The 243,740-nt window shown below is 37.2% G+C and overlaps 1 protein-coding gene across 2 annotated transcripts; it reads right to left on the bottom strand.

The window, feature by feature from the left end:
• Positions 1–85,845: 85,845 nt before the first annotated feature.
• Positions 85,846–242,692, bottom strand: rtn4rl1b (reticulon 4 receptor-like 1b). Of its 2 annotated transcripts, none has more exons than XM_079610460.1 (3): positions 241,975–242,692; positions 90,096–90,547; positions 85,846–89,974 (listed from the first exon to the last, which is right to left on the bottom strand). In XM_079610460.1, the coding sequence occupies exons 1-3, from the start codon at positions 241,985–241,987 to the stop codon at positions 89,009–89,011; spliced, it is 1,431 nt and encodes a 476-aa protein (XP_079466586.1). In that variant the 5' UTR covers positions 241,988–242,692; the 3' UTR covers positions 85,846–89,008. The 2 variants fall into 2 exon arrangements, with proteins under 2 accessions (XP_079466586.1, XP_079466587.1); XM_079610461.1 differs by lacking the exon at positions 241,975–242,692 and adding an exon at positions 203,493–203,745.
• Between the last annotated feature and the right edge of the window lie 1,048 nt (positions 242,693–243,740).

Raw genomic sequence — 243,740 nt, forward strand, 5'->3', positions numbered from 1 at the left:
ACGATGACCCGGGACCTGTCGTCAAAATCCCAAAAGTATGAAAAAAAAAAAACATGACCCGGGACTTGAACTCAATTTCTTTGTGGATGGAGCTTAACTGCCATCAGTTTAAATAATATTTTTTGCCTTTTAACAATGATAGGAAAGTATGAAAAAAAAAAAAAAAACGATGACCCGGGACCTGTCGTCAAAATCCCAAAAGTATGAAAAAAAAAAAACATGACCCGGGACTTGAAATCAATTTTTTTGTGGATGGAGCTTGACTGCCATCAGTTTAAAGAATATATTTTGCCTTTTAACCATGATAGGAAAGTATGAAAAAAAAAAAAAAAACGATGACCCGGGACCTGTCGTCAAAATCCCAAAAGTATGAAAAAACAAAAAAAGAAAAAAAAACATGACCCGGGACTTGAACTCAATTTCTTTGTGGATGGAGCTTAACTGCCATCAGTTTAAAGAATATCTTTTGCCTTTTAACCATGATAGGAAAGTATGAAAAAAAAAAAAAAAACGATGACCCGGGACCTGTCGTCAAAATCCCAAAAGTATGAAAAAAAAAAGAAAAAAAAACATGACCCGGGACTTGAACTCAATTTCTTTGTGGATGGAGCTTAACTGCCATCAGTTTAAAGAATATCTTTTGCCTTTTAACCATGATAGGAAAGTATGAAAAAAAAAAAAAAAACGATGACCCGGGACCTGTCGTCAAAATCCCAAAAGTATGAAAAAACAAAAAAACAAAAAAAAACATGACCCGGGACTTGAACTCAATTTCTTTGTGGATGGAGCTTAACTGCCATCAGTTTAAATAATATCTTTTGCCTTTTAACCATGATAGGAAAGTATGAAAAAAAAAAAAAAAAACGATGACCCGGGACCTGTCGTCAAAATCCCAAAAGTATGAAAAAAAAAACATGACCCGGGACTTGAACTCAATTTTTTTGTGGATGGAGCTTAACTGCCATCAGTTTAAATAATATCTTTTGCCTTTTAACAATGATTGGAAAGTATGAAAAAAAAAAAAAAAACGATGACCCGGGACCTGTCGTCAAAATCCCAAAAGTATGAAAAAACAAAAAAACAAAAAAAAACATGACCCGGGACTTGAACTCAATTTCTTTGTGGATGGAGCTTAACTGCCATCAGTTTAAATAATATATTTTGCCTTTTAACCATGATAGGAAAGTATGAAAAAAAAAAAAAAAAACGATGACCCGGGACCTGTCGTCAAAATCCCAAAAGTATGAAAAAAAAAAAAACATGACCCGGGACTTGAACTCAATTTTTTTGTGGATGGAGCTTAACTGCTATCAGTTTAAAGAATATCTTTTGCCTTTTAACAATGATAGGAAAGTATGAAAAAAAAAAAAAAAACGATGACCCGGGACCTGTCTTCAAAATCCCAAAAGTATGAAAAAAAAAGAAAAAAACATGACCCGGGACTTGAACTCAATTTCTTTGTGGATGGAGCTTAACTGCCATCAGTTTAAAGAATATCTTTTGCCTTTTAACCATGATAGGAAAGTATGAAAAAAAAAAAAAAAACGATGACCCGGGACCTGTCGTCAAAATCCCAAAAGTATGAAAAAACAAAAAAACAAAAAAAAACATGACCCGGGACTTGAACTCAATTTCTTTGTGGATGGAGCTTAACTGCCATCAGTTTAAATAATATTTTTTGCCTTTTAACAATGATAGGAAAGTATGAAAAAAAAAAAAAAAACAATGACCCGGGACCTGTCGTCAAAATCCCAAAAGTATGAAAAAACAAAAAAACAAAAAAAAACATGACCCGGGACTTGAACTCAATTTCTTTGTGGATGGAGCTTAACTGCCATCAGTTTAAAGAATATCTTTTGCCTTTTAACCATGATAGGAAAGTATGAAAAAAAAAAAAACGATGACCCGGGACCTGTCGTCAAAATCCCAAAAGTATGAAAAAAAAAACAAAAAAAAACATGACCCGGGACTTGAACTCAATTTCTTTGTGGATGGAGCTTAACTGCCATCAGTTTAAAGAATATCTTTTGCCTTTTAACCATGATAGGAAAGTATGAAAAAAAAAAAAAAAACGATGACCCGGGACCTGTCGTCAAAATCCCAAAAGTATGAAAAAAAAAAGAAAAAAAAACATGACCCGGGACTTGAACTCAATTTCTTTGTGGATGGAGCTTAACTGCCATCAGTTTAAAGAATATCTTTTGCCTTTTAACAATGATAGGAAAGTATGAAAAAAAAAAAAAAAAACGATGACCCGGGACCTGTCGTCAAAATCCCAAAAGTATGAAAAAAAAAACCATGACCCGGGACTTGAACTCAATTTTTTTGTGGATGGAGCTTAACTGCCATCAGTTTAAATAATATTTTTTGCCTTTTAACAATGATAGGAAAGTATGAAAAAAAAAAAAAAAACAATGACCCGGGACCTGTCGTCAAAATCCCAAAAGTATGAAAAAACAAAAAAACAAAAAAAAACATGACCCGGGACTTGAACTCAATTTCTTTGTGGATGGAGCTTAACTGCCATCAGTTTAAAGAATATCTTTTGCCTTTTAACCATGATAGGAAAGTATGAAAAAAAAAAAAAAACGATGACCCGGGACCTGTCGTCAAAATCCCAAAAGTATGAAAAAAAAAAAATGACCCGGGACTTGAACTCAATTTTTTTGTGGATGGAGCTTAACTGCCATCAGTTTAAATAATATCTTTTGCCTTTTAACAATGATTGGAAAGTATGAAAAAAAAAAAAAAAAACGATGACCCCGGACCTGTCGTCAAAATCCCAAAAGTATGAAAAAAAAAACAAAAAAAAACATGACCCGGGATTTGAACTCAATTTCTTTGTGGATGGAGCTTAACTGCCATCAGTTTAAAGAATATCTTTTGCCTTTTAACCATGATAGGAAAGTATGAAAAAAAAAAAAAAACGATGACCCGGGACCTGTCGTTAAAATCCCAAAAGTATGAAAAAACAAAAAAACAAAAAAAAACATGACCCGGGACTTGAACTCAATTTCTTTGTGGATGGAGCTTAACTGCCATCAGTTTAAAGAATATCTTTTGCCTTTTAACCATGATAGGAAAGTATGAAAAAAAAAAAAAAAACGATGACCCGGGACCTGTCGTCAAAATCCCAAAAGTATGAAAAAAAAAAACATGACCCGGGACTTGAACTCAATTTTTTTGTGGATGGAGCTTAACTGCCATCAGTTTAAAGAATATCTTTTGCCTTTTAACCATGATTGGAAAGTATGAAAAAAAAAAAAAAAACGATGACCCCGGACCTGTCGTCAAAATCCCAAAAGTATGAAAAAACAAAAAAACAAAAAAAAACATGACCCGGGACTTGAACTCAATTTCTTTGTGGATGGAGCTTAACTGCCATCAGTTTAAAGAATATCTTTTGCCTTTTAACAATGATAGGAAATTATGAAAAAAAAAAAAAAACGATGACCCGGGACCTGTCGTCAAAATCCCAAAAGTATGAAAAAAAAAAACATGACCCGGGACTTGAACTAAATTTTTTTGTGGATGGAGCTTAACTGCCATCAGTTTAAATAATATTTTTTGCCTTTTAACAATGATAGGAAAGTATGAAAAAAAAAAAAAAAACGATGACCCGGGACCTGTCGTCAAAATCCCAAAAGTATGAAAAAACAAAAAAACAAAAAAAAACATGACCCGGGACTTGAACTCAATTTCTTTGTGGATGGAGCTTAACTGCCATCAGTTTAAAGAATATCTTTTGCCTTTTAACCATGATAGGAAAGTATGAAAAAAAAAAAAAAAACGATGACCCGGGACCTGTCGTCAAAATCCCAAAAGTATGAAAAAAAAAAGAAAAAAAAACATGACCCGGGACTTGAACTCAATTTCTTTGTGGATGGAGCTTAACTGCCATCAGTTTAAAGAATATCTTTTGCCTTTTAACCATGATAGGAAAGTATGAAAAAAAAAAAAAAAACGATGACCCGGGACCTGTCGTCAAAATCCCAAAAGTATGAAAAAAAAAAAACATGACCCGGGACTTGAACTCAATTTCTTTGTGGATGGAGCTTAACTGCCATCAGTTTAAATAATATTTTTTGCCTTTTAACAATGATAGGAAAGTATGAAAAAAAAAAAAAAAACGATGACCCGGGACCTGTCGTCAAAATCCCAAAAGTATGAAAAAAAAAAAACATGACCCGGGACTTGAAATCAATTTTTTTGTGGATGGAGCTTGACTGCCATCAGTTTAAAGAATATATTTTGCCTTTTAACCATGATAGGAAAGTATGAAAAAAAAAAAAAAAACGATGACCCGGGACCTGTCGTCAAAATCCCAAAAGTATGAAAAAACAAAAAAAGAAAAAAAAACATGACCCGGGACTTGAACTCAATTTCTTTGTGGATGGAGCTTAACTGCCATCAGTTTAAAGAATATCTTTTGCCTTTTAACCATGATAGGAAAGTATGAAAAAAAAAAAAAAAACGATGACCCGGGACCTGTCGTCAAAATCCCAAAAGTATGAAAAAAAAAAGAAAAAAAAACATGACCCGGGACTTGAACTCAATTTCTTTGTGGATGGAGCTTAACTGCCATCAGTTTAAAGAATATCTTTTGCCTTTTAACCATGATAGGAAAGTATGAAATAAAAAAAAAAAACGATGACCCGGGACCTGTCGTCAAAATCCCAAAAGTATGAAAAAACAAAAAAACAAAAAAAAACATGACCCGGGACTTGAACTCAATTTCTTTGTGGATGGAGCTTAACTGCCATCAGTTTAAATAATATCTTTTGCCTTTTAACCATGATAGGAAAGTATGAAAAAAAAAAAAAAAAACGATGACCCGGGACCTGTCGTCAAAATCCCAAAAGTATGAAAAAAAAAACATGACCCGGGACTTGAACTCAATTTTTTTGTGGATGGAGCTTAACTGCCATCAGTTTAAATAATATCTTTTGCCTTTTAACAATGATTGGAAAGTATGAAAAAAAAAAAAAAAACGATGACCCGGGACCTGTCGTCAAAATCCCAAAAGTATGAAAAAACAAAAAAACAAAAAAAAACATGACCCGGGACTTGAACTCAATTTCTTTGTGGATGGAGCTTAACTGCCATCAGTTTAAATAATATATTTTGCCTTTTAACCATGATAGGAAAGTATGAAAAAAAAAAAAAAAAACGATGACCCGGGACCTGTCGTCAAAATCCCAAAAGTATGAAAAAAAAAAAAACATGACCCGGGACTTGAACTCAATTTTTTTGTGGATGGAGCTTAACTGCTATCAGTTTAAAGAATATCTTTTGCCTTTTAACAATGATAGGAAAGTATGAAAAAAAAAAAAAAAACGATGACCCGGGACCTGTCTTCAAAATCCCAAAAGTATGAAAAAAAAAGAAAAAAACATGACCCGGGACTTGAACTCAATTTCTTTGTGGATGGAGCTTAACTGCCATCAGTTTAAAGAATATCTTTTGCCTTTTAACCATGATAGGAAAGTATGAAAAAAAAAAAAAAAACGATGACCCGGGACCTGTCGTCAAAATCCCAAAAGTATGAAAAAAAAAAAACATGACCCGGGACTTGAACTCAATTTCTTTGTGGATGGAGCTTAACTGCCATCAGTTTAAATAATATTTTTTGCCTTTTAACAATGATAGGAAAGTATGAAAAAAAAAAAAAAAACAATGACCCGGGACCTGTCGTCAAAATCCCAAAAGTATGAAAAAACAAAAAAACAAAAAAAAACATGACCCGGGACTTGAACTCAATTTCTTTGTGGATGGAGCTTAACTGCCATCAGTTTAAAGAATATCTTTTGCCTTTTAACCATGATAGGAAAGTATGAAAAAAAAAAAAAACGATGACCCGGGACCTGTCGTCAAAATCCCAAAAGTATGAAAAAAAAAACAAAAAAAAACATGACCCGGGACTTGAACTCAATTTCTTTGTGGATGGAGCTTAACTGCCATCAGTTTAAAGAATATCTTTTGCCTTTTAACCATGATAGGAAAGTATGAAAAAAAAAAAAAAAACGATGACCCGGGACCTGTCGTCAAAATCCCAAAAGTATGAAAAAAAAAAGAAAAAAAAACATGACCCGGGACTTGAACTCAATTTCTTTGTGGATGGAGCTTAACTGCCATCAGTTTAAAGAATATCTTTTGCCTTTTAACAATGATAGGAAAGTATGAAAAAAAAAAAAAAAAACGATGACCCGGGACCTGTCGTCAAAATCCCAAAAGTATGAAAAAAAAAACCATGACCCGGGACTTGAACTCAATTTTTTTGTGGATGGAGCTTAACTGCCATCAGTTTAAATAATATTTTTTGCCTTTTAACAATGATAGGAAAGTATGAAAAAAACAAAAAAAACAATGACCCGGGACCTGTCGTCAAAATCCCAAAAGTATGAAAAAACAAAAAAACAAAAAAAAACATGACCCGGGACTTGAACTCAATTTCTTTGTGGATGGAGCTTAACTGCCATCAGTTTAAAGAATATCTTTTGCCTTTTAACCATGATAGGAAAGTATGAAAAAAAAAAAAAAACGATGACCCGGGACCTGTCGTCAAAATCCCAAAAGTATGAAAAAAAAAAAAAAAAAATGACCCGGGACTTGAACTCAATTTTTTTGTGGATGGAGCTTAACTGCCATCAGTTTAAATAATATCTTTTGCCTTTTAACAATGATTGGAAAGTATGAAAAAAAAAAAAAAAACGATGACCCCGGACCTGTCGTCAAAATCCCAAAAGTATGAAAAAACAAAACTGCCATCAGTTTAAAGAATATCTTTTGCCTTTTAACCATGATAGGAAAGTATGAAAAAAAAAAAAAAACGATGACCCGGGACCTGTCGTCAAAATCCCAAAAGTATGAAAAAAAAAAAATGACCCGGGACTTGAACTCAATTTTTTTGTGGATGGAGCTTAACTGCCATCAGTTTAAATAATATCTTTTGCCTTTTAACAATGATTGGAAAGTATGAAAAAAAAAAAAAAAACGATGACCCGGGACCTGTCGTCAAAATCCCAAAAGTATGAAAAAACAAAAAAACAAAAAAAAACATGACCCGGGACTTGAACTCAATTTCTTTGTGGATGGAGCTTAACTGCCATCAGTTTAAAGAATATCTTTTGCCTTTTAACCATGATAGGAAAGTATGAAAAAAAAAAAAAAAACGATGACCCGGGACCTGTCGTCAAAATCCCAAAAGTATGAAAAAAAAAAGAAAAAAAAACATGACCCGGGACTTGAACTCAATTTCTTTGTGGATGGAGCTTAACTGCCATCAGTTTAAAGAATATCTTTTGCCTTTTAACCATGATAGGAAAGTATGAAAAAAAAAAAAAAAACGATGACCCGGGACCTGTCGTCAAAATCCCAAAAGTATGAAAAAAAAAAAACATGACCCGGGACTTGAACTCAATTTCTTTGTGGATGGAGCTTAACTGCCATCAGTTTAAATAATATTTTTTGCCTTTTAACAATGATAGGAAAGTATGAAAAAAAAAAAAAAAACGATGACCCGGGACCTGTCGTCAAAATCCCAAAAGTATGAAAAAAAAAAAACATGACCCGGGACTTGAAATCAATTTTTTTGTGGATGGAGCTTGACTGCCATCAGTTTAAAGAATATATTTTGCCTTTTAACCATGATAGGAAAGTATGAAAAAAAAAAAAAAAACGATGACCCGGGACCTGTCGTCAAAATCCCAAAAGTATGAAAAAACAAAAAAAGAAAAAAAAACATGACCCGGGACTTGAACTCAATTTCTTTGTGGATGGAGCTTAACTGCCATCAGTTTAAAGAATATCTTTTGCCTTTTAACCATGATAGGAAAGTATGAAAAAAAAAAAAAAAACGATGACCCGGGACCTGTCGTCAAAATCCCAAAAGTATGAAAAAAAAAAGAAAAAAAAACATGACCCGGGACTTGAACTCAATTTCTTTGTGGATGGAGCTTAACTGCCATCAGTTTAAAGAATATCTTTTGCCTTTTAACCATGATAGGAAAGTATGAAAAAAAAAAAAAAAACGATGACCCGGGACCTGTCGTCAAAATCCCAAAAGTATGAAAAAACAAAAAAACAAAAAAAAACATGACCCGGGACTTGAACTCAATTTCTTTGTGGATGGAGCTTAACTGCCATCAGTTTAAATAATATCTTTTGCCTTTTAACCATGATAGGAAAGTATGAAAAAAAAAAAAAAAAACGATGACCCGGGACCTGTCGTCAAAATCCCAAAAGTATGAAAAAAAAAACATGACCCGGGACTTGAACTCAATTTTTTTGTGGATGGAGCTTAACTGCCATCAGTTTAAATAATATCTTTTGCCTTTTAACAATGATTGGAAAGTATGAAAAAAAAAAAAAAAACGATGACCCGGGACCTGTCGTCAAAATCCCAAAAGTATGAAAAAACAAAAAAACAAAAAAAAACATGACCCGGGACTTGAACTCAATTTCTTTGTGGATGGAGCTTAACTGCCATCAGTTTAAATAATATATTTTGCCTTTTAACCATGATAGGAAAGTATGAAAAAAAAAAAAAAAAACGATGACCCGGGACCTGTCGTCAAAATCCCAAAAGTATGAAAAAAAAAAAAACATGACCCGGGACTTGAACTCAATTTTTTTGTGGATGGAGCTTAACTGCTATCAGTTTAAAGAATATCTTTTGCCTTTTAACAATGATAGGAAAGTATGAAAAAAAAAAAAAAAACGATGACCCGGGACCTGTCTTCAAAATCCCAAAAGTATGAAAAAAAAAGAAAAAAACATGACCCGGGACTTGAACTCAATTTCTTTGTGGATGGAGCTTAACTGCCATCAGTTTAAAGAATATCTTTTGCCTTTTAACCATGATAGGAAAGTATGAAAAAAAAAAAAAAAACGATGACCCGGGACCTGTCGTCAAAATCCCAAAAGTATGAAAAAAAAAAAACATGACCCGGGACTTGAACTCAATTTCTTTGTGGATGGAGCTTAACTGCCATCAGTTTAAATAATATTTTTTGCCTTTTAACAATGATAGGAAAGTATGAAAAAAAAAAAAAAAACAATGACCCGGGACCTGTCGTCAAAATCCCAAAAGTATGAAAAAACAAAAAAACAAAAAAAAACATGACCCGGGACTTGAACTCAATTTCTTTGTGGATGGAGCTTAACTGCCATCAGTTTAAAGAATATCTTTTGCCTTTTAACCATGATAGGAAAGTATGAAAAAAAAAAAAAACGATGACCCGGGACCTGTCGTCAAAATCCCAAAAGTATGAAAAAAAAAACAAAAAAAAACATGACCCGGGACTTGAACTCAATTTCTTTGTGGATGGAGCTTAACTGCCATCAGTTTAAAGAATATCTTTTGCCTTTTAACCATGATAGGAAAGTATGAAAAAAAAAAAAAAAACGATGACCCGGGACCTGTCGTCAAAATCCCAAAAGTATGAAAAAAAAAAGAAAAAAAAACATGACCCGGGACTTGAACTCAATTTCTTTGTGGATGGAGCTTAACTGCCATCAGTTTAAAGAATATCTTTTGCCTTTTAACAATGATAGGAAAGTATGAAAAAAAAAAAAAAAAACGATGACCCGGGACCTGTCGTCAAAATCCCAAAAGTATGAAAAAAAAAACCATGACCCGGGACTTGAACTCAATTTTTTTGTGGATGGAGCTTAACTGCCATCAGTTTAAATAATATTTTTTGCCTTTTAACAATGATAGGAAAGTATGAAAAAAAAAAAAAAAACAATGACCCGGGACCTGTCGTCAAAATCCCAAAAGTATGAAAAAACAAAAAAACAAAAAAAAACATGACCCGGGACTTGAACTCAATTTCTTTGTGGATGGAGCTTAACTGCCATCAGTTTAAAGAATATCTTTTGCCTTTTAACCATGATAGGAAAGTATGAAAAAAAAAAAAAAACGATGACCCGGGACCTGTCGTCAAAATCCCAAAAGTATGAAAAAAAAAAAATGACCCGGGACTTGAACTCAATTTTTTTGTGGATGGAGCTTAACTGCCATCAGTTTAAATAATATCTTTTGCCTTTTAACAATGATTGGAAAGTATGAAAAAAAAAAAAAAAACGATGACCCCGGACCTGTCGTCAAAATCCCAAAAGTATGAAAAAAAAAACAAAAAAAAACATGACCCGGGATTTGAACTCAATTTCTTTGTGGATGGAGCTTAACTGCCATCAGTTTAAAGAATATATTTTGCCTTTTAACCATGATAGGAAAGTATGAAAAAAAAAAAAAAACGATGACCCGGGACCTGTCGTCAAAATCCCAAAAGTATGAAAAAAAAAAGAAAAAAAAACATGACCCGGGACTTGAACTCAATTTCTTTGTGGATGGAGCTTAACTGCCATCAGTTTAAAGAATATCTTTTGCCTTTTAACCATGATAGGAAAGTATGAAAAAAAAAAAAAAACGATGACCCCGGGACCTGTCGTCAAAATCCCAAAAGTATGAAAAAAAAAAAAACATGACCCGGGACTTGAACTCAATTTTTTTGTGGATGGAGCTTAACTGCTATCAGTTTAAAGAATATCTTTTGCCTTTTAACAATGATAGGAAAGTATGAAAAAAAAAAAAAAAACGATGACCCGGGACCTGTCCTCAAAATCCCAAAAGTATGAGAAAAAAAGAAAAAAAAACATGACCCGGGACTTGAACTCAATTTCTTTGTGGATGGAGCTTAACTGCCATCAGTTTAAAGAATATCTTTTGCCTTTTAACAATGATAGGAAAGTATGAAAAAAAAAAAAAAACGATGACCCGGGACCTGTCGTCAAAATCCCAAAAGTATGAAAAAAAAAAAACATGACCCGGGACTTGAAATCAATTTTTTTGTGGATGGAGCTTAACTGCCATCAGTTTAAATAAAATATTTTGCATTTTAACCATGATAGGAAAGTATGAAAAAAATAAATAAACGATGACCCGGGACCTGTCGTCAAAATCCCAAAAGTATGAAAAAAAAAAACATGACCCGGGACTTGAACTCAATTTTTTTGTGGATGGAGCTTAACTGCCATCAGTTTAAATAATATTTTTTGCCTTTTAACAATGATAGGAAAGTATGAAAAAAAAAAAAAAACGATGACCCCGGGACCTGTCGTCAAAATCCCAAAAGTATGAAAAAACAAAAAAACAAAAAAAAACATGACCCGGGACTTGAACTCAATTTCTTTGTGGATGGAGCTTAACTGCCATCAGTTTAAAGAATATCTTTTGCCTTTTAACCATGATAGGAAAGTATGAAAAAAAAAAAAAAAACGATGACCCGGGACCTGTCGTCAAAATCCCAAAAGTATGAAAAAAAAAAACATGACCCGGGACTTGAACTCAATTTCTTTGTGGATGGAGCTTAACTGCCATCAGTTTAAATAATATTTTTTGCCTTTTAACAATGATAGGAAAGTATGAAAAAAAAAAAAAAAACAATGACCCGGGACCTGTCGTCAAAATCCCAAAAGTATGAAAAAAAAAAAAAAAAACGATGACCCGGGACCTGTCTTCAAAATCCCAAAAGTATGAAAAAAAAAGAAAAAAACATGACCCGGGACTTGAACTCAATTTCTTTGTGGATGGAGCTTAACTGCCATCAGTTTAAAGAATATCTTTTGCCTTTTAACCATGATAGGAAAGTATGAAAAAAAAAAAAAAAACGATGACCCGGGACCTGTCGTCAAAATCCCAAAAGTATGAAAAAAAAAAAAACATGACCCGGGACTTGAACTCAATTTCTTTGTGGATGGAGCTTAACTGCCATCAGTTTAAATAATATTTTTTGCCTTTTAACAATGATAGGAAAGTATGAAAAAAAAAAAAAAAACAATGACCCGGGACCTGTCGTCAAAATCCCAAAAGTATGAAAAAACAAAAAAACAAAAAAAAACATGACCCGGGACTTGAACTCAATTTCTTTGTGGATGGAGCTTAACTGCCATCAGTTTAAAGAATATCTTTTGCCTTTTAACCATGATAGGAAAGTATGAAAAAAAAAAAAAACGATGACCCGGGACCTGTCGTCAAAATCCCAAAAGTATGAAAAAAAAAACAAAAAAAAACATGACCCGGGACTTGAACTCAATTTCTTTGTGGATGGAGCTTAACTGCCATCAGTTTAAAGAATATATTTTGCCTTTTAACCATGATAGGAAAGTATGAAAAAAAAAAAAAAAACGATGACCCGGGACCTGTCGTCAAAATCCCAAAAGTATGAAAAAAAAAAGAAAAAAAAACATGACCCGGGACTTGAACTCAATTTCTTTGTGGATGGAGCTTAACTGCCATCAGTTTAAAGAATATCTTTTGCCTTTTAACAATGATAGGAAAGTATGAAAAAAAAAAAAAAAAACGATGACCCGGGACCTGTCGTCAAAATCCCAAAAGTATGAAAAAAAAAACCATGACCCGGGACTTGAACTCAATTTTTTTGTGGATGGAGCTTAACTGCCATCAGTTTAAATAATATTTTTTGCCTTTTAACAATGATAGGAAAGTATGAAAAAAAAAAAAAAACAATGACCCAGGACCTGTCGTCAAAATCCCAAAAGTATGAAAAAACAAAAAAACAAAAAAAAACATGACCCGGGACTTGAACTCAATTTCTTTGTGGATGGAGCTTAACTGCCATCAGTTTAAAGAATATCTTTTGCCTTTTAACCATGATAGGAAAGTATGAAAAAAAAAAAAAAACGATGACCCGGGACCTGTCGTCAAAATCCCAAAAGTATGAAAAAAAAAATGACCCGGGACTTGAACTCAATTTTTTTGTGGATGGAGCTTAACTGCCATCAGTTTAAATAATATCTTTTGCCTTTTAACAATGATTGGAAAGTATGAAAAAAAAAAAAAAAACGATGACCCCGGACCTGTCGTCAAAATCCCAAAAGTATGAAAAAAAAAACAAAAAAAAACATGACCCGGGATTTGAACTCAATTTCTTTGTGGATGGAGCTTAACTGCCATCAGTTTAAAGAATATATTTTGCCTTTTAACCATGATAGGAAAGTATGAAAAAAAAAAAAAAACGATGACCCGGGACCTGTCGTCAAAATCCCAAAAGTATGAAAAAAAAAAGAAAAAAAAACATGACCCGGGACTTGAACTCAATTTCTTTGTGGATGGAGCTTAACTGCCATCAGTTTAAAGAATATCTTTTGCCTTTTAACCATGATAGGAAAGTATGAAAAAAAAAAAAAAACGATGACCCGGGACCTGTCGTCAAAATCCCAAAAGTATGAAAAAAAAAAAAACATGACCCGGGACTTGAACTCAATTTTTTTGTGGATGGAGCTTAACTGCTATCAGTTTAAAGAATATCTTTTGCCTTTTAACAATGATAGGAAAGTATGAAAAAAAAAAAAAAAACGATGACCCGGGACCTGTCCTCAAAATCCCAAAAGTATGAGAAAAAAAGAAAAAAAAACATGACCCGGGACTTGAACTCAATTTCTTTGTGGATGGAGCTTAACTGCCATCAGTTTAAAGAATATATTTTGCCTTTTAACCATGATAGGAAAGTATGAAAAAAAAAAAAAAACGATGACCCGGGACCTGTCGTTAAAATCCCAAAAGTATGAGAAAAAAAATAAAAATAAACATGACCCGGGACTTGAACTCAATTTCTTTGTGGATGGAGCTTAACTGCCATCAGTTTAAAGAATATCTTTTGCCTTTTAACAATGATAGGAAAGTATGAAAAAAAAAAAAAAACGATGACCCGGGACCTGTCGTCAAAATCCCAAAAGTATGAAAAAAAAAAAACATGACCCGGGACTTGAAATCAATTTTTTTGTGGATGGAGCTTAACTGCCATCAGTTTAAATAAAATATTTTGCATTTTAACCATGATAGGAAAGTATGAAAAAAATAAATAAACGATGACCCGGGACCTGTCGTCAAAATCCCAAAAGTATGAAAAAAAAAAACATGACCCGGGACTTGAACTCAATTTTTTTGTGGATGGAGCTTAACTGCCATCAGTTTAAATAATATTTTTTGCCTTTTAACAATGATAGGAAAGTATGAAAAAAAAAAAAAAAACGATGACCCCGGGACCTGTCGTCAAAATCCCAAAAGTATGAAAAAACAAAAAAACAAAAAAAAACATGACCCGGGACTTGAACTCAATTTCTTTGTGGATGGAGCTTAACTGCCATCAGTTTAAAGAATATCTTTTGCCTTTTAACCATGATAGGAAAGTATGAAAAAAAAAAAAAAAACGATGACCCGGGACCTGTCGTCAAAATCCCAAAAGTATGAAAAAAAAAAACATGACCCGGGACTTGAACTCAATTTTTTTGTGGATGGAGCTTAACTGCTATCAGTTTAAAGAATATCTTTTGCCTTTTAACAATGATTGGAAAGTATGAAAAAAAAAAAAAAAACGATGACCCGGGACCTGTCGTCAAAATCCCAAAAGTATGAAAAAAAAAAACATGACCCGGGACTTGAACTCAATTTTTTTGTGGATGGAGCTTAACTGCTATCAGTTTAAAGAATATCTTTTGCCTTTTAACAATGATTGGAAAGTATGAAAAAAAAAAAAAAACGATGACCCCGGACCTGTCGTCAAAATCCCAAAAGTATGAAAAAACAAAAAAAGAAAAAAAAACATGACCCGGGACTTGAACTCAATTTCTTTGTGGATGGAGCTTAACTGCCATCAGTTTAAAGAATATCTTTTGCCTTTTAACCATGATAGGAAAGTATGAAAAAAAAAAAAAAAACGATGACCCGGGACCTGTCGTCAAAATCCCAAAAGTATGAAAAAAAAAAGAAAAAAAAAACATGACCCGGGACTTGAACTCAATTTCTTTGTGGATGGAGCTTAACTGCCATCAGTTTAAAGAATATCTTTTGCCTTTTAACCATGATAGGAAAGTATGAAAAAAAAAAAAAAAACGATGACCCGGGACCTGTCGTCAAAATCCCAAAAGTATGAAAAAACTAAAAAACTAAAAAAAACATGACCCGGGACTTGAACTCAATTTCTTTGTGGATGGAGCTTAACTGCCATCAGTTTAAAGAATATCTTTTGCCTTTTAACCATGATAGGAAAGTATGAAAAAAAAAAAAAAAACGATGACCCGGGACCTGTCGTCAAAATCCCAAAAGTATGAAAAAAAAAAACATGACCCGGGACTTGAACTCAATTTTTTTGTGGATGGAGCTTAACTGCCATCAGTTTAAATAATATCTTTTGCCTTTTAACAATGATTGGAAAGTATGAAAAAAAAAAAAAAAACGATGACCCCGGACCTGTCGTCAAAATCCCAAAAGTATGAAAAAACAAAGAACAAAAAAAAACATGACCCGGGACTTGAACTCAATTTCTTTGTGGATGGAGCTTAACTGCCATCAGTTTAAAGAATATCTTTTGCCTTTTAACCATGATAGGAAAGTATGAAAAAAAAAAAAAAAACGATGACCCGGGACCTGTCGTCAAAATCCCAAAAGTATGAAAAAAAAAAACATGACCCGGGACTTGAACTCAATTTTTTTGTGGATGGAGCTTAACTGCTATCAGTTTAAAGAATATCTTTTGCCTTTTAACAATGATTGGAAAGTATGAAAAAAAAAAAAAAACGATGACCCCGGACCTGTCGTCAAAATCCCAAAAGTATGAAAAAACAAAAAAACAAAAAAAAACATGACCCGGGACTTGAACTCAATTTCTTTGTGGATGGAGCTTAACTGCCATCAGTTTAAATAATATATTTTGCCTTTTAACCATGATAGGAAAGTATGAAAAAAAAAAAAAAAAACGATGACCCGGGACCTGTCGTCAAAATCCCAAAAGTATGAAAAAAAAAAAACATGACCCGGGACTTGAAATCAATTTTTTTGTGGATGGAGCTTAACTGCCATCAGTTTAAAGAATATATTTTGCCTTTTAACCATGATAGGAAAGTATGAAAAAAAAAAAAAAAAACGATGACCCGGGACCTGTCGTCAAAATCCCAAAAGTATGAAAAAACAAAAAAAGAAAAAAAAACATGACCCGGGACTTGAACTCAATTTCTTTGTGGATGGAGCTTAACTGCCATCAGTTTAAAGAATATCTTTTGCCTTTTAACCATGATAGGAAAGTATGAAAAAAAAAAAAAAAACGATGACCCGGGACCTGTCGTCAAAATCCCAAAAGTATGAAAAAAAAGAAAGAAAAAAAAACATGACCCGGGACTTGAACTCAATTTCTTTGTGGATGGAGCTTAACTGCCATCAGTTTAAAGAATATCTTTTGCCTTTTAACCATGATAGGAAAGTATGAAAAAAAAAAAAAAAACGATGACCCGGGACCTGTCGTCAAAATCCCAAAAGTATGAAAAAACTAAAAAACTGAAAAAAACATGACCCGGGACTTGAACTCAATTTCTTTGTGGATGGAGCTTAACTGCCATCAGTTTAAAGAATATCTTTTGCCTTTTAACCATGATAGGAAAGTATGAAAAAAAAAAAAAAACGATGACCCGGGACCTGTCGTCAAAATCCCAAAAGTATGAAAAAAAAAAACATGACCCGGGACTTGAACTCAATTTTTTTGTGGATGGAGCTTAACTGCCATCAGTTTAAATAATATCTTTTGCCTTTTAACAATGATTGGAAAGTATGAAAAAAAAAAAAAAAACGATGACCCCGGACCTGTCGTCAAAATCCCAAAAGTATGAAAAAACAAAGAACAAAAAAAAACATGACCCGGGACTTGAACTCAATTTCTTTGTGGATGGAGCCTAACTGCCATCAGTTTAAATAATATATTTTGCCTTTTAACCATGATAGGAAAGTATGAAAAAAAAAAAAAAAAACGATGACCCGGGACCTGTCGTCAAAATCCCAAAAGTATGAAAAAAAAAAAAACATGACCCGGGACTTGAACTCAATTTTTTTGTGGATGGAGCTTAACTGCTATCAGTTTAAAGAATATCTTTTGCCTTTTAACAATGATAGGAAAGTATGAAAAAAAAAAAAAAAAACGATGACCCGGGACCTGTCGTCAAAATCCCAAAAGTATGGAAAAAAAAAAACATGACCCGGGACTTGAAATCAATTTTTTTGTGGATGGAGCTGAACTGCCATCAGTTTAAAGAATATATTTTGCCTTTTAACCATGATAGGAAAGTATGAAAAAAAAAAAAAAAACGATGACCCGGGACCTGTCGTCAAAATCCCAAAAGTATGAAAAAAAAAAGAAAAAAAAACATGACCCGGGACTTGAACTCAATTTCTTTGTGGATGGAGCTTAACTGCCATCAGTTTAAAGAATATCTTTTGCCTTTTAACAATGATAGGAAAGTATGAAAAAAAAAAAAAAACGATGACCCGGGACCTGTCGTCAAAATCCCAAAAGTATGAAAAAAAAAACCATGACCCGGGACTTGAACTCAATTTTTTTGTGGATGGAGCTTAACTGCCATCAGTTTAAATAATATTTTTTGCCTTTTAACAATGATAGGAAAGTATGAAAAAAAAAAAAAAAACAATGACCCGGGACCTGTCGTCAAAATCCCAAAAGTATGAAAAAACAAAAAAACAAAAAAAAACATGACCCGGGACTTGAACTCAATTTCTTTGTGGATGGAGCTTAACTGCCATCAGTTTAAAGAATATCTTTTGCCTTTTAACCATGATAGGAAAGTATGAAAAAAAAAAAAAAAACGATGACCCGGGACCTGTCGTCAAAATCCCAAAAGTATGAAAAAAAAAACATGACCCGGGACTTGAACTCAATTTTTTTGTGGATGGAGCTTAACTGCCATCAGTTTAAATAATATCTTTTGCCTTTTAACAATGATTGGAAAGTATGAAAAAAAAAAAAAAAACGATGACCCCGGACCTGTCGTCAAAATCCCAAAAGTATGAAAAAAAAAACAAAAAAAAACATGACCCGGGATTTGAACTCAATTTCTTTGTGGATGGAGCTTAACTGCCATCAGTTTAAAGAATATATTTTGCCTTTTAACCATGATAGGAAAGTATGAAAAAAAAAAAAAAAACGATGACCCGGGACCTGTCGTCAAAATCCCAAAAGTATGAAAAAAAAAAGAAAAAAAAACATGACCCGGGACTTGAACTCAATTTCTTTGTGGATGGAGCTTAACTGCCATCAGTTTAAAGAATATCTTTTGCCTTTTAACCATGATAGGAAAGTATGAAAAAAAAAAAAAAAAACGATGACCCGGGACCTGTCGTCAAAATCCCAAAAGTATGAAAAAAAAAAACATGACCCGGGACTTGAACTCAATTTCTTTGTGGATGGAGCTTAACTGCCATCAGTTTAAAGAATATCTTTTGCCTTTTAACAATGATAGGAAAGTATAAAAAAAAAAAAAAAACGATGACCCGGGACCTGTCGTCAAAATCCCAAAAGTATGAAAAAAAAAAACATGACCCGGGACTTGAACTCAATTTTTTTTGGATGGAGCTTAACTGCCATCAGTTTAAATAATATTTTTTGCCTTTTAACAATGATAGGAAAGTATGAAAAAAAAAAAAAAACAATGACCCGGGACCTGTCGTCAAAATCCCAAAAGTATGAAAAAACAAAAAAACAAAAAAAAACATGACCCGGGACTTGAACTCAATTTCTTTGTGGATGGAGCTTAACTGCCATCAGTTTAAAGAATATCTTTTGCCTTTTAACCATGATAGGAAAGTATGAAAAAAAAAAAAAAACGATGACCCGGGACCTGTCGTCAAAATCCCAAAAGTATGAAAAAAAAAACATGACCCGGGACTTGAACTCAATTTTTTTGTGGATGGAGCTTAACTGCCATCAGTTTAAATAATATCTTTTGCCTTTTAACAATGATTGGAAAGTATGAAAAAAAAAAAAAAAACGATGACCCGGGACCTGTCGTCAAAATCCCAAAAGTATGAAAAAACAAAAAAACAAAAAAAAACATGACCCGGGACTTGAACTCAATTTCTTTGTGGATGGAGCTTAACTGCCATCAGTTTAAATAATATATTTTGCCTTTTAACCATGATAGGAAAGTATGAAAAAAAAAAAAAAAAACGATGACCCGGGACCTGTCGTCAAAATCCCAAAAGTATGAAAAAAAAAAAAACATGACCCGGGACTTGAACTCAATTTTTTTGTGGATGGAGCTTAACTGCTATCAGTTTAAAGAATATCTTTTGCCTTTTAACAATGATAGGAAAGTATGAAAAAAAAAAAAAAACGATGACCCGGGACCTGTCGTTAAAATCCCAAAAGTATGAAAAAACAAAAAAACAAAAAAAAACATGACCCGGGACTTGAACTCAATTTCTTTGTGGATGGAGCTTAACTGCCATCAGTTTAAAGAATATCTTTTGCCTTTTAACCATGATAGGAAAGTATGAAAAAAAAAAAAAAAACGATGACCCGGGACCTGTCGTCAAAATCCCAAAAGTATGAAAAAAAAAAACATGACCCGGGACTTGAACTCAATTTTTTTGTGGATGGAGCTTAACTGCCATCAGTTTAAAGAATATCTTTTGCCTTTTAACCATGATTGGAAAGTATGAAAAAAAAAAAAAAAACGATGACCCCGGACCTGTCGTCAAAATCCCAAAAGTATGAAAAAACAAAAAAACAAAAAAAAACATGACCCGGGACTTGAACTCAATTTCTTTGTGGATGGAGCTTAACTGCCATCAGTTTAAAGAATATCTTTTGCCTTTTAACAATGATAGGAAATTATGAAAAAAAAAAAAAAACGATGACCCGGGACCTGTCGTCAAAATCCCAAAAGTATGAAAAAAAAAAACATGACCCGGGACTTGAACTAAATTTTTTTGTGGATGGAGCTTAACTGCCATCAGTTTAAATAATATTTTTTGCCTTTTAACAATGATAGGAAAGTATGAAAAAAAAAAAAAAAACGATGACCCGGGACCTGTCGTCAAAATCCCAAAAGTATGAAAAAACAAAAAAACAAAAAAAAACATGACCCGGGACTTGAACTCAATTTCTTTGTGGATGGAGCTTAACTGCCATCAGTTTAAAGAATATCTTTTGCCTTTTAACCATGATAGGAAAGTATGAAAAAAAAAAAAAAAACGATGACCCGGGACCTGTCGTCAAAATCCCAAAAGTATGAAAAAAAAAAGAAAAAAAAACATGACCCGGGACTTGAACTCAATTTCTTTGTGGATGGAGCTTAACTGCCATCAGTTTAAAGAATATCTTTTGCCTTTTAACCATGATAGGAAAGTATGAAAAAAAAAAAAAAAACGATGACCCGGGACCGGTCGTCAAAATCCCAAAAGTATGAAAAAAAAAAAACATGACCCGGGACTTGAACTCAATTTCTTTGTGGATGGAGCTTAACTGCCATCAGTTTAAATAATATTTTTTGCCTTTTAACAATGATAGGAAAGTATGAAAAAAAAAAAAAAAACGATGACCCGGGACCTGTCGTCAAAATCCCAAAAGTATGAAAAAAAAAAAACATGACCCGGGACTTGAAATCAATTTTTTTGTGGATGGAGCTTAACTGCCATCAGTTTAAAGAATATATTTTGCCTTTTAACCATGATAGGAAAGTATGAAAAAAAAACAAAAAACGATGACCCGGGACCTGTCGTCAAAATCCCAAAAGTATGAAAAAACAAAAAAAGAAAAAAAAACATGACCCGGGACTTGAACTCAATTTCTTTGTGGATGGAGCTTAACTGCCATCAGTTTAAAGAATATCTTTTGCCTTTTAACCATGATAGGAAAGTATGAAAAAAAAAAAAAAAACGATGACCCGGGACCTGTCGTCAAAATCCCAAAAGTATGAAAAAAAAAAGAAAAAAAAACATGACCCGGGACTTGAACTCAATTTCTTTGTGGATGGAGCTTAACTGCCATCAGTTTAAAGAATATCTTTTGCCTTTTAACCATGATAGGAAAGTATGAAAAAAAAAAAAAAAACGATGACCCGGGACCTGTCGTCAAAATCCCAAAAGTATGAAAAAACAAAAAAACAAAAAAAAACATGACCCGGGACTTGAACTCAATTTCTTTGTGGATGGAGCTTAACTGCCATCAGTTTAAAGAATATCTTTTGCCTTTTAACCATGATAGGAAAGTATGAAAAAAAAAAAAAAAAACGATGACCCGGGACCTGTCGTCAAAATCCCAAAAGTATGAAAAAAAAAAAACATGACCCGGGACTTGAACTCAATTTCTTTGTGGATGGAGCTTAACTGCCATCAGTTTAAAGAATATCTTTTGCCTTTTAACCATGATAGGAAATTATGAAAAAAAAAAAAAAAACGATGACCCGGGACCTGTCGTCAAAATCCCAAAAGTATGAAAAAAAAAAACATGACCCGGGACTTGAACTCAATTTTTTTGTGGATGGAGCTTAACTGCCATCAGTTTAAATAATATTTTTTGCCTTTTAACAATGATAGGAAAGTATGAAAAAAAAAAAAAAAACCGATGACCCGGGACCTGTCGTCAAAATCCCAAAAGTATGAAAAAACAAAAAAACAAAAAAAAACATGACCCGGGACTTGAACTCAATTTCTTTGTGGATGGAGCTTAACTGCCATCAGTTTAAAGAATATCTTTTGCCTTTTAACCATGATAGGAAAGTATGAAAAAAAAAAAAAAAACGATGACCCGGGACCTGTCGTCAAAATCCCAAAAGTATGAAAAAAAAAGAAAAAAAAACATGACCCGGGACTTGAACTCAATTTCTTTGTGGATGGAGCTTAACTGCCATCAGTTTAAAGAATATCTTTTGCCTTTTAACCATGATAGGAAAGTATGAAAAAAAAAAAAAAAAACGATGACCCGGGACCTGTCGTCAAAATCCCAAAAGTATGAAAAAAAAAAACATGACCCGGGACTTGAACTCAATTTCTTTGTGGATGGAGCTTAACTGCCATCAGTTTAAAGAATATCTTTTGCCTTTTAACAATGATAGGAAAGTATGAAAAAAAAAAAAAAAACGATGACCCGGGACCTGTCGTCAAAATCCCAAAAGTATGAAAAAAAAAAACATGACCCGGGACTTGAACTCAATTTTTTTGTGGATGGAGCTTAACTGCCATCAGTTTAAATAATATTTTTTGCCTTTTAACAATGATAGGAAAGTATGAAAAAAAAAAAAAAAACAATGACCCGGGACCTGTCGTCAAAATCCCAAAAGTATGAAAAAACAAAAAAACAAAAAAAAACATGACCCGGGCTTTAAACAAAATTTCTTTGTGGATGGAGCTTAACTGCCATCAGTTTAAAGAATATCTTTTGCCTTTTAACCATGATAGGAAAGTATGAAAAAAAAAAAAAAACGATGACCTGTCGTCAAAATCCCAAAAGTATGAAAAAAAAACATGACCCGGGACTTGAACTCAATTTTTTTGTGGATGGAGCTTAACTGCCATCAGTTTAAATAATATCTTTTGCCTTTTAACAATGATTGGAAAGTATGAAAAAAAAAAAAAAAACGATGACCCGGGACCTGTCGTCAAAATCCCAAAAGTATGAAAAAACAAAAAAACAAAAAAAAACATGACCCGGGACTTGAACTCAATTTCTTTGTGGATGGAGCTTAACTGCCATCAGTTTAAATAATATATTTTGCCTTTTAACCATGATAGGAAAGTATGAAAAAAAAAAAAAAAAACGATGACCCGGGACCTGTCGTCAAAATCCCAAAAGTATGAAAAAAAAAAAAACATGACCCGGGACTTGAACTCAATTTTTTTGTGGATGGAGCTTAACTGCTATCAGTTTAAAGAATATCTTTTGCCTTTTAACAATGATAGGAAAGTATGAAAAAAAAAAAAAAAACGATGACCCGGGACCTGTCTTCAAAATCCCAAAAGTATGAAAAAAAAAGAAAAAAACATGACCCGGGACTTGAACTCAATTTCTTTGTGGATGGAGCTTAACTGCCATCAGTTTAAAGAATATCTTTTGCCTTTTAACCATGATAGGAAAGTATGAAAAAAAAAAAAAAAACGATGACCCGGGACCTGTCGTCAAAATCCCAAAAGTATGAAAAAAAAAAAACATGACCCGGGACCTGTCGTCAAAATCCCAAAAGTATGAAAAAACAAAAAAACAAAAAAAAACATGACCCGGGACTTGAACTCAATTTCTTTGTGGATGGAGCTTAACTGCCATCAGTTTAAATAATATATTTTGCCTTTTAACCATGATAGGAAAGTATGAAAAAAAAAAAAAAAAACGATGACCCGGGACCTGTCGTCAAAATCCCAAAAGTATGAAAAAAAAAAAAACATGACCCGGGACTTGAACTCAATTTTTTTGTGGATGGAGCTTAACTGCTATCAGTTTAAAGAATATCTTTTGCCTTTTAACAATGATAGGAAAGTATGAAGAAAAAAAAAAAAACGATGACCCGGGACCTGTCTTCAAAATCCCAAAAGTATGAAAAAAAAAGAAAAAAACATGACCCGGGACTTGAACTCAATTTCTTTGTGGATGGAGCTTAACTGCCATCAGTTTAAATAATATTTTTTGCCTTCCTTTTAACAATGATAGGAAAGTATGAAAAAAAAAAAAAAACAATGACCCGGGACCTGTCGTCAAAATCCCAAAAGTATGAAAAAAAAAACAAAAAAAAACATGACCCGGGACTTGAACTCAATTTCTTTGTGGATGGAGCTTAACTGCCATCAGTTTAAAGAATATCTTTTGCCTTTTAACAATGATAGGAAAGTATGAAAAAAAAAAAAAAAACGATGACCCGGGACCTGTCGTCAAAATCCCAAAAGTATGAAAAAAAAAACCATGACCCGGGACTTGAACTCAATTTTTTTGTGGATGGAGCTTAACTGCCATCAGTTTAAATAATATTTTTTGCCTTTTAACAATGATAGGAAAGTATGAAAAAAAAAAAAAAAACAATGACCCGGGACCTGTCGTCAAAATCCCAAAAGTATGAAAAAACAAAAAAACAAAAAAAAACATGACCCGGGACTTGAACTCAATTTCTTTGTGGATGGAGCTTAACTGCCATCAGTTTAAAGAATATCTTTTGCCTTTTAACCATGATAGGAAAGTATGAAAAAAAAAAAAAAACGATGACCCGGGACCTGTCGTCAAAATCCCAAAAGTATGAAAAAAAAAACATGACCCGGGACTTGAACTCAATTTTTTTGTGGATGGAGCTTAACTGCCATCAGTTTAAATAATATCTTTTGCCTTTTAACAATGATTGGAAAGTATGAAAAAAAAAAAAAAAACGATGACCCCGGACCTGTCGTCAAAATCCCAAAAGTATGAAAAAAAAACCAAAAAAAAACATGACCCGGGATTTGAACTCAATTTCTTTGTGGATGGAGCTTAACTGCCATCAGTTTAAAGAATATATTTTGCCTTTTAACCATGATAGGAAAGTATGAAAAAAAAAAAAAAACGATGACCCGGGACCTGTCGTCAAAATCCCAAAAGTATGAAAAAAAAAAGAAAAAAAAACATGACCCGGGACTTGAACTCAATTTCTTTGTGGATGGAGCTTAACTGCCATCAGTTTAAAGAATATCTTTTGCCTTTTAACCATGATAGGAAAGTATGAAAAAAAAAAAAAAACGATGACCCGGGACCTGTCGTCAAAATCCCAAAAGTATGAAAAAAAAAAAAACATGACCCGGGACTTGAACTCAATTTTTTTGTGGATGGAGCTTAACTGCTATCAGTTTAAAGAATATCTTTTGCCTTTTAACAATGATAGGAAAGTATGAAAAAAAAAAAAAAAACGATGACCCGGGACCTGTCCTCAAAATCCCAAAAGTATGAGAAAAAAAGAAAAAAAAACATGACCCGGGACTTGAACTCAATTTCTTTGTGGATGGAGCTTAACTGCCATCAGTTTAAAGAATATATTTTGCCTTTTAACCATGATAGGAAAGTATGAAAAAAAAAAAAAAATGATGACCCGGGACCTGTCGTTAAAATCCCAAAAGTATGAGAAAAAAAATAAAAATAAACATGACCCGGGACTTGAACTCAATTTCTTTGTGGATGGAGCTTAACTGCCATCAGTTTAAAGAATATCTTTTGCCTTTTAACAATGATAGGAAAGTATGAAAAAAAAAAAAAACGATGACCCGGGACCTGTCGTCAAAATCCCAAAAGTATGAAAAAAAAAAACATGACCCGGGACTTGAAATCAATTTTTTTGTGGATGGAGCTTAACTGCCATCAGTTTAAATAAAATATTTTGCATTTTAACCATGATAGGAAAGTATGAAAAAAATAAATAAACGATGACCCGGGACCTGTCGTCAAAATCCCAAAAGTATGAAAAAAAAAAACATGACCCGGGACTTGAACTCAATTTTTTTGTGGATGGAGCTTAACTGCCATCAGTTTAAATAATATTTTTTGCCTTTTAACAATGATAGGAAAGTATGAAAAAAAAAAAAAAAACGATGACCCCGGGACCTGTCGTCAAAATCCCAAAAGTATGAAAAAACAAAAAAACAAAAAAAAACATGACCCGGGACTTGAACTCAATTTCTTTGTGGATGGAGCTTAACTGCCATCAGTTTAAAGAATATCTTTTGCCTTTTAACCATGATAGGAAAGTATGAAAAAAAAAAAAAAAACGATGACCCGGGACCTGTCGTCAAAATCCCAAAAGTATGAAAAAAAAAAACATGACCCGGGACTTGAACTCAATTTTTTTGTGGATGGAGCTTAACTGCTATCAGTTTAAAGAATATCTTTTGCCTTTTAACAATGATTGGAAAGTATGAAAAAAAAAAAAAAAAACGATGACCCCGGACCTGTCGTCAAAATCCCAAAAGTATGAAAAAACAAAAAAACAAAAAAAAACATGACCCGGGACTTGAACTCAATTTCTTTGTGGATGGAGCTTAACTGCCATCAGTTTAAAGAATATCTTTTGCCTTTTAACCATGATAGGAAAGTATGAAAAAAAAAAAAAAACGATGACCCGGGACCTGTCGTCAAAATCCCAAAAGTATGAAAAAAAAAAACATGACCCGGGACTTGAACTCAATTTTTTTGTGGATGGAGCTTAACTGCTATCAGTTTAAAGAATATCTTTTGCCTTTTAACAATGATTGGAAAGTATGAAAAAAAAAAAAAAAAACGATGACCCCGGACCTGTCGTCAAAATCCCAAAAGTATGAAAAAACAAAAAAACAAAAAAAAACATGACCCGGGACTTGAACTCAATTTCTTTGTGGATGGAGCTTAACTGCCATCAGTTTAAATAATATATTTTGCCTTTTAACCATGATAGGAAAGTATGAAAAAAAAAAAAAAAAACGATGACCCGGGACCTGTCGTCAAAATCCCAAAAGTATGAAAAAAAAAAAACATGACCCGGGACTTGAAATCAATTTTTTTGTGGATGGAGCTTAACTGCCATCAGTTTAAAGAATATATTTTGCCTTTTAACCATGATAGGAAAGTATGAAAAAAAAAAAAAAAACGATGACCCGGGACCTGTCGTCAAAATCCCAAAAGTATGAAAAAACAAAAAAAGAAAAAAAAACATGACCCGGGACTTGAACTCAATTTCTTTGTGGATGGAGCTTAACTGCCATCAGTTTAAAGAATATCTTTTGCCTTTTAACCATGATAGGAAAGTATGAAAAAAAAAAAAAAAACGATGACCCGGGACCTGTCGTCAAAATCCCAAAAGTATGAAAAAAAAAAGAAAAAAAAACATGACCCGGGACTTGAACTCAATTTCTTTGTGGATGGAGCTTAACTGCCATCAGTTTAAAGAATATCTTTTGCCTTTTAACAATGATAGGAAAGTATGAAAAAAAAAAAAAAACGATGACCCGGGACCTGTCGTCAAAATCCCAAAAGTATGAAAAAACAAAAAAACAAAAAAAAACATGACCCGGGACTTGAACTCAATTTCTTTGTGGATGGAGCTTAACTGCCATCAGTTTAAAGAATATCTTTTGCCTTTTAACCATGATAGGAAAGTATGAAAAAAAAAAAAAAAAACGATGACCCGGGACCTGTCGTCAAAATCCCAAAAGTATGAAAAAAAAAACATGACCCGGGACTTGAACTCAATTTTTTTGTGGATGGAGCTTAACTGCCATCAGTTTAAATAATATCTTTTGCCTTTTAACAATGATTGGAAAGTATGAAAAAAAAAAAAAAAACGATGACCCCGGACCTGTCGTCAAAATCCCAAAAGTATGAAAAAAAAAACAAAAAAAAACATGACCCGGGATTTGAACTCAATTTCTTTGTGGATGGAGCTTAACTGCCATCAGTTTAAAGAATATATTTTGCCTTTTAACCATGATAGGAAAGTATGAAAAAAAAAAAAAAACCGATGACCCGGGACCTGTCGTCAAAATCCCAAAAGTATGAAAAAAAAAAGAAAAAAAAACATGACCCGGGACTTGAACTCAATTTCTTTGTGGATGGAGCTTAACTGCCATCAGTTTAAAGAATATCTTTTGCCTTTTAACCATGATAGGAAAGTATGAAAAAAAAAAAAAAAAACGATGACCCGGGACCTGTCGTCAAAATCCCAAAAGTATGAAAAAAAAAAACATGACCCGGGACTTGAACTCAATTTCTTTGTGGATGGAGCTTAACTGCCATCAGTTTAAAGAATATCTTTTGCCTTTTAACAATGATAGGAAAGTATGAAAAAAAAAAAAAAAACAATGACCCGGGACCTGTCGTCAAAATCCCAAAAGTATGAAAAAACAAAAAAACAAAAAAAAACATGACCCGGGACTTGAACTCAATTTCTTTGTGGATGGAGCTTAACTGCCATCAGTTTAAAGAATATCTTTTGCCTTTTAACCATGATAGGAAAGTATGAAAAAAAAAAAAAAACGATGACCCGGGACCTGTCGTCAAAATCCCAAAAGTATGAAAAAAAAAAACATGACCCGGGACTTGAACTCAATTTTTTTGTGGATGGAGCTTAACTGCCATCGGTTTAAAGAATATCTTTTGCCTTTTAACCATGATTGGAAAGTATGAAAAAAAAAAAAAAAACGATGACCCCGGACCTGTCGTCAAAATCCCAAAAGTATGAAAAAAAAAGAAAAAAAAACATGACCCGGGACTTGAACTCAATTTCTTTGTGGATGGAGCTTAACTGCCATCAGTTTAAAGAATATCTTTTACCTTTTAACAATGATAGGAAAGTATGAAAAAAAAAAAAAAACGATGACCCGGGACCTGTCGTCAAAATCACAAAAGTATGAAAAAAAAAGAAAAAAAAACATGACCCGGGACTTGAACTCAATTTCTTTGTGGATGGAGCTTAACTGCCATCAGTTTAAAGAATATATTTTGCCTTTTAACCATGATAGGAAAGTATGAAAAAAAAAAAAAAAAACGATGACCCCGGACCTGTCGTCAAAATCCCAAAAGTATGAAAAAACTAAAAAACTAAAAAAAACATGACCCGGGACTTGAACTCAATTTCTTTGTGGATGGAGCTTAACTGCCATCAGTTTAAAGAATATATTTTGCCTTTTAACCATGATAGGAAAGTATGAAAAAAAAAAAAAAACGATGACCCGGGACCTGTCGTCAAAATCCCAAAAGTATGAAAAAAAAAAACATGACCCGGGACTTGAACTCAATTTTTTTGTGGATGGAGCTTAACTGCCATCAGTTTAAATAATATCTTTTGCCTTTTAACAATGATTGGAAAGTATGAAAAAAAAAAAAAAAACGATGACCCCGGACCTGTCGTCAAAATCCCAAAAGTATGAAAAAACAAAGAACAAAAAAAAACATGACCCGGGACTTGAACTCAATTTCTTTGTGGATGGAGCTTAACTGCCATCAGTTTAAATAATATATTTTGCCTTTTAACCATGATAGGAAAGTATGAAAAAAAAAAAAAAAAACGATGACCCGGGACCTGTCGTCAAAATCCCAAAAGTATGAAAAAAAAAAAAACATGACCCGGGACTTGAACTCAATTTTTTTGTGGATGGAGCTTAACTGCTATCAGTTTAAAGAATATCTTTTGCCTTTTAACAATGATAGGAAAGTATGAAAAAAAAAAAAAAAACGATGACCCGGGACCTGTCCTCAAAATCCCAAAAGTATGAGAAAAAAAGAAAAAAAAACATGACCCGGGACTTGAACTCAATTTCTTTGTGGATGGAGCTTAACTGCCATCAGTTTAAAGAATATATTTTGCCTTTTAACCATGATAGGAAAGTATGAAAAAAAAAAAAAAACGATGACCCGGGACCTGTCGTTAAAATCCCAAAAGTATGAGAAAAAAAATAAAAATAAACATGACCCGGGACTTGAACTCAATTTCTTTGTGGATGGAGCTTAACTGCCATCAGTTTAAAGAATATCTTTTGCCTTTTAACAATGATAGGAAAGTATGAAAAAAAAAAAAAAACGATGACCCGGGACCTGTCGTCAAAATCCCAAAAGTATGAAAAAAAAAAAACATGACCCGGGACTTGAAATCAATTTTTTTGTGGATGGAGCTTAACTGCCATCAGTTTAAATAAAATATTTTGCATTTTAACCATGATAGGAAAGTATGAAAAAAATAAATAAACGATGACCCGGGACCTGTCGTCAAAATCCCAAAAGTATGAAAAAAAAAAACATGACCCGGGACTTGAACTCAATTTTTTTGTGGATGGAGCTTAACTGCCATCAGTTTAAATAATATTTTTTGCCTTTTAACAATGATAGGAAAGTATGAAAAAAAAAAAAAAAACGATGACCCCGGGACCTGTCGTCAAAATCCCAAAAGTATGAAAAAACAAAAAAACAAAAAAAAACATGACCCGGGACTTGAACTCAATTTCTTTGTGGATGGAGCTTAACTGCCATCAGTTTAAATAATATATTTTGCCTTTTAACCATGATAGGAAAGTATGAAAAAAAAAAAAAAAAACGATGACCCGGGACCTGTCGTCAAAATCCCAAAAGTATGAAAAAAAAAAAACATGAGCCGGGACTTGAAATCAATTTTTTTGTGGATGGAGCTTAACTGCCATCAGTTTAAAGAATATCTTTTGCCTTTTAACCATGATAGGAAAGTATGAAAAAAAAAAAAAAAACGATGACCCCGGACCTGTCGTCAAAATCCCAAAAGTATGAAAAAACAAAAAAACAAAAAAAAACATGACCCGGGACTTGAACTCAATTTCTTTGTGGATGGAGCTTAACTGCCATCAGTTTAAATAATATATTTTGCCTTTTAACCATGATAGGAAAGTATGAAAAAAAAAAAAAAAAACGATGACCCGGGACCTGTCGTCAAAATCCCAAAAGTATGAAAAAAAAAAAACATGACCCGGGAGTCAATTTTTTTGTGGATGGAGCTTAACTGCCATCAGTTTAAAGAATATATTTTGCCTTTTAACCATGATAGGAAAGTATGAAAAAAAAAAAAAAAACGATGACCCGGGACCTGTCGTCAAAATCCCAAAAGTATGAAAAAACAAAAAAAGAAAAAAAAACATGACCCGGGACTTGAACTCAATTTCTTTGTGGATGGAGCTTAACTGCCATCAGTTTAAAGAATATCTTTTGCCTTTTAACCATGATAGGAAAGTATGAAAAAAAAAAAAAAAACGATGACCCGGGACCTGTCGTCAAAATCCCAAAAGTATGAAAAAAAAAAAAGAAAAAAAAACATGACCCGGGACTTGAACTCAATTTCTTTGTGGATGGAGCTTAACTGCCATCAGTTTAAAGAATATCTTTTGCCTTTTAACCATGATAGGAAAGTATGAAAAAAAAACAAAAAACGATGACCCGGGACCTGTCGTCAAAATCCCAAAAGTATGAAAAAACTAAAAAACTAAAAAAAACATGACCCGGGACTTGAACTCAATTTCTTTGTGGATGGAGCTTAACTGCCATCAGTTTAAAGAATATCTTTTGCCTTTTAACCATGATAGGAAAGTATGAAAAAAAAAAAAAAACGATGACCCGGGACCTGTCGTCAAAATCCCAAAAGTATGAAAAAAAAAAACATGACCCGGGACTTGAACTCAATTTTTTTGTGGATGGAGCTTAACTGCCATCAGTTTAAATAATATCTTTTGCCTTTTAACAATGATTGGAAAGTATGAAAAAAAAAAAAAAAACGATGACCCCGGACCTGTCGTCAAAATCCCAAAAGTATGAAAAAAAAAAAAACATGACCCGGGACTTGAACTCAATTTTTTTGTGGATGGAGCTTAACTGCTATCAGTTTAAAGAATATCTTTTGCCTTTTAACAATGATAGGAAAGTATGAAAAAAAAAAAAAAAACGATGACCCGGGACCTGTCCTCAAAATCCCAAAAGTATGAGAAAAAAAGAAAAAAAAACATGACCCGGGACTTGAACTCAATTTCTTTGTGGATGGAGCTTAACTGCCATCAGTTTAAAGAATATCTTTTGCCTTTTAACCATGATAGGAAAGTATGAAAAAAAAAAAAAAACGATGACCCGGGACCTGTCGTTAAAATCCCAAAAGTATGAGAAAAAAAATAAAAATAAACATGACCCGGGACTTGAACTCAATTTCTTTGTGGATGGAGCTTAACTGCCATCAGTTTAAAGAATATCTTTTGCCTTTTAACAATGATAGGAAAGTATGAAAAAAAACAAAAAACGATGACCCGGGACCTGTCGTCAAAATCCCAAAAGTATGAAAAAAAAAAAACATGACCCGGGACTTGAAATCAATTTTTTTGTGGATGGAGCTTAACTGCCATCAGTTTAAATAAAATATTTTGCATTTTAACCATGATAGGAAAGTATGAAAAAAATAAATAAACGATGACCTGTCGTCAAAATCCCAAAAGTATGAAAAAACAAAAAAACAAAAAAAAACATGACCCGGGACTTGAACTCAATTTCTTTGTGGATGGAGCTTAACTGCCATCAGTTTAAAGAATATCTTTTGCCTTTTAACCATGATAGGAAAGTATGAAAAAAAAAAAAAAAACGATGACCCGGGACCTGTCGTCAAAATCCCAAAAGTATGAAAAAAAAAAACATGACCCGGGACTTGAACTCAATTTTTTTGTGGATGGAGCTTAACTGCCATCAGTTTAAATAATATATTTTGCCTTTTAACAATGATTGGAAAGTATGAAAAAAAAAAAAAAAAACGATGACCCCGGACCTGTCGTCAAAATCCCAAAAGTATGAAAAAACAAAAAAACTAAAAAAAACATGACCCGGGACTTGAACTCAATTTCTTTGTGGATGGAGCTTAACTGCCATCAGTTTAAATAATATATTTTGCCTTTTAACCATGATAGGAAAGTATGAAAAAAAAAAAAAAAAACGATGACCCGGGACCTGTCGTCAAAATCCCAAAAGTATGAAAAAAAAAAAACATGACCCGGGACTTGAACTCAATTTCTTTGTGGATGGAGCTTAACTGCCATCAGTTTAAAGAATATCTTTTGCCTTTTAACCATGATAGGAAAGTATGAAAAAAAAAAAAAAAACGATGACCCGGGACCTGTCGTCAAAATCCCAAAAGTATGAAAAAAAAAAACATGACCCGGGACTTGAACTCAATTTTTTTTGGATGGAGCTTAACTGCCATCAGTTTAAAGAATATCTTTTGCCTTTTAACCATGATAGGAAAGTATGAAAAAAAAAAAAAAAACGATGACCCGGGACCTGTCGTCAAAATCACAAAAGTATGAAAAAAAAAGAAAAAAAAACATGACCCGGGACTTGAACTCAATTTCTTTGTGGATGGAGCTTAACTGCCATCAGTTTAAAGAATATATTTTGCCTTTTAACCATGATAGGAAAGTATGAAAAAAAAAAAAAAAAACGATGACCCGGGACCTGTCGTCAAAATCCCAAAAGTATGAAAAAACTAAAAAACTAAAAAAAACATGACCCGGGACTTGAACTCAATTTCTTTGTGGATGGAGCTTAACTGCCATCAGTTTAAAGAATATCTTTTGCCTTTTAACCATGATAGGAAAGTATGAAAAAAAAAAAAAAACGATGACCCGGGACCTGTCGTCAAAATCCCAAAAGTATGAAAAAACAAAGAACAAAAAAAAACATGACCCGGGACTTGAACTCAATTTCTTTGTGGATGGAGCTTAACTGCCATCAGTTTAAATAATATATTTTGCCTTTTAACCATGATAGGAAAGTATGAAAAAAAAAAAAAAAAAACGATGACCCGGGACCTGTCGTCAAAATCCCAAAAGTATGAAAAAAAAAAAAACATGACCCGGGACTTGAACTCAATTTTTTTGTGGATGGAGCTTAACTGCTATCAGTTTAAAGAATATCTTTTGCCTTTTAACAATGATAGGAAAGTATGAAAAAAAAAAAAAAAACGATGACCCGGGACCTGTCGTCAAAATCCCAAAAGTATGAAAAAAAAAAAACATGACCCGGGACTTGAAATCAATTTTTTTGTGGATGGAGCTTAACTGCCATCAGTTTAAAGAATATATTTTGCCTTTTAACTATGATAGGAAAGTATGAAAAAAAAAAAAAAAACGATGACCCGGGACCTGTCGTCAAAATCCCAAAAGTATGAAAAAACAAAAAAACAAAAAAAAACATGACCCGGGACTTGAACTCAATTTCTTTGTGGATGGAGCTTAACTGCCATCAGTTTAAAGAATATCTTTTGCCTTTTAACAATGATAGGAAATTATGAAAAAAAAAAAAAAACGATGACCCGGGACCTGTCGTCAAAATCCCAAAAGTATGAAAAAAAAAAACATGACCCGGGACTTGAACTAAATTTTTTTGTGGATGGAGCTTAACTGCCATCAGTTTAAATAATATTTTTTGCCTTTTAACAATGATAGGAAAGTATGAAAAAAAAAAAAAAAACGATGACCCGGGACCTGTCGTCAAAATCCCAAAAGTATGAAAAAACAAAAAAACAAAAAAAAACATGACCCGGGACTTGAACTCAATTTCTTTGTGGATGGAGCTTAACTGCCATCAGTTTAAAGAATATCTTTTGCCTTTTAACCATGATAGGAAAGTATGAAAAAAAAAAAAAAAACGATGACCCGGGACCTGTCGTCAAAATCCCAAAAGTATGAAAAAAAAAAGAAAAAAAAACATGACCCGGGACTTGAACTCAATTTCTTTGTGGATGGAGCTTAACTGCCATCAGTTTAAAGAATATCTTTTGCCTTTTAACCATGATAGGAAAGTATGAAAAAAAAAAAAAAAACGATGACCCGGGACCTGTCGTCAAAATCCCAAAAGTATGAAAAAAAAAAAACATGACCCGGGACTTGAACTCAATTTCTTTGTGGATGGAGCTTAACTGCCATCAGTTTAAATAATATTTTTTGCCTTTTAACAATGATAGGAAAGTATGAAAAAAAAAAAAAAAACAATGACCCGGGACCTGTCGTCAAAATCCCAAAAGTATGAAAAAACAAAAAAACAAAAAAAACATGACCCGGGACTTGAACTCAATTTCTTTGTGGATGGAGCTTAACTGCCATCAGTTTAAAGAATATCTTTTGCCTTTTAACAATGATAGGAAATTATGAAAAAAAAAAAAAAACGATGACCCGGGACCTGTCGTCAAAATCCCAAAAGTATGAAAAAAAAAAACATGACCCGGGACTTGAACTCAATTTTTTTGTGGATGGAGCTTAACTGCCATCAGTTTAAATTATATTTTTTGCCTTTTAACAATGATAGGAAAGTATGAAAAAAAAAAAAAAAACGATGACCCGGGACCTGTCGTCAAAATCCCAAAAGTATGAAAAAACAAAAAAACAAAAAAAAACATGACCCGGGACTTGAACTCAATTTCTTTGTGGATGGAGCTTAACTGCCATCAGTTTAAAGAATATCTTTTGCCTTTTAACCATGATAGGAAAGTATGAAAAAAAAAAAAAAAACGATGACCCGGGACCTGTCGTCAAAATCCCAAAAGTATGAAAAAAAAAGAAAAAAAAACATGACCCGGGACTTGAACTCAATTTCTTTGTGGATGGAGCTTAACTGCCATCAGTTTAAAGAATATCTTTTGCCTTTTAACCATGATAGGAAAGTATGAAAAAAAAAAAAAAAACGATGACCCGGGACCTGTCGTCAAAATCCCAAAAGTATGAAAAAAAAAAAAAACATGACCCGGGACTTGAACTCAATTTCTTTGTGGATGGAGCTTAACTGCCATCAGTTTAAATAATATTTTTTGCCTTTTAACAATGATAGGAAAGTATGAAAAAAAAAAAAAAAACGATGACCCGGGACCTGTCGTCAAAATCCCAAAAGTATGAAAAAAAAAAACATGACCCGGGACTTGAACTCAATTTTTTTGTGGATGGAGCTTAACTGCCATCAGTTTAAATAATATTTTTTGCCTTTTAACAATGATAGGAAAGTATGAAAAAAAAAAAAAAAATGATGACCCGGAACCTGTCGTCAAAATCCCAAAAGTATGAAAAAGCAAAAAACCATGACCCGGGACTTGAACTCAATTTTTTTGTGGATGGAGCTTAACTGCCATCAGTTTAAATAATATCTTTTGCCTTTTAACAATGATAGGAAAGTATAAAAAAAAAAAAAAAAAACGATGACCCGGGACCTGTCGTCAAAATCCCAAAAGTATGAAAAAACAAAAAAACAAAAAAAAACATGACCCGGGACTTGAACTCAATTTCTTTGTGGATGGAGCTTAACTGCCATCAGTTTAAATAATATCTTTTGCCTTTTAACAATGATAGGAAAGTATGAAAAAAAAAAAAAAAACGATGACCCGGGACCTGTCGTCAAAATCCCAAAAGTATGAAAAAAAAAAAAAACATGATCCGGGACTTGAACTCATTTTTTTTTTGGATGGAGCTTAACTGCCATCAGTTTAAAGAATATATTTTGCCTTTTAACCATGATAGGAAAGTATGAAAAAAAAAAAAAGCGATGACCCGGGACCTGTCGTCAAAATCCCAAAAGTATGAGAAAAAAAATAAAAATAAACATGACCCGGGACTTGAACTCAATTTCTTTATGGATGGAGCTTAACTGCCATCAGTTTAAAGAATATATTTTGCCTTTTAACCATGATAGGAAAGTATGAAAAAAAAAAAAAAAACGATGACCCGGGACCTGTCGTCAAAATCCCAAAAGTATGAAAAAAAAAAAAACATGACCCGGGACTTGAACTCAATTTCTTTGTGGATGGAGCTTAACTGCCATCAGTTTAAAGAATATCTTTTGCCTTTTAACAATGATAGGAAAGTATGAAAAAAAAAAAAAAACGATGACCCGGGACCTGTCATCAAAATCCCAAAAGTATGGAAAAAAAAAGAAAAAAAAACATGACCCGGGACTTGAACTCAATTTCTTTGTGGATGGAGCTTAACTGCCATCAGTTTAAAGAATATATTTTGCCTTTTAACCATGATAGGAAAGTATGAAAAAAAATAAAAAAACGATGACCCGGGACCTGTCGTCAAAATCCCAAAAGTATGAAAAAAAAAAAAAAACGATGACCCGGGACCTGTCGTCAAAATCCCAAAAGTATGAGAAAAAAAGAAAAAAAAAACATGACCCGGGACTTGAACTCAATTTCTTTGTGGATGGAGCTTAACTGCCATCAGTTTAAAGAATATCTTTTGCCTTTTAACCATGATAGGAAAGTATGAAAAAAAAAAAAAAAACGATGACCCGGGACCTGTCGTTAAAATCCCAAAAGTATGATAAAAAAAATAAAAAAAAACATGACCCGGGACTTGAACTCAATTTCTTTGTGGATGGAGCTTAACTGCCATCAGTTTAAAGAATATCTTTTGCCTTTTAACAATGATAGGAAAGTATGAAAGAAAAAAAAAAAACGATGACCCGGGACCTGTCGTCAAAATCCCAAAAGTATGAAAAAAAAAAAAAACATGATCCGGGACTTGAACTCATTTTTTTTTTGGATGGAGCTTAACTGCCATCAGTTTAAAGAATATATTTTGCCTTTTAACCATGATAGGAAAGTATGAAAAAAAAAAAAAGCGATGACCCGGGACCTGTCGTCAAAATCCCAAAAGTATGAGAAAAAAAATAAAAATAAACATGACCCGGGACTTGACATGTCGTCAAAATCCCAAAAGTATGAAAAAACAAAAAAAGAAAAAAAAACATGACCCGGGACTTGAACTCAATTTCTTTGTGGATGGAGCTTAACTGCTATCAGTTTAAAGAATATCTTTTGCCTTTTAACAATGATAGGAAAGTATGAAAAAAAAAAAAAAAACGATGACCCGGGACCTGTCGTCAAAATCCCAAAAGTATGAAAAAACAAAAAAAGAAAAAAAAACATGACCCGGGACTTGAACTCAATTTCTTTGTGGATGGAGCTTAACTGCCATCAGTTTAAAGAATATATTTTGCCTTTTAACAATGATAGTAAAGTATTAAGAAAAAAAAAAAAAAAACGATGACCCGGGACCTGTCGTCAAAATCCCAAAAGTATGAAAAAACTAAAAAACAAAAAAAAAACATGACCCGGGACTTGAACTTAATTTCTTTGTGGATGGAGCTTAACTGCCATCAGTTTAAATAATATATTTTGCCTTTTAACCATGATAGGAAAGTATGAAAAAAAAAAAAACGATGACCCGGGACCTGTCGTCAAAATCCCAAAAGTATGAAAAAAAAAAAACATGACCCGGGACTTGAACTCAATTTTTTTGTGGATGGAGCTTAACTGCCATCAGTTTAAAGAATATCTTTTGCCTTTTAACAATGATAGGAAAGTATGAAAAAAATAAATAAACGATGACCCGGGACCTGTCGTCAAAATCCCAAAAGTATGAAAAAACAAAAAAACAAAAAAAAAACATGACCCGGGACTTGAACTTAATTTCTTTGTGGATGGAGCTTAACTGCCATCAGTTTAAATAATATATTTTGCCTTTTAACCATGATAGGAAAGTATGAAAAAAAAAAAACGATGACCCGGGACCTGTCGTCAAAATCCCAAAAGTATGAGAAAAAAAGAAAAAAAAACATGACCCGGGACTTGAACTCAATTTCTTTGTGGATGGAGCTTAACTGCCATCAGTTTAAAGAATATCTTTTGCCTTTTAACCATGATAGGAAAGTATGAAAAAAAAAAAAGCGATGACCCGGGACCTGTCGTCAAAATCCCAAAAGTATGAGAAAAAAAATAAAAATAAACATGACCCGGGACTTGAACTCAATTTCTTTGTGGATGGAGCTTAACTGCCATCAGTTTAAAGAATATCTTTTGCCTTTTAACAATGATAGGAAAGTATGAAGAAAAAAAAAAAAGCGATGACCCGGGACCTGTCGTCAAAATCCCAAAAGTATTAAAAAAAAAAAACATGACCCGGGACTTGAACTCAATTTTTTTGTGGATGGAGCTTAACTGCTATCAGTTTAAAGAATATCTTTTGCCTTTTAACAATGATAGGAAAGTATGAAAAAAAAAAAAAAGCGATGACCCGGGACCTGTCGTCAAAATCCCAAAAGTATTAAAAAAAAAAAAACATGACCCGGGACTTGAACTCAATTTTTTTGTGGATGGAGCTTAACTGCTATCAGTTTAAAGAATATCTTTTGCCTTTTAACAACGATAGAAAAGTATGAAAAAAAAAAAAAACGATGACCCGGGACCTGTCGTCAAAATCCCAAAAGTATGAGAAAAAAAGAAAAAAAAAACATGACCCGGGACTTGAACTCAATTTCTTTGTGGATGGAGCTTAACTGCCATCAGTTTAAAGAATATATTTTGCCTTTTAACCATGATAGGAAAGTATGAAAAAAAAAAAAAAACGATGACCCGGGACCTGTCGTCAAAATCCCAAAAGTATGAAAAAACAAAAAAAGAAAAAAAAACATGACCCGGGACTTGAACTCAATTTCTTTGTGGATGGAGCTTAACTGCCATCAGTTTAAAGAATATCTTTTGCCTTTTAACAATGATAGGAAAGTATGAAAAAAAAAAAAAAACGATGACCCGGGGACCTGTCGTCAAAATCCCAAAAGTATGAAAAAAAAAAAAACATGATCCGGGACTTGAACTCAATTTTTTTGTGGATGGAGCTTAACTGCCATCAGTTTAAAGAATATATTTTGCCTTTTAACCATGATAGGAAAGTATGAAAAAAAAAAAAAAACGATGACCCGGGACCTGTCGTCAAAATCCCAAATGTATGAAAAAACAAAAAAACAAAAAAAAAAACATGACCCGGGACTTGAACTCAATTTCTTTGTGGATGGAGCTTAACTGCCATCAGTTTAAAGAATATCTTTTGCCTTTTAACCATGATAGGAAAGTATGAAAAAAAAAAAAAAAACGATGACCCGGGACCTGTCGTCAAAATCCCAAAAGTATGAAAAAAAAAAAAACATGACCCGGGACTTGAACTCAATTTTTTTGTGGATGGAGCTTAACTGCTATCAGTTTAAAGAATATCTTTTGCCTTTTAACAATGATAGGAAAGTATGAAAAAAAAAAAAAAAACGATGACCCGGGACCTGTTGTCAAAATCCCAAAAGTATGAGAAAAAAAGAAAAAAACATGACCCGGGACTTGAACTCAATTTTTTTGTGGATGGAGCTTAACTGCCATCAGTTTAAAGAATATCTTTTGCCTTTTAACCATGATAGGAAAGTATGAAAAAAAAAAAAAAAACGATGACCCGGGACCTGTCGTCAAAATCCCAAAAGTATGAGAAAAAAAATAAAAATAAACATGACCCGGGACTTGAACTCAATTTCTTTGTGGATGGAGCTTAACTGCCATCAGTTTAAAGAATATCTTTTGCCTTTTAACAATGATAGGAAAGTATGAAAAAAAAAAAAAAACGATGACCCGGGACCTGTCGTCAAAATCCCAAAAGTATGAAAAAATAAAAAAAACATGACCCGAGACTTGAACTCAATTTTTTTGTGGATGGAGCTTAACTGCTATCAGTTTAAAGAATATCTTTTGCCTTTTAACAATGATAGGAAAGTATGAAAAAAAAAAAAAAAACGATGACCCCGGGACCTGTCGTCAAAATCCCAAAAGTATGAAAAAACAAAAAAACAAAAAAAAACATGACCCGGGACTTGAACTCAATTTCTTTGTGGATGGAGCTTAACTGCCATCAGTTTAAAGAATATCTTTTGCCTTTTAACCATGATAGGAAAGTATGGAAAAAAAAAAAAAACGATGACCCGGGACCTGTCGTCAAAATCCCAAAAGTATGAAAAAAAAAAAACATGACCCGGGACTTGAACTCAATTTTTTTGTGGATGGAGCTTAACTGCCATCAGTTTAAAGAATATCTTTTGCCTTTTAACAATGATAGGAAAGTATGAAAAAAAAAAAAAAAACGATGACCCGGGACCTGTCGTCAAAATCCCAAAAGTATGAAAAAACAAAAAAACAAAAAAAAACATGACCTGGGACTTGAACTCAATTTCTTTGTGGATGGAGCTTAACTGCCATCAGTTTAAATAATATATTTTGCCTTTTAACCATGATAGGAAAGTATGAAAAAAAAAAAAAAACGATGACCCGGGACCTGTCGTCAAAATCCCAAATGTATGAAAAAAAAAAAAAAAAAAAAAAAAACATGACCCGGGACTTGAACTTAATTTCTTTGTGGATGGAGCTTAACTGCCATCAGTTTAAATAATATATTTTGCCTTTTAACCATGATAGGAAAGTATGAAAAAAAAAAACCGATGACCCGGGACCTGTCGTCAAAATCCCAAAAGTATGAAAAAAAAAAAACATGACCCGGGACTTGAACTCAATTTTTTTGTGGATGGAGCTTAACTGCCATCAGTTTAAAGAATATCTTTTGCCTTTTAACAATGATAGGAAAGTATGAAAAAAAAAAAAAACGATGACCCGGGACCTGTCGTCAAAATCCCAAAAGTATGAAAAAACAAAAAAAAACAAAAAAAAACATGACCCGGGACTTGAACTCAATTTCTTTGTGGATGGAGCTTAACTGCCATCAGTTTAAATAATATATTTTGCCTTTTAACCATGATAGGAAAATATGAAAAAAAAAAAAAACGATGACCCGGGACCTGTCGTCAAAATCCCAAAAGTATGAAAAAAAAAAAACATGACCCGGGACTTGAACTCAATTTTTTTGTGGATGGAGCTTAACTGCCATCAGTTTAAAGAATATATTTTGCCTTTTAACCATGATAGGAAAGTATGAAAAAAAAAAAAAAAAACGATGACCCGGGACCTGTCGTCAAAATCCCAAAAGTATGAAAAAACAAAAAAACAAAAAAAAACATGACCCGGGACTTGAACTCAATTTCTTTGTGGATGGAGCTTAACTGCCATCAGTTTAAAGAATATCTTTTGCCTTTTAACCATGATAGGAAAGTATGAAAAAAAAAAAAAAACGATGACCCGGGACCTGTCGTCAAAATCCCAAAAGTATGAAAAAAAAAAACCATGACCCGGGACTTGAACTCAATTTTTTTGTGGATGGAGCTTAACTGCCATCAGTTTAAATAATATTTTTTGCCTTTTAACAATGATAGGAAAGTATGAAAAAAAAAAAAAAAACGATGACCCGGGACCTGTCGTCAAAATCCCAAAAGTATGAAAAAACAAAAAAACATGACCCGGGACTTGAACTCAATTTTTTTGTGGATGGAGCTTAACTGCCATCAGTTTAAAGAATATATTTTGCCTTTTAACCATGATAGGAAAGTATGAAAAAAAAAAAAAAAAACGATGACCCGGGACCTGTCGTCAAAATCCCAAAAGTATGAGAAAAAAAATAAAAATAAACATGACCCGGGACTTGAACTCAATTTCTTTGTGGATGGAGCTTAACTGACATCAGTTTAAAGAATATCTTTTGCCTTTTAACAATGATAGGAAAGTATGAAAAAAAAAAAAACGATGACCCGGGACCTGTCGTCAAAATCCCAAAAGTATAAAAAAAAAAAAAACATGACCCGGGACTTGAACTCAATTTTTTTGTGGATGGAGCTTAACTGCCATCAGTTTAAATAATATCTTTTGCCTTTTAACAATGATAGGAAAGTATGAAAAAAAAAAAAAAACGATGACCCGGGACCTGTCGTCAAAATCCCAAAAGTATGAAAAAACAAAAAAACAAAAAAAAACATGACCCGGGACTTGAACTCAATTTCTTTGTGGATGGAGCTTAACTGCCATCAGTTTAAAGAATATCTTTTGCCTTTTAACCATGATAGGAAAGTATGAAAAAAAAAAAAAAACGATGACCCGGGACTTGTCGTCAAAATCCCAAAAGTATGAGAAAAAAAACAAAAAAAAACATGACCCGGGACTTGAACTCAATTTCTTTTTGGATGGAGCTTAACTGCCATCAGTTTAAAGAATATCTTTTGCCTTTTAACAATGATAGGAAAGTATGAAAAAAATTAATAAATAAATAAACGATGACCCGGGACCTGTCGTCAAAATCCCAAAAGTATGAAAAAACAAAAAAACAAAAAAAAAACATGACCCGGGACTTGAACTCAATTTTTTTGTGGATGGAGCTTAACTGCCATCAGTTTAAAGAATATATTTTGCCTTTTAACCATGATAGGAAAGTATGAAAAAAAAAAAAAAAACGATGACCCGGGACCTGTCGTCAAAATCCCAAAAGTATGAAAAAACAAAAAAACAAAAAAAAACATGACCCGGGACTTGAACTCAATTTCTTTGTGGATGGGGCCTAACTGCCATCAGTTTAAAGAATATCTTTTGCCTTTTAACCATGATAGGAAAGTATGAAAAAAAAAAAAAAAAAAAAAAAACGATGACCCGGGACTTGAACTCAATTTTTTTGTGGATGGAGCTTAACTGCCATCAGTTTAAAGAATATATTTTGCCTTTTAACCATGATAGGAAAGTATGAAAAAAAAAAAAAAAGATGACTCGGGACCTGTCGTCAAAATCCCAAAAGTATGAGAAAAAAACAAAAAAAAACATGACCCGGGACTTGAACTAAATTTTTTTGTGGATGGAGCTTAACTGCCATCAGTTTAAAGAATATATTTTGCCTTTTAACCATGATAGGAAAGTATGAAAAAAAAAAAAAAAACGATGACCCGGGACCTGTCGACAAAATCCCAAAAGTATGAAAAAACAAAAAAAAACAAAAAAAAACATGACCCGGGACTTGAACTCAATTTCTTTGTGGATGGAGCTTAACTGCCATCAGTTTAAAGAATATCTTTTGCCTTTTAACCATGATAGGAAAGTATGAAAAAAACAAAAAAAAAACGATGACCCGGGACCTGTCGTCAAAATCCCAAAAGTATGAAAAAAAAAAAACATGACCCGGGACTTGAACTCAATTTTTTTGTGGATGAAGCTTAACTGCCATCAGTTTAAAGAATATATTTTGCCTTTTAACCATGATAGGAAAGTATGAAAAAAAAAAAAAACGATGACTTGGGACCTGTCGTCAAAATCCCAAAAGTATGAGAAAAAAACAAAAAAAAACATGACCCGGGACTTGAACTCAATTTTTTTGTGGATGGAGCTTAACTGCCATCAGTTTAAAGAATATCTTTTGCCTTTTAACCATGATAGGAAAGTATGAAAAAAAAAAAAAAAAACGATGACCCGGTACCTGTCGTCAAAATCCCAAAAGTATGAAAAAAAAAAAAACATGACCCGGGACTTGAACTCATTTTTTTTGTGGATGGAGCTTAACTGCCATCAGTTCAAAGAATATCTTTTGCCTTTTAACAATGATAGGAAAGTATGAAAAAAAAAAAAAAAAAAAAAACGATGACCCGGGACCTGTCGTCAAAATCCCAAAAGTATGAAAAAACAAAAAAACAAAAAAAAACATGACCGGGGACTTGAACTCAATTTCTTTGTGGATGGAGCTTAACTGCCATCAGTTTAAAGAATATCTTTTGCCTTTTAACCATGATGGGAAAGTATGAAAAAAAGAAAAAGAAAAAAAAAACGATGACCCGGGACCTGTCGTCAAAATCCCAAAAGTATGAAAAAACAAAAAAACTAAAAAAAACATGACCCGGGACTTGAACTCAATTTCTTTGCGGATGGAGCTTAACTGCCATCAGTTTAAAGAATATCTTTTGCCTTTTAACCATGATAGGAAAGTATGAAAAAAAAAAAAAAAAAAATGACCCGGGACCTGTCGTCAAAATCCCAAAAGTATGAAAAAAAAAAAAAAACATGACCCGGGACTTGAACTCAATTTCTTTGTGGATGGAGCTTAACTGCCATCAGTTTAAATAATATCTTTTGCCTTTTAACCATGATAGGAAAGTATGAAAAAAAAAAAAAAACGATGACCCGGGACCTGTCGTCAAAATCCCAAAAGTATGAAAAAAAAAAAAAAAAAAAAACATGACCCGGGACTTGAACTCAATTTTTTTGTGGATGGAGCTTAACTGCCATCAGTTTAAAGAATATATTTTGCCTTTTAACCCTGATAGGAAAGTATGAAAAAAAAAAAAAACGATGACCCGGGACCTGTCGTCAAAATCCCAAAAGTATGAAAAAACAAAAAAACAAAAAAAAACATGACCCGGGACTTGAACTCAATTTCTTTGTGGATGGAGCTTAACTGCCATCAGTTTAAAGAATATCTTTTGCCTTTTAACCATGATAGGAAAGTATGAAAATAAAAAAAAAACGATGACCCGGGACCTGTCGTCAAAATCCCAAAAGTATGAAAAAAAAAACATGACCCGGGACTTGAACTCAATTTTTTTGTGGATGGAGCTTAACTGCCATCAGTTTAAATAATATCTTTTGCCTTTTAACAATGATTGGAAAGTATGAAAAAAAAAAAAAAAACGATGACCCGGGACCTGTCGTCAAAATCCCAAAAGTATGAAAAAACAAAAAAACAAAAAAAAACATGACCCGGGACTTGAACTCAATTTCTTTGTGGATGGAGCTTAACTGCCATCAGTTTAAATAATATATTTTGCCTTTTAACCATGATAGGAAAGTATGAAAAAAAAAAAAAAAAACGATGACCCGGGACCTGTCGTCAAAATCCCAAAAGTATGAAAAAAAAAAAAACATGACCCGGGACTTGAACTCAATTTTTTTGTGGATGGAGCTTAACTGCCATCAGTTTAAAGAATATATTTTGCCTTTTAACCATGATAGGAAAGTATGAAAAAAAAAAAAAAAAACGATGACCCGGGACCTGTCGTTAAAATCCCAAAAGTATGAAAAAACAAAAAAACAAAAAAAAACATGACCCGGGACTTGAACTCAATTTCTTTGTGGATGGAGCTTAACTGCCATCAGTTTAAAGAATATCTTTTGCCTTTTAACCATGATAGGAAAGTATGAAAAAAAAAAAAAAAACGATGACCCGGGACCTGTCGTCAAAATCCCAAAAGTATGAAAAAAAAAAACATGACCCGGGACTTGAACTCAATTTTTTTGTGGATGGAGCTTAACTGCCATCAGTTTAAATAATATCTTTTGCCTTTTAACAATGATTGGAAAGTATGAAAAAAAAAAAAAAAACGATGACCCGGGACCTGTCGTCAAAATCCCAAAAGTATGAAAAAACAAAAAAACAAAAAAAAACATGACCCGGGACTTGAACTCAATTTCTTTGTGGATGGAGCTTAACTGCCATCAGTTTAAATAATATATTTTGCCTTTTAACCATGATAGGAAAGTATGAAAAAAAAAAAAAAAAACGATGACCCGGGACCTGTCGTCAAAATCCCAAAAGTATGAAAAAAAAAAAAACATGACCCGGGACTTGAACTCAATTTTTTTGTGGATGGAGCTTAACTGCTATCAGTTTAAAGAATATCTTTTGCCTTTTAACAATGATAGGAAAGTATGAAAAAAAAAAAAAAACGATGACCCGGGACCTGTCGTTAAAATCCCAAAAGTATGAAAAAACAAAAAAACAAAAAAAAACATGACCCGGGACTTGAACTCAATTTCTTTGTGGATGGAGCTTAACTGCCATCAGTTTAAAGAATATCTTTTGCCTTTTAACCATGATAGGAAAGTATGAAAAAAAAAAAAAAACGATGACCCGGGACCTGTCGTCAAAATCCCAAAAGTATGAAAAAAAAAAACATGACCCGGGACTTGAACTCAATTTTTTTGTGGATGGAGCTTAACTGCCATCAGTTTAAAGAATATCTTTTGCCTTTTAACCATGATTGGAAAGTATGAAAAAAAAAAAAAAAACGATGACCCCGGACCTGTCGTCAAAATCCCAAAAGTATGAAAAAACAAAAAAACAAAAAAAAACATGACCCGGGACTTGAACTCAATTTCTTTGTGGATGGAGCTTAACTGCCATCAGTTTAAAGAATATCTTTTGCCTTTTAACCATGATAGGATAGTATGAAAAAAAAAAAAAAAACGATGACCCGGGACCTGTCGTCAAAATCCCAAAAGTATGAAAAAAAAAAACATGACCCGGGACTTGAACTCAATTTTTTTGTGGATGGAGCTTAACTGCTATCAGTTTAAAGAATATCTTTTGCCTTTTAACAATGATTGGAAAGTATGAAAAAAAAAAAAAAAACGATGACCCCGGACCTGTCGTCAAAATCCCAAAAGTATGAAAAAACAAAAAAACAAAAAAAAACATGACCCGGGACTTGAACTCAATTTCTTTGTGGATGGAGCTTAACTGCCATCAGTTTAAATAATATATTTTGCCTTTTAACCATGATAGGAAAGTATGAAAAAAAAAAAAAAAAACGATGACCCGGGACCTGTCGTCAAAATCCCAAAAGTATGAAAAAAAAAAAACATGACCCGGGACTTGAAATCAATTTTTTTGTGGATGGAGCTTAACTGCCATCAGTTTAAAGAATATATTTTGCCTTTTAACCATGATAGGAAAGTATGAAAAAAAAAAAAAAAACGATGACCCGGGACCTGTCGTCAAAATCCCAAAAGTATGAAAAAACAAAAAAAGAAAAAAAAACATGACCCGGGACTTGAACTCAATTTCTTTGTGGATGGAGCTTAACTGCCATCAGTTTAAAGAATATCTTTTGCCTTTTAACCATGATAGGAAAGTATGAAAAAAAAAAAAAAAACGATGACCCGGGACCTGTCGTCAAAATCCCAAAAGTATGAAAAAAAAAAGAAAAAAAAACATGACCCGGGACTTGAACTCAATTTCTTTGTGGATGGAGCTTAACTGCCATCAGTTTAAAGAATATCTTTTGCCTTTTAACCATGATAGGAAAGTATGAAAAAAAAAAAAAAAACGATGACCCGGGACCTGTCGTCAAAATCCCAAAAGTATGAAAAAACTAAAAAACTAAAAAAAACATGACCCGGGACTTGAACTCAATTTCTTTGTGGATGGAGCTTAACTGCCATCAGTTTAAAGAATATCTTTTGCCTTTTAACCATGATAGGAAAGTATGAAAAAAAAAAAAAAACGATGACCCGGGAACTGTCGTCAAAATCCCAAAAGTATGAAAAAAAAAAACATGACCCGGGACTTGAACTCAATTTTTTTGTGGATGGAGCTTAACTGCCATCAGTTTAAATAATATCTTTTGCCTTTTAACAATGATTGGAAAGTATGAAAAAAAAAAAAAAACGATGACCCCGGACCTGTCGTCAAAATCCCAAAAGTATGAAAAAACAAAGAACAAAAAAAAACATGACCCGGGACTTGAACTCAATTTCTTTGTGGATGGAGCTTAACTGCCATCAGTTTAAAGAATATCTTTTGCCTTTTAACCATGATAGGAAAGTATGAAAAAAAAAAAAAAAACGATGACCCGGGACCTGTCGTCAAAATCCCAAAAGTATGAAAAAACTAAAAAACTAAAAAAAACATGACCCGGGACTTGAACTCAATTTCTTTGTGGATGGAGCTTAACTGCCATCAGTTTAAAGAATATCTTTTGCCTTTTAACCATGATAGGAAAGTATGAAAAAAAAAAAAAACGATGACCCGGGACCTGTCGTCAAAATCCCAAAAGTATGAAAAAAAAAAACATGACCCGGGACTTGAACTCAATTTTTTTGTGGATGGAGCTTAACTGCCATCAGTTTAAATAATATCTTTTGCCTTTTAACAATGATTGGAAAGTATGAAAAAAAAAAAAAAAACGATGACCCCGGACCTGTCGTCAAAATCCCAAAAGTATGAAAAAACAAAGAACAAAAAAAAACATGACCCGGGACTTGAACTCAATTTCTTTGTGGATGGAGCTTAACTGCCATCAGTTTAAATAATATATTTTGCCTTTTAACCATGATAGGAAAGTATGAAAAAAAAAAAAAAAAAAACGATGACCCGGGACCTGTCGTCAAAATCCCAAAAGTATGAAAAAAAAAAAAACATGACCCGGGACTTGAACTCAATTTTTTTGTGGATGGAGCTTAACTGCTATCAGTTTAAAGAATATCTTTTGCCTTTTAACAATGATAGGAAAGTATGAAAAAAAAAAAAAAAAACGATGACCCGGGACCTGTCGTCAAAATCCCAAAAGTATGGAAAAAAAAAAACATGACCCGGGACTTGAAATCAATTTTTTTGTGGATGGAGCTTAACTGCCATCAGTTTAAAGAATATATTTTGCCTTTTAACCATGATAGGAAAGTATGAAAAAAAAAAAAAAAACGATGACCCGGGACCTGTCGTCAAAATCCCAAAAGTATGAAAAAAAAAAGAAAAAAAAACATGACCCGGGACTTGAACTCAATTTCTTTGTGGATGGAGCTTAACTGCCATCAGTTTAAAGAATATCTTTTGCCTTTTAACAATGATAGGAAAGTATGAAAAAAAAAAAAAAACGATGACCCGGGACCTGTCGTCAAAATCCCAAAAGTATGAAAAAAAAAACCATGACCCGGGACTTGAACTCAATTTTTTTGTGGATGGAGCTTAACTGCCATCAGTTTAAATAATATTTTTTGCCTTTTAACAATGATAGGAAAGTATGAAAAAAAAAAAAAAAACAATGACCCGGGACCTGTCGTCAAAATCCCAAAAGTATGAAAAAACAAAAAAACAAAAAAAAACATGACCCGGGACTTGAACTCAATTTCTTTGTGGATGGAGCTTAACTGCCATCAGTTTAAAGAATATCTTTTGCCTTTTAACCATGATAGGAAAGTATGAAAAAAAAAAAAAAACGATGACCCGGGACCTGTCGTCAAAATCCCAAAAGTATGAAAAAAAAAACATGACCCGGGACTTGAACTCAATTTTTTTGTGGATGGAGCTTAACTGCCATCAGTTTAAATAATATCTTTTGCCTTTTAACAATGATTGGAAAGTATGAAAAAAAAAAAAAAAACGATGACCCCGGACCTGTCGTCAAAATCCCAAAAGTATGAAAAAAAAAAAAAAAAAAAACATGACCCGGGATTTGAACTCAATTTCTTTGTGGATGGAGCTTAACTGCCATCAGTTTAAAGAATATCTTTTGCCTTTTAACCATGATAGGAAAGTATGAAAAAAAAAAAAAAAAACGATGACCCGGGACCTGTCGTCAAAATCCCAAAAGTATGAAAAAAAAAAAACATGACCCGGGACTTGAACTCAATTTCTTTGTGGATGGAGCTTAACTGCCATCAGTTTAAAGAATATCTTTTGCCTTTTAACAATGATAGGAAATTATGAAAAAAAAAAAAAAACGATGACCCGGGACCTGTCGTCAAAATCCCAAAAGTATGAAAAAAAAAAACATGACCCGGGACTTGAACTCAATTTTTTTGTGGATGGAGCTTAACTGCCATCAGTTTAAATAATATTTTTTGCCTTTTAACAATGATAGGAAAGTATGAAAAAAAAAAAAAAAACAATGACCCGGGACCTGTCGTCAAAATCCCAAAAGTATGAAAAAACAAAAAAACAAAAAAAAACATGACCCGGGACTTGAACTCAATTTCTTTGTGGATGGAGCTTAACTGCCATCAGTTTAAAGAATATCTTTTGCCTTTTAACCATGATAGGAAAGTATGAAAAAAAAACAAAAAACGATGACCCGGGACCTGTCGTCAAAATCCCAAAAGTATGAAAAAAAAAAAACATGACCCGGGACTTGAACTCAATTTCTTTGTGGATGGAGCTTAACTGCCATCAGTTTAAAGAATATCTTTTGCCTTTTAACCATGATAGGAAAGTATGAAAAAAAAAAAAAAAAACGATGACCCGGGACCTGTCGTCAAAATCCCAAAAGTATGAAAAAAAAAAAACATGACCCGGGACTTGAACTCAATTTCTTTGTGGATGGAGCTTAACTGCCATCAGTTTAAAGAATATCTTTTGCCTTTTAACAATGATAGGAAATTATGAAAAAAAAAAAAAAACGATGACCCGGGACCTGTCGTCAAAATCCCAAAAGTATGAAAAAAAAAAACATGACCCGGGACTTGAACTCAATTTTTTTGTGGATGGAGCTTAACTGCCATCAGTTTAAATAATATTTTTTGCCTTTTAACAATGATAGGAAAGTATGAAAAAAAAAAAAAAAAACAATGACCCGGGACCTGTCGTCAAAATCCCAAAAGTATGAAAAAACAAAAAAACAAAAAAAAACATGACCCGGGACTTGAACTCAATTTCTTTGTGGATGGAGCTTAACTGCCATCAGTTTAAAGAATATCTTTTGCCTTTTAACCATGATAGGAAAGTATGAAAAAAAAAAAAAAAACGATGACCCGGGACCTGTCGTCAAAATCCCAAAAGTATGAAAAAAAAAAAACATGACCCGGGACTTGAACTCAATTTCTTTGTGGATGGAGCTTAACTGCCATCAGTTTAAAGAATATCTTTTGCCTTTTAACAATGATAGGAAATTATGAAAAAAAAAAAAAACGATGACCCGGGACCTGTCGTCAAAATCCCAAAAGTATGAAAAAAAAAAACATGACCCGGGACTTGAACTCAATTTTTTTGTGGATGGAGCTTAACTGCCATCAGTTTAAAGAATATATTTTGCCTTTTAACCATGATAGGAAAGTATGAAAAAAAAAAAAAAAACGATGACCCGGGACCTGTCGTCAAAATCCCAAAAGTATGAAAAAAAAAAACATGACCCGGGACTTGAACTCAATTTTTTTGTGGATGGAGCTTAACTGCCATCAGTTTAAATAATATTTTTTGCCTTTTAACAATGATAGGAAAGTATGAAAAAAAAAAAAAAAACAATGACCCCGGACCTGTCGTCAAAATCCCAAAAGTATGAAAAAACAAAAAAACAAAAAAAAACATGACCCGGGACTTGAACTCAATTTCTTTGTGGATGGAGCTTAACTGCCATCAGTTTAAAGAATATCTTTTGCCTTTTAACAATGATAGGAAATTATGAAAAAAAAAAAAAAACGATGACCCGGGACCTGTCGTCAAAATCCCAAAAGTATGAAAAAAAAAAACATGACCCGGGACTTGAACTCAATTTTTTTGTGGATGGAGCTTAACTGCCATCAGTTTAAATAATATTTTTTGCCTTTTAACAATGATAGGAAAGTATGAAAAAAAAAAAAAAAACGATGACCCGGGACCTGTCGTCAAAATCCCAAAAGTATGAAAAAACAAAAAAACAAAAAAAAACATCACCCGGGACTTGAACTCAATTTCTTTGTGGATGGAGCTTAACTGCCATCAGTTTAAAGAATATATTTTGCCTTTTAACCATGATAGGAAAGTATGAAAAAAAAAAAAAAAACGATGACCCGGGACCTGTCGTCAAAATCCCAAAAGTATGAAAAAACAAAAAAACAAAAAAAAACATGACCCGGGACTTGAACTCAATTTCTTTGTGGATGGAGCTTAACTGCCATCAGTTTAAAGAATATCTTTTGCCTTTTAACCATGATAGGAAAGTATGAAAAAAAAAAAAAAAACGATGACCCGGGACCTGTCGTCAAAATCCCAAAAGTATGAAAAAAAAAGAAAAAAAAACATGACCCGGGACTTGAACTCAATTTCTTTGTGGATGGAGCTTAACTGCCATCAGTTTAAAGAATATCTTTTGCCTTTTAACCATGATAGGAAAGTATGAAAAAAAAAAAAAAAACGATGACCCGGGACCTGTCGTCAAAATCCCAAAAGTATGAAAAAAAAAAAACATGACCCGGGACTTGAACTCAATTTCTTTGTGGATGGAGCTTAACTGCCATCAGTTTAAAGAATATCTTTTACCTTTTAACAATGATAGGAAAGTATGAAAAAAAAAAAAAAACGATGACCCGGGACCTGTCGTCAAAATCCCAAAAGTATGAAAAAAAAAAAACATGACCCGGGACTTGAAATAAATTTTTTTGTGGATGGAGCTTAACTGCCATCAGTTTAAATAAAATATTTTGCATTTTAACCATGATAGGAAAGTATGAAAAAAATAAATAAACGATGACCCGGGACCTGTCGTCAAAATCCCAAAAGTATGAAAAAAAAAAACATGACCCGGGACTTGAACTCAATTTTTTTGTGGATGGAGCTTAACTGCCATCAGTTTAAATAATATTTTTTGCCTTTTAACAATGATAGGAAAGTATGAAAAAAAAAAAAAAAACGATGACCCGGGACCTGTCGTCAAAATCCCAAAAGTATGAAAAAAAAAAACAAAAAAAAACATGACCCGGGACTTGAACTCAATTTCTTTGTGGATGGAGCTTAACTGCCATCAGTTTAAAGAATATCTTTTGCCTTTTAACCATGATAGGAAAGTATGAAAAACAAAAAAAAAAAACGATGACCCGGGACCTGTCGTCAAAATCCCAAAAGTATGAAAAAAAAAAACATGACCCGGGACTTGAACTCAATTTTTTTGTGGATGGAGCTTAACTGCCATCAGTTTAAATAATATCTTTTGCCTTTTAACAATGATTGGAAAGTATGAAAAAAAAAAAAAAAACGATGACCCCGGACCTGTCGTCAAAATCCCAAAAGTATGAAAAAACAAAAAAACAAAAAAAAACATGACCCGGGACTTGAACTCAATTTCTTTGTGGATGGAGCTTAACTGCCATCAGTTTAAAGAATATCTTTTGCCTTTTAACCATGATAGGAAAGTATGAAAAAAAAAAAAAAAACGATGACCCGGGACCTGTCGTCAAAATCACAAAAGTATGAAAAAAAAAAGAAAAAAAAACATGACCCGGGACTTGAACTCAATTTCTTTGTGGATGGAGCTTAACTGCCATCAGTTTAAAGAATATATTTTGCCTTTTAACCATGATAGGAAAGTATGAAAAAAAAAAAAAAAAACGATGACCCGGGACCTGTCGTCAAAATCCCAAAAGTATGAAAAAACTAAAAAACTAAAAAAAACATGACCCGGGACTTGAACTCAATTTCTTTGTGGATGGAGCTTAACTGCCATCAGTTTAAAGAATATCTTTTGCCTTTTAACCATGATAGGAAAGTATGAAAAAAAAAAAAAAACGATGACCCGGGACCTGTCGTCAAAATCCCAAAAGTATGAAAAAAAAAAAAACATGACCCGGGACTTGAACTCAATTTTTTTGTGGATGGAGCTTAACTGCTATCAGTTTAAAGAATATCTTTTGCCTTTTAACAATGATAGGAAAGTATGAAAAAAAAAAAAAAAACGATGACCCGGGACCTGTCGTCAAAATCCCAAAAGTATGAAAAAAAAAAAACATGACCCGGGACTTGAAATCAATTTTTTTGTGGATGGAGCTTAACTGCCATCAGTTTAAAGAATATATTTTGCCTTTTAACTATGATAGGAAAGTATGAAAAAAAAAAAAAAAACGATGACCCGGGACCTGTCGTCAAAATCCCAAAAGTATGAAAAAACAAAAAAACAAAAAAAAACATGACCCGGGACTTGAACTCAATTTCTTTGTGGATGGAGCTTAACTGCCATCAGTTTAAAGAATATCTTTTGCCTTTTAACAATGATAGGAAATTATGAAAAAAAAAAAAAAACGATGACCCGGGACCTGTCGTCAAAATCCCAAAAGTATGAAAAAAAAAAACATGACCCGGGACTTGAACTAAATTTTTTTGTGGATGGAGCTTAACTGCCATCAGTTTAAATAATATTTTTTGCCTTTTAACAATGATAGGAAAGTATGAAAAAAAAAAAAAAAACGATGACCCGGGACCTGTCGTCAAAATCCCAAAAGTATGAAAAAACAAAAAAACAAAAAAAAACATGACCCGGGACTTGAACTCAATTTCTTTGTGGATGGAGCTTAACTGCCATCAGTTTAAAGAATATCTTTTGCCTTTTAACCATGATAGGAAAGTATGAAAAAAAAAAAAAAAACGATGACCCGGGACCTGTCGTCAAAATCCCAAAAGTATGAAAAAAAAAAGAAAAAAAAACATGACCCGGGACTTGAACTCAATTTCTTTGTGGATGGAGCTTAACTGCCATCAGTTTAAAGAATATCTTTTGCCTTTTAACCATGATAGGAAAGTATGAAAAAAAAAAAAAAAACGATGACCCGGGACCTGTCGTCAAAATCCCAAAAGTATGAAAAAAAAAAAACATGACCCGGGACTTGAACTCAATTTCTTTGTGGATGGAGCTTAACTGCCATCAGTTTAAATAATATTTTTTGCCTTTTAACAATGATAGGAAAGTATGAAAAAAAAAAAAAAAACAATGACCCGGGACCTGTCGTCAAAATCCCAAAAGTATGAAAAAACAAAAAAACAAAAAAAACATGACCCGGGACTTGAACTCAATTTCTTTGTGGATGGAGCTTAACTGCCATCAGTTTAAAGAATATCTTTTGCCTTTTAACAATGATAGGAAATTATGAAAAAAAAAAAAAAACGATGACCCGGGACCTGTCGTCAAAATCCCAAAAGTATGAAAAAAAAAAACATGACCCGGGACTTGAACTCAATTTTTTTGTGGATGGAGCTTAACTGCCATCAGTTTAAATTATATTTTTTGCCTTTTAACAATGATAGGAAAGTATGAAAAAAAAAAAAAAAACGATGACCCGGGACCTGTCGTCAAAATCCCAAAAGTATGAAAAAACAAAAAAACAAAAAAAAACATGACCCGGGACTTGAACTCAATTTCTTTGTGGATGGAGCTTAACTGCCATCAGTTTAAAGAATATCTTTTGCCTTTTAACCATGATAGGAAAGTATGAAAAAAAAAAAAAAAACGATGACCCGGGACCTGTCGTCAAAATCCCAAAAGTATGAAAAAAAAAGAAAAAAAAACATGACCCGGGACTTGAACTCAATTTCTTTGTGGATGGAGCTTAACTGCCATCAGTTTAAAGAATATCTTTTGCCTTTTAACCATGATAGGAAAGTATGAAAAAAAAAAAAAAAACGATGACCCGGGACCTGTCGTCAAAATCCCAAAAGTATGAAAAAAAAAAAAAACATGACCCGGGACTTGAACTCAATTTCTTTGTGGATGGAGCTTAACTGCCATCAGTTTAAATAATATTTTTTGCCTTTTAACAATGATAGGAAAGTATGAAAAAAAAAAAAAAAACGATGACCCGGGACCTGTCGTCAAAATCCCAAAAGTATGAAAAAAAAAAACATGACCCGGGACTTGAACTCAATTTTTTTGTGGATGGAGCTTAACTGCCATCAGTTTAAATAATATTTTTTGCCTTTTAACAATGATAGGAAAGTATGAAAAAAAAAAAAAAAATGATGACCCGGAACCTGTCGTCAAAATCCCAAAAGTATGAAAAAGCAAAAAACCATGACCCGGGACTTGAACTCAATTTTTTTGTGGATGGAGCTTAACTGCCATCAGTTTAAATAATATCTTTTGCCTTTTAACAATGATAGGAAAGTATAAAAAAAAAAAAAAAAAACGATGACCCGGGACCTGTCGTCAAAATCCCAAAAGTATGAAAAAACAAAAAAACAAAAAAAAACATGACCCGGGACTTGAACTCAATTTCTTTGTGGATGGAGCTTAACTGCCATCAGTTTAAATAATATCTTTTGCCTTTTAACAATGATAGGAAAGTATGAAAAAAAAAAAAAAAACGATGACCCGGGACCTGTCGTCAAAATCCCAAAAGTATGAAAAAAAAAAAAAACATGATCCGGGACTTGAACTCATTTTTTTTTTGGATGGAGCTTAACTGCCATCAGTTTAAAGAATATATTTTGCCTTTTAACCATGATAGGAAAGTATGAAAAAAAAAAAAAGCGATGACCCGGGACCTGTCGTCAAAATCCCAAAAGTATGAGAAAAAAAATAAAAATAAACATGACCCGGGACTTGAACTCAATTTCTTTATGGATGGAGCTTAACTGCCATCAGTTTAAAGAATATATTTTGCCTTTTAACCATGATAGGAAAGTATGAAAAAAAAAAAAAAAACGATGACCCGGGACCTGTCGTCAAAATCCCAAAAGTATGAAAAAAAAAAAAACATGACCCGGGACTTGAACTCAATTTCTTTGTGGATGGAGCTTAACTGCCATCAGTTTAAAGAATATCTTTTGCCTTTTAACAATGATAGGAAAGTATGAAAAAAAAAAAAAAACGATGACCCGGGACCTGTCATCAAAATCCCAAAAGTATGGAAAAAAAAAGAAAAAAAAACATGACCCGGGACTTGAACTCAATTTCTTTGTGGATGGAGCTTAACTGCCATCAGTTTAAAGAATATATTTTGCCTTTTAACCATGATAGGAAAGTATGAAAAAAAATAAAAAAACGATGACCCGGGACCTGTCGTCAAAATCCCAAAAGTATGAAAAAAAAAAAAAAACGATGACCCGGGACCTGTCGTCAAAATCCCAAAAGTATGAGAAAAAAAGAAAAAAAAAACATGACCCGGGACTTGAACTCAATTTCTTTGTGGATGGAGCTTAACTGCCATCAGTTTAAAGAATATCTTTTGCCTTTTAACCATGATAGGAAAGTATGAAAAAAAAAAAAAAAACGATGACCCGGGACCTGTCGTTAAAATCCCAAAAGTATGATAAAAAAAATAAAAAAAAACATGACCCGGGACTTGAACTCAATTTCTTTGTGGATGGAGCTTAACTGCCATCAGTTTAAAGAATATCTTTTGCCTTTTAACAATGATAGGAAAGTATGAAAGAAAAAAAAAAAACGATGACCCGGGACCTGTCGTCAAAATCCCAAAAGTATGAAAAAAAAAAAAAACATGATCCGGGACTTGAACTCATTTTTTTTTTGGATGGAGCTTAACTGCCATCAGTTTAAAGAATATATTTTGCCTTTTAACCATGATAGGAAAGTATGAAAAAAAAAAAAAGCGATGACCCGGGACCTGTCGTCAAAATCCCAAAAGTATGAGAAAAAAAATAAAAATAAACATGACCCGGGACTTGACATGTCGTCAAAATCCCAAAAGTATGAAAAAACAAAAAAAGAAAAAAAAACATGACCCGGGACTTGAACTCAATTTCTTTGTGGATGGAGCTTAACTGCTATCAGTTTAAAGAATATCTTTTGCCTTTTAACAATGATAGGAAAGTATGAAAAAAAAAAAAAAAACGATGACCCGGGACCTGTCGTCAAAATCCCAAAAGTATGAAAAAACAAAAAAAGAAAAAAAAACATGACCCGGGACTTGAACTCAATTTCTTTGTGGATGGAGCTTAACTGCCATCAGTTTAAAGAATATATTTTGCCTTTTAACAATGATAGTAAAGTATTAAGAAAAAAAAAAAAAAAACGATGACCCGGGACCTGTCGTCAAAATCCCAAAAGTATGAAAAAACTAAAAAACAAAAAAAAAACATGACCCGGGACTTGAACTTAATTTCTTTGTGGATGGAGCTTAACTGCCATCAGTTTAAATAATATATTTTGCCTTTTAACCATGATAGGAAAGTATGAAAAAAAAAAAAACGATGACCCGGGACCTGTCGTCAAAATCCCAAAAGTATGAAAAAAAAAAAACATGACCCGGGACTTGAACTCAATTTTTTTGTGGATGGAGCTTAACTGCCATCAGTTTAAAGAATATCTTTTGCCTTTTAACAATGATAGGAAAGTATGAAAAAAATAAATAAACGATGACCCGGGACCTGTCGTCAAAATCCCAAAAGTATGAAAAAACAAAAAAACAAAAAAAAAACATGACCCGGGACTTGAACTTAATTTCTTTGTGGATGGAGCTTAACTGCCATCAGTTTAAATAATATATTTTGCCTTTTAACCATGATAGGAAAGTATGAAAAAAAAAAAACGATGACCCGGGACCTGTCGTCAAAATCCCAAAAGTATGAGAAAAAAAGAAAAAAAAACATGACCCGGGACTTGAACTCAATTTCTTTGTGGATGGAGCTTAACTGCCATCAGTTTAAAGAATATCTTTTGCCTTTTAACCATGATAGGAAAGTATGAAAAAAAAAAAAGCGATGACCCGGGACCTGTCGTCAAAATCCCAAAAGTATGAGAAAAAAAATAAAAATAAACATGACCCGGGACTTGAACTCAATTTCTTTGTGGATGGAGCTTAACTGCCATCAGTTTAAAGAATATCTTTTGCCTTTTAACAATGATAGGAAAGTATGAAGAAAAAAAAAAAAGCGATGACCCGGGACCTGTCGTCAAAATCCCAAAAGTATTAAAAAAAAAAAACATGACCCGGGACTTGAACTCAATTTTTTTGTGGATGGAGCTTAACTGCTATCAGTTTAAAGAATATCTTTTGCCTTTTAACAATGATAGGAAAGTATGAAAAAAAAAAAAAAGCGATGACCCGGGACCTGTCGTCAAAATCCCAAAAGTATTAAAAAAAAAAAAACATGACCCGGGACTTGAACTCAATTTTTTTGTGGATGGAGCTTAACTGCTATCAGTTTAAAGAATATCTTTTGCCTTTTAACAACGATAGAAAAGTATGAAAAAAAAAAAAAACGATGACCCGGGACCTGTCGTCAAAATCCCAAAAGTATGAGAAAAAAAGGAAAAAAAAACATGACCCGGGACTTGAACTCAATTTCTTTGTGGATGGAGCTTAACTGCCATCAGTTTAAAGAATATATTTTGCCTTTTAACCATGATAGGAAAGTATGAAAAAAAAAAAAAAACGATGACCCGGGACCTGTCGTCAAAATCCCAAAAGTATGAAAAAACAAAAAAAGAAAAAAAAACATGACCCGGGACTTGAACTCAATTTCTTTGTGGATGGAGCTTAACTGCCATCAGTTTAAAGAATATCTTTTGCCTTTTAACAATGATAGGAAAGTATGAAAAAAAAAAAAAAACGATGACCCGGGGACCTGTCGTCAAAATCCCAAAAGTATGAAAAAAAAAAAAACATGATCCGGGACTTGAACTCAATTTTTTTGTGGATGGAGCTTAACTGCCATCAGTTTAAAGAATATATTTTGCCTTTTAACCATGATAGGAAAGTATGAAAAAAAAAAAAAAACGATGACCCGGGACCTGTCGTCAAAATCCCAAATGTATGAAAAAACAAAAAAACAAAAAAAAAAACATGACCCGGGACTTGAACTCAATTTCTTTGTGGATGGAGCTTAACTGCCATCAGTTTAAAGAATATCTTTTGCCTTTTAACCATGATAGGAAAGTATGAAAAAAAAAAAAAAAACGATGACCCGGGACCTGTCGTCAAAATCCCAAAAGTATGAAAAAAAAAAAAACATGACCCGGGACTTGAACTCAATTTTTTTGTGGATGGAGCTTAACTGCTATCAGTTTAAAGAATATCTTTTGCCTTTTAACAATGATAGGAAAGTATGAAAAAAAAAAAAAAAACGATGACCCGGGACCTGTTGTCAAAATCCCAAAAGTATGAGAAAAAAAGAAAAAAACATGACCCGGGACTTGAACTCAATTTTTTTGTGGATGGAGCTTAACTGCCATCAGTTTAAAGAATATCTTTTGCCTTTTAACCATGATAGGAAAGTATGAAAAAAAAAAAAAAAACGATGACCCGGGACCTGTCGTCAAAATCCCAAAAGTATGAGAAAAAAAATAAAAATAAACATGACCCGGGACTTGAACTCAATTTCTTTGTGGATGGAGCTTAACTGCCATCAGTTTAAAGAATATCTTTTGCCTTTTAACAATGATAGGAAAGTATGAAAAAAAAAAAAAAACGATGACCCGGGACCTGTCGTCAAAATCCCAAAAGTATGAAAAAATAAAAAAAACATGACCCGAGACTTGAACTCAATTTTTTTGTGGATGGAGCTTAACTGCTATCAGTTTAAAGAATATCTTTTGCCTTTTAACAATGATAGGAAAGTATGAAAAAAAAAAAAAAAACGATGACCCCGGGACCTGTCGTCAAAATCCCAAAAGTATGAAAAAACAAAAAAACAAAAAAAAACATGACCCGGGACTTGAACTCAATTTCTTTGTGGATGGAGCTTAACTGCCATCAGTTTAAAGAATATCTTTTGCCTTTTAACCATGATAGGAAAGTATGGAAAAAAAAAAAAAACGATGACCCGGGACCTGTCGTCAAAATCCCAAAAGTATGAAAAAAAAAAAACATGACCCGGGACTTGAACTCAATTTTTTTGTGGATGGAGCTTAACTGCCATCAGTTTAAAGAATATCTTTTGCCTTTTAACAATGATAGGAAAGTATGAAAAAAAAAAAAAAAACGATGACCCGGGACCTGTCGTCAAAATCCCAAAAGTATGAAAAAACAAAAAAACAAAAAAAAACATGACCTGGGACTTGAACTCAATTTCTTTGTGGATGGAGCTTAACTGCCATCAGTTTAAATAATATATTTTGCCTTTTAACCATGATAGGAAAGTATGAAAAAAAAAAAAAAACGATGACCCGGGACCTGTCGTCAAAATCCCAAATGTATGAAAAAAAAAAAAAAAAAAAAAAAAACATGACCCGGGACTTGAACTTAATTTCTTTGTGGATGGAGCTTAACTGCCATCAGTTTAAATAATATATTTTGCCTTTTAACCATGATAGGAAAGTATGAAAAAAAAAAACCGATGACCCGGGACCTGTCGTCAAAATCCCAAAAGTATGAAAAAAAAAAAACATGACCCGGGACTTGAACTCAATTTTTTTGTGGATGGAGCTTAACTGCCATCAGTTTAAAGAATATCTTTTGCCTTTTAACAATGATAGGAAAGTATGAAAAAAAAAAAAAAACGATGACCCGGGACCTGTCGTCAAAATCCCAAAAGTATGAAAAAACAAAAAAAAACAAAAAAAAACATGACCCGGGACTTGAACTCAATTTCTTTGTGGATGGAGCTTAACTGCCATCAGTTTAAATAATATATTTTGCCTTTTAACCATGATAGGAAAATATGAAAAAAAAAAAAAACGATGACCCGGGACCTGTCGTCAAAATCCCAAAAGTATGAAAAAAAAAAAACATGACCCGGGACTTGAACTCAATTTTTTTGTGGATGGAGCTTAACTGCCATCAGTTTAAAGAATATATTTTGCCTTTTAACCATGATAGGAAAGTATGAAAAAAAAAAAAAAAAACGATGACCCGGGACCTGTCGTCAAAATCCCAAAAGTATGAAAAAACAAAAAAACAAAAAAAAACATGACCCGGGACTTGAACTCAATTTCTTTGTGGATGGAGCTTAACTGCCATCAGTTTAAAGAATATCTTTTGCCTTTTAACCATGATAGGAAAGTATGAAAAAAAAAAAAAAACGATGACCCGGGACCTGTCGTCAAAATCCCAAAAGTATGAAAAAAAAAAACCATGACCCGGGACTTGAACTCAATTTTTTTGTGGATGGAGCTTAACTGCCATCAGTTTAAATAATATTTTTTGCCTTTTAACAATGATAGGAAAGTATGAAAAAAAAAAAAAAAACGATGACCCGGGACCTGTCGTCAAAATCCCAAAAGTATGAAAAAACAAAAAAACATGACCCGGGACTTGAACTCAATTTTTTTGTGGATGGAGCTTAACTGCCATCAGTTTAAAGAATATATTTTGCCTTTTAACCATGATAGGAAAGTATGAAAAAAAAAAAAAAAAACGATGACCCGGGACCTGTCGTCAAAATCCCAAAAGTATGAGAAAAAAAATAAAAATAAACATGACCCGGGACTTGAACTCAATTTCTTTGTGGATGGAGCTTAACTGACATCAGTTTAAAGAATATCTTTTGCCTTTTAACAATGATAGGAAAGTATGAAAAAAAAAAAAACGATGACCCGGGACCTGTCGTCAAAATCCCAAAAGTATAAAAAAAAAAAAAACATGACCCGGGACTTGAACTCAATTTTTTTGTGGATGGAGCTTAACTGCCATCAGTTTAAATAATATCTTTTGCCTTTTAACAATGATAGGAAAGTATGAAAAAAAAAAAAAAACGATGACCCGGGACCTGTCGTCAAAATCCCAAAAGTATGAAAAAACAAAAAAACAAAAAAAAACATGACCCGGGACTTGAACTCAATTTCTTTGTGGATGGAGCTTAACTGCCATCAGTTTAAAGAATATCTTTTGCCTTTTAACCATGATAGGAAAGTATGAAAAAAAAAAAAAAACGATGACCCGGGACTTGTCGTCAAAATCCCAAAAGTATGAGAAAAAAAACAAAAAAAAACATGACCCGGGACTTGAACTCAATTTCTTTTTGGATGGAGCTTAACTGCCATCAGTTTAAAGAATATCTTTTGCCTTTTAACAATGATAGGAAAGTATGAAAAAAATTAATAAATAAATAAACGATGACCCGGGACCTGTCGTCAAAATCCCAAAAGTATGAAAAAACAAAAAAACAAAAAAAAAACATGACCCGGGACTTGAACTCAATTTTTTTGTGGATGGAGCTTAACTGCCATCAGTTTAAAGAATATATTTTGCCTTTTAACCATGATAGGAAAGTATGAAAAAAAAAAAAAAAACGATGACCCGGGACCTGTCGTCAAAATCCCAAAAGTATGAAAAAACAAAAAAACAAAAAAAAACATGACCCGGGACTTGAACTCAATTTCTTTGTGGATGGGGCCTAACTGCCATCAGTTTAAAGAATATCTTTTGCCTTTTAACCATGATAGGAAAGTATGAAAAAAAAAAAAAAAAAAAAAAAACGATGACCCGGGACTTGAACTCAATTTTTTTGTGGATGGAGCTTAACTGCCATCAGTTTAAAGAATATATTTTGCCTTTTAACCATGATAGGAAAGTATGAAAAAAAAAAAAAAAGATGACTCGGGACCTGTCGTCAAAATCCCAAAAGTATGAGAAAAAAACAAAAAAAAACATGACCCGGGACTTGAACTAAATTTTTTTGTGGATGGAGCTTAACTGCCATCAGTTTAAAGAATATATTTTGCCTTTTAACCATGATAGGAAAGTATGAAAAAAAAAAAAAAAACGATGACCCGGGACCTGTCGACAAAATCCCAAAAGTATGAAAAAACAAAAAAAAACAAAAAAAAACATGACCCGGGACTTGAACTCAATTTCTTTGTGGATGGAGCTTAACTGCCATCAGTTTAAAGAATATCTTTTGCCTTTTAACCATGATAGGAAAGTATGAAAAAAACAAAAAAAAACGATGACCCGGGACCTGTCGTCAAAATCCCAAAAGTATGAAAAAAAAAAAACATGACCCGGGACTTGAACTCAATTTTTTTGTGGATGAAGCTTAACTGCCATCAGTTTAAAGAATATATTTTGCCTTTTAACCATGATAGGAAAGTATGAAAAAAAAAAAAAACGATGACTTGGGACCTGTCGTCAAAATCCCAAAAGTATGAGAAAAAAACAAAAAAAAACATGACCCGGGACTTGAACTCAATTTTTTTGTGGATGGAGCTTAACTGCCATCAGTTTAAAGAATATCTTTTGCCTTTTAACCATGATAGGAAAGTATGAAAAAAAAAAAAAAAAACGATGACCCGGTACCTGTCGTCAAAATCCCAAAAGTATGAAAAAAAAAAAAACATGACCCGGGACTTGAACTCATTTTTTTTGTGGATGGAGCTTAACTGCCATCAGTTCAAAGAATATCTTTTGCCTTTTAACAATGATAGGAAAGTATGAAAAAAAAAAAAAAAAAAAAAACGATGACCCGGGACCTGTCGTCAAAATCCCAAAAGTATGAAAAAACAAAAAAACAAAAAAAAACATGACCGGGGACTTGAACTCAATTTCTTTGTGGATGGAGCTTAACTGCCATCAGTTTAAAGAATATCTTTTGCCTTTTAACCATGATGGGAAAGTATGAAAAAAAGAAAAAGAAAAAAAAAACGATGACCCGGGACCTGTCGTCAAAATCCCAAAAGTATGAAAAAACAAAAAAACTAAAAAAAACATGACCCGGGACTTGAACTCAATTTCTTTGCGGATGGAGCTTAACTGCCATCAGTTTAAAGAATATCTTTTGCCTTTTAACCATGATAGGAAAGTATGAAAAAAAAAAAAAAAAAAATGACCCGGGACCTGTCGTCAAAATCCCAAAAGTATGAAAAAAAAAAAAAAACATGACCCGGGACTTGAACTCAATTTCTTTGTGGATGGAGCTTAACTGCCATCAGTTTAAATAATATCTTTTGCCTTTTAACCATGATAGGAAAGTATGAAAAAAAAAAAAAAACGATGACCCGGGACCTGTCGTCAAAATCCCAAAAGTATGAAAAAAAAAAAAAAAAAAAAACATGACCCGGGACTTGAACTCAATTTTTTTGTGGATGGAGCTTAACTGCCATCAGTTTAAAGAATATATTTTGCCTTTTAACCCTGATAGGAAAGTATGAAAAAAAAAAAAAACGATGACCCGGGACCTGTCGTCAAAATCCCAAAAGTATGAAAAAAAAAAAAAAAAAAAAAAACATGACCCGGGACTTGAACTCAATTTCTTTGTGGATGGAGCTTAACTGCCATCAGTTTAAAGAATATCTTTTGCCTTTTAACCATGATAGGAAAGTATGAAAAAAAAAAAAAAAAACGATGACCCGGGACCTGTCGTCAAAATCCCAAAAGTATGAAAAAAAAAAAAACATGACCCGGGACTTGAACTAATTTTTTTTGTGGATGGAGCTTAACTGCCATCAGTTCAAAGAATATCTTTTGCCTTTTAACAATGATAGGAAAGTATGAAAAAAAAAAAAAAAAAAAAAAAAAAACGATGACCCGGGACCTGTCGTCAAAATCCCAAAAGTATGAAAAAACAAAAAAACAAAAAAAAACATGACCGGGGACTTGAACTCAATTTCTTTGTGGATGGAGCTTAACTGCCATCAGTTTAAAGAATATCTTTTGCCTTTTAACCATGATGGGAAAGTATGAAAAAAAAAAAAAAAAAAAAAAAAAAAAAACGATGACCCGGGACCTGTCGTCAAAATCCCAAAAGTATGAAAAAACTAAAAAACTAAAAAAAACATGACCCGGGACTTGAACTCAATTTCTTTGCGGATGGAGCTTAACTGCCATCAGTTTAAAGAATATCTTTTGCCTTTTAACCATGATAGGAAAGTATGAAAAAAAAAAAAAAAAAAATGACCCGGGACCTGTCGTCAAAATCCCAAAAGTATGAAAAAAAAAAAAAAACATGACCCGGGACTTGAACTCAATTTCTTTGTGGATGGAGCTTAACTGCCATCAGTTTAAAGAATATCTTTTGCCTTTTAACCATGATAGGAAAGTATGAAAAAAAAAAAAAAAACGATGACCCGGGACCTGTCGTCAAAATCCCAAAAGTATGAAAAAAAAAAAAAAAAAAAAACATGACCCGGGACTTGAACTCAATTTTTTTGTGGATGGAGCTTAACTGCCATCAGTTTAAAGAATATATTTTGCCTTTTAACCCTGATAGGAAAGTATGAAAAAAAAAAAAAACGATGACCCGGGACCTGTCGTCAAAATCCCAAAAGTATGAGAAAAAAAGAAAAAAAAACATGACCCGGGACTTGAACTCAATTTCTTTGTGGATGGAGCTTAACTGCCATCAGTTTAAAGAATATCTTTTGCCTTTTAACAATGATAGGAAAGTATGAAAAAAAAAAAAAAACGATGACCCGGGACCTGTCGTCAAAATCCCAAAAGTATGAAAAAAAAAAAAACATGACCCGGAACTTGAACTCAATTTTTTGTGGATGGAGCTTAACTGCCATCAGTTTAAAGAATATCTTTTGCCTTTTAACAATGATAGGAAAGTATGAAAAAAAACGATGACCCGGGACCTGTCGTCAAAATCCCAAAAGTATGAAAAAAAAAAAAACATGACCCGGGACTTGAACTAATTTTTTTTGTGGATGGAGCTTAACTGCCATCAGTTCAAAGAATATCTTTTGCCTTTTAACAATGATAGGAAAGTATGAAAAAAAAAAAAAAAAAAAAAAAAAAAACGATGACCCGGGACCTGTCGTCAAAATCCCAAAAGTATGAAAAAACAAAAAAACAAAAAAAAACATGACCGGGGACTTGAACTCAATTTCTTTGTGGATGGAGCTTAACTGCCATCAGTTTAAAGAATATCTTTTGCCTTTTAACCATGATGGGAAAGTATGAAAAAAAAAAAAAAAAAAAAAAAAAAAAACGATGACCCGGGACCTGTCGTCAAAATCCCAAAAGTATGAAAAAACTAAAAAACTAAAAAAAACATGACCCGGGACTTGAACTCAATTTCTTTGCGGATGGAGCTTAACTGCCATCAGTTTAAAGAATATCTTTTGCCTTTTAACCATGATAGGAAAGTATGAAAAAAAAAAAAAAAAAAATGACCCGGGACCTGTCGTCAAAATCCCAAAAGTATGAAAAAAAAAAAAAAACATGACCCGGGACTTGAACTCAATTTCTTTGTGGATGGAGCTTAACTGCCATCAGTTTAAAGAATATCTTTTGCCTTTTAACCATGATAGGAAAGTATGAAAAAAAAAAAAAAAACGATGACCCGGGACCTGTCGTCAAAATCCCAAAAGTATGAAAAAAAAAAAAAAAAAAAAACATGACCCGGGACTTGAACTCAATTTTTTTGTGGATGGAGCTTAACTGCCATCAGTTTAAAGAATATATTTTGCCTTTTAACCCTGATAGGAAAGTATGAAAAAAAAAAAAAACGATGACCCGGGACCTGTCGTCAAAATCCCAAAAGTATGAGAAAAAAAGAAAAAAAAACATGACCCGGGACTTGAACTCAATTTCTTTGTGGATGGAGCTTAACTGCCATCAGTTTAAAGAATATCTTTTGCCTTTTAACAATGATAGGAAAGTATGAAAAAAAAAAAAAAACGATGACCCGGGACCTGTCGTCAAAATCCCAAAAGTATGAAAAAAAAAAAAACATGACCCGGAACTTGAACTCAATTTTTTGTGGATGGAGCTTAACTGCCATCAGTTTAAAGAATATCTTTTGCCTTTTAACAATGATAGGAAAGTATGAAAAAAAACGATGACCCGGGACCTGTCGTCAAAATCCCAAAAGTATGAAAAAACAAAAAAAACAAAAAAAAACATGACCCGGGACTTGAACTCAATTTCTTTGTGGATGGAGCTTAACTGCCATCAGTTTAAAGAATATCTTTTGCCCTTTAACCATGATAGGAAAGTATGAAAAAAAAAAAAAAAAACGATGACCCGGGACCTGTCGTCAAAATCCCAAAAGTATGAAAAAACAAAAAAACAAAAAAAAACATGACCCGGGACTTGAACTCAATTTCTTTGTGGATGGAGCTTAACTGCCATCAGTTTAAAGAATATATTTTGCCTTTTAACCATGATAGGAAAGTATGAAAAAAAAAAAAAAACGATGACCCGGGACCTGTCGTCAAAATCCCAAAAGTATGAATAAAAAAAATAAAAAAAAACATGACCCGGGACTTAAACTCAATTTTTTTGTGGATGGAGCTTAACTGCCATCAGTTTAAAGAATATCTTTTGCCTTTTAACAATGATAGGAAAGTATGAAAAAAAAAAAAAAAAAAAAAAAAAAACATGACCCGGGACTTGAACTCAATTTTTTTGTGGATGGAGCTTAACTGCCATCAGTTTAAAGGGGGGGTAAAATACTTAGTTTCAGTCAATCTCATGTTAATCTTGAGTACCTATAGAGTAATAGTGCGTCCTTCATATCTCCAAAAAGTCTTTAGTTTCATCATATTTATAAAATAAAAATACAGCTTTCCGATTCTATCCGGAAAAAGCCGAGGTCCTTGATTCTGGGCGTGGGCGGAGCTATAGAGTCAAGCGGGAGCATCCACAACATACAAACTGCATCCACTGTTCCAGTAACACTGGGTTCTTTGGGAAGCTGAACAAGGTAAACTTTCCCTCACATCCCAAAACACACTTTTTTGGAGACATTCTTGACATCAACCATTCCTATTTAGCGCTGCTGATGATGATTTCCGGTAGTAGCGCGCCGATGAGCGCGGTCTTTCTCTCCTCTGGTCGACGTGTGCGTGAACGCGCTTTTCCGAGAGCAATGCTCATATAAGGAGTTCCACTCTGGTCTACGTCACTAGATCTACGATAGAAAAAAACCAGCCGAAACGTGTTGCAACCCGGAAGTATGATTTTCAGCACAGAAATTCTCTGTTATTCGTTCAAAATAACTTTTCAAACTTTGGCCATTATTAGCATGAGAATCCATCTCTTTAACACTGTAAACAACTCTGAATACATGAAACACCATTGTACCCCCCCTTTAAAGAATATCTTTTGCCTTTTAACAATGATAGGAAAGTATGAAAAAAAAAAAAAAAAACAATGACCCGGGACCTGTCGTCAAAATCCCAAAAGTATGAAAAAACAAAAAAACAAAAAAAAACATGACCCGGGACTTGAACTCAATTTCTTTGTGGATGGAGCTTAACTGCCATCAGTTTAAAGAATATATTTTGCCTTTTAACCATGATAGGAAAGTATGAAAAAAAAAAAAACGATGACCCGGGAACTGTCGTCAAAATCCCAAAAGTATGAAAAAAAAAAAAAAAAAAAAACATGACCCGGGACTTGAACTCAATTTTTTTTTGTGGATGGAGCTTAACTGCCATCAGTTTAAAGAATATATTTTGCCTTTTAACCATGATAGGAAAGTATGAAAAAAAAAAAAAAAAAAAAAAAAAACGATGACCCGGGACCTGTCGTCAAAATCCCAAAAGTATGAAAAAACAAAAAAACAAAAAAAAACATGACCCGGGACTTGAACTCAATTTCTTTGTGGATGGAGCTTAACTGCCATCAGTTTAAAGAATATATTTTGCCTTTTAACCATGATAGGAAAGTATGAAAAAAAAAAAAAAACGATGACCCGGGAACTGTCGTCAAAATCCCAAAAGTATGAAAAAAAACAACAAAAAAAAACGATGACCCAGGACTTGAACTCTGGTCGTCAAAATCCCAAGTGTTAAATGTCAGTGCTTAGACCACTAGGGGACAACTAGAAAACAACAGTTTTTTGAGTATTTGAACCTCACTGCTAAGAAAAATGAGAGGGGGGGAACAGAATCCGACGGCAAAAAAACAGCAGTCGGAATCCGTTCCCCCACCCTCATTATGAGAGGTTTTGATGAAGTGGCTTAAAAAAAGGCTGATTACATTTTTTTGTGGATGGAGCTTAACTGCCATCAGTTTAAAGAATATCTTTTGCCTTTTAACCATGATAGGAAAGTATGAAAAAAACAAAACAAAAAAAAAAAAAACGATGACCCGGGACCTGTCGTCAAAATCCCAAAAGTATGAAAAAAAAAAAAAATGAAAACGATGACCCGGGACTTGAACTCTGGTCGTCAAAATCCCAAAAGTGTTACATGTCAGTGCTTAGACCACTAGGCTATAAGGGACAACTAGAAAAACAAAAGTTTGTTGAGTATTTGAACCTCACTGAAAAAACAAGTTGCACTAAAGGCACCGGGTGGCGGTGCCACCGGCTTGGGCCCTCCATCGCTGCTTGCAGCTTTAATTATATATATATATATATATATATATATATATATATATATATATATATATTATGTAAATTATTTTTTCCCCCTATTTTTAACATATATATTATTATATATATAATAATAATAATATATATATTATTAACATTTTTGGATGCTAAACTATTCTTTTTATAGGCTTTGTACTTTGTACACTCACGTTCCAATATAGAAAAATTATCTTCTTCAAATGCGCAAAAATGTGCTTGGAAACATCACAGTGGAGCGGTGCTTACTATGAACGGCACAAACTGTACAAATTACTATTTAAACAGAGCAGTGTAATTTTTATATGTAAGGTTGACTATTTTATTATTATATTTTATTAAGGCTATAATGAACATGCTGCGATGTCAAGATTGCAATGCTGGAATGCTGTGTGTGTGTGTGTGTGTGTGTGTGTGTGTGTGTGTGTGTGTGTGTGTGTGTGTGTGTGTGTGTGTGTGTGTGTGTGTGTGTGTGTGTGTGTGTGTGTGTGTGTGTGTGTGTGTGTGTGTGTGTGTGTGTGAGGCTCGATCGAACAATGGAGACATAAAAACATACTCCGTCATTTTGTTCATACAGTTCATACTGTTTCCTTATATTTGTGTACACTCGCAATGAAACACAACATTGTGCTTTTGTTAAACTATAAACTCTTGTCAAACTGTAACCTACAACGGTCACCCAACCAAAATCACACACACACACACACACACACACACACACACACACACACACACACACACACACACACACACACACACACACACACACACACACACACACACACACACACACACACACACACACACACATCCCCCTCCCCTCCCCTCCCCACACAGACAGACACACACACACACACACAGAATGGCAGAGAGACATAGAGAGAGAAAATACACATTCAAACCACAATATCTGACTTCCTGTTGGTTGGAGCTAATGACTGTAAATTAGAAAGTTGTCTGGATCGAAGAGAAGAATATACGTACCGAGTTTGGTTACTGTAGGTAAAACTATAACTAAGTTATAACACACTTTATGCATCCTTTTTTAATCATAAATTTGTTTCCTCGCCACGGCCAAACCGTTCGAGATATCAAAAATCCCCTGGCAATTTATCATCTTCCATGTCTTGACTTCATGCTGACCGAGTTTCGTGGTCATCGGATGAATTCTCTAGGAGAAGTGTTTCAAATGCGAGAGCAAGCGTTCTCCAATCAACCCGTAATAGCCGACTTCCTGTTGGGCTGGCGTAAAACTTGACCCAGGAAAAGTTGTTCGGCCCGATTAAATCTATATGTGTACCGAGTTTCATATTAATTCATGCAAGCGTGTTTGATATACGGACAAGTGTTCGAATCCCATTCCAGGGGGCGCTGTCGAGCCCCCCTGCCACGCCCGGGTACCAGCTTCAGCCTGGCCCTGTTGGCCGCGGGTTCTGACCTGTGTGCAAAATTTCAAGAGTTTTCGAGCATGTTAAGGCCCTCAAAAGTGCCAGAGATTTTGCACACAGCAGAGAAATGGTTAAACTAAACTAGCCCCCCTCCTCACACACACACACACACACACACACAGAGGGGCAGAGGGAAAATGCTCCAAACAGTACACATTCAAACCAAAATATCTGACTTCCTGTTGGTCGGAGCTAATGACTGTAAATTAGAAAGTTGTCCGGATCGAAGAGAAGAATATACGTACCGAGTTTGGTTACTGTAGGTAAAACTAATACCCCATTTTTGACTAAAGGTGGCGCTACTGAGCCCCTTACCACGCCCGTTTCTGAAACTTCGCACATGTCTATTACACAATAAATGTCAAATGCATGTTGAGTTTCATGCAATTTGAAGCATGTTAAGAGCCTCAAATGCATCCAAAAAGAATATAAAAGTTTAAAGCGTTGCCATGGCGACAGTATTAAAGATATCAATAATCCTTTCACAGGTCTACATCTGTCGTGTGTTTACATTATACAGATGAAGTTTGAAGCAAATCGGGTAAAAATAAGAGGGTGATTTCAAAGCATTTCGAAAGTGACACACTTCCTGCTGCCAGTTGGTGGCGCTATAACTTTGACTCACAATAGTCACATCCATGTGATCGGCCTCTTACAGCGAACACACTGCTGAAGTTTCATCCAGATCAATTAATGTATGAGGATGTTATAACACACTTCCTGTTTCCAATATTCGCCATAAATTCGTTTCCTCGCCACGGCCAAACCGTTCGAGATATCAAAAATCCCCTCGCAATTTAGCATCCTCCATGTCTTGACTTCATGCTGACCGAGTTTCGTGGCGATTGTTTGAATCGTCTAGGAGGAGTATTTTAAATTCCATTGAATGCGTTTTTCTAACTACCCCAAATAGCCGACTTCCTGTTGGGCTGGGGTAAAAAGTCAGAACATGAAGGATATATGAACCGATGAGATCTATAAGTGTACCGAGTTTCATATTATTCCACGCAAGCGTGTTTGATTTATGGACCAAGTTTTCGGACCCCGTTCCAGGGGGCGCTGTCGAGCCCCCCTGCCACGCCCGGGTACCAGCTTCAGTCCGGCTCTAATGGCCGCGGGTTCTGACCAGTGTGCAAAGTTTCAAGAGTTTTTGAGCACGTTAAGGCCCCCAAAAGTGGCAAAAACCTTGAAAAAAAAATGATTATAAAGAAGAAGAAGAAGAAATATATATATATATAAATATAGCTGCAAGCAGCGATTACGGGCCCAAGCCGGTGGCACCGCCACCCCGGTGCCTTTAGTTGCACTAAAGGCACCGAGGTGGCGGTGCCACCGGCTTGGGCCCTCCATCGCTGCTTGCAGCTATATTTATATATATATATATATATATATATATATATATATATATATATATATATATATATATATATATATATATATATATATATATATATATAAAAAAACCGCCACCCCGGTGCCTTTAGGGTTCCTGTGCACGACGGGCAATAACGTAACTCCGCTTTGACTGTCGAGAAGAAGTCTGCTTTAGAGCTTGCATCAGTGTGGGTTCTGCAAAAGTGCGCATCGAGGGCACATATCAACCACAAAGTATGCGTGAGCACCCTTCTGAAACCTAAAATGAAAAATAAGACACCCTACAGTCTCATGGACTTAACGGCCACATGAAATCAGCAGCCATTGTAAGTACACAACACCGAAAATTCCTATGAAGTGTGGTATATATATTCATTGAAATTACTGTACTTTAAAACACTTGTTTAAAAGAAAAAACACATGTATACATAGTATAAAACACTAGATGGCACAATATACCTAGTTTTAATAGTCTTTCTGCCCCCCTCCCCACACACACAGAGACAGGGGGGGCTGTCTGTGTGTGTGCCCTCCCTCCCCTCCCCACACAGACACACACAGGGGGGCTGTCTATGTGTGTCTGTGTGCCCTCCCTCCCCTCCCCACACAGACACACACACACACACACACACACACACACACACACACACACACACACACACAGAGAATGGCTGGGGGAACTCTGTCAGAGAGAGGCAGAGAGAGACAAAACCACATTCAAACCAAAATATCTGACTTCCTGTTGGTCGGAGCTAATGACTGTAAATCAGAAAGTTGTCCGGCTCGATGTGCACAATATACATACCAAGTTTTGTGACTGTAGGTAAAACTAACCCCCCCACTTTTGTCAAAAGTAACACTTCCTGCTGCCAGTTGGTGGCGCTATAACTTTGACTCACATTAGTTACATCCATGTGATCGCTCTCTTACAACAAACACGCTACTGAAGTTTCATCAAGATCAATTAATGTATGAAGACGTTATAACACATCGTGTTTCTCTTTTCTCGCCATAATTTCGTTTCCTCACCACGGCCAAACTGTTCGAGATATCAAAAATCCGTCAGCAATTTAGTATCCTCAATGTCTTGACGTCATGCTGACCGAGTTTGGTTGCGATTGGATGAATTTTCTAGAAAGAGTGTTTCAAATTCCAGGGGCATGCGTTTTCATACCACCCACAATAGCCGACTTCCTGTTGGGCTGGCGTAAAACTTAGAGCACGAAAGTTGTTCGGCCCGATGAGATCTAAATGTGTACCGAGTTTCATATTATTACATGCAAGCGTGTTTGATATATGGACATGTTTTTAAATCCCATTCCAGGGGGCGCTGTCGAGCCCCCCTGCCACGCCCGGGTCCCAGCTTCAGTCGGGCCCTAATGGCCGCGGGTTCTGACATTTGTGCAAAGTTTCAAGAGTTTTTGAGCACGTTAAGGCCCCCAAAAGTGCCCAAAAGGTAGTAAAATAATAATAATAATAATAATAAAAATATATATATATATATATATATATATATATATATATATATATAAATAAATATAGCTGCAAGCAGCGATTACGGGCCCAAGCCGGTGGCACCGCCACCCTGGTGCCTTTAGTTACACTAAAGGCACCGGGCTGGCGCTGCCACCGGCTTGGGCCCTCCATCGCTGCTTGCAGCTATATTTATTTATATATATATATATATATATATATATATATATATATATATATATATATATATATATATATAAAGCCGCCACCCCGTTGCCTTTCGGGTTCCTGTGCACGACGGGCAATAATGTAACCCGCTTTGACTGTCGAGAGGGCACTATAGCCCTATGTATCACTCGATTTTATTTAACCAAATGTTTTTTTAACAAAATATGTTATTTATCTGATTCATCCAACCCTATACTGCACTCTTTTACTAATACTATATTATATTTCATCGTTTTCATGTCTTGCCCTAAAACATATCTGTTTAATCTGCTTATTTTTAAGTTACACATAATACATTGATTGAAAAAGAAACTCAAACTTTTTGTTTATGGTAATATTATTTGATATAGAAAGAAATAAGTGAGACTGTGGGAGTGAGGGGAGGGTAATGACAGCCAAAGGGAGACAGAGACAGACAACTTTTGAAACTAAAAAAATGACATCCTAACTTTGATAATGTTTAAATATATATCTGACTTCCTGTTGGTCGGAGCTAATGACTGTAAATCAGAAAGTTGTCCGGCTCGATGTGCACAATATACATACCAAGTTTTGTGACTGTAAAACTAGCTTTTGTCAAAAGTAACACACTTCCTGCTGCCAGTTGGTGGCGCTATAACTTTGACTCACATTAGTTACATCCATGTGATCGCTCTCTTACAACAAACACGCTACTGAAGTTTCATCAAGATCAATTAATGTATGAAGACGTTATAACACATCGTGTTTCTCTTTTCTCGCCATAATTTCGTTTCCTCGCCACGGCCAAACTGTTCGAGATATCAAAAATCCGTCAGCAATTTAGTATCCTCAATGTCTTGACTTCATGTTGACCGAGTTTGGTAGCGATAGGATAATTTTTCTAGGAGGAGTATATAAAATTCCAGGGACATGCGTTTTCATACAACCTATCATAGCCGACTTCCTGTTGGACTGGCGTAAAACTTTGTTGTTCAAAAAAAAGTTGTTCGGCCCGATGAGATCTATATGTGTACAGAGTTTCATACTAATTCATGTAAGCATGTTTTATATATGGACCAAGTTTTCGGACTCCGTTAAAGGGGGCGCTGTTGAGCCCCCCTGCCACGCCCGGGTACCAGCTTCAGCCCGGCCCTGATGGCCAGGGGTTCTGACCTGTGTGCAAAGTTTCAAGAGTTTTCAAGCACGCCAAGGGCCCCAAAAGTGCCCGAAAAGTTGCACACAGCAGAGAAAGGGTTAAACTAAAGCCCCCCTCCTCTCTCACACACACACAGACACTGAGAGAGAATGGCAAAATTCTCAGATTTTCTCCCATTCAAACCAAAATATCTGACTTCCTGTTGGTCGGGGCTAATGAGTGTAAATTAGAAAGTTGTCCGGCTCGAGGAGAACAATATCCATACTGATTTTTGTTACTGTAGGTAAAACTAATACCCCATTTTTGACTAAAGGTGGCGCTACTGAGCCCCTTACCACGCCGTTTCTGAAACTTCTCACAAGTGTACTAGGCAATAAATGTGATATGCATGTTGAGTTTCATGCAATTTGAAGCATGTTAAGAGCCTCAAATGCATCCAAAAAGAATATAAAAGTTTAAAGCGTTGCCATGGCGACAGTATTAAAGATATCAATAATCCTTTCACAGGTCTACATCTGCCGTGTGTTTACATTATACAGATGAAGTTTGAAGCAAATCGGGTAAAAATAAGAGGGTGATTTTAAAGCATTTTGAAAGTGACACACTTCCTGCTGCCAGTTGGTGGCGCTATAACTTTGACTCACAATAGTCACATCCATGTGATTGGCCTCTTACAACGAACACACTGCTGAAGTTTCATCAAGATCAATTAATGTATGAGGATGTTATAACACACTTCCTGTTTCCAATATTCGCCATAAATTCGTTTCCTCGCCACGGCCAAACCGTTCGAGATATCAAAAATCCCCTGGCAATTTTTCATCCTCAATGTCTTGACTTCATGCACGCCGAGTTTCGTGGCGATTGGTTGAATTTTCTAGGAGGAGTATTTTAAATTCCATTGCATGTGTTTTTCAGACTACCCCAAATAGCCGACTTCCTGTTGGGCTGGGGTAAAAAGTAATAGCACGAAGGATATATGAACCGATGAGATCTATAAGTATATCGATTTTCATATTATTACATGCAAGCGTGTTTGATTTATGGACCAAGTTTTCGGACCCCGTTCCAGGGGGCGCTGTCGAGCCCCCCTGCCACGCCCGGGTCCCAACTTCAGCCCGGCTCTAATGGCCGCGGGTTCTGACCCATGTGCAAAGTTTAAAGAGTTTTTGAGCATGTTAAGAGACCCAAAAGTGCCCGAATAGTCGTAAGAAAAATAATAATAAATATAGCTGCAAGCAGCGATTACGGGCCCAAGCCGGTGGCACCGCCACCCTGGTGCCTTTAGTTACACTAAAGGCACCGGGGTGGCGGTGTCCCCGGCTTGGGCCCTCCATCGCTGCTTGCAGCTATATTTATATATATATATATATATATATATATATATATATATATATATATATATATATATATATAAATATATATATATATATATATATATATATATATATATATATATATATATATATATATATATATATATATATAAAAGCCGCCACCCCGTTGCCTTTCGGGTTCCTGTGCACGACGGGCAATAATGTAACCCGCTTTGACTGTCGAGAGGGCAATATAGCCCTATGTATCACTCGATTTTATTTAACCAAATGTTTTTTTAACAAAATATGTTATTTATCTGATTCATCCAACCCTATACTGCACTCTTTTACTAATACTATATTATATTTCATCGTTTTCATGTCTTGCCCTCAAACATATCTGTTTAATCTGCTTATTTTTAAGTTACACATAATACATTGATTGAAAAAGAAACTCAAACTTTGTGTTAATGGTAATATTATTTGATACAGAAATAAATAAGTGAGACTGTGGGAGTGAGGGGAGGGTAATGACAGCCAAAGGGAGACAGAGACAGATAACTTTTGAAACTAAAAAAATGACATCCTAACTTTGATAATGTTTAAATATACATAAAAATGCAACATATAATTAATTGAAATTAGTGTACTTTAAAACACTTGTTTAAAATAAAAAAACATTTATACATTTATACATAGTATAAAACACTAGATGGCACAATTGTTCATAGTCTTTCTGCTCCCCTCCCCACACACACAGACAGGGGGGCTGTCTGTGTGTGTGCCCTCCCTCCCCTCCCCACACAGACACACACACACACACACATAATGGCAGGGGGAACTCTGTCAGAGAGAGGCAGAGAGAGACAAAACCACATTCAAACCAAAATATCTGACTTCCTGTTGGTCGGAGCTAATGACTGTAAATTAGAAAGTTGTCCGGCTCGATGTGCACAATATACATACCAAGTTTTGTGACTGTAGGTAAAACTAACCCCCCCCACTTTTGTCAAAAGTAACACACTTCCTGCTGTCAGTTGGTGGCGCTATAACTTTGACTCACATTAGTTACATCCATGTGATCGGCCTCTTACAGCGAACACACTGCTGAAGTTTCATCAAGATCAATTAATGTATGAAGACGTTATAACACATCGTGTTTCTCTTTTCTCGCCATAATTTTGTTTCCTCGCCACGGCCAAACCGTTCGAGATATCAAAAATCCGTGCGCAATTTAGAATCCTTAATGTCTTGACTTCATGCTGACCGAGTTTGGTTGCGATTGGATGAATTTTCTAGAAAGAGTGTTTCAAATTCCAGGGGCATGCGTTTTCATACCACCCACAATAGCCGACTTCCTGTTGGACTGGCGTAAAACTTAGAGCACGAAAGTTGTTCGGCTCGATGAGATCTAAATGTGTACCGAGTTTCATATTATTACATGCAAGCGTGTTTGATATATGGAAAAGTGTTCGAATCCCATTCCAGGGGGCGCTGTCGAGCCCCCCTGCCACGTCCGGGTACCAGCTTCAGCCCGGCCCTGATGGCCACGGGTTCTGACCTGTGTGCAAAATTTCAAGAGTTTTCGAGCACGTTAAGGGCCCCAAAAGTGCCCGAGATTTTGCACACAGCAGAGAAAGGGTTAAACTAAACTAGCCCCCCTCCTCACACACACACACACACACAGACGCAGAGGGGCAGAGGGAAAATGCTCCTAAAAGTACACATTCAAACCAAAATATCTGACTTCCTGTTGGTCGGAGCTAATGACTGTAAATTAGAAAGTTGTCCGGCTCGGGGAGATAAATATAGATACCGATTTTGGTTACTGTAGGTAAAACTAATACCCCATTTTTGACTAAAGGTGGCGCTACTGAGCCCCTTACCACGCCCGTTTCTGAAACTTCGCACATGTCTATTAGACAATAAATGTGATATGCATGTTGAGTTTCATGCAATTTGAAGTATGTTAAGAGCCTCAAATGCATCCAAAAAGAATATAAAAGTTTAAAGCGTTGCCATGGCGACAGTATTAAAGATATCAATAATCCTTTCACAGGTCTACATCTGCCGTGTGTTTACATTATACAGATGAAGTTTGAAGCAAATCGGGTAAAAATAAGAGGGTGAATTCAAAGCATTTTGAAAGTGACACACTTCCTGCTGCCAGTTGGTGGCGCTATAACTTTGACTCACAATAGTCACATCCATGTGATCGGCCTCTTACAGCAAACACACTGCTGACGTTTCATCAAGATCAGTTAATGTATGAGGATGTTATAACACACTTCCTGTTTCCAATATTCGCCATAAATTCGTTTCCTCGCCACGGCCAAACCGTTCGAGATATCAAAAATCCCCTCGCAATTTATCATCCTCCATGTCTTGACTTCATGCACACCGAGTTTCGTGGCGATTGGTTGAATCGTCTAGGAGGAGTATTTTAAATTCCATTGAATGCGTTTTTCTAACTACCCCAAATAGCCGACTTCCTGTTGGGCTGGGGTAAAAAGTCAGAGCATGAAGGATATATGAACCGATGAGATCTATAAGTGTACCGAGTTTCATATTATTTCATGCAAGCGTGTTTGATTTATGGACCAAGTTTTCGGACCCCGTTCCAGGGGGCGCTGTCGAGCCACCCTGCCACGCCCGGGTACCAGCTTCAGTCCGGCTCTAATGGCCGCGGGTTCTGACCCGTGTGCAAAGTTTCAAGAGTTTTTGAGCACGTTAAGAGACCCAAAAGTGCCCGAATAGTCGTAAGAAAAATAATAATAAATATATATATATATATATATATATATATATATATATATATATATAAAAAGCCATCACCCCGTTGCCTTTCGGGTTCCTGTGCACGACGGGCAATAACGTAACCCCGCTTTGACTGTCGAGAAGAAGTCTGCTTTAGAGCTTGCATCAGTGTGAGTCTTTCTGCTTCCCTCCAAACACACACAGAAAAAGGGGGGGGGGCTGTCTGTGTGTGTGCCCTCCCTCCCTCCCTCCCCCCACACACACACACACACACACACAGAGAATGGCAGGGGGAACTCTGTCAGAGAGAGACAAAACCACATTCAAACCAAAATATCTGACTTCCTGTTGGTCGGAGCTTATGACTGTAAATGAGAAAGTTGTCCGGATCGATAAGCACAATATACAGACCGAGTTTTGTGACTGTAGGTAAAAATAACCCACTCACTTTAGTCAAAAGTATCTTAAAAGTAACACACTTCCTGCTGCCAGTTGGTGGCGCTATAACTTTGACTCACAATAGTCACATCCATGTGATCGCCCTCTTACAACAAACACACTGCTGAAGTTTCATCAAGATCAATAAATGTATGAAGACGTTATAACACATTGTGTTTTTCTTTTCTCGCCATAACTTCGTTTCCTCGCCACGGCCAAACCGTTCGAGATATCAAAAATCTGTCCGCAATTTAGCGTCCTCAATGTCTTGACTTCATGCTGACCGAGTTTGGTGGCGATAGGATAATTTTTCTTGGAGGAGTATATCAAATTCCAGGGGCATGCATTTTCATACAGCCCATAATAGCCGACTTCCTGTTGGACTGGCGTAAAACTTAGAGCACGAAAGTTGTTCGGCCCGATTAAATCTATATGTGTACCGAGTTTCATATTATTACATGCAAACGTGTTTGATATATGGACCAAGTTTTTCGGACCACGTTCAAGGGGGCGCTGTTGAGCTCCCCTGCCACGCCCGGGTACCAGCTTCAGGCCGGCCCTGATGGCCGCAGGTTCTGACCTGTGTGCAAAGTTTCAAGAGTTTTCGAGCACGTTAAGGGCCCCAAAAGTGCCCGAGAAGTCCCACACAGCAGAGAAAGGGTTAAAATAAAGCCCCCCTCCTCTCTCACACACACAGACACTGAGAGAGACTGGCAAAATTCCCATCAAATCACATTCAAACCAAAATATCTGACTTCCTGTTGGTCGGAGCTAATGACTGTAAATTAGAAAGTTGTCCGGCTCGGGGAGATAAATATAAATACCGATTTTTGTTACTGTAGGTAAAACTAATACCCCATTTTTGACTAAAGGTGGCGCTACTGAGCCCCTTACCACGCCCCTTTCTGAAACTTCACACATGCCTAGTACCCAATAAATCTGATATGCATGTTGAGTTTCATGCAATTTGAAGCATGTTAAGAGCCTCAAATGCACCCAAAAAGAATATAAAAGTTTAAAGCGTTGCCATGGCAACAGTATTTAAGATATCAATAATTCTTTCACAGGTCTACATCTGCCGTGTGTTTACATTATACACATAAAGTTTGAAGCAAATCGGGTAAAAATAAGAGGGTGAATTCAAAGCATTTTGAAAGTGACACACTTCCTGCTGCCAGTTGGTGGCGCTATAACTTTGACTCACAATAGTCACATCCATGTGATCGGCCTCTTACAACGAACACACTGCTGAAGTTTCATCAAGATCAATTAATGTATGAGGATGTTATAACACACTTCCTGTTTCCAATATTCGCCATAAATTCGTTTCCTCGCCACGGCCAAACCGTTCGAGATATCAAAAATCCGTCCGCAATTTATCATCCTCCATGTCTTGACTTCATACACACCGAGTTTCGTGGTGATTGGTTGAATCGTCTAGGAGGAGTACTTTAAATTCCATTGCATGTGTTTTTTAAACTACGCCAAATAGCCGACTTCCTGTTGGGCTGGGGTAAAAAGTCAGAGCACGAAGGATATATGAACCGATGAGATCTATAAGTGTACCGAGTTTCATATTATTACACGCAAGCGTGTTTGATTTATGGACCAAGTTTTCGGACCGCGTTCCAGGGGGCGCTGTCGAGCCCCCCTGCCACGCCCGGGTACCAGCTTCAGTCCGGCTCTAATGGCCGCGGGTTCTGACATTTGTGCAAAGTTTCAAGAGTTTTTGAGCACGTTAAGGCCCCCAAAAGTGCCCAAAAGGTAGTAATATAATAATAATAATAGAGAAGAATAATCCGGAGGAAAACAATAGGGCCTTCGCCTTTTCAAGGCTTGGGCCCTAATAATAATAATAATCCGAAGGAAAACAATAGGGCCTTCGCCTTTTCAAGGCTTGGGCCCTAATAAATAATAATCCCAAGAAAAACAATAGGGCCTTCGCCTTTTCAAGGCTTGGGCCCTAATAAAGAAGAAGAAGAAGAAGAAGAAGAATAATAAATAATAATCCTAAGAAAAACAATAGGGCCTTCGCCTTTTCAAGGCTTGGGCCCTAAAAACAAAAAACCCTTAGAAGAACAATAGGGCTCTGCGCCCTTTCAGGGCTTGGGCCCTAAAAAACCCTTAGAAGAACAATAGGGCTCTGCGCCCTTTCAGGGCTTGGGCCCTAAAAACCCTTAGAAGAACAATAGGGCTCTGCGCCCTTTCAGGGCTTGGGCCCTAAAAATCCTTAGAAGAACAATAGGGCTCTGCGCCCTTTCAGGGCTTGGGCCCTAATGATAAGGTTCTTGTTAAAAACATTAATCGGCTTGTTTTTAACATTTAGATATGTAGACTATTGTTGCAAATGCCATGCACACAGTCAGAAATTCCATAACATTTGAAAGATTTTCATAAAATCTTCTGTTGTTTAGGAATAATATCTATTTGACTTTTTCCTTACTACCATGACTATAGCCAGGGTCTCTGATGCAATGTTGCAGTCTGTGCATCTGTGTGACCTCAAAGTTACAGAAATTCTGAACACATAGTCTTTGCATATTACTTTTAATCAATAGTCTTTTTCTAACTGAGAAAGAAGTTTTGAGTTATGTTTTCATATTACATCAAGTTATTTTTGTTTTTCTCGGAAGCTCAAGGATAGTTTGATTCCTTGTGTTTTGCCCCTTTAAATATTGTGTTCACTTCCTGTAGTGCCAATATTATTGAATATGACTGAGGCTCTCGTGAAATCCTACTTTATCCACTGGATGTTGTAAATCTACAGAATGTGGAGGTGAGGATGGTGAAATGCAGCGAGAGCGAGAAAGAAGAGAGATGGAGAGGTGAAGCAAGTGATTGCACGTCAGAGAGAATGAGCCGAGACCCACCATGTTATCACTTTAGAGATGCTCATCAATTCAAATGTATTTCTGCTTCCGTCCTCTGCCATGCAGAAAACTAACTTTTCCCCTCTTTTCATTGAACAGAATTAAAAAAAAAGAAAAAGTAATTTACACTCTAACGCGGGAATCGATTTCCATCATGGTGGGTGGATAGGATAGAGGGAGAGGAAATGGGATTTATGCTGTAAAGTCCGATTAAAAATTAAAATGATAACCTTGAATATCTCCAGATTTGCAGTGACACATTCATAAATACGCATTGCTTCAGAGAGATGATTTATAGCGGGTTAGTTGTATGAGTTTTGCATGTTTCAGTGATCACACACACACACACACACACACACACACACACACACACACACACACACACACACACACACACACACACACACACAAACACAAACACAAACACACACACACACACACACACACACACACACACACACACACACACACACACACACACACAAGGGTGTTTTGCTATCCTTGTGAGGACATTCCATAGGCGTAATGGTTTTTATAGTGTACAAACTGTATATTCTATCCCCTTACACTGCCCCTATCCCTAAACCTACCCATCACAGGAGACATTCTTTATTAACCCATTCCCCTCATGGGGACCGCTGGCTGGTCCCCACAATGGAGGTGATTTCAGGTTTTACTATCCTTGTGGGGACATTTGGTTCCCACAATGTAATATAAACAAAAGCACACACACACACACACACACAGAGAGAGAGAGAGAGAGAGCCTGTGCAGGGAGGGAAATTGCTTTAATCAGTTAAATTAATAGTGTTTGTGGGTGGCGATGTTCCTGAGCTCTCCATGTAATCAAACACATATATGATGACTCATGATAGATTGTGTGTGCGTGTGTGTGTCTCTGCAGATCTACACACAAATATATAGTGGTGGATTTATTTCAGATCCAGAGGAGCTGTGGTGTGTAGTCAGAGTAGGATCCAGAGAGACAGATTCAATGCTTAAGCAAACATGTAGAGGACAAATCTTATTGACATAGTTGAATCGCACTGCAAAATAATTTAACGTAATCAGTATTTTTGTCTTTTTTTTCCAGATTTAATCCCCCCCACAAAAACAAATAAAATTATATTGCGTATTTTTACATTACCAGTGTATATAGCACAGAAACAGCAGTTGTTAACTTTACAAATTACTTCTATATATAGCTTTTGACCCAGGCTGCATCTCAATACTAGTTTTACTTGATCTTAGTGCTGCGTTTGACATTAGATCATGGCATACATTTAGATTACACCGGTATTCATGGGCAGGCATTGGGGTGTTAGATTGTTACAATCTAAGACAATGGTATTTGTCCGTTACCATTTTGTTTGTTTAAACACGGAATTATTCAAGATAACTTAAGTAAATGCCTCTAGGGTCTGTTTTAGATGAAATCACTAAATTATCCAAGTTGACAGAGTGTTTTAAAGATATAAATTATTGGAAGACCAGTAATTATCTTCTAATAAATTTGGATAAGACAGGTACTTTTTGGACCAAAAACCTGTACACAGAATCTTAGATTGCAAGTGACTTCATCCTCTACAGTTAAAGAACTTGGTGTTATATTTGACATCAACTTGTCTTTTTGAAAGTCATTTTTTATGTTACAAAAACAGCCTTCTTCCACCTTAAAAACACAGCTAAGTTTTGGAACATGTTATCTGTTTCTGATGCAGAAAAGTTAGTTCATGCATTCATGATCTCTAGACTGGATTACTGTAATGCATTATTAGCTGGTTGTCCTGCATCCTCAATAAACAAACTACAGTTAGTCCAAAATGCAGCTGATAGAGTTCTTTCCAGGTCGAGAAAATATGATCATATAATCCCAATTGTATCATCTCTACTATAGTTTCCTATTAAGTTCCGTATCGATTACAAAGTCTTGCTACTGGCCTATAAGGCCCTAAATGGCTCCTGTGTATTTAACTGATCTTCTATCGCCTCACAATCCATCACACTCTTTAAGGTCACAAAACTCTGGACTTTTAATAGTACCTAGGATATCAAAATCCACTAAAGGAGGGATAGGGTTTTTGTTAGAACTATAAATGTTGTATATACAGTGGTGTGGACATTACTTTGACACAGTCACCTCTGACAACAGATCACGCTAAATTGTAACATGCCTTTTTTTCCTGGAAAGCTGCATTGAAACGATTTGTATTGTGAAAAGCACTATACAAATCAATGTGAATTGAATTAAATCATGTTCTATTTGTTAAAACAAAGTATAAATCCCATCAAGTTTTTGAAGAAATTATTCACATTTTTTTTTTTACATGACACAAAGCAATGATAAAACATATAAGTTGTTTTACTTACTTTTTAATTAGTCTTCCTATTAAAGCCATTATTTTGTTCATTTAGACTGATTCACAACTTTTTATCGCAAAATTTATCGCACAAACCAGTCATATCCAATCTTAATGCAATTAATCATGTGACTTTCCCCTATTCATTCTCAATTAGCCCCCACAAAACCTTTTTTTAAAGCTTTTTTTTCCATAAAAAAACTTTTTTTAAAGCTTTTTTTTCCTTTTGAATTATTGCAAAAAAAGAAAAAGAAAAAAAAAAGCTCTGTGATCAACAAAAGTTTATGATACTAGCTTGTTTTGTCTATCAAGATAATTTTCACAAATGAACACAGCTTTTATTAATTGCCAGAAGTAAAAAGCTAAAGGTATATAGGCATCACCACCACTAAGCTTCCGTCAACTCTTCCAGTTTTTATCTAAAAAAAAACATTGTCTTAACCCCAGACCTTATAAAAAAAAAAAAAAACATTGACTTTGGCACATGGAACCGGAAGTGCTAAAATGCTAACTTGTTTCTGGGTTTCGGCCTACAAAAATGCATTATCCATGCAGCACTCTGCTCAGGGCACCAAAGAGTCTTAATCCGCCACTCTGCACACACTGGCTTTCGATAAATAATTAAGGCAAGGAGAGGCGATAATATGTAAAAATGTTTCTTATGTCAGGGCACATCAACATCTGTAAACACACACACAGAGTAAATGCAAACAAACACATTTAACATAAGAAGATATAGATTTTAATATCTTTATAAAGTTTTTTTCCTGTTTTTTTGAGAACGACTCGTTAAACCATCAAATCACTAGGATGGAGAGACACAGAAGAGAGAGAAAGGGAAGGACGAGAGGAGACTGGATTGTGCAGTTTAGTCAGAAAATGGTGCCCTACGGACTGACCAAAGAAATGTTTAAACAAAAACAGAAAAATCAAATGAAAGTAATATTACAAATAATAATTGCATTCTGAAGAGAAGTTCTTCAGAGATTCAGGAACCCTGTTGTAATAAAAAATATCATTAATGATGTCAGTGTCATAGTACTGATTAATACAGTATTTCCATTGCAGATTGTGATGATACAGTTCTCCTTATTTTTACAAAGTGTGTCTTAGAAGAGGAGTCGCAGTTCTCCTGTATTCCACAGCATCTGTGACGGGCAACCTGGCGGTCTGTCGTCCATAATGTCCCGAGTGTTCACGCGATTGTCCCTCTCCTGGACTCGTATTTGCATTCACAGCAGACACTGTAGAGGCAATCAAGCAGGCCTATGGCTCCAAAAGGTCTTCTTTTGTGGCCATGCTAAATTTGAAATGTGTTTTTGTCATCAAGTCTCTTAAAGATACATTTAGTTTTCGTGTATGTGTTTTTATTTGTTGTTTTCTTTTTTCTTCTCTGTCTTGTTAAAACAGATGATTTCACACCGCTTTAAGAAAGAGAGGTGTCTATGTTTTCGATGGCGGGCTTAGGCTGAAGGCGCTTTTCAAAATAGAGTTCACTTCAATTAGACCTGTGTCCCCTCCAGAGTCCACACCCCCATCAGCAGTCCATTTCTAAGTCCTCTGAGTCACAGCCAAACAAAACAAACAACACAGAGGACAAGAAACAAACACAACTCTAATTTTTTCATAGCTTTTTATACTGGACACGCACACACACACGTACTGAGTTTTTTTGGAAGCAGATGAGGTAAAATGGGTCTCATTTGCTTCTATAAACAATATAGCAGCTAGTATAACCATTGGCTTTTATGTGCTGTTATAAAACAATACAATCCAAAACAAGAATGATTCACCTGAAGTCACTTTTTAGAGCAAAAGTAAAGAAAATATGAAAAATTAATGCAGGAAGGTATTGAAAGGAAACAAAAAGCCATCTAAAGTGAAAATATGTTGTTTTTGGGCCTTACCTTTTCTGAGGTAAATATAATGTATGTGCTTTTACTGGCTATTCCGTTTATAACACTGTGTTTCATTTCATACAACACCTTTTGTTTCACATCAGGCAATAATGTGATAAATTAAACAAAGGGCAATGCACTTTTACTATGTTTACTACATACTTTTCATTTGATGGTATCCTATATGTTTGTTTGGTGTCAGTTATGTTAAAGAAAAGAAGTAGGCAATATTTTCTAAACACAATCACCGTCTTCACATATTGCTTGCTTGTGTCTCATATCACATTAGGACTTTTCACACTGCGCTTAACCCTGGGTTATCATCGTTCTAAACACTGCTTTTAACCCCAAGTAAAGAAACGTTTCACACTTGTAATTTAGACGTGGGGTTAGCACCGCTTTTTACCCAAGGTTATGAAACCCTGCTCTGGAGAAGTGTTAATCCCACATTGCAGTGCCAAACTTGTACAGTGTGAAACGATGCCGTGTTAGAATATTAAAGCTGGATGCAACACACAACCAACATATGTACATATTTGCACGCTTTGTACAGTCACGGAAACCCAGCACACTGAAGAGACCGTTTCAATCTTACCTTCATAGTCCAAAGTATCCATTGAGTATACACTCGATATTATAGTCGGCAATACAAGGATGCGCAATGCTTGAGCTTTTATGTAAACAGGTCGTGTGTTGGGTTCATCCAATCTTTCACACCTCTTTCACACATACAGTCTTTACTGGTAAATTACAGGTAAATTACTGGTAAATTACCAGTAAGAAATCATGTGTGACCAGGATCTTTTCAAAAATACCGGTAAATCAGTTCTGGCAATTTACAAGTGAGGGTAGTTGTAACATTTGCAGTAAATTATCGGTAATGTGCTCTGTGTGAACGCAGAATGAAGATTAACGGTATGAAGCACATAGTCAGAACTGGCTGATGTAAGGAGTCTGCTTCGGGCCAATCAAAGTTCTTAGGGAGATGATCCACACTGTTTACAGCAAAAATTTTAATCGTTATACGCTAGATGATCATCTTTGACTGTTATGTCTAGTCTCGCAGCTTTTTCAACGCGTTGCTCTCAAGACCCAGCCTTCTTTTCCGTTCATCAGCGTTGCAGCTCTGCAGTTGGATACTATTACGCAAGTCTCATGTTTTTAAGAGCAAAAACGCTTTCTATTTGATCATCCCTTATGCCTGTCACTCAGACGTCAAAATATGTTGTGAAATTGAGCAGATAATGAAAGTGCTTCTCCTCATGCGGTCGAATGAAGACAACGGTGCAGCATTTAAAGATAATTTCCGATGACTGACATCACAGAATTTACTGGTATTTTGGTGCTGATGTGTGAATGGTCTCTTACCAGTAAAAATCCACAATGTTGTTACTTCTGTGAACAGCATATTTGTGTATTTACCGGTAAAGTCATTCTGGTCATTTTACCGTAATTTACCGGGATTGTTGTGTGAAAGGGGCTAATAATACTGACCCAGCAAATATGAAAATAAGAACGTTAACTCAGGGTTTAGAAATGTACAATATGAAACGTCAGTTTATGAATACCCAGGATTAATTTTGAACCCATGGTAAATTATGAGCAGTGTGAAACGTGAAGCAAGATAACCGAGGATTCCGTTTACCCGGAGTTTAGAATGACCCAGGGTTAACTATTTAAAGTGTGAAAAGCCCTATTTATTTGGTTATCTGTGCCTTTTCATTTTAATTGTCTTCCATTTAGAAGGAAAGACCAGACCAATAGGAAATGGGGGGGAAAACAATGGTGGCAGTGCAAGCATGTTCGGTTTGCTTTACTATTCTTCTGTTCCCCAACCCAAATTCGAGTTTACTTGTATAACATCCAGTGTTCAGTTTTCATCTATTTCAGTCTAAATGGCAAAGCTCCTTATACAATGTATTACACTTAATCACTCACACATACACACACAAACATACACACATTAGTAGGCCTGGTAATGCTGGAGCTAGAACTGATCTGATGACTGCGGCGTATCCATGATAGTCCAGAATTGAGTTCAGCGCAGAATGAGCACAAGCAGTCCCAGAATACTAGAGAGAAAGAGATGTGTATGATGAGAGTGTCCACAGTTGTTGGCTTGCTTGACCCCACTAGGGGGACGCACAGAGGTCCGGGGGGTACATTTGTGCTTTCTGCGGGTGTTTAAACCATCGGAAGATGTTTCATCATATTTCCCTGTGAAATCGGGAGAGGAATACTCCTTATCCGCCATCTCTTTTAAGATGTGGACCTCGTTGGGTCCTTTTCCCTTGCTGCCCCGGACACGTTGGCGTGTGCAGTTCCGAGAGCGGCCGGGCCTTTGAGCAGAGTCTGCGCCTGGAGACCCTCCTGATCCTGCACCATTTATGGCAGGGGGTGGCTGGGGCAGGGGAGAGGGAGGAGAAGGGTATTGTTCATTAGGTTGGGGGTGGTGTGGGTGTGTTTGTGGAGGCTGGGCAGGATGGGGCTCCTGCTTCAGTGAGACCTTATCTGTTCCTGCCCAAGTCTTGGTCTTACTCTGGTGCAGAGACTCAGATCCGGAACAGTTCGGGAAGTCCTCTTTCCTCAGTTGTTTCAAATCTTTGCCTGCCAGGTCTGCTGGTGCCAAGCAACCCACTGATGACGTGGACCCCCGGAACTTTTTGAGCCAGTCCCACAGTGATAAAGCCTTACAGTCACACTCCCAAGGGTTGTCGTTGAGGCGAAGGTACTCCAGGGCAGGCAGCTGGGTCAGACACTCTCCAGCTAACTCTGTCAAGGAGTTGTTGAACAAATAGAGAGTAGTAAGTCGCCGTAGGTCGTGGAATGCCAGGCGATCCACCCACTGCAGTTGGTTGTGGTGCAGTAGCAGCCTGTCCAAAGCCCCCAGTCCTCTAAATGTGTTTTGGTGCAGGCTCCACAGACGGTTCCCATGAAGAAACAGGTGGCTCAGGTTGTGTAAGTCCACGAAAAGATCATCCTGCAGATACTCCAAATGGTTGTCCTTCAGACACAGACACAAAACAGTGGTTATATTTTTACTGCAATAATACAAGATAACCTTCAGTGCTATTTAATTATATATATATCTTTTTTTTACATAAGCAGCTATGTGTTTGTCTCACCTGCAGGTACAGATACTGGAGGTTGCGGAGACCCTGGAAGATGTTATTCGGGAGTGCACTGAGGCCACAGCGGTATAGATGGAGGGCATGGAGCCGGCCCAGCCCATGAAAGGTTTCTGCAGACAGTGAACGTAGGTGGCGATTGTCTCCCAGGTCCAATTCCTCCAGCAAAGTGAATCCTTGGAAAGTTGATGGCTCGATATATGTGATGTTGTTGGAGTAAATCCACAGAGTGACCGTGGTAGGGCTAAAGTGGCCCCGCAGTAGTCGATGGATCTTGTTGTTTTGGAGAAAGATGCGCTCACTGTGTGGAGGAATTCCTTCCGGGACGGACAGGAAGTTGTGGGCTTGGCAGCTGACAGTGCTGGGGGCCATATAGCAAATGCAGTGACGTGGGCAAGACCAGGAGAGCTCCAGCCCGCAGAGTACCAGCAGGAACTCCAGCCCACAGCCTAAAAAGAAATGGAGAGAAAAACAGAGAGACTTAGTGTTTGCTATGTTAAGCAGAATTAATGATACAAATTTAAATTAGTTTATGAATAAATTCGCTGTTTGAATTCGCTTAAAATGATTTATAATGTTGAATGATATCAAGTATGAGTAAGTTAAGAGCAGCATAATTCCTGGTTTGTTGTTGACAAAGGGGTATTTGAGACTTAAAGGGGTGGTAAAATGCCCTTTTCACAAGATGTAAAATGAACTGATTCACAAATGTGCTGGACTACAACAACTCTCCCTCTTCTCAACATAGACTGTGTGTTCCCGGGGCAGGGTTTATGTAAATTTTAGGGTTGGTGATGTCACTAACCCGTGAGGAATGTCGTGTAGTTCCTACCAGCCGTTTGTTGTAGTCCTTAAACAACATCTGCAAAGTTACAATGCTCAAAGTTCAAAGCAAAGGGAGATATTTGCTTTTAAAGACATCGTTTTTTATGTTCAAACAGCAACATTACACACTAACTAAAGTTAGAAAAGTGAAATCATACTCAACCACCCCTTTAATGATGAAAAACTATCGTCATATCATTAACACACGGAAACTTAAAGGTCTTCACCACAACCCGTCAAAATAAAAGTTCGGTTAAACTTGATAATATATTACTGTTGTACTGTAGAATTTAGATATCTAAATTTAATAATACTACTAACACTCATAATAATATTTTTTTTAGAATTGTTTTTTACAGGAATAATCACACTTTTTCTTCTATGTTGTAATTTTAACAGTATAAAGCTCAGTTGTGCCGCATGTTGTTTGACAAAAAGTTTAATTTAATATAAAGTATAATATATAATATAATATAAAATAAAATAAATACAATTAAATTAATGTTTTATGTCTTCATTTGATTACTAGAAAATTCACAACACAGATTTTGTGGAAACCAATACATTTCATTGGAACTTTTTTCTTTTATTATTACTAAAATGGTTGTTTTTATTAATATTCAAGCATCAGCATCACAGACAATGGCAGACAGCAACCAATGCAGCTCTGGCATCAATTACACTTCTACAAATGACTTAGTTTCTTTACGGTTATTGAGGTAAACATGCTTAAATTTACCGGAAAAATGTACACTGAAACATACTTCAAAATTACTTCTTTTGTTTTCAACAGAATAAAGTAAGAGTAAATGGTTGAATTTTTGTTTTTTGGATGAACTTTCCCTTTAACAAACTTGGTCAACCTTGGTCATCCAGCTTCTTTAGAAAGACTATTCCAAGGTTTGTTGAGGTTGGTTTGGTCTAAGATGGTCTTTTCAACTCAATGAAATAAGGTCTGCCCCAAACTAAGCCCATTTTGAAAAGGAAATAAACAATGACAAGAAAATAGAATCGCTTTTGAGATTCTGAGCCCTTCGGGGAAGCTGCAAATTCTGGTATTTTACAAGTATTTATTCTGTCAATGTGTGTATAAATCTGGCTCACCCTGCTTCAGCTGAGACTGATCCCAGAGCCTACCAACAACCTCTCGAGTGCTTAGTTAAACCTGTGTTAAGCCTCTGAGAGGCATACAATACCCCTTCTGCTTTCTGACATGCTTCCTTGGAGCCATTTTGTGTAACTTATCCACCAATTCATCTACACACAGAATGGCAGAAAAGGAGAAAATTTTCCACTATTATGAGAGTCCCATTTGCTCATGAGCACCGGCTTTCCCCCCGCCCTTCTTTCAAAAGATGCATTATTCAAAGCATCATTCCTGTCATTCACTCAAAATTGATTCGCTCCCGCTGCCTCTTAACATCACCATAATCCTCCAGGTTTCTGCCTTCAAAATACAGAGGCAGGAATTACGCTTTTACAGGAGATGAGCGGATATTTATTGGAATAGCTTTCGACTCCAAATGTGTCTAAGCTATGGCATTCAGATGCAGACTCTGCTGACCTTTACCAATGATTCCCTGGGCGTCTGATGACAGCGCCAGAGCAGCTTGCCTCACCTGCGAGTGAGTCTCACTCCCAGAGTGGCCGTGTAATCCCATTTGTCCTAACAGCATGCCAAAATGAAATATGTCCTCACCAACCGACTAAATAAGCAACCGGAACCCCTCACAAGCACCCCCCTTGGGCCTTGTGCATACGTGTGGGATTAGCAGAAAAATGGTTGTTGTTGTTGTTCTTGTAATATCGGTCATCTATGCTAAACAGTGACCTGGAGAAGAATTAGATATTATTCTATCATTGCACATGTTCTTATCTGTTTCTTAAAAAAAAATTGAAGGATATAAGCCTGGACATGATACAAAACTGGATTTTAGCACTGATAGCAAACATTTCAGAATATGAGATGCTTTACTCAAACCGCCCCGTGAGGATGGGATAGGTCTGGGGTTTTTTTTTTTCAGGGTATTGAGCATGAGGGATTATAGACGCCTATCTTTCCATACACTATCTACACTTTAAATCGGACAACAATCTGATGATGTCTGGTTCACAAGCCTCAAACAACCTCAGTGCTGTGTGTTCAGATAGACTGCATGTACAGCTGTGGGTTTGAGAATTACCTTGCTGAGAGGAACAGCTCAAAGGATAGATCATAATAAACTCCTCAATGTTTAAAAGATCTAAAATAATGAGATCTGTAGTAATCTAATATTACTTTAGCTGTTATCCATTCGGTAGGCTACTGGATTTATTTTTTCATTCTTTCCCCATGTGTTTTGTTAGTGTGACACCTGTCCTTTGAGTGAATGAGCGAAGGTGTGTGTGCTGTGTTGCTTACGGACAGTTAAGCTTCTGGGGATTTCAGCCAAATAAATCGGAAAAGACAAGGCAAACAACTCAGCTTTGTCTGGCGGAGCTGCTGAGCCTCTTCCCCTTATTTTTCTTACTCGCTGGCTGTTTACGTCTGTTTTCAAACCGCTTCGCATTAAACTTTGCATATCACATATAATGAAATTCTTCCTCAGCACTTTACATAATAGACTTATTCCTTTGGTGTAGCACTGGCTTTTGTGGAGGCGTATCACCTAATCGCACATACTGTGCTTCCCTCTGTTTGTCTCAGCTTTGTCACACTGCAGGTGTAATTATTTTCCTCAAACTCCTGCTTTTCCTTCCATTTTTATATAAAACTTCAACAGAACTGGGCATCACCTTGTAGATAACAGCTTTATCCTTAGATAAAGAGACTAGTTATCTGTGGCCCACAAGCTAATCATGACCATCTCCCTCATCTCAATGAAACCCATACAAGTATATTTGACATTTCAATGCATTTGCTAGGTTTTCTGAGTGTCTTTTGTGTTCTTAATGTGGTTACTAGGGTGTTCTGGGTGTTTTATCGTGTTACTATGCAGTTGCTAGGTTGATCTCAGTGTTTTTTAGCATGTTACTATACAGTTGCTATTTTTTCCTGAAGATCTTTACTGTGCGGCTGTGTGGTTGGTTAGTGTGTTCTTGTTTGTTTTTACCATGTTGCCATGCAGTAGCAAGGGTCTTGTGTTGCTATGCAGTTGCTAAAAAGCACTTAAAACAACCTAGCATGAAACTATGCAGTTGCTAGGTTTTCTGAATGTCTACTATGCAACTGTGGTTAAACTCGGATGTTCTGTGTGTTTTTTAGCATGCAGTTAACTATAGTGTTTTGGTTTCATGGTAGTTGCCTGCTCACTATATATTCAAGTATATCTGCCTCCATATCACACCATCCCTGAGTTGCCAGGCATGCATTAGCTCAATGTTATTTTGGTGAGGATTTTTTCTTCTCTTTTTTCCACCTTGCAGTACTAAACTAAGTCCAGAGAGATCTGCTGCCTCACACCTGTCACCTCCCTGATCCTGGTCCTCTTTCAGCCCTCTTGGATCTCTTACACACAGCAATTTACACCCTCCTCATCCAGAGACAAGTTGAGAGCAAGAACAGGGGAGGCTGGATATTTTTAGTGCTGTGAAGAATGACAAAGGGCAATAGCGAGATGAGAAGTAATAATAAGAAGGATTGATGGCACAGGGGCTAAGGGTTTGTCATTTACTGAATATATTGCATAATGATGAATACCTGTCACAATCTGGTCCAATGATGAGGAAGACCGATCCAAATAAGTTCAATAACAAAGTATTTATTAAATAAAACAGAAACAAGTAATCCACAGAAGAGAATGGTCTGCATGTAAAACACAACAATACCGGACAAAGACTGAGAACCAGTGAGGAACTTCAATACACAGTGCTGATGAACCAAACGACAAACATAATAAACTAAACATAATGGTGACATCACCAAATCAAATGAATACGATTGTTTTGACCACTCTCCACAGCGCTTCGGTCAGTAACACCAATCCCAGCTCCCAAAGCTCGGAGAGGGATTATGGTTGTGGAACAATGGAAGTCATGTTGTTGTGTGTGGCATTTTCCATGGTCTCATGCTATTGTAAGCCACCAATCTCACCCAGAACACTTCCTCAGTTCATTCTTTTATTTCCCCTTTCATTGTCTGCCTTTCTTTTCTCAACCTTTCTATCACTTTTGAAGGCTTGTTAAGCTGAGGTTGATTAAGCAGCCTGCAACTGGGCTCAATGTTTGACCCCGTGACCCCATGGTCACCATGCCTTTTCAAGCCATGCAGATTTTAAGCGTGGAAATAAATAAATAAATAAATAAAGCCATAAAACAGAATGGCTTTCGTCCCCAGACAGTCAGCGCAAAGTAAGTGCACGGAATATCAATGAAACATAGTTCACACTAAATTCGCCCTCATGAATAACACATGGTTGCTAATAGGAGAGAAATGGTCCGTCTGTTTCCCTCCGTGACTCTGCCCACCATTACACTGGATAAACTCAATTTCCTGTTTCTCTCTAAGGACCCTGATAAGCACTTGGCTGTTTGTTGCCTTGCTCGCACAAGTCCGCAAATGACATGCTTTCACATAATAGGTGTTCATGCTGATGTTCGCACATACACACAGTGTTTGACAATCAAGCTAATGGCAAAGCAATAAAGCTCTGCATTGATTGGTTTGAGCCTTGTTTGCATAGCCAAAGGGAAATCAAGTGAGTTTTTAGTCATTGCAGACATTATTTTCGAAGTTAAACTGTGGTTATAGGTAGACAGACATTAGATGAATTAATCATAGACTGAGAGGTTAAAAACATGATCCCATGCTGTTCATGAACAAAAGTGTAGTATTCGCTGTGTGTCACACACAAAAGCAAGATTAATGTACTGCTGACATAATAGGCAACTTCATCTGTGTCCTCCTGACACGTTTTGACCTAACCAGGGGTCTTTAACAGGGGGTCCATGACGATACCACAGGAGGTCCGTCAATTATGCTTGTGAAAATATAACAAATAAAAACACCTCAACCAAAGCTAAAATTTGGAAGCTAAAGTTCAGATTTGAAAATTAATTTGTAATGTACAAGTATAACTCAGTTATGATGTCTATTGCAAAGCAAAAAAAATGTATGCACAAAGTACAGTGTGTAAATACATTAATATTGTACTAAATGCGTGTTTTTATAGGCCAAGCTTAAAATGCAAAATACACAGAGAGGTTCTTGGCCTGGAAAAGGTTGAAGGCCGCTGGTCTTTATGTGTCAGGTAATTTGTTAAAGATATAAAGGTCGGGATGAGCTGTTTTAGGGAAAGAAAGTACCACAATGTCATCATGTCGCAAGGTCGCTTTGGTGGTGTGAAAACCAATTACCTGGAAAGCGAGGCTGATCTCTACAGCACGGCAGACCTTTATCGAAGAAGTGATTGAGGCTTTAGTCTGTGAACAACTAACTGTACATTGAATAATCAGGTTTCATTATGATCTACATTAATTTACGTGACATTTGTTTGAAGTGGCTATTAGTTTAGTGCAATGATTAATGGCAGCAATTTGACTTTATTATATTTGTGTGATCCACTGCCTTAATATGACATGGTGGTTTTGTTTCCCCAAAACAGCCTGCCCTGAGCTTGCTAGTTAGCGACGAGCTTATGCTAGCTAATGTAACAACTATCTATCTTAATATGAAACGACAAGCTGTTTATTTGCTTTTCATCACAGCAGCATGCTAGCCTAAGCTAAACTCCTTCATTAGAGAGAGAGAGAGAGAGAGAGAGAGAGAGAGAGAGAGAGAGAGATATGGTTATTATTTATTAAATAAGATATTGCAGTGGCAAAATTATGATGTGCTTAATTAATTACAACAATAATGAAAGGCTGAGATGTCTCATAATTAATGACTATGTGTTTCACTGTGTGTGTGCTTTGCTATGTGTGTCAGTTCCAAAATGTTTTATTAATACATTAACACATGGCTGTATTTCTTTATAAATAGAGTAAACCCCTCAAAACCAGCTTATGCGTGTCCTAACCATGCAGGAATGATGCAATATATGGGAAAATATCTCTCTCTCTCTCTCTCTCTCTCTCTCTCTCTCTCTCTCTCTCTCTCTCTCTCTCTCTCTCTCTCTCTCTCTCTCTCTCTCTCTCTCTCTCTCTCACACACACACACACACACACACACACACACACACACACACACACACACACACACACACACACACACACACACACACGTTTTTGGTTATATTTTTAGTTTTTTAAAGGTTTAAGTTGCTCTATTGCCCGCCAAGGCTGCAATTATTTGATCCAAAAAAATATATATATTGTGCATATTATTATCTAAATAACTGTTTTCTATTTTAAAATTGAATTTATTGAAATTGTCACACGATTGTCCCCAAGAAAAAAACTGACAAGGAAGGTTTGTTTGTAAAAAATACACAGTGGTAATTTAATATTGCCTATAATGATTAAACAGACATCAAGTTTTAAAATAAACAACATTAAAAGGTATAAAGGTCATTCATTTATTTACAATAAATTGAGTGATTTACATGTATATGCACACCTGCATATACAACAAAAATGGCTAAACTAATGCACTAAATAATATTTAAATGAAAATCTTAGTTACTTCAGTAAGCCTACCTTTAGCTAAATATTTACCTAAACCCTTTTAAATATTTAGAATAGAGCTAGGTTAGGTGTGTATGTTCTGTTTGTTTCATTCACTGTTAGCAGGCTGTTGCAGTGCAAGTGTTGTTCTGACAATATCGTGTTAAGGTTCACTCTCCTAATATTTTTCCTCAATCAATCACTCCACACTTTTCCTCTTAGGAAAATAAAACAGCAATTATACTGTCTTGGCCCTCTCTTCAGTAAAAACAGCACTTATTTTCTGTGATTGTCTTATAATTTGCAGAGTGATTACAAAGTGGCCATTTGGAGAACTTCAGCCTTGAGAGCGTTTCCTTCCAGATTCTTAAACTCGAAGCAGCAGGACAGAATAGAAAATAGCTCTTCATACTATTATTGATAAAAAAAAAATAAAAAAAAAATCCTTGTTATATTCATATGTGATACATATAACGGGTGATTTCTACACAATGTTAGGATGGACCAGCATAGGCTGATTTTTGGTGTCAATCCTTAATTTCTAGCCAGACAGAGATTGCTAAATTGGTAAGTCCCAGTTGCCATATCAACCATTCTCCACCAGGTTGACTAATACGGCAGAGGTTGTGCTGGCACCGATCACCCATGATGGAAACCATGTGCTTTGCCAACTCCTGTCTGAGCTAAGTGTCTGAGCTAAGTAGACAGTTTCGATATTGATTCTTTTTTCTTTCTTTTTTTGCAGTGCTTGCTTTTTACGCTTCTGTTGTGTTGTTGCTGAGAGTAAGTGCATTTAACAAGTTAATTGGTTTGTGATGCCAGTAGATCTGTCTGAGATTAGAGATAGCCAACTGAATAAATATCTAGTGAAAGAATGACTTAGGAAAAATTCATATAGTTAAACTTGAAATGTTAAATTGGCCCTGTATACATTCCTGCTCATATTGTGCACAAATCATCAGAGCACGTTGCTTCACCTCTGAAATGACTTTTTGACTGATGTGTCCTATCATGCTGGCTATTGAATATATTGCTAAATCTAGCCATTGTTTTAGGCTATAAGTAATCCAGATATAAATGCAGACTTTCTTAAACCTTGCAATAGTTGCACTGCTAAAAGCATATTTAAATAAACAAGAAGTGATCCAAAAGCGTTGTCTGTGACGAATCAGGTGTCTCCTAGGTGACCGGCTTCGAAATGACACCATCAGATTCAGATGTGGGAATCAGCCAACAGTCAAAGACAAAATCTAAAAGTGCAGGCTGCAGTGGTTCGGTCACGGATGCCGAATGAAAGAACGACGTCTACCATATCGACTACTTTGGCGGGAGCAGCCTGCAAACTGGAAAGTTCAACCTGGGCAAAACCGTTCGAGGCTGGCCTTAAAAACAAACGACTTAGCCTCCCTGATGCCAAATATACAGTAAAGCTCTTAACCGCCAAGACTGGAAAACCATTGTACAAAATTTTCATGAGCCAAATGAATACATTTTCATGAGCTTACAGCAGTCAAAACTTTGTCTTTTGACATACAACAAGATGTTGTAGGCCTACTATAAAAATATCCTGTAAGTTTCAGAACTCAAAACTTCCTAGTGAGGCCAAAACCAGCTTTTATTAAAAACCAAGCTCCCAAAACGATTTCAGATTTTGTGTGACGTCATAGTGCGATGAAAGACCACCTGTGCAGAAGATTAACACCTACTCCTACATCATTGCCTCTTTAGCCCCGCCCACCGATTCACACATGTCAAATACACGAGAGACACAAACAGGATTACTCCAGCAACAAAACCATAGAGATGCCTCTAAGGATTACAAGACAATTTGCAGTGCCAAGTTGTGGAAAAACACAGCCTTTGCATTGCCTTCCCCAAACTGTTGAACTGTACTGTATAAATAACAGGACTTTAATTTTTCCGTGAACTATCCCTGTGTGTGTGTGTGTGTGTGTGTGTGTGTGTGTGCTTGTTTATGTGATTTATGAAGACACAAATTTGTATAATGACATGTGTATTACACTGGTATTACAACTTAAACATGGTTTATGAGGACATTTCATGAGTCCTTTTAATTCAAATAGCTTAAAAAACATAAAAAAACAATGTTTTATTAAAAATATAAAAATGCAGAATGTTTCCTGTGATGGGTTTAGGGATAGGGGCAGTGTAAGATAGAATATACAGTTTGTACAGTATAAAAACCATTACGCCTGGAGAGTCTTCATAATGTTGCACCAACATGTGTGTGTGTGTGTGTGTGTGTGTGTGTGTGTGTGCGCGTGTGTGTGTGTGTGTGTGTGCGCGTGTGTGTGTGTGTGTGTGCGCGTGTGTGTGTGTGTGTGTGTGTGTGTGTGTGCATGTGTCTGTCTGTGTGCGTGTGTCTTTACTACTTTTTAAGATACGAGTTGCCCAAAAAAAAAAAAAATACAAATCCACCACTGTTCCATAATTTATTGCCTCCAAATCTGGGCCATGCGACTAGTTAGCTTGCATGGCATGCAGCATGAGCACGCACATGTGAAGGAGCGCTGTTTTCTTTGAAGGCAGTCTCAGAAATGTGTTAAAGGATGCCAATACTAAAACGAAGTGAGCTGGAAAATTGGCCCCTTTGGTTGCAGCAGGACTGGGGTGTGCAGGCCTGCCTTGAGCAAGGTGTGTTCAAGCTGTAAATCATTCATCACAAAAACCTTTTACCGACAGTTCATTCGGTAAGCACGTCGTGTGTCCGCCGGCGCTCAACCAGTAAGAATAGAGTGGAGGAAACACGGCACTCTTGAGCGGGCCAATAACAGACGATTCTGTCTGGCTGATCAATGGCTAACATCAAGCTTTAAATTTAAATTAGAGAAGACTGGAAAATTAGCTCTTTGAAAACTGCTCTATACATGTCCTTAGGCATTGTATTAGCCAGCCATTGAATAAGGCTGAGCATTAAAGGAGGTAAGATGAATTGATGTCAAAGTGAATCGTATTTAGCCCTGATATGAGCCATTAACAAACTATACGCAGCCAACAAAGCCTCATAACCTGCAAAACATGTCCTTTTTAAGGATGTTTTACTGCGAGTGTGTCTTAAAGGACAAAAGACCGTGCAAGACAGCCTGTCATTCTGAACAAGGCCAAGTGTTGGATGTAAAACTCTTTTAGCCTTCAGACGACTCCTTTGCGCAGCATCCCATACATTGAGCTCCATGAGTTATAGCTGATCATAAAGGTCTCTATACGACTGCTCTATTAATTATGTTATACAGTGGCACAAGCTCATGCAGACAAAATTGGGTGGGTGTGACGGTCTGATTTATACATGGCCGAACTGGGGATGCAGTGATAGACGGCTTCTCAAACCGCAGAATCATCATTCACAGTGTATCTCTCTGATAAAGGAGTGCCATCCAGGGGTTGATTGCTGTGCAAGACCAACGGGACGTTTTTGAAGCCCCCGTCAATTCTTTCTAATGACTCGAAGGTTCCGCATACTAAACAAAGCATAAAACAATAACCCTCCCTCTTCTTTCAACATAAGTAAATAGAATTAACATCACCATGACATCTATTAAATTCCCATAATTAAAATCCAGGTATTAAACATCTGCGGATTCCTCAGCTGTCCGCCTCTGCATTTCTGTAACCTCCTAAATCCTAGTCTGACAACAGAGTATATTCATCTGCACGCGCCGCTCAAATCCCTCTCTTTATTATTTACATGCCCCATATGGTGGCTGTTTGTTTAGACCAATTATTTTTAGCTCCTCAACTTGAAAACTGCTGCTGTCACCACCAGAGCGGCTTTTCTCTTTCCTTCTTTTTCTTACCCCTCCCTCTCTCTGTCTGGATATGTGTGTGCGTTTGTTTGTGGTGTTTAATCCATGTCATACAGGCAGGTTTACAAGTGTAGAAGTCAACATGAATTGACATTCGCAATCGCAGTCCCTCTTTTTCAAATGTATCATAATTTTCCATTATTTCCAGAACTTTTATTACATTAGCGCTAACGACATAAAAGGGATATTTTTTGTCATCATTCCAAACCTGTATGAGATTCATTCTACTGTGGAACATAAAATAATGTTATTCGAAAAATGAATGAATGAATAAACAAATAAATAAATAAAACTATAATTTTAAAGGGGTCATGCACTGCTTTTTTTAAAAAAAATATTATAATATCGTTGAGGTCCACTTTTAATGTTAGCAAGAGTTTTACATCAAAAAACATCCTAATTTAGACTGTTTTTGACCCTCACGTTGAAAGACTACATTTTGATAGAGATAGCATTGATAGCATTCAAGACTTGGAACTAAACACCCACTGCTATGATTGAGTTTTGCACATCTATGAAGAGTTTTGCATATCAAAATAATTTTCAATGTCCATAGTGATAGACGGCTTCTCAAACAAACTTAAATTCCACCATTATTGTTTTGAAAACTTCCAATGTTGAAAAATGGCAACTGGTCAAATTCAGCCATAGATGTTTGAACCAGAGTCTGATGCAAAATCAGGAGACAATGAACCTACACCTCAAATACCAAGGATACCCTGCAGTCTGCGACAGCATGGTAATTAATCGTCTTTATTTCTATTTATTTCTTATGTATTTGTGAGGAAGTATTGTATTTTAGGTAACAATTTATTATGCACTGCCTTTGTTACATGTGTTACATGTACATAGTAATAAACAGTAAATGATGCATACATGCAACTGACCCTAAACCATCAAACCCTAATCCTTTAGTAACATGTAGTTAATTAATATTACTCATATAATTACACTGTAACACCGACATCTTAAAATAAAGCGTAACCGTATTTTATTACATCATATTAGTGTGAAAACGAAGACGCTACAGAAAGGTGTTTATCTCATTACATAGTTGAAACATTTATGCGTATTACATATGCTTTAAAAGTCTTGGTTGTGGAAAATAAAGTCCAGAAAACACCTCAGACCCCAGAGGGTTAAGGAACTCTTCTTAAGAGAAGTCAAGCAGCAAATTGCTAATAAAAACAAGATGCACTATCAGTTCATCAGCTCAAGTGTGAAAAAGATATCTGTAATAGCAGCTTGTGGGACCCTCACTTGCAGGAGCACAACAGATTAGTCCTGACAGCCGGCGTACAGCAAGGAGACCCCAGACCTGCTGCTCTGACCTCCCCACTGACTGCTGTTAAAACGCTTCCTGTTCACTTAAACACTTGCGCTTACAACACCGTTGAACATTTTTGCTACCATCTTCTTTTGCTACCACCTTGGAAAGCAAAAAGAAAGAAAAAGTCTCATCAGTTCCACACTTGAGCACTTAATATTGTGTCTAGTCATTTTTTTTCTATCTTTCTTTCTACTCTTTTGCCTTCTGTGTGCATCACATCACTGATGCCAGGAGAGAAGAATGGCCATTGTTGTATTATTATGTACCACCTTTACCGCTGTCTTTTACTCCCCCTCTTTCTCCCTTTTCTTTTTTTATCTTTAACTCTGGCAATACCTTTGCCACGTCAGTCTCTTCATAAAGGGTAGATAAAATGTGACAATTCCCCGCTATTGGTCAATGTATGTTCAGTAAACTGTATCTTATTTTTCCAATAAATAATGGTGGACATTCTTGTTTCCTTGACTTTTAAAAAAAATGTAATTGGGAAATATTCCCATGAGCAAAAAGTGAAAACTAGCCCTTGTCTTCCCTGTTTACCGCCAGCTCTGAAAATAGGTTTTGGTTATAGGCGATATATTCCTTCTCTTATTTGCTAATGACATCAGTCATCAAGCATACATTAGACAAAACATACTTGCTCCTAATCTTGCTTTTAGCAAAGCAAATCAACACCCACCCTTTTTCTCCATCTCTCGCTGTCTCTCTCACACTCTTCCCCTTGTGTCCTATCTTCTGTATTCCTCCTACTCGGCCAGTGTCACTATCCCAGGGTTGTTTACTCTTTCCGCTCTGTTTTTGTTTGGTTGTTTCAGCGTGAGAAGCGACACGGGAGGCTCAGCTGGAAAAAACACATTCAGTGTACGGCCCTGATTACGGCAAAGCCAATCTGGACGTTAGAGATAGTACAGCAGCTTACGGGATTCACTGAGTCATACGGAAGCCACATCATGCCGAACACCGACTTCAAAGTTTATTCATCAGGCTTCAAAAAAAAGTCTTCCATCATGCTAATTTACTTAAATACTTAAACTTAGAACTAACTTTTTTTTTTGTCCGTGAAAAGGGCTTTATGGATTATGAAAGAACATTGTGGGTTGCTCTCTTGAACAAGACCATAGGTAACATGAGGAGCAACGTGAGTGTCTTTCAGTCTTTTTAGAACCCCTTTTCCCTGCGCACCGGGGGAAAGGTCGCGGATGGCTCCAGTCTTTTCACACGAACCGCAACCAGGAGAAGAAGGAACAGGGGAGGTCACTCCGACGGCGCCCTTTAACTTCTGTGGAGGTCACACCTTCAGGGGGTCAGCAAGGGAAAGTTTACGACCCTTTGTCTTTGAGCATTTGCATTGCATATGTAACTGGATTGGGTGTTGATGTTGAAACTATTAAAATATTATTGTAATATTAATATGTTGCATGGGTGTCAACAAATGATCTGAAAAGAAAAGAATGAAAATGAAAATAAATTCATACATATCAAACATGGTATAGGTGAGGTAACATAAAGGTTCTATCATAAAGCATGCAAAAAACAGTATACACTACTAGACAGTAATAATCATACACGCAATGTCCTGGAGATTTGCATGTTCCTTCATAGAAGGTTTGTCTATGAATTAATGGGTCCATTTTATGGGACTTATGTGTCTTTCATATGGCCTGTGCCTTCCACATTTCTTTTAACGTCTTATCTCTCTGGTGTGTCTTTGCTACCATGGTATTCAGGCCATTCTATCCTTTTGGGGTTGTCACAAGCACCTTGTTTTGTGGTTGAGTGAGGTTTGCTGGACTATTCATTAAATATAATGAAAAAATGTGTGTCTGATTGGTCCAGATGCTACAGGCAAGGGAATTGCGTGACATAGCAAAGAGAAAACTTCAAAATAAATGAACCAACAGCCAAACCAGACCTGACACAAGAACTATACTGACCAATATTTTTTTTTTTTAATTGCCTTTAAATCCTCAGTTGTGGTCCTGGGTCACGGCAGCACTGATATATGTGCTAGACAACACTATGAATACTATAATCACAATATAGCAAGCAACACTATAAATACAATATGGTAACATTATCTGCATGGGCTAACTGTGCCATACTAACCAGTTCTTGACCCCTTGATTTCTACCAGTAGAACACAAATGACTTAGCCTGGTTGACACCAGACCCTTCTCAGTTGTAACTGAGAGTGGGTCTGGGGAAGGTTCATTCACAGCCCATTTCCAAAGGGGCGTCACCTTTGCCATGCACCATGCATCTGGGCGCAATTGGATAGACCTAAAACCAATCAGAGCGAGCGTCATCGTGTAAAGCCTGTCTCAACGTTTGTGATTGGTGCCTCGATTTGGAAAAATTGGAAATGGGCTTGAATGGGCTCTTGGCCAGATGGACTTGCAAAACAAATCTGAAATTTGCTGGAAGTTTGTCAGGGTTTTCCCAGGCTACAAATGACTATAAGGAGTAGAAATATAACCATAAATGTCTGTGAAAACAAACTCTTAACTGTGCCATTATGCCTCATTTGAACCTCCTGTTTGTCATGTGGTTTGATAGAAGAGGGAATGAGATACAGCACTTCATATCACTCCCAGACTGCATCTGCTGTCCTTTCAGAGCCAAACAGGGTACCTGAATGTCAACAAAAATGAACCATCCTAAGACCATCTGTTGTGGATGGCTGTCCTTTGGCTGAGGGGAAATCCATATTCCCATTTTATAGCATATTTCCCAAAGAATCGTAACAATTCACTATCCTTGAAGAATGACCATGAGCGTAAAGGAACACTTTAGTATGAAACATAAAAAAAACGTGAAGGAGAGAGAGAGTAGATGTGCTATGCCAGTCTTCACTCTTTTCACAACAGGCCGACTTAGTCCTGTAAAATTACATTTGGCCTGCGTATCTCCCCATTGGGGTTATTATCAACACATATTCCTGCCTTGTTCCACTAACGCTGGCCTCTATTGGCCACTCGGCTGGGCTTCCATTTTAGGAAAGGTTGTGGAGGGGAAATGATTGGTTTAGGCCTTTTGCCTCTGGGACTTGGTGTGTAAGGCCTTAATGAAACACTGCAGGCAGCTCCACATCATGCTTTGTGAAGGGACTCTGAGTGGCACCGGTGACAACTGTGGGCTCAGCTGTCTCAGACATGGCCCGTCAGCAGATGTATGAAGAGAGAAAGGCCGGAATAAGAGGGGGAGAGAGAGAAGTGGCAAAGGAAACACTCATGGGAGCAAAGGAGTGAAGAGGAAGACTGGAAAATTAAAGCAGGAGAGCTGAGAGAGAGCAAATCTCTCACCAGCAGAGAGTTCAGAGGGGACCCAGGGTCTGGGGGGACAGATAAAGCGTTCTTGCACCAACATTGGAAATAACTGAATGCATTTGCCTGTCATGTTTCCGTATTACAAACCCTCAATGCATGTTCTGGTGTTTTGAAGGGGAAGACATGACTTTTAATAGCATCTCTGAATGTAATGTAACAAGGAGAGCTGTACTTTTTTTTCATCGGATCCTCGTACTTAAGTCGCAACTCAAGGAATAGCTTTTTCGGTTTTACAAGTAGCACCAAAGTGCTACACTAAGCATTTTTCCAGTTCAAATTTTTATTTATTTTTTTAAATGATACATCCAGACAACTTCTATTTTCTAGTTGAATTTTTTTTTGTGCTTACTAAGAAGAAATGAAAATGAGCTTTTGCACTGGTATACACTTCCAGGTTTGGCTGGTTAGCATGTTACAGTTAGCTCTTCACAGTAGATGCTTTAACTGCAACCTTCTACTACCAAAAAGCATCATTCTCCATTGAAACCCGTTCAAAAGTAGTTGTGTATTCAGACAAAATTAAATATTTTGCACAGATATGATTTAGTTAAAAAATATTATTATTTCAAAATGTAATTTATTTTATATTCAACTACATTGTAATTTATTTTATATAATTTATTTGATATTTTATATCCATCACTGTAAAAAATTTTGTTGGTTTAACGTAAGAAAGTAAGTTACCTGGTTGCCTTAAAATTTTACATTCATTGAAATTAAAAATTGTAGTTAATACAATGAAGGAAATTGGTTTAATAAATAGACACTCGAAATATTGTTATTTGAACCACATAATATATATATTTTTTTTATCAACAAAAGTTGATTTGACTAAAGATAAAAAGTTGTGATAAATCATGAAAACTTTTTTTTACAGTGATATTTGACAATACCTGATTATTATTACAGTATTGTTATTATATTATTAGCTGTCTTCAGGTGAAAAATAAGTCATTTATCATCATCATCATCATCATCATCATCATTATCATTATTACTATTATTAGCATTCTCTCCATTTAAAATAACATTTACAGCTCAGGTTCTGTGGTTGCATGACGAGAGATTTCAGATTTCAAGTCTCATATCTGGGCATCCTGTGCCAGCTCAACACAATCGACTCTACTTTTAATGGGACCCTTGAAAGCCTGTCACTTCAACAGCACACACCCTGTGTGCTCCTTCATTCTCTTTTTATTAAAGGGCGATAGGAAAATAAATGGTCCAAATAGACAGTTAGATGCCATCCTCCAGAAAAATGAGAAGGAGAAGCATGTCTCTTCTGTATACTGTTCTCAATCAATTGTTCATCTTATCTCCGTTCGATACACCCTTTAAAAATTCAGAGCTAGAGAGTATGAGCTAAACTTATGAAACAGATATAAGAGAAGAAATTGGCCTTTGCATATAATTGCTTTGGCTTGTTGTTTTTAGCCTGTTCCTTTGAATAACTTAAATAAGCTATTCAGTGATCAAATTAGCCCAGATGAAACAGAATTGTGTTTGAAGCATCTTCTTTTCTCTTTTCAAGGGTAGGGCTGACTCACTGTTATTGGTGCTCTGAGTCCAGACAGTTACACAATCGCCTTTAAATGAAAAAATGCTTGTTGTAAATCAGCTATGCCTACCCAGCGCCTCCAGCTGCAGGTGGCTTTGCTCCACGTCCCTGACTGTACCTTCAGCTGTTTTCAATGTGTAAATGCCAGGCGAGAAAATGCATAGTGGCTCTCACACACCCTGCGCTTGAGGCAAAAAGAATATGATTTTTTTTTTCTTCACAATCGCTGTCCGTGTTTCCTAGGACTAATGATTCCAGGGAGGATAGGAAATTGAGATGGTGGATGAAAAATCCCTGCAAACGTTTTTCATTTTAGGTGAAGAATCTCCCGTTAAGTGAGACGGGCTTCTTTTTTTTCATATTCCCCATATTCCATATGTTTTTCTTTGACACAAACTTTTTAGCTGGTGGGAATTGGCTCGGTGGATTGCTCCAGTTTGAAACGAAAAAACAAAAATTAGAAGCATATTTTTCACACAGAAATAAGTGAGCCGTGGGCCCACAACGTAATACAGCTGATGAGGGAAATCAGAGAGGTATGATTGAACTTATTACATATTACTACTTGATGGATAAGACCGGGTGCCTGCAAGCTACCGTGAGGTATTGCTTTTGCTTGAGGTAACCAATTTAGCTTAGGATGTGTATACTGCAGACTGATGTGTTCAGGAACTAGCTTTATACAAGACGATAACTGCATCTGTCTGCTGTGAATTTTGGATCCATTATGTTTACATTCCCATTAAAGACATGTCGCAGGCTGTGACAGTCCATAACACTCATCACGAGACTGCTCAAACCTCATAAGAACAGCAGAGACTGAGGGCTTTCCTCCTCTGCCAGACTCACTTTTTGGAACCCTAATGATAACAACCCCATATTGAGGAGCCGGTGAAATATTGTGCAGATCTCAGCGCTGTTTGTTTTCATGTTTTTGAAGCGCCTGACAAAGCTGGGTCGTATGACTACCTTCACACCCACACAATCTCTGGAGTGCTCATTATGTCTCTGTGCCGATATCTGTAAGCATTTACTATTGGCTGTCTGGAACTACAATATACCGAATGCATGGAAAATTGAAAAAAAAAAATGATGCTGATGTACAGTTGAGCACAAAGAAGTGAAATCTAGTACTGGAAAGGGGAATATCAAAATAACTTTAAGAAAGATGTGTTAAATAACTTTGGGGTCGGTAAAATGCTTCTAAATAAAGTATCTTCTGCATTTATTTGATTAAAAATACAGTTAAAAGCAGTAATATTGTTCACTATTATTACAATTAATTTGTTCTAAATTATTTTCAAATGTAATTTACTCCTGTGATGGCAGAACTAAATTTTTAGCATCATTACTCCAATCTTCAGCATCACATGTTCCTTCAGAAATCATTCTAATATGTTGATTTGCTGCTCAAGAACATTTCTTATTATTTCTTATTATTAATGCTGATAACATATTTTTGTGGAAACAGTGATGCATTTTTGTAAATAGTTTTTTGAAAGTTAATTTGAGAAAGTTCAAATGAACAGCATTTATTTGATAAATCTTTTCAAAATATCTTTACCGTCACTTTCGATCAATTTAAGGCATATTTGCTGGACAAAAGTATTATTTGTTAAAAACGTGCATGGAGAATGTAAATACTGTGGTAAATCAATCAGTATATAAAAATACAATTTGACAGTTTGCCATCTGAAAGCATTATTGTACCATGGCACAATTATGTAAGGGCAATAAAAGCAGTTTGCTTTCACTATAAATTAAATTATGTAATATGTTCAAAATGAGACTTTCACAGGGCTGCAGTAAGCAAGGAACAAAAAACGAAACAACTGCTATGAAGTGTAAATGAATTGCACGCACAAACATATTATGTTCGGCACAAATTCATTTTTCAGTGCTTTGTTCACTTGGCATGCTCATCCAAATAAAACACAGCCAATTCTCACAATCTCTCTTTCTACAAGCTGCACAGGCTCTTGAAAGTAACAAAATCCAGGAACAAACCACATAGGCTCCACACACTGAATTTTCTGGATTGTTCTGTAAGAAGGTGCTTGGCTACTGAACTCTGGCCATGTTGCCGTGGTCAGTAGCCAGGTCAAAACCAGTCAGCCGATTCTTAGTTCTTAAAGTTAGCATGAAATTAAAATCTCTGTAGCTTTTTAATAAACAATTCTAGTCTTTACTTTCCATGATTAATCAGTGCAAAAATAAATAAATAAATGAGTTGCCCCGCAACAACATGGTTTGTCAATGCTGTTTCATGTTGATTAATAAATAGCAGTAGGAACGTCATCGCACATGTGTGTACATTCGCACACTCATTAGAGAAGTTATGTTAGGCTGCTTGAAATTGGGATCAAGTAAAAAAAAAAAAAAATTCCCTCCAAAGATGAAATATTGCAGCTCTTATGTTATGAAACTGAAAATGTATTACACCCCAGTGACCATCAGAAGACACAACGGACCCTTTTCTTGCACTTTTCCAGTTTTAAGACTTTGATTCTATTTGAGCAGCTTGAGTATTCATGTCAGAGTGCTCTGAAACAAGAACAGATTTTCACAGCTTTAAGGAATAGTTCACCCAAAAAATGAACATTCTGTCATCATTTACTCAACCTCATTTCATTCCAAACCCGTATGATGTTCTTTCTGCCTAAGACCACAAAAGGAGCCGTTAGACAAGATGTATACTCTGCTATTATTTACGTAGAATGAAAGAGTTTGATAACCAGGTGCTGTCAAGCTCCATATTTTAGGACAATGGCAATAAAAGCATCATAAAAACATGATAAAAGTAGTCCATGGACTATACGTGCACTATATTACAGTATTTCATGTTCCTGAAGTTGTACGCCATACGCTAGCTACTACTGGTGAAAAGTTTGGAATATTTTTTTAAATGTTTGAAATGGTTTTAAAAGAAGTCTCTAATGCTCACCAAGGCTGCATTTAGTGTCTTTGATCCAATAAAAACAGTAATATTGTGAAATATGATTACAATTTAAATAAATGTTTTCTATTTGAAAATATTTTAATATGTATTTATGTAATGCCAAAGCTACATTTTCAGCAGCCTTTATTCTTCAGATCTTCTATTCCAGTGTCACATGAGTTAACAATGACATTGATTAGCCATGATTTTCATATTTGTTTGAACAGATGAATGAAAAATGAAGGTTATGAGGGCTTGCGGAATACAAATACAAAATCTACTGGCCGTGTTGTGTATTTGGTGGTGAGGGTATATTTGCCGTTTATGATAATGACTCATCAACTCTCATACAATAGATTGATTGACCCCACTGAAGAAGATCTCTCACTTTTTAATTACGAGTAATTGCATGTTTTCGTCTATTATTCCCTTGTTTATGTGTGTTGTGTTTAATTTTGGATTGCTGCGTCAAATGATTCCCAGCGCCTTCCCTCGGCTGTGGCACTCATCCGCTGCGTGAAAGCTGTAGTAATTATGGTGATTTTCACTGCTGCTTAAATGCGGTGAAATGCGAGGTGAAGTTTAATAGCGCATGTGTGAGAGCATATATTTCTAATAACGCCAATGCCACTGACAAGAGAGAGGAAAACCAACGAGCGTCTCTTGAATAATGTTTTAATGGCTTGCAGCAGTGTGTGTGTGTGTGTGTGTGTGTGTGTGTGTGTGTGTGTGTGTGTGTGTGTGTGTGTGTGTGTGTGTGTGTGTGTGTGTGTGTGTGTGTGTGTGTGTGTGTGTGTGTGCGGAAGGCAACATTTCTGATAGAGGGGCCTGTGTGCACAAGATGAGATGTTCCTCCATTCGACTGTGAATGTATTAGTAACTCATTAACACCAGCATGCTGCAGTCAATATGCGTTTGTGTCTGTTTGTGTGCAGTGGGGTGAAAATTGCATCTCAAAGCAAATAAGATGCAGCCTCTTCAACTCTATCAACTTTCTCGGCCTCGTCTAAGAAGACAATATCTTGTCGTACTAGAGTTTGAGGGGCCATAGTGCAGTTAGTACGCCATGCACAAATGCTTATTTATTTGTGCTGACAGATAAGGTATGATAATGCTGAATGCTCCCTTAGCTTTCCTATGCCAATGTATGCGCGGTGGCCCAGAGCTGAGCTCCCTCACCAATCCCAGGGAGTCAGAGGTGATAAGGTCATACAAATGGGCTGTGCTGTCAGTTATGCACTCTAGCTAATCCCAGACACACACCTGACTGTCCCGGCTCCCAGATTGAAGCTGGCCGCTTCTAACAAACTCCAATTATTTGAGTGTAACGAGATCCTGGAGCGCGGCATTTCGCAGGCCCATCATCATTACCACGGGGGTTGAGTGGCAGCAGAAAGCACCATGTTCCCCCTGACTGACTGCAGCCGGCGCCGCTTTTGACAGCCGGCCACCTTAAACCTCTCTCTCTCACACACACACACACACACACACACACACACACAAACATAGGGAATAGCAAAACAAAATGCTTAAAATACACACTCCATCTCTTTATTTCACACATTCATACTAATAGATAATTCAAGCACTCACTTTAAAACACAGACTATTTATCTCTTGGGGATTTAAGTGTGCACTCGATTCCTGTGATGTACATATATTTGAACTCATATGCAATCTATTTAAGTAGGTTTGTTAATGGCATGGCTATTATAGTTTTTAATTGCTTTAGTTTTCTATTTTCGAGTCATAAGTCCCAGTAATTATTTTTATTCTTTAATTTTAATTTAGTTTAGTTTTTATGTATTACATAATTGTTTATTTATTTATTTTAGTCATATGTCCCAGTAATGTTCCCCTCTGGTCCCCATTATTTTATATTTACAAAGGTGCTTAATTACTTTGTGCTATGACTACTTTTATACAACTGTTATGCAGATCAGTCTTTCAGTTATAAATAGATTAAATAGATAAATAGGACAGATTAGCAAGTAGTGTAAAACAGTCAAGCAGTCAATATAATAGCAGTCAAGTGTAAAACACCTTAAGCTGAGTGTGAGACAAGATCCCTACTTAACCTTTATATATATATTACATTTTCACACAGAATGTTAGGTGGTAGTTGCTGTTTAGATTTATATAACTAAACTGCAATACTGTTAGTGTAACATAGTAAATCCTTCAGAGTGGCTCTGGCACACATGATGGGAAACCCTTCAAAAAGAGCTGCAGAGTTGACACGATGCTCAACGCTGATGAGTAATGTGACTTGTGTAACTTCACAATAGCTTTCACATCCCATTTCACACTATAGATTCTGCTGCTGGCTATAATGTCTAAACTGGGTTTCTGAAAAACTGCCACATATTAGAGGGGGCTGTGATGTAAGTGAGCTTGTCCAATCGAGCCTTCTTTGCCATCCACCGACTGAAACACTAAGCTCATAAATTGCACATCTTTCCATGTCCTAATTTGGTCTTTATTGCACTCCTCCCTCTCTTAGCTCTCATTTCCTCACTTTCCTTTTTGTCTCAAAGGTGCACATTTGCCACCTATTAATCTATTGTAATTCACTCCCATAGTAAAATGTGCAATCAGGACACATTTTACATTAGGGTTCATTTTACAGTTTAATTACATAAGTATGCAGTGATGTACTTTCAAATGTAATTAGTATGTATAGCTTCTTGTAATTAGTGGTGCTTGCTAAGAGGAGCATCACTATTATTAGGGCAATAGTGTTCTTAGGGTTATGAATTTGAACAAACCTCTAACCCTAAAGGACAACTCATCCTGCACTCTTTGAGCTACAGAAATTAATCATACATCAAATTGTGGAGCTTGTTGAGAAGAAGTGCGATATATTTTAAGTTAACAGACTTATTAATTTATATAAGTTATTAAGAGTATAAAATGGGAAACAAAAATGTTTAACCAAATAATCTATTAGTAATCGGATTGACGGCTCAATCTGATTGAGCTTGATCCGAATGGTTAGAAAGCGGTGGTTTGGAAATAATGGAATCAGTGTCATGATGCGTGTATTTACATATGTTTTACACCTTACAAATGTGTGTATTTATGTACGTCTTGCATGTTACAGAGGGACCTGAACCATAACTAGGGGCTAGAATATCTTGGAAAGGATCACCCTAACAACCTCATAGCAATATGCTAAAAACAAACAAACCAACAAACCAACAAAAAAATGTAGTTACCATGAAATCAAAATTGACTTTCAATTGGGGCAAATGAAGTGTGGTTTCACGTTAGTGTCACGCGAACCATCGCAGCACCGACATAGTCTACTCCGGTCAAGAGACACGATAGTACAGAGCGGATCATATGCGAGAGTCAGCGTAGATCAGAAAACTTAACAGATCCATTTGAATTCTGCACAGAATGCTGTATTTTAAAGCGATAATGGAAGATATTAGGAGGGAAAAAATGGTTAGAGATTAGGAGGAAACTGTGGTTTAACCGAGCACAAAGGCTCTGGCCGAGTCTAAAGATTATATTGGCTATTTAAAAAAGGGGAGGAGCTGTCCGATATGTCCCGCCCTGTCTTCCTGTTTCAGTGGAAATTACGTCAACACATTGAATAATGCCATTCAATGCACTTTAGTGGGCCTTTAAACATTGTTATTAATGTAGAAGCATAATGTTTTTTCTGACAAACATAAAGAGCAAATGCTACTGTGTTTTCATGTTTAATATAGGAATATTCAGGGAGGTTTGAGGCAAGGAGCGTCAGTATGTACCAGAACTAGCAGTTCCCTGCGGTCCATGTTGCCGTATTTAAGAGCATATGTCTGCCACAAAGAGGCACATTCACACCTCCAACTATGAAACAAACACTTACTAACTCTGAATACATTAGCAAATCGCAGCTCGCTGTAACGTGCGCACATACACCCGAACCTGAGAGAATCTGTGCTTTTTTAGTTACGTCATTGGCAGATTGCACAATTATATTATAAAACACTGCCATTAACAAGAATACATCTTAGGGTTTCCTTTAGCAGATGGTTGATGCTAACATTTGTTGCTAACTGAATCCAGAATAGGGGTCATGTTAGCATAGGATTTAGGATGTTTAAGAGTGTTTTTTGCTAGCTTGTCCAAACGTACATTACATCTTACGTTCATTCATTATGTGCATGCATTTTTATGCCTGGCAAATATTTGGTTTTGTGTGATATACTGAGTATTGCTATGCTATGTATTCTGCTAGCATAAATGTGCCATCAAAATAACACATATTATTAAAATACTAAGTGAAACTCTAGATGGCGCAGGCTAATAGGTCCTTAACTCAATCACAATCACCTGCTTACAATCACATCATTCTCTATAGGGCATCGCTAATTGCTGTATCAATAGCCAATTAGCTCGCTGCTCAACTTAGTCAGCATTTGCAGCGTGCTTTCAGAAACCCTCCACCTTCCCCAGCTCCACCTGTATAGATCTGCTACAGTTAATTCATGTATTTTGGTTTTTGCAAGAGAACAATGCTAAAAGATAAATAGATATATTGTACACTATTGCTTTTTTCTGTTGCATATAAAATATGTTGATTTTTTTTTTTCATCTTAGGACCAGTCGAAATGTTGACAGGGCCAGTAAAAATCTAAACTACTGAAGCAGAAAACATCCATTGTTGAGACCTGCATGCATTGTTATATTTCTGAATTTTCCACACTTGTGCAGTGTTTTGCTCCCCTGGCCACTGTCTGTAAGCAGATAGGTGTCACAAACATATCCCACATGCCAAAAATCAATATAGTTAGAATCCTGTGATCTCATTCAATCCTGCAACTGTCTTCACCCTATAGTCATGTGGCATATCCAGTAAAAGAAATAAAAGCCAACCTCACTAATTAGTTTTCTCCTTTCTTGTTGACACACTTCCAGGAGACATCCTCTTCTTCCTACTTCAATACTCCATCCTCCTCCTAATGATTGTCCAACCGTTTCATGTTGTGAGGTGTTTGCAGTAGACCAAGACAGAACTCACACCTCCCGGTGGGGACTCCAAACACAGAGCACATCTAAGCCGTCCTACTGCCACTGATCCAGATCCAAATAAACCATAAAACACATCTGGTTGTGTGAGCCAGCAAACATCAAGCAGTTGACCTGCCTAGCGAGATAAAAACATGCAGACGGGACGAATGGGTTAGAGATGTCTCTCTTGACTGGCAAGCCAATAAAATAATCAATGGCATTGTTCATGGCATCAAGATATCACGACGGTTGAGAAGAAACTGACCAAAACACCTTAGCAAACATCTATAAAAATCATAACAACTGACCAGAATGCATTAGCAGCCACCTAGAAACATCTTAGCAACCAACAAAACACTGTAATATCCTTGACCATATAGAACCCCCAAGAAACCGCCCAAAACATCTTAGCAGCTAACTAGAATAACAACCAGATAGAACACAAGCAACATCTTAGACTAACCGCATATGTCTGTCTTACTTTCTATCATTCTGTTTGGCCGTCCGTCTCTCTATCTGTCGTTCTATCTTCTTATAATGGAACTGGTTGTAAATTGTTGTCTTAATATGCTGCTGTGTACGTATTTGTGAGGACGTGTAATGTTCAGGTCTATGGTTTCGTTGTGGCATAAAACGTCTCGGTTGTGCTAGTCAACTGAGCGTTTTTATGCAGATTTAATGTTTCTGCTACCTGCGCTCTCATTTTTACACCTACCAGGCTGTCATTTGCTTCCCTCCCATTTGACTGTGGCCCACAGCCTCACTCCATCAAGCTATGATTGCTTTTTGATGGCTCTGCCGTTTTATTTCTCTCTCTCTCTCTCTCTCTCTCTCTCTCTCTCACTCACTCTCTCTCTCTCTCTCTCTCTCTCTCTCTCTCTCTCTCTCTCTCCTTTCTTCTCTCTCTCTCTCTCTCTCTCTCTCTCTCTCTCTCTCTCTCTCTCTCCTTTCTTCTCTCTCTCTCTCTCTCTCTCTCTCTCTCTCTCTCTCTCTCTCTTTCCTTTCTTCTCTCTCTATCTTGCCGTTCTTCTGTCTCCCATTCCACAATTCTCAGTTGCAACCACTTCAACAAGACAGCAAATGAAAACAGTAAAGAACAAAAGCGAAGAGGAAACAGTTTTGTTCTATTCAATGGTGAGCCAGAACAGGGGCTGAATTTTTCATTCACTGTTCCAAGTCATTCTCCTTTCCCACCCATTTTCAGAGCAAAAAAACTTGGGAAAAACAGAGCAACAAAAATTGGGAAAAACGTATTAAATTGCACATCGATTAGGAAGATGTACCAGAAAGCCTCCTCTTTTTTGTATGAGATGGAGAGTTTAAATTTGAATTTCAATGGAAATACTCTTTAGTCATAGCGCGCTCAGAGCTTCCCTGGTAATGCTTCCTGTACTTGAAAGTGGTGAATCATGTATCAGCGAATGGCTGCTTGATGCTTCTGTTTGGGTTTGCAGACTGTGAAGGCTGAGGAACTGCAGCAGTGCAGTGGTCTGGATGTCTGCAACATTAGACTCTGTCTCACACAGCAGAGGAGAGGAGAGCAGAGCAGTGTGGTTTGACAAGCTCTGCCTCGGGCTGTAAATCTCTGCTCTTTATGTTCTGGGGAAAAAAACAAACCTTTTCAGAGCATCTCAGAAAAACCAACACTGTCCATCGGTGTCCATCGAACCCATTGTGGGATTTGCTTTGTTCAGTTCAGCACTTCTTCTCTCGCTTTCTCTGGATCCTCAAACTTGAATATTTTGTTGTATGGCTCAGTGGATCGCAAGCCAAATAAGTTCAATCATAAGTTCATAATCTTAAAGATAATATGGGCAAATAAACTCATTAAATGTACAATAGTTCCCAAAAGGGATGTCTGACCTTTAGGAAAATTGTCATCTTTGCACTTTTTAAACTTTTTATTAAATATTTTGAATGCAAGTTATGGATGTTGTACAATTCATTCAATAGGCCTGATGCAATGAAACATACATAATTTGTTCTAATGGTCATACCAAGCTTGGACTCATTATTCCCAACCTATAATTTACAGTAATAAATCACTATGTGGCAAGTATTAGCTATATTGATAGATGTTATTTTGTGGGTTTTAGTGAAAATGGCCAGATGGAAGGAGATGTCCTCTGCAACCAAGGAAGATATTGATAAAATGGCTAAATCTGGACAATAGGTTTCGGAATTTTGCTTATGAGCAGGATGTACTGTAAATGGTCACAATTTCCACAAATTGAGACATTTTCAGAGACATTGTCAATCAGAGACATTTTCAAAGCACAGTGAGACCATTACCATGCAGAATGTAAAGTGCTGTGCTTTTCAAGGAAGACCACTGAGCGTTTTGACAAAATGTAGATACATATTTCACCTGAATGTAAGACCACCTCAAATCAGCTTCTAAAGACCTGGATGAGACCTCCAACCTCCAATTTCATCTTGAACTGTAAGCCAACAGGTATAAGAGGCTGGATTTAGAGGTTGTGCACCAATAAATAAACCATTTATTAGTTTTATCAAATATAAAAAAAATAAAAAAAAAGGACATGAGTGTGGAAGATTGTTCTACAGTTCAACAAGTCCAAATTTAACAATCTAGCATTGGGTGGTGTATGTTCATAAGAGATGACTGGAGTGGTTTAATACCATATACAATAGTGGCGCCATTAAGTACGGTAGGGGAAACATTATGGTATTGGGGATGCATGTCTGCAGCAGGTGTTGGATGGATCTACAAAGTTGCTGGCACTTTGAAAATGGACTAATAGGCAACTTGGGAATCCTGCTGAACACATTCAAGCTAAGTATGGAGGATCTGTTTGGAGATCAAATGTGCATTTTCTAACATGTTATTATGATCCACAAAACAATGCGCATGCAAGAAAGTTGTGCACCATAAAAGTCTTTAAGTGGCCTCCTCAGTCGCATGACCTAAAACCTTAGTGAAATTATAAACCTGAATTTAGACTTTTGATAAGTCATACCAAAAACAAGGTAGAAGCAACAAAATAATAATAACTGATTCTATTGTAGTCAATATATGCTTTATTTCCTGTGAGCTTTTTGCTTTTCTATGCCTTTTTTGCTAAATAGAAAAAAAAAACATATTTAATTATATGCTGGAGTTTGCCTTTTTCCCCCAATTAATTTAGCAGTTTTAAGACATTAACCAAGTTTAGTGTATTTTTTTCCCAATATAACATACTCTATTAATTAAAAGATTGTTTAATTGAACCTGGAGTGTCATTAAAAGCAAATATTGTGTAAAATACCCCATCTGGACATCACTTTTGGTCACTACTGTATAGTTAACCAATGCAAAATGAACCAAATTAAATTAGATTTCTGAGTGTAGTTGTTACTGAATTTTAATCATTGTAAAAAGTGTTTGAAATTATTCACACCTGTATTTTCATGATCAATCATTGTGGTCACGTCCAAGCACTCGTACCCATCTCTACTTTAAAGTACTGGTTACCGCTTGATTGTGTAATGAAAGCTTATAAAAAATTCATTACTTCTTTCTTCTACTTGATTTTCTTACTTCATTGTTTTTCGTACATTTTATTCCAGTTCGAAAACTGCATATCTCTATGACAAAATCCCCATTCTGTTTGCATTTTGCTTGACTGAGCAATTAAGGTCTCTCTCTTGTTGTTTTCATGGAGTGTATCTCATTGTGGGGCCTCCAGCATCTGTGCATCTGACCACTGTGTCATTGAAATCACCAGGGAGGAAAGAACATCTCTGTCCCCTGCATCTTTCTTTATTTATTCCATGTGCATTTGCTATGAATGCAGATATTTGTAAATGGAATGATAAAATGCTGTGCGCTTGTTTGTTGGGACCAGGGCCTGTTTGGCAATGCAGTGTGCGCAGGATCACAAGGTTGAGTGACTCCGGAAGCTAGAGAGAGGGAGGGAGCGGCAGACAAACGAGAAAGAGGAGGAGGAGAAATACGGATGAGGACCTGAAGGCTGATATGCATTAATGCCTCTTGGATGAACATCTCCACAAGTTGCACTAATTACTGTATAGCTTCTGCTTGCGATCAAGGTCATGGAGAGAAACCACGAAGAAAAGAAAAAGAGCTCTGCTTCTGATTGGCTGAAGGATGCATGGGCATTTAGAGGTTGCTTCTTGTTCTCATGTTATCTTTTATTATGCAAACATCAGTATTACTACTGCTTATAGTTAGAGGTTTGAACAAACATTATTATATGCAGAGATTGCAACAAAAATAAGGGACACTTAACACCTAACCACTGTTTAAAGGGATAGTTCACCCAAAAATGAAAAGTCTGTTACCATTCTTTCTTCCGCTGAACACAAAAGAAGATATTTTGAAGAATGTCGGTGACCAAAGAGTTTATGGACCCCACTGACTTCCATAGTATGAAAAACAAAATACTATGGAAGTCAATGGGGTCCATCAACTGTTTGGATACCATTATTCTACAAAAGTGAAATGTCAGATAATCAGTGTAATTGTTAGTCAGTGTGTCAGCATGTTGGTGTTAGTAGTACAGATGACATCAATCCTACCAAACATAAACCATTTGGAAAAAAATCCAAATGCAGTCACAGGAGGTGGTGTATCAGGCGAGAACTCCAATACGGCGGAGGTATCCCATGACCCCCACATCCCGTAAGCTCTCCAGTAGCCTCATGAGCATCTCCAACACCAACCTCCTCGTGTCTGTTTGCAGAGTCACTTTTAAAATGCCATGATTATGTTCACGTGTGAACCCCCACCCTTCAGCAAGCCACTTGTAACTCAATTACACAGCTTCTAGCTGAGACTTCACAGTACACAATTCAAACTTCAGTGTTTCAGCTATGGATATGAATGACATCTCAAATTGTATAATAGAATTTCTTCATCAAGCAGCGTAAATGTTTAATTCACTCCAAACAGCTTAGCAATCACCTAGCAACATTCTAGCAACACCCCTGAACATCCAAAAACCATACAACAACAAGCTGAAGAACACCCTAGCAACTGCATAGCAACACCCTGGCAACCACACACCAGAGTTCGTTTGGGAGCGAACCGACACCCATCTTTTCAGCGGTCTCTGTCCTCTTGTTTGGTGTGAACAGGGTTCAGATGGCAGCGTTCACACTTTTTCAAATGAACCGCAATAACAGAGCAATCGCACAAGAGTTCGTTTTAATTTAACCAAACATGTGAACATACCCTTTGGGGTGGGCTCTTTTATCATGGGTCAGTATATACCAACCTAGCAACAACTCTTTAGCAAACGCATAGCGACACCTTGGATGTTTGCCAATATTGTGGCACCACACACATTTTCTTTAGAAGCTGTAAAAATGCATTTGTATCCTCATTCTCTTCTAGTGTGCTGTCCTACTTTACAGTCTCACATCCCAGTTCTTACACTCAGAGGCTCTAACTTGTTTTGACTGATAAATGAATTCAGACTGTAAAAAGAGCTGACCAAGCCTTGAGCAAATTAGACAAGCAGAGGGAGCCCAATATGTTCATCATGTCTTGCTTGGGCTTTCAGGAATCACAGTATCAAGGAGGGAATTGTGGCAATAAGAAGTTTGGTCTGGAAAGCAGCATCATCTAAATCCAATTCCACACTCTCCTGCTGCCCAGATAAGCATAGGGCAGCATCTGAGGACGTCTGGAGAGTTGCCCCTCGGTGTAAGCTATCTGTGTTGTTTTAAGGGAGTGGAGAAAGGGGGTGCTATCCACTGCTTTTTCACTGCAGGCTTCTGGTTTTTGACTGCATCTGATCGATATGTATTTTTAGGTGGTCGGTTACCGAGCACAATGGCAGGGCTGGCAAGCATTTCATATAAGCACAGAGAAAAGGCTTTTAAACATCTCCCCGGGCCACAATGGACACTCTTTGTGCCCACCAGATTCAGAGGCAAGGGATAACGAGGGAGGGGAAAATTAAATGTGCTAGAAAGGAAATTAAAGAAGAGTGAAAGTTTGGCTGTGATGAACAAATGTTTTGTGATACATTGAGTTTGATTAGGTGTGTGAAAGTTATCCTCTTTTTGAAAGCTTTAAAAAGAGCTTTTGCAATGTCATTTTCACCATATGCTTTCTCTTACAAAAAATAAGAATGCTTCAAGATCGTTTTAAGTATACTAGTATATTTTTAAGTGTTCTTTACGTAGTAAGTATACTAATATCAATGCACTAGAAGTATACTTGCAAGCGTACTGTTTCAATACTACTTGGGACTAAATTGGCCCACTTTTAGCTTATAAATGCATACTTTTAAGTATAAAAGTAAGCTTTGTGTACACAAGTTTTTCGTTTGTACTGCAACTACACTACAATTGAACTTATGGGGATACTGATAGTTTACTATTCAAATACTTATAGCACATTTTTTAGTTTATGAAAGAACACTATGAACACTCACTCTTTACTATTATTTTTTCACTTTAAGTAGGCTATACTACTACTAAGTTCCTATTTAGGTATTCTCGAAATATACCTTTAACCACACCTTAACTCTGTCAATTTTATCTTTTTTATCAACACTTGTCAATGTGAGTAATTTTCATAAAAAAGTAAAATTTTAAACAAAAAGCTGAGAAAATCACATTTTGGTCAAAGACTACATCCGGATGGGATTCAGAACGATAATCAAATCACAGATGGAGTAGATCAAGTCCATCAACACCTCCAAAGCTTCACAGTCGTTTCCTCTTCATGGGTTCAGCATTTACCATTTACCATTTACAATTAGGAACATATCTGTTGTCTTTACAAATCAATATTTCCAAACAATGTAAGTTTATAAGATGGTGTGTAAAACAATGTGACATTTTTTTTAAAATAGGCTACTCAATAAAAAGAGTCAGGTCACCTTTATTTATTTAGCGCTTTTTACAATACAGATTGTTTCAAAGCAGCTTTACAGTGATAACAGGAAAATAATGCAACAAAGTTTGTTTCTAGAATAATATAGTATCAACCACAATCCAATTTAGAATACTTAATTATACCATGAAGTATATCTAGATGAAAATATTGTGTACAAGAACAGTCCAAATATACTTAGACTTTTCTGTCAGTATAAGTCAAGTATACCTAAGTGCAATTCTAAGTATATTTTTGAGAAGTACATAAAAAGTAGACTGAAAAGTATACTTTCTAATTTCTAGTTTAAAAGAAGTATACTAATTGCACACCTTTTCGTAAGGGTTTACATGACTGGAATAAATTCTGCAAGCCATATATTTGTTGGTCCTTTTTGATTCCTGGTGGGGATAATGGACAGGGAATTTGCTGTCAGTTTCGCTGTGTAACCCTCAAAGCAATAGGTTGCAGTTAATTGACTGACTGTCATTCATGTCACTGCTATCATCAACGGGAAACCCATAACCTATAAAATCCATTATCCACATGTGTGATAACCATGCACGCTTGTTATACCCGCGAGATGTATTTATCTCCCGTGATAAATCAGTAATACATATGTAGCGCATTACCTTTGTTTTTGCTGTAAATTGACATTTAGAGTATAGTGAGAGATAGCCCTCCCCCTCCCCCCCCTCTCTCTCTCGCTCTCTCACTCACGGTTTATTAAACATTCACCATGAAAACATGCTAAATATTTGCTTAATATCTTGTCTCTTTGACATAACAGTTCATTTACAGAGAAAGCAACAATAATGTAGCGTTTACATAATTCACAGACTGTATCTCAGGTGCCACCGCTAACAAACATGACTTGGACTCTCGTCAGCATATTCAAATTGTACACATTTTTAGTCATCGCTAAGACAGGCAGGGAATATTAGCGCAGAAGGACTAGCGTCGCTTTCAATTGCGCCTACAGATGCATGTGGTGGTGCCTAAAAACAATCCCATCGGGGTCAGAGGTAGTTTTGTTGTCTGGATTGATGACGGCCGCTCACTCAGGGGTTTATTTTACCTTTTGTATGCCATTGCTCTGTATTCCCCTGCCGATGGCTACGGGAGCCAGCCGGGTGTCATATTGATTAATGGAACAATAAAATTTACAGCCAGTGTTTACTTTATTCTCCTCATGCGAGTCTGTTTTCGAAGTACTCCTCTTTTTTTTTAAGCCGCTACAGTAATTCTGCTGTCCTGTTCTATTGTTGTGTTGATATGGGAGAAGTAGTGATTTGTACAAGCTGTTTCCTTTCCCTCGTCCGTATGCTGGAGGAGCAGAGCTGTCTAGACCGAGCTCTGCCATGGTGGGTAGGGACTGTGTTGTGCAAAGCTCAGATGGCACATGCTATGGACCATGTGCTGTGTTCCTCTGCACTGTGACAGCCCTGATGGTGGAGAGTCGAGGTGTAGAATTGTGGTTTGGGATTCAAACGCTGCATGCATCTAAGTTTCACAAGCTTCGCAGGACAGCCCATGAATATGAGATTTTTGTGCTCATAAATTAGGTAATTTTATTTGAATTCTTTTTCTTACATGGGCTAAAATGAATTGTGATATTGCAAAGCATTTTATCTATCATTTTTCTTTAAAGAAATGGTTAAATTACTCTGCTAGGTGATTTAAAAAATGCTGAGAATGTGAATTGTCGAATGAAAGTTGAAAGCCTTATTTGAATGAAATAAGAGGTGATCACATTTGCGCAAGTGACCAGAACTGTTCCTACCATTTATTCAGCACATCCACTATTTAGTGAATAATAATAATAAGATGAAATAATAAGAAGAAAAGGAATGATTTTGAGCAGCAAATCAGAATGATTTCTGAAGGATCATGTGACTACGAAGATTGGAGTGATGATGCTGAAAGTTCTGCTTTGCATCACAGGAATAAATGATATTTTAAAATATATTAAAATAGAAAACATGACTTATTATTTTACATATTATTTAAAATAGAAATATTGCACAATATTTTTTTGCGTCAGAGATTTTTGAGAGGTCATCAAGTTTCAGTTATCATTAGCTGCTTCAAGGGTCTGTTTTCAAAAACACAGTCACATTGGTTAAGGATGCTCTATGTTATATAACATACACACAAAGAATATACAGCCTTGACCCATGGCCCATTTAGCAGAGATGCTCTCACACCAAAAGAGTGAGCACGACATACAGTACTTGTGTTTCTCTTAAAGGTCAAATGTCATTTCCCCCCCTTTCTTTTTCTATTTAAAAAATAACAACAAAAAAGATGTGCATTCTATATCAATTTACCCTTTCTGACAGGAAAGATTCATTCAGAGGCAAAAGCACGAGTTCCTCACTCTATTTCTCTCCATTTCTTTTTATCTCCCAGACCTAACCTCTCATTCTAGTGGCACAGCAGAGTCTATTAATCCAGTAACCTATGACTCACTCGCTTTCTCTTGTCTTTCAGGTTTGTCCATCATTATACCATGTCTGTCTCTTTCATCTCTCTCCGTTCCCCTTTATCTGTCCCTGGATCCCCAGTGTGAGGGCCGCCCAGGTGAGGGGAGTCTGAACAGAAGCTGCTGGCAGTCTTCTCATTCATTTCCCCATCATCATGGCTACTATTTGGAAGGGTGTTTGTCTTTCTCCTCTGGCGGTTCCTCGTGCTAACAGTTGGTAGAGTGGGAACAGAAGGAAGGCTGATGGAAACTGGAGTGGTTGCTGGCTTTGATGGGAACATTGGAGACACAGGCCAGTAAGATCTGAATCACCCTGGCCAGGCTTCCATTACAGAGCCTGATCCAATATGTGGTGGCAGAGGAGCACTGTATCCCCCCCTCTCCTACAGACACACTTCATCGATTGCTGTGTCAGGGGCCATATTATACCTTCCCCTCATTGAACTCTCATCGACAGGCCTTTCTCTTGTGTAGTTAGCCTACAGGATGACATTTATACAGTAGCTGCCTGCATGGGCGCACGCTGACAGCCCTGTTAATGGCTACTTTACAGATGGCATTTACTCCACCAGCCCATTATCATCAGTACAACACAGCTTGATCACATACGGGCATAAAAAGAGCTATTGCCATTGTTTTTGGCCAGCCAATTGCCTGCCTGTGGATATTCATGCACTGAAAACCGTCCATTTGTTGTTAAAAGCAAAGGCTCGATACAGCTGTCTTTTTGTCCCACTGTCCATCAGCTTAACTGTAGTGAATTATGTGACAGCGCTCTTAAAAAGCTGAAATGGATGCTGAAATAATAATCGGGGGCAGAGACACAGCTGTTGTGTCCAAAACATGAATATCAGCTAATATTCTCCAAATTAAATCAGCCGGGCAGACACAGCATAACGCCGCAGCCAATTTTCAGTATTTGAGTATGAAAATTTGACATCCCTACATAATATAATGTGCTTGTGGGTGTCGTAAGCCAGAAATGATGCTTATGATTACACAAGACATTTAAATCACATTAGCTTTTATCAACAATAACAACAACAACAACAACAACAAAAAACACTTAAATATCACAAAGAAGTCTCTGTTCCAAAACCTTGTCTAGTGTCTATCTAAATGTGTATACATATGCAGCATCTTCTTAACTAACTCACACTATTCTCTATGCGTCTTCTATACCTGTTAGTCACTTTATTTCTACTTTTCGAATATTTCCGAGCTGATATGCGATGGGGGGAAAGAAGAATAATGGGTTCAGAAAAAAAGGGAGATTTGAACTCGAGCCGGTTGCGTGCCTTACTTTCCACACCACTGATCATGTTATCAACAGTTTTTTTTTTGTTTTTATGCTCTTTTAGAAAATTGGTGGGCGGAGTTAGTGTAAATAGCCAACAAGACGGGCTATTTGGACTTGGTGTAAATAGACACACTCTATTTAGTTTCATGCTGTTTGGACAAATAACAATTCTTAGCGTTCGAACAATACTTGTTGAAGCTTTTTAATGTGATGTGACTTATGCATATTTTTTAGTCACTGCACTAATATAAATGTATTATTATATACATGCATTCATTTATTTTATGTATCATATACTTTCTAATTATGTCCTAAATCATGACTAAAATTGTCCAAAAATCAATCATTGAAAATCCTACATTTTCTCAATTGCAAATTTCAAATGTTTGGGGCACAGTCGGTTTGGAGTAGAAACATGATACTATCATTAGAAGAGGCTTTCCATTTTACTTCAGTGCATGAATCTCAAAATGTGTTTCTGGCTCTCAGTGAATCAAAATTATGGAGCAGAGCATTTTCAATCAATATTTTCCAGTATTGAATAAAAAAATAATCAAATTTATAATAACATTTCTCATGCCCCTTCTTGGATGAACATTTCCCCTGAGCTTTTCGCAGTACATGCAATTTGACTTAAAGTAGGTATTCTAGAAGGTAGCATAATTTTGCGACCTGCTGTTTGGAACGGCCTTCACGTCAGGGACACGTCTGTGATTATTTAAATTGATGTCTATTTAAGCAGCAGAGTTAAAATGTACATGCTCTTGAATGTACCTAAAGCATAAAATCATAATGCCAGGGTAGAAAAATATCCCAGTGGAACTGTAATGGAAGCTTTCAACAGCTGTTTTAAAGTAGTATGTGATGATCAGACCAGTGCACACTGTGAAGATTACATACACATGCCAACTAAACCCTATACGTAGCTAAACACACAGTTGCCACACAAAATGAGATAAAAAAGCTGTTCTTTATTGAGATCAGTGTTGCTGTGAGTATTATACAGCTGCTCACTCCATGATGTGCCTTCTATGGCAAATGGATTGCTGAGCCTTTATTGAAAGCAATAGCCGGTTCCTTGTAAATGCTTAGAACAGTAACATTCCCCCTAGTGGTGAGTTCTCAGCAGAATGATTTAGTACATTTTAAACTCACAATCCAAATGGTTGCCTCATCTGCCTCTCTCAAGATGCATTAGTCATAAGGTAGCATTTCTGTCACAAGCGCCGGGTCTCACAAAGAACCACCTTGTTCACTGATGAATTCTGGTTGTAGATTTACTCTGGGCTCCAAAGTGGCGGTTTGACGCACTTTTATAACTGTAGTATACTCAACGCACCCCGCTGATATTTTAGGAGGGGGATGCCACTTATAGCTGATATTTACAGAGGAGTCCTCTGGCCCTGACGTGTCTCTGCAACCGTCTGGCATTTTACGGCTGACAATTAGGCATGAAGTCTCAGCATGCAGCATTGTAAACAAATGCAGGATAATGTCAAAAACAGTGAATCTGTAATAGCCAGCCTCACTGTTGGAATATTAGCTGGCAGACAGTACGGAAAATACACAGTTCACGTTCTAAAGTAGACAAATGAGATCGCATTGCATTACACTGGAGATGTAATGGTGTCTTCTCGGGTCAATGTGTTCCTCTCTGTTGGAGGTCAGGTATTATGTACATGCCAAACAGATATTGATTTAACCTCTTCTAGTTGGTTAATTTAAAACCCATTTGCAAGCATCATAAAGCGTGTTTATTGCAAAAAACAAATCATTTTCTTAATCATTGTTTTGTCTTGTTTTTCAGTAAAGATATTTACACATCGTATAAATAAGATACGTTTACCTGAGAAGCAAAATTGAGCAAGTTAAGACTTTTAATAGAATATATCTTGAATTAAATCTGTTCTTTGTACTGCATAGCAAATTGTTTTTAGTGGAACTGGCTGAAGAAAATGTTAACTTTCATGTTACCTAATTTGCATGATCAATAAAGTAAATGAATAAAGTGAAACACTTTCGTGTTACCTGATTTGCATAATTCCTGAATCAGACACATTAAAGCAGACTGTGCGTGCAAATAAACATGTATTCGTGTCCACTGAAGTGAATTCTGCTCTTTGTTTTATGATTCTGTAACATTTTCTTTTTCTTTTTCAACTTTAGCTGGTCTGCCATAATTTTAAAGTCAGAGGTCTTCAAAACAAGACCCCTGCTTATCAAAAGGCACAGGAAGATTACTCAATGTTTAATCCACATATGTGGTTCACTATTAATGGCAAGCTGCTTGGACAGTATCTCTATAAAGGATTGCCAACAAGACACTGCATATCTCAATGGAAAACAGATCATGTTAATCCAAGAAGACATTCACACCCAACTTCCTGGGAGAATGGGAATGGAGGTGTGAGGAGGAGAGACAGTAAAGTAGTTGAGGCTTCATGAGGGATCAATAGTAGGGGGGGAAAGTGGGTTAGTGCCAGTACCCCTGAGAGAGGACGTGCTGACCATAGTTAACACTGAAACGTAGTGGCAGCCATCTGGAAAGGGATGCTTGTGTCAGGGAAGGGGGCAAATGGGCGGCAGGGAATAGTGAAAGGATTCGTGTTTGTGGAGAGAGCGAGAAATGATCTATGCTGAAGCAAACATGAGGAATGGAATATGAATTATGAATCTTGGGCTACTGGATTGCATTCTGCTGCTCTACCCCAGTCTGTTGGACACACACTGCAGCTCTCTGCTCAGCCCTCTTTAATCTCAGCCCTGGAGGTCATTCCTCCCTCCTTCTAGACTGGCAAGTATAATGAGCGGGAACGAGAGGAAGAGTAGAGGAGAACGGGTGGCGAATGAAGAGGGGCCGAAATTAAAAGATGCCCGTTTAACACCTCCTGCCTACAGCTTTGCTATATTGGATTTTTACCATGTAAGCTCAGAGGTGAGAAGTCAGAAATCATTCTTGTTCACCCCGAGCACTTTTAATGTCAAATCAAATATGTTCCCCATAAGAGGCAGGATTGTATTGTGTGATTTGGGTGTAGCAATCTGGCATGGAAAATATAGTTGTCACCATAACAGTGAAAATGTAACCCCTTTAACTCATGTAATGCTTATTTCAACCATTTATAGGTTAAGCTTTGGTTTTTGTACAAGCTTGGTCAAGACTGGTATCAGGGGAGAAGCTTAACCAGGATGAAGCATTCGAAATTCACAATAATTTCTACAAATGTTTGGGTTGTACAAAAGCGTATGACTGTAACCATGATTGTAATAGAAAAAAAACACCTCTTTGTATCTGAGATATCGATATAAGAGTTGTCATGACAATATATTGAATGCTTAATTCTGGTTCTTCTCACATGATGATGAGCTTCTTAACCAAGCTTTTACAAAACCCAGAGTCTTAAAAAACCAGACTAACCAGATCAATGACAACCCTTAATGTAAGGCACCCCTATTGCCCACAGTAATATTTGAATATTATAAACTAAATTAAATAATTAAAAAGTGTATTATTATTATTATGTAAAAATAATTACAGAATTACAGAATTTTATTCAGGGTTTAATTAACACATTTACATCACTTATCCTTAAAAATGATAAAAAGGCCCATTTCCTTTTTTATAAATTAATTGTATTAATTAAAGATTTTATTCATTTACTTTTCCAGAAATCAAACTTTTAAAATTAGGCTTCCTCGTATAACAAAAAAAAACAGTTGTTGAGGGGGTGAATTAAAATAAGAAAACATTTATTTTAGCTGTTTAGCTTAATTTAATGTTATTAATTTAAAATCAAGTTAAATATTGCACATTTGCTGAAGCCCCTTTGTAGGCCCTGGCCCCATAATGATTCACCTAAAAATTAAAATTGCAATCATTTTCTAGCCCTCGTGTTATTCCAAACCTGTCAATGGTAATGTTGTTTTGGCCTTCACTAACTTCCATTATATATAAAAAAAATAAACAGTCAATCAAAATATTTTGTTTTATTTCCACAGAAGAATCGAGAAAGTAATATTTGATCTTGCATAAAATATGAATATAGGAACATTATCTACATCTATCCACAAATCTCATCTTGAGGTCCCTGTGTGGATTCCTGATGAAAACGCAGGGTTTTCATCACAGTGTCCATACATTATTCAATCCTGATGATCTGAGCTGAGGTTTCGTAGCTCTGATGGTCACTGATATGCTTTAATCTATGGATGGAAAGCGTATGCTTTAGCTAACTGCTAATGGAGCAGCATGGCTGAATGATCAGATGCCAAAACGAGTATGTAGCTACACCACCGAGAGCACTTAGAAGTCTTTCAGATGTAACACAAACCTGATTTGATCCAAACTTAAAAAGTACACATGCAACTTTGTGGCTTGATTCCTAAAAAAGCAAGGTGGGAATATTACGCCGCCTGTGGTTGGAGAGCGGACCGCAGTCACAGGGGCTTTCTCTGATGATCCATTAGGCTGCTCTGGAGTCCATTTGCTGTAATCCCACCAAAGGCAGTCACTGACCTTCCCTGTGTCACATCTCTAATTAGGCTAGTTTGGATTGCTGAGCGATGGGCTTTAACGTTAGCTTCTGAGCTCTTGTGATATGTGCCATGTCATTAATGTACAATCAGGCTCTGGGTTAGTAAGAAAAGGAGGAAGCTTCAAAAGAGCTCTTCCCTCAAGTAGATGTGAAAGTGTCATTGGTAATCGGATTGAGGCTGGAGTGAGGCATGGCCTTGAATATCCCACTGCAGGCTTCTGTGCTTTAATAACTCTACTACTAGAATGTAGTAGTACCATTAAAGAAATAGTTCACACACAAATTAACATTCTGTCATCATTTGCACTCCCTCGTGTAGTTCCAAACCCGAATATGTTTCTCTTTGTTGTGGAACAGTGCTATTTTCAATATGACCAAGTGTTGGCTCTGAATATCAAACTAAGGTTATTATAGTTTTGTTAAATTCTGTATTTAGTTAAACTATTCCTGTAAGTACTAAAAATAACTTTAATATTTGAACTACCAATGCCCACTGAACTGACAGCCAGCAACAGGTAGGCCTATCTTTAGCTTCTAAGAAATACAAGACAGATAGGGACAAATACTATGAGACACACTGGCAGTCCTCCACACATCAGAAAGCTAATTTCCTACGTCTGCTTTGGTTTTTAAGCCTCTAGAGATGTGTAACGCTATCATAGTTTGCATGTTTCTGCAGTGTGTGGTTTCTGTAGCATTTCAGCTGAGGTGGCTGGAAATGAGGCTCTGTCAAGTATTACTGTATGTGGCAAATTTGCTGACTCAGTCTTCTGCTTGACAAGCCACTGCACTAATATGCTTGACACCGCTCAAGTGCTCATAACAACTGCAGTTTTCTTCTGAAGTTTGTAAAGGAGAGATAGACACACAGGAGAATGGCAACAGAGATGAAGGAGGAGATACACTGCAACTAGCTTTCAGATGCAGTATCTGTGGATGACAGAGCATATGAGGTAATGTGTCAAAGATAGCGAGGAGAGACCGATAGATCACGTTTCTTAGAGTGCAGCTGCTAGCGTAATGAGGGGTGATGAATGCCTCTCTCTAATCACTCCGCTATGTTTCAGAAAAGACGAGGAAAAGTACATTAGAGAGCTGTGGTGTTTTTATGCAGCGGCAGATCTTAATCAAATCAATGAGGAGCACTTGAAAAAGCATGCTATCTAAACAACAAGAGGTAGGCAAATAGCTCAAGAGCCTGGGCTTTTTAGATGCTGCTTAAAAGCTCATGGAGTCAGGAAATCAGAGAAGTCATTTGTAACCCTCTCTTTCCTAATCTGAATGCTAATGGACAGGGAGGATCTCCCAAGGAGTGATTGAGAAGGTGTAAAGAGCGCATTTGGTAGTTAATGTGAGTAAGAGTGAGCGAATGAGGGGACTGAATGGATGAAAGGGTGGGAGGATAGGGGTAGCTTTTCTATTATGAATCAAAGGAAGACAAGGCATCAATAATATATCTTGTTCAATTTCAAGGTGTAGATTAGCGCTCCCTTGGCGTGACTTCAGATAGTCTTTACATAATTAAGTTGCAATGAAGAACTTGAGAGCGGGTCTATTCTCTTATTCCGCCTGATAATGGAGATTTATGTGGAGCATTGTTATATGAATATGAATGATTTACATCAGCCGACCACTTTAAAGCAGGAAGGACAAGAAATGTGTAGAAAAAATTCCATCCATCCATCCATCGATCCATCCATCGATCCATCGATCCATCCATCCATCCATCCATCCATCCATCCATCCATCCATCCATCCATCCATCCACCCATCCACCCATCCACCCATCCATCCATCCATCCATCCATCCATCATCTATCTATCTATCTATCTATCTATCTATCTATCTATCTATCTATCTATCTATCTATCTATCTATCTATCTATCTATCTATCTATCAAAACACATTTACAGACTTGGCTTTTCAAGTTGAAAAATCCCAGTTATATGAATTTCTGTGAATTTCAATTCCTTTTAATTCTAATTGCTTACAGTTAGACATTCCAACAGGTCAATGATCCTAAGCATGCCTCAAATTGGATTGGTTGAAGAAGAAGTCCGGGAAGACTCTACAGTGGCCATCACAGTCACCTGACATGAACCCCATAGACAATCTCTGGTAAAATTTGAAGAAGAATATTACTGAATGCCATTGCTCATGAGGAATGAGCTAAGATTCCTCAGAAACGCTGCCAGAAACTGGTGTCTGGTTATACATCATGTTTGCAGAAGATCATAACAGCAAAAGGGGTTTCTACTAAGTACTAAAGATGCTTGCCATGAAGGGGTTGAATAGTTTTGAGACTGCAGAAATCATTAAAAGTTGCACTTTCAGTTGAATTTGAGGAAACCACTTAAAATATTTTTTACTAAACAGGGCAATATAGCATGACAGCGTCAATTCCAAAAAAGCTTTGATAGAAGTGGAAAGTTCTGAGTGTGTGTGTGTGTGTGTGTGTGTGTGTGTGTGTGTGTGTGTGTGTGTGTGTGTGTGTGTGTGTGTGTGATTATAAGCGATTGTAAATTGCAATTGCATCCAATTTGTTGCCTCAATTCAAATTCAAGAACTGAATTAAAAGGGTATTCTCAATTCAACTCTGAATGTCGCAGAACCTAGCTGTACTGACCCAGCCGCTAGCTAATTCCCATAGCATCCTTCTTGGGCCCAGAGAAAATGTCCAATATTGCTCTTGATTTCGGTGAGAGACAGACAGACAAACACAGAAGAAGCTGGAAGCGGTGGAAATCAATTATGTCAGCCGTAAGAGAGAGAGTGGCGTACTCTCAAACCGAGCACAGCCGTCGCTGCTCTGAGCAGGTTAGCTTTAATCATCCGCAAACCCTCAGTCCCATTCAGCGTCTCGCCACTCTTAGCCGTAGCCCTTAAAGCTTTTGATATGGATACGTCTGCAGCCTTTCTCACTGCTCTTTTTCAGTTTGCAGTCTCTGGTTTAAGAATTGATTGCTCTTGCTTTGGCCCTCTGAATTGCTGCCTGGAAAGAGGGGTCCCTGCTCATTCAAAAAAAAAGAAAAAAAAAAAGAAAAAAAAAAAAAGAAAGAAAAAGCTTACATCAAATCAAATGGAAATCTGGAGGAAGTAAGGAAGAAAACGGATGAAGCCGACCTTCCTTGATAATGAAGGGCATGGTACACTCTCTCCCAACATGTCTGTGATTCGTTATGAGGTCACCACCAGTAGTGATGGACAGGTGGCTGTTGTAAGGCCCCAACCCATGACAGTTGTGATGTTATTGAAATACTGCAAGCTTTAGAACTTTTTGTTAAGATTTTTGTTAACTTCAGATGAAGATGTCCTTGTGCTGTCTGATAAGAGATAGGTCAATGATGTGATCATCAGATCTATTTATTTATTCAAAAATACATTACAATTGCAATGTAACATTTACAATGACTTCAATACACCCATTCTTTGATGAACATGTTTTATGTATTAAAATTAATTTAAAAAGCCTTTTCTTGAAATTATTATAATATATATATATATATATATTTTTTTTACAACAGTGTCACTACTTATTAATTACATGACAAAGACTGTAATCAAAATCAAGGCAGTGTTGTTATTGACTAGAAACTATTCGAAATGAGTTTCCTTGAAATAATGCTAAAATTAAATATCAATATTAGATGTTGCCAAGGCAACATCTCTAATTAAAAATGACAAAGCATGTAAATCAAAAATGAAAACTTCAAATATAAAAGCTAATTCAAAATATTAATAAATACTATACAATAAATACTACATTAGAATACAAATAATGCTAAAATAACACGTGGACAAAAAATAAACATAAACCATGAAATTATATAATATAGAGGGGAGTTTTGGGACATGGACATGTAGGTGTGTGGATGCCATCCTTAACGTGACTTATTGACAGGCATTTGCATGATAGTGAGGGATAGAAATAGAAAAGAATAAAGTCTTAAGCAGGACTGCAGTGTTCAGTCATCCTGTGTCAGCCTGAATGATTTCTAAAGTGAGCAAACTGAGCATTCTGAGATGAATGAACACAATATGGCCCTCTCGTTGCTCCCACCCTCCCAACGTCGGCCTGTCTAGACGGCCAATTGTAACATTACAAATCGATGATTCACCCCAGGCTCCACTCACACAGAGGTAGACACCTCTATTCCTAGTAGGCCAGGAGGTTATTGAGTGCCAACCCACTATCATACAGACCCTGAGTCAGCCAGCTCTCTGAACTCTTCAGCATTAAACTTAGCGTAATATTAGCCCTGCATGCGCCATTAACTTGTATGCGCTTTTATCAATTATCAGAGTGGTGCGCAGCAACATCCATGACAACGTACTGCAGAGAAGTGTGTTTGTGGGAGAAGAAAGGTCATTTGAAGAGCAACACCAGCCTGGAAGAGCAGAAGCTACCCATGAATTAGTGATGGTGTTGCTCTTCCTGACAGTTGTACTCTCCAGAACACACACGCACACACTCTTGCTCTCAAACTCACTGTCGTTGATGCTTAACCCGTCTTTTTCCAGACCCTGCCAGGATATTCCATGTAGATGTGGATCATGCGCTGCCCTCCATCCACCCCTTGACACACTCGCTTCCAGTTCTGGCCTCTCCTGCCTGTGTGTTGACATGCAATTAACTGGAGCAGAAATGTAGGTTTAATATTTAATCATTCATGAAATAATAAAGTTCTAGGAAAGAGGAAGGTGTCTATTTTAGTATGCACATTTCTCTGAGCTGCAGATTCTCTCATGCGCTTTTTCTTTTTCTCTTTTTTTTCCCCATTGGCCATCTCTTGTCTGCTCTCTCCAGGGTGTATGTTTATGTGTGAGATGTAAAGAACACATTTTTTCATGTGTATAAAAGTGGAGACAGTTAGAAGCAGAACATTTACAGGGAGACGAGGGGGGCATCTGTTTGTACAAAAGTGTCAATACAGACTTTATCTACATTTCTGTGGTTTGCCCTCCCTGTGAGTTCACTATCTGACTTAGCTGAGCAGTGTTACAAAAATGTCCTTGATGAACAAGGACGGGTACATGATAGTTATAGCACTGTCTTTAATTGAAGCAAGAAGTAAGATGTTTTTAGCTTTGATGAGAAGAAAAGCAAGCTCAGTCGGTGGAGAGTTTGCACTGAAAGTGGTTTTAGCACTGGAGGTCACCATACTGTTGGTTGCCATCTACAAATAAGATTATTTGTCCATTAAAAAATACAATGTCATTCTGTTTTGATAAGTTGCTGCCATGATTGGGCATGTTCCCCCGAGAAAATGTGTATTACTCTGATTTACATAGGCTATGTGCACTTCAAGACGTTTGAAGGCCAAACAAATTGGAAAACAATAGCTTTAAAACCATGTCAGTGGGGAGAAGATTATTTGTCAATACCTGCTCTCTCACCATCTCCATCACTCTTTCTTTCTCTCAGTCTCCTTATCTTGCCCTGTTTCTTTCCCTCCTAAAGCTGAGCTTTGACTAATAGTCTTTTCATTTTCATCTGTGTCAGGGAAGAAAGTAAACATAGAGTCAAATGATATTTATGGCCGTTGACTGAAGCTTCGCGCTGCGCTGGAATTCGCACTCAGAGGAGTTTTAAGTTTATCGAGGCAAATAGTCATAGCTAATAGTTGCTGTAGTTAATAGTAAGAAATGTAACATATTTTCTCTTTAAAAACATGTTATGGTCAGGTGAACCTCAAAGTAATTTATTCCATAGGCTTCCAGTTCAGGCTGAAATCTATATGTCCTCAAAATGTGCTTTGAAATGCATATCGAAATTGAGTTTGAAGTTGTAGTGCTGACTTTACAATTCTTCTAGCACAATATACGTGCATTTTATGGGTTCCTGCATTCCCTGGGAAACAACCCAATGTTCTTGGTGTTGTTAGCATCATGCTGAGCTGAACAGGCCTGAGTGTGCATGTTCAAAATGTCATTACTGTATCTCCTCAGAATCAGAGTCACAGGTTGACTCCCTTTGCTCGTTTCAAGTAGAACGTTTCTTTCACCTCAGTGGGTTCCTAATACGAGAAGTATGTGTGAGTGTGTAATTATTTTCATGTTGAGAAGGATGTCTCCTAGAAGTTATATTAAGTCGTTAGCATACAGTTTAAGTGAAATATGCAGTCTCCCGGTCTTCACGAGACAGGCCCAACGATTGCTTTGCAATCTGTATGATGAACGCAAGATAGTAAATATGCTGAGAGGACAATACATCCCTAAACGCATCCAGCATCGAAAATAATCAATATAATGATACTAAAAAAATCCCTTCTTGGCAGAATAATATTTCTTTGGTAAACATAACCAAATCGTCTATAAACACGAAAGCATAAACATCAGTGAGTATTCACTGATCGTCTTTTTATATCAGGATGAATCTGTTTATCGATCTGATCTGGCATCATACAGCAGGAGGCAGTAAGGAGCCCAGCCTATCCCACACTGCTGTCAGGCCTCAACACATCAGTCATTTAATTCCAAAGAACCTCAGGTACGAGGAAGGAAGCGAGGAAGGCTTTATTTGTTGATGACACTCTTCCTGTTGCCGATGCCAGCAACATGAGGGCTGAGAAAGAATGGCTAACTTGCAAGCGAGCTGTGATTTTCCAAATTCCGACATTCTCATTAATTTCATGTCAACATGTTAACTCTGATTCTAATGGACAGATTCACTTGTGGTCACAGCTGACTTATTGTTTCAGTCAGTTGGGCTTCCTGGGTGAGAAGGAAGGAAGAGTGCTAGATGACCTTGTGGGTGAAAAAGGAAACACTTTTGCCACCCTGCCTACCATCTCAAAGCCCACAACCCTGACACCTTCTCCAAAGAGCCTTGTGTCCTTGAAAAACTTGTCAAATCCTCTAGTCAGAGAGTGTGAGCTGAGTGCCAGTGAGAAAGAGCCAATGAACGTTTTAAAGATTCCACAGTCCTGGCAGAACTGGGATTAAACCAGGCCAGGGAAGATCTGTGTATTGGACAAGAAAGTCACAAGAGAGCCATGCAGCTACTGGACACTTGAATGGGGCTCTTTAAACGTTCTTAAATCTTATGGTGGAACCCAAACCAGTTTATACTATATAATCCAAATTTTAAAGCGGAAATAGTCCAAATTAGTCCAAATTCTCTTCGGCAGAAATTATTTAAATGAGGAATATTGTGAAAAGTATGTTTCTGGAAGAAACTTAAGACATGATGTTTTATTATTAGTTCGGGAGAACCACGCTCAGATAATCCACGCAATCAGCACGAGAAGAGGCCTATGTATATATATATACATATATTATATGTATATATATTCGGGCCAAATTCCGATCTCGGAGCCCTCTCCTCGGATGGCACGCCAATACGCATATTCCATACCCAAAATATATGTAAGTGCGAACTCGTGAATACAGTCGAGACATTTCAGAGAGTTCAGAAACAGTACTTCCTGATATAGAAAATAATTCCCTTTGGAGTGAACTTTGTGCTTTGTAACTTTACAAACAGCAAATGTCCACACTAAATAAAGTAAAACAAATTAAAAAGCATAATACTGTAATGTTCTATTTCAGTTTAGTTTAATTGTGTTTGTTTTTGTTTTGCCTGTTCCCGTTTTGGCTGTGTTCCTGATCATTATTATTATTTTACTTTGATTACTCCCCTGTAAGCCCTCAGTTTCTTAGTTTCATTACTTAGTTTCATTATCCGGGATCGTCTTTGTTTTATGTGGTTGTGTGTTAGTTTGCTCCTGTCATCTCCTGTATGTTCTTTGTGGATCAATAAAGACGTGTTTGTTTTGATTCTACTGCGTTGTGCAATTACAACAGCCAATATTCGTGACAAATATGTCCTCTTTAAATATTTTAAGCCATCCTGGGTTCCCCTTGGATATTTCCTGAGGATCCCAAGGCTTTGGCCCCCTGGTTGAGAACCACTGAATTAAACTGATTTACTTGAATAGTTGTTCAGGCAACCCACTGACTAATCAATTTTAAATGCCGATTTTGCACATCCCTAATATAAACAGTACTACTAGCAATGCCAAAGTCATGTGTTCAATTCACATTTGGTGTCAAATGTAACTAAAAAGTTTGTATTGAATAGTTTAAAAGAAAAAAATATATGGCAAATATTCAGACACCACCCTTTGGGAGATGTTTAAGTCCTTGTGGAGCTATTTCGAGTATTGTGTTGTCTCCATTCTCTGTTTACAAAGAATATTGACAATTTTCAAATGTTTACTTTATCTGTGGTCCATGGGGAGGATTCTGTCTAATACAATTACTTTTGTATGCTTTGTGTTTGGTCTCTGTCTTCTTATTGAGTGAAGCATCGATGTTAGCTTAATGCAGCCAGTGGTAAACACTGCAGCACCTCATTGTTTCTTATCTTGTCCATTAGCACTAAACAGCTGGGTCTGTTCCTCTCACCTCCTCCAGCTGACCTAACTGCTCAACGGTTTGTGGTATTTATCTCTTCCCGTGTTAAAGAGGACTCTTTTTTTTTTCATGCTCAAACATGTTGCTGTTTGAGCATAAAAAAAAGTCTGCAAAGTTACAAAGCACAAAGTCCACACAAATAGGAATTTGTTCTCTACATAAGCACTGTTTCTGAACCTTGATTATAGTCTTGAGTTTTCTTCCAGGAACGTAGGACACAATATTCATCTTTTAAATACTTCCAGCCCAAGGCATATGCAAAATAAAAGGGGCAAGGCCTGGTTGAGTTGAGTGAGAAACTGACAATTATGGTAAGAGGTGTGGCATTTCCAAAGCAGTTGACCAATCACATTGGTGATTGGTCAGACCAATCAGAGCACATTTTGCTTTTCGGAAGGAGGAGCTTCATAGAGACAGGAACTAAACACAGTGTTACTGACAGACTGGAAAGAGAGGTGCTGCAGATATGGAAAATATGTGAAAAATAATGTTTTGATCATTCGAGCATGTAAAAATATTCTAGTAGAGCCCATAAACAAAATAAAGACTTTGCAAAAGGGCATTATACGGCCTCTTTAATTTCAGTGGTGTACTGCCGCGATCTGTTTTGTGCATCAGAATAGAATAGCGTAGGCACAAGCATGCACCAGGTGTGCACACATATTCGTATGAACAGATCAATTTTGTACCTAGTGTTTTCTGAACATTCCACATAAGGACAACATCTAGGCATTGTTTAGCCTGACACAGTAGCTTCCACACACTAATAGCTCACCTTATCCGAACTGAATTAAAGCTGAAAGGCCTGTGGAACTCCACAGATCCCCAAAGACATTGTGCTAAAAAAGCTGGAACTGAAAAGCTTTTCTTTGGTCAATCAGTGCTGATTTGTTACACTTGCATAGAAGCACCAGTGGAACCCCATAGTTTTAGGCTGGTTGAGACTTTCAGAATAATGAATTTTTAATGAAGACCACCTGCGGTGTTCATGGTAGACCCTTTACATGAGTTCTTGCAAATTATTTGGAGTCTTGTTAGGGGGTTTAGCATCTGCAGACAGTGACATATGACTTTAGTGATATACTGGTGGTTCATTATGCTAATAAGACTGTAGCCGTGATCTGATTCACACTATTCCTACGCAGCATTCCCTGCTTCCTAAACACCGAAGAGGAGATTTCTGTAGAAGTTCAAAATATATTTTGTCAAAGTATTTAAAGCATTTAAGTAGTTATTATTTGTTAAAATAAATTATTGATAAATATATAATTAATAAAATATATATGACATTTCAATTACTATATATACTGCCATCCAGAACTTTAAAAAAAAAAAAAAAATTCAATATTAATCAAGGATGCATTAAATTGATCAAAAGTATCAGTAAAGACATTTATAATGCTACAAAAGGTTTCTGTTTCAAATAAATGCTGTTCTTTTGAAGTTTCTATTCATCAAAGAATCCTGAGAAAGATTGTAGCATGGTTTTTCACACAAAAATTTAAGCAACAACTGTTTTGAACATTGATTTATCAATTTATTATTTTATATAAACCCTAAATACAGTGCTCAGATTAAAATGATAATAATGAATATAATGTGATTGATTTTATGATTTTATCTATATAAAGTGATCTTCTGATGTACTCTTGTTCTTTATGTATGTTTGTTATGAGATGAGATGAATACCCTGTTAAGTCCACTTCACTTCTAATAAGGTGATTTGAACATACCCCTTGTTTATAAGTTTGGCTCCCATTTTATGGCTGGTGGAAACAAAATGGCAGTCTTTTAAAGTCTATAGTGCGTGCTAGTGGACGAAGTTGACTGAGCTCAGCGATGCTGCCACAGCAGGGGGCTCCGTGCCTGAAACTTCTTCAGGTCATCAGCCATACTCGCATTTGTGATGAAATATTAAAGGCAGGTTGATCTCTCTCCGTCTCTCTCTGTCTCTATCTCTGTCTGTCAACCTCTTGCAGAAGCTTATAGCCGAGGTGGATTTGTCATCTCAGCAGTTCAAAGCCGAGTCCAGGCAGCCAGCATCCGTCCGGCAGAGGAGAGCTGACATATTTAGTGCCACAGATGCATGAAAAAGCTTTGTTTTGGTAGATTCACAGAGATGAAAGGTATGGAGTGGAAAGAGGAGGAGAAGGGCTGGAGAAAAGGTCAGGGAAAACTTCAGGCCAACCGACACACACACACGATTGTCACGAATGGAAGTGAAAGAGAAAAAATGTGAGCAAGAAGTGCTGTGTGGTGAGTAATGGAAAGGATTGGTGCCAAAAACACCTACACCATCTCCCACAAACCTGTCACATTGCCATTATTATATACTTTCTTTCCTCGTGAAAATACTGTAAGTAACTAATGATGTTACGTCATGGCTTGCAGGTGGCTTGCAGGGGCCAAGCAACAAAGGTTTCAGGCACCCATTGTATCCTTCTTCTTCTTCTTCTTCTTCTTCTTCTTCTTCTTCTTCTGTATGTGGCAGCCCAAAGAACCATATGGTAAAAAGTTGTGAAATTTGGCACGCAGATAGAGGACAGTCTGTCAGTCCATCATGAACATTTTTCTGCCATATATTGAATTTTCTGAAAAAAGTACCTTTTCAAACTACTCCAAGGCTGTTGCTTCAATAATCATGAAAATTTAAACAGATCATCTTCAGACCATGCCGACACAAAAACATGGAATTCAAGTTTAACAAAGACCTCGCTAAAATTAATGTGAGGCTATATCTCTGCAATAACTATATATTAGCACATTTAGACCAAGCTTACTGTGTGTGTTATATGACAACAATAACCTGAGGATACCTGCACAGTTTCGGCGCAGTACCACCTAGTGTCAGGAGATATGTCTTTTTTTATTCGTTGCAGCATGCTGAGTTGAAAAAGTATAAATTTTCCCATATCGACCATTTAAAATTGTGATGTAAAATGCTATATTTTACGGATATTTTACATTGGTGAATTAAACATTATTATTAAAAAATGTAGCACTTGTTACTTAATGCATCACGCCAACACTGTTTGGGAATAGGAAACATCTCATCACGTTTGCGTCAGCATTTTTCGACCTCAAGTGTCTCAGATGCAGCCACTACAGACTTATTAACCACTAGCATACAGTTTTAAGGCCGTAGCATACAGTATGTGAAACATTTCATCTACTTATCCCCATCTTTCTTTCACTCTGTTCACCATCCCAATCTCCACATTATGAACTGTTCCTGACTGTCATTATTTCTGATGACTCTTTTCTGCCAGACATCCCAGAACTCACCTGTTCAGCCCACTCTACACAAGAGAGAGCCAGACCGAGTGATGCATTAATAGAGGGACGAGAGAGAGAGAGAACAGAGGAAGAGAATGAGAAGAGAAATCTGATCAAATAAGCCAATCATGTGTGGAGCAGTAATGAAGAGCCTGGAGGAGCAGCCTGCGTCCTCTCTCTCCAGATGCGTGCAAGATATTTTGTGTTGCGATGAGGAGATGAAGGGAGTTTGTGGAACTTTCCATAATTGCTTCTGATAAAGGTTTAAAGCAAACACAGTGAGCGAAATGATAGGAGAGCAACTTTTTCCCCTTGCTCGTCTCAATGAACTGAATCCAGGAGGGGGAAACATTAGAATCTCATCATCTCAACAATGGCTGCTCAATTTACTCAGTCTCCAGCCTTCTTTGGGCTCAATTACACTCTATTTTCTCAACGAGCACTTCAATTTCTTTGTTAACGTTTTATATCTGTTCGTACCCTCTGGCCTAATAACACTTGCTAAATTAACTTCTGATGGAACCCGCGTATTTAACAAAAAGCTTGAGCTTCGTTCCGGCATACAAATCTCGGATTTAAAAAAAAAAAGAGCAGCAATAGTCCATATAAACAAACTCACTTTTAGCATTTAATCCTGTCATGTTAATCTGACATGTTCTCTTAACCCTTAACCGATGGTTTAATCCCATCTCCGGCATTGGGGCCATCTCATACCTGGTGCATTTTGCATGGATTCTGTCATTTTCTATCATCTGTGACATCCTTTCATTTCCCTATGAAAAACTGCATTGTTATTTACTGTGGTGTTTTGGGGTTGCACTCCCCAATTATTTTATTAGTTTTATTTATTATATAAATAATAATAAAACATAATTTCCTGTTTTACTTATGTCCAAAACAGTTTGATTTACTTCATCACAAAATTAACGTTAAAGATTGTGCCATTACAAATAGAGATTTGTGTGCTCAAAAATGACAATAAAAGCACCACAAGTCACATTATAGCTCTGTGTGAAGAACAGACCCAAACGCTAGCCTTTAGTCACTGAAAATATTTCAGCCCTCCATTGCCAATGTAAATGAACAAAAGATTTCCATTTCAAATACATGCTGATCTTTAGAACATTCTATTCATTAAAGAATCCTTAGATTCCTTAAAGAATCTTTGTGGTTTCCACAAAAATATTAAGCAGCACAACTGTACAACTTCAACATTTATAATATAAATGTTTCTTGAAAACCAAATCAGCAAATTAGGGTGCATTCACACCATTTCAGAATTACCGTAATTACGAAAGTTCTGTAAAAAGCATTAACGTGCTTGTAGAACCAGTAAACTATGAATTTTCTCCAACTTGTACCATATGATCCCTGTACAACCTGTTAGGTTTTATGTTTCTCCACCTGTGGATCTATATACTTCATCCAAAGCTCTTAAACTTTTGTCAATGGCATTGGGCACATTAAATGATACCATGAAACACCTGAGCCCATAAAGTAAATGGCTACAATGGGCAAAAGGGCTGTAAATCTTACTCTCCCTGACCCTGAGGCTTTGTCCCACTCTTTTCAACCTTTGTGGAACTCCAATCTTCACATCAACCCCTCCGATGTATTGTGAATGACAGGGAGAGGGATAAAGACCAGGAGAAAAGAGGGAGACATGGTACCTTTGGGTATAACTGCAGTGTATCTTGAGTTTGTGCACCTTGATGTTCAGTAGATTCTATTTCCTCTACGCATGTCATCAATAGATTCTCTGAGGTTTGTCATCTTCTGGGGTTTATCTTCCTCCAAGCCCCCCTTTTATTCTTTTTTGCTTTTTTTTTCGTGGATTCTTCATCCTCATTCCATACCTGTTCTTATCAAAGGCTTAGTCTTTTTATTATCAGCACTCTCTACTTATATGGGCTTAGAGGATTATGTTCCCCAAAAGGAATTTCCTGGTGTCACTGTATTTAATTATCCATGCAAATGAAAAACTATCTATTTAGGCAAAGAGACGAAACAAAACCAAATAACTAAACATGTCCGATCTGCAGAAAATACAAAATCTCCCCAGAACAAGAAACATTGAGGTATAAATGGAGACCGGAATCAGTTGCATGTATTAAGGTGTAAGATTGTAACTTCTGACCCTGCATGTGTTGGAGGAGAACATTTTGGTTGCAAAGCCATATTTCATGTTCCCTTATCTAGGCAAGAGAGAACAGGTTTGGTCAACAGCTGAACTGAGATGGTACCAACTGCCCAGGAAAGGTGAGATTAATCTTTTCCCCCTCTCGCCGTCTTACATCTGCTACATTAAATGCATCCATGCAGAGCCGAGCCCCCTGTAACTAGTTTTCTGGTGACCTGGTCCTTTCTCCACCTCTTCAATTCTTTCTCAGAACATGTTTTATTCATAGTTTTTGTCTTTTGGTGAAAATATCCTTTAAATACAATTACTACAGTATTTCATGTCATATTCATTCATTTTAGATTGATTTTAGTCAGGCGGTGCCTAATTTCAGACGATGAAAAAATATTTGACAAGAACATGCAAAATTTAACTAAATATTCAAATTATTGCTTAATGCTTAGGTTGTTTATTGTTTATGTTTTAGTGCTTTGTTACGGAGAGAACATGTTCATAATGGGAAGTAGGCATTGTGTGTGTGTGTGTGTGTGTGTGTGTGTTTGTGTGTGTGTGTGTGTGTGTGTGTGTGTGTGTGTGTGTGTGTGTGTGTGTGTGTGTGTGTGTGTGTGTGTGTGTGTGTGTGTGTGTGTGTGTGTGTGTGTGTGTGTGTGTGTGATCTGTGTGTGGCACTGATGAGACAAACAAATTTAAACCAGTCACAGGTGAAGCGAATATCTTCTCCTAACAAGGCCTGGGTTAAGCAAGCAAACAATCCGTTCTCGTAACCAATGTGTTGGACGCAGGAGAAATGGGCAGGATTAAAGACCTGAGTGACTTTGACAATGACCAAATTGTTATGGCAAGGCGACTGGGTCAGAATATCTCTGAAACAGCAAGGCTTATGGGTTGCCACTGGTCTGCAGTGGTGATAATTTACCAACGTGGTCCGAGGAGGGACAAACCACAAAATGGGCAACATGGTGTTGCGAGCCCAAGGTTTATCGATGCATGAGGGCAATGAAGGCTATCCCGTCTGGTCTGAGCCAATAGAAGGTCTACTGTGGCACAAGTCACACCAAATTTTGAAGATGGGGCAGTGGAAGAAGGCCATCTGGTCTGACGAGTCCCGTTTTCTTTTACACCTTTTACGTGGATGGCTGTGTACAGTTTGTGTGCGCCGTTAACCTGGGGAAGTGATGGCACCAGGATGCACTGTGGGATGATGACAAACCGATGGAGGGAGTGTGATGCTCTGGACAACTTTCTGCTGGGAAACCTTGGATGTAAATTTGACACGTGCCACCTAAACATTGTTGCAAACCAGGTACACCCCTTCATGACAATGGTGTTATCTGGTGGAAGTGGCCTTTTTCAGCAGGATAATGCACCACATCGCACACATTGTTCAAGGAATGGTTTGAGGAACATGATGAAGAGTTGAAGGTGTTACCATTGCCTCCAAATTCCCCAGATCTCAATCAAATTGAGTTCAAGCCACGCCAACTTCCCTTGCAACTTACGTCTTGGTGCCAGATACTGTACCACAAGACACCTTCAGGGGTCTTTTAGAGTCCATACCTCGGTGGTTTGGCACTGATTTGGCAGGCCACAAAGGACCAACAGTATATTAGGCATATAAGGCAGGAGGTCATAATGTTTGGGCTCATCTGTACACACACACACACACACACACACACACACACACACACACACACACACACACACACACACACACACACACACACACACACACACACACACACACACACACACACACACACACTTCCATGTTTCATGGGGACATTCCATAGATGTAAGGGTTTTTATACTGCACAAACTGTACTGTATATTCTGTACCCCTACACTAACCCCACTCCTAAACCTACCATCACAGAAAACTTTCTGAAAACTTTAGATTTTCAAAAAAGATAATGCTAGATGATTTATAAGCTTGTCTCCTCATGGGGACCAAAAAAAATGTATGCTTTTTTAAAATTAGTTTTACGTCGACAATGTTTAATTAAAGTAGGTAGGATTATGGATGTGCATTTCTTGTCTCTTAACCAATATTTTTGTCAGTAATTTTGTTGACAGAATGAACACTGCCCTTGCTCTCTGCCACACTCTCTCGCGCTCTCCTGCCACATGGCATTCAGAGCCGCCCCTCTAATCAAAACCATCAGCATGGTGACTCCGCACTGAATTAAGGCAGACAGATTTCCACACACGGCGTTCATCAGCACTTTTCAGGCCTTTAAACAGCTCACAGACTGTACAGTCACATCCAACTGCTCGCATCCCTCCATCCATCAGACGCGCCCATCTGCTTGCAGGATTCAAATTCACACTCTCATTACGCACACCGGGGTGAAACAGCACTGGGGAACCGGGGGAAAAAACAGCCACCCTCTCTGCAAAAATTATTCTCTTAATAGTTTTTCATTTGGAGCCCAGGGATTTAATTTCCCTCCACTTTTTTTTTAACCAACTTAGAAAATGATCCCCTCTTGGCCTGATATCTCAGCACTGCGGTTTATTCTAATGGAAAAAGATTAAATCTTGAATTAAAAACCGCTCATCCTCGGCCAGTGCTCCAAAAAAAGGAGTGAAGACAATCAAAAGATTTCGAACCACGGTTTTTAACATTCACAACTCTGTATGATTTTTAACATTCGCATATGGATGCTCATTCTTACTTCTACTACAAATATAATTACAATTAGTGCCACTGTGTATTACTTTTATGCAACAGTTCAATAAACAAAGAAGGTAATGTGGAGTACATAATTATTTTTTATAATGAAATTATTCTCTCTTGTTGTCCAACACTGTGTTTGGATCATTTATTGGTCTTGGCTTGGTTGATCATGTGATCTATGTAACCATGTGACTTCATAAATTAAGATGGCTCCTGCATTTAGCATTGTAAGCTTAGCATTGAGAAAGGTTACATGTGACCGAAACATTGGCCTTTTTTTTTTGTAAAAGCATTTGATTTTATCTCGCTTTTTGAAGTCTCTTGTCTTTGGTGGAGTATGCGGACTCTCTTGAAGTGCCTCTCCAATAGGGAGTACTTGAAATTTAAGACAGAGTAGCCTATGCATGTTACTTGTCTATTGTTTGCTCTGCCAACACAAATAATTCTAAACGTAACCACAGCAGCCTCGCATTGTTATTTTAGTATTATTTCTATACTATTATAGTATTTATTCATATTTTAAATAGCCTACCTTTTTTCAGTTTTATTTTAAGTTTAATTTTAGTTAAACATTTTAGTAATTTTGTTAAATGGTTTTATCATTTTTATTACTTTTTAAAAAATACTTTTAAAAGCATCTCCGACATGGGAGGCGGCGCACTAACAAGACTAGTAACTAGTGCACCTCTTGAGGCCAAGGGGGTTTGGTTTACTCGCACAGCTCTTACTTGGCCTCTGTTACACTAGGCTTACTATTTCTGCTATATCTTTATATGACAGAAAAAGTAAAGGTATATGCTAATTAAAATGTATCCAGTCACTTGCATCATTCCTAAATAAATTGATGTATATATATATGAATCTGTTGAGTGAATCGGTCAATGAATCACTTAAGACTGTCAATTGCCGCCACCTACTGGCTAATCAAAGAGTCACAAGCAAAAAGAGTCTGAAAAATCCCCACTAACAACACACAGACTGACAGTCAAACGTGCAACAGACAAGTTGAGTGATATAAACAGTAAAAGTCTCAGTGCTGCTAGAGTGTATATTAGGAATGCTGCCCAGTCAGTCAAATTCAAGGGTATCTAAGTCTGGGTTTATTAGCCAGCAGTCTGTGGAGGACTTCTTTTGAAGGACATTTTTCACACTCTGCAAAGCTACTGAGGCTTATTTAAGTGCGTTTGCATTTTTTTGGTCTTGAATGAAAGTCCCTGGAAATTCCTGAGAACAGTCAGCAGTGTTTTTTATTATTTAATTTTTTTATGTATGTGTGTGTGAAGCTCTCACTGTTTTATCACAGCAACTGTGGGCACTTACCGGCTTACCTTGCGGCTGTGAAACAAGGTATTTAACAGGGGAAGGTCAGGTGTAAAATAGAGATCCGCCACACTGCGTGACGAACCTCTGATGAGGAAATTCATCAAAACCGTTACCGTGTCTGACAGTTTCTTTTTGCAGTGCCTATTTTCTCTCTCTCTCTTTCTCACTCTTTTTTTTCAACACAAACCGTCAATTCTAGATGCCTTTTAAATGAGGAGATTATTAAAATTACACTTCGTGTTGTGTGGTACATTGTTGGCTAGTTGCTCCTCAATCAAGATCGTCTATCTAACTGTCTAGATCAGTCTACATGTTTGTTTGTTTTCTGTTCAGCAAAATCTTTTTCAGGATATCTTTATCTTACAGACTATATTCTAGTTGATCCTTACACATGAAGCACTTGTTTGCTTATGCTGCATATTTTAGGGCCCTGCATGGTTGAGTTGACAAATGGCATTAATAAGTGAGGAAGACAGGGTGCATTTCTTTGTTTTAGTGGTGTCATGTTTCAGAACTCTGATATTGTTTTTGCTCTGGCAAATGTTTCAAGTTATGAATCAATTACCTGCATGGATGTCTCTATTGCATTGGAATGTAATAGAATGCTGGTTTTAGCATGATGCCATTATTGCTGAACAGGGCCGTTGCTGGTGGGGTGAAAGGTGGTGACAATTATAGGGGCCCCCGCTGCCCAGGGGGCCCCCACAAAATCCAGCAGTTATACTATAGGGACACTATATGAATAATTATAATATTTATTAGTTGTATGCCTGAGATTTAAAATGAAAACCACAAAAAAACATGCAACTTGGTTAAATATTTTTTCCAAATAGCTGCTTCTCTTACCTCCCTAAAAATGGTTTAGTCCGATCTATTTATTAGTTATTAATAAATACCCCGCCCCAGCTCGTGAAGAGAACCAATCAGAGTTGAGGCGGCATTGCCTGAAGATGTTAATCTGGTGGAACTGACTCACTGAAAAAATGTCGGGAAAAAGAAAATACAAATATGGTTATCAGAAACGCCACGAAAAGAAGGAGAGGGAGGCCAGGAGAGTTGTTGGATCCCAGTCAATTAAAACCTTCTTTAACGCAGGTTAGTGTATTGTATTGTTATTTCGCTGAGAATCAGAAAACTACCGTCTTCTTTCACTTTTCATTAACGGGCGCGAGCGGCACTACCGACTGAATGATTACGCGATTAAAATCCCTGTCCTTTTCACTATTGTAAATAACTTGACATGAGACACGACGCATTGCATTATGCATAATATGTTGATGGCTGGTGATGTGTTTATTACATCAAGAAACACGAATACAACTGCACTTGAATGAATAAATGTATGAGCTTTATTTCAATATTATTTTACCAGTTCCATATTATCTCTATTAAAATACATAATAAGATAAATCTTTTTTAAAACTTTGACTACATTCTTAAGACTGTTACTTACGTGGTTTGACCATACGGCAACATAGGACGAAAAGGGTACCCCATAACGTCAATATGAGACGGAGACATAAGCGCACCAGCAGCGCCCCCTAACGGTACCCTAACCCATACCTAAACCTAACCATAACCTGAACCGTCTCATATTGACGTTATAGGGGTACCCTTTTCGTCGTATGTTGCCGTATGGTCAAACCACGTCAGTATGTGACGTTTTGAGATGAGACTGTGTTACAACCCATAAAAACATTATTTTACCGTTCCTTTTTTAAAAATTGGTTTTCTTATTATTTAATTTTTATTTATTTATAGGCCTAACCTTTGATGACTTTACACCTCACTTCACTCCACTTCAAGCTTTTTGTTAATTTTTATTAGTTGTAATTTTATAGAATTTTAAGATACTCAAACTGCAAAAAAATGCCTTTCTTACTCAGTATTTTTGTCTTGTTTCCAGTCCAAATATCTCAAAATTCTTAAATCAAGATGCATTTACTAGATAAGTGAAATGCAATAAAATATTAAGTCTTGTTTTCTGTTGAAATAAATCAAATTTAAGTGAGTTTTTGCTTAAAACTTGTCAAATAATCTGCCAATGGGGTAAGATAAATAATGTTAAAACAAGATAATTTTTCTTACCCCATTGGCAGGTTATTTGTCTTGTTTTAGGCAAAAATATCTTATTCTATTATTTATATCTAAAAATACTGAATAAGAAAAGCATTTTTTTGCAGTGTTGTCAGGAATAACTTTATAATTTATATGTAATATTTAGAATAATAATAATATAATAATTTATATAAAGAAATTTTCTATTTAGGCCTATTTTCTTTTTATATTTAATGTTATATTTGTTTATTTTGCTTTTGCTGATGTTCATTAAAATCTTGATTTACATTTATTTGTTATCTGCTTTGTTATTTTGTAAGAAAACCCTAGTTACATGTGGGCCTCCATGCATATTGTACAGTACGCCAACAATATATGAGTATGTATGCAGAAAATATATTGGTGGAGGGTGGTGGGGGGCCCACATCAATTTTTTTTCAGGGGGCCCCGGATCCTCTAGCTACGGCCCTGTTGCTGAAATATGAACGCATGTTAGTAAAAGCATGGCCATTTATTTTACATTTCCAGTCTATTACAGTTCACAGGGCTATAAGGCTAAGCAACATACCCCCAGGCCTGCATGAAATCAAACCTCACCTTTTTCAAAATAATGTACTCATGATAAAAATAAAAATAAACCACACAGCCAGTCTTGGTTGCATGCCTATTCCAAGAAAGTTATGATTAGAATGACTCCCTTTCCCATAAGAATGCACAGCATGATCATGTGAATTTAGTGGCTGTGAGTAAAGAAATAAGAAACTTAAAATAAATGTTATTATACAATTTATAATAAGATGCTTATTGGATTTTAGCATAATATAATGATTTCCGAAGGATCATGTGACATTGAAGACTGGAGTAATGATGCTGAAAATTCAGCTTTGCCTTCACAGGAATAAACCACATTTTAAAATGTGACTAATATTTCACAATTGTACTGTATTTGTGATCAAATAATGCAGCCTTGGTGAGCTTAAAGGACAAGTTCGGTATTTTACACTTAAAGCCCTGGTTTCAGATCGTTTCTGATGAAATAGAACGGTTAAGATTGAAATTCAGACACATGCTGCTGGCCCGAGAATTTTCGGTTTCTGTGGTAGCACCCCCCCACCTCCACAATGGCTGCATAGGTGCACTGGAACAATCCTTCCTAAAACGCATTAAACTTTCGTTTACAAAGACGTGAAACTCACCGAGTGGTCAGGGGTGTTCACTGATATGCTCACACAAAAATCGCTGCAAAAAATGCTTTCCAACAGGTTTTATCGTAGTTTTTGTAATACCGTATCTCACAGCACATCCAATACAAGTCAATGGAGTTGGACAAAAACTATGATAAAACCTGTTGGAAAGCATCTTTTGCAGCGATTTTTGTGTGAGCATATCAGTGAACACCCCTGACCACTCGGTGAGTTACACGTCTTTGTAAACAAAAGTTGAATGCGTTTTAGGAAGGATTGCCCCAGTGCTCCTATGCTACCACAGAAACCGAAAATTCTCGGGCCAGCAGCATGTGTCCAAATTTCAATCTTAACCGTTCTATTTCATCAGAAACGATCTGAAAACAGGGCTTTATGTGTAAAATACCGAACTTGTCCTTTAAGAGACTTCTTTAAAAACCAACAAAGATTACCAACAACATTTTTTCCCAGAAGTGTTGTCACACTGTGGTTATCTCAGGAACAGACTGAAGACTCAAGATTAAGACTAAAGATGCAAACTCAAACTTTAATAATAACTCTCTGGAAAAAGCTGACAAGCAGGGGAAAACACAACAGAGACTAGACAAAGACTGAAAGCAAGGGTGCATCTTAAATCTCAAACAGAAACGAGATAATTAATCAGACACAGCTGAGACAAATGAACTCATAATGACAGTAACCATAGAAACAAAGGAGTGGCGGGAAACAGATCAAAAGATATAAACAGAACTGATCAAAGATACAAAAAGAAAGTCCATGCACAAACTGAAACGTTGAGCAAAGTTTAACAATAATTTTTTAATCAGCTGAGCTTGTATTAAATAATATTTATGATTGCAAATTCTGAGGTTGTATAACAGTCAATCATTGTAAGACACATACAATTCTAGACATGTATGTATAACCAATTTATGCACATTTCTACAAAATATGAATCACTTTACAATAAGGTCTGATTTGTCAACATGTATTACCAATGAACTAACAGTACAATAATCAATAATCTTTGTTAATGTCAGTTAATACAAATACAGTTGTTCATTGTTTGTTCATATTACAGTAGTCAACATTTGAGGTGGATCAAAAAAAGTTAATCAAAGTTGTCATAAGACAAGAATGGGTATTGTTCAAAATACATAACTTTGATGAAAGGTTTTGATCCACTTCAAATGTTGACTACTGTAGTTCACATTACATTAACTAATGTTAACATGCAGAAAGTTATTGATTTTAATAATGTATAGTAATGTTGAAATTAACATGAACTAAGATTAATAAATGCTTTAGAAGTATTGTTACTTAGTTCATGTAAACTAATGAAACCTTATTGTAAAGCGTTACCAATAAAATTATGGTTAACTTATACCACCTCAGAATTTATTTGATTTACTAAATTTAGGTATTCAAGTTACAAATTTAAAAAGCTTTTGAGAGTTACTGGAAGTTTTGAGAAATGAGCTGCGCAGATGCAATGATTTTCAAGCACATGTACTAACCATTGTGCCACATCCTGGCATCCATGGAAGACTGTAGTAAGTGAACTTAGATGTTGGTCTTCAGACTAGATGAATTCTAGTCATAACAAAGTTAGTATGACTACGCAGTCAGTGTGTTACATTAAATAATTGTATTAGAGATTCTTTGCCCCAGCTCTGAAATAAATCAATCTTTCAGATGACATACAGGGTGGCTGAGGATTACGCTGGCACAGCGGTCACGGCGGTGCCACCTCCCCACGTCCACAGTGCTCTTTCACAGTATGAAGGTGGATGGTAGGTTCTCCTTAAGATGCTATATCAAAAAAAAAAAAAAAAAAAGGGGGGGGGGGGGGGCAGCTTGTGTGGTATTGCTCCACAACAACAACAACAACAACATCATCAGTGAGCAGTGTTCCTTTTTTCCAAACACATGCCACACGCTGGGACAGGGCTGCTTCTCCCTGCCAGTGAAAGCTCTCAGTACTTTGATCCTTCTCTTCCACTCCATCACTTAACCAGCTCAAGCTGGCCGTCAGGACACCTCCCCAGCCGCTCCACCCTGCGCTCTCTCCAACCATCTTGTTCAACGCGCAGCTTTCCTCTCTTATCGCTCCTCCAGCACAGGCTTGGGTTCAGGACAGGGTTTAAAAAAAACAAAAAAAATGTGAGCCATTTGGCATCTATCAGTTGGTGTAAATCTGACATAATCGGAGATAAACTAAGATCAGGGACAAACCAAAGTTTGCCATCAAAATTTAAGATTTCAATATGAACTCAATTATATTTAATTCATCCAAACATCCATCCATCCATCCATCCATCTATCCATCGATCGATCGATCTATCTATCGATCTCAGTCCCTCCATCCATCTAAGATCCGAAGTTCTACTTCTTTACATTTAAATCTAAAGAGGTCATGACATGGATTTATTTTTTATTATTTTAATATTTTACAATTGTAATATTTTTAATACATTTTAAAATATTTTTTCAAAGCGTTATGAAATCATTTACTTGTGGTTTGTGATCCAATACAGATCCAATACAGTTCGCTGCTTCATCTTTCAACAAAAGTTTCTTTGCAAACTCTCCATTACACTGTGCTGCATCACAAAATGCTCAGAACAAACATATCATCCTCCGACGTGATCCGGGACGATCTAGGCCTACTTGTTCCCAACACTGGGATCCTTCTGAAGTGTGTAAAGTCGCAAACGACCCGTTTAAACTGGACGTGTCAAAGCGAACAATCTTTCACTTTTCCATTTGTCCTATTGTTGACAGTCAGAAACTGAACACATGTCTGTATACTGTATCCAGTGACAGCGTAAATTACTATAATAGGTTATATTTGTTTTTGACGTAACACTCACATCCAGTTTAGCAAATGTCAGCCGTTAAATGACTGAATGCCAGTGGGCGATGATGTTTAACTATTTTTCAATGTCTGGCTCTGGAGGCAGTAGGCTATCACAAATAAATATCAAAACAAGCTGTTTTTGGAGCTTGGTTAAATAAATTCTTTGTTTGAGGAGGATTTTTTAAGCTATGAAACTTGCAGGACGTTTTAATGGTACAAAGACCTCTTATATGTCAAAAGATCAAGGCAAATTTGATTTCTCATGTCATGACCTCTCTAAATTGCAATCATGTTTGATACCTCAATTAGATTCAAATTCAAGAAATTCAAACACAGACATTCTCAATTCAATTCTGAATGGCGCACAATACGGGTTCAGGATATACCAATCCACTCTTTTTATCTCTGTGGGCAGATGAATGCTCCTCGCAGAATTCAAACCCAAAGACAATGCTGCAGAATAAGACAATGCACTGGGATTTGGGGGAAAAGAAAGCCTCAGTATATTTCTCACGGCATGTGGCATCCTCAATTGTTTCACTCTTCTCCTTCCCTTCCCTCCAATTATTATTTTGCCGTGAGACCCATCTGCTGTTAAAAAATCAATTTATCAATAACTATCTTCTTCCTGACATGGAGTCACTGGATCCTAATTCGTCCAAGAGCGTTCTCAGTGAGAAGAATCATTTGACGTGCACTGCATGAAATTCAAACGCACCCATTACCTTTATTATGCACTTCCCAAAGTTGAATCACAGAGTGGAAACATGGCAGAGCCCCAGAACGCTGCATGGTAACATCAAAAGCTGGCATTCAACATTTTTGATCATTTCATTTAGTGTTCAATTTGCTTGAAACGGTTATTTCAAACAAACGCATCTAAATAACAGACCTTTGACTGAGTGCCTTCCACATAGTTATGCAACAAAGCGCTACCCAGATGTAATTTTCAGTGGTAATCGCAGTGAATGAGACCTCATCAACCCAATATATAATTCCACAGTGGTCAGGGTTGACGTTTTGGATGAGAAACTGCAATTAAGGTTAAAGTTATGGGCAGAAGTAACCCTGTAATTAGCGGTTTGCATTAGTGGTGCACATAATAGTAGGCAGTGTAAATGGCCTCTTGTTTTTATGCCAAGGATGTTGGCCGGAGCATTGGGGAAAAATCTGATTCGTGCTTTAGAATTGAATTGCTTTTTATGGGTGACAGTGGAGGTTGAAATTAACAGCTATGCAACAAGCCGAGAAAATGAGTTCGAAATTCTCCAGCAGCACAAAAATACCTCTAATGAAGTGAGACAACATCAATTAATACGAGAGGGAGGGGGCCAGGAGAAAGAAAGGGAGGATGGGAAGGAAATGTGTGAAGCAAGAAAGGGAGGAGATCAAGATGTGATAGGGCAACCAAATTGATTTTACTGATTATAAAGCAACTTATGAAATAAAACATGAATGTTTACTCACTTCTGCTTGCCTAAGGAGGTCAGTTTAACATATCAACAACCTGAATCATTTATCCACATTATAAACGCATAACAAGCTCAACCTGCAAAAGTAACTTGCTGTGTTGTTAGATCTGGATTGGTCTTTTGTTGTTATTGTTGTTTTGTTTTAAGTGCTAATGCATGTTGGCATGCGCAAATTAGCTTCATATGCTGCATCAGCTCATGAATGTTTCATGCAGCCATTCATGTAGCTCTTCATGTCATGGGTTTGACTCATTTGTTGCTAAAATATATCTTGAATGCACCGTAAGTCGTTTTGGATTAACATGTCTGCCAAATTTCAAAGCCTTATGTTTGAAAAGAGTAATAATGAATTCATTAATGTCGTCTTTCTTTGTACCTCCATTCTCTCTCGTCTCTCTCCATGCATGGCTGTCAGTAGGTGGCATGGCCAAGTCGAGCATCCTGCAAAGGGATGATTGAATTTTTCATATTAAGCCTGACTGATCACAGCGAGTCACATCTTTGGTCTTCACAAGATGGAGACAAAGAGGAGAAACAGACTGTAGCGCGTGCGCGGTCCTGACCGCGGCTTTCATCCGGCCTCGTCATACACCAAACTCCATTATGAATGAGCCAAGAGGCCTGGGGAACCTGCTTACGGAGATTTTAAAGAAAGGGCGGGAGAACGTGTGTGTGCCCAAGATCAGCAGCATACGGAGACCATTTTGGAAACTTGTTCTGAATGGGGTGTATGCTACTTCTTTTAAATGGAGGTTGTTGATCTATGCCCTGAAGGATGTGCATTACGAGGTATGGTTTATAAGGAAGGGCGAATGAGCAGTGCTGGTCGGTGGGTGTGGAACTGTCCAGAGAGCGTAACATGTTGTATGTTGGGGTTGTGTGATCGAAAGTGTGCGGTGAGTTTCGCTGTAAAATCCCCTGTAGCAGTATGTGGTAGATCAAAGAGACTTCCGGGAGACTGTCCACAAGCCTGCGCTCCTCTCGCCTCTCAGTGTGTACTCAAACAGACAAGCCCTATGAAAAACAGACCTGGATTTGATGAAACTTTGCTCAATTATTGATCAACCTGCACAATAGCGAGCGAGAGAGAGATGGATAATAAAACAGGAGATAGCAAGAGTGCTGTTGCTGCGAGCGTGTAGGAAAGTCTCTGTTTCACAGCAGCCAATAAGGTCTGATCTCTGTGTCAGAGTTCCTGGTTCTGTGATCGATAGCATATCTTGGAATCACCGTTCTTAATCGGGTTCTTAGTTATTTTTCATTAACATTGCCTCACGTGTTTCTGCTAAAATTATTTTATAAAAATTAGGCAATTGTTTGCATATAGTGAGGGTATAGAGCTATAACATACATGTGGATAGCAAAGCTCACATACAGTAACTTGGTCTTGAGTGATTTCGATGAGAAATGTTTAAACGTTTTTAAGGTGTTCATAGTGAAATCTCTGACCAAGTAGACCGTCTTGGCAAACCCGTGACATTGTTGATTATACGAAAAGTGAAAGGTAAACTACTAGGGTCTAGTTCTCAGGAGAAAAGCTGGAGACTTAAAGGAATAGCTCACCCTAAATTGACAATTCACCTTTGGCTAAGCCCCGCCCCCCTTAGTTACTGTTGCTACGTCCGTCAACTTCATCTGGGCTCTGGTTTGGTATCAACATGGCTTATGCTGTGACAGCTCTTCCTGCTGAAATTTTATCAAACTTTTATAAAGCAGCAAGTAAAGTGTCCGATAGAAGTAGGCAAAAGGGGCTGCAATATGTGTTCGAAGGCTATATTCAAGACATAAAGGTGAAATGCGAGCAACAACAAGGCATCCAAATAGAGGCAAAAGCATAACGGTCACAGTCAAAAAAATGAATCACCGCATATCCTAATCGAGACGGAGCCTGGGACTAACAATATCAAGGAGCAACACTGTTCATGCAAAGCTGGGTAGGTCTCTATACACTTAAATAATCGTTATTACAAAGCAAACGGACTACGTGAGTATAAAGTTGTATTTATTAGCAGCGTGTGCTAGCGTATCAACAATTAGGATAGAGAACCGAAATCATAACGTTAACCTAAACCAGCATAAAACTGTCTAACTAGTATAACTTCACAGTAAGGTTAAAAGCAAAATGTATCTTAGAGCACACAAAAGTGTGCTTGTTGATCCTTGAGGGATCTTAAATTCGGTGACTGAGAGGACTTCCACACAGTTTAATCCAAAAACGACACTTGTCAGGATTTGACTTTGGTTTTGGGAAGGGAAAAAAAACGGACACCCCCCTCCAACCTCTCCGGGAAATGCGTATCTGTGTTACAAATGCCCCAGGCACAACGTTTAGCCATATTTTTGATAAGACTACGACGGTAATAGCCTGCCGAGACCAAAAATATGAAACGCCGGAGTTAAAGTCAATGGAGCGCTGTGAAAAAGTGTTGGACCTCTGTGGGAGCTCGTTCTTGGCTGCGCTGTGATTGGTCAATCTACATTCTAGGGCGTGGCTTAGCCAAAGGCAAATTATGTTCACATTTATTCACCCAAACCCACATTAATGACTTTCTTTTATGGAAGACAAAAAAAGATATTGTGAAGAATGTTGCTGACTTCGGTCAAAAATGAATGGAAGTCGATAGGAACCAAAACTATTTGGTTAACAACATTCTTCAAAATATAAAGACATATGTTAGCTTTCGATGAAGAATTGTCTAAAATATTAGTGATTATTCAGTGAAAATCTTGTCAGAGTTACATATTACCTCACTATATTGAAAATAGGGGCTTGGACATGATTCTAAATATCTCATTTTGTGTTCAACCGAAGAAAGAAAGTCATTCTGGTTTGGAACGACATGAGGGCGAGTGAATGACAGAATTTTAATTTTCTTCATGTGCTCTTTATTTCATTGCTGTCTATAGGAGAAACATTTATATGATTTGTGTTTTTTTTCTTTCAAATATGAACTAAAATGTACATGGTTATAAATAGTTTTTGAATCATTATACAATAAAACATGAGTCATCACGAGTGTAGACTTATGAATGGAGCCGAGATTATGGCATTGTATACTATATTCCTCTTGATATCAAGGGCATCTCTTATTTGATGTATCCCTGATGAGAGAGTGACATCATGAGCTGATGTTTTCTCAGTATACATTTAGTGAACATATATTTATATATAGCCTTCCTGACACATTCCCAGAACAATGGATGCAGAAAGCCATGTGAAATTAAAGGGCTCTTAACGAATCAATTAGCAAAATCTGCCTGTGATATAGCTGATAGAATGAAATGAGTGGGAGAGAGAGAGAAAGAAAAGAGGAGGAGAAGGCCGAGGGTAGGAATGGTGATAAGGGAGAGCTGCCTCTCGTTTTCTTTCTCATTGCCTCGCTCTAATTAGACAGGCAAGTGTGATCTGAATACTTACTGGAGAAAGAAAGAAAGAATGAAAGCAGATATAGAGAAACGGAGATGGAGAGGAGGGGTTTCACTCTACCTGAACCACACTACAACATGCAGGAAGATACAGAGACATCTTTATATTACAAAGGACGGTGAATCTTAATAAGCAGTTTATGTGAAGAGGTACATTACTCTGCTTTTTATATGAAGGATTAATACTTTGAAAGGCAACAATAGAATAACTTTTAAGGGCAACCATGTATCCCGTGTGCAAAACCTAAATCTTGCTGGCAGAAATCAAGACATGCACTGACTGACAATGGCAAAGTTTGTAAAGAGCCAATACCTATTCATTTATTTCAATGACAAAAATCCACAAAGATGAAAGATGCCGTTCTTGGTGGAGTGCCAAGTCAAAAATAAATAAATAAAAGGCAAGACTGAATATAAGTGTGCCTATTTACATTCCGCTATAAATATTCACATGGGTCCACATCTCATATTTTGTGTTGTGTCTCATATTTGTATCACATCACTGGCTCATACTGCTTACTATTATGGACAAAAATAGTATGTTAAAAACTATGTTTGCATGCTAGTTAGTAATATGTATGTAACTAGTATCTAGACAATCTAGCTGTATGTAGTGTAAGTACAATCTATTAAGTAACTTTTGGCAGTACAATAAAATTAGTTTAAAAAAAATACTTGAAATGATAGGGCAATCAGACCGCAATATCTTGTGGGATAGAGTATTCCATAAAGACTACTCTGCATACTGCATATTATTGCAAATGTAGTAAGTCGTATATTGCATGCATACCAAAAACTTTGCATATGCATACTTTATAGCATACTGGTACTAGTACTCTATGTAATATGGTAGTATGCTAGTAGTAGTAGTATGTTAAAGGAGAACTCCATTCCTCTATTTGCTACCTGTGATCATGTTGGGCATTGCATATTAATATGCAATGCCCAACATGATCACAGGTAGCGAATGAAGGAAAACCATTGAAGTCTACCTGAAGAAAGATAGCCATTAGAATGCATGGATGGTCAATTGTTAATATGTGCTGTAAATGTCATGCGGATAATTACAAGACTACTTTTGAATGGCTCCCCTGTAGTGTGGTTACAGTGTAGTTACTGCATCTACCAGCAGGTGCTAACAGGGCCACGCTAACCGGCCAAAACTTGAATGAAGGGATATTGGCAGGGCGAGAAGAAAATAGAGAGAGAAATTGGAAGACCAGTAATGAACAGTAACAGTGAGAAGGCCTAGGGTAATATAGAGATAGAATACCTGACAGCTGCACATGGCAACATGGAGGAGAGGAGAAAGAGAGAGAGCAATGGATAGTCAAGAGAGAGAAAAGAGGGAGAGGTGATTGTGAGCACCACTTGACAAAAACCTGCTAGGCTGTTTATAAAATGCTAGAGACTAAAAGGCTTATGTCTCAGTGTGTGAGAGGGCAATCTTAAAGGAGAGCCACTGCTGGCTAGTTGGAGGTCTTCTGTCTGCTTTGCAATGGATGCCTTAATCACACACCCTCTCTGCTCAGTCACCCACCATGACGCCAACTCTAATTTCAAAAATAAAGCAGCTGGCCTGGGGGCAACAAAAAAATCTGGAGTATATTGCTTGTTAATCTGGAAATATTAGAATGCTAATATTTGGGCTTTTTCCATTTGGGTACAAACCAGTTACAATAAGGAACTGTTGACTTTTCATACCATGAAAGACTTTAATTAGAGTGCATATGTATTGTGTAATAGGTTAGGTAATGGCACTTTTCCACTGCATGTACGGCACTTTATACTCAAGATATGTTTGTCTTTGTGTTTCTGTTGTTTCAGATCTCGCTAAAATGCAGTATAACATACCATTGTGAGTAATTATAATGATTATAATGAGTATAAATATATATGTTTGTGTAGTGTGAGTCTATATACATATACATGTACAGTAGGTGATGACAAGTGATTGAATCATTCAAAAGAATCATTCAAAACTCCTTGATGAACGAAACAAGTGAAGTGTATCGATGAGTGAGTCATTGTCAAATTTGTAGCTTGAATTTGTAGCTTGAACCGCAATGTTTTCTATGTCATTCATTGGTTTGTGATCAAAAAGGAGGGTGCAAGTAAAAATATGATAAAAATACAGATGTACTATTAAGAATAATAATGATGGAAGTGTGCTGTATAGATGGGGAATATGAAATGGCTTTAAAAAGCACTATTTCCAGACAAAAGAAAGTCTCGCTATATTCTTTGCCTGACCTTACCTTGGGAGGTTTGTCGCAACTTTGAGATTCAGACTGCGCTCTGTTTTGAAAAGAAGAATCCCCATGTCTCGCAGGCTCAATGTTAGCAATACAAGTGGCAGTCTTTTGTAGCCAGAGATGAAAGATTCATCAGACACAGATGGAAGAAGAAGAAAAAAAGAATCTAAACTAGAATCTGAAACATTTCATCATTTATTGAAATCAGAATTAAGGTGAATGATTTTTCCTTTCTCTTTCTCTCTCTCTCTGTGCCCGAGCGCCACACATGAAAGTCAGAGACAGAGTTTACGTTTATTTCTTATGAATGTAGCAGTGACCCATTTCCCTCAGTGTACCTGTTCAATGGCACCACTTCAGTGAGAAAAGTGATCAATTATTCAGCACTGTCAGAACAGAAAGGGAAAGTGGAAAGGGGTTTCAAATGAGTCATAATTACGGTGATTGTATTTTTCATCTAAAACTACCAGGTGCTAATCTCTCTGCAGCGTTAAAGATCTTCATATACAGTCACATGCAATGCTTTAAATGTGTGGTAAAGTATGATTTCACTTTTCTAACTTTAGTTAGTGTGTAATGTTGCTGTTTGAGCATAAACAACATCTGCAAAGTTACAACGCTCAAAGTTCAAAGCAAAGGAAGATATTTGCTTTTAAAGAAAAGGACTACAACAAACGGCTGGTAGGGACTACACGACATTCCTCCCGGGTTAGTGACATCAGCAAGCCTAAAATGTACATAAACTCCGCCCCCGGGAACACGCAGTCCATGTTGAGAAGAGGAAAAGTTGTTGTATAGAGAGCCTAAGTCCTGCCCCTCCACTTCCGGCTCATGGGACCTTATTACGGAAAAAATATGTATGGTAGTCAATGGCGAGAGACAACTTATCTTTTTATTCCGTCCGAACTGTGCCCCGAATTACACATATGATGTTTGTCAATTTAAAAGATATTTATGAAAGTCAAGGAAGTCGCAGTTTGTCTTAAAACAGAAGAGTAACAGTTTTATGTGAAAATCGCTCAATGAACTACATCTCTCGTCTCGCACTATACGTCACCAATTGCTCGTATGTGTGCAGTCTGGTACAAAACACTCAGGCATGACGGCATAACGTTACGATTATAACGTAAGACTTTAAAAAAAATGACAGACGTTAGCTTCAGTAAAGTTAGCCTTCATTCATTGAGTGAAAAGGTATGACGTCACATGCGCGCCTTTTGGGTTTGTAGTCTTTGTAATTACGTATTTTCACAGTCTTATACCTCAACAGTTTTACATCAACTTACATGCGACTTTTTTGACTTTAAAATGTATCTTTTAAATTGACAAACATCATATGTGTAATTCAGGGCACAATTCAAACGAGATCAAAATATTTGTTGTCTCTCGCCATTGACTACCATACAATATTTTTCCTGAAATAAGGTCCCATGGTGGTCCACCAGAAGGGAAGGGGAGGGACTTAGGCTCTCTATAAGAGTACATTTGTGAGGCAGCTTAAACTTTAGCATCCATCTTTTCACATGCAATAGAAAGTCACTTTGTGTGCCTCTCACAACAGTTCCTATACGAGCGATTTATATATTACCATGACAGAATATCCTAATTGAAGATAGTTCACTAACTCCACATCAGCAACATAAATTCATCAACTAACCATTCAGAGACGTCCTGTTGCATTACATGTTGTCACTTCTTATTGAGTCTCTCCATCTTTGTCTGACTCCGTTTTAACATTAAAGGCAGAACAGTTTCTGTCATTTTAGTGTGTCTGCGTGAGGTAATCGCAGCTGCTAACACACACAAGCTCTTGAAACCCCGCCCTCTGTGCTGCTCATTTGCATTTAAAGGGCCAGGCACAAAACGGTGCATTTTGCAAACCCTCAAAAAGTGACAACATTAACATGCTATATAAAAACATCTGTGGGGTATTTTGTGCTGAAACTTCACACAGATTTATTTTACATCTTGTGAAAATGGCATTTTACCTTTAAATTTTACCTTAGAACCAGAACCGTTAGAACCAGTCCTCCAATCCATTGGCTGGTGCCGCACAAACATTTATCAATGTGCCGTATTAACGTTCAATGGCTTTATTTTAGCTGCTAAACTATGTTCAAATTCGTTTTATGATCATGTTTCACTTAGAAAAGCCATTACTTTATTCCGAATCTGGCAGAAATGTCTGTGCTGTCTTGTCTTTTAATAGATCACAAATCTGAATTCAATCAGCTCTTCTCATTAGAGAATTTAGAAAGTAATTTTTAATTACTCTGAACTGTAGAATCATTTGGAAGTAGTTTGTCTTATAATTATAGATGTTAGGGATGAAATGTTGAACTTTTGGTAATATATCTAATGTGAGTTATATTACATAATGTGTGTTCATGCAGTATTATAGATGCTTGACTATAAATGGCTATTGCTCTATTACCCCAGATTCAGTGGAAACATATACTTTCCCTACTTTGTCTTTTCAGTGGCACAAAAATTAAATAAAAATGTGATTCACAGAGAACTGTAGGCTTTGCTTGAGGATAAAAAACATGGTATATGTTATACTGTCTTCTGCAGATCTGCTCATAGCTAAATTGAACTCATTTCATAATTGATGAAATTTACACAGTTATTATACTGAACTGAATCAACACTGAACTGACTTGAGCTGAATAATAACACGTTTGTCTTTTTAGAGCTGTTTTATTGCAGAATTTGAATGCGTCTCATATTTGATGAAGTTTGCAGTAATCATTATTTTCCCGTTTAATAGGGAAGCTGCTTTGCAAGTCTGTATTGTATAAAAGCGCTATATAAAAAATGTGAGGTGACTTATATATAAATTGTGCCATTAGCGTTTACTCACGAGGGAAGATATTTATTGCTGGATGAAACTATGTTCTATAGCCATAGCCATAGCTCAATATAATAGGCTCAATTTATCATTAAGCACCCTCATTAGATAATATTATGAAATATTAGGGTGACAACAGTCTGCGTCTGTATATATATTGCAATCTATAATGACACTTAAACAATATAAATGCTCCACATTTTCCACATTATGGACCTCTTAGAGAACTCATCATACTGGCATGATACTGTAACATGCTCGCAAAAAAAAAAATCCAACAGCTACTGATTCTCGTGATTAAATTTCCTCGCGACTGGCCGCCACAGCAGGGTGGGTTGGCCCTGGATGCAATTGGAGATCAGAGGAGCGAGACCTCAATAATGGATCTCATCCATTTACAGCAAGTGATCGCAATTTTATTATTGTATCTAGAGTATACAGTGTGTTCTAACTGACCTTAAACTTTAGTATGTTTCTTGTTCAGCAAATTTTCGATTGCAATAAAAGTTTACTATATTATCATCATTTAATTTTTTTAATTAATTGTGTTAACACAACTGTATTCATTGTATTAACACAACTGTAAAAACAGTACGTTCTTTTATAATTGGCTAAATAAGGGCTGACAATACTCAGAATAATGCGCTCTCATTTTTGTCTTGTATCTATTACTATTATTATTACTGTTGTTATTTTATGAGTTATAATAGTAGTACAAATACTATTATTATTTACTTTATATTATATGAATATATTATTTTATATACTTTATTATATTTATATTAAAATATTATTTTGTATCATTGCATTAATTAATGACTGTTCAATTATAATTTGTAGTCATGCAAGTAAATACATTTTCATTTTTGGGTGAACTTTTTCCCATTATTATCACCACACTGGAAACATATTAATTAGGATGACAAAAACAAAAACAGTAGCTAAACAAAACAGCACAATAATGCAATGCATTCTGTGTACTCTCAAAATCAAACAAATCAGCAATATGCAATTTTTAGATCAGACAACTTCATCAGATTCGCATTTAAGTCATATTTTTGGCCTAACAGTTTTTTAAAGTAGATTCAAAGTAATTTGCATTTACTAATATCTCTGATTCAACTGATTTACTAAGTAATAAATAATGCGCAAAGGGCATGATGGGTATTATGTGAATCTGGTGAAATCTGTTGTAGCTACAACCTTTGGCACTGGAGGGCACTTTGTCTTTGCAGTAGCATTTGTGTTGATTCGAGTGACCTTTGTTATAAATAACAATGCCTACCGAGATCTGGCATGGCCCACTGTTTATCTGTGGTGTTCGGACCATGAGAGCAGCATCTGTGAAAAAGGCCAAATGTATCTAATGAGCTCTCGAGCTTGATAAGTGCAGACACTCGGCCCACACTGAAAATAACGAGGACTGGGGAACGCAAGTTGACAATGTTAAATGAGCGAGCAAACACAATCACTGAGTAAAACAAAGACTAATAAAGTGGCCTTCAAGAAGAATGCCATGTTGAGTGGCTCTATGTGAAAACGAGGACATGTGTGTTTTTGGATGGCAATGTAAAGGAGGTATGCAGTCATTTGTCCAGGACGTGATAAGATCATATTCCCCTGGAGCTCTGGCTCCACTCCACTTTTCTGTGTTGCCTGCGACAGCAACCGAAGCAGAGGTGCTATATTGTAACCCACCATTGTTTTAACTCATCCATCTGTTATCAATTAATTATCATCCATTTTGCTTTAGGACAGAGAGAAAATTAGATCAGGCTATGGCGGAGAGAGAGCCCTGGGGAACGCCACAGTCAGGCGGTTTGAGAGGAATACAATGAATGAAATAGTGTATACTGGCTGTTTGAGAAGAATCAAATGCACTGTAAACTCGAAAAAAATTGAGGTAATCAGTTACATTACAAAAAGTTTTTAAGTAAGCAGAACTGGTAGATTATTTTGTACATTTTAATTGATCTAAACTTGAGTAAGCTGATTCATTCATTTAACTTAAAATTATCATGTAATCTCAGCTCAAATATTTTTAGTAGAGAGATAGATAATGAACTTGATAATTCAGTAAATGCTAACTTGCTCATTGGTGACACAATGCTTTGATAGCATAGCATAGCAATTGCTGAATGAGTATGACAATATAGAACAATTAACATAATCTGTTCTCAAACTATAAGCTCATGCTCCACTCCTCATGATGGAAACCCCCCAAAAACCTCAAACAGAAACACTTTAGCAAAACATTAAACAGTACTAAATCTCCACTTAACATTAACCTTGCACACAAAAAAACATCATATAACACTTAATTTTAGCATTTTTACTCTCCCTTTCGAGTGTCATGGCAAAGCACGTAGGGAAATAGTCCCAGCTCAGTTTCAGTTAAATTTAAGTTTGTCTAAATTTAAAAAAACAAGTTAATGCTACTCAAAACGATGAAATAATTCAGATTACTTAAAATGTGTCAGTTTTGTTAACTTAAAAGAAATAGAAAGTTATATACTCATACTCTATACGCATAAAGGTTCATTTGATTTAACTAATTTGTTTATTTAAGTTTACCCTACTCAAACCAATTGCTTATTTTGATCATTGGGGTTTACAGTGATCCTGACAAGAAGGCAGACCTGCAAGAGTGTCTTTGACTCCTATGTGTTTATACCAAGCGGGCAGTGGTATTGGGCTGAAAATCATCTGCACTTAGAAAACTGTAGTGGTACGCTTACCACCCACCAATAGAGAACAGAACTCCGAGGGCACCGGGGGCTGATAGGAGGGCAATAACGACTAACATGCTCTGTGCCAGCTGCCTGTGAGTCATATGCCAGACATTGAAGCCAGGAGGGAATGAGAGGGAGCAGAGCGAAATGACAGCGAAGAAAAGCACAACTCGGGCGAAATGAGCCGGGCACTTGAGAGCAGGGCTGATTTAAATAGCATGGGCTTTGATGAGATAGGCAGTACCTTGCTCTAGACACTAGATGTTTACAGACAGCCAGAAAACAGACTTGACGCACTCAGTTCATGTTGGATGTATAGAAAGATTCTACAGTCATTGAAGCCAAAGACACTTAGAAAATCCCAAAATCCAGTACTTTGAGGAAAGTTCAGTATGTGTTTGCATGTGATAAAATGTAATTATTTAACCAATTAACTAATTGTGCTGTACCCAAATATTTTTACATTAAAAATTATTTTAATTCAAAATCATTTTGCAGATATTTAAAACTTTATTTTAAAATAAAATAATAAAGTTCAAAAGTTTGGGGTTGCTATGTTTTTAATGTTTTTGAATGTATATTTTTTTGCAATTATTATCAATTATTATCAATGTTGAAAATAATTGTGCTGCTTAATATTTTTGTGGAAACCTGTGGAAATGTTTTGATGAATAGAAAGTTCAAAAGAATTTAAGCATTTAATTGAGATCTAAATATTTTGTAACATAAATGTCTTGACTGTCAAGTTTGATCAATCTAATCCATCTTTGCTGAATAAAGGTATTCATATTTTTTACTTTTTTAACAACAAACTTTTGAGTAGTGTATTTTCCTTAAAACCAATATTGCATTATTTGTGCATTGATGAAAAAATTGTGATGTTTTTACGGGACATAAAGTAAAATGTTTTGAAATAAAGATGAAGATTTCTAGACTCATATATATTCAAGGTATAAGGCAGAGGTGGAAACTCTAAAAAAAACACAAAAAACAGACATAAGACCCTTTAGACCCGTAGGCAATTGACTTGAGAATTGACCGAAGGCTTGTCCTTAAAAGACTCAGAAACCCTTTTGTCGAAACTTTGAGCTGCTGAAACATTTCTGGTGTGAGGAAAATGTTACTTTTTACTTGATGGCTGTATAATGTTTGATATTTTTTCCTAAATCAAAACTTAACTTGTATTTTTAACTATAGATTTTTTAAGGACTTTTAATTTACATATTCTTGGATGTTCTTATTTGTCATAGACTCACAAGTGTGGTAATTTCTAGAGACCCCGGGATAATAACATGAGTACACTCTCTCGACCTTTCGTGCAATGCTGTGTCCTTGTATGACTGCATCAGGCAAACGAGGCAGAAGAAATGCCACCATTGACAATGCCTGCTCGGAATTCTACGGTGCAGTTGGCCAATGACCTGTGCTTAGCACACTGACCTTGACATCTATAACAGACGGATTCCCTGAAGAGATAAACCCCACTCTGTGACCCCACTGGGACATTTCCATAGTAACATCTGTAAAGACGAGACTGTAGATCATCACTGCCACTCCACTACCACCACAGTCTATTGACCATGCAGACACAGGAACGACAACAGAGAAATGGATTCCTTCCTTCCTTCCTTCCTTCCTTCCTTCCTTCCTTCCTTCCTTCCTTCCTTCCTTCCTTCCTTCCTTCCTTCCTTCCTTCCTTCCTTCCTTCCTTCCTTCCTTCCTTCCTTCCTTCCTTCCTTCCTTCCTTCCTTCCTTCCTTCCTTCCTTCCTTCCTTCCGATGAACCAGTTTGCTTGCCATATTTTTTTCTCTTAGCCTATATAAATAAATAAAACAAACAAAAAAGAGATAAAAAACACATTTCCATGCAAACAACTGCAGCTATTAATGAAATCTAATATTTATCTACAGTATTTACAAAGTTTGGAGTTATTAATAGTTTTTTAAGGACATACTGTAATTCCACAAGGATGATCATAGGATCACAGGAATAAATTACATTAAAATATATTTAAAAAAGGAAATCAGTAATTTTAAATGTCCATTTATCTATCTATCCATCCATCCATCCATCCATCCATCCATCCATCCATCCATCCATCCATTCATCCATCAATCAATCAAAAGAACAAGCCGGCTTTTTTAGGACGTTAGATTATTCACTGTATCCCCCAGAGTTAGATAAGTCCATACATACACTTTTTATCTCCATGTGGGGCGTAACTCTGTCTGACGCACCCACTGCCTAGCTTAGCACAAAGACTGGAGGTAAACGGCTCCAGCTAGCATACTGCTCCCAACAAGTGACAAAATAACGCCAACATTTTCCTATTTACATGTGATTTGTATAATCACAGCGTGTACAAATAACAAGGTCACATGAGACACAGCCATCTTCTAACCGTATACATACTGGGGACTATATTCTCAGAAGGCGAAGCACCGCTACTTGGGCGGAGTGATTAGCGCAACACTCTGAGCGAACTCTCTGCTCCTCACCACGGGGCTTCTCAGGTGCTGCGAGCAAGTAGCAGAAGCAGCAGTGTTTCGCCTTCTGAGAATATAGTTCCCAGTATGTATACGGTTAGAAGATGGCTGTGTCTCATGTGACCTTGTTATTTGTACACGCTGTGATTATACAAATCACATGTAAATAGGAAAATGTTGGCGTTATTTTGTCACTTATTGGGAGCAGTATGCTAGCTGGAGTCGTTTACATCCAGTCTTTGTGCTAAGCTAGGCTAGCGTTGGGTACGTTAGACAGATTTACGGCTCGCACAGAGATGAAAAGGGTATGTATGGACTTATCTAACTCTGGGGGATACAGTGAATAAGCTAAAGTCCCAAAAAGTCGGTGTGTTCCTTTAAATGGAAAATTAAATAACACACATAAAAATTCACCTGTAAGGTAAATGGCAAACGTAAATGTGCATACAGGTGCATTGGGCAGAGGACGGTGTATTACACCACACTAACACTTTGGATTAGCGGTCTAAAATAGCACACTGGATCTGAATGTTCAGTCATTTTATTTTGTCCTTCTCCTAGAAGTGCCTGGAGGATGAGGGAGTAGGTACATGGAAAAAGTATTTAAGCATGACAGAGGACTGGGAATTGCTTAAAGCTGCAAAAATACTGCACTCAGAAACCCTTTTGCTCAGCGCCTCTGTGTGTGTGATTGTGTGCGTGCGTGCGTGCGTGCGTGCGTGTGTGTGTGCGCGCGTGTGTGTGTTTGTCTTCATTGACCTGAGATGAATCCATAAATATTTGTTTTAAATATGTTTTAAATCTGCACATTTACATTTAGACATCGCATTTCCTTGAAATAATGCTGCTTCATGACTTTTTATGCAAACTTATTATCCCTTAATTATAGGGGTGTGCTATACGACTACAAGGAGCTGGTTCAAGGGGTGTCGGCAGCCATATGTGGTGACTTTGCATAGTGCTGCAGGACTGATTTAGATGCTAATGCTAAATAGCCAGGCAGCTGGATGCCTGAATAAATTCAAAATTCAAAAACATAAACTGCTGCATCATTGTCCATCTGTAAGTGTCTTTCTTTTTCTCCAACTATTTTTGCTCCGTCATCCCATTTCCACCGAATGAAATTTCAAATAGACAATTCAAACGCTCACTGTCCGTCTTTGATTGCCTCTCCGACACGCTTCTTTTTCAATCCAGGTCTCTGTCAACGTGTCTGCCTCTCTCTGTTGCTCCCGTTCTCCAGTTTTCCCACTCTAAACACGGTATCTAATGGATAACCAGATGGGTTATTTCTGTCTGAATATCCTGCTGGTCTTTTTAGTGTCTTCAATTAAAGCAATACAGGTTTATTGAAATAAAGTGCCTCTACCTACATTTTTGCAAAGCTCCAAAAACATACCTATAAGTACAATTCACTGCGGTTTCCAGTTGAATAAAACACCAACACATTGTATTCCTTTTCACACAAATTATGATTACATGGGGAGATTAGCATTAATAATGACTTATTTTCATGTGGTACAATATGTTATGACCTCAAAATGCTTTTACCATAGTGTATGATTTGTAAACAGATACATTTTGACATTTTCATCACACAACCAACTCCATATATGTATGGATTTCCTGGCATAGTAAACTTGAATGTAATAAGTTTCTGATTCAGCAGCTGATCATAAGATTTTGGTTTACTTCAGATTTTTTTAATCATTCTGGGTATCCCATAATTTCAGTAATTCGTTCATTAGGGACCTGTTGACACACAGAGTCTTACTTCGGCCTAGTCATGATCTCACAGACACAAAATTGGCAGTTCTGATCTTAGACAGATGATACAGGGTTAACTATTTACCTTTAAGTCTGCTGCTACATGGTTGCTTATAGCAAAAAGTTGAATTTTCATAGTCATGTTCGTTCATACAACTTGCTAAGTCAGTGATAGACAGCTATCAAAAGGTCCCACACCTGGCAATAGAGAGACACACAGCAACTGTCTGGGAAGATCTGCTTACAGATGCTTCCTTGAGTGGTTTTCCAAATCCCTTTAAATGCCCAAATGGAGCAAAAAACATTTAGAACCAAAAAAATTTGTGCCCCCAAAAATCCCCATGAAATCCCCATTTCATCCACATTTTTGGGTGGGATGAAAAGGAATGGTTATCAAATATCTTTATTTGATCATCACCCACATCAGAAGAACACATTTATTTTCTTTATTCTGGCCTGTTCTCTTGATGGGGGATTGAGACCACTTTACAAATCGCACCAAAAATATTTATATTGACCACACATCAACAAGTTGAGACAGTAGATTTGTGAGATATGAATGACTGATTGCCTGGGGAAAAGGAGAGGGAATGGGGTGACGGGGGGCTCAGCTTGGGAGGAAGAGATAATATTGGGCCAGATAGAGTTCTGTGCTCTTTCTTTGAGATCTCCTCTTCAGATGTTTTATTGCTTTATTACAGTTATTACAGGTTAGGATCCTCGAGTTCAGCTTTAATAGAAGTCCAGTCTTAAGCCGGGTGCACACTGTGCAATTTATTATCGTCCTTTACATTGTTGCTTGTCAGACTGTACGAACATGATCCTCGCTGTAAGCCATGACACACTGTAAGATCTCAGTTGTCATAAATGTCAGACTGTACGGCAGTCAAGACACGTTAAAAACGGACGCACGCAAGAAAACTTGCCTAGAGTTTTACTTCATCAATCAATTACACGTTCGGTGATGTGAGCTGCATTACACGCGGGATTGAAATGGTGGCTACAAAGAAATCTCTAATGTTTATTTTGGTCACGGCTTGTCTTTAAAACGAAGACAATTTGACGGCCATCTTAGGAGAAGCCACACTGCAGGACTGCAAATCATATCTTATGACACTGCCAGAATTTCGTCGGAGGTAAAATTTGATCGCAACAGTCATTAATCGGCTGTCAAACTGACGTTCAAAGACTTTAGATTTTAGCCTAGGATCAGAGGATTCCTTTAGGATTTGCAATATTGTTCTATGACGGCCAAATCGCGGCCAAAATCACACAGTGTGCACCCGGCTTTACACTTTTGTTTGTACCGTGAAACACGAGTCACGATTAAAGAACTCAAAGACTTGTAGAAGCAAGCTAAAATGGCATGTTGCTTTAGCAAATGTGTTTTTATCTCACATTTGCTTTTTTCTAACACTATCAGTTAGGTTTAGAGCAGGGCTAAGTGTAGGTGAATGTTGTTTCGAATGCAATAGTGCATTAACCTTTTAATGCCACTCACCAGACATTTAATTTCTGCCCTGCTGTGATACATGCAGAACAACAAGCAACACCGCAGGCTCATTCACATTTATGTGTTTTAGATAAAGCTGAACGCGCCACTGACTGGAAATTTCACTTTGATTTAAAGTGGACATGACCTTATCATGCCATGACTTGGTCCTTGTGGCGAGCAGGACGAGGCCGAGGGCCGGAAGAGAGCGGCACGAAGCGGGTTGCGTGATTGATAATGAGCGACACCTGCGCGACGCACCGGTCTCGTATCTCTCACGGAGGAGCGGAAGCATAAAGGAGGAGCGACGACAGTGAAGATCAAGAGAGGACAGGCCTGTGCCCGGTTGCATAAAGCACCTTAAGTGAAATTTTCCCTTAAGTTCGCCCTTATGTTTCCCTTAAACCTAAGGGTGTTGCAGAAAAATACCCTTAAGTGTTACTTAACGTTTTTTTTAAGTGAAACGTCATAAACACTTAGAATTTCCCTTAAATGCTGTTTTTTCACTTAAGTAATCCCTTAAAAAGCGTTAAGTGTTGCATAAAACCCCTTAACGGTCATTTCCCTAAGTATAACTTAAGGTTTGGAAATCGTAACCTTAAGAGTAACGCGGACAAAAAATAAGACGACATGGCTGAATTTATGGAACGAGCTGAAGATAATTATGTGCCAAGAAGAATTTTTAGGGATAGGGAGAACCCTATTGTTGCATGAATACCGTTTTGATCGACGCGCAATATTTGACATCACTAACAAACTAGACGGCGCCCTTGACCGTGTCACACATCGCAACCACTCTTTACCTGCGGTGTTACAACTGCTTATAGCACTGCGTTTTTTTGCAACTGGGAGTTTTCAGACGATAGTGGGAGATGTTTTCCACGTTCATAAATCGTCTGTCAGCAGAGTGGTTCACCGGGTTGCGGGGGCTCTTTCCCGCTTGTGTTAGTGTTTTGCGTATCTATGGCAACAACAGACTTTTATAACGTGAATCCAGGATCGCTGTCGTGAAACACTTAAATGTTTCCCTTACCTAAGAGAATCGTTTAAGAGATTATATGCAACACCCTTAAATTATTCTCTTAGGGAAGGGGAAATCGCCCCTTAAGTATCATACTTAAGGGAAAAACTTAAGGTGCTTTATGCAACCGGGCACTGGGCTTGTGTTTTGTTTGTTTTATTATATGTGATAGCAGTCGTCCGTGAGGGGCTGCTGTCTTTTACTTTCATTTTGTTGTTTGTTTATTTTAATTATTAAAGTCGTTGAATGTTCGCCAGATCCTACCTCCTTCCCACAACATCTAACCTCATTACAGTCCTATACCTTGTACAGTCCTCCTAGCATTCCTATTCCCCATCCACGAATCTGTCTTCTCCTTCATCTATACCTATCAACAGCATTAACCTTTTCAAAGAAAGACCAGTACAGCTCTGGGAACCTTTGAAGTACTCAGCTCTTGGAAAAGATGCTTCTAGGAAACTTCCAAGGGCCTCTCTCAACCCGTCACACAACAAGTCCATTAGAGGCCAGGGATGATGGGAGATGCGATCTCTTCTCTAGATGAACCTGTCTCCCTAGGGCTTCCTTAAAAGAACTTTACACTCCAAGAGCCTTCACACACCAGTGAGCGCGCCGAGTGAGTGTACTTGTGCGGGGGCGAGAGTTTATGATCATTACATAGTGTATTGCATGTGGGAGGCCTTTTAGCGGAGCTCCCAGTTAGTAGAGAATAGCGTGCCATTTATCTCACTTAGCCGGGACATGTGATGCGATTCCAGCTGTGGCGTCAACGCTCATCCGACAACGCTGTCGAAACCATAAACAGGACCACACACAGTCTGCAAAGGTTACCTGGCTAACATCATTACAACATACTCTGGGCTTTTGCTGGGCATATTAGCCCGTTTCACTGAGGCCAGGCTACACCGTCTTGCTGTTTAAGCAAGCTCTAAATATAGAAGTGGAAGTGGAGCAAAGCCTCCGGTCAGAGGGGTAGGAGGGCTGGACCGGGTCCAGCGTTAAAGCGATGGGAGACTCTTAGCCTCACTAATGCCTGCTCCCTTTAGAAAGTCTGTAAAGACATAATACTGCCATCAATTAGCCTGGAGAAGTTTGCACTCAGCATTAAGACGGTGCTTTCGGGTGAATATGACCAAGTGATGCATCCAGCATCCAAAAGAGCCAATGAGTCATGTCGGACACAACATAGTAAAGTATTTAAGATCCATTGTGCTTATATGGGTTTCAGAGTCAACTCATGAAGTCCTCTATGTTTTATAGCCCAATTTAATACATTTAACTCATTTCTTTATCGATCGCTTCTTCCATTATGAGACAAATTCAATATACACTGCCCTCTAAAAGACTGGAAACCCTAGGCAAATTTAGGTTTTGGACAATATCTGGACTGGTCTTCAATGATAGTTGCAAATTATACATTTTATTAAAACATATTTTATATAAAGAAATTAATTCCTTCAGAATTTTTTATTATTATTATCAAAAGAACAGCATTTATTTGTAATAAACACGTAACATACATATCTTAACTGCCCCTTCTGATCAATTTAATGCATCCTTGCTGAATAAAAGTCCTATGTGGGCCATGAAGCAGCTCACTATGTTTCCGAATGCAGCAAATCAATGTAAACCACAACTCACCAATAGTTCAGTAGTCAGTACAACACTAGTGACTAAGAGAGGACTATGCATGCTACTATTCTCAGTGTGTGTCTGACAGCATTAAGGAGGGTGCTCCCGTGTGCTCTATACTGCTGGCTCTGCAGCTGTCTGCTGCTGGAGTCCTCATTACCTCCCTTTATTATCAGCAAGATTGAACTTCCAAAATCCGCTCTCCAGATAACTCAGGAAACAAATAAAGAGAGGAGCACAATACAGCTCTCAGCTGCCAAGCATTACACAGGTGGCACGCTACACTCTATCTGTTGATCTGTCTGTGTCTTCATGGCTTTAGCCACTGTTGTCTCTCTCACTTTCTCTCTCTCCATTCCGCCAGCCTCTCTGCTAGCTCCCGCCATAATTTTTCTGCACTTATCTCCTGCTTTCAGGCAGGCAGAGGCGACAGGGTGTCACAACACATATGGTTCTTTCTACCCACTATCTCACTATCTCAGGTGTGCGTATACCGGCTAGCATATACATTGATGAGTTATTGAGCATATGAGGATGTAGACAGCAAATGATCTACATGACTATGTTTGTCAGCTGTACTTTTATGCTACATTTATTTATGATCTCTGTGCTAGTACTTTTAAAGGGATATAAAGCCATAAATGTACCTTCTGTCACAATTATTTATTTTCAAGTTGTTCCAAACCCGTATGACTTTCTTTCTACTGTTGATATTTTAAATGTTTCAACAGTTTTGTCCATACAATGAAAGTCAGTGGGTCCAGAAAGCAGTGCACCCCATTGATTTTCATTGTATGTTTTTTATTTTTATTTTTTATATCTTCTTTTTTGTTTTTCACAAAGGAAGTAACATCATAGGCTACAGGTTAAGAATGATGACAGATTTTTCATTTTTGGATGAACTTTTGATTTCAATACTGCTGATTTTTAGAGGCAAAAATCAACATAATAAAGCAGTCAACAAATAGATTTCAAAGGGTTCATTTAGAGTCCTCCATCAAGATGAGTGGCTAGAATATAAAAGTATGTTGATTATGTTCATGTTGCCAGTGGAACGTAGCCAGACAGGAGCAGAGCCAGCCTGCCCTTTGAGAGAAGGGTCATGTTTCAAACTGAAACAAACACACAGCAAAGATACACGTTCACATCTAATGCTCTGAACAGACTGTTTACAATTTGCACTTCTGGAACGGACTGTTCACGTGAAGAATTCTTCTGATGCATGCTATCAATGTCCTCATTTGCTTACAATATTTCCTCTGTCAGATCTCCAATAAGTATTTGGCATGCGAACAGGTTGATAATGAGCACATCTGGATCCATATTACATTCTCTCCTCATTAGGAGTGTACTACATCGCACAAGCTTAAGCAACACAAGTGTGTGTATTCTCTTCATTCAATTGGACTGTGTGGCATTGTGTTTATTTGTACATTCTCCAGGGGATTTTCACAGTTGTTGGTGCAGTGTTGGTGCTCCTATCTAGTTTCTAATTGGTGTGAAAGCAATCAGATATAATTTGTAAAAGTGAACCACTACTGATGACTAATTTATGATCATATTAATTGCTGCTTGTCTCTGCAGACATTGCTTCGGACTGGCAGCTTGTATTTTATTTATTTTTGCATCGTTTGCATTGCAACCATTGCAGATGGATGTACGCGCAAAACGATGTTTTGTGCATTCTTTTGTAGTAAAACAAAGGGAACAATAAAACGGGGCAATATCTTGATATTTATGAATTTACTTTTAAATGGCTTTTTTTATAGTTTAACCAAGCAGCTAATGCTGCCAAGCTGACTTGCTATATTTTTCTAAATACGAACACAATCAACAATAATATATTATGTTTTATAACACGCGTACACACACACACACACACACACACACACACACACACACACACACACACACACACACACACACATAATTTTATACACATTCATATATGAGCCAAAACATTTTGACCACACAGTTGAAGTGAAATTTTTTGCAAAATATGTCCTAACACGGTCACATGTCAAGTTCTGAGTAGATTAAATGATTAGTCAACATTCAGTTCTAGTAGTCAATGTGTTGGATGCAGCAGAAATGGGCAGGAGTAAAGACCTGAGCGACTTCGGCAAGGGTCACATTGTTATTGCCAGATGACTGGGGTCAGAGCATCTCTGACAGGGCAAGCCTTGTGGGATGCTTCTGGACAGCGATGGTGAGAACATGGAGGATCATCGTGGTCCGAGGAGCAACAAATCAAAAAGCGGTGACAGGGGTTTGAGCGTCCAAGGCTCACTGATGCACAAGGGTAACAAAGGCTGTCATGGATCATATCTGGACCAAACCGATAGAAGGCGTGTTGTGGCAAAAGTAAAAAAAAAAAAAATTAATGACGGTTATTGGATGAATGTGTAACAATATCACGCCCTGCTGCTGGACCAACAATTCTGATTCATGGTAGCTCCACCTTGCAACTTACAGAACTTAAAAGATCAGCTGCTATACTACAGGACACCTTCAGGAGTCCTGAAGACTCCATGCATCGACAGGTCGGAGCTGTTTAGCAGAACGCGATGACCAAAAGAATAGTAGGCGGGTGGTCATGTTTTGACTATTTCGTCGTTGTGTGTGTATAATGTTTAACTGATTTAAGGAAATGAATTAAACTTGTGCTGTTTTTATTCCTGAAAAGATCAGACATGCTTTCTGTTGCCACATTAAAATCAATATTTTAAGGGATACAATGCAATATTTAAGATGTTCTGTATATTGCCCAGCCACAGTTAGCAACAGATTCAGATTTATCCATTTTGAGATGCATAGCCACAGTTGTAGGAAGCAGCCGTTAGAACTCATGGTGGTACTTACTGATGATTCAAATATCATGGATTGAATCCAAATAACACATTGTGATAAGTGACCTGCGGAGGTGGAATTGAATTCAAGTTCCGATCAAGCAATCAAATTGAGTGTGAAAACAGCCTAAAAGCCTGTGATTCTCTCTGCTTTAGGGTCAATGACGAATGCTGCTTTGGTTAAAACTGATTAATCACAGTCAGCTCCCACCTGCTTTTGCCATGCTTGACATTTCAGAAAGTGCAGCCCTCCACCACGATGTAATTCATGATGAATGGCAACATAAAATACTCAATGACATATTGGTTTTTACTCTCCTTTATTAAAATTTTCCTCCTCTTATCTTTCCATAATCATTTTGCCATAATGGAAATTATGCAAAACATTAAAGTAATTACAATTTATTATGCTAAATTTATTTTGCACTTCTAAAAAGGGTGCCGGAGACTATGCCGACAGTGTTTTTAAGTTGATTTGAACATTAGACCTCTGCTGAATGCTAAAACATCACACCATTAGCGAGTGCTAAAGCGCTAGCCCACTAGTGACCACTAAAACTCTAGACCTGTGATGAGTACTAAAACGGCAGAACATTAGACTACTGCTGAGCAATAAAACATCAGACCTCTAGTAGGTACTAAAATATTAGAGCTCTAATGAACTCTAAAACATTAGAACTCTACCAAGCACTAAAACAGCAATCCACTAGTGTGTATTGCAACATCAAGCCCTAGTGAGTTGTAATGCATGCAGCCACTTTAGAAGCACTGACCGTTGGTGGGTGTTACTGAATGCGATAGCTGGGCCTGCTGTGTTTGTGTACCTCTGTTCTGGGAACAATGCGTCCTTATTTGCCTGAAGGAGACAGGGAATGTGGGCTGCATAACCCCTAAGCTCAAGGGCTCACTGATTGATTGTTTGTGGTGGGGCATGGCCCTCAACAAAGGCAAGAGGACCTTCCAGCACACGTGTGCACACAGAACAGGAATTTCTGAATGCATAGGCAAACGTAGCATACAGAATCCTGTCACGCCGTTTGTGAGTCCCTGGTGAATAGTGGCTTTGACTTTGAGAATACAATCACATCTTGCTCATCTGAGCAGGAGAAAGGAGGCCTGAAAAGGAGGGAGAATGTGTGTAGATATAGTCTAGTGACAACATGCAACAATTATATGAGCGAGCTGTCCTTGAGCTTTTATGAATATTTATCTGATGGCTATGCATGCGTTAAAGGACAAAAATTCATACTTTCACAGCACGCATGGCTCCAGTGTGTTTTCTTAATGTCTGTTATTTCTATGTTTATGACACGACTCTTTGGAATACGACTCTCTCTCTCTACATAATATACCTATGTTTTTGAACTTATACCTAACATATAGCCTAGGCCTACCTAACTTTTTAAGTTAAAAAACAGTGGACAAGTTATGTCCACATGTTTCTTATTTAGTTTAAATGTCAATTTCTTTTCATTTAGTACTCCCTTTTGGAAGCAACAGAAGATACATTACTTGTTTCCCAGTAGACTAATTAATAACAATTTACCTTGATCTTCAAATTCAAAAAGTTTTCACTCCCCAAACTTTTGTGGTCCTTTGAAGAGTCATTTGGTCCTCAGTGTGAAAAGATGGATCTCACAATCATACGGTAACCACTGGAAAGGGTTAAAAAATGCAAAAGATGCTGAAAAACTGAAGAATATGCAGGACTTGAAGACTTTTTCTGAAGAACATTGGGCAGTTTAACTGCTCAGGACAAACAAGGGACTCAAAAGCAACCATCACAAAAACAAGTTGACCATCACAAAAACAGGTCGTTGATCATCCAGGTAAGGACACACAGTAAACATATTTTATGAGAAATATCTTATTCAGGACAGGACTAAATAAAAAATAACATGCATTTTGTATGAACTCTCTTTATTTTGTTTAAATAATTAACATTTTGCCGATTCTGCAAGGTGTAGGAAAACTTTTGAGCATGACTGTATATGTATATATACTGTATATAATATATATCCGTATTATTACGTTGTTTTGTACTAGCACTTATTCTCATATATTTCAACATAAATCATTATTTATTTTTATTAATTTAGTGTATTAAGTAAAATAATGTGCAGACAGCCTGACATTATTGCAACATTTATTTTATTACTGTACTTATCATTACTGTTTATTACTGTGCTTTATCCCATTCACACTATTTATCAGTGTCTTCAAAGCTTTGCTCATTTCTTGTTTGTGCCTGTTAGGGTTAGGGTGAGCGTTTCTCTGTAGGTCACATTGATGTGTGTGGTCGTTGTGCATGTCCCATGAACATCTCTGTTCCCAGGTTACATCCTAATCAGTCTAAGGCAGGGTGACAAAGTGCTTAACATCACTGTCGACGCACAGACCACCACATGACTACACACACACATGCACTGCAGGTGAGGGCAGGTGCAGTAGGGGACGAAAGGAGACACTGGAGGAACAGACAGCCACCAAGCAGCTGTTAGACTCTGCCAGCCTGCAGCCGGTTATTTATTGCAGGGTTGGCTGGGAGCTCAGCATGGTGTCTGCAAACTGGGTCAACCTCTCTCTTTCCTTCTCTGCCTCACTTCTTTCTCTCTCTCTCGTCTTCACATTTAGTCTCGTTTTGCATACCGCCTCTGTTTATATCCTAGTTCTTTCCCTGTTGTTGATAATCAATATATGTTTTGGTTTAATGTATGCTTTTTCTTGGCCTATTACTAAGCTACCTGAGAGCAAGCATCTGCACAAGCCTCTGTATGAAAACATGGATCCTGCCCATTGATCCGCCCATATACAGATCTGTATCATCTCTTTATGAAGTGCAAAATAATTCATATATATGTAGCCAGAGCGACAGAAAGAGAAGTTGCAACTCCACTAATAATCATCAGGTCGCACTACTGTAGCCCAGGCACCCCGTGTGCTTCATTAGCAGCCATTCGCTGTGATTCCAGAATCTCATTTAGCATAATAAACGTGGCGGGCCTCTCTAGAGTCCACATACACTCTCGCACACAGACGGGTTCCTGCTGAGAACTCTCGCTCAAAGGCGTTTTTCTTTCTCTAGGCTCCCTGGATGGCGCTGAAAGCTAGCGCTCGTGAGAGAAGAATGCGACACGAGAACCAATGCGGATAGAGAGCATCAAGGTGTGTTTTGTCCCTAAACCTCAGAGAGCACTTGCTGCTCTGGCACATCTATGATTTGCACAGCTGACTATAGTCTGTGCTGAGTCCAGCTCTGACTCTGAATGAGGCAGCACAATCCTTCTCAAACGTCTGACTCTAATCACAGTCATATCACCCTTCTCGCCCTCTCTGCCGCCCCATAAGTGCATTAGAAATATTCTAGATTTAATACAAATTAAATTCAACAGAAAGCATTTGTGGCATAATGTTGATTATCTCACACACACATGCACACCTTATTTGTTTTGTTTTTTTAAAGGCAAAAATCAAAGATATGGGTTAGGGTTATTTATAATGGAACCGAATGGGGCCCATTTTCAAGTATTTAAAGGCAGAAATGTGCACAGGAAAGATTAGTAGGTTATTTTTTCACACTACAATCATGTTAAAATCATGTGCTAATACTTTTAAAGGGATAGTTCAGAGATAAATTAAATTTCTATCATAATTTACTCACCCTCATACTGTTCCAAAACTGTATGACTTTTTTTATTCTGTACAACACAAAAGACGATTTTGAATGTTTCAACTTGTTTTTGTCCTTGAAATGAAAGTCAATGAAATTTTCATTGTATCAAAAAGAAAGAAAGGGTAACGCTTTAGATTACAGCCCGGAAAGTACTGCGTAATTACAATGAAATTACAGTGTAACTTTCGGTAATTACAGTGTACCTATAAAGTACTTATGTGTAAGTATAGGGGAACAATATGTAAAGTCTTGGGAATAAAGGGGTAACAACCAGGAAAATACTGCGTAATTAAAACTAAATTACAGTGTAACTTTCGGTAATTACAGTGTACCTATAAAGTACGTACGTGTAAGTATATAGAGGAACAATGTAAAGTTTTGGAATAAAGGGGTAACAACCAGGAAAAAAAAAAAAAAATATTTAGGCAAATTATTAAGTATTTTAGAACTACGGGGTACTTATACTATAATACAATCTTACTTTTGGGAGCAATTTAGCGAGTAGGCTACATACACTCCACCTTTTTGTAATAATAGTGTATACAAATACAAGGCTTTTTTCAAATTACGGGCTAGCCTATATATCAGTGCATTTATAAAGTAGGCTAATTTGTTTTTATTGCAAAGGTGCACTGATTAAGTTGTTTCAAGGCAAGTAAAACTATTGCAACTTTTTTTTTTTTTTAAATGCTGGGGAAATATACTCTTGTTTCTTGTAGTTACAGGGTAAGTATGACATAGCGGGCCATAAATTAAAGTGGTGCTTCTTACCCTCTTGTTTCATGTAGTTACAGTGTAAGTATGACATTGCGGGCCGTAAATTAAAGTGGTGCTTCTTACCCTCTTGTTTCATGTAGTTACAGGGTAAGTACAATAAAAACACATGTAAACACACAATCTGATATCACTTGGAAAACTTTATTTGAAAAACAACTTATTTTAAAACGGATTTACAACACTTTCTCTTGCTTGTGCTTGACTCTTGTTCCTCTTCATCTTTCTTTCCACTGATAAATCTTAAGAAGGAATCCCATGTCTCTTGCTATTCTGTATTATGTGTTAAAAGAAAATACAGTACAGAAATGTCCTCACCATTTACTCATCTTTTACCCTCATGTCATCCGAGATGTATATGAATTTCCTTCTTCAGATTAACACAATTTTTTTTTTTTAGAAAAATATATAATCTCTGTGAATGCATAATGCAAGCCCATGTGTTCCTAAAAGTTGACATCAAACAGCACATACAGCAATAACTAAAGTAATCCATACGACCCCAATGGATGAATCAATGTCTTCTGAAGTGAGACGATAAGTGTTTGTAAGAAAAATACCAAATATTTAAACATTTTATCGCTTCCGTTCCGACCAACTGTCACTTGCGCGTGCATGAGAGGGTTGAGTTCACGCTTGACACGCGTGACGTAAGCGCGCCGAGAAACCGAATGTCGATTTTTTTTTTTTTTTTTTTTTTTTATGCTCACAACAAAATACAAACAATAACACATAATAATAATGAAAAACAAACAAAACAGAAGAACAGAGATGGCAGTTCTCGCGCGAGTTTCACATCTAACTCCCGCGAGAACGTAATGAACGCGTGAAGCTTCACCAAACACGAAGCCAAGCCGACTCTCATGCACTCGCTGGACGCTGGTGACAGTTGGTCGGTAGCGAAAAAGATGAGTAAATTACGAGAACATTTCTGGGTGTACTGTATTTTCTTTTAATACATAATACAGAATAGCAAAAGACTCATTCTTAAGATTAGGCTAATCAGTGGAATGATAGAAAAAGAAGAAGAGGAACAAGAGGAGGAGGAAGAAGTAGGAAGCCATGCAAAAATGTATAGCCTACTTTCTGTCAGGACTTTAGTATTTGAAATGAAAAGTTGATTTTAAAAAAGGAATAAAGTCCTTTTTTGAAATAAGTTGTTTTTCAAATAAAGTTTTCCAAGTGATATCAGATTGTGTGTTTACATGTGTTTTTATTGTACTTACCCTGTAACTACATGAAACAAGAGGGTAAGAAGCACCACTTTAATTTACGGCCCGCAATGTCATACTTACCCTGTAACTACAAGAAACAAGAGGGTAAGAAGCACCACTTTAATTTACGGCCCGCAATGTCATACTTACCCTGTAACTACAAGAAACAAGAGGGTAAGAAGCACCACTTTAATTTACGGCCCGCAATGTCATACTTACCCTGTAACTACAAGAAACAAGAGTATATTTCCCCAGCATTTAAAAAAAAAAAAAAGTTGTAGTTTTACTTGCCTTGAAACAACTTAATCAGTGCACCTTTGCAATAAAAACAAATTAGCCTACTTTATAAATGCACTGATATATAGGCTACCCCGTAATTTGAAAAAAGCCTTTATGTATTTGTATACACTATTATTACAAAAAGGTGTATGTAGCCTACTCGCTAAATTGCTCCCAAAAGTAAGATTGTATTATAGTATAAGTACCCCGTAGTTCTAAAATACTTACAGTATAAATAATTTGCCTAAATTTTTTTATTTTTTTCCTGGTTGTTACCCCTTTATTCCAAAACTTTACATTGTTCCCCTATATAATTACACGTACGTACTTTATAGGTACACTGTAATTACCGAAAGTTACACTGTAATTTAGTTTTAATTACGCAGTATTTTCCTGGTTGTTACCCCTTTATTCCCAAGACTTTACATATTGTTCCCCTATACTTACACATAAGTACTTTATAGGTACACTGTAATTACCGAAAGTTACACTGTAATTTCATTGTATTTACGCAGTACTTTCCGGGCTGTAATCTAAAGCGTTACCGAAAGAAAGAACAGGCTTAGCAAAGTTAGCCATTCTGCTAACTTCTGCTAAAATAATCCTCAATCCAAAGTACCAGCTTTGAATATAAAGTACTGTAAACAATTTTAGCTGTTATGCTATAACTTCTTCTTGCCTTGTGCAAATTAATTATGATGTTAATATAGTAAGAATGTTTTTGTGTTTGATTAGCATTTTTATTACCATTGTTCTACTACAAAAAGAGCAATATTAAAATATAGCTACTGAAGTAAAACAATGGTACATTTGTGGTAAATGGTAAACTGTTTTCAGACTTTTAGCTTCAAACTCCACTCTCAAAAGGTATTTCAGCAAATCGTAAGGAAACATGAACACGAAAATTGATTGACAGGCAGAAAGTGCCTCTTAAAAAGAGTGGACCAAACCTCTAACTCTCCAAGCTAATTAAGGGATACTTCACACACACAAAACATTATGTTAGGGGTTAGGGGTAGGGGTAAGGTTAGTGTAAGTGTATAGCCTGTACAGTTTGTGTAATATAAAAACCATTACATTTATGGAGAAAATAATACAGGTTAGGAGTGACATGTGGGTGAGTAAATTAAGATAGAATTTTCATTTTTGGTTAAACCAACCATTTAAAAGTCATTTTGTCATTTGTGAGATTCAGATAAGCTCAGTGTAATTCATTACATCTTGTTAACATTGTAGAATTCACAAAGTTACATGCAGAGATGTTGTCACAGCATCTCTACACACATACAAGTACACTCACACAATTACACTGCCTCCCTCTGTTACTCACACACTCCGTTGTAGTAGGAGTCAGTGAACGAGAGAAGTGAAAGTGAACCGCACAGCTGGGGACTCTCTCTACGGGGGACTGCTACCAATTAATGTGGGGCCTCCATGCTCTGAGAAGCTGTGGTGTACAAAGACAAAGCGGCGTGTTTGTAATCTGGCCCAGTGTCTGGTGGCCAGACCATTCTCATCAATCCTCCTTGCAGCAGGAGGCCAGGGAGCGCATGGAGAGCCAGGCACGCGCGGGGTCAGCCCATCAGCTCTCTACTTTCTAGCCCTGCCCCGCAACACTCTCCCAACACCCTTGTTTTGTTCCTAAATGCCAGTAGTCTTCTAGCTCTCTCCAATGCCCGAATAGTGACCTTTAAGTGTGTTCGAAGACAGATACTAAGCTCACACTGTACAATGACTACCATACAGTCCGTAAATTATAGTTTTAAACCTGATGCACCCAACAAATACTATTTAGTGTGATCTGAGCATCTAACTGATGCTTTGACTGCAGCTGCCACTGTGAATTCTGGTCAGTTTGACTGCTCGGGTACTTGAGTACTTGGGCGAGACGGTGGGTGATGGAGCGAGTTCTGTCTGCTATATTGTTTACCTTATTTACCTCTAAAAGGTTAATAGGATTACCTTAAGTTTATATACCTGTGATATCTAATCATCATATACTCAAAAAAATATATGGGGTATATAATGTACAGAGTTGTCCCTTAAGGGGTACTGCTCCAGTGACAAGTTGTTGTACCCTTTTTCAGTGTTGCATTTTTCACCACAGCATGTTTAAGGAGTGCCTGTCAAGTTAAAAATAGTTCAACTTTTAAAGACCCCTGCGTTCTGTGGCACTCCACTCCATCAGTTGTGCTCCATCTAGATGTTTTTTTTAATCTAAAAATGCATCTTCTGTGTTTTCAAAGAGAGTGTTGAGTGCTGTTGCTGCCCCAGACCGAAAGTCCCTGAGTACAACTGTTTGTGCCCTACAAAAATACCAACACTGAGTATTATGATTAAGTTTTCAACAATGTTCACACCACATTTTCTCTAAATCTAGAGCTCAGCCAAACCTGTGCATTGCAGGACAGATAATAGTTTAAAGCTGCTTTTACATTTAGTTTGATTGACTGCTGTTTGACTCACCTAATGTGAGTACTGCCATGTGAGTACTCCTAGCGTTTACCACTATAACTCTCAGCATGAGTTTTTTTTCTTTTCTTTTTTTCTTATTTTGTCCCTTTTCACTAAAACTTTACAGGTACAGGCACTTGCTTGCTTTTTCCTGCTGTGAATGTATTGCAAGAGATGCGAAGAATGCAAGATGCTCTCCAAAGGCTATTTATTCTGAGACAAACGTATGAGAAATGCATCAAATAATGTGTGTCACCATCACCAATAGCAGCAAAAGCAGTCTACTTCTGAGATTTAGGACAGGTTACGTTTGTATCAAATGCAAATCGTACATGTAACTCATTATCAAATTAAAAGTGAAGTGTTTCGAAGTGATAAAATCACATAATTAGTGTGTTTTGATTGATAAATCATTGCTGTCACTTCCAACTACTTGGGAAATCGTTTCCCTTCCCTGCTGCTACGCTGACAGTACAAACCTGTTTTACTGTACTATACAAGGAACCATTAGCATAACATTTTATGTCTGGATCTATTTTTTATCTCACCACTTTCTTTGGTCTCCTTGTATACCCAGTCAGGGAGGTAGAGGCTAGATTGTGAGATACGTAATTTGGTTCCGATATAGATACAGAAAGCCGAGATATATAGCGAGAGGGTTCAGTGATGAGAAGTGGACATTGGTTCCTTCCCTATTCAACTGGCTGTGTAAACCTTCCCTCAGCTTATCTTCATCAAACTCCTCTCTGACATTTACTCACTGCATGGCTGTGGCCCACTCTAATAGCTTTAAAGAAAGAGCTTGTCCATCTGTCATTTTTTCATCTCTCTCTTCTCCCTTGAGGGCCCTGCAGATATTTCTCCTATTTTTTCCCTCTCCTCTGTTCATTTGTCTCTCTCATTCCAGCCCGAAAAATTCCACAATGCCTCGCCTCTGTGAGCGCAACCCCCCTTATTTCCCACTTGTTTAAAGCGATAATGGAGACAAAATATTAATTTTAATAAACTTTAAGTTACTCCCCCCCCCCAAAAAACTCTTCCTTCTTCATATTTTTCACTCCATAATTACCCTTGCCAGTTTGTGTGCCTTCTCCTAATTTGATCTGCAAAAATGACAGGGATAAATCTAACTCATTTTCATCCTTCTTTCATAAAGAAAATTGATTGTTTTGTCCCCTCGCCATTATAGAGACATAGCTCATATATTATTCAAAACCGCTGCCCTTTAGTTAGATTAAATATGCAATGCAATTTTTGCTTGTGAGTCTGCATGTTTTTCAATTATATTGCAGTGTGTACATTTAATAATGTGAATCTTCCAAGATTTTCATTCGGAGGTGACATGTGCTATATATATGTCTGCAGGTGCGAGTGAGCGTGCACATATGTGCGAGCTGTCAGCCTTTGTGAATGGCATCCTTGTGACTCCTGCGTAAATTACATGCAGACAGCTGTCGGGTTGGCAGCCATTTCGATAAGGCAAGCAACTTTGTTTGCCCACCAAATTGATCACATTCTGTCTGAGTGTGTTACCCCAAAGCCTAGTTTTATTGCCACTGACAGTGACAGGTACTGTTGGAGCAACTGAAAGTGAGTGAGAGCCCGGCTATCAACATCCCCATCAGCGGTGCTCGCAATAGATGCCATCACGGTACAACAGGCTAGTGCTTCAGCTTGGTTGAAGCCCCCTAACAGCCAAACTCAGCTTTCATTTGTGTCAGCTCCACGGACAGTTCCCTGCATAGTTCAGGCAGAAGCGTGACTGTCGGGAGCTTTCGTGGCAGCTGTGTTCTGTGATGCACAGAAACCGGCAAAATCAACTCAATAGCAGCATGCATTTGATCTCCATCTTATGAAGTTCTGTTTACGCCATTGCAATCGACTCTAATGGGGGTCGGGTAATCCACAGGCTGATGGGAAGGAAATGCGTTAAGGCTGCTGTTTTTCCCTCTCTGATCCCTCTGTAGTCTAAACAAACAGTCTCGAAGCCATTACAAATGTCAGGGCGAAGCAAAACAGCCAAATATGTCTGCACCATGACGCATAGCCATTTATGTGTATAATGCTGGATGCTTTGCTCCTAACCCATCCTGTCACATTTCCAGTTATATTATCTCCATTCTGGAGTCAGTGGCTCCAACCCCCAGCTCCCTATAGAGCAGCTCTGAGAGACATTTTATAGCTGCCTCAGAAATATATATTTTCCTTTAATGGTTTTACTTCACACCGTTGATGGCACCGTGACAGCTGCTGTACTTTACAGTCTGTATCTTTCCTTTGCCATACACATAGACAATATTCTGCAGGTGATGCATAAAATAAATGTACTTGCAATGGGTTCAAAATAGCGATTATCTCAGTTTCATCATTATAAATCGTTGGTACCATAATAAGCTCAACAGAACTCTTGATGTGAGGTGAGAGGGAAAAGGTAGGTTCATTTAATTGGCCAGATTGCATTGACATAAAAAAAAAACAACTGTGAGGACACTCATTGCCCTCAACATCCTGCAGTGAACAACATGTTACATTGAGATGGGGCGGGATTTATGTTCTCTTGGCGTTCATGCAGGTGTTAAGAAGTCTTTTACATGAATAGCAGTTGTACAATTATCACACTGGTGATGTCAACTGCACGCAGTTGCTCAGTAAGAGCAAAGTTTCTCTGCCAATCTGATTGTGCGAGAGACCAGCGGCTGATACAAGCTCTTATTTTAGTTTGTATGATCAAAGATAAAAAATGTGTGTTAGCATACAGAGAAACAACAGGAGTGCAGGAAATGCCAAAGTGAAGATGTAGCATCACAGCTGATCAGAGCGCAGCAGCGCATTCATGCAGATATATTAAAAAAGGACCGTAGAGTTGCTAAAAATGCTTCAAGGAAGTCACGGGAGCTCTATTCAAAAACCAAGTGTGTTGTTTTCTTGTCTACTTCCTATAGGCAGCCTTCAAACTGCAACGCAACCTCATGAGTGATCAATTTAGAACAGTCTACATGTGAAACAACTCTGCATACCACACAGCTGTGCCTCACATGGTACTGTAGATATCACTCATCATTTCAATAGAGTTAGCATGTCGCTAAGCTAATCGTGCAAGATTCTTAAAAGTATAAAATATGCATATACACAAATATTGTGTAAATAATACATTTTTAGTTACATTTGTATAGATTATTTTCAGTATATAATGAAATATAATATTATAAACACTATATTTATGTAATCCTTTTTATTTATACAATATATTGTTTTATATATATTGTTTTATACATTTATATACTTTCTCTTGAATCTTGCATCTTGAATGATTTTTTTCCACTGAACTGCGGAAGCTGCGGAATGCTGCTTTAAAATTTGGCCTTAACGAGGCAGCACAAATTAAGATGCCAATCTTTTGGAACATTTTTCTCGTTAAGAGCGAAATGATGCCTTAAAATGCTGCTTCCGTAGGCAGCTCACTAGGTTTTGGAACAGAGCAAGGGTGATTTTGTGACAGATGATCCGACAGTGTGTTAATCTGGTGTTTTGCAAATGATCTGCAGGGAGACTGTTCTATCCCTTAATGGTCACAGCTGATTCATCAACAAGCATCTTGATTAGTGCTGTGGATTAATCAAGTATGATCATTTAGGGGTAAAAGAAAGAAAAGCACATCAGACCATCAGAATGCAGATCGTGTCGCTTTTTGTTAGTTTCAGGTGAGGCCGGCTGTTAACATGCAATTCACGAGTTCACACGTTCATATAATCCTTGAGATAGATGAAGGTAAACATATTTGGCTTGCCATCTGTGATGGAAGGCTTGGGTTGAGTCGAGCTCTAAATCCCCTCCAGACTATTTAATTAAGTTAATATCAAATCAAATATATGAAGTGGGCTCCAAAATTCCGAGACTACATTGGAAATCTGTGAATAATAATCCGATTTAAACCTGGTAAACAAGGTTTTAGTATTTTGAAGAAACATTGTATGAAACTACTGTAGAAAAACCATTGCACTAGTGGTCTTGTGGAACCCACTATGTAATAGAAATGAATAGAAATAGAGGTGAAATTGGAGAAGATACCAAATTAACAGTCACAGGAGTGAGGTAAGACTTATTCCCTTATATTGTGATTGTTAGGATTAGATGAACATGTTTCTCCTGAATTTCAGTTTAGAGCTCCATTTAGCCAAATATAGTTGTTAGTATCAGTGGGTCAGTAACATATTCAGAGATGTTCACAGTAGTAGTTTAGTTGTTAGTAGAAGTTTGGTTGTTAGTGGTTAGAGACACCAAAAAACTTGTAATCTATTCAGTGCAGTGCATTCAGTTAGTAGTTTCCATTAAATATTGCATGTTATCAAGAAACTATAGCAAGCACTTTGAAGTTCAAGCATTAAAGAGGAAACGGCGTCGGAAGGGATTAGATTTGTGCCAGAAGTACTGAAAGTAACATATATATATATATATATATATATATATATATATATATATATATATATATATATATATATATATATATATATATATATATATATATATATATATTGAGACTTGAGAGAGAATGAATCTGCTTAATTTAAATGACAACTTTGGAAGTATAAATGAAAACTCTACAATCAAGAAAACCTTTTAACAAATGAAGGTTTTTAGATTTGACTTTGAAGTTTGTTTTTCCCCCTTTAAATTGTTTATTCTTTCTCTTTGAATGTACAGTATATGTATATTATAACACTTCAGTCAATACTAGAGATGTGAAATGCATCAGTTCTTTTGTACCAAGTCAAAAGTAAGACTAAAAATATATAATGTTTTAGTTAAATTGTGTCAATTGTCACATGTAAAAATGTCAGATCTGGATGTTTCATAGACCTGTTGCTGTCTATTACGTCCTTAATATTAATCAATTATTTATTAATATTAAAAACACTCATTTATTTCTTTATTCAGTTTCCTTGCATAATTATTTTAACAATGTTTAATTATTGATATGCTTGAAAGCAACATGTCATCACTTTAATGTAATTTGTTAATAATTCTATTAATATTTAACTTTTTTAATAAAGGAGTGTTCAAAAACATATTATTTCTCGCTGCGATATTGAGAATGGCCTACTTAAATATTGGTACAATGAAAATATCTCGGATACAAATCTAATCCCATAGCATGCATTAAAGCCACAAACTGCAGTTAATGTATATTAGTAGTAGTGTTATTACAAGACAGAAGCAGATCATTTGACACATACTGAGCTGAATGGTAAAGATCGATCTATCACAGGTTAAATCAGTTGAAAGATCAGTAGGATTGACAGAGCAAAGAGAGTGGGCAGCATAGAGAAGAGAGCAGGTATATAAAGAGACTGGAGTGTGTTTGAGGTGAGCACTGAGATAGTAGTGACAAGCTCTCATTGCCTGCCATACTCTGCCTCAGAGCAGACCGGTCTCTCCCCTGTAGCCGGCAGTGGTGGACAGGTGACAGGTGCATAAACACACACACACACACACACACATACACACATTCACACATTCTGCACTCTCACAAAGAGACTGGGAAAGTGCAGTCACCACAAAGCTGATCCAAAGTTCTCTTACCGACATAAATACACAAACACAAAGAAAGGCACCCACAAAAACAAAGATATGGTCATTCATAGAAGGACACTATGAGGACAAATTGTTGTTGTTTTTTACGAGGCATAAAACAATCTAAAATGCTAATGCTAAAATGCAAATATATACAGTATTGCTTTAAAGCTGCAGTCCGGCACTTTTCTGGGTTTAAAAATATCAAAAAATACATTTTGAAAAAAAACGTAACCAGCCAGTGTTCAAAACGATCTGCTTGCCTTACCTCGATTCAAAACGGTAAGCTTGTAATAATGATTTTAATTCCAGTGGTACTGGTGGATTTCCGCGGGAATTTCGAGCATGTCTTTGCGTCATTACGTCACTTCTGTACACATAGAGAAGGAGTCCCCGGCTAGCGTGTGTGCATGATGGAGGTGGAGATTTAGCTTAGCACTTAGTATGGCGGATCCCGAAAGTTTAAAGCGACAATCACCAGTGACAACTGGAGATTCACCAGTTGTAAAACCCAAAGACTTCGGACTTCAGCCACTTCGGAGTGGCTACAGAAAAAATATATTTTTCACGTTTTGACGTGATATAAGCAATCGTAAGATTTAATCAGCATGATATAGCTACTGCAATGCTTCCCCCCACCCCCCGAATTTGGTCAGAACAAAAGTGAATGTTACTTACTTGTTCAGATGACATTTTCCGATAAAAATTCTAATGTTGACACTTTCAAAAAGTATACTCTGAGATTGCTGATGAAAGTACAATATCCACAGCGACGCGGCAGCCTCAATACATTGTGTTCATCCGCGCTGTTTCATGCCGATTTACTACCCACGCACAGTTAATAATTCCGCGAATAACTGCAATTGCAGATTTCTAAAAGAGATGGCGACAAAGAGGAAAAACGACGGACTGCAGCTTTAAGGTACACTGTGTAGTTTTTGAAAGTATTTTATTAGCTAAAACAATGTCTTTGTTCATAGATATGTCCTCAATGCTGTACAATTACCTCTGCCAATGATCTGACTTATCCTCGTAAGTGAAGAATTTCTTATCTATATTTACATGAGACGGGTAAGTCCAAGGAGGCTTCCATGTCATTCCGCCATCTTATAATAGATATAATAGCAGAGAGGGACAAAAAGCACTAGCCTACCTCAACGCGTTTCCACAACGCGTTTTTGATCAGAGCCAGCACCACGTGACAGAAAGAAGCGGACAAGGAGATCAGTGAGAGGCGCTTGTCATTCCCCTGGAAAATTTGAAAGGCTGCACTGCACGGTAAAATTTTATTTAAAAGGAAACGTGATCAGTGAATTCAAAAAACAAAGGTTAATCTCGGTATAGCTTTTCCAAGGTGGAAAGAGCTAATGAAGGAGAAAGACTTTGAAAGTTGCCAGCTTTCTTCTTCTTTTTTTTCTTCTTTTCTTTCTTCTCTAAATTACAAGCTTAATAGTGTAATTCATTATATAGGGAGCATAACAGTAGAACATGTATAGTTAAACTCGATGAAGTCATAGCTTCTTGGTACATAATGGCCACCGTAGTTGCAAAACGCATTTTAAAAAGTGAGGCGCTAGAGAGCACTATTCGTTTGAATGCAAAATACAATTTCACCGCTGGAGAAATTCCTACACACTGTACCTTCAAACTAGAAATACAAAAATGGTTTACCAATGAGGTAAGAAAGTCAGAACTTAATTCAAGATAAATTCTCTTAAATATCTGTATTTTCATTAACTCATTAAGAATATAACAATACTGCTAAAAATAATTGATTTATGGAAGCCTGTTTCTGCCTTAGAGTAATTTAGAATTTAGAATTTAGAATTTCTTATATGACATTATATCTGACAATGTCACGTATTTCTCACATTTGCAACTTTATTGATCCAGTTCCAACTTAATTTTTCACTATGGGTTTATATCTCACAAAATGACTATTTCTCACTTTCATTCTCAGTGTTGCAACTTTATTTCTAACAATTATGGATTGAAATCTTGCAATGTGACTTTAAATCTTACAATATATAAATATACAATACACATTGTGACTTTACATCTGACAATGTGACTGTTTCTTATTTTAAACAGGCTTCCATATCTACAGTGTGCGGTGACCTCCTGTGTGAATGGCTCTGGTTAAAGCAGCTGGTCTTATTTATTTTGAGTTGGACTCACTGCAAGATCACACAACTAGGCTGCAGAGGCACTTTATGGGGGAAAAGCATGGAAGGGACTGAAAATACATGCTGGCCCGGACATGATTGCTGTGGACAGCACTCTCTTTGATGCCAGGAAAGCAAAGGTTAATCTGAGACGTTCTCACCTCCTGTTTTCTCCGCTTCTCTCTCTCACTCTCCATCCCTCTCTTTCTCATGCTGCTGAGCCATGCATCTTGCTTTCATAACACAGTGGACATGCACTTAATAAAGCCTAGCTTTTTTTCTCGTGGGTGAGAGCCTTCATTACTCCAGAGATGCATGAGGAATAATGATAGACCTCTTCAGATGGGGATTCCAGAGAAAAGATTCCTAAAGCAGATTCCACCATCAAACAGAGGCTGTATATGCTATAAAAATGATTCATCATCAAGTAAATACTAGAAAATAACCAAAGATTTATCTGATTATTATAGTTCCATTAGTATACGATTCCAAAAAGTTCTTACAATTTTCAAGAAGTAATGCATCTTCATGCGGATTTTCTATCACAAAATACTATGCAGCATTTAAGTGCCATTTAGAATAATTAATATGCATTATTTGACCAATTTCTTATTTTTATTTAATATACACGGTTGATTTTGTTGCGAGATTTAGGCTATGTTTACACGGAAACGATCTGAAGAGAAAACGCAAAAGTGGCGTTGCGTTATCACTTTTTATTCTGCGTTTAGACAAGCGTTATTAGGGTGGGGGAAATCTCCGTGCATATGGTGACGCAAAAGTGTGTGAAATTCGATGTAGTGTGCACTCCAGGCGGCTAGGTGGCAATGTGAAGCACTGAAAGTGAAAGAACCGCTGACACAGTTTTTCATGTTTAATAGAGTAAAGCTGCTGTTTTAACCCTCGGTGCTCTTCGCGTGTCGCTCAGAATGTATTTATTTTTATTTGTCAATGAAATTAATGCTATATTTTAGTTTGATAATGTTTAGTTATTTTCCTGTACTGGTGCATGCCTGTGACGTAAACGCGTACTCGACGCCTTCACTGTCTAGCAGACATTTGCGATTTTACCCTTTAGACGGGAACGCGATGGTGGAGCGTTTTTAAGATTTCCACTCTGGAGGGTGGTTTCACTTTTTTGCGTTTTTAAGCCCCAAAAACGCCGTCGCTGTGTAAACGAAAGGCACATCCGATAAAATATTTTTACGTTTTCACCCGTGAGCGTTCTCGTGTAAACAAGGCCTTAGTTATCTTGTCGGATCTAATGTCAGGATGCATTTTTTCTGTACTTGATCAGTTAAATGAACAGATTGCTTTTTACCTTTGCCATGTTACCAAGTGTTGAGTTTTGTAAGTGCCATTTTAATATGTTTTTTTTTTTATGTCTTATGAGTGTTCATGTAATTGTCAATAGTTTAAGACAGCAAGCACTTTGCTCCCCAAGACATAATCCTTGGTCATAGGCCTACACATTTAACATGATAAAGGATAAATAACTTAAATTACAAATTCTAATTTAATTGAATGTAGCCTAATTTAAATTTAAATGAATAGATTAGATTACTTTTTAAATGATTCAAATTAAATCATCCAAGAGTTACTTAATGTAATTTAGAGCATTTGTTAAGTTGACATTTTTATAAGTTGAATATATATTGAGACCAGGGGAGTGAGGTTTACTCGCACAGCTCTTACTAGCTGGCCTCCGTTACACTCACCCCTTAAACCTCACTCCCATCCAGATCACGGCACCAATGTAACCCCTCCGGTTCTACTCGCTCCGAGCTGGAGTCGATGTTTCTGGCATGGGTAGTGGGTGCACTAACAAGGACACTAAAGACCACAACATCTCACGTCAGTCATCTAGCTGGCCTCCAAATAAATAAATAATTACATATACATGGATTAAAAAAAATCTTAAATTTTATATAGAGGTCATATTTTAATCACAGTGTTCCTATAGTGAAAACACAGAAGTGTTAAGCTTGACAGATGTGGGCTGCAGCAGGGACACAGGTGCTGGGTTGTTTTAATGAGATGGAGGAAGCTGTGTGGACTGAAGATCTAGCATTTGTTGCCATTGCACACTGATTGGTCATTTAGTGGTCATTACACCATACCCCCCACCACCGCGGTTGGCACTGTTAATCTGTCCCTCTATAAATCTTTCACATCGGTGGCTGACTGAGATATCAAGGTCAAGGACGCTTTTATTTATATAGCACCTTAAAACAACATTACTGCTTACCAAGATGCTTCACAAAAACATAATAAAAATAACAGTCGTACAAAAATGCATAGTATAAAAATGTAACTTACTAAGACTACATCAACAATTATGAATAGGTCTGAGAAAAAAATATATGTTTTCAGAGATGACTTAAATGCATATAAGGAAGAAGATAACCTAATACATTGAGGTGACGAATTCCACAGCTTAGGACCAAATACGGAAAAGGCTCTGTCACAGATTTCAAACGAGACAGTGGGATGGTTAATAATTTGTCAGAGGATGATCTAAGAGATCTTCAGGGAGAGTATAGACAAATAAGGTCTGAGATATATAAACTGGAGCCAGACCGTGCAAGGCTTTAAATACAAAAGTTAAAACCTTGTACTCAGTATTTGACCAGTAGCCAATGTAAATGTGATAAAATTCTCACGTTTTTTCTTCTCCAATCAAGAAGCGAGCTGCAGCATTTTGAACCAGTTGCAAACGCAATAGTGAAAACTGGTTTATACCAGCATACAGAGCGTTGCAATAATATATCGGACCAGAGTTGTCTGGGCAGAGTTGTACAGAAAGGCAGGAGAGAAGCAGTCTGCTGTAAGTCGCGCCTACAATGTCGCAGCACATTGACCATCACAGTTTAAATGCATTCACCCCTTGCACCTTAAATCGCTCGAGTCGACTTTGCTGACCCCCTGTGCCTGGACCTCTGAACGCGAGGAGAGTAATTACTGTTGTCTAAGTGGTAATGGAAAATCTGTGTCACGCGCACACGCTCTGCACATAAACTCGCATGCACTGAATCGCTCGGCTGCAATCGGGAGACCGTAATCAGTTTGGATTTGCCATTACGTACGCTCTGCACTTCAGTGGGGCCTGCTGTGCACCTGTGATATGGATGTTGGTTAACAGCAGTGTCCTTAAAAACAGCAATGTTCTGGTTCTTAGCACTGTTTGCTTCGTTTTATTCCCTCGGTGAGCAGATTGTGCCACCATCCAATCACATTCTCCCAGTTCCCCTTGTATGCGCCAGAGTGACAAGCACAAGCTCTGTAGTGGGCTTCAAAGTACTAGGGAAAACTGCGTGCAAGTTTTTATTCTCTCCTGTTTGAAATGCTTCCTGTTTGGCATGGCCAACGTGCTTAGGCTGCAAAACAAATTGACTAAGCCCTGGACTTGTTGCATCATGCACGCCTGTGTGTGTAGAAAGATTTGTCTATTCTGTCTGTGAATGCAGATAACACTGATTCTTGGGACTTCACCGTGGTGCCTTGCTAACAGTTCTTGTTTTGTGTTTGTTTTATGTCTAATTAGTCATAAAATGTCAGTACTACATCCTTAACCTGCCGAGTTCCGGATCTCTGGCCAATTACCATAAGTGATTTCAAGAGCATGGATGCTAGATGTGGCTGGAACTCTCAAAACCACTCAAAGTCGTTTACTTGGAGCTGTAACCTGATGGGTGGCAACATTAATACACCAATTAGCATATAAACCTGCTGTAGGCATTGGGTTGTAGGGATAGTCATGTACAGGTAAAGTTAGGAATTTTGGAGGCTAGATGATTCTGGAACAGATTTTTTTTCTTTCTTTTTCTTATTACAAAATAATGCCTTGTTTCCACAGAGCGGTACAGGACTTTACAGTACACGTACAGCAGATCTTGTTCTTGATTGTCGGCATGTGGCTGTTTGTCACAAAAAATAAAACGGTACCTAGCCCAATGGAAGGGTCCCAAAACAGTGATTCGGTGCGGTTCAGAATTAGGGTACCATTCACAACTTCTGGAAACTACAAAAATTGCGTACCGTACTGAAATGTACTGTACCGTACCACTCATAATGGAGCCATAATGGTTAGGTTCTGTTAATAGTTATTGCACATGCAATAGTATTAGCAGTATCTACTGATGTGTGCGGGGACACCATACTAATACACTGACAGTGTTTCTAAAACTGTAATTCAGTGGCATTGCAATACTGCTACTCAGTCTTCAGGGTAAAACAAAGTGGGACTGTAGTCCGATTCTCAGAACGAATGACTCTTATGAACCGGTTCTTTTTAGTTGATGATGTTGTCCAACCAATCTCTGAATGACTCTTATTGAGTTAATTATTTTAGTGAATCTATACCAGAAGGGCAACCAGTGTAGCCCAATGGCCAGACTAATGACTCTATGAGCCATTTTTAAAGTGAATCACAAACATTTGGTGGAGCCAGTGAACGAATGACTGGAGTCAATTTATTTATTTTGTGAATCAAGACCATAAGTGCGGCCAGTGTAGTCCAACCAAACTTTGAACAAATTACTCTTATGAGTTGATGCCTTTTAGTAAATCAAGGCCATAAATACAACCAGTGTAGTTCAACCAAACTCTGAATGAATGACTATTAAAAATGCTTTTTAATAGTACTGTATATAGTTAAGGCCAACTATTGAACTGTATGTGCAAGGCCAAATTGTATGTGAACATCTATTAAAACAAATCCGATTCTCTCAAGATTACACTTTTAGGAGAGGCACTTTAATGGCTTAATAGCCACATTTTCAGCCAAAGCCAGAATCACACTCACATTCAGCATTTCATTCTCCCCTTCTATCAGCCCCACAAGCCAAACACCTCTGACTCCAACTGGAAGACAATAGCGGAAATCCTGTGAAAGGGTTGAGGGGTAAAATTACCGGCTACAAATTGGCAGCGCTCTGACAGTTCTGTCTCCGCTGCTGTGCCGACAGACAGTCACCTGTGTCTGCCCGGGCTTATCTTCACAATGAATGGAGATGATAGGAGATCAGAGCCAGTGGTGGAATATCAACAGCAGCCAGTCTGCGGTGCCAGCGCTGTTAATCTGCTAAAGGTCAGACAAAGCCTTCAGGCTGATCACACTGAGAATGGCTGGCTCTCTGATCAGCTTCACCACCAGAGAGGGATAGAGAAAGAGAGGGACCACATGCTTATGATGACTATCGGATCCCAGGGGCTCTGTGTTGTGTGGGGGGGCTTTCAGTTCAACCTACACTAACAGGTACTGTGGACTTAAATCTCATCTCCTTGATCAAGTCCTAATGACAGAAAGTTGTTCTTAAAGGTTAGATTTGCTGAACGAATCAAGCCCCCAGATGCCCACCTATAGTGTCAGATGTTTTAGCATAAGAAATCAAGGTTTGTGTTTAAAATTTGTGCTAAAGTTGTTGATTAGTGAATTAGCCCATGTGTTTATGTGCACACAAACCCATGTGCATGTTTTGAAATAACCTTGCTGCTGTAACCAAAGGTACAGATGGGCCGTGTTTTCCCCAATGCCCACGGTTCAGGCAGGTACAGCGCACAGACACACACACACACACACACACACACACACACACACACACACACACACACACAAAAACACTTTTGAAAGGCAAAGATAACACTGATGCCACCATTGCCAGCATGACAAACTGCTACACACCCATCCATAACAAATACATATCCCTGAAATATATCTTTCTGCATGGAAAAATACACTCTGTGCCAATCCCAAGGGCAAAAAATAGCTTTTAGATGCTCTGAGATATTGGCTATCTGAAATTGTATCTGCGTACTTTATCTGTTTCTATGCCTCAACTACTTTGGCTTTAGATGACCAAAAGAGCCCTACATGCAGGATGTAAGACAAAAAATAAAATAAAAATTATTCTCCTAAAATGAGCAGGTTTGTCTATGTATGCGTGTGTTACATATTAGAGTGAATAAATGTTTCAGTTTCAATCTGTTCATCATGCAAAGTTGTTGTGTTGCTTCAGAAAACGTATAATATATAAGTTTAGGCGTATGGATTAATTTCACATGACTGTTATGGGTCTCATTGAGTTAATAATATGGGCAAACAACTGACTCAATAGCTCAGAAAAAAAAGAAGCCATTCGAGTTTGGTACGACATGAATGATCACAATGATTTTAAATTATTTTCATTTTGGGTGATTGATCCCTTTAAAAGAATATTCTGGCTTCATTATAAGTTAATTTTATATATGTGTTGCCATGACAAAAGAACATTATAAACCCTAAAACCCTGAAAAATGATTAAATCCTTCAAAAACTGTCCCTATTCACTTTAATTTTAAGTGACTCATTGTAATTCATCGTAAATCGTGATTCTTGCTCTTTTTTGGGGGGGAATGGGTCGGAATATTTTTTTTGTGGTAATCATCAACATTATGCCATAAATGCTATTGATTCAGCTTAACTTGTACTGAACCCGAAATATTCCTCTAAATACACGTGTTGTTCACCACTCAGAAATCTCAATTTAGAGAGATACAGTCAAAACAGCCTCTTCGCTTTATTAGATAATGGCTACAGATGATTACTCTGTAATTACATAGACCACACACTCGAATGAATACACACACACTTGTGCAATATGTAAGGGGCAATGCACTATTTCATAGTGGAGCTCTTTCATTTCTAAAATTGATGTCAATAATCACATTCCAAAAAGTGAAATCATGCACAGTTCATATTTCCGAATGCATCGTAATTGCATCGTTTTCGTAATAACTTTGCTAGAATAAGAAACGAAAGAGGGTTCATTTTAAACAGCGCTGTTGTGTTGACTTGATGCATTTCAAATTGTGTGTGATAAACACACATTCACCCCCTACTGAAATCCACCCTCCCACACACACACACACACACGCGGTCTGCCGACAGCGTTTACCGTCTATCACAGCAGCATACACTGAAACAGCGCTCAAAGAAAAACAAGTTTTCAGATGAGCACACTCAGCTGCCAAGTGTACAGGCCCTTGAGCTGCGGCTAATGCCACACAACTGTAAGCCTCTCTCTGAAACTGAAACAATGACATATAAATAACTTGACTTCAATAGAAATAGAAAAAAAGAAGAAATGTGAAACCATGCAGGACCGAGAAGACAGTCCAGCAGAGCACTCCGACTCCATCCTATGCAATTATCACAGTGTGGGTCGAACCTATTAAGCAATAGGCTCTATTAGAAGTCCATAGTCAAACTGGACTGTCTAGTTCACGTTATAGCCATTACAGACTCAACATCCGGTAATTCCCAAGGCAGACGTAATCTAACTCTCAAAGGCGGTGTTACTACTGTAACTTGACTATGTTTTTCAGTAGCATGACAGGAGTTCAGAATACAGTAGCTTTTCCTCACATTGGACGAGACACTGGGGGTAAGATTTTCATGTCAACACAAGGGCCAAATGCTCAAAGTAGCTTTTGTTTTTTGACAGAAGCTAAACCCACAATAAAGATAAAAAAGACCATTAGCCGAATTTGTTCCGCCTGCCAGCTTACATTCACGAATCCTCCGCCCGCTTTCATGAGCACGACAACCCCGTCACCCCTTTGATGTGTGTGCAGAGCAGTCAGGGTGTTGATGGAGAGGAGATCAGTTCAAGCCATCCCAGCACTGCCACTGTTATTAATAGTCTCCAAGCTGACATTCAGCCAAACAAAGGGCACGTGGAGAATAGACTGCTGATGGAGTGGATATAGAGACAGGCTGGTGTCAGTTGCCTTTGCGTTCGTGTTTGAACAAGGTTTGTGTGTGTGTGTGTTGCATGTTAATTCACTCCAAAGTAAAGTGATTCTCATTGTCTTTGAAGATGTCAGGAGGAGATGAAAGAGATCTCTCATGCTCACTCGCTCTCTTTCTATTTGCACATATTCCAACACTGACGTGCTGGCTGCAGCACTGTGTTCTTTATCAAGGGTTTTGCATAAGGGACTGCCTGAACTCACTTTGGCCAGGTGTAGGGAAGCACAAACAAAGTATTATTTTATTTTCTAATATTATTTTAAATCTTCTTTTTTTTTTTCAATTCCCTTGACTCTAATCAGATGCATGTCTAAGGAGGTTTCTTAAAAAATATGTGTGCGCGTGTTGTTCATTTTTACACCGTATGTTTAGTCATAGTTTTTGACACAAATATCCTTAAATGTATTCAATATTTTGTTAGGTCAAATTCATTCATTTTAGTTGACAAAAAGTGCTAAATTAAATTGAATATTCTAACATAAAATGTTCTTGTCACAATTTTAACAGTAGTGCTAAAAACTTTGTTAACTTATATTTGCGTCATTGATTTTGTTGTCGAGATTAAAAGTGGGGAAAATCGTTTTTGAAATTTGCTGTTGGCCAATGTCGATGTTTGTTTGAAATCAACCCAAACAAACACACTGCTTCTTAATTGCTCCGCCTCCAAAACTCACACTCGAAACAGCCCTGCTCCGAGTCGGTCTCGAGTCGAGTGACTAAACCGCATTCAGTAGCAGCCGCCAAGGCGACTCTGATTGGCCTCACGCACGCAATTCAAGAGAGGATGTTTGTTTAACTTTATCAGCAGAGGCGCAGCAGAATAGCCTAATGCTTCTCGAAAAATAAAGCGCAGATAATGAACGAATGACAAGGAAGCACACAAAATGAACGTACAGTAGGCTACACAATAGTAATTACAAACATAATTGTTAGTTGCCAACAGCACAGCAGCTCCAGACAAACAATGACACTCAAACCCAGTGTTACTCACGTGTGGACCCGAATCAAAGCACCATCCACGTCTGTTTTCAGGCCTTCCCACTTAGCTCTTTCCAGCGCTGGACAGCGTTTCTAATATTAACAAGGGTCCTAAAGCTCTTGCCCAGATAATCCTTTATTTTCCAGTGATTTCTTCTGAACTTTTCTCTTTTGTATCATGTTTGATCTCTATTTCTCCAGTCTTTCTTCTGTTCAAATCTCCTTTGCTCGTTCTCTCTCCTCCACCGTCATACGCCCCCTACTGCTGTGCTGATTGGCTACACGTTTTGTTGTTGCGGCTAACTTCCAAACAGCATATTTCAAAAACGACTTACCTTTAACACTGAGTGCAAGACAACTTTGAACTAATATTATGTTGACATGCTATCTTAAAGATACAGTTCACCCAAAAATGAAAATTCTGTAATCATGTTTTGTTCCTTTCCTCAGTGGATCACATTAAGATTTTTTTAAGTTTTTTTCTGACGCTGTTCAGTACGTCAGGAAGAGAAGAAATTGTTGAAGAAAGTCGTTATTCTTTGCACAAAACTATTCTCGTCATTCATAACAAAAAAAAAAGGGATACTGGATGTCGGATTCACGTGCCGGATTTCAGCTTTTGGTTTCTGCGGTCGCCATTCATTATGTTTACATGCAGCCTTTTGTTTCATTCATTATGTTTACATGCAGCCTTTTGTTTCAATCGGACTGAATTTATTCCGATTGGTGAATCTGAATGTAGTGTTTACATGAACGCTAAACAAGTGATCGGTTGATGTGCGTTTTAGCATTGTGAAGCAAGAATGCATGACCTGCAAAGCTGGCACGTACTCGGTGTCAAATAATGTAAAATTGTAGGTAGTGAATGGCAACTGTGGAAAGCAGGAGCCGAGTCCCGGACATTTTGGGCGATCTCGAGGTCTGGTCTGGTGCGCGGGTCCGATGCGCGGATGGTGGGGGAACGGGAGGCGGAGGAGCGAGACCTGCTTGGCGGTCGTTTTACTACAGGTTTTCTACTGATACAAATCTTAATGCTAATCTGTGAAGTATCCCTTTAAGGTTGAACCACTGAAGTCACATGGCCTATTTTAACGATGTCTTTACTACCTTTCTGGGCCTTGAAACTGGTTACGATGTTGCTGTCTATAGAGGGGTCAGAAAACTCTTGGATTTCATCACAAATATCTTAATTCTGTTCTGAAGATGAATGAAGGTCTTGAATGAAGGGTTTGGAACGACATGAGGGTGAGTAATTAATGACAGAATTAGAATTTTTGGGTGAACTAACCCTTTAAAGTATTTTTGAGAGAAACTTCTCACCTTAAAACTGACAACAGAGTCCACAGGCTTTGCAAAAACCAGCCCACTCTTTTTGTTATCTACTGTAAGTAGGCAACACACAAGCACCATTCTGGTGTTGTATTGGCCACAATTAGCACGTTCACCCTTGCCACTTTGGATTCAAGCCCACTTCTCAGCACATAAACAAAGGAAAAAAATTAGAATATGCGTGTTCTTCGCTTCAAACTGTGTCTTGAGTGCCGGTTGTGTGTGCTTTGTCACTTTCTCTCCTGCACAATTTCTCTCGGGGGCCAAATCTTAATGGGGAGAAAAAGCCGGTTTTGGCATGCTGCCTTGCACTAATGCTGGGCCAGACATTTGAATTCAGAAGCAGTGCCAGTCAGAATGGTGCAATGGAGAGCAATAGATGGAATCAGATTTGAGCCTCTCATCCACTCGCCCAACAAACTGCCGGACCATACGGCATTCTGGACTGACAGAGTACAATTGGCCTGCTCAGGTAATGCGGATTCTCATTACCGAGTTACTTTAAGGATATGCAGACTTGACGCATCCCACAGACAGAGCCTACACATATTGGAGAGTGTTTAATTCTCTTTTTGCAGTCGTGCTGGTCAATACGCTGGTATCAGTTCCTCCGTTTCTCACTCGCTCCCTTTACTTGTCTCACATATTGGAAAAATGAATATCATTTAACAACATTAGCTGCAACAATACTGTAGCTACTAGGTGCAGGCTAACAGTCTCTCTGCTCTCATCTCTATATGTCCTCAAGTTATCAAGAAGGACAGTGTGCTGTGTCTAAGTCCATCAAAACAGAGCTTAATTCGCCAATCTGTCTGCCTTTTGTCAAGTCAAAAAGACGATCATTAACGCCCCTGTCTCGCTCACCACGCTCCAATGAGGATCTGGCGACTACAGACGCTGTGATGAGAGACACAGTAGCAGTGGTCATGTTCGTTTTGTCTCTTAATAAGCTCTGCTGATGAAACCCTGCACGGAGCTGTGCTGCAACACAATACGTAGAGAAGAACCAAAGGGGACCACCTCGGGCCTCCCGGGGTCATTTAATGGCTATACCGGGTGAACGGATGACGAGGAGGAAGTGCATATAATGCCATAATGGGCTCCAGCTGCTAAAATGGCTTCTTCTAATTTCTGGCTGCCTGGTTTTCAGAGGCTCTGCTTGTTCTCGAGACCCTACCTGGTGCTTGAATAATTTATTCTTCAACCTACAGAATACTGCTACTCTCTGCATTTGAAACAACCTGGTGTTCCACTGCAGGGTTCAAAATGCAGATCCAACATGAAGACTCTTCCAAGGTCAATTAAAACCAAGAGGCTTCATAGCAGAGGAGAGCTAGTTAGCATTAATCATCATATTGCTTTTCAGGCATTTCTGCCCCCATTCCCAGACCAATGAGAAGAAAGAGATGCCCAGGGAAATCAGGTGCTGGATACAAAACAGCTATAGATAACCCTGCTGGACAATACAGCTCACGCTGGCAGCTTTGTTTTTGAACATGGTAATTTGGACCAGCAACAAACCGACTAGAATCTGGCCATTCAAGGTGGTCAAACTGGGTTTTGGAGATGAGTGACCATCTAATAGCAGCTTTGACCAGCTGGAAACCAGCTGCTACATTCTTAAACACTGCTGAAAGCTTAAGATGGATTTTCCAACAGGAAAGGATTCTATCTGTCTGTCTATCTATCTCAAAACCGTACTTTTTTCCCTTCGGATTAGACGTAAAACCGTTGTACTGTGGCTGCCGTCGCATCATCCAAGTGAATGCAACACACATGGTGGTGGTTGAGGAGAGATTCCCTGACATGATTGTAAAGCGCTTTGGATGTAGAGTAGTACATGTTAAAGCGCTTTATAAATGCCTTCAAACCATCAAACAAGGCTTATCAAGCAAACATTCAATAGTTTGCCTCAACAAACTTTGCTTTCGAGTTAAAACCATGTCTGTTCGTATACAATTTTCAACACTTGACAAGCCATAATCCATCAATGGTAATGGGCGTTCCGTTTCCGACTATCTCTGCACCGAGTATACCAATCACAACTGACTGGGTCATCCGACCAATCAACGCAGATTAGCGTCGCGCAAAGGAGGGGTTTGCAAAAATGAATCGTTGAACGATTCATTTGGGAGTCGGTGAGCAAATCAGGTAAAAATAAATGCATATTATACGACAACAAAAGTGTTTTTTGTCATTTCATGCATGTAAAATTGTTGTTGGGGACTCCCTAAACAACATTAGGAACATTTTAAATGTCATAATAGGTGCCCTTTAAGTTATATGAATGTTCAGTTTAATTTTATTTTAATTATACTTCTAATTCCATTTCAGGATAAAAGTTCAGGATTAAACAGCATTGTTAGTTGAGGTCTGAATGGCCCAAAAACCTTCAGGAGAGGGCCGAAAGCTGACTGTGCACCATGGCGGTATTATTCAGCATCACACCTGTCATAGGATCACGGATTCACAGCTAGCTCTCTTAGGGCCTGGTGGTATAGCAAAGAAAATTGTGTTGTTGTGGTTTAGCAGGCCTAGCGGGGAGCTCTGTGAGCGGATGCTGCACCAGCTACTATGGTTTTATGGAACGGCGGTCCTTTCCCTGGAGGCCCTGTGGTGTGAGCAGCAAACACAGTGTTAATTGAGAGGGAACTCACATAGCTGTTGCTCAGCAGGTGTGATGGGGAGAGGAGCTATTGGAAGATGGCTGATCTTGTATTTCAGATCTCAGGTTTGTTTTTAAAGTCTTGGAATGGATCCAGCCATGGAGTCTGGGGAAAAATACATATCTTTCTTGATATTTTGTCAATGTTGAATTGGACTCCAAAGCACATTTTTTACAGAGACCATGTCAGAAATACATTAGAGGTTTGTGAGCTGGCAATTCATTTTCAGTGTGTTACCATTTGAACTGCTTCTAATACAATAAGGAAAAGCACGTTTTTCTCTTTGAAAAAAAAAAAAAAAACACTTTTTACCCTACTTCCCATTAATTCTACAAGATTCATCTTTGTCCTAGACGGTTTCGATTAAACACGTGACGGCGATTCGCAAATTCCTCTAAAAGCCCCGGCCATAAAATAGGATACAGCTCCTCTGAGGTGCTCAAACACTAATCCACATTTAAATTAACTATTAAATACGGTCAAAGACTATTAAATCAATTTCCAAACTCAGTGTGCACAAATGTACCTTCAACAAGCCGCTCGCTTCTGTAATAAGGTAGACGTATCTGCGTGTGAAATCAGATAATTACGGCAGAATGGAGCGGTCTCGCTTTAATTAAACACTGCAGAGGTCAGGTTGCGCAGGCTTAACAGTTAAACCTGTGTCTTACCCCACACTGCTCACAGCGCAGGTGACCTTATCAGCAACTTAATTGGAAGCAAGTTTTGATCTCCTCTGAGGATTAATTTAGGGACGCATTACAGCTTGTCAAACAACAGGCTATTTTCAATTAATACAAAATGAATCCTTGATGCCACGGCCCCGTGTTTTAGCGATGTGAGCGTGGCATTTTTTTGATGTCCTGTTTGTGGTGTGCACTAGAAGAAGGGTAGTAATTATTCCACAACAGCAGTTCCCGACAGAGAGGGAGTGGGAAATACAACTGCATGATGTTGTTCTGAAGTGCTGAGTTTATGGCAGTAGATAACGCTGCGACAGTGACATTATTTAGCATCGCGGGGGGGAAATGATCACATTAAAGGCGCGTTGCACGTTGAGCCTCGATTCATTGAGCATAATGTGAATGAAAACTAGCCATGTGGTCCTCAATTATTAAATGTGTTGTAATAAAATGTTAAAATAAATCTGGTGGCTGTTTGCTGCGCTATGATAATGTATCTGTTGCAGGGACTCCATAAATTCTATTCTTCTGGGGGATGCTGGGAGCACATACAAAGAGGTAAATGGTTGGGCTGGTTGAAGAGATGACCTTGGACTCTGGCAGGATCTAAGCTGGTCCTGCTGGGTTCTCAAAGGAGAGCGAGTGGGCCTGGGTGGAGGCCAGTGCTGCACAATCCAATCCCCATTGAACTACAGAGTGATACTGTTGGCTAAAATAACGTAATGAGTAAAAACTTAATGAAGAACATAATGGGTAATCCTACAAATTATATGTTGTCTTAACTATGTGGACATGCTAATTAATGTCTTAAATGAGGTCACATATCATACTTAATATCATGAAACTAAATTGTCAAATGAAACATTTTAAGTTCCTTGCTCTTTTTTTAGGTAGCCACTAGCACTCGGTATACTGCTATCTTGCTAGCCTATAAAATTTGTTAGGGGTGAATTCAGGCTGTTTGGGACACTTCTTGCCATTGAGATGACTGGGTAAAAAGTGTCCCAATCAACCTGAATTCACCTACTTGTAATAACAGAAAACAGTTTGATAACCTATATATATATTTATAGGCAGCACAACTGTTTTCAACATTGATGTTAATAAGTTTCTTGAGCACAAAATCAGCATATTAGAATGATTTCTGAAGGAATATGTGACTCCAAAGAGTAATGATTCTGAAAATTCAGCTTTGCCATCACCTAGGAATATTACTGCTTTTACTGTAAATGCATCCTTGGTGAGGATAAGGGATTTCTTTCAAAAAGCATAAAAAAAATCTAACTGACCACAAACTTTAGAATGGTAGTGTATATAAAATGACTTAAATATGTATTAGTATTATTTATTAATTGCGCTATGAAAACAAGATCCATATGAACTCAAGATCCATTTGAGCAGGCACCAGAAGTGGCTACCATTTGGGGTCCAAGGGGGTTAGAATCTTACTCTACACTGTTGAACATCTTGCTTTCAGTTTTCCATCAAAATCTTTCCATCTTTTTTCCATTTGTCTCTCACTTTATTTATCTCTCTCTGTGTTCCCTAGTGTGGTTCCTCTAGAGGGTTGGTGGGTTATTAATAGCAGGCCAATGCAGGGAAACTTGGCCCAGCTGAGAGTGGCTCTGCCTCTGAAGCAGACGCTGTGAAGCTTATTGCAGTGCTGTCCTATACAGTTCAAGTGTCTTGCATTCCTCAGGGCCAAGGCTACAGGCCGACCCAATAGAGCTGCCTTTGGCGGTGGGTGTGAATGTAGCAGTGTGCCAGTCCAAATCGTCCTTGGCCACTTTGACACCCAAACTGGCACTGTATCACTGTTTAAACCTGTAAACAGACCAAATATGCACACAAATCTGCATTATCAATGCATTAAACAAAGTTACTGGATCATTTGATACATTCCAGATGAAACCTCATCTCTATTAGAAGCAAAGGAATGTAATTCACTACGAGAAAAAAAACAGATATCCATAATGGCTGAGCAATTGCATTCGGCAAGTGATTAGTTCGTTATTACCTGTGCTAAGAGGTTATCATGTCAGAGCAGGCATTGTGTAGAATACTCTGGTACAAATAATGAAGGGGTTTACTTAAAGTACATGCTGAGGCCGAAAAAGAGAGGCATTCTGATTCGAGCTTGCAGATGCCGTGGGATCAGCCCACTGTCTGCAGCATGTGGTGACTCAGCTTGCGTTTGTGATTCGGTAATTTGGGGAAAAGGATCAAGAACTCTGAGTGCCTGAATGTTGCAGCTTAAAAATAATTGTTTTTTTCTTCATTGCCCATAACCCCCCTCCCCCTCCCCAATCTTTAAAAAAATGTTTGCTGTAGAGACAGAGAAAGGGAGAGAAACAGGAGAGGTTCAAGGGTGTAATTTTTCTTCCACTTAGTGTCACAGGTGACGAGGGGAATGCTGGGTAGAATAATGATGCCCAATGGGCTGAGTGAAAATACAGAGGATAATTTCTAGCAGTGTTTTATTACAGAAATGCATCTGGGGTTATAGAGTTCTGCACAGTGATATAAATGAGTGAGGGAGAGAGCAGAAAATAGTAGCTATCTTTTGGCATATCGTATGTAAACACAGGCAAGACACACTTTACATCTGTTTTCTGGCGAAATATGTAAAGGATAATATACACTGTCAGACAGTTATTAGGCATGGATGTGCAACTGACAAGCAACTGTGTGAAGCTATCATGTCAATATGGACCAAAATCTCTGAGGAATGTTTCCAGCACCTTGTTGAATATATGCCACAAAGAATTGAGGCAATTTTGAAGGCAAAAGGGGTTCCGACCCGGTACTACTATAGCAAGGTGTACCTAATAAAGTGGCCGGTGAGTTTTTATATTGTGTCAACTATACAACATTTGAGCACAGAATTCATATAGAATTCAATGATAATGTGTGTGTGTTTAAGGTGGTATGTTATTGAAGGGGACTTAATATGTCTCAGCCTGTGGGTCATCTGGTACAAGACACAGAGCGTTCAGTCATTGATCAGGTGGGCTGGCAGATTAGCACAAGAACACTTGCTTGATTAAATGCCAGCGGCACCTCCTTCTCCCTCTATCTGTCTGTTTCAGTCTTTCTCACACACACACACATTTTCACTCCATCCCTGTGATTCACAATATCCTGTAACTGTCAAACGCAGATCTTTGAGTTACCTGCCCACGCGTATCTCTCCAGTGTTTTGACATACCGCATGAGGTAAACACAAGAAATGATTTAAAACAAATGGCATAGAGAGTGCGGCTGATGATTTATAATCCGCCCATTTACTAATAGTCATTAGAAATGAGATTTTCGGGGGTCAAGCTGTGCAATCATTGCTATTTTGTGTGTTGATTGCAGTTGATTACTGTATGAATAGCTGTTACCAATCAAAGGGTTTCGGAGAGGGTCTTACCCTACACATTAAGATTCGCCCCTGGCAGCTCCCTGGTGTGACTGGAGGAGCGGTTTCATAGTCATCAGAAATAAAAGAGTATGTTGGGAAAATTGCCTTTGGTGATTGAGGCGAATCATTTTTTAATACCCTGCAAGTATCAAACAAACAGATGAGAAGAACCCTGCAAATAATAACAAATGTCTTGGCTTGTTTGAAGTGCATGCTTTGATTACCTGTGATTGTATTCTTTCTTTGCTCCTGTACCTCTCCCTCGCTTTATTTCTCTCTCGGTTTTGTCCTGCCTTTCGCATTCCGCCCACATACTCACTTTTTCCGTAAAAATCTCCTACCGGTGTTCATGCGTGCGTGTTGGTGTGATTGTTGGTGTGTGCATGTTTTTCACATGGACTTTTTTCATCATCACTGTGGCTCCATATTGCCTGTTTTTATCACCACTGTGGGCAGCTGCACATCCTCTTGCCGCTGCACGCTTCAAAAAATCCATTACGCCGGATCAGGAAGCAGAGGTCCGTGCATTCGGGCCTGGTGCCCAGGAGCTTACAGTGGGGAGGGAATGGGATTTCTATGCATACTGTAACCCTGATGATTTTGCTGAGCATTGGACGACTACTCGTTTTTTTGTTCAGTTGCAGTGTATGTGATGTTACACGCAATGGGTAGCTGGCAAAATGTGTGTTCAAAACTTTTCACCCCCTTCCTCTTTTTAGTATTGTCACGTTGCAGATGATCAAGGAAGCAAGTGGATTACAAAGAGAGAGAGAGGGAATGTTTGAAGTGTTCCACGTAGACCTGATTAGACAACATAACCGCACACTCAAGCTGCATGTCTCACTCTTGGAATATGTAACATCCATCCTCTGTTTTTTTCCTGAAAAATACTCAGTCTGTCTGCATCGGTCATTGACTGATAAATCAATCGGATTCACAAGCTCAAATTTTCAATTTGATTCTGATTCATTTGTTGTTGTTTTTTGTTCAGTTACAGTATAGTGTCCATTTTGCTTAAAACATATGTATGCTGTAAATTGTGATTCAAATGAGCAACTTGGCTTTTGGAGATAGGCTATTCATTAAAAGAGCTGGCTCATAAGAGTCATTTGTTCTCCCAAACGAAGCTACAATGTTTTTGATTCACTAAAAATAAATGATTCAAAAGAGTGTGAAAGAACTGGTTCATAACCATTGTTTGCTTGTGAATCAATCAAACTGCACTGGTCACAATGTATTTTTTATTTTTTATTTACTGAAAAGAATAGGTTTCAAAAGTGTTATTTGTTTGTTTATCAAACTACAGTGGTTGCATTGTATTCCATACATCCAGTGTAGCTCATAAAAAAAAAACAGCTCATCACAGTCCTTTACATATGTAATCGTGATTCCAACTACACTGGTCATGTATGTTTATGATTCACCAAAACAAAACAGCTCAAAAGAGTCAATGAACCAGACTGCACTGGTCAAGCTGTATGTTATTAAAAACAACCTGCCCATAAGAGTCATTTGATCGTAAACTGCGTAAAACGGTCTCTCTGTGTGCTTGTTTTTTGTATGCTTTTTTTTTTTTTTTTATACATTCAATACAGTCTGCGAACATTGATACAAACATTTATGAAAATTTTGATTTTAAAAGTTAACAACAGGGGTCACACTATGAAGTTCAACAGAAAACCGTGATATTTGTAGGGCAGGATGTGTTTTGTTATGCACCCAGTAAAAGACTGACCTTGGGTTCAAATTGTCTGCAGCCCCACCTTTCACTCTTCTATCAGTCATTTCCTATAACCTCTGAGACTTTCAGTGTCATTTGAGTGGTAAAATGCCCTTAAAACGCGAAATATTGGTGGGTTTCCTCCTTGCTCATGAGATTAGGGGTCGAGGGCTTCAAAATGGTTCTTGTTGACACACCTTCACACTCACACACAAACACGCACGCAGTGGATGTCCTCTTGTTTTCCCTCACACTGAGGCAGGGAGGACACAGACTTGGCAGACCAATTGTACCATCTGCTCCTTCACTAAGGTTCTCCTCTCTCTGTATTTATATCCTCTCTCTACCTCTCTCCCTCTCTCATTATGTATTTGTTCCTCCAGGGTCAGCCAGGTACCCACACAGGCGCAAGCACTGTCTGCAACAAGGAGACGCTTCTTGTCATCTAGAGTCTGATCTCTTTAACAGAGAAATGCTTGCTTTCACATCTTTTTGGCTTCTGTCTGAGACTGAATTATGGATAGAAAGTTGGCTAGTGGTCCATCCCACTCACAGTCACGACCCAAGAGAGAGTGGGCCACACGCAGTGACCCCGTCTGAGTTATCGCTCCACCTACGGTCATTTGTAGTTGCATTCAAATTAGCTTGGAAGCACAAGAACACCTTTTTTAAAAGCCCTTGAAAGCTCATTTACAGTGCATTGTCCTGTTCGTCACTGGTTATAACGAGTGTTCAATTGTTTATTGTCACAACATCCTGTATCTGCTCAACACATTGCCAGGGGTTGTATTTAGAAACAGATGGCAACGTGTATTGTTGTCAAAAAAACAGTGTTAGGTGGTTCTATAGTCAAACAACAACATGTACCACGACGAACCAGCCATTACACACATACATCTTCTGCAAACATTATTCAGCTAGACCCGAGAACAAAAGCTCTGTTCCAAAATCTAAGAGGCGTCAGTGAGTACTGGCAGCTGTCTTCTAAGGCAGCATCCTAAACTTTAATGGAACCTCGAATAATCAGTCACATAGAAGTCACTGAGAGGAACAACACAATACTTTAAAATAGTGTTGTTACTGTTAATTAAAACTATTAAAAATGTCTCAGTAACTGAAACGAAGCTGAAATAAAAAATAAATATTAGATGAAAAAAGTAAAAACCATAAATGAAAATTAGAAATAAGTTTAAGCTAATTTAAAGCTGAATGGACATATTCAAAAACAAAAAAAATGAAATAACAAAACAGAAAATATTAAAATTATATTACAATTAAATACTATAATCATAAATAAATAATACTAAAATAACACTGGTTTAATACTAAATTAGATTTTGGGTAAAATAGTGGGTTTCATTTATTTTAAACTTTTTATTAATACTTTTCAGTTTTGAATGAAATATAAGTCACATTTAAAGGGATACTATAGTAAACTTTTTTCTTTTCTTTTTTTCAATGAGAGTAAATGGGCTCAAAACAACATTGGATACCAATTGATGGTCACTGTTTGATGGGAAAGTCCACAGAAGAAAAAAAAGGAAAATTGAACAGGCTAGGTGGCTCAGTTTTGGATTCATTTTCATTGGGAATCTGTTTTGTCTGCCTTAATTATCTAGTTAGCTGTTTTAGTTCAAACGAAACTATTATTTTGACCGTCTTCATCGACCCATAAAGTGACACTTGGAATGAAATGAGGGCAAGAAAAATAAGTTATATTTATTAAGTGGCTTGAAATGTAAACTCCTTTATTAATTGTTTGTAGATGCCATTTGGTTTAATGTTATCTAATGTTCATTCAGACATTCAGACATTTTTTTAATGTCAAAACACTTTTTTAGGGCCTCTGTCAGAATACACACACACACATAGTGAGGTGTTTTGAGTCATTATATGGGCTTTTAGAGTCAGGTCATCAACAGATTAATGGTAGTGTAGTGTCGACACGGTCCCCCACTGCTTCAAGGATATCACCACACACACGGGCACGGCATGCATGAGGGCACCAGCCCCTTTCCACACACGCCGACACTTCATCATGGCATCCGTGTGTCTCTTTCTCACTGCCATTTCACTATTAATCGGCACTACAGAGTCCTGGACATGTTCGCGTGTGCAGGTCGCTGTTTACAATACCTGCATTGTCCCTAGAGGGTTGGCCGTCTTTGTATAACCTTCGGTTTTGTGAAGCGTGCTTCCATTGTTGAAGAAAGACCCTGTGCGCTGCTTTCAATCTGAAAAGTGTTTGTTCGCTCCCCTTTCTTTTTTGTCTCCCGCTATATCCCTCTTTTCTTTCTTTCTCTGTGACAGCTGCTATTTTTAAACGTGTGTCTTCGCAGGGATAGAGGCAGTGGTTAGAAGCAGCAGCAGAAAAGGCTGCATTGGGTGAATTTGAAATGGGGCCAAGTTGGGTAAACAAGCAGGACCGTGGAGACATTAGCACTGTCCCAAAAACCCTAGTGAGCTGCTCTTTAGGTGTTCGTTTTTGGTTGAACTATCCTTATTGTATTTCCAATACAATAATAGACATAGGCCTACAAGTCATATAGAGGTGCTACCTAGCATGCTAATGTATCATGTAAGGCATTTTGGGGGAACTGAATAATGTATTTCACATCCCATCTTATTAATCTTTTCTCCCAGGAAACATCAAAGAGGCTATTCAGTTCATGTAAGATCTTTGTCAAAAGAGGATCAGAAGAAACAGTTTTTGTTCTGTGATATTTCACTATTGTATATACATGACCGTGAAGACAGTAAAATCATTGCAGGCTTGTGATTTATTTCTATGCTATTGCCATACTGCCCCAAGATAAACTCTTCCACCGCCTCTTTCTCTCCCTCTCTGACTCTCTTGCTCATGCACTCAAAATAAATAACGGTCTTCCCGGGTCTTTTGACATCTTGAATTTTTTCAGTTGTTGTCAGATGTCAAAACAAATGGTTGGATTGTAATGTGTGTGACTGTGAGGAGGCAAAAATGCAGTGTATTTTACAGCAGGACATTCGCTCTTGCTCTCTCTCATTCACTCCATCAGACAGACCGCTGATCAGGGGGCTTTAAAGTCTTCAACAGGTGGTCATAGCAACACCTGCATCCACATCCCGTCAACGACAGGTCAATATTTCATCATGTATTTTTGATATTTCTCACACTAACTCAGTCAAAGCCCATTAAATAAGTCAGTTTACTTGGCAGACATCTTGGAAAGACCTCAGGGCAGTTATTGTCTAGTCATACAGCACCTATTTACTTTAATAGGAAAGGTACAAGGAGGTCTATAATGCCTGCAGAAAGCTATCCGTTCCCATTTATTTCAATGGCAGATGCTCGGCTGGTCGCTAACTCCTGTACATACACAATTTGAAATCCACCAGCTTTGCTCATAATGTTTATGACAGCAGACAGAAAAACTTGATTCAAGATTTAAAAGAGCACTCCAAATGTTAAAATAAATGTACTATATAAATAGAAATAAGTAACATATAGTCCATATAATGAAACATTTACAAGCAAAAAAAGTGTTGGCAACACAATGCATGGCAACTTTTGAAAGACCATTAATGGAGATTTCCAATCACCAATAAGGTTTAATTTGTTATCATAAGTAAGCTACATTAATTAACATGGTAACGCTTTAGATTACAGCCCGGAAAGTACTGCGTAATTACAATGAAATTACAGTGTAACTTTCGGTAATTACAGTGTGCCTATAAAGTACTTATGTGTAAGTATAGGGGAACAATATGTAAAGTCTTGGGAATAAAGGGGTAACAACCAGGAAAATACTGCGTAATTAAAACGAAATTACAGTGTAACTTTCGGTAATTACAGTGTACCTATAAAGTACGTACGTGTAAGTATATAGGGGAACAATGTAACGTTTTGGAATAAAGGGGTAATAACCAGGAAAAAAATATATATATTTAGGCAAATTATTTATACTGTAAGTATTTTAGAACTAGGGGGTACTTATACTATAATACAATCTTACTTTTGGGAGCAATTTAGCGAGTAGGCTACATACACTGCACCTTTTTGTAATAATAGTGTATACAAATACATAAAGGCTTTTTACAAATTACAGGGTAGCCTATATATCAGTGCATTTATAAAGTAGGGTAATTTGTTTTTATTGCAAAGGTGCACTGATTAAGTTGTTTCAAGGCAAGTAAAATATTGCAACTTTTTTTTTTTAAATGCTGGGGAAATATACTCTTGTTTCATGTAGTTACAGGGTAAGTATGACATTGCGGGCCGTAAATTAAAGTGGTGCTTCTTACCCTCTTGTTTCATGTAGTTACAGGGTAAGTATGACATTGCGGGCCGTAAATTAAAGTGGTGCTTCTTACCCTCTTGTTTCATGTAGTTACAGGGTAAGTATGACATTGCGGGCCGTAAATTAAAGTGGTGCTTCTTACCCTCTTGTTTCATGTAGTTACAGGGTAAGTATGACATTGCGGGCCGTAAATTAAAGTGGTGCTTCTTACCCTCTTGTTTCATGTAGTTACAGGGTAAGTATGACATTGCGGGCCGTAAATTAAAGTGGTGCTTCTTACCCTCTTGTTTCTTGTAGTTACAGGGTAAGTATGACATTGCGGGCCGTAAATTAAAGTGGTGCTTCTTACCCTTTTGTTTCATGTAGTTACACGGTAAGTATGACATTGCGGGCCGTAATTTAAAGTGGTGCTTCTTACCCTCTTGTTTCATGTAGTTACAGGGTAAGTACAATAAAAACACATGTAAACACACAATCACTTGGAAAACTTTATTTGAAAAACAACTTATTTCAAAAAAGATTTACAACATATTACACTTATTATTCTTTATTTCTTTTTTTAAATCAACTTTTCATTTCAAATACTAAAGTCCTGACATACGTTTTTGCATGGCTTCCTACTTCCTCCTCCTCCTCTTGCATGGCTTCCTCCTCTTGTTCCTCTTCTTCTTTTTCTATCATTCCACTGATTAGCCTAATCTTAAGAAGGAGTCTTTTGCTATTCTGTATTAAAAGAAAATACAGTACACCCAGAAATGTTCTCATAATTTACTCATCTTTTCGCTACCGACCAACTGTCACCAGCGAGTGCATGAGAGTCGGCTTGGCTTCGTGTTTGGTGAAGCTTCACGCGTTCATTACGTTCTCGCGGGAGTTAGATGTGAAACTCGCGCGAGAACTGCCGTCTCTGTTCTTCTGTATTGTTTGTTTTTCATTATTATTATGTGTTATTGTTTGTATTTTGTTGTGAGCATTAATCAAAAATAAAAAAATAAAATTGACATTCGGTTTCTCGGCGCTTACGTCACGCTTTAAGTTGTCAAGCGTGAACTCATCCCTCTCATGCACGCGCAAGTGACAGTTGGTCGGAACGGAAGCGATAGTCTACAGTTTAAAATGTTTAAATATTTGGTATTTTTCTTACAAACACTTATCGTCTCACTTCAGAAGACATTGATTCATCCATTGGGGTCGTATGGATTACTTTAGTTATTGCTGTATGTGCTGTTTGATGTCAACTTTTAGGAACACATGAGCTTGCATTATGCATTCACAGAGATTATATATTTTTCTAAAAAAATTTGTTTGTGTTAATCTGAAGAAGGAAATTTATATACATCTCGGATGACATGAGGGTAAAAGATGAGTAAATGGTGAGGACATTTCTGTACTGTATTTTCTTTTAACACACAGAATAGCAAGAGACATGGGATTCCTTCTTAAGATTTATCAGTGGAAAGAAAGAAAAAGAAGAAGAGGAACAAGAGGAGGAGGAAACCAAGCAAGAGAAACAAAGTGTTGTAAATCCGTTTTGAAATAAGTTATTTTTCAAATAAAGTTTTCCAAGTGATATCAGATTGTGTGTTTACATGTGTTTTTATTGTACTTACCCTGTAACTACATGAAACAAGAGGGTAAGAAGCACCACTTTAATTTACGGCCCGCAATGTCATACTTATTACCCTGTAACTACATGAAACAAGAGGGTAAGAAGCACCACTTTAATTTACGGCCCGCAATGTCATACTTACCCTGTAACTACATGAAACAAGAGTATATTTCCCCACCATTTAAAAAAATAAGTTGCAATATTTTACTTGCCTTGAAACAACTTAATCAGTGCACCTTTGCAATAAAAACAAATTATCCTACTTTATAAATGCACTGATATATAGGCTACCCCGTAATTTGAAAAAAGCCTTTATGTATTTGTATACACTATTATTACAAAAAGGTGCAGTGTATGTAGCCTACTCGCTAAATTGCTCCCAAAAGTAAGATTGTATTATAGTATAAGTACCCCCTAGTTCTAAAATACTTACAGTAGGCTATAAATAATTTGCCTAAATAATTTTTTTTTTCCTGGTTGTTACCCCTTTATTCCAAAACTTTACATTGTTCCCCAATATACTTACACGTACGAACTTTATAGGTACACTGTAATTACCGAAAGTTACACTGTAATTTCGTTTTAATTACGCAGTATTTTCCTGGTTGTTACCGCTTTATTCCCAAGACTTTACATATTGTTCCCCTATACTTACACATAAGTACTTTATAGGCACACTGTAATTACCGAAAGTTACACTGTAATTTCATTGTAACTACGCAGTACTTTCCGGGCTGTAATCTAAAGCGTTACCGTTGCATTTGTTAACATTAATTAATGCCCTGTGAACTAATAAGAATAAACAGTAAACAATTATATTTTTACTAACATTAACCCTTAAATGCATGAATGGTTTGCAAATCATTATTACATATTCAGGTCTTTAGCGACCCGGATCTATATCTAACACGGATGGATATCTACCTGTCGCAATAATATATCTTCTGATATTAGAGCAACAATTACAGAAGAATAAAATAAAGCATATTTTGTTACCTTTTGGAAATTGGATGGGTTCAGATTGAGCAGATGTTTTATACCATCATCACTGTCATTGTCAGAGGTTATTTCACAGTACATTCTGGCTCATATTCGCCATCTCAAACAAATTCTCACAACTATCATTTTCAAAATCAATATTTTGATCGCTGACAGCTTCTTCACTAGATCCACCATCAAGTGACAATGACACTAATATTACCAAATATAACCAAATGATGTTACAGCACATACAGGTGCTACCAGCAGGCGCTAACATGGCCAAGCTAACCTGCCAAACCTTGACAGCTTGGGGAAAGATCAAAACATTCAAAATAACATGTCAAATCAATCTGACAGCACTGCTATCATAAAAGTGTCTTCTTTGTTTTTCAGTTGGGTCAAGCTAATGCACATTCTAGAGCAAAAGATCAAATAATACCTTTACCAATAAGTCAATTGGCTCTTTTAAAGAAAGACAAGTCTTCCATTCTTACCACTTGACACTATGTGACACAGTTTGGACTACCCAGCTCTCAAAGAATCCCCATTTGCAGGGATGAATAAGACCCACCGCTGTCCAAAAACACTAGAATCACTGAGCAGCACTGCATGAATGGTGAATAGAAGTACACAGGAGTGTTTTTTTTGGGGGCGAAAAGAAGAGTAAAGCCTTGTTTTCTTAAATGGAGCTTTTTATCGAGTGCAGATGGGTTCTGAATGGATTGGCTTGATTAGTAAATGGCGACAGTGATGGGTCAAATAAGTCCTAAGAAAGTGAAGGCTGGCCCAGGAGAGGGGATTTATATTGACTGAGCAAACCAGGACGTTGACCTTAATGCCTCCGATAGAGCTCAGTGTTTTCATTGCAAATAAGAGGATGTATACACAGCTCAACACATAAGAATAGCCTGAACAGTGAAAGTCATGGGGTCTAATAAAACATTAGGCACCAATTATAAACAAACACTGAGATATTTTTTACATTTTATTTTTAGATTTAAAAAGTTTTTTTGTGAACTAGCCCTTTAAGTGTATTTTTGTTGGCCCACTTTTAAGTAGTATTTCTAGAACAACAACATACAAAAAAAATATATAGGTGCTACCTAATGGCCAAGTGCCAGTGTGAGACCTAAATAAAATAAATATTTCATATATTTTGTTGAAAGAAATTAGCTTTTAATTAAATATTTAATAGAAATATAACCGTTCAAAGTTTTGGGAATATATATATATAAAAAAAGATTATAAGAAATTATAAACAAATATATATATTGAAAGAAATTAATAGGCCCTACTTTTATTCAGCAAGGTTGTATAAAATGTATCAAAACTATTAAGCAGCACAACAGATTATAACACTGGTGATAATAATAATAATAATAATAATAATAAGAACTATTACCTGAGCACCAAAACAGCATTAGAATGATATCTAAAAGATCACGTGACACTGAAGGCTAGAGTAATGCCTGCTTAAAATTCAGCTTCGCTATCGCAGGAATAAATTCCATTTTAAAATATAGTCAAATAGAAAATAGTTATATTAAGTTGCAACAATATTTCACAATATTACAGTTTTTACCGTATTAAAATAAATACAGCCTTAGTGATCTCTGGTCATTATTCATAAAATCAACACATGAACTCTTTACTGACATTATAAAATACTACTTTCTTCAGGCCAACTTGTGTCACAGTCATGTGAAGTCTTCGGTTGGACTGTAAATACGCCACGCAGCCTCTGTCCCCCTGAGAACCCCTACAGTATACGTGACATATCACTGCCTCATGTTCATGCAATAGTACGGGCCTCAGGCCATGTTTGAGAAATATCAGGAAACGCTACTGCCACCTTCTCATAAAACAACACTGCATGTCTTTTTTCCTTCCCTATTACATGACAGATGCGTTTAATTTGGCCAGTAAATGCATTTCACCGTCTGCTTGTCAAACGAGTTGCTTTGAGTTCATGATGTATTGAACAAGCAGCTGTGAGTAACAACATTCTGTTATCTATGTTTTACTAGCCATTGTAGTGTCTACAGGGATCTTGTTTTATTCCCTGTGCTGACGTGAATACAGCATGAGCATGGAGAGCAGCATACACAACACCAAATAATATCACTGTGCTCACAGCTTTGATCAAGGCAGCATTCTGCATTAGTTCAGGAAAGATCACAGGACAGGCGTCTCAAACTCAAATTACCTGGAGCCACCAGCCAGGTGGTGATGTCTATAGGGGCCAATTGCATCAAATCCAAATGTTAAAAATAATAATAATAATAATAACATTCTAGGTTCAGATATTTGCAGTTGTACAGTAAGCAAACTTTTTTTGGGGGATGGATGCAAGCATGTTTGTTGTCTAGCTGCACTTGCATATTGACGACTATAAAAATACAATATGTTGTTAATAAGTGCACACTAGTAGCCATTAAGACTTGTTAATATGTGACCCTGGATCACAAAACCATTCACAAGTCACACGGGTTTATTTGTGGCAATAGCCACCAATACATTGAATGGGTCAAAATGATAGATTTTTCTTTTATGCCAAAAATAATTAGGATATTACAGTAAACAGTATTACAGTATTACAGTAAAGATCATGTTCCATGAAGATATTTTGTAAGTTTCCTACCGTAAATAAATTTTTTATTTTTTTTTGAGTGAATGCAGCACAACTGACATACTGTAAATGGACAACTTTGGCGTTTTTCTCAATGTTTCTGATTTTTTTTAGCACCCTCAGATAACAGATTTTCAAATAGGTGTATCTCGGCCAAATATTGTCCTATCTAACAAACCCTACATCAATGGGAAGCTTATTTATTCAACTTTCAGATTATGTATACGTCTCAATTAAAACAAATTACCAATGTGACTGGTTTTGTGGTCCAGGGTCACATATACTGTAGGATCATAATTTCACCCAGTAAAGTCTTGAAACTGCTTTATTTTTTTAGACAAATGTGGTCTCTATATGACTACTGACATAAATATGTTGCCATTAAATTCAATAAAAACACATCTTTACCGGAATATATATATATATATATATATATAGATATATATATAGATATATATATATAGATAGATAGATAGATAGATAGATAGATAGATAGATAGATAGATAGATAGATAGATAGATAGATAGATAGATAGATAGATAGATAGATAGATAGATAGATAGATAGATAGATAGATAGATAGATGAGAAGGAAAGCAAGGAATATATTTGACGCTGTTTTCCATTCCTTTTTTACCGAAAGACAGGGAAGGAGTTTTAAATCCCCAGGGAGAGTCCTTAAGCATCCTGTGCCATTTTGGAAGCAGGTTGTGCATTCTGGGAATGAAAAGATATCTCTCCCTTTCACTCCCTGCATTTATTTATTTGTGTGTTTGTTTTATTTATTTATTTCTCACTATAGGATGACCTGAATGTAGATGTAGAGAAATAGCTCAGCACAGCACACAGGCAGGGGGTAGACATCAGGGGAGATCTTTGGAGGGAAAACGCCCACCTCATATGACAGGGAGCAATTCCCAGAAAAAAAAGGGCTGATTCGTGACTGAACAGGGTGTGGAAAACAGGGGTGCTGAAGGAAAACCGAAGAATGAAAAACAAGCGATGCGACTGCGCTGCTGAGATACGCAGCCCCAGATTCACAATCATTCAGTGAATCAAAACACTTTTTAATAATTCAACATGAAGAGAGGAGAGAAGAGAGCGAATCCTGCAGCAAGCCAACAGGCAGTGGCAAAAGCACAGATTGAAAACACAGCAATGGAAAACCATCGAACGTTCTGTATCATCAACGCTGTCTTAAATGCACAGGACACAATAACTGTTCACCTGAACTCTCTGGTGGTATACTCATAACACCACACTCTTTCCTGCTCTGCTGAGTTCCTTTAGTATCAAATGTACACTGCAAGCTATGCTATGAAGGCCAGATTTACGTCAAATGCATCAAAAGCTCAAGCAGTCATAACTTTACTGTATGTCTTCATAAATGCAATATCTGTGGAGTTGTGGATTTTAGGGATGTGTGTGTGTGTGTGTGTGTGTGTCTGTGTGTGTCTGTGTGTGTGTGTGTGTGTACAGTCCATATATGGTGAAATATATATTCAAATCCATTAAATTCACATTTATTTGTATAGCGCTTCTCACGATACACATCGTTTCAAATTTAGGCAGCTTTACAGAAAATGCATGAGTCCACATTACAATTTATGACACGATTGATGTTTGGTGTGTAGCACTCTTTTATTTTAATATGTTTTTATAGTTGTTTTTTAAAGAGACGATTCATGTTTTTAAGAGCGATGCTGTGAATTATACCAGATTGTGATTGTCGGCAGCATGCAAATTCCATTTAGCACTGTAAATGACATTTTGTGGGCATTGTTGCACTTTAATTGAATTGCATAATTCCTTTAGTGAATCGGCTGCAAAAAAACAAAAACGAAAATTGCATGCAAATAAATGGCGCAGTTGATTTTTAGTAAACTCCCTCCTTAAAGTCTTTTGGGCCTTAGAGTGCTCAGTTTAGCTTTTCATCAGTAATTGTTATTTCTCCTCCGATTCTGAAGGAAGTCTAATGTTAATTGAATTTTAACATAAATGGAACAATCTGTCTTGCGTTCCTGTTCCCGTTCCCTTGTCTCAGGTCCATATTTCACATTCCCTCCAGTTCAGTTTTTTTTTTTTTTAAATGCTCTTGCAACAAGGTGAAAAACACTCTCCAATTAGTCCGAGCCTCTGTGATTATTCTGCACTTGCTAACAATTCCCTTTTCTATCAATTATTTATTTCGAGGCCGTGCACGCACACACGCGCACTCACCCAATAGCACGCATGCATGCAATATCCCTGCCGGAGGCCTTGAAACGGAGGAAGCTGAAAATGGCGCCGTCTGTGTTTTTATAGTATCTCACTTTTCACGCCCTGTTCATTATGAGAGCAACGTCTCACTGGAGTGAAGGACACATGTAAATACATGGGTCAAGAGACAAAAGTTTTCATTTCATTTTCCGCATCTCTAGCGTTCTGTTGGTGCAAAGCAGCTGGCGTCCTCTTGCGTATGACTGCGTTGTGTTTGCTTGGATGAGTGGGTGCAAATGTTTATAGCACCTCTGCATGTTCATTGAGGTTAGCGTTCACCTACCACGCTTTAGAGTGTGTGTGTGCGCATGGGTATGCGTGTAGGAGGTCTTCCCCGAAGGTTTACAAGCACGTGGGTCGTATGTTTTGTGGGAGTGCTTCTGTAGTATCATAATTTGTGTTCTTATGTTTGTGTTTTTGCTGTAAATTCTGAAAATGAGCAGTTGTTTCCTTTCATGTGAGGAAACACATAATGGCACTACATCCTGGCTGATATAACTGGATTGGGAATACGGAGAAAAGTCACACTTGTGAAGGCCATAGAGTCTATAAACACCAGGATAAAAACATTTAGCTTGTGCATTGCAGCCAATCAGAATGAGTTGGACTTCATGTTTGTCCAAACAGTGAAAGACAAGCAGATAGATGATGATAGATAGATAGATAGATAGATAGATAGATAGATAGATAGATAGATAGATAGATAGATAGATAGATAGATAGATAGATAGATAGATAGATAGATAGATAGATAGATAGATACTTTTACTCATTTTATAAAATAAAGTATAATTGCATCCAAAAGAAACGTTTGTGTTTACATTATATTTCTTTGTTTGTCCAAACAGTGAAAGACAAGCAAGTGGATGGATGGATGGATGGATGGATGGATGGATGGATGGATGGATGGATGGATGGATGGATGGATGGATGGATGGATGGATGGATGGATGGATGGATGGATGGATGGATGGATGGATGGATGGATGGATGGATGGATGGATGGATGGATGGATGGATGTTTACATAATGTGTTATTTATATATAAAATATTAATTTATAACAAATTATGTATATATACAGTAGGCTATATACATGCAAATATTTATTAAAATATATACATGCATATGTGTGTATGTATATATACAAAATAATTATACGTACTAAACACACATATATTATGTAAACTCAAACTTTTATTTTGGATGCAATTAATCGAGATTAATAGTTCTCCAGCACTATTTATTTTATTTTTTTAAGGCAGCAGTTGCAGTCATTGACACCATGTGCGAAGGTCAAGACCCATTTGTCCAGTCCAGCCCACCAGAGACATGGTCCTCCACCCTCTCAACACCGTCTCTGCATCAGGGGTCCATGAAGACATCGGGCTAATGACAGCAGACTGCAGGATGCAGGAACAGCCCCTCGCTGGAGCCAGAGAGAGCCTGTTAGCCATGGATAATGAATGATATTACTCTTTCAGGGTTGGGGCTTTTGTCTCATTACTTCTGAAGACATAAGGGACTCCAGTAGTATTGACACTACCATAAAGACTTTAGGCCTGATGGGCCGTACTGTCCATCTGCTATTATCCCGATCCTCAGCTGGGTATAAAGGCATCAAGTTTAGGATTAATGGGGAGTTCTTCCGTTAGATTGATGTGTCTGTACCGCGCTGATTAATGCATCAATCGCATCTCTCCGCTCCCTTTTTATTCTATTTCAGGCCATTTATCATTTCGAATTGCAATGTGTTTACTTGGCGATCGTCTTGTGTTTCTTGATGGAGACATGCTGGCAATCTTTTATGAAGATAACACAGAGTTTCTCACACACCTTCAGGCACGTTCCGACACTAATTAGCTATCCGCAGTGACAGATGTTTTCCGCCAGCATGCGTTTTTGGACAGTTTGACATAAACCTCAGTGACACTTAAGTGTGTGTAACTTTGCTTAGCACACATTATTACTCAAAGGAGAAGTTGACCTTTCTTAGTGTGTTAGATCTTCATGGACAATTTGTTTTGAAAAGTGGAGGGAACAGTTGTTGGGAGAGTAAGTGCATGTGTGCTGGTTGTGATGTCACAAAATAGAGAAGACGTAGGTCATTAATTAGGTTATGCTCAAATAATTTAACAAACTTTTATGGCTTTGATAGACAAATAATCTATGTAATGTATTTATCAGAAGAACAGATATCAAGGAAATATTTTTTCACATTTCCAAGTTTTAAAAACTAAAATGTGAAATGTATAATCGTTTATATTATTAGATAGATATATAGATAGATAGATAGATAGATAGAGACTTACAGCAGCGTCGCCTCATAACACACACTAATGAAAAGATGCTCCTTCTGTATTCGATACATCCAGGTATTTCGTAAAGTGGTGAGAACATGTGACCAACGATTACATCTATAGTGATGATCATGTATACAAAGTGATTGATTCTATCTAACAGAGAACACTCATCCAGAGCTGTCTAAAATGCCTCGATCGAAGTCCAGATATAACTTCCACGTCCACGATAAACGTCCACATGGCAATGTGAAATATTAGTATAATGGTCAAAAAAGGAAGATACGGTTTTAGTGAATTGAAGTGTTGTCATCAAGTCGTTGTGTGTTTGGATGTGAAAGCAAAACCGCTTAAAACCAATGACTTTACTGTTAATAACTGTGTGTTTACAAGTGCTTTAGAAGGTGTTTGGCCAATCACAATGCACTGGGTCACCTGGCCAATCAGAGCACTCTGAGCTTTTCGGAAGGAGGGGCTTTGTAGAAATCAGTGCGTTTCAGACAGACTGGGGCCCCGTTTACACGCACATGGTTATTTTGAAAAACGGTGACATTTCCCTTCGGCTGTGCCCCTCGTTTACACGCAAACGGAGAATTCTCCTCTGAAAACGATTCTTTCTAAAAACTCCAGCCAGAGTGGAGATTTTGAAAAACTCCGTTTGCATGTAAACTGAGAAAAACTGAGTTAAAAGTGCGACCTATATTTTCGGGATTCTGATTGGCTAACGTGGGCTTGAGCTTCTCGTTACACTGCCACCTATAGGTTTGGCATGCTCTTGACGGCATATACACGGGTTCGTGTAAACGAACACTTTTCTGAAAACGGAGAAGGTGAAATGTCCGTTTATGAAAATAACCGGCCACGTGTAAACGTAGCCTGGGAACAGAGCAGCTGCAAAAATGTACAGCTCAATGAAAAATTTAGTTTTTGAACATTAAATAATGTTAACCTATTCTATTATTTAAAATTAACTTTTAAAATAGCATCGACCCCTTTAAAACAGGCCAAGGAGTCTAAAGGGAGATTTTAACAAACAAGGCTTTCCAAAGCTCACTGTCACAGTGTGACATTCCGAAACAATTTAAATTTCAATGCAATTTCAACTGCCAAAAACAGCCATAAATACCGAATGAGGCTGAGCCGCATATGATAGGTTAAAGCATTTGTTTACGTTAAACGCTAGCACCTGTCCAACTGGCCTCTTCCCAGAACAGCAGCAGTCTGCGGTGTCTGCTTTGCGATGCTGTTATATTCTGCAGAAGATGGGGCCTGTGGATGGACTCATACCAACGCAGCCACACACATGCAGCTAATGCACCTGCTTCACCACAGCTGCGTCTGCATAAAGACACGGGCCTTGCCAATCAGCAAGATAATTGCAGCAGCATTGAGAGACTTCATGTGTGGACCACAGCCTTCTGCTGGGTTTTTTGTCTTGGTTGTTATTGTGTTTGCTGTTTGTTTGTGCCGGTATTTATTCATGTGCCGTTCGACAAGAGTGATATGGGACATGGGGGATTTTAGGGGTTGTGAGAGTTTATTAGCATAACAATATTAGCAGGGTTTGAACAATATCTTAGGAAATGAAGCATTATAAATGTAAATTCACTTGAAGGATGATAAACATTACACTCCAATGTTCCAAAAGCGCATTTTCACAGCATTGCAAATACAATAAAAAATGTGGTTCCCCTAAAAATATTTCAGTGATTAGTTCTTAAAGAACTAATCTTTTAGTTCCCTAATCACTTTAGAACTAATATTTTTTTACCCCATGAAGAACATTTTAATAATTTAAAGAGCCCTTTTCCACCATAAAGGTTCCATTGATGTTAAAGGTTCCTCATGGAACCATCAATGCCAATAAAGAACCATTATTTTTAAGAGTGTACAGCAATACGATGCTCTGGTGGGAAGCTCGGTTATGTTTTCGAACATATAGTAAGCCAGATCCCAAACAGTTTAACCAAAATGGTCTATCAGGTTGACTTCCACTATTTGGCTAGCTGATCAACCACATAAACCAGTTTGTCTGTGAAACCAGCTAGCCTAGCATTGTAAACTGTTTTTTGCTAGCTTTTTTAGTAGCATGGCAATGGGGTTCAAAATATCCTCTAAATAGAGTCATAGCAATCATATGTCTTTGTCACTATTTCATTTGACTGTCAGTACCATGCTAACTGTAAACTGAAGCTAATGTTGGAAAATAAAGGAAAAGCCTTGTCGCATCTTGGTTCCATTTGTTTGTAAAAGCTTTAACAACCCCTTTCGATGACTCTAACCTGCTGTGAATAATGTATAGTATAGTTTCAGAGTAAGCACAAGGTAGTTCCTCTTTCACTAAAGCGTTGCACATTTTTCTTGAACCCCAAAGGCAGAGAGCAATAGAAGAGAAGCTTAAATAATGAAACTGTTACAGAGAAAAATGTGACCTGCAAAGAACCGGAGGATAGCAAACACAGCTTTACCTTTCTGAAGGAAAACAATCTGCTCAATTCTTTGACGTGCAGCACAAACCACATGTCGTGTGCTCACAGTTGACAAGATGGCAGCCATCTTGAAAGCTGTTTTCTATGCTACATGGTTTCAAAAGGAGTGCTTTACACATACATAGCTATAAGTGCATTTATTCAATTGAACAATACAGTAAAACGGTAATATTGTGAAATATTTTAAAACAACTGTTTATTATATTAAAATGTGATTTATTCAAAGGCAAAACTGAATTTTCAGCATCATTAGGCCTCCTCCAGTCTTCAGTGTCATGTTATCCTTCAAAAATCATTTTAATGCTGATTTGGTTAAACATTTCTTATTATTATCAATGTTAAAAAGCAGTTGTGCTGCTTAATATGATACTTTTTGCACAGCATTTATTTGAAAAATTATTTTTTGTAACATACAAATGTCTTTACTGTCAATTGATCAACTTTAATATTAGAATAATTTTGTCCACATTGGCATAAACAGCCTTAACTGACCCTCTGTCCTTGCTTAATCAGCCTCTGCATACTGCAATCAGAACTTCCTCTCCACTTCTTTCCACTAGTCGGATTTTTTTTAGCAGCTTGCCTTTAAATCTTCATTGATGGAAGAGCCTCCAGTGAATCTCATCATTTCTTTGTGCCGCGTACTTTTAAAGAAGCCTCTCAAAGACATGAATTAAGCAAAGTAAAATGCAAATACAATCAAAGAGATTGAAAAGAAGTTCTCAGCTCCCTTGGTAACGTGAGGTCTTGATGTCAAGCCCAAAGATGGGCGCAAAGGCTTCGGTGAATACGGCCTTCTGATTGGCCAGCTGAGGTTGGTTGCTGGGCTTGAGAGAGGCTGCTAACCTCTCGATCTATCATGGGAGAGAGCAACCGTGACAAAGAAAACCAGTTCCCTCCATTAATATCCCGAAATAAGCTAATGTCTGTCCTTGCAGCTGCAGCCTTTGCCTCATTTTCATTTCTCTCTCCATTCAATTTACATGTTATATACATTCTCCTTGTCTCCTCTAAAAATATGTTAATCCACTACAAAATATGCATCTCTGTGGCATATTTCTTTTGTTGCAATGTTTTTCTTTCATTGCATTACACTGCTATTTCTCTACCTCTGTGGTAAGTTTTTTTTTTTTTTTGCGGTTTAAATGAAGAGACACAGATGGGGGGATAAAACAGGGTTTATAGTGGCCTAAAAGCACGACATTCATATGGGAATATGGAAGTGTAAATGAGCTGGTTGGCACAAAGCCTTCGCTTGCTCTTCTGTTGTTTGTACTAGATGAATTACTGATATGTCTGCGCTACAAGAGACACGGGCAAATCTGCTAAACCAATGGCTCTCCCAGAGGTTGTCTTGACACTAAAAGCTTCAATCACACTTGGACTGAAATAGTTTAAAGAGTAATGAAAGTAAATAAAAAGCCTCACTTTAGAACAAATCAATTACTGCTGCAATCTAGGTCATGTATTTTTATAGTATTTAAATCGAATAGTCTCAGCATGCAGTATAGCCTCTTATTAATTCATTCAAGTTAATATTACTATTATTGTACATAAAAAAATTATTAAAAAAATATTATGAATCTTGTTTAAAACTATTTTACAATATTATTAAAGGTATACTTCACCGATAAGCATTACGCTTTGTATCAGTAGAAAACCTGTAGTATTTTCGAATTACCATGCAAACCCATCCATTCTGCCCCAATGTGTGGTTGCCAGGGTGTCCTGAGGGATTTTTCTGCATTGCTATGTGGTTGCTTGGTGGTTTCTTACTGGCCCATGTCAAAAGAGCCCATCCACAGGTTTCTAGGATTTTTGTGGTCAGCATATATGGATTGCAATTAAGGTTAGTCACATATAGCACAGGGAGGATTGCACTGCCATAGCAATGCAGTGAAAGTCTCACACTGTTCCAGAAACTACTGCAGTCTCGTTCCAATCTCAAGCTGAAGTGGGCTCCAGTATTAATGAAAAAGCTGATTACATGTCTGTATATCATTTTCAACCCACTCCATATCCAGGGAAAGAAACATTGTACATGTATATGCTTTCATATGAATGTCCCTTTTGTTACGAGAACAATGCAGTTTGGGATGAAAAGATAATAAATGCATGATTTCTTTTCTTTTCTTTTTTTTTGATTTTCATTATTGCTGCAAGCTAACATTGCTTTTCTGTATCATCTTTTATTAAAAGGTAACAGGTGTTTAGAGAGCGTACAAAGATATAGAGATAAAGAGAATGGGATACAAGATGTGAGATATGCAGATCAAGACACACAGACTGATCAAATTGCAATACCCTGAAAATCCAGTTGTAATATGGATTTCAGGTGTCTATAAATATGGAGGAATTCAAGAGGTCTGTTTCGCATTTGATGTACTGCAATGTGTGTTTTAGGAGTCAAGAACATGGCTGGAAAAGTAATTGTATTGTTAGTTGTATTTTGAATCTGCTGTATTGAATGTTTTGTATTGCATGCAGGAATATATCTTGATGTGGCCTTCACACTGCTGTTGAGAGCTTCATTCAGACCTTGACATCATGCACACTGGTTCACGGCAGGGTTGTGCATTCAGAATTTAATTGAGAATGTCTTTTAAATGAGCAAAAGCACCAAACAGGATACAGCAATGAATACAAATTTAAAAAAGAAAAGAAAAGTAGAACATAAAAGAAGTTTAAAACAGAAGTGTGTGTGTGTGTGTGTGTGTGTGTGTGTGTGTGTGTGTGTGTGTGTGTGTGTGTGTGTGTGTGTGTGTGTGTGTGTGTGTGTGTGTGTGTGTGTGTGTGTGTGTGTGTGTGTGTGTGTGTGTGTGTGTGTGTGTGTGTGTGTGTGTGTGTGTGTAAAGGGCACAGAGGTTTCCAGGGGTTTAGTTTTGAGTGACAATATTTGCCAAACTCAGTATGTGTCGGGAGATTTAATCCACGGTTTATTTGGACAGGAAGCAGTTTAACATTTTGTGACCCCCTAATGTCAAAATGGCAACATTTGAGACGCACAAGCATACAGTGGCTTGTGAAGACAATCAATGAGTGGATGTTTGCAGCAGTACTCTACCTTTGTGGAAGTCTATTTTATTAGTGTTTTCTGCCTTTTCAGTTGCAAAGTGTGTCGAGGCCTTGTAAGATCCTGTGATAACGTTGTATAGATACTCAAAGGAAATTGTATTGCTCAAAGATTGTTCTCTCATAACTCCAGAAAATGTAAAATCTAACAGATAACTGTATCTCTAAAAAATTCCCTTTGACACAATTGTTGACATACAGTAACATAAAATCGCTATAGAAGGGAATATGGATTACATAGCTCCAATAATTTGGGTTTGGAAGAACTTGATCAGAGACAATTATTTCATATTCTTCATGCAGATTTTTAATCTAGGGAGTATCTGAACACAATTTGAGATATTGTTGAAATCTCTTCTGAACTTCTAGAGCAGTGTTTTTTTTTAAATTGTTCTAAGAACCTTTAACAATAATAGGTTCAATAGCAGAAACAGGTTCTTTAGATTGTTAAAGTGTTCTTAAAAAAAAGGTTCTAATTTTAATTAAGAACTGTTCATTGAACTGTGTGTGTGTGTGTGTGTGTGTGCGTGCGTGCGTGCGGCGTGTGTGTGTGTGTGTTGGAAGTTTTCTGAGGGCCCCTAGTTGAGAACCACTATTCCAAACTGAGATTACTTGAATGAAAATTCTCCATTCGCATCTCAATGCGTTCTCGAAGAAACAATTGAGAGTTTAAATATATCTTTATTTTTCTTTCATACAGCTATTTTCCTCCGTGTATAAGGTTGAACACGGATATGGCCATATTAGCTTTCAACAGGAGATAAACAGGCTCATTCTGCCCCCAGGAGGACTGCGTGCCCGGCATCCCACTGTAGAGTTATTGATAGAATATCTTGGAGGGAGTGCTGATCTTTGAATTGGCTTCAATCATACAATGAAGATCCTTCAGGCAAGAGAAGGCCTTATAACACAGAGGAATTGCCTCTTATTTGGTGCTTTTTCTCAAGGCCTCAATCACTCACTCACTCATTCAATCTGAGAAGAAGCGAGCAAAATGTGAAACAATGCCCAGTGATGACTGAGATTCCTTCTATGGCCTCGATCCAAGATGATGATCAGGTTTGTCTCAACATAAAGAAAGTGACTATTATCCAATTCACATTTTCAGTTTCTATATGTTGTCTCATCTCCTATCAGAAAGCACAGATAGAAGTACTGTAGAGACCCAGGAGGGAAGCGAGGCGAACAAGAGGGTGCCTAAAAATGACTCAGTTTATATGAGTTTCTGGCTATTATAAGCTCCATGCTGAGAGTTTTATAATTAAACAAACCCATAAAGGAGACTTCCATCAGAGGCAAAGATTTTACCAAAATGCACTGACCTCTATTGCTGAAACTGTTTCCATAATCTGCATTAAAGGGTAAGTTCGGTATTTTACACTTAAAAGCCCTGTTTACAGATCGTATCTGATGAAATAGAACGGTTAAGATTAAAATTCGGACACATGCTCCTGTCCCGAGAATTTTAGGTTTATTTCGCTTCCCCCCCCCCCACAATGGTTGTCTATGTGCACTGGAAGATTCCTTCCTAAAAACACATTAAACTTTCGTTTACAAAGACGTGAAACTCACCGAGTGGTCAGGGGTGTTCACTGATATGCGCACTCAAAAATCGCTGAAAAAGATGCTTTCCAGCAGGTTTTATCGTAGTTTTTGTCCAACTCCATTGACTTGTATTGAATGTGCTGTGTGAGGTACGGTATTACTCCGCCGCTTCTTCTTCTGCTTCTTCTGTGTATTCAATGAAATGCCAGCGGTTTGCTTGCAATTGGCAAAGGTGCATTATTGCCACCAACTGGGCTGGAGTGTCTATTATTCAAGCTCTCAACGGAATAATCACGGGTGTGACACGTTTGGCAAAATAGGTCCACAAAAGCGAAATAAACCTAAAATTCTCGGGACAGGAGCATGTGTCCAAATTTTTATCTTAACCGTTCTATTTCATCAGATACGATCTGTAAACAGGGCTTTAAGTGTAAAATACCGAACTTGTCCTTTAAGGTCGGCACAGCAGCAACATAAAACCGGCATTATGGATCACGAGAAATGAACAGATTCTGAAGGTCACTTTGAGAACGCGGTTATAATAAGAAAAGAGAGCATGACTTGGTCGTGTATGTACTATATGTGTGAGTTTATCCTTGCATATACATTGATTTATGTACTGTACCGTACAGTATATCTTTGCATGGCTACTTCAATTCGCACATGCTCTCTGGAATTTACGTGTCTCGCCGATGATTATCCAGTTCCTCAGCCAGCGCCATCCACATGTCATGTGTTAGTAGTGCAGTGTGACAGATGCCAGCCAAAGCCTGCAGGGAGGACAGCATCCCTGTCTCAGTACTCACTGGTCATGGCTCTATGGGACTGAAAGCATCTCTCGGGCATGTCTGTCAGTGGAGCGTTAGAACGCTTGGGACGACTGTCAACACTGTTGCACTGTCATATCCTTCCAGGGCATCATGCACCTTTTTTTGAAGGGGCAAACCAGTGGTAATTCTGGCTTGCTTACAGCTGTAGGCCAGATAAGATATGATGACCAAAGAAAAAATCAACAACTTACCATATATATATATATACTGTATATATTCTATTAGGGGTGTAACGATACCCTCGTGTCACAATTCGATACTAATCACGATACTGATACTGATATTATTGCGATACTCCAAGACTTGATAAAAGGTTAACAAAAAAAATACTGTTGATTAAAATGCTCAAAATGATATCACATTGTGGGTGTAAATGAATAGGCTTGGACTTGGTGCTGGAAACCCAATGCACAGGACTATAGTGACACCAGAATAAAAATATTCATGATTCTGAAGCTGGAAACTTCTTCAGAATTATTTTAGACAAATATGCCTGCACTCTGCCCCTGACTAGATATATTTAAAATAATGTAGGCCACTTTTTACTGGTAACATAAGACATTTGGCATCATCAGGACCCACAAATATTCCCCCACTGCATTATTATACATTATATTCAACATTATATACAGTAGTTTAATGTAGTACTGACACAAAAAAATCTGAAAACTTTACTTTTTTCTCACACAATGATTTTTATTTTAGGTGAACTACACAATGATATTGTCACTATCCACGATATTGTTGCATTTTTGTATTGCGATACATTGTTATACCCCTAATATATATATATAGTGGCATTCAATATTATATACGTTTATTTTTCATGCTAAAAAAATTCTTCGATCCCTAGTTGAAAAGGGATGATGTCTTTTTTCCACCTCCCTTCCTTTCTACTCTATACTCATCTCCTGACATCAACGGACCTTACATTGACATTGACCTTTCCACCGCAATTAGTCACTTAATCAGAAATTAATTATTAATATTAACAAAACCAACAGGGCTTAGGGTTGTTTGTCTCTCTTACCTCATTATCATCCACTAATGACCAAGCCAGCATCTCATTTCCACTCCAAAGGCAGAGGAGAGATATTTGTGCTGAGATTTCAGGTGTTGGTAAAGGGCACTTAGAGATGCCACATGCTACGCTGGAGACTTCCTCCCTTCTGGACACCACAGCAGCCAGGAAATGTGTATTTAATTATAGTTTGTGTATGAATTATGAGTTAATGAGAACATTGTTGCAAGACAAAATGTCAGGTACAAGCATCCGGATTGCAAACTCATTCTTATAAATAATAATGTACAGTCATCAGTCTAATGCCAGGGGAAGTCAGCCTTATGGAGAGTAAAAACAAAACACTAGGTTCATTTGTGGAAGCAAAACGAGCAGATACAAATATGCATGAAGCATCCATCCTAACCACGTGTGTCCTGTGCCGGGTTTGAACTGGTCAAAAGGTGCAGGAAGATGAGGACATAAGAAGAAAATGACACTCATTAAAATACCACTTCCTGTGCTACTAATTACTTATAATTACAGATAGCTGGAATGATACGAATTTATGTCCCATGGGACGGGGTAAGATGACAGGCGATGGCGCTTGCTGGCCTCGGCGCTCATCCTTTTGTCATTCAGTGAGTGTCCTTCAGGAAATGAGCTGTTTGGCATGCAGAGAAGTCTGAGGCATGTTTCATAGCAGTGTGTAATTGAAGTCCACTGATGTGATCAGAGCATATGTATTACTACATTACTGGATTACACCGAGCTGAAAGAAATTACATATTATATATTACACTTCTATTTTACTTCAGATGGTTAAGTTTTTAAATCTTTAGCCAAGAAAGTTGCTAACATTTTATGTGTTTCTTAGTAAAGAATAATGTGCATATTTGACATAAACTGTGGACTTTAAGGGAGATAATATTAAGACAGTGCTTAAGGGAGATAATATTGACCTGTGGATGATGGATAGAGGAAATATGAGATTATTCAATTCCGCGATTGACCAATCCAGAATCAAGTATTCCAGAGCACCACGTAATAGAGTGCAAGAGTGCCCGTCTTGGTTCTGGAAGTATTTTTCCCATATAGTTATTTTCAATGATATTTTATAAGATTCAAGCCACAAAACAAACAAACCAGCTAATCACATACTTTGATTTGAAGCAAAAAAGTATTGGAAAATTGGACTAAAAAGAATGTGTTCGCTCTAATGAGGGAAATAACTACAATACCATGAGGCTTTGTGAATCACAATCATTAAAGAAGGTGGAGAAATATGAAACTATTGATTTAAAGATGCTGATTACATATAAAAACTATATTTTAAATTTCTTTCAAAATATGCATAGCAATATTTAAGTTTGAGAGCTTAGGGAAACCAACTTTACGTCTTTCGCAGTGCTTTATGAGAGTGGGTGGATGCTAGACTGTTCTTGTCGTGATTCTCATGATAGGTGGAGATTTTGCGGCAAAAACATGTATGTTTTCACTAGGAATTCCACCTTTAAACACAATTATTTAAAGGGGGGGTATAATGCCCTTTTCACAAGATGTAAAATAAGTCTTTGATGTCCCCAGGGTGTGTATGTGAAGTTTTAGCTCAAAATACCCCACAGATATTTTTATATAGCATGTTAAAATTGACATTTTTTCAGGGTGAGCAAAAAGGGTGACGAAATGGGGGTGTGTCTGTCCCTTTAAATGCAAATGACTGCTGCTCCCAGCAACAGGGGGGCGGAGCTTCAACAGCTTGTGTCCTTTTACCTCACACAGAAACGCACTGAAAATTTAAAAAACATTTAGCCTTTTATGTTCAAACCGTAGTCAGACAATGATGGAGAGACTCAAGAAGAAGTGACAACATGTAGAATGCAACAGGACATTTCTGAATGGTTAGTTGATGAATTTATCTTATGTGTAGTTATCTTAGTCATTGATTAGCATATTCTGTCATAATCTATAAATTGCGTTCCCGGGGGTGGGGTTTATATAAATTCTAGGGTTTGTGATGTAACTAACCCCAGAGGAATGTCGTGTAGTCCTTACCAGATGTTTGTTGTAGTCCTTAAAAAGCAATTTCTTTAAAAGCAAATATTTCCCTTTGCTTTGAACTTTGATCATTGTAACTTAGCAGATGTTGTTTATGCTCAAACAGCAATATTACACACTAACTAAAGTTAGAAAAGTGACATCATAATCCCTCCTTTAATAAATAGGTTGGGGAAAAAAGCAGACTAATGGCATTGGTATTAAAATTAATGGGATTTGAACCCAACTGTTGCACTCTATAGCATCGATTATGGCAAAGAAACTACTGCTCTCTCTTAATATTGAATGACACTGTTGTGAAAATACTATATGATAAAATGATGCTGAAAATTGATTGTGGCAAACATTTAAGCGTTAAATGTGAAGTGTATCATTTTTAATGCTAATCTATAGTACAGTTACTACAAGTAAACACTTTGGCTCTGTGGATCTTTGAGTGGTCCGACACATCAACTTCTTGCTCAACCAATGGAGTGTGTTTTTGGACAGGACTACCTTTATGGGTAACGCAAGTCTTTCAGAAACCTGTTTGAAAACAGTCATTATGTTTGTGGTTTGGTTGGAGCTGGAGCATTACAAATAATAAGGGGCAGCCCAAATAACAGCTGAGCAGGTGCAGGCTGTAAAAGTTGTCTCTAGTTACTTTGTATTTCAATCTGGGGGTGTTTGTGGTGATGAGTGGAGGTCTCAGAAATGGGGAATGTGAGCAGCTGTGCAGGAGAGTGGTGTCAGGCCACAGGTGTTCCCTCTTTTGCTTACCAACCCCTCTCTCCCATCCATCTGCCCATAACAACATTGTCTAGGATCACGTCTGAATACCAACTTTCTCCACTCACAGCTGCATAATCAGCTAATCCAGAAAATAGTTCTTTCTCTCATTTCATTGCAGAGGATTTGCAGGGAAAATCTCCTTGGTTTGTTTTCAGGTGTGGTTGTTTTTTTTCTCTCGATTAGAAACGAACCGGATCAACTCAAGCATAGAATATATTTGTCACTGGATGTAGATCAGGCTGGATTTCTGAGCCTGACAACGTTTCAAGGCTGAATTTTAAAACGAGGCCATTCTCTATACTGACAACTCAGCACAACAAACCAATTATAGTCTGAAGCACTGCCTTCAGATAAGCATCAGAAATCTGAATATACCATGTAGCATCATATATACATGTTTCAATTTAAATAACTGTCAGACATTTTGAAGTGCAAGCAGAATATAGCGAGAAACAGAGAGAGAGAAAACAGGAGACATGCTAAGGGATGGGGAGGAAAAGTGTGGCTGCACTTTTATAGTAAACCAACCAAGACCAAAACATGCCTGTGTGTGTTAAGTTAGTTTGGGAGGAAATTGAGGGGAAAATTTCAGGAAATTGGACCTCTTACTAGCAGAAACAGCACATGCACAGCCCTGCTAAGACTGGCACACAGGGCACTGCCACACAACCAGTTAGGCCTGACGTTTATGGAAAATGTCACACCAGTGCAAAGCAATAAATTCACTATTTCCTCTCTGTTTTCTATTTATGCGTCATAGGCACAACAGAAAACTGCAGCAGAATTTTTCCGTAATTTCGAATGCACTCTGAAGTGAAAGACCAATTAATACCCAACAGAGCAAATAAACCTCATTACCCTAAAAGCAACTCTTTTGACTTTTAAAAACAAATTTTCTTCATAATTATAAGAAAACACACACACACACACACACACACACACACGTAAAAACACAGTTACTCCATTGGATGGCCCTTATCATTTCTGCTGCTGTTGACAATTGTTGCCAGTGGTATCCATTTTGTTGAAACCAATTTGCAAGTCTTATTTATTGGGGAGCCTCAGGACTGTTGAAACACATGGGTGAGATGTAAGACTTTTTGGCTCACATAAGAAAAACAGCGAACAAATCATACAGAATCATACAGTTTTTTTTTAAATACAAGTTTTCAGTGAGGGTTGTGTTTAGGGGTAGGGTTAGGGGACAGAATATACAGTTTGTACAGTATAAAAAGCATCATGTCTATGGAAAGTCCCCATTAAACATGGAAACCCAATATGAGTGTGTGTTTGAAAGTTTCAGGTTGATAATATTCACAATTTTTCATTAATACACACAGACATCTAAACAAAAACTCTGCTGACTTCTCAACTGCGATGGTAAAAAGAATGATTACAGTGTGTCCTAAAATATGTGGGACCAAATGTTTCCAAAAAGATACTGCAAACCTACACTAGAGGTAGCGGTTTACTTTGAGGTAAATGAAAATCAGATCCAAATCAGTTCAAAACCAACCCACTGTTCTCGTATCTGCACCACAGGCTCCTCACAGGCATTCATAAGGGGTCTTTAGTGTGCCGGTGAGAGGCTTGATCGGTGTGTTTTGTTCCTACGCCAAGTCTATTGAAATAACAATTGTCTCTGTGTTAAGCTTTGGGCCTCCTCCAAGGAAATTCGTTTTTTCAGACTGACTCGCTACACATTTATAGCAGTCAGCAACTTCAGAGCTTGAGCATATGTGATAGTGCCATGCAAAATATCTAGAGATGAATAAAAGCGGGGACAAGTGAAATGGGGCAAGTGGAATCTCCTAAACTTTAAACAGTAAGATTTAGGATCTGTTAAATCACATATATTTGATGTAGTGCAGGGGTTGTCAATTCTTACAACTGATCCTGGCACTGCACATTTTAGATGTCCCCTTTATCTGACACACCCTGTTCAGGTCTTGGAGCCTCTACTAAAGAGCCGACGATATACATCAGGTGTGTTAAATAAGGAAGGATCAATGCTGGGATACTCCAGGACCAGGACTGACTATCACCGATCTAGTGAAAACAAGCTGACAAGTCTTTGCAATGATCTGCAGGTCTCCCACTGACAGCTTCATCACTAACCAGTTAAACCATCGACTTACGATTGACTCCTTACACTTCATCATTTGATCATAAACAATGTCCATAAATAATTGTGACAGACTATCTGAGCCAAACCTGTTTAACCAACCAAAAGAAATACGTTGGAGCCAGGCAGACAGCACAATGCTTTCTGATGAAAAACTGGCCATAAACTGCAGTGCGGCACCCACCACTAGCATCTTAAGAAAATATTTCATGATATGATGATGAATATTTTAAACACATCTGCTTTACGCTGAGCTTACCCGGGGGCAGACACACATGATTCTGGAAAGATGATCATGGATGAGAGCTGTAGAACTTAACAGCCTTTTACATAAACTTTCAAAACCTTATACACTGCAACAAGCATCCTTATTTTTATGTATACAAAAATCTATCATTAAATTTATATTAAAAAATGAGAGTTAATAGTTTTGGCAAATACTGCAACAAGCATCTTTATCTATAATAAAAACCCTTTATGCCACAAAGAACAGCTCAAATAGAAACATAAAATAATTTATTTTAAAAATACATGGATTATTTATATTAAAAAAAATATATATAGATATATAAATAAAAAAATGTCCTCCTAGCATGGAGTTATTCCACACAACCTACTCATCATTTTTATTTAGAAAAAATAAAATGAAAATAGTCAAGTAGTCCTATAAATATTCTGCAAATCGAAATTCAACTTCTGTCTATTAAAAACAGCATGGGGATAAAAGTTGAAAATTGCACTTACCACGTTTAAACATGTTGGATGTTGTTAATTCTCTGTCTGTCCACTCAGGTTCATTTATTCTTGTATTCCAGACTTCACACTGTCAGTAAGATGCCAAGCGATCTATCAAACGCTGTCTGGTTTAATCAGAATACATAAATGTATGTACTCCTATAGCTCAGAGGAGACTTCTCGCTGAATTTCAATTAGGCTAATTTATTGCAATGCTGATGTCCGTTTCATCCTGTGTGGTCCCGAGCAAATATTTCACAAGATGCAACTGAGAGCAGTCCAAAAGGAGAGGAACACATTCTGCAGTATTAATTGTTGTTATCCAGTGAATAGATTAAGCAGGGGCACCTGGTGGTGTTCAGCTCTCAGCGACCCTCACGAAACAAGCTGTATTGTAGTATGTCATCCAAAATACTCTAAAAGCTCTTATTGCAAGATACTGTCACCGTTTGTATTCGTGTATCCCTCTAAAACACAGATTGTTGAGTGAATTCAGCAGATGGTCCTCAATCCAAGCCGCGGCAACTCTCGTGCACTCTTCGGAGACTCTCTACGCCGAACTATGGGGAGGTGTCCCGCTGCCTCCATTCAAAATCTCCAACAATCCACCTTTTTGAAAGCATTTCGTCCAGATATTTCGGGTCTCGGGACATGGACAGATCACATAGCCTATTTGAGCGTTCCACCTTCACATGTCGAGCGCGCGGTGAGAGAGTGGCGGAATGGACAGATGATGCGCTCCTGCTGAGAGATGCGCGTGCCTGATACCTCAGAGCTGATGGGGCTCTCAAAACACTTATGGACTGTTCTTCCTCTCTCCCTCTCCCCAAAATAATCTGACATTACCATGTGTTGGTTTAGTGGTTGAAATATTGTTGTTTTGAGCTCGATTGTTTCTCTCTCTCTCTCTCTCTCTCTCTCTCTCTCTCTCTCTCTCTCTCTCTCTCTCTCTCTTTTTTTATTCTATCCCTAGGCTGGCACACCTTGAATATAGGGGAACCTTACATAGGAATCATTACTCTTTTTAAAGTTTTTGAAAGAAGTCTCTTATGCTTTACAAGGCTGAATTTATTTGATAAAAATACAGTAAAAGAAGATTGTGAAATATTATTACAATTATTATAGATTCAAATGTAATTTATTTTGTGATGGAAAAGCTGAATTTTCCACAATTATTACTCCAGTCTTCAGCGTCACACGATCATTCAGAATCAGAAATCATTTTAATATGCTGATTTATTATCAATGTTGGAAACAGTTGAAGACTGGAAAAAAAAATGAAAATTCAGCTTTGCATGATGCAGCAGAATTAGCCTGTATTCAAATAGAAAACCATTATTTTACAATATTACAATTTTTTTCTATATTTTTGATTAAATAAACGCATGCTTAATGAGCATAAGATATTTCTTTTAAATTTTTTTTTCATGTTTCCAAACTTTAGACCAGTACTGTATAGGCCTAAACAAAATATGTTCATTTATTAAATTCTGTTAAAATAGCCTACTACAACAACAAAAAAAAGGCTACACAAATGGCTGCAACTTGAGCCAGATGTCTTTTGAAAAAAGTGTTTTTTAATAACCTATTAAAATAAATTGTACGTAATAACCGTCACCTTTATCCAAGATGAAAAATGCTAGTGTTATTTTTATGTCTTTTTCCTTTGCACCTCAGTGTGTAGTTTGTATGCATCTGAGACACAGGAACACTTGAAACCACTGATTCATTCACTGTGAAGGAGACTGGTGACTCAAGCTATAGCACTTCTGTCT

The sequence above is a fragment of the Phoxinus phoxinus genome (assembly GCF_949152265.1).
Source record: "Phoxinus phoxinus genome assembly, chromosome: 4".
Lineage (NCBI taxonomy): Eukaryota > Metazoa > Chordata > Actinopteri > Cypriniformes > Leuciscidae > Phoxinus > Phoxinus phoxinus.

Coding starts and splice junctions, on each gene's coding strand:
- rtn4rl1b (XM_079610460.1), bottom strand. Junction 89,975..90,095: donor TCCAGTATCTGTACCTGCAG/GTGAGACAAACA, acceptor CTGTGTCTGAAG/GACAACCATTTGGAGTATCT.